This window comes from Myotis myotis, unplaced genomic scaffold (assembly GCF_014108235.1).
Source record: "Myotis myotis isolate mMyoMyo1 unplaced genomic scaffold, mMyoMyo1.p scaffold_m19_p_5, whole genome shotgun sequence".
NCBI classification, from domain to species: domain Eukaryota; kingdom Metazoa; phylum Chordata; class Mammalia; order Chiroptera; family Vespertilionidae; genus Myotis; species Myotis myotis.
This window is the reverse complement of record NW_023416357.1, coordinates 50,203,876-50,455,437: the sequence shown is the minus strand read 5'-3', so window position 1 is coordinate 50,455,437 and position 251,562 is coordinate 50,203,876. Positions and strand designations below refer to the sequence as shown.

At 37.1% G+C, this 251,562-nt stretch overlaps 1 protein-coding gene and 3 long non-coding RNA genes across 8 annotated transcripts; 3 read left to right on the top strand and 1 right to left on the bottom strand.

The window, feature by feature from the left end:
* Positions 1-8,197: 8,197 nt before the first annotated feature.
* On the top strand, positions 8,198-124,460 carry LOC118655663. Of its 5 annotated transcripts, XR_004967333.1 has the most exons (7): positions 8,717-8,766; positions 52,459-52,537; positions 53,994-54,322; positions 76,902-76,998; positions 85,464-85,532; positions 117,511-117,643; positions 124,248-124,460. It is a non-coding gene; the product is annotated as an uncharacterized LOC118655663 (long non-coding RNA). The 5 variants fall into 5 exon arrangements; XR_004967335.1 differs by lacking the exon at positions 53,994-54,322 and having other exon boundaries at positions 8,728-8,766; XR_004967337.1 differs by lacking the exons at positions 8,717-8,766; positions 52,459-52,537; positions 53,994-54,322 and adding an exon at positions 8,198-8,642.
* A 21,122-nt stretch (positions 124,461-145,582) lies between these two features.
* Positions 145,583-148,490, bottom strand: LOC118656030 (dihydrofolate reductase-like). Its single transcript, XM_036308703.1, has 2 exons — positions 148,301-148,490; positions 145,583-145,743 (listed from the first exon to the last, which is right to left on the bottom strand). Exons 1-2 carry the CDS (start codon positions 148,488-148,490, stop codon positions 145,583-145,585), a joined length of 351 nt encoding a protein of 116 aa, XP_036164596.1.
* A 9,082-nt stretch (positions 148,491-157,572) lies between these two features.
* Positions 157,573-165,771, top strand: LOC118656721. The gene is made up of 3 exons (XR_004967672.1): positions 157,573-157,788; positions 164,905-165,067; positions 165,726-165,771. It is a non-coding gene; the product is annotated as an uncharacterized LOC118656721 (long non-coding RNA).
* On the top strand, positions 165,764-174,309 carry LOC118656720. The gene is made up of 3 exons (XR_004967671.1): positions 165,764-165,813; positions 167,454-167,784; positions 174,023-174,309. It is a non-coding gene; the product is annotated as an uncharacterized LOC118656720 (long non-coding RNA).
* The last annotated feature ends 77,253 nt before the right edge of the window (positions 174,310-251,562 follow it).

Here is a 251,562-nt window from a genome sequence, read left to right as displayed (position 1 = left end):
AGTGTGCTCCCACAGGGGGAGCTCTGCTCGGCCACAATCCAGCACAGCGGTGGTGGCTGGAGCCTCTCCCGCCTCCTCAGCAGCTCTAAGGATGTCCAACTGCCGTTTAGGCCTGCTCCCCCCTGGCAAGTGGACATCACCCAAAGACTCCTGGGCTGCCAGAGGAATGTCTGACTGCTAGCTTAGGCCTGATTCCCCAGGGGGCGGGCCTAAACCAGCAGGTGGACATCCCCCAAGGGGTCCCAGACTGCAAGAAAGAGGGCACAGGCTGGGCTGAGGGATCACCCTCCCCCGAGTGCACAAATTTTTGTGCACCGGGCCTCTACTGTTAAATATAAAGGACACAATCCACCCCTGATTTTTCTTCTGATATCCTTTACAACCCTTTGATGAAGAGACTACAAAAAGAATACACCCAGCTCCAACAAAACTTACTTGAGTCCTGCCAGCCTCACAGTGGAGTTATTTACTCACTAAGTTATCTTTTTATGTTCTTACTCTCTAATATTATTCTATTAAAAAATGGAGAAGTTAGCTGTTAGTTTGAAAATGGATTTTAATCATGACTTAGGGCATTTCAATGGTTAAAGAAAAGAAACTTGGTCTCTTTAATAAGGGACCACTTTTCAAACTCTTTTGCCAATTTTGGACAACTGATGACTAAGAGTCTATGAGATCATTCCTAGCCAGTTTAAGCCCTGTCACTAGAAATTAAAAATAAAAATAAATCATTTCCTTGTGTTATTAAATCCAGAGAGGTGAAGTGCTGTTTTAAGTTTTGATTGCCAAAGAACAACAACAGAAAAAGGGAGGTGAATCGTACTTCCTGGTGCATACTAACCATGACTATTGTAAAGATCAGGCTACTTTAAAATGAGGAGGCCTGAAGAGACATATGAAAACATGCTCAAAGTCACTAATCATCCAAGAGATGAAAATCAAAATGACAATGAGATATCGTCTCACACCTGTCAGAATGGCTATCATCAACAAATCAACAAATGACAAGTGCTGGCGAGGATGCATAGAAAAAGGAACCCTTGTGCACTGCTGGTGAGAATGCAGACTGGTGCAGTCACTGTGGAGAACAGTATGAAGTTTCCTCAAAAAACTAAAAATGGAACTCCCATTTGACCCAGTACCCACTTCTAGGAGTATATCCCAAGAAGCTAGAAACACCAATCAGAAAGGATATGTGCACCCTTATGTTCATAGCAGCACAATAGCTAAGATTTGGAAACAGCCTAAGTGCTCATCAGCAGATGAGTGGATTAAAAAACAGTGGCACATCTACACAATGGAATACTACACTGCTGTAAAAAGAAAACAACTCCTACTAATTGTATCAGCATGGATGGAGCTGGAGAGCATTATTCTAAGCAAAATAAGTCTGTCAGAGAAAGATGAATATCACATGATCTCACTTATTTGTGGAATATAATGAACAGCATAAACTGATGAACAAAAATAGATCCAGAGACAGAGAAGCATGAATCAGACCGTCAAACCTCAGAGGCAAGGCAGGGGAGTGTGAGGGGAAGGGGGAGAGATCAACCAAAGGACTTGTATGCATGCATATAAGCATAACCAATGGACACAGACACTCGGGGGATGAGGGGGGATAGGGGGATAAGGACACATATGTAATACCTTATTCAATAAAGAAAAAAAAAACATTTAAGGGAGAAATAATACCAATCATACATAAACTGTTTCAGGAAAGTGTGGAGAAGGAAATACTTCCCAATTCCTTTTATGAAGCTATCCTTATCTATATATATAAAAGCCTAAGCGACCATTACAACAGATGACTGGCCGGTAGCCATGACATGCACTGACTACCCGGGGGCAGACACTCAATGCAGGAGCTGCCCCCTGGTGGTCAGTGTGTTCCCACAGCCAACCTCCCATGACCGGCCAACCTCCTGTAGTCCCTCCTTCTGGCCGGCTGGCCCTGATTGGGACTGGGCGGACTGCGTCGATCAGCCCCTATCGCCGGCCAGGCCAAGAGACCCTTCCCATGCATGAATTTGTGCACCGGGCCTCTAGTCCTGCTATAAAGACCAAAGACTTTATAAGAAAGAAAATATTAGAAACTAATATCTTTCATGAGCATAGATGTACAACGTCCCTTAAAAAAATCATCAAATAAAATCCAAGAATGCAAAAAATAAAATAAAATAAAAAATGTGGAGGCCTGTCTCTGCATCAGGCTGCTGCTGCTTTCTCACCATGAAAGTTTCTTACTTCCCTGCTACTGTCATCATGGCTTTAATTATTGCCCTTTAAGAAAGTCCACTTCTTGTTTATTTCTTAACAGAAAGCTGGCACTTTCTAGGTGAGAGTATGAATCTGCATCTCTCACAGCTACTGAACCTCTTTTTCACCTGAACACCTTGTTGAGAACTATTTAGAAACCTGGCTTCATACTTACTTTCCAATAAAGAACAAAATGCTCCCGGCACGATAATTCTACTTAGGAATGGATAGATTCTCACATACTTAAATTCTGAAAGGTACATGAGATGGTCTGCTCTAAGCGGCAGGTTGCCATGGTTACATTCTTCTGTGGCTCAGATGGGGATAGGGGCCAATTATCAAGTTTTGTTTGGTTGGTTTTAAGTAGTTTGTTACCTGGATACTCAACAAATAAGAAAACTGGGGGGAAAAAATAAAAGACTTGTTTTCCTCTTCCCTAGAAAGGAAACAGTCATCGTAAAAAAAAAAAAAAAAAAAGCCCCTCAAATTCCCAACAACATAGTAAATTATTTAGTTCAGATAGTTTCTAAACTGTTGACGTTATTTAGAGACTAGCTCAAGGCCTGTGAACCAAGATAGCTTTAATGCTATGAATTGGAATTTGTGTTAACTCTGTTGATTCTATAATACCAACTTTAAGTAATTCTCCTCCTTTCCAAATTTGTCTGGTGCTTTTCAGATTTGTATGCGTGTATATTTGAATAGTTACTCCTTTTGTCAGTTTTGCTGCTTGGCCTTCCCCCCTCCCTCCCGCGGTGGAACTGGGGTTGTTAATTAATAATATTCCAGAGGCAATTTCTGGAGTGACTATTGGAAAACTCTTCTTAATTAACAAAATGATAAATTTCCCACTGCAGCAGTGCTGCAGTGAAGTTCATCTCTGTCATTCAAAATCCGTGGTTCTGAAACATCCTCCGACATTTGTGTGAGGATGTTGGGCACTTAAATTCTGGATCTTTTATCAAAGGTTCCACAGGAAGCCAGAGAAGGAGAAATGAAGAGTGAAAAGGAGCAAGAAGAACTGGACGAAATTAAAATGCTATTCTGTCATCGTAATAGTTCACATGGGCACTGTCAGGAGAGCATTTTAATTTTGTCAAGTGTGTCTGCTACTCATTTATTCTATCTCTGCTTGTTATCGAAGTTTCAGATTAAATGTAAAGATATGAATGTATTGCCATAATAAATTTATAAGTGGATATTTAAAGAGCAAAGATTTGAATGACACAAATGAACCTCAGTGTAGCAGTAAAGTGGGTAGGATATGCAGAAAGATGCCACAGAAGTCAGAAATGACTGCTGGAATTGCCTTAATTAAAAAAAAAGATAGAAAGAAAGAAAGAAAAAGTTGAGCTGCATGAGCCACCATAGAAGGTATCTTATATGAAATTAAGCTTACTTTACATTATTTATGCCACATTAAAATAATCTAATAAAAGCTTTCGAAAATCTGATTAAACTGTATTATTCAAATGTATGGCAAATACTTAGACAATGGAACGCTAAGCTGTTAAATTTGGGGATAGAAGATAAGATTCCAGACAAAGTTAAAGCAGCATGTTATTAAAAATATGGATTAATTTGTAAGATAGCTTTAGAATAGAATTCATTTTTTGAAATTTTGTTTTGTTAAGTGAATAGTAATCCCAATGCAATAAACTGTAGAGATAACACTTGCTAAGGATGCCCTATTTTACTCCCATTACGGGCCCGGTATTTGTTTAGATGTCATATCAAAACCATATAACCTGAGACAGTCTTCTGGGGTTCACATAACACTGATATTCATAAAAAAAAGAAAGTGATGCAAAGCGGCACCCAGCTACCGTTACATGACGTTTGGTTAGGACTCAGAGCACAAGGCTGGGAGGAAGCAATAGGGAGTTAGAATAAGGACACAGGATAAATTGACATGATCCTGAACAGACCTGACTTTTGTAATGACAATCAAACAGCAGATAACCCTGAAGGCATCTGAAAAAGAAGAATAAGGTGGTCATACTAGCAGAAATGAAAGGAGATGAGTAAGCTTTTCTGAAATGTCTGAACTGCTATTGAAAAGCATGTCCTTCAATTGTGACCAACACTTCTTTTTTCTTCTTGTGCCTGCTGCCTTCCGGCTAATATAAGGATTCACTTTTGCTTATCTGCTTTAACCCAGGAGAACCCCAGTGAGGATAAAGTTATAAGGATTGTTAGGAAGAGGAAAAGAAAAATGCATACAAAAATGGCAATGGAAATTTCAGAAGAATAACATGAGAAGGACTTTATTTAGGCTGGTTTTCTGATTTTATCCAAATATTACTTCCAAAATAATATCTGACTTGGGCTTAAATGGTGAAGGAGAAAATGAGAAAGTTTCTTACTTAGCCTTCGTTCCAGTGTTTGTTTTCAGTTCATTGTAGATAGTAAATTTTAGGAGGAGTTTAGTTGTTAACTTAATGCTTAACAAAAAAGTTATAGAACTAATAAAAGTCATCATTTAGTAGACCCATTCAGTAAGTTGGAGTTAGGGGACAATGTTAGGAAAGAGATTTATTATAGTTGGTGAACTGGTCCCGCCATCTGCCATCTGCAAACTATAAACACAGGAAAGCTGTTGATGTGGTTCCAATCATAATCCAAAGCCCCGAGAACCAGAACTGATGGTATAAGTCCCAGTCTAAGAGCAGGAGACCCATGTCCAAGATCAGTAGTTAGGATGAGAGATCGAATTCTCCCATCTTTTCCTTTTTCTTCTCTTCAGGCCCTCCATGATCCACAACCATCTTGGGGAGGGAAATCTGCCTTGCTAAGTTTAGCAGATTCAAATGTTAATTCCATCCAGAAATAGCCTGATGGAAACATTTTGAAATAATTTAACCACATATCTGGGCATCCCGTGGTTCAGGTAAGTTGACACATAAAATTAATAATCACAGTCATGTACTCCTTTTTAGTTTTATTGCATTCTTTCTATTTCATCTAACTCAAAATGCAACCTCCAATTCTTAAATCCCATAAAGCCCATGTGAACTCCTCTCTAAGAACTTCTCTGAGCTCATCTCCTACTAATTTTCCTCTTGCTCATTCTGTGCCTGATGTATGAACTTCTCCTTTGTTCTTTGAAAATATAGGAGCTCCATCTCAGGGCCTTTCACTTACTGTTCTGTGTGTGGGAAAATTCATATATACCAGATATCAGCATTGCTTATTTTTACTTAGGTCTTTGCTCAAATATTCTCTTGTCATATACACACCTTCTTTTCCTCTCTCGGTAAAATGGTAATCCTTTCCCCAACATCTCAACTCTCTGTTCCCTTTATCCTTCTTTGTTATTTCTCCATAGTACCACACATTTGAATATGTTTTACTTGTATACATATTTCTATTTCCAGTCTCTTTCTACTGGAATATAAACTACATGAGAGTAGAGAGTTTGTTTTATTGAATGCTATATTCCCAGTAGTAGTGTTCTATCACAGACATATATGAATTCAATATGTATGCATATATTTGTGAGATGAATGAATGATAATGTGGTATGATATATGGAGGGGGTGTAAAATGTTATTGTATTTTTAAAAAATATATTTTATTGATTTTTTACAGAGAGAAAGAGAGAGTTAGAAACATTGATGAGAGAGAAACATCAATCAGCTACCTCCTGCACATGTCCTACTGGGGATGTGCCCGCACCAAGGTGCATGCCCTTGACCAGAATCGAACCTGGGACCTTTCAGTCCGCAGGCTGACGCTCTTTATCCACTGAGCCAAACCCATTAGGGCTGTTATTGTATTTTTAATTTAAATTTTCCTGAGTGAAGTGGGTGAGATTGGATATATGTTCCTATATTTATTGGGTGTTGGGTTTTCCCCATCTATGAATATTCATATTTTTTGCTCATTTTTCTATTGGGTAATTGCAGTTGTCTTATTTGTTGTATTTTTTTTTATTCTGGATACTTTCTCCTTATCTGTTATGCACTATATAATTATCTTTACAAGGTTATATCTTGAAATTAAATGAATGTGTCTTTTAGCTAAGTTATGGAATCTGTTGTCATAGCAAAGGTTTAAACTATAATATAGTCATTTATTTTCCCATTAGGTTTATTATTTAAGACATAGTCTTTTTACTATGACAGAATAATATCTAAAAAATTTTTCTAAAAGTTTTAAAATTTATCTTTTATATAATAGTTTCTTAAGCTGTCTAGAATTGATTTAGTAAGTGATATGGAGAGGAATCTAATTTTCTTATTTGTTGTTCTTATCTATAGACAAACAAGAAATTGTTTTCCATAAAATTTCCAAGAAATTGTTTATAGCAAAGTGACGTAGCACTTCCTATTAAATAATCTGTTCTTTACTCACCAAAGTCAAATATTTAGCTGTATGTCAAATTGCCATTTTTGATAGGTACATTTCTGGGCTCTTCATTGTGTTCCATTGTCCAATAAGCCCCGCCTCCTCTTATCTTTCTTTTTTGTCTCTTTACTCTTAGATATAAATTTTTGTGTCTATTTGTCAAGTTTCATGAATAGTTGTGTGGCGTAAGACATACTTCTGACACTTCATGAAATGAGTTGGGTAGCTTTTTCTCTTTTCAAGTCTCTTGAACAAATTTCATAACATGGGAATTATCTGCTTATTGAAGGCTTATAGAATCATTTCTAAAATTTTCTCTATTAAATATTTTTTTCACAGGAACTGGTTTTGGATTGATGATTTATATTTTTGTATATTGATGACCCCTTCAATTTTCCTTTTATTCCTTAGTCATTTTTGATAATGTATATTTTTCTAGAAAAGCGGTTCTTTAAATTTTGTAAAATAGTCATTAACATTTTAATTCTATTATTATATTAAAAAAATATCTACTCTTCCAGTCATTGTACTTATCTTTTAAAAAAATACTTCTACTTTTCATTTGTTCTCTCTCTTCTCTGGCTTTCTCGATCAGTCTTCTGAGTGTTTTTATACTAGTATTTCTAATGTACCAACTTTCATTTATAACTTTTTATAAAAATATATATATATTTTTTATCGATTTCAGAGAGGAAGGGAGAGGGAGAGAGAGATAAAAAACATCAGTGAGCAGAGTGAATCACTGATTGGCTTCCTCTTGCACATCCCACACCAGGATCGAGCCTGAAACCCGGGCATGTGCCCTGACTGGGAATCAAACCGTGACCTCCTGGTTCATAGGTCGATGCTCAACCACTGAGCCCCACTGGCTGGGCTCATTTATAACTTGTATAACTTTTCCTATTTAATTAACTTTAATTTTTGCTTATTTTTTTTTATTCTGCTCTTTTGCTGGTTTTCTGAGTTTATACCAGTTATTTTGGGTCATTTTTATTTTTTTAACAAATATATTTTGGATTATAAACTTCTTAGTATTATGTTAGATGCATTTCACAATATTTAAAAAATGCAATTCTTTCACTACCATTCAATTCTAAATATTTCATAATTTCTCCTTTACTCTTTAACCAATACATTACTTAATGGTTTGATCTTTATTACATGTTTTATTTAGAGATTTATTCTTTAACCTAAAAGCTATTTAAAATGTACTTTTATTTTCCAAAGATACACTATTGTATTTTTATTATTTGTTTCTTGCTTAATATGGTCAGAAAACATGATCTGTGGGATAGTGATCTTTTTTATATTTGTTGAGATTTCTTTGTGACCTAACACCAAGGCAATGTATGTAAAGTTTCTATATCTGCTTAAAAATAATGTATTTTTTTTATATTTTCAGAAGTATAGTGTTCTAAATGTATCTGATAAGAGAGGTATTTAAAATTTTTTTTAAAATTTATATTTCTTTTTAATTTTTTGGTCTGTTTTGTTATTTTAAGAAAGAGTAATGCTAAAATATCTCATCTTGATTGAGACTTCATTAGTATTTTTCTTGTAATTAATTTATCTACTTAAAGTTGTCTTTTAGGTATATGTAAGGTCAATTATAATATCCTACTGGTGAATTGTTTTAATATTATGTAGGTTCCTTTTTTATCTTCACTAATGCTATTTGCACTCAATTTTATTTTATCTGCTGTTGATCTAGCTTTGTTTTGTTTAATATTTTCTATGAATTAACTGTATACCCTCTCTCTGAGAAATTGCCACATTATCACATTTATCTAGCCACTGGTTGGGGTCCTAATTCAAACTAAGATATTACTCAATACCAGAATATTGCCAACTACAAGATTTCAAATATTGCCTTTTCCTGATTTCATGATTCCATGAGGTTTGTGAATTTTGGATTGTTTCATTCAGGGTCAAGTTTAATATTTAGATTTTTCCTAGGTTGGTCATAGATTCTTCTTATGGCTCACAGTGTCACAGTGAAGGATTCTGGATGGCTTGCAGTTGAGTCAGCTAGGGTAAGATACAAGACTTTTAAACATTCTGTACCAATATCCACTTTCTCTCATTTGTAAAAGGTTCCCAAGGAACTGACAGATAATGTGTAAGAGAACCTGCAGACTGATGACATGAGACATTCAGGTAAAGTTTCCCTGAATAATGTGGAAATGAGGGAAATAAGATTGTCCCTAGGCCTAGAGAGTGAAGTTAAACTAAAATTTTTGCATACCTGCATTAATGCTGGGAAATGTTACATTGCTTCAAAGATGCACCATAGCAAACTGTACCCTGAATAAAGGTATTAAAGACAGAAGTTGTCCATCTGTAAGCGGAAATGTCAGCCTTGAAGTCTAGAGAAAGGAAAGTCACAGAGATAAACTTGTTGATGTATCCATGCAGCTTTCCCAAGGGAGGAAACCCTCCTTAGCTAAAAGGCTTTTGAGCTGTGTGGTCCCATTTACTAAACTATGATTTCTGAGGAAAAGACTACAGCAGGTTGTAGCCACTAGCCTGTAAGTATCCCAGCCTCATAAAAACATCATCTCCATAACCTACAAATGGAGACACAAGATTTTCTTATCCTGATGCCATTAAACATTGATTTAACTAACTGAATCCACTTATTCTAATTTCATGTTCATTGAGCAAGTTCTTGTTTATTATTTGGTTTCCCATATTGGTCTGGATTTAGAGAAAATTTGGCTGGTCATCTGGATATAAGTATTCTGATTGCTGAAGTAAAAGTATTTCACACTGTAAATTTATAACTTAAAGTGTTCTGATTATGATTTTGCTTCCTATGTGTCCTTTTTAAAAAGTGATACTGCAAATAGTTAAAAAAAAAGCAAAGGCTTTTATTTGGAATATATAGACTCATTTCTAAATCACTTTTATGGTTTTCCATTTTACTATACCTTAATAAACATATCATTAATTTAAGATGTTTGCTGTGTTTTGCTGTACAAACAATACCTAAGTATCTCTTTACATACCTTGTGAATTATAAATAAATTAAAAAGTTGCATGTAATGCTTCTTATTTTCAAGAAAGAATGCATCTATCACATATATGTGAGTATTCTGGTACATGCCTAGGTATATTGCATTGGGTTATACATTACACTGTCTATCTATCTATATCTATATCTGTGTGATGTTGTATTGATGGAGCTTATATAGGAGTCTTATGACTGATTCACTGAGGGAGTTAACATGAGCCTGCCTTGGAGAGATGAAATTTTTTACAGGCCCCGAAAAAGTTAAGCATTTGAGTCTGCAAGTATAAGGAGCAGGGCCTTGATTAAGGAAAACTCTCAAAGATGATGTATGTGACCCTGGGGCTTCCTGTGAGAACTTTCCCAAGTGACATTCTGACATCACAATATATTTTAAAATGTGTATTGTATATTTTATCATTTGCTTAAGTAGGTTACAGAAAAAAATGGTAAAACCACCCAATTTTTCCCACCTTAGTTTATCGCCCAGTGCTCTGATTCCAGCACAGCTTTCTGATTTTCTGCTTAATCCAGAGCTAAAAGAACTGGTCACATGATTCCCTCATCATTTACTATGCTCCCCTGCTTTATGTCTTATTCACATAGACTTTGGTGCACAAAGACTGTGGTTGAATTTACTGCCTTCCACTTTTCTGAAGATTATAGTTCTGCCTAGTAACAATCAACGCAACCATCTATACTAATAAAAGGGTAATATGCAAATTGGTCATGATGCCCTGACAGTAACAACTGGATATGCTAATTGACCATCACTCCAACACAATAAGAGGGATATGTTAATTAGCCACAGCCAGTATGCAATTTGACCATCACTCCAACACACAAGATGGCCACCCCCATGTGGTCAAAGATGGCCTGCAGGGGAGGGCAGTTGGGGGCGCCAAGGCCTACAGGGGAAGGCCATTGTGGGGGACCAGGCCATTAGGGAGGGCAGTTGGGGGTGATCAAGCCAGCAGGGGAGGGCCATTGGAGGCAACCAGGCTGGCAGGGGAGGGCAGTTGGGGGCGATCGGGCCGGCAGGGGAACAAGTAGGCATTGGTCAGGCTGGCAGGGGAGTGATTAGGGGGTGATCAGGCTGGCAGGCAGAAGCGGTTAGGGGCAATCAGACAGGCAGGCAGGCGAACAGTTGGGAGCCAGCAATCCTGGATTGTGAGAGGGATGTCCGATTGCCCGTTTAGGCCTGATCCCACAACTGGCAGTCAGACATCCCCCGAGGGGTCCCAGATTGGAGAGGGTGCAGGCTGGGCTGAGGGACACCCCACCCCCACCCCAGTGCACGAATTCTGTGCACCGGGCCTCTAGTTTTCATATAATGTGCATTTGCCATGCCAAAGTCGATTGGTCCAAAGTTAGATATCCTACCCAAGCTAGGCAATCAGTTTTTAACTGAGAATAAGAACTTATACATATACTAGTGGCCCAGTACATGAAATTCGTGCACATTAAAAGGGAATTAATCAGAGGAAATATTTTAATATTCCTATTTGCTCTTTTTCTATAATAGAAGTGTCAGAGGTGAAAGAAAATTAGTAAAATGTATATGGAAATCTTCCTCCTGTCAGAGTCTGGAGCAAGCCGCGGGACCCAGAACCAAATCCGCACCCACCCATGTGCACCTCGAAATCGCATGAGATCCAGATACGGCCAGCCCCACCCCCATCAAGCCCCGCCACGCGGCGGGGGGAAGGCCACAGCCTCAGGTCCCCCAGCCTGGCACCAGGCAGGGTGCGTAGCCTCAGGTCCCTGGCCTGGTGCTGGGCGGAGGGCATGGCCTGAGGTCCACAGGCCTGGTGCTGGGACAGGGGGCATGGCCTGAAGTCCCCCATCAAGCCCCACTGGGCGGGGGCATGGACTGACATCCCCCGTCAAGCCCCACCAGGCAGGGGGTGCAGCCTCAGGTCACCCGCCACAGCCTGGTGCCACGCAGCCTCAGGTCCCTGCTGATCGCTTGTACAGCTCATTACAGGTACCCTGCCTCCACTGTGGGCGCAGTCATATTGTGTTATGGGAACCCTGCCTCCACTGTGAGTGCAGCCATCTTGTGACGGCGTGATGGAGAGAGGGTCAATTTGTATGTTACCTCTTTATTATATAGGGTGTACATTCTACATAAGTTTTCTAAATTATTTTAATTCCAAACAACGTAGAAGCAGGTAGTTGGTTTAGACAGATATTTTGACAAGAATAAATGTATGAATAAAAAGAGATATGAGAGTTGAGGAGAGAATACTTCCCAAATTTTGATCCCTTAGTTCTTGGTTTCAGCGTGTTTCTTCCTGAAGCTCAGCTGCATCTCTGTTCTTGAGTTTCTTTATCCTCATACTAAATTTTGCCTTCTTTTCATAAAGCTACCTTAAAAGGGTTTCTGTTAGGACTATATGAGGAATCACATGTTCCATTCTATCCTCTTTCTACGACTTTGTCTTGAATACAAAGCTATGACCCTGAGTCAGAATTTTCTCCAAAGTCTTCCAACCCACATACCAAATTCAAAGTGGTTTATCAGATGTAAAATTACTTCTACTATTTGTGAAGTTATTTCATGAAATGAAAGCTTGCTCATTTTCACTGAAAATTAATTCCCATGTAAAATATTCTGATGTATTTTATACTCATGGATTTTTTAAAGTAAAAACTGCACAATTATTAAATAACTGGGAACATTACATATTTATCTCTATATCTAATAAGTATGCACAGGCATAGACACATGTGCACACGCACACGCACATACACTTATTTTTTCTCCTAGGCTAGAATTTCAAGCAATTTTGTGTGAATTTTAATGTTCATAGCAAAAACTGAAGCTTTTTTCCACTTAAGCAGTTGCTCTATTACTTTTTAAAATTTCCCAGTAGAGTTTCAGAGAATAAAAAGGATTCTTTTATAGAAGAAAAATCTCTCCTTTTATTTTTGTCTGTACTATAAATGTCCATTTAGTTCCAGTGTATACTCCAGTTTAAAATATGTGTGCACGAGTTTGTATATGTGTATGAGGAAAAACACACTATGAGTAAAACCCCTGGTCATACAGGCCAATATTCTGTTTCTGACAATGAGTTCAAATGAGTTTGGCAAGAAGACCCATTTGTCCTCTATGGAGTAAGCTCAAGGGGCTAAGGATATTGGAGTTGAAGGAGGGAAAGGGAAGGTTCTCCAGAAAATGTTTTATTTGAATTATTTTAATACATTTTCTGAACTTTTCACTCTGAAAATTTATATATCATTTACTTCATTAAAGCTCAAAAATAAAAACGTAAGTAGAACAAAGGAAGAGCCACACAGACAACTAGTGTAGGTCTTCAAACAGACTCAAGCCAAGCCATGGCCAGTGCTCCAATATAAGACCTCTCACGTGAGGATGGTGTCCCAGCGTTGGGACTCACTGTAATTGTCTGCAGTCTTTAAAGACCTCAGAGGTCCCACGGCCATAGAATTCTATTCTGATGCCCAGCAGAATTCTAATAGCTAAAGAGTCTTCCCAGATAAAACTCTGTTATTTCTTTGACTTCTTTGGGGGATGGGTAGAAAGGCTAAATTTAGACATTAAGCTCCAGCCACGTTCAAAGAGCAATTCATGTTATCAAGTAAAAACACCGTGTATGTTGATACTGATGAGGATGCCACTTAGTATCTTGTTTTTACATTACTTATATTCATTAAAATTCATAGGCATTAAGTTTGTAAAAACTTTCAAGCAAGAAAATATTTCAAGACTAACATACTTGTTCTCATATCTTCATTTTATATTTGAGAGAACAGATAGTACAACCTAGACATTTTTAAAGACCATAAAGGTGATTGCTATAGGAATTCTTTTGTTTAAACCATATGTTATAGAAATATAAATCTATATATTTTCTAGAGTTGTAATCAAAATAACCTTTCCAAAATAGAGATCTATATCAACTTCCCTTATTAATGTCAATGAACTTTGACTATCCTACCTATAATATCATGGAATTTATCAAGTTAGAAAGCAGTCTATTCTATGGATGCCTAAATTTAACAGTCCTTTTTAGAATGAGCTATTCTTATTTTTCTGCATAGTCAGGTATATGTTACTGTCACTTGACTACTACACAAAGTATTACAACACCATTGATGAATCTAATCAACCCAGGTGCTTAAAATCATGTAGGCACTATATTTTTAAGCAGAGAAATGAAGAAAAACCCACTTATTTCTTTTAATTAAGATCCTTGTAGGTTTATACTTTGAGCATCAATGCATCTGAACAGAGAGTAATAATAGACAAACATTGACTAGACAAAGTTTAGATGACCTTTCCTTTCTCAAAGGTAAGCATCTCTAGAAGCATTGTGACAAATAGTGCTGAAACCATAAGCTTATTGGATTTATTGCTTCTCCAGATGGAAACAAACAAACAAACAAACAAACAAACAAAATAAGACCAATTGTGCGTCCATGCAAGGGAGGAATAGGAGTTAAACTGACTGAGTAAAAATTGAGACTGGTACAGACTTCCTTCTGCCCTATCACATGATAGACATGAAAGAAAAATGAAGAAAACTCTTTTTCCTTTAAGATTTATCAACATTTAATTTTTCTATGCCTTTTCATGTGCCCTTTTGTTTACTCTACAGAACTTCTCACTCCCTTTTTGTGTCTAACTGTATCCTGCACAAATGCATCTACTGGCCAACAGGCTTAGCAATGTCAAATCTATCCAATCTAATAAAAGAGAAACATGGTAATTAGCCGTACCTCCGCTACCCTTCCCATGGGCTAATCAGGGCGATATGCAAATTAACTGCCAGCCAAGATGGTGGCCGGCAGCCAGGCAGCTTGAAGCGAACATGAGGCTTGCTTGATTCAGTGACGGAGGACTCCAACGTTACCCGCCTGCCACTGCCGGCCTCTGAGCTTGCAGTTTGAAACATTCTTACAAATATAGAAGCTAAACAAAACCCCAGAAACCTGCTTTCAGCCAGCCGGGATCTCAGAGCTGGAGTTGAAACAGTGTTTCGATTATAGAACCCAAACAAACCAGATACCTGCTTTCAGCAGCAGAGGCCTCAGAGCTGGAGCCAGAGCTAAAGCTGGCCCAGAATAAAAAAGAAAAAAAAAGAAAAAAAGGAGCAGTTGGGAGCTTCAGTCACCTGCCAGCCTGAAAACAGCCCTCAGCCCCTCATCCAGACTGGCCAGGCACCCCAGTGGGGACCCCACCCTGAAGGGTGTGTGACCAGCTGCAAACAGCCATCATCCCCTCACCCAGGCTGGCCAGGCACCCCAGTGGGGACCCCCACCCTGATCCAGGACACCCTTCAGGGCAAACCAGCCGGCCCCCACCCATGCACCAGGCCTCTATCCTATATAGTAAAAGGGTAATATGCCTCCCAGCACCAGGATCAGCAGAGCCGCGAGGCCTCCTGGCACCGGGATCAGCATGACAGGGGGCAGCGCCCAAACCCCCTGATCAGCCCTGCTCTGTGCCTGATAAGGGGGAGCTCCCCAACCCCCTGATCGCCCTGCGGCTCTGTGTGTGACAGGGTGCGGTGCCCCAACCTCCTGATCGGCCCTGCTCTGTGTGTGACAGGGTGTGGCGCCCCAACCCCCTCTCATGGCCACTGCTCTGTGTGTGACAGGGTAGAGCCATAACCTCCCCATCAGCTCTGCCTTGAGGGTGACAGTGGCGGTGCCCCAACCCCCTGATTGGCCCTGCTCTGTGGGTGATAGAGGGCGGCGCCCCAACCCTCTGATCCGCCCTGCTCTCTGTGTGACAGGGGGTGGTGCCCCAACCCCCCAATCGGCCCTACCCTGAGCATGACTGAGGGTGGCATTGCAACCTCCCGATCCTCCCTGCTCTGTGCATGACAGGGGGTGGCGCCCCAACTCCCCAATCAGCCCTGCTCTGAGCCCGACCAGGGGCTGCACCTAGGGATTGGGCCTGCCCACTGCCACCCGCGAGCAGGCCTAAGCCAACAGGTCATTATCTCCCGAGGGGTCCCAGGCTGCGAGAGGGCACAGGCTGGGCTTAGGGCCCCCCTCTCCCCGCCAAGTGCACAAATTTTTGTGCACTGGGCCTCTAGTATATATATAAAAAGCCAGTGTTTGCGATGACCTTGATGACCAAATGACCGGTCACCATGAGGGCGGGTGGGCAGGGTGGAGAATGTGGAGCAGCAGCGGGCGGGTGGGTGGGGCTGGGAGCACGGTGGCAGTGGGTGGGTGGGCAGGGCTGTAAGCAGCTGTGGGCTACTGCACATGATTTCATGCACTGGGCTTCTAGGAGATTATAAAAGCTCCTTGATGGCAGACATGTCTTATTCAACTCTAGATAAGTAGTAGCCTCATTTCTGACATTGAGGAGATAATTTATATTTATTATATGAAGGAAGGAGAGAATAGCGAATATCTTATTTTTTGTTCATGATGCACCACTTTTCATTTTTATTAGCCTATGAAGATTGGCACAGTAAGAGTTTTATATAAATTGAAAATTCTAGAAGATTGAGAGTTTAATCTCATCAAACACCAAGGACTTTAACTTTAAATATATTTTAAAAAAATTATTTTTGAATTACAGTTTACATTCAGTATTTTTTTGTATTAGTTTCAGGTGTACAACATAGTGGTTCAACAATCATTTCTTTACAAAGCATTCCCCCTCATATTTCCAGTACGCACCTGCACCATATATAGTTATTACAATATTACTGACTATATTTACTATATATTTACTATATACTATGCTGCACTTTACATCCTCATGACTATTTTCTAACTACTGATCTGTACTTTTCAGTCTCTTTCCTTTTGTACCCAGTCCCTTTACTCACCACCCCTCTGGTAACCATCAGTCTGTTCTCTGTATCTATGAATCTGTTTCTGTTTTGTTTATTTGTTTATATTGGTCTTCAGATTTCACATAAATGAAATTATATGGTGTTTGTCTTTCTCTGACTTATTTCACTTAGTATAATACCATTTAGGTTTGTCCATGCTGTTTTCCACAGTGGCTGCACCAGTATGCATTCCCACATCCTTAGCAATGGTTATTTTTTGATTTATTGATTCTGACAGGTGTGACGTGATATCTCCTTGTGATTTTAATTTGCATTTCTCTTATAATTAGTGATGTTCAGCATTTTTCATATGTCTGTTGGCCATTTGTATGTCCTTTTTGGAGAACATACGTTGTCTCCCATTTTTAAATTGGATTGTTTGGTCTTTTTATTTTTTGGTGGTGTGTTGTATGACTTCCTCATACATTTTGGGTGAGAACATTCTCTTATTGAAAGTAACTTATTCTTCTTTCTGAGCAGCAACTTGTTCCCAGATATAATTCACCTAGGTTGGCTTGAACTCTGCAGTTATTTCTGCTCTTCTATTATTGAAATCTTATCTGCCCTGGCCAGGTGGCTCGATTGGTTGGAGCATAATCCCATAAACCAAGAGGTTGCAGATTTGATTCCTGATCAGGGCACATATCTAGGTTGTGGGTTCCATCCTAGCCAGGTGCATATGGGAAGCAACTGATCAATGTTTCTCTCTCATATTGATGTTTCTCTCTCCCTCTCTCAAAATCAATAAAAAAGTTATCTTTGGGTAAGGATTAAAAACTATCTTCTCTCTAAGAGCTCAGAACATAAGGGTATGAAATGGGAATCAAGTTCAATAAGTAGATGGATACTAGATATAAGGAGATATGTGTCATGGAGCTTGTTTTATGACTCTGCTTTATTGTTCACAGTGGCAAAAAAGTGAAAGAATGATACAACACATGGTATATAACCATTACCACTGAAGCATTTTGTATTGCTTTCTGTGAGTACATTGTCACTGATCTAATTTTCACTAAATGTTAATCAGTTTCTATGCTAAAAATACATTGAGCTGAACAATGGATTAAGAAAGATGTTCTAAATCCTATCTTGTACTTTTCATTTAATGGGTCTAAATTCCTTAAAGTATCAGCCCTTAAAATTGACTTGTAGAAATATGAAGTTATGGCTCTGAATCTCTTTGGAGGGGGTGCTTATGAATATTAACTGTATCTTAAGATGCACTGTGTTGGTACAAGACTCATTTGAGCACAGAATTAGTGAGAGGTGAATGACGAATAATGGGCTCAGTGTGTGGAGTTGAAATATTCGAAAGAACAGACTCTGTATGGTATTGTAAAATGTCTTGTAGCTTCATTTCTGATTTTGAAATGTTACAGTGCTTGCTTATTGTCACAGCATGATCTTCAGCACAGTTGGGTAGTGCTTTTTTAAAGTAATGCAAATGCATGAATGTCAGAAATACCTTCAAATATCAGGGACTGCATCTTTAAGGAGTACATTTGGCATTAAGCAGCCTTTTCCAGCTAATGAATTTCTCAAGTTACAAGAATAATGGCCTTTTTAATCTTAGCAAGAGTAATTAAACAGACATTTGTTATTAATGATGTTGTTAATGGCAGAAGATATTGAATTCTCACTTTAGATATTATATTGAGAGTGATTATTTTGAGTATCAGGCATATGATTGCATGATGGTTTTAAAAGTACATCTACTTAAGAGCACTGTAAAGAACTAGTTATTTAAAATAGAGAAAACTGCCTTAACTTTTACCAATACTAAGGATACTAAATATTTCCACACTGTGGTAGAACTAGCTCTTGGGGACAAAAAACACATGTTTTATTAGTTTTACCCTTCATTTCCAGTAGTATATTTCCCCACAGAGTGAGAAGTACTTACTCAAAGTTCACTTCAAATAGAAAGATGGATGATATTGGTTGTCTATTCTATGTCCATTTCCCTTTCCTAGAAGGTTCCTCAATTCTGTTCAGAATTCCAACCTATTTCCAGCTTTAGAAAGGCATCCTAATTAATCAACTCATTTATTCATTCAACAAATATTTACTGAGTGTCAATATGGCCAGGCACAATTGTGTCTGTGCACTGCGAATGTAGCTGTGAAACAAGAATGAGATAAAATAAAACCAGACAAAAATATCACAAATAAACAAAAGCAAAATGTAAAAAGACAAACATCCCTACCGACCATGATTGGGATAATGAATTGATCAAGGTAGAGCCAATCAGGCCACAGCAGCCCCCAGTGACTCATGGTTCAGTGTCAATGCTGGCCTGTGGGCCAAGTGTTCCAGTCAGACCAGAGAGCAGGGGGAAATAATTCTTTTTCTTTTCCCCCCTAGACATAAACAAAGCAACAGCAAGGCCCAATTGCCACTGGCAGCCATTTGTGACTAGGAGGGAATTTGGGATTAGGACACACAAAAACCTAAGGATAACCATGGGGGTTTCTACTGCCTTCTCTAAAAGTATCTGATCACCAGGACACTGAGCTAGGATCTTCACAAGCTCATGAGAATGACGAGACTCTGAAGCAAAGACACTGATGTAGAAGTGCTTAACCACTGAAGTGGGGGAGGGTCACAATTATTGTAAGGATTGGCAGGTTCAGAGGAACAGCCAAGGAGACTATTCACAAAGAAGTGTGGTGATTAATAGAACATGGCTTTCCTGGTCAAAATAGATAGATACCATGTGAGGTACATTATATGCACAATGAAAAGAAGATAAGAATGGATGAGTAGATAGCTAAGGGTCATCATTGCCTGAAAAGGAAGTTACATTTTCTTGCCCAATTTTGGGACCACAATCAATTTTTAGATATAGAATTCAGTGACTGATGGGTTGGCTGGATCCCTCAGAGAACCCATGGCAATACAATGTCACATATATCCTATCTAATAAAAGTGTAGTATGGAAATTAACTGTCACTTCGTCACTCTGTCACAAAGATGGCAGTGCCCAGTCCCCCCAGCCCCGCCGCTGAAGTGTCAAGGCCTGTCACCACTCCGGCGGGCCGATTGCAGCAGTGTCTGGGCCTGTGGACCCGGCTGGGAGCCGCGGGGCCGAGCAGCAAGGCATGAACCACCCACTCTGATAGGCCGATGCAGTTTTGTCACTCTGCCACTGCCACTGCAGTGTGTGGGCCTGTCAGCCTCTCCATGAGGCTGAATGCTGTGTCTATGGAGCACACGCAAGTGGGTGGGGACTTGACTCTGGGTCTTCTGATGCAGGGGGACTTGATGCTATGTACCTGTTTGTGCTGGCCAGCAGGTGGACATCCCCTGAGGGGTCCCAGACTGTGAGAGGGCACAGACTGGGCTGAAGGACCTCCCCCAAGTGCACAAATTTTTGTGCACCGGGCCACTAGTACTATAATAAGTCCCCTGATTTTCCCCCTGAGGATTTATGGATATTTACTTGGTGCCCATGCACTGGAGATAGGGGAATTTACTCAGGGTCTGAATTGACATTGATACCTGGAGACCTGAAGTATTATCATGTCCCCATTACAGTGTGGGGAATGGATGGGTCAAATAATCAATAGAATCATGGCCAAGGTTCAGCTTAGAAAAGGCCCACTGGTTTTTTAGCCACACATGGTTGTTGTTTTCCAAGTCCTCAAATGTAAAATTTAGAATTAAGATAGCAGTTGGAACAACAAGAATTGAATCCTGCCCTAACTGGTTTGATTCAGTGGATAGAGCGTCGGCCTGTGGACTGAAAGGTCCCAGGCTCGATTCCGGTCAAGGACATGTACCTTGGTTGCAGGCACATCCCCAGTAGGAGGCGTGCAGGAGGCAGTTGATTGATGTTTCTCTCTCATGGATGTTTCTAACTCTCTATCCCTCTCCCTTCCTCTCTGTAAAAAAATCAATAAAACATTTAAAAAAAATAAATTTTTAAAAAAATAAGAATTGAATCCTTGGTCTGTGGACTAAGAGCTATTAGAATGCAGAATGACAAGAAGAAGTCTTTAAAATTGCCTTATCTCACAACCAAGATAGTGAATCAAAAACAGTATTGCCTCTAGGAGGGATGACAAAGATTAGAATCACCCTTGTGAATCTTAAAGATGTAGGGGTGTTTTTCTCTATCATATCTCTTTTTAATTCCTAAGTCTGGTCCTCAGAAATTGAATGGATCTTTGAGAGTGACTATAGACTGCCACAAGCTCAACCAAGTATGGCCCCGATTGCAGTTGCTATGCTTGATGTGGTATCTTTGATTGAGTAAATTAGTAAATTATTGGATCTATGTCATGAGGTTTGACATAGATCCAATAATTAGCACTTTTTTCCTTTTCTATTATAATCAGAAAAGAGGATCTGAAATAGTTTGCATTTACATGGAAAGAACAAGAATATACATTTAAAGTTTTGTTACAGGTATACAGGGGTGAGAAAAGATAGGTTTACAGTTATAATACAAATAAACAATACAATAATGAATAAATAAAAATACAAGAATAAACTGTGTTTTGTGTACTCACAACTGTAAACTTACGTTTGCTCACCCCTATATATTAACTCTCACACTCTCTGCCATAATATAGCCAGAAGATATCTGGACCATCCAGACATCCCACAGAGCATCATGCTGATTGATGATATCTTGCTAATGAGGAAGAATGAGAAAGAGGTAATTAGCATGCTGGAGATGTTAGTTAGATGCATGTACCCCAGAGGGTGAAAGATGAACACATTGAAGATTCAGAGACCTAATATTTCTATAGTTTTTAAAGGTCCAGTGGTCAAGGACATACTGGGAATTTAATCTAAAATAAGAGACAAATTGCTACTTGCATCCCCTACCATAAAGAAGGCATAACATTTGGTATGCCTCTTTGTGTTCTGGAAGTAATATATTCCATTCTTAGAAATATTGTTCTTTCTGATATGCTAAATGATATACAAGACTGTTAGCTTGTGTGGAATCTGGAGCAGGAAAGGTTTTTGTAGCAGATTAAGGGTATTATGTAGCAAACATTCCCTTAGAGTATACTGCCTATGCCCTATGATGTTGGAGGAGTCAGTAGTTGGAAAAGATGCAATGTTCAGCTCATGACAAGACCATTGGGAAAATCATATTATTGGTCCTACAGTCACAGAGCAAGGCCATGCCATCTGCAGTGGGGAAACAGCTCCTGACATGTTATTGGATCCTGGTAGATACCCATATTAGCTGGGATCTGTGGGATACTCCAAGGCATTTCAATTATGTGTAACCAGCAGCAGTTCATCATAATCCTAAGCCTAATATGCTAAGTGCCTGATTGTTCATTCAACCAATCAAAGCACAATATGTTAATGATAGGCTAAGGCTGCTCAACCGCTCACTATGACGTGCACTGACCACCAGAAGGCAGATGCTCTGACTGGTAGGTTAGCTTGCTGCTGGGGTCCGGCCAATTGCGATTGAGCAAGACAGGCTGGACACACCCTGGAGCTCTCTCATGGTCCTTCCCAGGCTGGCCAACCTCCCATGTCCCTCCCCAGCCCTGATCATGCACCGGTGGGGTCCCTTGGCCTGGCCTCCACCCTCTTGCAATCCAGGACCCCTCAGGGGATGTTGGAGAGCTGGTTTTGGCCCAATCCCACAGGCCAGGCTGAGGGACCCCACTGGTGCACGAATTTGTGCACTAGCCCTCTAGTAAATTATAAATTTACATTGAGCCTAAGCAGACTAGAAGCACAAGAAAATTGTATAAACAGGGAGCTTAGATCTCTCCACTTTCTATGTCAACCACCGTGGTTGTATGAACACTCTTTCTCAACTCTTGTCTATGACCATATGTGGATGTTTTTTATAACTGCTAAAGGAGGAGAAAAAAGCCAAAACTTGGTTTATTATTGGTTAAATAATCAATAGAATCCTAATCAAGTACATTGGTTCATTATTTGAGTCAAACCAAAAATTAGTGTGGTTGCATTACAAGCTATACTCAGTGGTCAGAGACAACTTTTCTAATATTAGTTTCACGTGGTGCACCAGGTTATGACTTTGTGTGAAAGAAGTATTCTGAGGTGAGAGTATGTAGAATCATGAGTAATTCAAATAGCCTGAATGGTGTTTCAGGGGCCTGACTGCAGATAGAAATGCCTGATTTTTGGACATTGTGGATGGGTACAAGAGAGTAGGCATAAAATATAAAGACTTTAGTGTGGCTTGTGAAGCATCATTGTGGAATAATCTTAGAACTACAAACTAGGTGAGAATGACTCAGTTGCTTCTGTCATCAACCTCCACAGAACTGGTATAATGGACATGTGACTAGAGAGGACCCATCAGGAGAGAAGAAGGCTTCCTATGCTCCCAACAGAGTGACTTTCACTTACCAAGGCTAATCTAGCTATGACCAAGGCTGAATTTCTGATGTGTCTCTATTCCTTAAAGAGACCAACCAACCACTGGAAAGTTGACTACATTGGGTCTCTTCTATTCTGGAAGGCCTAGTGGTTTGTTCTCACAGCAATAGATGACTGTTCTAAACATAAGTTTATCTTTATTGCCCTCCTAGTCATCACCATTCAGGCACTTTCAAGATGTCTTATCCACCTGTGTGAAATCCTATCTATACTAATAAAAGGGTAATACGTGAATTAGACCAGATAGACCAGACGTCTTCCGGATGTCATTCTGGACATCCTTCCTGACAAAGCCCATGGTGTGGCTGGCCTGCAAACCACCCGTGGCCCCTTGCCCAGGCCTCCCCCTGCCCCCAGTGGGAACCCCCACCCTGATGGGGGCATGGCCAACCTGAAAACTGCCCACAGCCCCTTGCCCAGGCTGGCCCTGCCCCCAGCGGGGACCTCCACCCTGATTCGGGGCATGGTCAGCTTGCAAACCACCAGTGGCCCCTTGTCCAGGCCGACCCCGTGCCCCAGCAGGGACCCCCACCCAATCATGGGCATGGCCGGCCTGCAAATGCCCCACAACCCTAAGCCCAGGCTGGCCCCACCCCCCAGTGGGGATCCTCACCCTGATGGGGTCGTGGCCAGCCTGCAAAATGCCTGCAGCCCCTCGCCCAGGCCGGGGAGTGGGACTTAGCCATCAGTCGGACATCCCCTGAGGGCTCCCAGACTGCAAGAGGGTGCAGGCCGGGTTGAAGGACCCCCCCCCCTACAGTGTACAATTTTTGTGCACTGGGCCTTTAGTCCTATATAATAAAAAGGCTAATATGCAAATTGACCCTAATGGCAGAACAACCAGAATGACCGCTGGACCAGTCACTATGAGGTACACTGATCACCTCTTGGTCCCTTTTCCCAGCCAGCAGGCTCTGATCATCTGATGGCGAATTGGGAAGCAAGGGTGGGTGGCAGCGGGGAGCGGGGCTGGCTGCAGGGAAGCTGGGGAAGATGGCCTGATCGCAGGCCTAGGAACTATACCCATGCATGAATTTTGTGTGCCAGGCTCCTAGTCTATGAATATAAAAGCCTTAGTGACCGTTTGACCATTTGACTGGTAGCTATGATGCACACTGACCACCAGGAAGCTGATGATCAATGCACAGACATGGAAACATGGAACAGACTGATGAATCTCAGAGGGAAGAGGGGAGGAGGGAACACAGGAAGAGATTAACCAAAGATCTTATAGGCATGCTAGAGGCCCGGAGCATGGATTTGTTCACCGGTGGAGTCCTTCGGCCTGGCCTGTGAACATTGGGCCGAAACCAGCAGTCCAACATCCTTCGGGGGTTCCAGAATGCGAGAGGGTGCAGGCCAGGCTTAGGGACCTTACCAACGCACGAATCCATGCACCGGGCCTCTAGTAGTATATAAAATCCCACCAGCGAACCCATCTCATAATGAGATGCAATACCATGACCATGGGGTCTATATGTTGCATCAAATACTACAATATCCAGAAGCTACCAGGTGGATAGAGTGTTAGAATGTCCTGGTGAATATAAAGCTGAATCACCTGCTCAGAGGCAATACTCTGGAAGTGTACAATGCTATGCACCAGGTGTATCAGAGGCTTCTATATGGCATTATAACTGATAGAGAAATTCATGGGTCTGGGAATTTGATCTCTAGAAAGGTTAGGAAGCAGATATGGTGCTTATCATCATTCACATTGACCTACTTCCTGTTCTTGCAATTCTGGGCTCTCTAAGGTAGAGATCCAGGTCCCTACATGGAACATACTATTCCCAGGGATGCATTCAAGCATTGCAAGAGACAAGCCACACATATTCCCATTCCCATTTGTATCTTTACATTTTTTTCTGTGGGATTATTAGACATAAATATAAAACTGCCTGGCTAATCATTCAGTCTGAACAAAAGTTTTATTTTCTGTTGTGACATCCTAAAAGTCTCTTCCATGAACTAATTTCTTGCATTATGAATTAGGGGGCAATAGTTATCTGTAGGGAATAAGGGGGGATACTGACTTCATCTTCATTCTGTGCTCCATGTCATGTCTCTGGATTGTCTCTTTGGCCCCAGAAAGTTGCAAGTCAGGAAGCTATGGATTCAATAGCTCTGCTTGTGTGTACAGTGGCCCCATTCCTTGAGCAGAAGGCTTGAGGCTTATACTGCTTCAGCTGAAAGAACAGTGCTGGCCATATAGAAGCTACCAAACATACATCTGCTGTATTGACTGAACTAAACTGGATAAGGTGGTATTGCCAAGAAGAGATTGCCTTCAACATTTCAGTACATGACTTTGAGCCATTGTTTAGTCATTCTTGTTACAAATATGAATTAAGCCATGGAGTGATTTGGTATTTTCAATGAGATTTCTTTTGAACCAGAGATTCAATGGGAAATTATTTTTCAGTGGAAAGAAAACACTTTAGTCAAGCCTGGGGGCAGCTCCCATAGTGACATGTGATAGTATGTATTTCCTTTGGTGTTCAAAATTTCCTTTGGTGTTTCTTCTGAGAAAAAATAACTTGAGCAAAGCTTTAAAAAAATCCACTAAGCTCCAGAGAATAGTTTACAGACAACTGAATTATGTGCATCTTTGAATCCACGAGTTCAAGCTCTTCTGACTCGGCGTCTTCCAGTTGACACCTTCTGTGAAGCACGGTCTGCGCTGCATTTTCTCATCGGGAAACTCAGCCATCTTAGTTTCAGGGTCATTTGAATCACATGGTTAACCTGATCCTTTTTTCATTTTCCAAAATATCAAAATTAGGGCTTATTTTTTAAGAAGGGGAAAAAAATCTGGCTTCAGTTGTCAGTTTCCTCTGTTCTGTCAAGATTAGACTAGTAGTTCTGAATAATTCTGGCTCATTTTCTCAAGGGACTAGGCCTGAAATAATCTAGTGTTTATTTTTATACAAATTCTCACAGTACTACAACATTTCAGTAACTTCCTGGGATGTTTCTAGTTTTTCACAGGCCAAAAGGCCATTCTCAGAGGTAGCTCCTTCATGTAAACCTAAAAATGGCACTTTCCCACATTATAGTTTATCAGGAAGTTTAAAGTTCAATAGTCCTCCTCTCTTTTCTTTCTCGTCACAGAGAAAGGAAAAAATAAGGGGCAGTTCCAGCATGTTTGCTCATTCGAGCATGGTCATTCCATTTCAGTGTTTGGGAACCTGGGAAAGAGGCAGGGAGATTGTAGTGTATCTTGGCTGAGAAATGGCTGGACTGGGAAACAGGACTCTCTGTCATTCCCTGTGTCACTCTCTGTGTGACCCTGACCTCTTCCCAGCATTCCTGACCCCACCTCTAAGTTGGGGAAAATGATGCTCGTCATGTAACCCTCACAGCATTCTCACAAAGTCATGAGATACTGTGCTGAAAAAAGGGAAATCGTGTTTGGAAGGCCAGCTCTATATTCTGCACAATTGGTTCTCAACCTGCCTTTCTGGATTTGCCCTCTCCTACATGTTCTCAGGAAACCTTGCTTTCAGTCCTGTGGTTGTTGACTTGCTGTCTGGCTACATAATAGACAATTTTGTACCTCTATACCCTTTCTCATTGTCTGCTACTTCTGTTTCTCTGCATTTTTTAAGCAAAGTTCAAACCCAATTCTTCAGTTCAGCCTCACTCTTTTTCCTTCCTCAAAAATCACATCTTTTTTCACTTTATATGTCCAGTGCATATAATTTCTTGCTGCTGTATCTGTAGAATGTATTATACAAATATTTTGGTATCTTTTATCTCTTCTAATGAAGGTTACGTGCTAGAAATACTCAAATATATGTTTAATTGACTGGACAATCTTTACATCAGCTCCTTAGCATTTCAAATTGGTTTTAATTACATCGTGTCTTTCTGTGGATGTACCAAAATGTGGTCATGGTATGTGTATTCAGGCTTACAAAGTGGTAGAAAAATCTGTTTAAAATGTTTAGCGTAGAGTGTTAAATTCAATCCTAGAAGGCAAAAACCAGTGAACAGTGCCAGGGCCAGAGCTATATTTAGGTTTATTGTTTCATAAGTCTGGTCTATTTCAGTGTATTGTTCTCTGTACAAGGTCTCTCTGTAACCGTGCATTATAATAGACTGTTGCCAGCATTCTCAAAGTTTCAGAGATGGATTCTTGATTACTTGCTTCCTGCCCCAGGGATTCTTGCTGCTAGGATTGTCATTAAACAAAGCAAGCCTCCCTGGCATTGTATTCTGACAAACAATTTGCACCTTTGTAAACTGATTAACGGAATGAGTTTGTTTTGATAATTGATCCTTGACTTGCATTTTAAAGGACAGCAAAATTTTAGAGGATTTCTATATTTGTTACAAATGGTTTTTTTTTGGAATATTAAAAATATTTTAGGAACTCTAATTAAAAAAAATGCATAAAAAACCCCCACAAAAAAACAAATTAAGACTGGAAACTATGATTTCATTTACGGATCTGAAATAACAAAGTGACCAGCCCAGCTCCAGACTTTATCTTCCTAACTATCCAAGGGTAGTTAATTTCACTTTGATTTATAAAAACTAGTGAACATATTTTTGAAAAAAGTGTAGAATTTAATATTCTTAAAATACTAATAATTATACCAACTGAAAAACAACCCAAAGTGAACGATGGAATTTTGGCTCAGAGGCAATGGCCCATGTGCAGTACAGCACACAGAGCAAATTTCATAGTCATGAACTAGTCTGTATGAAGACCAATATAGGAATCTTTCTTGATTAACTGGGTTAAAAATGCTCCATATTGACAGCTGTTCTTCATTTCATGCTCCAAGTCAATAATTCTGTCAGTCATGCAGCCTTTGGCAAGTAAGAAGGAAAGTCTCTCCCAATAAATCTATTGTAATCAGAGCATAATTTGACAGCCATTCCACTGTTTTCTGGTATTTAATTACATTTTGTTAAGTTTTTTTTAAAGAGCTTAGGGAAAATTCATACAAATATCAACAGGTGTCAAAGAGTTTGAAATAAAAAAGAGAAGCTAGAATAAGAGGGAGGATTGGGAAAAGTAACTGATACACTTAGCTCAGGTGGAGATTTGGGTGACCGTTTTGGTGGTCTAATGAAATTTAGTGTTTAGTTGCTATTGGCAAATTATATTAAATATATATACATATATATAACCACATGTTAAAATGGGATATTTTTAAAATCGTCAAGAGACTGCTTTTTCCACTGTTGTGTGAGTCTAGGACTGGAATCATATTCAACAGTAGAGGAACCACAGCTAAACATAGTTGTCAATAGACTTAAAATGACAGACACTGTACCACACAAAAATTTTATTTCCAGTATTTTTGGAGGTACCAAAAACAGGAAAAGAGTAGATTTTCATTCTGTACAGTGTAACATTTTTGTAAGGGCTGGAAAACACACGATTCTGGCATCTTGAACTCTTATAATTTCCCTAGGAAATGGCCAGAGATGGAATTTGATAGAAACCCATTTCCCTTTTAAACTCTTTATAAGCATTTTTTCCAATTATTCAGGTAGTAGCTCTTTAGGCATTGCTGAAGAAAGCAGGGTGAAAATAATATATGTTCTTAACTGGTTAATGAAAAATTGAGATAAACAGAAGAGTTGCTTAAATATAGATTTTTCTCCTCACATAATGTCTCATTAAAATGCTTTTAATATTCTGTATTCTGATTTTCCTTGAAGGAAATATTGTTGTACAAAATTCCAATGAGACGTGCTAAAAATAATGTCTGTGACAGAAATGTTAATTTCCTATCTAAATAATTAAATTTAAAACTATTGCATTTTATATTTTTAAAAAGATCATTAGATCCTTTCCCTTAAGGGAAAACTGAGACCCAGAGAGCAAAAAAAACTTGCCTAAAGTCACAAAACTAATGATTGATAGTCAGAGTTGGGTAGAAGGCAAGTTACGTATCTCTATTTCTCTTTCCATTTTGCTGAGCCATCACTGCTTACTTGAAAGTCTGCCTTCATTTTTCCACTGCAACTGAGGGGTCTTGTTGAAGTCTGCATACGGGACATTCAGTGAAGTAACTTGGTAGAATGGTAGCTGCCACATAGGAATACAGAAGGCTAGATTTAGATTGTGGGATTTCTATTTAGTAGAAATTTATTCTATGTAGGTTACAATATTGTGTAAGAGCAGTAAAATACAATATTAGAATGTTTTCGTTGCTCTAGGGAACCCCAAAACATGACAGGCTTTATATACATTATTAAATATATACAAGTTTTCTGTTGAACCTTCAACTTTTCCACTTAATATCATTCATTTCACCATCTCTGTAGTATCTTTGATGTGGGATCTACTCCCCTATTATTTTCATTTGATTATGTCATTTTTAAAGCTCGATAATATCAATCATTTTTAATTTACTATGAATTTGAATAAATATGCTACCTCTCCTTAGAGTATTTATATTTTGACATTTTCTTGTAAAAGGCCATGTTTCCCATTATAAAAATGAATTTGGGCACTAATTATGAGATTAAAAATACAGTTTTATTTATGGGAAGAGTCTTTTCTGTTCCCTTGAAATCATGCAACCTATGTACTTGTCTACTCCATTTTTCTGCCACCTTAAGACTTCTTTTTTGGCATTTGCTTCCTAGAACAATAGCCATTGGCCCTTTACCTTGTGTCAGCATTTGTAAAAAGAGTTGTTAACATGATTTTTCATTAGATTCAGTTATATTCATGAACATTTATTAATCTACTCTGTGTAGGTATTATGCTTAACACTATGAGGACGAGAAACCTGAGTAGGACATTAGACTATCCAGAAAGAGCTAGACTATTCCAGTGTATTTTTTGGTAAAATTGCGGCATGAACAAATTTTCTAGTTTCGTGACACACAAAACAGATTCTCGGTTCTTTTCTAGAAATTCCATTTCCAACTGATACAAGTTTGTATTTTATTTGAAACCCATTTGTTGTATCTATTGGACAACATAGTGAAGCATTTCTCAAACTTTTGGGATTCAGGAGCTGTTTATTGTCTTAAAAATTATTGAGGACCAAAAAGACCTTTCGTTTTTGTGACTAATACATTATATATCAGTATATACCATAATAGAAATTAAAGCTGAGAAAATTTAAAACTATTTATTTATGAATTCATTTGAAAAATAACATTAATGCCATTACTTTATATAAATATAAAGTTCTGAATTTTTGTTTGTTAATCCTCACCCAAGGATATTTTTCCATTGACTTTCAGAGGGAGTGGGAGGGAAGGGGAGAAACACACAGAGAGAAATATCAATTGTTTTTTTCCTGTACATGCCCCAAGTAGGGTCAGGATCAAGCCTGCAATTGAGGCATGTGCCCTTGACCAGAATTGAACCTGAGATGCTTCAGTCTGCGGGCAGATGCTCTATCCACTGAACCAAACTGGCTAGGGCGTAAGTAACAACATATTTTTTATGAAAAAACTAGAGGCCCGGTGCACGAAATTTGTGCATGGGCAGAGGGGGTTTCCCTCAGCCCAGCCTGCACCCTCTCCAATCGGGGACTCCTTGGGGGATGTCAGACTGCCGGTTTAGGCCTGATCCCTCTCACAATCTGGGACAGCTGGCTCCTATCTGCTCACCTGCCTGCCTACCTAATTGCCCTAACCCCTCTGCTTGCCTGCCTGATTGCCCCTAACCTCTCTGCCTGCCTGCCTGATTGCCCCTAACTGCTCCCCTACCAGCCTGATCACCCCTACAGCCCTCCCCTCCCGGCATGGTAGCCTCCCACTGCCCTCCCCTGCCAGCCTGATCTCGCCCCCAACTGCTGGCCTGATCACACCTAACTGCCTCTGCCTTGGCCCCCACCACCATGGCTTTGTCCGGAAGGAAGTTGAATGTCCAGAAGATTGTCGGTCAACCCAGTCTAATTAGCATATTACCCTTTTATTAGTATAGATCAGTGGTCGGCAAACTGCGGCTCGCGAGCCACATGCGGCTCTTTGGCCCCTTGAGTGTGGCTCTTCCTAAGCATTAGGAGTACCCTAATTAAGTTAATAACAATGTACCTACTTATATAGTTTAAGTTTAAAAAATTTGACTCTCAAAAGAAATTTCAATTGTTGTACTGTTGATATTTGGCTCTGTTGACTAATGAGTTTGCCAACCACTGGTATAGATATTTACATTTACCAACACATTCATATTTAATGAGAATAATGGCATTACTTTAACTATTTATAAATACCTTTAATGTTCAATTTCATGAAAATCATACCTGCTTCTGCATCCAATATGTTATTATATGTTGTTACGATTAAATAATATTAAGAAAGTCTAGTCTCATGCATATATATGGCTAGAAAAGGGGTGATATTTTAATAGCATTTTCAGATAATTATGAATATTATGAATTCTTCTTAGCTACTATACCAAAACTCAAGGAAGTGTTAATAATTTATTAAAGGTTACTTGCAATGTATACTCTGAGACCATGCCAAGAACTTTTATACTTATTATATTAAAATCAATTAGTTTATCTTATACTTGAAATTTATCTTTTACCCATGCATGATTTTTTATCATCATAATTTATTATGTAAAGAATATTAAAATATTGGTTTACTAGGTTATGCATATCTACCAAAGACTGACACATTTATTATGTAACCAGAGGCCTGGTGCACAAAATTTGTGCACAGATAGGGTCCCTATGCCTGGCCGGTGATCAGGGCCAATCTGTGGGGTGACAGGCAGGGCAATCGGGAGGCCCCCACTGGCACCCACCTTGGCCGGCCTGCTGTTGCCCACTTGCCAGCCCTGCCACCCCGCCACTCCCCTCCCCGCTGCCACTGCCGGTTGCCTCCCTCTGTGGGAGGCATCCAGTGGGGCGATTGGGGGTTGGTGCTGGCCTGCTCGCCAGCCAGTCCCAGCCCCAGCCCCCGCTGCCGCCCACTCACTGGCTGTCTCCATCCCCCGCTGCTGCTGCTGGTTGCTTCCCTCTGTGGGGTGACCAGCAGGGCAATTGGGGGGCCCCCCACTGGCACTTGCCTTGGCTGGCCTGTGGGCTGTGGGCAGCTCCTGTGTTGAGCATCTGCCCCCTGGTGGTCAGTGCATGTCAGTGACCGGTCATTCCACTGATTGTTCCGCAATTTGGTTGATGTGCATATTAGGCTTTTATTATATAGGATATCAATTACACACAGTTCGTTAATGTTACCAACCATTCATCAGAAAAGTCTATAAATCTTGGGAAATTGTCATGATGAGTAAAACTAATTTTCCAAAATTCTAAGTTGTGCTTGAAAGCTTAACATTTTATCTTTGGCAAAAAATACTGTCCAACTAGTTTTCCATGAGGTGATAGGGTCTTTTTTGCCACTTCAAAGGCAATGTCCTCAAATTAAGAAAATCAGAATAAACAAAATTCAGTGGAATGTGAACAATCATGCAGTGCTTTGCCTGGAGACAACCGTTATCCTTCAATATGCAGAAGGGCTTAAGGTGTGCTTTCCATTTGCTACACACAGAATATTTAAAAGATTTGTACTAAAGACTTGAAATTTAATGAAACTGGCTTTAACATTTTTCTTTATCTTTTATAGTGAATAAGACAGTGAGAAATATCTAATGACTACAGTACAGGTTGGTGCTACTGCTTTGATTCACTAGCAGGTGCCAACAAATTTATCCACCATTTCTTTTGTACCATTAGTTCAAATGTCAACAGAGTTAATAATAAAAAAACAACTTAAGATCATTAGGAAACTAGTTTGAGCTTATGGACCCTGACAGGGATGGAGATCCCCTGAGTTCCTTGGGCCATACTCTGGAACTTACCAAAATGACAGAACACTATATTAGAGTACAATCTAGTCTGATATATACGTATATAAGCTGTTGTGATGATAAAAAAGTTTTTGGTTGATCTCTAACCTCGCCGCCACCCCCCCGCCTTCCCTCTGAAGTATGATGGTCTGTTTGATGCTTCTGTGTTTCTGGATCTATTTTTGTTCATCAGTTTATGTTGTTCATTATATTCCACAAATGAGTGAGATCATGTAATATTTATCTTTCTCCAACTGGCTTATTTTGCTTAGCATAATGCTCTCCATGTCCCTCCATGCTGTTGCGAATGGTAAGAGTTCTTTTTCATTTATTTATTTATTTATTTATTTATTTATTTATTTATTTATTTATTTATTTATTTAAAAAATATATTTTATTGATTTTTTACAGAGAGGAAGGGAGAGGGATAGAGAGTCAGAAACATCGATGAGAGAGAAACATCTATCAGCTGCCTCCTGCACACTCCCCTCTGGGGACGTGCCTGCAACCAAGATACATGCCCTTGACCGGAATCGAACTTGGGACCCTTGAGTCCGCAGGCCGACGCTCTATCCACTGAGCCAAACCAGTCAGGGCAAGAGTTCTTTTTAAAAGCAGCATAGTATTCCATTGTGTAGATGTACCACTGTTTTTTAATCCACTCATCTGTTGATGGGCACTTAGGTTGTTTCCAGATTTTTGCTATTGTAAATTGTGTTGCTATGAACATAGGGGTGCATATATCCTTTCTGACTGGTGTTTCTGGTTTCTTGGGATATATTCCTAGAAGTGGAATCACTGGGTCAAATGAGAGTTCCGTTTTTAATTTTTTTGAGGAAACTCCATACTGTTTTTCACTGTGGCTGCACCAGTCTGCATTCCCACCAGGAATTCCCACCATGAGGGTTCTTTTTTCTCCACATCCTCTCTAGCACTTGTAGTTTGTTGATTTGTTGATGATAGCCATTCTGATAGGTATGAGATGGTTTTTCATTGTTGTTTTGATTTGCATCTCTCTGATGATTAGTGACTTTGAGAATGTTTTCATATATCTTTGGGCCTTCTGTATGTCCTCTTTTGAAAAGTGTCTATTTAGGTCCCTTACCCATTTTTTAATTGGATTGTTTATTTTCCTTTTGTTAAGCTGTATGCATGCATATAAACATAACCAATGGACACAGACACTAGGGGGCTGAGGGCATGTGAAAGGGGGTGGGGAGAACATGGGGAGAGGTCAATAGGGGAAAAAGGAGACATATGTAATACTATATGTAATACTTTAAACAATAAAGAATTTTTTAAAATGCAAAAAAAAATTTCTTTTCTGGGTCTGAGTTATTCTCAAAATGAAATGGAAGTAGAAATCTTTAGCTCTTAAATTCTATTCTTTTTCTGATTTTCTTTGTTTGCATATATATTGCCACCACATGGCAGGGCAGTACAATTCGTAAGTCCTGAAAATAGTAATTTGCCCACTGATCCAGCTGTACTTTGTGTCAAATAGGGACTAAGAATTCTAAATTTAAATATTTTCTTACTGGTGTGCTATTTGGGGATAGGAAGGTCATTTCTTTGTAATCATTCTTTTAAAATTTGTAATAATTATCAAACTCATTACTTTTGTGTGATTATAACTTTATGCTTTTATATTTTTATATTATTTTAATTTTTGTACAAGAAGTTCAGGCCTGGTAATCATAGTTACCATTTATTGCAACGTGTTAGCTAAGCTGGCCACATGGTCATTATTTTACTTAATATTCTGAAGCAATCAATAAAATACGTAATTCCACAAGGTTCTCCCTGATACTAATAAAAGTGATACTTCAAATAATGAGAAGAAATATGAATTATTTTTAAATAACTATAAAACACAAACACTTTACATGTACAATTCTAACATGCAATAGGTGATATATTGCAAGATTATTTTTCTTATCTGTCTTTTGTGACTTGAATGTTTAAAACTATTTGTGATACATATACAAATATATATGTAACACAAACACATAAATATACTTTATCTAAGTAAATGTCAAGACTTTTTCAAGATAAACAGTAGTAAGTGGGTAGTACAAGATAGATAAAAGTCAAGGTATTATTCACAAAAAGATCATTATACACAAATTTGGAAGTAATTTAAAAAAAAACAGAAGTGTGCTACACTTTCAGTGAATGTAGTTGTGTAGTTGTGTTTATTGTAGAGCATGGTTTTTCTTAGTCCCTGAGGAAACTGACATCTGTATTTGATTTAATGAACTTCTGTTTGTTCCCAACCCATGCAAAAGAAAAGATCCTAGTGCATCTATGAGCATACCCAGCTTTTCAACTTTGGTTCCCAGAACTCAAAACAGGCACTCTGGGAAAGAACTCATAAGTTTTTACATGTTTTCACAGACCAAGCCACTTAAAGTTTGCCTCCCTTTGAATTTATATTTATCTTTAAATTGATAAAATAAGTTTTTGTTATATTTATTATTATTATTTTAAGCAAAAATCAGAATTTTAGCATGATCTTGCATTAAAATATGTTATTCAAAAACCAGTTAAGTCCCGCTCCAGTTTTTTTGGCCTGAATTATGAATAAAGATTTAGAAAGAACATTATAACTGCAGTGGTGTGTCAGGGAATCAAATAAGGTGTGATTTGATCAAAATCAATCCCATGCAAATACCTGCTATTGAGTTTCACTGTTTTATCTGTAAGGAATAGCTAATGTGGTCTGAGGGAACACTTAAAATATAGTTTTGTGCTGTTGCTAAACTTTAATAACTAACACTTTTTTCCATGTTTTTTAAAAGCCTGATAATGGTTCAGTAATTACTGAACTAATGTTATCAATTCCAACAGATATCACATTTATTAAACAGAAAATGCTATGTTGCTCTTCATCAGTTAGAAATGTGTGTAATTGAAATATGAAAATGAAGTCTGTTGGAGTATGTGATTCATCATGAATTCTGCAAGCCCTACACTAACTCTCCTTTTCCTAATTAAACTGTCAAATTGAAATCTTATAATTAATGCAACCACATGCCTTACAGTAGGTTTTCCACCCTCATGTAAAGCTTAATTCAGCAGAAACTTTGCAAGGGCCTTCTCTATGAAGAAGGCAATTCTTTTCTCTTCTGATCTCTTGAGCAGAAATCCTGGTCCTTCTCTCCCATCACAGAACATTGTGTGGCATGGGATTTCTGTTCTTTGCATGATTAGCAGTGGAGTGGGCTGTTGGTTATGTCAGGGAGCTGGCAATCCCTGCTTTGAGTGTGTCCTTGTGACTCAGTAGAGAGGAAGTTGAGAACTGGATGAGACCTTCTGTATTCCCCCCGGCATGGTGAATTTCTATACCATAATAAGGCTGTTTTCCTTTGTTGCTGAAATTTAAAGACTGAAGTGGATTCTTTCCTGGCTAGAGCTTTGTGAACAAAGATTTTCACCTTTGTTTTGTAATACTTGGTGGCAGAAAGTGATTGACATGAACTTATTTTATACTCAGGGTATAAACTTTATAGACAAGTAACCCTCACCCTGGCTGGAGTATAAATATGAATTTCGTTTTGGCAAAGAGATATGTTCGAGATATCTTACTCAGAGAAGACTTATTTCTGCATATTTCTGTCCCATCACTTGGGTGTTAAAAATATTTTACCTATTGTGTTAGCTCTGGTCCATTGGTAGTTGCTGCCTAGCTGTTATCTTAAGAAGGATTGTGAATTTTTTTCTGGCTCAGCTTGGCACAATAGGGCTGAGATCAATTTGAAATATCTGATATGGGAGGCAATGGATGTGGGCAGCAAAGTGAGTCTTAATTTTATCCCTGAGATTGTCAGGTCCTTAGTCAAGTGCCTTTTCATCATCCGTGATGTCTCTAGTTGCTCAGGTTTTTATCAGATTCTATCTCTGGTCACACTTGAGTTTGTCTTAAGTTTTCCTTAGAAACAGGTTCTCTACCTAGTTTTCAAATTTCATAATCACATAGTTCTGATTATCTGGATTCTTTTTATCATTTTTTACAAAACAATATTTTCAAATGTAGATGCAGTGCTCCTCATTGTCTGGTTGGTTGGATCCATAAGTCTAATTACATTTTGAAATATCTAGCTCTTAAATTTGGTCAATTAATATGTACAGTTTTACTCACTTTATCTGTCTAAATACAGATAGTTAGTATGCCACTTGTTGGTATATCCAAGGCAGGCAGGAAGGGTGACAGTTTCTGGATAGTCACAAAGCCTCAACATTAATAACAACACATAAAGACCATTAGAAACTGATGAACAAAAATAGATACAGAGGCAGAGCAGCATCGAACAGACTGTCAAACTACAGCAGGAAGGCCAGGGAGGGTTGGGGTGGGGGGGTAAGAGATCAACTGAAGGACTTGTATGCATGCATATAAGCATAACCAATGAACACAAGACACTGGGGGGTAAGGGAGGCCGGGGGAATGTCAAGGGAGGGGGGGAGGAGACATATGTAATACTCTTTGTAATACTTTAAGTAATAAAACAAAATTTAAAAAAATAACAACAGTTCACCTCAATCTCTTTGTGTATCAATGACCATGTGAGTGTCTGGAATTCTGCAATATGCTAGTGAGTGGGCTGTACTAGGGGAGAGCCAGTGAAAAGAGGCTTTCCCTTTTTAGTCTATGATTTTTTAAAATATAATTCATAGATTTCAGAGAGGAAGGGAGAGAGAGAGAGAGAGAGAGAGAGAGAGAGAGAGAGAGCGAGAGAGAAACATTAATGATGAGAGAGAATCACTGATCAGCTGCCTCCTACATATCCCCCACCGGGGATAGCCTGCAACCAGGGTGTGTGCAAACCTTGACCTTCTGGTTCATAGGTCGATGCTCAACCACTGAGCCATGCTGGTCGGGCTATTCTATAATTTTTTTACACCAATCAATATTCCTTTTGTAATTTTTTAAATAATGAATATTGTAAACACAATGCTATTACATTTACCAATATATGTAACCTGCATGCCAGCTAGGACATCTACTCTTGAACCCCTGTTATTTGGTCTGTAGGAAGGACATGCCACCTCTAAGGTTTCTGAGAATTACTGATAGGAGTACATTTTCATGGCTCTGGCTTCCTTGCTTCTTTTGCTGTTTTCCTCATGTCTCTATATTTTTTAGCTGTTTCTTTATCTCTGCCTTGCTCCAACCCAAGCATGGAACTCAGACCCTTTACTTAATTTGCACACACAGACACATGCAAAGTTTTGTGTAAAGCAGATGTTTCTGAAAGTTTGAGAAAATGGAGAATCTGACACCACAGCATCATAAACAATTTGAGATGAAATTACTCATCATAATTACTAGGAGTTCTTTGGCCATTTTACCATGTCACTCTGCCCTTCTATATTTTTCTTTCCCAAAAGTAAAAATTTTACTCTCGGGAGGGAACAACATTCTCTGATTGTATTATATAGAAAAAAATCTGAGAATTGAGTTGTTCTTTGCATGTCAGTAATGCACTTGCTGTCCTGGTCTCTGTTGAACAGTGGGATTCCTACTCTGGATTTCATCATTTCTTTCCCTCACAGGGGGGAGATTATACTCACATAGACCTAGGCTTTGGTTTGGGGTTTATGTTTGTGTTTTTTAATGTGCACACATATATTTGTAAAACATATACAAATACATGTAGGCTTTTTGTATGTTTGTGGGGGTGTATTTTCTTTAACTATACCCATGTTGGTTAATAGCAACAATGATGTATACATATATTACTATGAGATTTCCTTGGGGATAGGATGCCTGAAAGTGTAGGTAAATTTTTGAAAAATAATATTCTGATTTTAAAAACAGATGTTTCAAATTACAACCCAATAATCTGGTGAATGAAATTCTCCATTTCATCACAGTATTGCTAAACGTCAATATTTTCAAATTAAAACAATTTTTGTTAATCTACTGGGAAAGAAATGGTGTTATTATTGTTTGATTTTTATTTACTCAATAACTAGTGATGCTGAACATTTTTTGAATTCTTCCTTTAGCTATTTGTATTACATCTTGGATTACCTATTCATATCTTTTGCTTATTTTTCTATGTTTTTTTTCACTGTTTTTTTTACTGTTTTGTGAAAGCTTACTTATGTGCTAAGAACATAAGCTGATTTTTTATGCATTAAACATTGCAAATACCTTCTCTAAAATGTCACATCTTTTATATTGTTTAAAGTATATTTTATATCTCAGCGATTTTAGGTTATATTTAGGAACAAGGGGAAATAGTCTATCACCAATTTTCTTGGAGATTTCAGATATGACTTCAAAAGCTCTTTCACGTTCCACTACTTTATTCTAATTCTTTTACAAATTGGTTTCATATGTGTGGATCTTTAATCTTTATCAAATTTATTTTTGTGAAAGTTATGAGATAGGGATCTAACTTTTTTTCCTAAATAAATGGTCAACTACTTGAATGCCATTTATTAAAAAAACCCAATATTTAAAGCTGATTTTAAATGCCACTTTTTCCATATATTGAATAACCTTATACATATACATATATGGATTAATTTCTATACTCTATTCTGTAGCTTTTAAAATATTTTTATATTCTGCATGGTTGATGCAGCTCATTATGTTTCATTTTCTATTAATTTCTGGCTGTTTTCCAAGTCACTAACGTGTACTAAGTGGTTTTCATCTTGGGCACCTTGGTTGTTTTCTTTGCCATTTTCTAGCTCACGGACATTGCTCAGGTGCTGGCTATGTCTTTAAATATTGCATTTTCTCCCCAAATTTCATAAAGCAATGAAAATAAGAAATTTCAATAATTTCAAACTCATGGTAAATCTCCTTCTGAACAAATGACATACATTTTTATTAAAAGTACTGTAACAAATAATATTCTTGTTAAAGAAAGGAGTTTATATGCTTTATGCAAGGAAATTATGGTGGCCTCCCCCCCCAATTTTCTTATAATGAAAGTAATGCATATCATTTTTAGAAAGCACATATATGAAAAAAAAGAAATTAATAAATAATTCCATTATATGTGATGACTATTACAAACTTCTGATGCAGACTTTTTCTTTTTTATATGTGCTTATACATATTTTATGATTGTTTTTCAAAAATGAGCCCAATTGTACATATTGTTTGTTATTCTTTTTTACTTATATAAATTTTTGAAATGAATAATTTTTTTCAAATATTACATTAATGCCCTTATATTGATGTGTCATGATTGAATTAACCATTAAGTATGTGGGGATTTGTAGTTTGTTTCATTTATTTTTAATACTATAAAAATCACTGCAATGAACAATTTTTTGTGCATTTATGATTATGTCCTTTGTGAATTCATTAGCAGAATTTTTAGAGAAAATATGTACATTAAAATAATTGTTATACCTTGCCATTTTACTCTCAAGAACCCCCAACTAAGGTGGCATTTATGTCTCTACACAGAATAACAATGTTCTTTAGTGCATGTGTGTGCATGGAGATAGACTTCATTTGACTGTAATCCCAATTGGGCATCTCAGAGAAAGCTCAGCCAGGGGATGATGCTGAGAACAGAGCTGGAGGCTGTGGGCGTTTCTCCAGTTCACACTCTTGGAACTGTTCTGTGTCTCAGCAGGGTAGTCTGTCCAATATTTAAGTAGAATGACTTAAAAATACTTGTTGGTTGGTGGCCAATTTTGGATAATGTTAGATGGGAAATGATTCTCAAAGGAGAGATTATGGGAGGAAAAAAGGAATAATCATTTTCTCATGGGACTCAGGAAAATGCTACTGCTCTCTGATAAATGAAAATGCTACCCGTGTGTAATGAATTATTTTCTGTTTCTAGTCTATTTCAACTGGTTGCAGCAGAGTGGTTCAGAATACAGCCAATGTAGTCAGAGAGGGTGGGTTCTAAGCTTAGTTCTGCCATTTACTGTCTGTATCAGCTTGAACAATGACTTTCACCTTTCTGAATCTCAGTTTCTTCAGCTCATTGTCAGGTTTAAGTGAGATAATTCATCTAAGCCCTTTGGATAGTGCTTGGAAAATAATAAATGTTCAGTAACTGTTAATTAATGCTACTGTTAGCTAATGATAAAGCAGAAAAAACAGTCTGGTGTCACCAAGTACATAGGAGCAATACCTCTTAAATAACTAGGGTTTTTAAGTTTGACTGGATGCTTTTCTTCTATTCTTCCTTTGGCTTCTGCTGAGTAAACCAAGTAAGAGGAGAGGAGGGAGAAAGAGAAATAAGCCATGACACAATTATGATGTGCTCTGTTTCTATTTGGAGAGACAGGTAGAGAATATTAGCTGGATGCAGAGGACTAGAAAAGAGTGAAGCCTGTATTTACATATATTTGTATTAATTGGAACTATTTTAGGTAAACCTATCAATTCATGTTAACCTTATATTGCTCAACATTCCTTAGCCAAATGAGGCCATCTGAGAAATCCAACTATGTTCACTTCTCATTTAGCTTATTGTCCATGTATTCAAAATTGATGTTTTCAACATTCTCCTGTCAGAGTTTTGGCCCCTACATTCCAAAATCACTTTTAGTGGCCCATTCCATTGCATGCAAGAGAGTTTTAGGTTCATCCTAATATCTCCAGCTTTAATTTAAATGTTTCCTCTTTATAGACAGATAAAAGCTTGACATTTTCATGATAAAATGTCTTCACATATGTGAAGACAATAATTAACTAATCTCTTAATTCGCTATTTGGGAGACTAAAAACCTCCATTCCTTTAACCTTTTCTTTCAGTGATTTGTGAAAGAATTGGCTTAAAGTGGTTTCAGACTTTGTGTCTTCCTCTCTACTTGAACTTTCACCTCTTGAACTTAGCATTTCAGTTGAAAAGGGTATGATTTTCTTTCTCTAGGCCACAATATGATTTAATAACAATGTTTAGCACTAATGCAATTATGATATTAACATACACTCAAGGATATCTCTTTAACATTAATAGCTGTTCACTCATTTAATACACATGGATTTTTTTACTATGTGCTAGGCTAAGTGCTTGGGAAATAATGTTAACTGACATAAATAGCCCATAACCTCATGAAGTTTACATTCTAGTGGGGGGAAAGGACAATAGACAGAAACAAGTAAGACAAACAATATGATGTCAGACAATGATAAGTGACCTTAAAAAAATAAAGCAGGATATGATGATAAAAATTAGAAGGAGGAAGTTCAGAGGCTTTTTTAAAAAAAGGGTGGTCACATAAATAATAAAACTTTATAGAAAACAAAATTATGTTAAGGAGCTGGCCATGTTAAGATATGAGGAAGAGGGTTTCAGGCAGAAGAAAGGAGTAGAGTAATGCTCAGAGGTGAAAGAGCTTCCTATGTTGCAGAGGAATGGGACTCATGAGGTATAGAGTGGTGCCCCTGAGTTCAGATAGGTGACTGGGCCAGCTCAGCTAGCACCTGCAAAGTAAGTGATGATACTGAGTTTGGATTTTACCCCAAGCATGATCAGAACCCACTGGATACATGAGAGCTGAACAGAGTTGTGACACATGTTTTATGAAATCCCCATGGTTTGAGTGGAAATAGACTATTGGAAGAAGTAGCAGAACTAGGATGGTTTGAGTGGAAATAGACTATTGGAAGAAGTAGCAGAACTAGGAAAACATGTTGACAACATAGTTTCTCAGATGCTCCATAAACATCTTTTACCTCCAATGTGGAGCATAAAGAGTCCAAAAGAGGAAGGCTGTGTTGTTGCAGGTCTTGAATAAAAGTGACATAGTCTCAATGTAGAGCATTCTCATGGGTTAGATATCAGTTTCAGTGCAAGGTTCAGGAAAGCTTAGCCTCAGCGATGAACTTCAAAGTGGTCATAGAACTCATTTATTTTGTCTGAGAGATAATTTCATTTATCCTGTGCCCAAAGAGTAGGGTTGAAAACTACAATAGGTGTGTAAATTGAAACAAAATAATTGGAAGATGTGGTCCAACCTTTTGATGAAGGAAGAAGACATTTGTAAAATAACTACATGTGTTGATGATGCAATTTGCAATTTATCAAAATGTGATTAGTTAAAGTTTGATACTTTGCAGTATCAAAACCTCTTAAATTTTAGTTCCTTTTTATATAGAGGCAATGATTCTTGGGTACCCAAATCTAGTATTCTTTAATCTTTTATTTTTAGCATTGTACTTTGAAACAACCAAAGCAACAGAAAATGTTTTTCAGTTGGTATAATTATTAGTGTTTTAAGAATATTGAAGTCTATACTTTTACCACAAGTATGTTCACTGTTTTATATACAGCAAAGTAAAATTAACTACCCTTGGATAGTGTAGAAATCTAACCCCACATATGATATTTTCTTCTGTGGTAAGATACAGACTGAGCTAAAAACTGATTTACAAATGTCTTTTTGGATTTTAAGCTATTTGCAAGATAGGGACAGACTGTATTCTGTGCACTCCATAGAGGAAACTTGAAGTACAGACAAAGAAATGAGTGGGGTTTGTTGGGAGCAATGAAGTATATAATGTATGTTTTTAGTAAGAAATGGTTAATGTTCCCCCTGCTTTCACTTGAACTTGACTCATTTGCTGCTTGGTATTTACTGGGACTAGAGGAGTTTTTTTTTTTTTAACCTTTTGAGCAAGTTGGCTCTGTGTGTAATTATGCCCTAAAATGGAGCCCTTAAGCTGTGTTTTGAGGGGTAAAAATAATCACAGCAGAACAAAAGTGATTCACCTCTCACTTTGCCAGAGAAAAGCAGACAAAAAGAGCAAGAGAAAACATATTTTGACCACTGAGAGACAGGCTTGTTGGAGACAACACACTCATCTCGAGATTTCTTTTTATGCCCCTGTGCTTCTTCATTAAAACATCAATCTTGTTAGCGTGTGTTCAGGAACCTGCCTAGGTATTTTCTTAGGATGATTTACTTGTCCTCTGTTAAGAAAAAGAAGCCCATATTTTTCTCAGTTCTGGCTATTGGTGGAAGTGACTTCACCATCCTGAGTGGTGGAAGACCCTTGCTTGACAATGCAGTGTCCAGATTCCACAGGCCTTTGCTTCCCTGTAAAGAGGGGCACTATTGCTGAGTAGGCCCTGGGGTACACATTAGTACAATTATACTGGATTAAATGTTAGGGTAGCTACATAATAAGTTTACTAGGATGAGGAGGAAAATGCAACTTACAGAGAACTGTGATTTTCCAAAGGGTTAACAAAGCAGAGGCAGCATTTGAATGGTGGAAGCAGAAATGAGTGTTTTATTCCACAGTCCTTGGGATAGTTATGACTGGTTGATAAAGAAGAGCATTTTGATTTATACTCTTCAAGGTACTGCTACCAATTTTGAAGTTTAAGTCATTCTTTCATTTGTCAGAAAATGGTAATAGGCCAACGTCTTATTACTGTAGCTTTTAAAAATAAATATCCTCTCCAGGCCTCACATTGTTTCCCTCCTTGTTACAACAATCAAAGTGTTGGCACACATGGAATATATTTCATAAAACATGTTAGTTACTCCCCAAAGATAACAACTGTAGGTAAGTTCCTTTTGGGGTTGTGATTTCAGAAAGCAACTGTGCATATACACTTTGCCTCTCCCCGCTGTGGAGTGGGCAATAAACAATGTGCTTAGTGCACAAAATTTTTCACTGCCAATTGCTAACAACAGAAGTATACACTAAAAAATTGAGGGACAGTGTGGCATCAAGTAGATGCCAACTCTTTATCCAATATATACTTTGTTTAAATAGATGATTTCTCCCCAAAGAATTGTCGTGAGTAATATTTTAGAATAGGAGTCTTATTTTTCATTGTTGGGCTGCTAGATTCAGGAGCTATGGCAAGGAAGCTCTATAAAAAGCCAGAGATGAGATTTTAACTTTGATTTCTGGCAATAGTTAACTATGAGGAAATGCTTTCAATTTATATTTTTTTACCACTCTATTTTTTCCCCATGGCTTAGGAGAAATGCAGATCTTATTTCTTGAATATTAACTACATTAATTCTTATGATCATGATCTGAAATCAATATCTTTTGCTTATATAAAAATCTGCTGTTTCATAGAAAAATGTTTCTGAATTAGAAATCATACTGACTTTAAATATGATTCTACAGAAACTTGAAAAATCAGCTTGCTATGGCAGGTGTTTTTGATAGATATATTTTGATGATTCTTGTCCAAATATCTGTTTTATTGGGAAGAAAAATTCTAAGAAAAAGTGTTGATAGCTTCTCTTCAAAAGTTTTCCACACTAATAAAAGAACTTCTACTTTCTTTGAAAATCCATGCTTTTATACAATTAGCAGTTTCAGAATTAATCTGTTTTTCATTTTCTGTAAGTCAAAACACCATATGAGGTGTGCTGCAGGAAAAGAAAAGGAAGGAAACAAAAAGACAATAATTTCCTCCTTCAGCACATTCTCATTTTATTTAAACATTTATGGAAGTGAGAAGGTGTCTGTGTTTTTAGCATCAAGCTCCAGTCATGATGGCTTCACACTGTAAGAACCTACTCCAAAACCTGCTCTCTGTGTAGCTTCTCAGATGAAAAGACAAAAAGTGTGTAATTGGGCTGGCTCAGCTGCAGGGCTACAGCACTCAGCAACCCTCAATGTGTAAGGCTTCAAATTAAGAGTTTTCATGCCAACCTCAGAGGTCAAAGGGTTCCAAAGACCAATTGCTAGGATTCCATTCTAGAATTTAAATAATATTTTGGACGTAGTTCAGAATGTCTCCTCTCTTTGCCTCTTTCCCTCCTTCCCTCATTTTTCTCTTACACACACACACACACACACACACACACACACACTTTTTACCTTTCTAATGGAGTATTATCTTCTAAAAAGAAAGTAGGAAATTGTTCAAGATATATTTTAACACTCTATGCACAACAACTTGGACTTGTATTAAAGGATGTTCACCTTAATGATTCTGTAATTCATGGGTCAGACCTAGATAAGTGACAAAGATATTTTGCTTATGTGCTTATAGACACGTTTCAATCGTTTCCTGACATATAGGCGAACTTTTTTCCTCCAGCAAATATATTTGACACTGTAATTTAGAGAGTTTCCTGTAGAAGGGACTTGTTGCTGCTATGTCAGGTCACCGTATAATTTTTGGCTATATTAAGACTGACTCTTCAAGTGTCAGTATGATGACAGCCTTAAAGTCTACATGAGCTCAGCCCTGACTATATCTGCATGCGTGTCTCATGCTCCTCATAAACATTACATGTCCAAGAGAGAACTGATTCACCACTCTCATAACTCATTTGAACAGTTTTATCCTATCTATCCTATCTCAGCAAAGGCCCCACTGTTTGTCATCTTTGATTCTTGTCTTCTCTTCAATACTCATATATACACACCACATTAGCATGTCTTTGATTCTATCTGCAAAGGGTATTTAAATATGACCACCTCTCTTCATTTTCATTGTTTCCATTACCACTACCTTGGTCTAAGCCTCTGCCATCTCTCTCTCGGACAAGGAGAAGCTGTCTAACAGCAACCCCATTGTTTTTATTGCAGTTCTCTTATTTAACTTTCTTCAAAGGCCAATCAGGTCGTTTCCCATCCAATGACCTGCCATTGCTTATAAGGAAAACCAACTCTCCTCCATGGCCTTCCAAGTCCTGCATCATCTAGCTCTTTCCTGTCTTTCCTACTCATGTTCCTCTCACACACAATGGTTCTTTCAGTGTTTGAAAACATTACCTTCTCTTCTCGCAACGTTCCTTCCCAGCTCTTCATGGGACCATCTTTGGGAATCACTTCAGATGCCACGCCTTAGAGATCATTTCATGCCCCTTTCTAAAGTCCCTCCAAAGGGCTCTCCCCAAACCCTTCTCCCAGTGTCAGTCTCTATCACTTCACTGTTTTGCTGTCACCCTTCTACAATTTATTGTTATGTATTATTGTGGTTGATCTCCCCCAATGATGGAAGCTTCATAAGAATAAGGGCTTTGACTTTTCACCATTGAATATCCAATACTATGAACAATGCCTTGCACAAAGCAGACACTCAATACATATTTGTTGAATTAATGCTGTTATAATACATACAGTTTCATATTTGGGGATATAGCAATGATATTCATGAAAACATTTGTTCTCTTAGAGTTTTGAAGATCACTCTACAAAACTAAAAACAAATATAATAATAAAAACAAATATAATACTTTGTATAAATTAGTAATACTTGCCTCTAAAAGCAAGCAAAATAGAAAAAGTCATTATACTTAATCACTTACTTTATTCTAGAATTTAAGAATGAAAAATTATTTTTACTTTAAAAAATGTAATTAGTATATAAGATTATTAAGCTCCAAGTATTCAAGAGATAAGCCAATAATTTAAAAATGTCAACAAAGACCAAACCAAGTATGTGAACCCAAAGTTCATTAATCATATTAGTAAGAGCTAATATTCCTTGAATTCTTCCTGTATCAAATGCTTAGCATCTATCATTTTATTTTAATTTCATAACAATGCTGTGAATTTGCACTATTATTTTCATTCCACAGATTAGAAAGCTGTAGCTCAATAAGATTAGGAAATCTACCAAAGATGTCGTTGCACATGAGTGGTAGAAACTTGAAAACATTGAAACCCAACATTCTCACGAAAATGTTTGAGCTCTTCATCCTTTGTTGTCTTTTTTCCCCCTGAACATATTTATGATGTGATAAAATGAAGTCTCAACATGGCTTTTTAAAAACCATATTAAAGTGTGCTTAAGTTTGCACTTAAGATGCAGGAAACAAACTTTGTCAGCATATCCGAATATGCTCCTACCTCGTTCCTAACTGTGGCTTGTGCCTTCTATCTTGGACACTGGAATTTTGATCAAATTGGGTGATAGGAAAAGCATATATCCTTCAATACTGTCCAGAATAATAAATGTCCAGAGCTGGCATGGGACACTGTGGAGGAAGTACCATAAATTTCATGCCGAATCAGCTTAAGGAGGCAAGCTAAGGCCAAAGAATCACAGCTGTCATTTGGCTGTGGGAAAGAGTTCAGAGGTCCCTTCGACTGCTCATTCCCATGAACTCGAGGTTCTCAGAGGGGCACTCCAGGAGGTGATGCTCCATTTTCTGTAGTAAAGTGACCCAGAACATGACAGATTGCTAGTAGTTAGTCAACAGGTTATGATAAAAGTCCAAACCTGATTTATTTCTTTTGCCCAGGATTGGCTGTACTTTTACATCTGTTCAATTACACACAGACAGCTTAACAGATCTAACAGAAGCCACTCCAAACTATCAAACTGATTTTTCCCACTAATATTTTATTCCCTAAAAAATTCATAAAAATTATGAGACATAATTAAATATTTCAAGTTTCCAAAAAAAAGTGATCTCTACCAACAATTGTAATTTTTGTTTATGTGGGGCAAAACTCATGTTAGGATTTGAATTAATTAATTAAATTAAGGAGAAATTTCTTTTGTCATGGAAGAATATGACTTAATCCAAATATGGAATATTGAGGATCGTCATGAGAATGGCCATATGCTGGGGTCCGGTATTACTGTCAAGATCTTTTCAGACTCCATGTTCATAAGAATGTTTGATCAGTTTAGGACTATCATGATTGGCAATTTGTAAAAAAACCTTTGGGGTGTTGTAAAATTTGATGATAATGAAAGAGAATGACAATAATAATAAAAAAACAATAACAACTATAGAGTCTTAATGCATTCCAGGCACTCTTCTGAATGTTTTATATTTATTAATTAAAATTATTATAACAATTCTATAGCATAGGATCTATTTTTATCTCCATTTTATAGGTGGTAAATTGAGGTTAAGTAATTTGCCCAAGGCCAAAAGCTAAGCTTTAATTACAAAAGTTATCTAGTAATAGTTATGATAAAGGAAATGGGTTTTGCTGTTATTCCATTAGGAAAAGGACTTTTGAGAGGACACAGTTAATGAAGAAAGAAAGTTAAGATTTTTAGTTTTGCCACTAGATTTGTTGAATAGTTGATATCCTTTAGGCTAGATGACATAGTTGACAGAAAATAAAGAAAAAGTAACAAATACTTTTTCACATTTTTGTTGCATTTTTGTTAAGTCCTTTAGGTCTTGATATATTATATCAAATATATAAACATACCCTTATTTACACCCTGTTTTGTGGCCCATTTTGCCATTTGATTTACCATTTTATAAAAGCCAGGCAATCTAGTAGAACCAGAATTATGTTGATTGGGGAGGAACAGAAACAGAAAGGTGCCAATTTCTCCAGGGCAATGTTGATTTATTTTGACTCTTGGCTTCCTATCTGCATACATTTTTGGTACCATCTCAGAATTGGAACACCAGGAAAATGTTGACTTTTCAATGTTACTCACATGGAAAAGCATGTAAAGAAGAAATGAGAGTGCAGTTTCTAGCAAATAGTTTGAAAATTTAAAATGAAAACAAACTTCTTGGTCTTTAAATTAGAACAATAGGGAGAGAATCAGTAACAACTGTAGTACTTCAGTTGTGATGTGCAGGGTTGATGTTGAATAGTTAAAAAACTGTCATCGAGTTTTTTTTACATGCTAACTAATTAATGATAATGAATCTTATTTTTTCTTTGTACATTTTGAACATATTTCAAGATGAATAGTTAGAATACTTTGTGGGCATATATGTGCTAATCTTGGCATCTGAAATAGTTCCTCTCTTGTTCTATAAAACCCAGTATAGGAAACACTCTTCTCTTTAAGCCAATAACTGGGTTGATTCATACGCTGGCTCTTATAATTTTTATTTAATTCCTCCATCATATGACACTTTATTTTTCCTCATAATCATCAATAATGCCTGCATTAACTCAGTAGTGCGAGACAAAAAAATAAAAAATAAAGTGAAGAAACTTCTGTACTCCCTACTGGCTAATTATTTTAGAATTTAAGTAAATGTTGGCTATATTGTGTCAACCGCACATGGTGAACATTATTACTGTCTCCCCAAAGCTAAGAAGCTACTTTCTGTATTTTATTTGTTTGTTTATTTGTATTTTTATATTTATGTCTCTTGCTAAACAGTCCTTGGAACAGCAAATAGTCAATTGATATTTTGGGAAAGTGTTTATTTAGAATGTCATGGGGCTGTTTTTGCTGTATTCTATACACACATTGTATATATGGTTGGGACTATATGTGCCTTTCTAATTTCAAAAACCACTTATGGGGGTGTGGGTACCATGGGCAGAGTTTTGGAATTCAGATGAGTAGATAGACAACCAAAATCATCAATTCTGTACTTTTTCTCTGGTGTCAGTGCTGTGCACATATTTATGGTAGAGGTGACATGACTACATTTATTAAGATACAGAAAGCTTTTATTTTCCTGGACTTCTCCAATAAAACCACAATGATACCTTAGAAGGAGACAGCCCACTCGCCCTCACCTCAGCTGCTCTTTTATTCACCACAGTCCGGGACACCCTTGATCCCTTCTGCTCATTAAGAAAAAGGTTTCATTGTCCTTGTTTACTTATCTTTTGAAAAGCCATTAAAGAACTTTGCTAAAATAAACAAACCCGAAAGCTAGACTATAAACACCTCAAAAACATTATGGACCCTCTTAGTAAACAGGTTAAACAAGACTATATTTGGTGTTGAGACTGATACTGTGACATAGAAAAAATACCATTTTAATATTTTGAGGTTGTTGTGTAATAAAGGGTTAAAGGAAAGAGTCACCAAAGTTAGGTAGAAGCCAGAGAAAAACAGTCAGACAGTAATTGCTAGGTTCCTTTTCCTTTCTACTAGCAGGGAACTTCAAATGGACCCAAAGAACTTACCTAATCTTTTGCCTCTTGGCTTCTGAGGCCAAATACTTCTAAATCTTTACAAGTCACAAACTGCACACAACTCTGTCGGTCACTGAAGTTGGCTGGTATATTATTTATTCATTTATTTATCATAATTCTGCATCCTGAAGATAAACCACTATCATCCTCATAATTAGTAAAGATTTTAAAATAGAGAGAAGCAAAGATCAGTTATTGACAAATATGGCACATTAAAGGGAATAACATGCATATGAAGGCTATAGTGATTTCCGTGACTTAATTAAAACTAATAGAATAAAACTGGAAAATTGAGGACATTGCCGAGAAAAAGGAACTAAAAGTAAAAAAATGTAGCGATAAGATAACTGTGATGGTGTTAATAATTAAAACCTATTAATAAGTCCCTGCAAATCAGGACATTGGGATCAGTGGGCGGAGACTAAATGATCTCCACTCTTGCTTAGCAAGAGGTGGTGGGAGCTAGTAGTACTTACACATTTTGGAGGTGGGGATGATGTTCATATTGACTAGAAATACAGTGTTTTTAAGAATACTTTTGCATTTAGTAACATCTTTTAACATAAAAAGCACTTGGTGACATTAATTGTAACGGTCTCATCCATTTGTTTAAAAAGATCCAATAAGGGAGCTGAGTAGGTATTTGTTAAAACAAGAAACATGCACTTTCAGATTTAGATTTTGCTGCATAGAGTAATCATTTAGTCACTAGGGTAAGATTAGATGTTTTTTTAAGAATAATTTTGATAATTCTGTAGGAAAAGTACTTAATCCAAATGCTGTTAATTTTAGATGAAAAACTATCTGAAACATGAGGAGCTATACTTATCTTCTATGTACTTATCTTACTATTTCATATTTAAACAATGTTTTATTGCTTATACTATAAAACTAGAGGGGCCTGGTGCATGAAATTTGTGCACTCGGGGAAGGGGAGTCCCTCAGCCTGGATTGCGAGAGGGCACAGGTCAGGCCAAAGGACCCCACTGGTGTACGATTGGGGGCCGAGGCAGGATGCCGGAGGTTGGCCAGCTGGGGAATGGACCATGGGAGGGCTGCAGGCCATGTCTGACCCGTCTCGCTCAGTCCTGATTGATCAGATGGACTCCGGCAGCAAGCTAACCTACTGGTCATAGCATCTGCCCCCTGATGGTCAGTGCACATCATAGTGAGCGGTTGAGCAGCCTTAGCATATCATTAGCATATTATGCTTTGATTGGTTGAATGGCTGACCGAACAACTGGACACAGCATATTAGTCTTTTATTATATAGGATATCCCCTGATTAAAAAAAATGTCTTCACTTAGGTAAGTTCTGGTAACCCACTGCCATCGAACCAGCTAGATGTCTTCACTTTAGAAAAATTGAAAAATAAAAGACAGAGAAAATAATGTAAAAGTCACTTGTAATACCCCCATTAGAATAATCACCTTTCTTACTTGTGAACATTTTAGTGTTATTACTCTCCTTTTATATGTATGTGTGTGTGTACATAGTCCACCCTACATCACATATGAAAGCTGTTCTTTTAAATTATAAAGCATTCTCAGACATTTCTTACATTTTCTTGTCTTAAAAAAATCTAGTAAGAACAGTTAAAAATAATGATTTGCACAAGTAGAAGATCATCTACTGTTTTTAGGTGGAATTGTAGCACTGCAGAAAAGTCAAGGTGGCTAATCTGAAATTATTCTTCAGTAGGCTAACCACATAGACAAGCACCCTATAAAACTGAAGAGTTGAAAAGTTTATATTTTAGGTCAACCTGCCTAAACTGTGTATTGTGTTGGATTATTTTGTCATCCTCACACACTATTAATAAGGTGTTTCTTCTTCCTCCTTCCTGTGGTGTGGTACCATTTACTTCTTTGATTCTCTAAGTATAGAAGACTCTTGAGATTATAATAAGAATGGGCTGCAGTGGCTAGAGCGAAGAATAAACTAGTGCAAAACTGATTTTCTAAAGTAACAAAGGTCCTACTAATTGGTATAGTCAGTGCGTAACTATTTTTCATTTTTGTCTTTTTTTTTTTTTTTTTTTTTTTTTAGCACAAATCATTGCTTATGAAAATGAAGTTTTCTATCATCAGTACTAGTACTACATAACTTATGGCAAAAAATGTGCCCGGTGAGTTTCTGAGTAATCTCTGTATATGTATATAGGGATCTGAAAGAAAGTCAGGAATATGTTGATTACGTGGGACAAGAAAGCCACACTCACTCACATGTTAAATCAACCCTGAAAATGAGGTTAAGCAATCTGAGGTTTAATAGAAGGAAGGTTTGTTTCATTCCCACAAAGTCTGATCCGCTCCAGGGGAAACTGCATGCTATGACTCAGGGATGCAGGCTGTTTATGACCATGGCTTTATTACTTTAGCATATGGTCTCCAAGGTTGCCACAGAAAAAGGAGAGACAGAGAAGGCACACAAGTTTTGATTGTAGCTGTCTCAGTCCGCCAGTGACACGCACCCATTCTTCTCTTAGTACATTTGCCAGATTAGTCACATAGCTTCAACTTAATTGCAAGAGAGGTAAGGAAATTTTTCAGGTTATATCAGTCAGGAGCCTACTAGAGAAGCAAAGTCAGTAGAAAATATACATGTTAAAAGAATTACTACAAGGAATTGTTTCGCACAATTGTCTGGCTGGATAGGCAAGTCTGAAATCTAGAGGGGGCCCCGGACGAAGGGGGAATCATGAGTGGACTGGAGCTGACTCCCAGGCACAGGCTGAGCTGTTATCCACAGGAAAATGTTCTTTCTGTCTCAGGGAAGGCTTAGCTCTGCTTTTAAGATCTGTCATCCCACTGAAACAGGTCTACCCGAGTTATCCAGGATAATCTCCCTTACTTAAAATCAACTGATTATGGCCTTTTAATAACATCTGCACACTCCCTTCACCGCAATGACTGGCTTAGTCTTAGATTGAATTACTGTCGCTAGCTAAGTTGACACATGAAAAACCCCCACACATTTCAAGGGAGCCTGTGGAGTGATAGGTGAGTTCTACTGGTCTCTGCCAGAACATGAGATCATTAACCTGGTCTCAAGCATCACTCATTAACAGCTACAACCAAAAGAGCTGTGTGAGGAATAATCATATCAATGGTCCCGTGAGTTGATGTGTGAGAAGGAATAGAAACATCACTTATAATTATATAATATTTACATTTCAACATCTAGGATGAATTCAAAAAATATTGAAGACATTTAATCTAGAAAAATTTTACCCAGTTGTTAGAGACTTGTCAAGAACTAGCAAAACACCTCATCACACTAATTTATCCCAGCAGAGGTTGTTTTGATATTTTAAGTGTGATATTAAATACAATTTTATGCATGTTGTCCCTGTTTCTCCACTCCAACTATTTTGCTAAGCTATGCTATTGTTATCACCTAAGCGTCTCATGCGTATTTGTTAAATTATTATTAGTCAGTCCAAACTGGCCTGTGCCTTTAATCTTAATGCTACAGAACTTAGATTTTACTTGAAGTTTAAATGCTGTCTCTTAATTATCTTCCTTCCTTTTTTTTGCCTCTTGGCATTGACTTTGTGTTCCTCTCTTGCTTCTCATTAACAGCCCACTGAGCCGAATCATCTTCTCACAGTGACAACGGCAGGGCAAGATAGCTTCAGTTTAGTAACTCACATTACTACCAATCAGTTGGTCCTCCCCTCTGCCCAAGTCACAGCTTCCATCACTGTTGTCAGTGTCACCTGCTAATGGCTGCTGATGTTTCACCTGTCTGCCTGTGCTCTGAAAATAATATTTGCCAAGAGTTGGCCAGACACTTAAGTGGACGGAATCAAGCAAGTCTTCCATCTGCTGCCTGCATGTGCTGTCTGTATTCACTCTGCGTATTACCTGAGCAGACAAAATGACTTACTTCCAGACATCAGTTCCACCAGGTGAGGAGCCAACAGCAAGCCCTTTTTGGCTAGGTTGTGCTAAACTTTTCTCTGTTGGAAATTGCTCTTTGCCAATTAGGCAATACGTCAGAACTAAAAGCTGCAGGAGACAGACAAAGCGATGCAGAATTAATGAACTTTTTTGTGCCAAGGTATAAAAATAATATTTGGGTAGTAAACATTTTTGTTTTAAGGTCAAAGTTATTCCACCTTGGGACCGCTATTAGATTAGCAAGTGATTTATCAGTCACAGACTGAGCTGCCTTAGGGGGTCCTAAAGTGAAGAGGCTGTACTCACTAAACCAAAGTGTATACTTTTCCTTTATTATCTACTGGGTCAAGATCTCACATTATTGTGACATACCTGAATATGGATTTTTACTGCAGAATATCATTAAGACATGGTCTATTGAGTAAGCAATATGCGCTTTTAAAATTGTCTAAACACCTCTTTACTTGCCAACTCTGGCGATAATTACCAAATGTCTATATCAAGAAAAACAGGCAATTCAGAAATATTAACTTGTGCTATTATTTATGATACACATGTGCTAGTTTCCCCTAAATATAGACATTTGGTAATTATCACTGGGACTATTTGTTACAATTCCAAAGTAGTTACTGATGAAATAGAAATATATACTTTTTGGGTAAAAATTTAAATGCTGAGAAATTCTCATTATCTTTTGCAGAGTTCAGTTCTCAGTTTCCTATTCATATTTCATGTAATAATTTGGATTAGCCATCTGGTTTGTTGAGGGTTGAAAATCTGTTTAACACCAACGCAGAATTTTTGTTAAAAAATATAACAAGTCACAAAGAAATCACAAATGTTTTTCAGGTATTTCACAATGCTAATAATGAGTAACTTTGAGAAGATGGGTTGTAAATTTGCACTTTTATTTTTTGCGCCTTCCTTTTATTTCAGTTGTGCAATTTAGATTCACCTGCAGCATGCTTTTGAAACCTATTTTGCAGGGATATGCCCATTTGAATAGTTGAAACAGCATTTTTGACAAAAAATTTATGTTGTTCCACCCACATTATTCTAGTACCATTTTTTCCCTTGTCCAAATGGTTGTTAGCTCAATGGATTAGATAGAGCATTTTCTCAATGACTCCAGTCTATATCCCTGAGATTGAATTACCTCCTTTCTACCCCATGCCTACAATAGAGTCCAATCCTCTGTTACTCATCCTGGATCCACCAGGAGACTGGGATTTATCAATACAGATATATCACTTCATGTGTGCAAAAAGTGTGCTATACATAAAAAAGTGGGTCTGTATGTTATTCTTACATTAGGTAGAACATTCTCACTATTGATTTGCCTTCCATCTATGGCAGGAAACACGCTGCTACCTGTGGAGGTGTGTGTCTGTGACTCCAGCCCAAATGATTGACCCACACACAGCAAAAATGTATTCTGATGTATCCTGCTGAAAGATTTTTTGCAGTCATGCATCATACCCAAGGTGTTAAAACAGCTGGATAAAGCATTCAACCCATCCATGTATCAATCACGCGAATTCTGGTTGACATATCTCTGGTATTGGACTCTGAAGACTAGACTTTGGCTCCCACAGCTCATCTGAATATGCCGTTAGAAAATATTCTTTGAAAGGAAAGAATATTCAGTCCCATTTAATACAGAAGGAATTTAATTTTCCTTCAAACACCACCTGTTAGAAGTGCAGCTTTGAAGGGAAACACTTAATGGAATTGGAGAAGGATCATCTCTGTTCCTGTCAGAACTGGACCCAAAGTTGAGTAAGATAAACACAATGAGCATGTTCTAATGCTCAGAGCAACAACTGGGAGGGGGCAGTGAGTTGGCTTTTCACAAGGTTTCATTTTGACAGGAAGAGGGATGGTCAGTTTTTCTACATGACCTCTCATGCAATCATCTAACCTCTAACAAGAAGGCCAGGAACTGCTTCTTCCCTGACCGAAGTACTCTAAGTTGTAAGGGTGCAAGCTTTTCAAAAATGTACGTATCCATTGCATTCAAAAAGAGATTCAAAATACAAACCTAGGTACCTGTCAGTCTTCTGAATTCTTTTTCTTTTGTCCTTCCTTAAACTTTTTAATCTGGAAAGGAATGAGAAATAATCCATATATTACTCATAGGACAAAGCTTATAGTGCTCCCAGTAACAATTCATTTTTGTTGGCTTTGTTGTTCATTTGTCTAAGGTGGGAAATGATATAAATGAGTTAAAAGGCTAATAACAGGATATATATGCAGATAAGCATTTCTACCCAAAGCTACACACAGGTACTGAGATGTTGCAGAAAACACTGAGCAATTAGCATTAAATTAGTTTATTGCTGTAGGTAAAGACACATCAAAGTGTTATTGGCATGTCAAATTCACACAGTCCAGTATAGCAGAGAAATACCACGGGACAGCGTTGGTCATATCAGAGAGAAATAGTCTACTCAAAGATCTATAGAATTTTCATATTCCAATCTCTTTTCACAAGAAAAATGATTCATTTTCATTGCTTTTGTTGGAAATAATTATTATCACTAATTGATCAGGAACAGGAAGGTGAAAGTAGTTATGAGTGATAAGATCAAGGGTTATAAAATCTCAGGTACTTCTTAAATCTTTGGCAATGGATTTGAAATGAGTTCTGCCCTTCATTCTTGTCTATTTTTTCCATGGGATTTGACGTGGATAATTTTTGCATTTGCTTCTAGTATTCTCTTGCCTAATGATGGAAGAATTACAGTAGAAAGGGATGAAAATGTGTGGGTGGGAAGCTGAATGCATGTGTGTTCTCAGGTTAAGATAATTGTACTTTGGAACAGTGTAACATACTTTTCATGAGTCCATTAATATTGGAATATTAATTTCAAGGCTGGATTTAAAAATATGGGTTTAAAGGCAGTGATTCGGTGGTTTTTGTCCTCCAGATGTTCTCTTGCTTGTTTTATCTGTTTTCTACCTTCTTTGCTATTCTTGAGAGGGTACACAGAAGATACTCTGTAGACATTGGCTTATACTGGTGCAAAAGGTGGTAAGACTATTGTTTTCAGATTTACACTTTAGGTCACTCTGTTACCAAATCTAGGGTGCTTAATTTTGTGTACTTCTCTAGTGTGACTCTAGTAGGTATCATTTTTCTATTTGTAATGTCTACATTCAGTTGGTTCTCTGGGGGCAGGAGATCCTTAGCAATCCTTCGTCTCAGGGCTGTTAGACACTGCCTGTTTTCTGAAAGCTGTCCTTTTGAGTGCTGATGTTAGAAGCAAAGTCTCAGAGCATCACAGAAGTCACTCTGTTCCCCAGCTGCAAGCTTTAGGGGTAGTTTCAATGTCATGCCAATTGCAAAGCTGCACTAGCTACTGCAAGCTGTGGCTAATTCCAAACACTGAATAGGGTTGGGAATCCCGTTTGGTGTGATTATACTATTAAACCACAATTGTCTAGTTTCACACACTCCTGTGTTTAGTATTTGTATTGAGAATAATAAAAATCATAATTCTTCTTTCACCAGAAATGCAAAGATCTTTAAAATCATTTCATTACAGGTCTCTGTGAGGTTTTCCTAGAAAGTACCTTTGCCTGAGTTTCCCCAGTTGACAACACTGATCTTCACAGAATCAAAACCTGAGACAAATTCCCATAGCCTGAGTTTTAACTCTGGGTTAGGGCCATTCCTCTTAGAGCAACTAAGGGAAAACTAGATAAAAATATAATTGCATAATCCTCTTATTCTAATAATATAATAACTTTTATATTTCCTTTTCTCAAAAGAAATACAGTCTCTTTTATTAAGGCTATTTGAATGTTAAAACTGAAATCTAAGCATATTCTTAAAGCAATAGCTGAATTTTAACCTAACCTTGAGTAATACCAATGTATTGTTTTAATCATGTTCTTCAACGTTATTCTGCTCCTCTCCATTTTAGAAATCAACTTCTACATAGTCATGATTGGAATGGTCAATGGTTAGAGCGTCTCAGGCAAGTTATAATACAACATAAAGAGAAGTGGCCTGGTCTGACCAAATTCTCAGAATGCTCTTTACCTGAGACGGCATCTTTAGATTGAGCGCCATTAATGCCTAGAATTAGGAACCTCAAGAGGCAGCCCCCACTAGATAGGGACTCTGCTCCCAAGGTGCTGCATGATTATGTTGTGAGGAATTTGCAGAGAGGTTTATTTTGGGCTGGATGAAATTAGCATTATTGTTTACAAGAATACCATCTCACTGATCAAGTTAAAGTACATGCCTAATAACTAGCATTTCGTAGGCTTTTATGTTGCCCTTAATTAGACTCTTCAAAGTTAATTAGGGGAACAAATGGTACTTTTTGTTCTTTTAAGTCCCCTTTAACAGCTTTCTCACACTTAAAATGTTCCAACATTTATAGGTAGCTTGGCTTCTGTTTTAAACCTACTGGTTAACTGTTCATTGGTTAGCTTCTCCTTCATTCAGAGTGCAATCACTCTGTTTTCCTTCGGTGTCTTTGATTCACCCCTCCCTCCAGTTTTCAACAGTTAATATGGTTTATTTTTAGATTCAAAATTATTCATTAAATTTTTTGTTCCTGTTTGAGGAAAGTCTTTTGCTCAAGGCTTAGTAACTGGCGAAACACAATGCGTGGAGCAGAGCACATGAGGGGAGACTAGGACAGCTTTGCCTTAGAAAATTGCACAGAAAAATCGAGTTTCCGAACTCCCACCCTTGGGTGTGGGTTAGTGCTGGCAGTGTGAGCTAAAACACTGTTTTCAAAATGATTGGCCTCATTTTCATACCTATCATACATTTGAATATTTTTCTAAAAAATATTTTTCTTTATTTTTAATAAAGGGCTTATTGAATATAGAAAGCTGGCACTCAACATAAGAAACTAATCCCAAGGTTGTGAGATTTTCCAGCCCGGTGTCTGTCTGCTTTGTGCCCCTAATGGTAATGTAAAACTATTAGAATTGAAGCGAGTAAATGAGAAATAGTCTTTGCATTAGAGCAGGAGTCTGTCACTCTTCTGGCAACCCTGCCGAGAGCTACACATCAAAGCCGCCACACTGTGCTAATAGTGTCACTTATCCCACAGCCTTTACACTGTCCCATATGCAGTTACTGTGCAGGTGGTGTGCACATGAGGGTGAGAGGGGAGTTGACAATGTGCTAGAAGAAACCGTAGGAGATAAACTGAATGTGATTTATCACCTCTAATCCTTGCAATGGAAAACATTTAGGAAGAGCAAATAATTGAGATCTTTCAGAAATATGTTTTTATTGGGAAAAAATCACTCTTGAATTACTTATAAACCTAAAAATGGAGGAATTAAAATATTTTTTAAAAAGTTATGAGACAATCCTTAATATGTTTATTGAATTGGAGAAAATAAATTACATTTTAAAACTCTTTAGTTTTGATTATATGCATGAAAGAATGTTTTTTGGGGAAAAAAGCCTTCATTATTGCTTTTGTATATGGCAATCACAATCAAATATTTACATAAGTTACTAAAACAAAGATATTTTTATCAACCTGAAAGCAATCAGTGATAATGTATCTACATTCCACTTATTGCAATCCTCCTTACCGGGCTCATATTTTTTGTCGTTGTTGTTTGTGTATTTAGTAGTCACGGACTGGTACCAGATTGACAGGTTGAGAGGGTGAGAAGCATGCAGACAGCCCTAGTGGAGTCAGAGAAAAACCCTCCCAGCCCCATGCGTAGGGGAACCAGCAGAGCCTCTCCTGCCCATCAGGCCAGTTCCAGAGAGCCTGGCTGCCACCTGGCTGGGGATCTCTCCCATGCCTTGGCAAATATGCTTACCTTATTTCTAGGTCAGTCTGCTCAATTGTTCTTTTAGGAACGGAGCTAGCTGTAAAGCTTTGGAGTCCTTACACTTTCCAAAGGTGTGGGAGAAATTGAAATGGCTGAGTTAAAATTTGCCTTTATATTTCAAACAGGCAGGGAATAGGTAGACAAGATTTGCCAGCAATGTTTCTGTGATCTGGGAGAATAAAAAATCAGCATTGCACGGGAGAGAAAAACCAATAGACAGAAGGATTTAAACCAAACAAAAACCTCCACTTCTTCAGATTACCTCTAGGCCTGTTTTGCAGATTTTGGCAGTTATACCTTTTATTTGGAGGCCAAATCTTATAATTTTAGCTCTATGTGATAAAACTTTTAAACAACAAAAGAAGAAATTATAGCAGGGAGGGGCTGAAGTTTCCACATTTTAATCTATATGAGTCTCTGAGTCCATCTTCTGGTCCAAGTTTAATCTTACAATTGTAACAGCTAGAGTGATTTGATTGACAATCCATGTTGGGGCTTTGAGAATACAAAGATATAATGAGTGACAACCTCTTAACAAGAATGAGGAAGACAAGCATTAAAAAGCAGAAAAGGGAAAGCTGCAAAAAGGGTAGTTTCCTTGCAAAAAGGGGAAATTAGCATCTTTCAGTGTAGGCCAGGAGCTCTGTCGTCTGACACTGTGCTTCCAATATTGTAGAAATGAAGAGAATTTTGTCAACTCCTGAAAAGCTGTTCCCCTCCTTACACTAGTAGTCTCATCTCAGTGGCTAACATAACAATCTACTGAAGTTAGAAACCTCTTGAACCATCTTCAGACCTTCCTTTGCTCTTACCCTTCGCTCCCTACCCAGGTAGCCAAGTCCTACTGATTCTCCCTCTTAAGTATCTCTTTATTTTGGGGTTCCGTCATCATTGCCACTGCATTATTTTTTGGGGATGACAATGGGTTTGAGACTTTAATTTTATTTCTTTATATTCCTTATGCAATACTATCAGATAGAGGCAAGAAATCATGTCCATGTGTAGGCTTTCAATGCTTGATGACAGGGGCCTTATCCTTTATTATTTTCTAGGTGTAACTGCCTTCAATTGGTCTCCCCACTTCTAGTTTGTCCACACTGCCAGAGGGCCTCTCTGGAATCACAGGCTGGTGCTGAGTGTGCTTTGCTCCCATTACATCATCTCCAATGTTTTCTAGGAGAACAGTGTTTATCATGATCAAAGCCTCCCCCATCATTTCCTCCATAAACCCTGCCACCTTTATCTCTTCTCATCTCCCACATGCCCCTACACACAGACATAAGGAACTTCTCACCATTCTCTGAATATGCCACTCTTTCAAACTGTATGTTTTTCCCATATGTTATATCTTTTCTTGGAGTGCCCTTCCTTCCTTTCTCTGCATGGTAAACTCCCACTCATGCTATAAGACCCAACTCAAATGCCATCTCCTCTCTGAAAACTTCCCCATCCCTGCCATTCATGGATCCACTGGCCTTCTGTGAACACCTCGTTAAAGATAACTGTAGCGAGTGTCACCCCAGACCTGGGCAGGAGAGGCCCTAATTTAAAAGTCTCTGACCTTTCTCCATCTGGGGAGAGGTCCATGTGGTCAAAGAGATGTGCTATCCCAAGTTCTATCCTCACCCTCTCTAAGTTATGCTTTGTATACCTAGTTCCATAAAACTCCATGCCCAAATGATGCTCATTCCATCCCAGAAATGCTGAGGCTCATTTCCCTGGGTTTTTGCATCTGAGAATAATCCATGCATGTGAGCACCAATAGGTCTGAGGGATGGGGGAATGAGGTTGGGGCTTAGACTTGTTGCCTACAGTGCCCGCACACATGTGTCCAAGACCCCTTATGGTAAAAGACAGCTGAGGGTGGGGTCATGAAAGCAGGGAGAAGGGTTACAGGACTGGGGCCAAAGGGCAGCCTCTTTGATGACATTAATTTGCAGCCTTTAACTCCGAGGAATCCAGGAATTCCAAACTTGAGCCTGGAAATCCATGTTGTTTAAAAGGTATGTTTGTCCAGGTAGTAAAACAAAACATTTTATTCAAGGACTTGCAGCTTCATTCATTCATATATAGTTTTTCATGCTTACACATGTGGTATGTGGGCCTCCATTTGCACTCTTGCTCAGGTTGAGCAAATGTTAGTAATGGGTTTGCTTATATTGTAATTATTTCTTGACAACCTTAAGTCTCTACCTGGGAAGTGATGGAGGGATGTTCTTAATTTTTTTTTTTTAATTTCAATATTTCAACATCTTACTTTACAATGTATTTGTTGACATAAACCCCAAGTATCATATTCATGATACTTGCTCTATGAAGGCAGGAACATGTATAACACATTTCAAAGAACAGTATCTAAATTGGTTAATAATAAAAAAAAAAGTCAGATTCTGGGTGAGGAGCAGACTCATAAACCTGGGGTTATCATCAACCCATAGCAGGATTAAAAGATGGTGACCTAGGAAGCTCCCAAAGTTGTCTCCTTCCACAGGTGCACTGGATGTTCAGCTACAAACAGAGCAGTTTTCCTCGGACAGATGTTCAGAGATAAGCTGACTCCTACACATTGAGGAAATGAGAAGATATCCACACTGAAATGGGTAGGAAAGGCTGTGACACACTCTTCCTATATACTCCAACCCTGGCACAGTGCCAAACAATCAGGGGGACCCCCAGCTCCCAGCTTCTCCCTAAGGAGCAGAGGGTTACATCTGGTGCCCCAACTTTTAAGCTCCCATCCCAGGTATAAGCCCCCCAAACACCTATTTCTAAATAACAATGGAACTTGCCTCTGTAAGATCCACACGAGTGTAGAAAACAAAGAAGCAATTCTTAAAGGGTGTACAAGCACTCCCATGACTATTCTCCCAGAACGCAGGGCAGAAGGAGGAGGCAACAATGTCCATCTCACAGTATTTCTGTGGAAGGGGTTTAAATGCAGTCTTCATAAGTTGCTGCCTAACAGATTAGCTTCTCATCAGCCTGCATCTGTATGCTGACTGAGATCTTCCCCTTTGTGACACTGATGGGACACACCCTCAACTACTTATCAGTGCAAAATAGACTGTGATAACTATAAGATATTTTATGTAAGTCTCATGGTAACCACAAAGCAAAAACCTATTGTAGATAGACAAAAGATAAAGAGAAGGAATCTAAGCATACGTCTGCAGAATAGGCTACAAAAGAGGCTAAAAACAATGAACAGAATGGCAAAGGTATGTTTGTATCATCAATAATTACTTTAAATGTAAATTGACTGCCCTGGCTGGTGTGACTCAGTGGTCAGAGCATCGGCCAGCACACTGAAGGGTCATGGATTCTATTCCCGGTCAAGGGCATATACCTGGGTTGTAGGTTTGATCCAGGCCCCATTCAGGGTGCATGCTGGAAGCAACCAATCGATGTGTCTCTCTCAAAAAGATGTTTCTCTCTCTTTCTCTCTTCCTCCCACCTCTTTCTCTTCCACTCTCTCTAAAAATCAGTGGGAAAAAATACCCTCATGTGAGGATTAACAGCAACAACAAAAATGTAAATTGACTAAATTCTTCAATCAAAAAACAAAACATCTGAATGGGTTAAGAAAAATAAGACTCCACTATATGCTGCCTATAAGAGACTCACTTCAGCTTTAAAGGCACAAACAGGATGAAAGTGAAGTGGTGGAAAAATATATTTCATACAGATGGAAACCTAATAAAAGCAAGTTTAGTTTTCTTATATAACACAAAACAGACTTAAAGCCCAAACAGTAACAACAAAAAAAAGAAAGTCATTATATTATGGGAAAATGGTCAATTCATCAAAGGTGTGATAATAATTTTAAATATTTACGTATTCAACTTTAGTATACCTAACTATATTACCAGATCTGAAGTGATAGACTGAAAACAACAGAAGGAGCATGCATATCTATGAAATTAAGAGCTTGTTTTTTTTTGTTTGTTTGTTTGTTTGTTTTAAATATAATTGAGCCCTAACTGGTTTGGCTCAGTGGATAGAGCATCGGCTTGCAGACTGAAGGGTTCCAGGTTCGATCCTGGTCAAGGGCATGTACCTTGGTTGCGGGCACATCCCCAGTAGGGAGTGTGCAAGAGGCAGCTGAATCGATGTTTCTCTCTCATCGATGTTTCTGGCTCTCTATCCCTCTCCCTTCCTCTCTAAAAAAAAAAAAAAATCAATAAAATATATATATATTTTAAAAAAATATAATAGACAAAATTGACCAGACTTACCAAGAAAAAAAAAGAAACAAGACTCATAAATTAAAGAAGAGATATTACAGCTAATACCACAGAAATATAAAAGGTCATGAGACTATCATGAATAATTATATGTCAACCACAATAGATATATTCCTATAAACTTAAAATTACCAAGACTGACCCAAGAAGAAATAGAAAATATGAACAGACCAATTACTAGTAAAGAGATTGAATCAATAATGAAAAACTTCCCAACAAACAAAAGTTCAGAACCAGATAACTGCACTAGTGAATTCTACCAAATATTTAAAGAAAAATTAATACCAATCCTTCTCAAACTCTTCCAAAAAAATAGAAGAGGAGGGAACACTTGTAAATTTGTTTCATGAGACCAACATTACCCTGAGACCAAAGCCACACGAAGGCTCTAAAAATACAAAAACTAAAGGCCAATATCCCTGATTATAATAGATGCAAAAATTCTCAACAAAATATTAGCAAACTGAATTCAATAATACATTGAAAAGATACACCATGATCAAATAGGATTTATTCTAGGGATGGTCCAACATATACAAATCAATCAATGTGATACATCACATCAACAAAATGAAGGATAAAAATCATATAATTATCTTAATAGATGCAGAAAAAGCATTTGAAAAATATTCAACATTCGTTTATGAAAAAATTCTCAAACAAACTGGGTATGGAAGGCCATATATGATGAGTCCACATCTAATATTATACTCAACAGTGAAAAGCTGCAAGTTTTTCTTCTAAGATTATAAGCAAGACAAGGATGCCCACTTATACTACTTTTATTCAACACTGGAAGTCCTAACCAATGAAATCAGGGAGAAAATACAAGAAATAAAAAGGATAGTGACTCCAAGATGGCAGTGGAATAGGTGGATGCTACTTTTACGTCCTCCCAGGTTTAAACTGGAATCACAAGTAAATTATAGAACAACTAGAGGCCCGGTGCACGAATTTGTGCACCAGTGGGGTCTCTCAGCCTGGCCTGCAGGATCGGGCCGAAACGTCATAGCAAGCAATCAAACTCCCAGTAAGTTGAACTCCCAAGGGGACACTTTGCATATTAGGCATTTATATATATACTAGAGGCCCGGTGCACAAAAATTTGTGCACTCGGGGGGAAGGGAGGATCCCTCAGCCCGGTCTGTACCCTCTCGCAGTCTGGGACCCCTCGGGAGATAACGCCCTGCTGGCTTAGGCCTGCTCCTGGGTGGCAGAGGGCAGGCGCAATCCCTAGGCGGCCCCTGGTCGGGCTAAGAGCAGGGCCGATTGGGGAGTAGGAGCACCGCTCCCTGTCATGCACAGAATAGGGCGGATTGGGAGGTTGTGATGCCAACCTCAGTCACGCTCAGGGTAGAGCCAATTGGGGGTTGGGGCACCGCCCCCTGTCACACTCAAGGCAGGGTCGATGGGGATGTTGCGGTGCCACCCCCTGTCACGCACAGAGCAGGGCCAATCAGGGGGTTGGGGCGCTGCCCCCTGTCACTCACAGAGCAGGGCCCATCAGGGGCGTTGGGGCTCTGTACCCTGTCACGCACAGAGCAGGGTCGATCAGGGGGTTGGGGAGCTCCCCCCTGTCACTCACAGAGTAGGGCTGTTAGGGGAGTTGGGGCACCGCCCCCTGTCACACACAGAGCAGGGCGTATCAGGGGGTTGGGGCACCGTACCCTGTCACACTCAGAGCAGGGCCGATGGGGAGGTTATGGCTCTACCCCGTCACACACAGAGCAGGGCCCGTGGGGGGCAGTTGGGGCGCCGCCCTCTATCACTCACAGAGCAGGGCCAATCAGGGGGTTGGGGAGCCATCACTGTCACACTCAGGGCAGGGCCAATGGGGAGGTTATGGCTCTACCCCGTCACACACAGAGCAGGGCCTGTGGGGGGGGGGGTTGGGGTGTCACACCCTGTCACACACAGAGCAGGGCCGATCAGGGGGTTGGGGCGCCGCACCCTCTCACACACAGGGCCGCAGGGCGATCAGGGGGTTGGGGAGCTCCCCCCATCAGGCACAGAGCAGGGCTGATCAGGGGGTTGGGGTTCCTTCCCCTGTCACGAACAGAGCAGAGCGTATAGGGAGGTTGTGGCCCCGCCCCCTGTCACAGAGCCGCGGGGTGATCAGGGGGTTTGGGCGCTGCCCCCTGTCACGCTGATCCCGGTGCTGGGCTTTTACTATATAGGATAGAGGCCTGGTGCATGGGTGGGGGCCGGCTGGTTTGCCCTGAAGGGTGTCCTGGATCAGGGTGGGGGTCCCAACTGGGGTGCCTGGCCAGTCTGGGTGAGGGGCTGAGGGCTGTTTTCAGGCTGGCAGGTGACTGAAGCTCCCAACCGCTCCTCTTTATCTTTTTTTTTTATTCTGGGCCAGCTTTAGCTCTGAGGCTTGGCTCCAGCTCTGAGGCCTCTGCTGCTGAAAGCAGGTATCTGGTTTGTTTGGGTTCTATAATCGAAACACTGTTTCAACTCCCGCTCTGAGATCCCGGCTAGCTGAAAGCAGATTTCTGGGGCTTTGTTTAGCTTCTACATTTGTAACAATGTTTCAAACTGGAAGCTCAGAGGCCGGCAGTGGCAGTCGGGGAACGTTGGCTTCCTCCGTCACTGAAGCAAGCAAGCCTCATGTTTGCTTCAAGCTGCCTGGCTGCCGGCCACCATCTTGGCTGGCAGTTAATTTGCATATCGCCCTGATTAGCCAATGGGAACGGTAGCGGAGGTACGGCTAATTACCATGTCTCCCTTTTATTAGATAGGATCATTGGTCGGCAAAGTGTGGCCCCTTGAGTGTGGCTCTTCCACAAAATACCATGTGCGGGCACGCATGTACAGTGCGATTGAAACTTCGTGGCCACAACTCAAGGGGCCAAAGACCCGCATATAGCTCGCGAGCCGCAGTTTGCCGACCACTGATATAGATCATCCTGAATATCCAACTGAAGACTAGATAAAGAGAAATCTTATACCCAAAGATTAACAGAAGATACCACATTGAGACTGGTAGGAACGGCAGAGAAACAAAAGTGTCTGGTCCCACTCCCACTGGTGGCCACTGAGTGCTGGAAAGAAATCTCAGCTGTGGGGGGTTCCCCCTTAGAAGTGAAGGGGTCTCAACTCCAAGCCAGGCTGCCCAGCCAAGAGCGCCAGAGCTGGGAAGAAGTACCCACATAACATCTGGCTGTGAAAAGCAGCAGTGTTTCTGTCCATCAGGGGTATATGGAGGCTGCTAGAGATACAGGTGCCTTCTTAAAGGGCCAACATAAAATTTTGTTTGTAGCCACTCACCCTGGGCTCCGGTGGAGGGAGGGTGAAGCAGAATGTCACGTGAAGAGAGTCTGGGGTTTGTGGCTCTGGAGAGAGAGCTGAAGGGGCAGCTCCAAGATCCCTGTGCTGAGTTATTTCACCGAACCACAGATGCCATCTGTTTTGGGTAGAGCACTCCCTCTGTGCTTCATCAGCCTGGGGAAAAGCAATAGGCCCACCATCTGAACTTCCTCTCACCCCACCGTGCAAAGCTTACACCCTGCGGAGGAGTCAGCTGTCTGGGCCCGGGTGTGGAAGTTGGGGCAGATTTAGGGTGCGTCAGTGACTGAGTTGTGTGGCTCTGTGGTGGGGGGCCATTCCCCCAACTTTTCCGTGAACCTGACTGGCACCTCCCCCTTATGGGATCTGCTAGCTCTATCCTTTGGGCTCCAGTGGCACCACTCATCAATTCCTAGTGGCTCTGATCTGCTGATGTCCGGTCAAAATCCTGAACAGACTGAGTTGTGTGGCTCTGGGGTTGGGGCCATAACCCCCATGTCTCCCAAAGCCTGACCGTCGCTTCTCCCTCATCGGAGAGCCACTAGTCCCATCCTCCTGACTCCTGACAGCCCCACCCTGCTGAGCTCCATCTCCTCACAGAATCTGGGGCAGACCAAGTTGTCTGGCTCTAGGACAGGGGCCATATTTTCTTCACCCAGCCAACCAGAGCAGAACCCTCCCTTCACACGGCAAATCTTGGTCTGTTTGGGCCTGATAAACTCTGCTGGCCTCACCCCAACAACTCTCGGAGAACCCGCCCCAACACAAAGGTGTGCGAGCACCCAGTGTGTGGAAGCTACCTGAGGATATTTGCTGAGTGGCTTCAGACCCAGCATTGGCACCAAGTTTGGAACCTGTATTAATCTGGTGAACACTACTCACTCCTGCCTGGTGACTCACTGAGAATCTACCGCATACAACTCAGGTACCACCAGAGGCTGTTTCAGTGACTGAGCCTATCAGGCATTGGCAGGCAAAGGCAGGTGGAGGTGGAGCTTGCCAGACCTTGGGAATTTAGCTGACCTGTCCCCCATGCTGGTAAAAATTGACTTTGGTAGGCAGCTTGTTCATTCTCATGTGTATTCAGGCCCAGCAGAGGCAGTCACAAACTATGGCTCGCTTGTAGCTCCAAACAAGTTGCCCAGCACCAGTCACAGGTGATGTTGGCCTTCACCAGAGTCCTTCCAAAGTGGCCCTGAACCAACATACCAATTGGCCAACTTTAGACTACATCAGAGCAGGATCCAATAAGCATTACAAGGGACATATCCAAAGGGAGATCTTGGCAGGCGTGAGACCCTGATGAGGTAAATTCAGCTTTGTGTTGTCAACACCTGCACTGCATGTCATGGTGAGGGGCTTGAGCCTCAGAAACAGCCTGCCTGGGGGGTGTTCCCATGCATGAATGGGCCAGTAGCAATCAAGACTCATTTGCAACAAAGGATCCACATAAGCCAGACAAGGGACATTCCTGGCGCACCCAGCTCAGGTGGTCAAGAAGCTCTACCAGCAGACCCACAGGACACCTACTACCCAAGAAATGTTAAGTGGCTTTCTCAAAGAAGAAAAAAAGAAGACAGAGGAATATTAAAAAAATAAAATGGCAATAAATACATATCTATCAATAATCACTTTTTTTAAATCCTCACCTGAGGATATTTTTCCATTGATTTTTAGAGAGGAAGAGAGAGGGAAAGACAGAGAGAAATATCCATGTGAGAGAAACACATCGATTGGTTGCCTCCTGCATGAGCCCCGACCAGGACCCAGGCTGGGGAGGAGCCTGCAACTGAAGTACATGCCCTTGACTGGAATCGAACTCGGGACCCTTCAGTCCACAGGCCGAAGAAGCTCTATCCACAGAGCCAAACCAGCTAGGGCTATCAATAATCACTTTAAATGTAAATGGCTTAACTGCCCCAGTCAAAAGTCATAGGGTAGCTAAATAGATAAAAAAACATGACCCATATATATGATGTCTACAAGAGACCTACCTCAGAGCAAAAGATACACAAAGACTAAAATAAGGGGATAGAAAAAGGTATTTTATGCAAGTGGAGAGAAAAAAAATGGGGTATAATACTCATATCTGACAAAATAGACTTTAAAACAAAGGTTCTAGTAAGGCACAGAGAAAGACACTACATAATGACTAAGGGAGCAATCCAATGAGGATATAACCCTTGTAAATATTTATGCACCCAACATAGGAAAAACTAAATATATAAAGCAAACCTTGATGAACATAAATTGAGAAATTAAGAGCAATAGAGTTATAGTAGGGGATTTTAGCACCCAATTGACAGCAATGGATGGATCTTCCTGACAGAAAATCAATAAGGAAACAGCAGCCTTAAATGACACACTAGATCAGGTGGATTTAATTGATATCTTCAGAGCATTTTACCCCAAAGCAGCAGAATACACATGCTTTTCAAGTGCACATGGGATGTTTTCTAGGATAGACCACATGTTAGGAAATCATATCAAACATTTTCTCTGATCATAATAGTATGAAAATAGAATCAATCAAGAAAAAAACTGAAAAATTCTCAGATGTGGAGGCTAAATACCATGTTTACTAAACAATGAATGAATTAATAATTATATCAATGAAAAAATCAAAAGATATGTTGAGACAAATGAAAATGAGAACACAACAACCCAAAATCTGTGAGACACTGTGAAAGCTGTCTTAAGAGGGAAATTCATGGCATTACAAGCCTACCTCAAGAAATAATAAAAACCTCACATATAAAATTTAACTCTACACTTAAAGGAACTAGGAAAAAGAAAAAACAAACAAAGCACAAAGTGAATAGAAGAAAGGAAATAATAAAGATTAGAGCAAAAATAAAAGAGAGTCTAAAAAAACCCAAAAAAACCAACAACACAAAAGATCAATGAAACCAAGAGCTGGTTCTTTGAAAAGATAAACAAGATTGACAAACTTTTAACCAGACTCAAGAAAAAAAGAGAGGACCCAAATAAATAAAATCAGAAATAAAAGAGGAGAAGTGACAACTGACACCAAAGAAATACAAATGATTGTAAGAAAATATTATGACCAACTATATGCCAACAAATTGGACAATCTGGATGAATGGATACATTTCTAGAAACATACAATCCTCCAAAACTGTAGACGCTACACATGTAGCAGGAATAAGAGATTGATCTGAGTATTGACACCAGAATATATTGGAAATCATGTGCTGATATAATTTTTATCATTTGCCCCTCTTTTATAAGAGTAGAATGCTTAGGCATAAAACTGACCCATAATTAACAGTCAAATACTTGATAAGTGGAAATACACACACATATATGTTTATATGTATATATGTATGTATGTATGTATTTCTTTTATAATTCTTCCCAGTGCCTTGCTTGGTGTCGTGTACTTGTATATAGTATACATGCAAATTGTTTCCTGAAAAACTGATGTTGTTACATCAATGTGGGCTTAATTTTTGTCTCAATGAAACCAAAAGCCTCAAATTTTGATGGCTGACAAGGTGCAAAGAAATTGTTGCTAATTCAGGCTTTTGGCATGCTCTGGTCAAGATGATGACTGTTAGACCTGTTTTCCATGTGGAATAATTGACCAGTGTTACGTTTGATAAAGTGTCACCCAAGGATAGTAAGTCAATAATGTGGATTTATTATTTAATAATCTATTTCAAATCTTCTTTGAATCTATTTAAAGTTTAACAATACAATTTTAAATCTTAAATGGTTGTTAGAAATCATCAATTTAAAATACTCTTCTTGTATGGATGAGGACACTGGGATTCAGAGAAATCATCATATAGGAGGACTAGAATTCAGTTCTTCTGGTCCCAGGGCCATATTCTTTGCCTAGTCATTATTGCAGTATTTTCTTTCTCTAAAACTATTTTATTTTCCAAAATTGCCTCCCACTTCCATTAGGAAGCAGTGAATTAAGTCTGAGGTTTAGGTGCAATTCTGCCTCGGTAGATCAGGTTGGACTACATTAGCGATGAAAATTAGCCTTGTGTGTGCTGTGAGCTTAAAATAAGTCAAGCTAATGGAAATCATCCAATGTACCTAAAAGCAATTTAGCATTCCTTTCTGTTTTTGCTTTGGTTTTTAAAAGATTCTGCATATGTGGGGAGTTCTGAGTGGATCTAAAACAGGCAGGTGCTTATATTTTCTGAAGCCCCATTTTAAATATCAAACATAGCTGATAAAATGCAATTGGTCTCGTTTTTCATGAGATGTGAGGTAGGGGACATACACACATTTTTATTTATGTAGATAGATGTTGATGTGTATACACACATATATGAGATATATATATATATATACATACACACATATTAGAGGCCCAGTGCATGAAATTCATGCACTCAAGGGATCCCTCAGTCTGGGAGCCTTCTCACAGTCTGGGAGCCCATGGGGAGTGGGCCTAAGCTGTCAGTCGGACATCCTTAGTGCTGCTGTGGAGGCAGGAGAGGCTCCTGCCACCGCCACTGCACTCGCCAGCCATGAGCCCAGCTTCCGGCTGAGCAGTGCTCCCCCTGTGCAAACGCACTGACCACGAGGGGGAAGCTCCTGCATTGAGCATCTGCCCCCTGGTGGTCAGTGCACATCAAAGCAACCAGTTGTTCCGTGTTCAGTTGATTTGCATATTAGCCTTTTATTATATAGTATATATAATGTAATAATTTATATACATAATGAATCAACCTGACTCTAATCCTATGGGATAGAACAGAAATAAAAGGTTGAGGAGATATCTGAGTCATGCAGCTTCACTTAGCTAAATTGAATTGGGTGGGCCAATTATTATCAGTACAGGAATTAACAATCTGTATGAGGTTTAGGTCTCAGTCCCCTCCTCCCTCTTACCCTCAATCCAAATTAGACCTTCACCTTTGAATTAGACTAGCTTTAATTTGCTTACAATGGGAGTGGAAACTTTGGGGCAATAATGAAACAGCATTACATTTCAGAATTAAATGCATAGGAAATTTTAATACAGCAATTGATTAGAACCTGACAGGCCTGGTGATTATTATAGAATGCTCATTCGCTTGCATAACTCTTCTTTGGTAGGAGATGAACGTGAAAGTGGTTCAGTTAATTATTTTTTCTTTTACTTATTTCTGACCTCATTTTCCCCAGGCCCTTTTTGCATTCTGCACTCCAGATATATGGGCCTTCTTACTGCAGGGTGTTCCCTTTTTTGGGGATACTTCCCCCCAAAAGTTACATGGTTTACATTCAGTTTCTTAGGTGTCTACTCAAGAGTCACTTCCTCAGAGAAGCCTTTGTTGACAAACTCTCTAAAGCAGCACCCCAACACTCTAATCCATTCCCCAGGCTTTGTGTTTTCATGGCATTTGCAAAAATAAGTTTTAATGTATTGGTTTGTTCATTGGCTTTTGTCTGTCTTTTCGGTAAGTTCGATGAGAATGGGGAATTTGTTTTGTTCTATGCTTGTCTCCAGGACCCATGTTCGATGCCTGTCCTTAGCCAGTCCTCAAAAAGACATTTTTAATCAGAAGAATGATTTCCTGCATTTCTACTATCCATTTTACCTTCACAGAGCCCCTGCCACCTGCTGGACATGTGCCTTTGAAGGAGTGCTGGTTAGAGGCTGAGATAACCGTTCTTTTCCCCAACTTCTTTTTCTTTCAAAGAAGTTAAATCTGAAGAATTTTGTAACTTTGGATTCAGTTTTTTACTATCAAATTAAAGCTAAAAATGCTGCCAGGAAGGAGGGAAAGCCAGATTGGAGGGGGAGGAGGCGAGAGGTAGAAGAAGGGGAAGCAGAGAGTTGGGGGAGGAGATGGCTGAAAGATCCAGAAAACCTGAGGAGAGGCAACAAAAACCAATTAAAGTTAATGAACTACAGCTAAGCTTTTTATTTTAGTTGTTTTTTTACCCCCTCACAGTATACCAGCCTCAACTTGGAACTATTTTTCTTGGAGAGACACTTTCAAAAAGTAGATTATTTCCTCCCTACCCCCACGTTCGGGGTGGGGAGGAATGACACTTTCATCGACAAAAACGTGAGGGTGTATTTTGTGCAGCTAGCTAGTGGATTTGTCACTTGGCCTTCGGCTTTGGTTTTACCACCCACTGAATTCTGGCAAAATCCCAGAATATCACAAGTTTTGTTATCCTCTATCTTCACATAAACCGAGAGAAAGTCAGCCCTACTGAGTAGTTATCTGGAGACAGGAGGCGGAGGTCCAATTGTAGTATCTAATATTAGAAATGGAGACGCCTCCAATGGTTTTTGGCAGACTGAGCCTAGAAAGAGTGCTCTGGCTCTCCCACTCACACGTCTTAAATAGTTTACATATCTGCGTGATTAATCTGGCTGGAAACGTGATTGCAGTTAATGTATTAGGTAGAAAAGTTTAGAGGAAGATTTTTATCTTTATTCCCATTTTCTAGAATAACGCATTCTATCAAGCCAGTTATGCTTAAATGATGAGTGCTAATAATAATGAACCACTCTCATATTTATTGAGTATTCTTGATAACACACAACTGCCCCAAATTTGAATGTGAATGAAATATATTTCACTAACATTTTCTATTCATTCAAAAATTTGGCCGAATATCACATTCAAGTTTTGATTCTATTCTAAAATGCCAAAAGTAGTATAAACTGATCTAAATTACTTTAAAAGACATTTAAAATCTGAACTCATGACACTCAGGTTTTTCATTTGAAGTGTGCTCTTAAATACTCTGCTTTTCAATGATTCCTTTCTCAACCTATTGCCTTCACCACAGTCTTAAAATCAGAATTTTTGTCTGTTTTTTATCTTTACTCCCATTTAATTCCATTCATACCTTTTTTGGATTCCTAAATAATATATATTTGTCTTCTTTCACAGAATTTAAGGGTCAGAGAGGTAAGAGTGGCCTTACTAAATATTTGGCTGGATGCTAACTCGTCTCTCTTTAACCCCAATTCCTCCTTCTCTATGCTTGAAAAATCCTGGGGTGCTTGCTATTGCTGGAGGCAACCTATCCTTTGTTGGGAAAACTTAAGGATTATAAAGATAATCCTTATATTGACTACAAAACATATGTATATTGAAACTTCTACTCGTTGATCTTGCCTCATTTGGAGATTGATTCATTTATTCACACACTCACTTATCCATGCACTCAATAAATATTTACTTGTTAAGATTCCACTATGTATAGGGGCTATACTAGCTCAGTAGCCTACAGCACCACAAAATCACTCTATTCATATACACACTATATTTCTCTTTTACAGTTGGAAAGACAAACTGCATTTGTAAATATAAATATTCTAACTTCTATTTTGTTAACAGTGTGTTTTTAAACTCTATTCTGTTTCTGGTCATTCTCTTCCTGAAAAGACTTTGTATGTGAATATGTCTTTTAAAATGTGCACACAAATATGAGGGTGATTTTTCACAATTTTCTCTAGTCAAAAAAATCCCACAAAAAACAAAAACAAGCAAACAGTGAAAGCGTTACCTTCCACATTTGAACACTTACTTTCTCTTAGTATTTCTTTTTTAGTGATATATTTCAGTGCTGGTCATTATGCACTCATAGTATCTGAAAACTTTAGATTTTGAAATCAAGATGAAGTACAATTTAACCAGGAATTCTCTATCTTGTGCTGGTGCATGTGCATTTGTGTGTGTGTGTGTGTGTGTGTGTGTGTGTGTGTGTGAGAGAGAGAGAGAGAGAGAGAGAGAAACTGAAATTTCCTTTTTAAATTTTTACATATGAAAGTTTATCTTGCCAAAGAATTATTTCCCTTACCTTTAAAAATGTTTGCAAATAATTAAACAAGATGTACACTGTATTTATCAATTTAAAAAAAGGATTTGATAGATACTTCACCAAAAAGGGGAATGAAAATGTCTAATAAACATATTCAGCCTTCACTTGTTATAAACATGTAAATTGAAACCTCAATAAAATATATTTTAATCCATCAAATTGCCTAATTTTAGTTGGCTTGCTTTCAAATTTTAATCCAATAGTCATCGTAAGGAAGCTTTATGCATTAATTTATTACATGTTCGGTATAAGTAGTTAAAATCTTTGTAGAAGTCAGCTAGAAAATACAAAGGAAGAGTTGAATATTAATAACATATTCTTGATCATATTATAAGGAGATAAGATATTTGATTAATTTATACATAAAACTGTTCAGTGTTTTTATGGTAACAAAATTTGAAATTAGATGTCCAAGAATGGAGAAATGGTTAAAGTAATCATAATACAATTACTAAAATATTGCACACTTGCTACCATTTAAGAAATATTTAATGAGTTCAAGGACCCTTCAATATAATTTTAAAGAAAATAAAATTTTCAATTACATATAGACTGTAACTTTCATAAATTCAAGAGTTTCTATTTTAATTGTAGCTGACTGTCCCCAATACCTAGAACAGTGCCAGACACTAGAAAGCATGCTATACATGTTTGCTAAATGAAATAATGAGTTAATATGTGGTATGTTGCCACTTAAAGACACACATACACACAAATACACAAAATTAAAAGGAAAACCACCAAAATACTAGCAATGTCATCTCTGTTTATTATTGGTCATTACAGCACTTCTTTTTTCAGTAGCTTTCCAATTTTCTGTATTTTATAATCAGACAGTACTTATTGAACCAATAGCTTTGTTGTCTTCAACAAATAATTCCAATTTGTGAAAATGTTCTTTATTTCTGCTTCTGTAGTTCTATTCTGAAGCCATGTCCAATATATTTAGCATATTTGCCTTTTAAGCGTATACTTTCTGAGCAGGATGGATTTCTTTACAGTACAAGATCATGCTCTCCAATTAAGCACACTTTTTGTTCCTTTTTATCACATTTATTGGGGGTGATACTGATTAACAAAATAAGCACACTTTGAAATAATGGTGGATATGATTTTAAACCCACTTCCGATCAACTGTATCAGATTGTGGGATCAGCCCATTCCCCTTCTATTCTGTTCACAATGATTTTTTTGTAAAATGTTGCCGATGGCTTCTTGGTAGCACAGTACAACATAGATTCATCCTGACCTGCATGTGTATTGACCTCAGAAAAAGAACCGAGGTTATATTGGTTGTTTTAACTCTAGTGATTCTTGCAGTAATTGTCTCTTTCTTATTCACATAACCCCGATATTTGAAAATCAGTACCAGAGTCTTGTCCATATAATGTCAAACTTAACGTTCTCTTTTTCTAAGGTCTACATTTTTTTAAGATGAATAAAACATCTGCTTGTCTCCTGGGTAGCACCTGGGCATGTCTCCCTGATAAGATGGTCTCTCAAATTCACCAAGGGTAAGTTGACTTTTACATCTGCTATTGTTGGCTAAATTGCTCTTACCATAAAACTTAAAGGATGCTTTTCAGTGTGCCATGAAATTTTTCTTTTAGATTTAGATGTTTAAATACATTTTACATGGCAAGATGCTTTCTTACTATGCCTTTGCATTTTTCATTTTTTGAAATCAATACCTGTTTTACATGTCCTGGTAAAAGACCATTCTCCTAGACCACTGATGGCAAACCTATGACATGCGTGTCAGAGGTGACACGTGAACTTATTTTTTTGGTTGATTTTTCTTTGTTAAATGGTATTTAAATATATAAAATAAATAAAAATATAAGTCTTTGTTTTACTATGGTTGCAAATATCAAACAATTTCTATATGTGACACGGCACCAGAGTTAAGTTAGGGTTTTTCAAAATGCTGACACGCCGGAGCTCAAAAGGTTTGCCATCACTGCCCTAGACAGCAAGGATTAAGGTACTCTTGTGCCTTGCTTCCCTGTGGAAACTGACAATAACATCATTATCTCCTGATATTATTCTTTAACCTCCCAGATGAATTTTTATACCATCTTCTAAGTTTCCACCAAATTGGAGAAATATGTTTCCTTTTAACTTTCTACTTTAAAGTAATTTTAAAATTTCAGTTGTACAATTAATTAACATTTATCTAGATTCCTTGAGTGTCATCCTCTCCCACCCTGTTCTTCAAGTGTTTGAGAATAAGTACAGTTAGGATACCCTTTACATCTAAATGCTTCTGTGTGTGTTTCTTTAAAAATTTTTTTTAAAAAGAAAGAATGTTTTCTTATACAAATGGAGTACATTTATATAAATCAGGAGCTTGGCATTGATACTGATGGGGTTCAGGGCATATTACCCCATGATATGGCCCTGTGGAATATTACCTTAAGCTGTAGGAGTTTGAGAAAAATGTAGAAGCAGGCAGTTCACTTTGACCCACCACCCCATTTTCCCTTGAAAAGAAAATATGAATGAAACATACTTCATTTTCTATTCTTCCTGTACCAAGAGGAAGGAAAAACATTCTTATCACCAGAGTCAGGGAATTTGGGGTCCATAAATCTCTACAAACAAATATAAACAAAAAACTAACCCTTATCTTCCTACCATGGGCTACCCCTAACCCTAAACCCTCAGTTTTGACAATTCTTCACACATTTGTTGTTTCTTTGTCTAAAAGATAGGAAAGCTTCCTGCCTCCTCACTTCATTTCTTCAGTTCTTTGTGCTCTTGAGAAGGCTCCCACGTGTATGTAAAGATTAAATAAAATGTGTATGCTTTTCTCCTCTCAATCTGTCTTTGTCAGTTTACTTTTCAGACCCAGCATGAGGATGGAGGAAAACATTTCTTTTTCTATAATACAATACAATATTATTACATTAAAATGTATAAGTAAAGAATATACTCAAACGTTACCAGCTATTCTAATAGCCAAATACATTTTTATAGCCAAATACATTTTTTTTCTGGTCTGGGATCATATGCTGCATTTAGTTGCCATATCTCTTTAGTCTCCTATGTTCTGGAACAGTTTCCAATATTCTTTGTCTTTCATGACTTTGACATTTTTGAAGAGCACAGACTAATTATTTTGTAGCATGTCTCTCAGTTTTGATTTGTCTGCTATTTCTTCATGATTGGATTCAGGTGATGAATTTTTAGTGGGAATACCACAGTCATGCTGTTGTGTTCTTCTCAGGAGATACATGCTATCCACCTGTCCCATTACTGATTAATTAACTTTGATCATTTTGTTAAGATGGTGTCTGCCAGGTTTCTCCCATAAACTTACCATTTCCCTCTTCATAATTAATAAGTATCTTGTGGAAACATACTTTGAGACTTTAAATATCCTGTCTCATCAAATAGTCACCCTCTAGGTTAATATCTATTGATGACTTGTGCCTGAATCAAATATTACAATACTTATTTCCATATATGAATTTCTAATTTTATAATTTTTCTACATTTGTTGGCTATAATTCTTTCCCTGCAATGATGTTTTTTCTTCTTCTCAATTTTAATCAATTAATTATTTATTTATATTAGAATGGCCTCATCGATTCTCATAATCATTCAATTCAATTACTTAGAAGCTGTTATCATTATTTATTTTGATGCACAACTTGTCCCATGTTGGCCAGTGGGAGCCCTTTCAAACTGATTTGATTATTTTGACATGCCCTCATTTTAAGTATTATATGGGGGCAATTTTTTTCTTTCTGGATTCAAAGACAGCCCAAGAACAGTTTGTATTTTTTCAGCCCCAACCCTGGCATTAGCCAATTTTCCATTTTCCAAGAATCTATTTCCCTTAATTATAGAATGATGTTTAGGAACCAAGGTATGAAGGCTAGGTGAGGCCATTGCTACTTGAGGATAATTTCTTTTAGGTTGCTTTAGAAGACACACACACATACTATATCTATATCTATATCTATATCTATATCTATATCTATATCTATAATCTATATCATCTATATATCTACTAGTATATCTATATCTATATGTAGATATATATGTATAGCTATATGTATATCTATTTAATATATAGCTATTTCATTATATACCTATCCAGTCTATATCAATACCTACAGTTGAAATTCAGCACCAGAATTTCTTCATATTCGTGGTTGTCACTCTAATCTGACTATGGGAAATCTGGCTATCTCTCTATATTTTGATGTGTCAGAGAAAGCCTGCTTTTGTACTTAAAACTCCTGACAAGGGTTTTCAATTACAACTTAAATCATTGAAAACGGGCAGAATAAAGAAGTAGCAGACAATTGTAGACCATTATAGAGAATACTGAATTCCCTGCATTTTTCCCCCAGTTTCTTTTAATATATTGCCCCCTCCCCTCATAGCCATAGTCTTCATTCATGGAATTTTTAAACATACACATACTTTGATTATCTTAAAGATTATCTTCAGATGGTGGCCTTACTTTACCATGAAGGTCTTTGCCTACCGAATAGCTTGGAGTCATGGCATTGAGTATGTTGTGAAGTTAGCAGTGATGTACCACCTGCAGGCCAGTGGGAGCACTAGCCCAGGCGCAAGTAAAAAGGGGACCTGTCAGTAAAGAGTTTAAAAACAAAAATGAAACCAAATGAAGTCAGTCTGATTTACATTGTAACCATGCCTCAGCAAATTGAAACTTATTTAGTGAGAAAACAAGTTTCCTTGCTGGGGTGGAATGCTTCTATCTTGTCCCATTGGTGTATCACTGAGGTGAGTAAAAAAAATTATTTGAATCATTTGATTAACCCATGATCATACTGTGTGGAAGTATAGCTAGATTGTGTCGTCACTATGTTCTTCTATGTGCTTTCAAATGTATTTTTCATATTTACAGTATTCAAATTTCCAAGTGAAGAATTTGTGTGTTTCTTTGTCAGATTGATCAGATTTAAGGCAGTACATAAGCTGCTATAATTATTATTTCTCAAATGTGAATGATGAACAGACCCTTTTTAAAAGAAAAAGACATTCTCATAACTCACTCAAGGACATGCATCCTTGCACCTTAGTTTGAGAAGGAATGACTTAAGAAATATGTTCAGTTTTTGAATAGTTTATTTATTCAGTTATGAGTGATCTCTTCAAGGAAGTTTCCTTATAACTGATAAAGCATTTTAAGTTTACCATCAAAATGACAAATAATATACAAAACATACTTATGGACCTCCTAATTTTCCAGAACACATTTTCAAACCCCAGCTTGAGAAGTCCTGGGCTAGATTTTGAAGTCGTCCTCCTATGTCATTCAAAGAATCATCTCACACATGTTTTCTAGAGAAGCTATTGGACCTGAGACCATCTGCAAGAGCCTGAAACATGTTTACCCCAGCATTTTGTTTTAATCTTTCTGGAGATATCAAACATTCTCACAGACTCAGTAACGTATTAGTTTTACTCAACAGACACCATTTATGCTTATGTCTTGAGTAGTGTCAGTCTTAGTAGATGTTAACTTTGTTAACATCCTTAAATTATCCTTTCAGAATTATGAAGAGTCCATAAAAAGAGATTGGGTAGTAATAGAAATCATTTTAGAATATGTAACTATTAATATTAAAGTTTTGAAAGAGAGACACTCAGTTGATGGTAAGAAGACGGTCCAAGTTATGTCTTCACTTTCCCTCTAGAAAAGCACTATGTGAAGAATATCTGGAGGATAGGAAACAAACATTTCAGGTAGAAGACTTCTTATTTCCTATACTATAAAATTGAGAATATTTAAAAAATGATTGAATTTCCACAAATTTAAGCTTTTTCTTTATGTTTTTAATGAAAATAGAATTCTCCAAGGCCACCTGGGACCTTTAATTGTTTTTCTTTTTTTCAACAAGAGTAAACATGAATGCTTGTTGTATTTATTAGTAAAAATTTATCAACTAGGCATATGCTGGTTTTAGAATTTATTTAATTTTATGTGGGTCAGAGATAGAGCTTAATTGAATCTATTTTAAATAGATGCATATAGTATAAACTCTTTGTACATTTTTAACATATTTTAAAAATTTTAAAGAGTTTACAGCATTGTTTGGTTGCCAATGGTGTTGTTAAACCATCCCTACTAATTCTGATAAACTATTTATTTACTTAGTAGCAGCATACATGTTCTGCTGTCTGAAGATCTGGGTTCTAATCTAATTCACTTATTAACTAGCTTTGTGAAGTGAGGAATTTACTTAACCTGTATCAAACTCAATTTAATCTTGGAAAATAAAAACTATGAGTCCCCCCCAAACCATCTCACAATTATATTGAGAGATCAAATGAGATTAATGCATTTGAAAGTGCTTTGTAATTTTCAAATCACTATACAAATTTAAATATTGTGTTTATTATTGAATATGCAAAATAGTTTTTGGATCCATTTATATTTGAATTTGCTACATCCTAAAAATGATGATCTAGAATAGTGTTTCTCAAACCTGAGTGTGCATTAGACTCAATGGGATAGCTTGTAGAGCAGTCTCAGATTCCAGAGATCTGGGTAGAGCCTGAGAATTTGCATTTCCATCAGGTTCCTGGAGATGTTGCAATTGCTGGTCTAGGAACCACACTTGAAGTCTCACTAATCTAGAATTCAAGGCTGTTTTTCCCCATATATAACAAATACCTAGTAAATAATACTATGTAAAATATTTGAAATATATTACATTTACTCCCTTAAGTACTTTCCTTATGCTTTTCTTTTCAAGTTTTATCTCCATTTCTAGTAAAATAATAGCCCATTGAATCAGCCTCAAGTGTTAATAATGTGTGATAATCTGCAGCATATTTTATGCTATAGCTTCTTTATTCTGATCATGAGACCATTTTCAGTTGAGTAGATTTCATCCCTGAGTGTTCATCTCAATAATTATGGATATCTGAACAGAGTAATAAGTCAATAAGTATGTACTTTACTTCCTTTGTGTGTATATAAATTTTTAAATTCAAAAGAAAAATCATAAACATTCAGTCTTTTCCTAAATTTCAAATATTCTCCAAATGAGGTGATTTAAATCATAGTAGAGAAGAAAGGAAGAACATTGCTACTCATATATACTTTTCTATTCATGTTCAAGGAACACATGTGTTCTAAGTTAAGCTATTTTCAGAATATCTTGCCTTTTAACACCTTGGGGAGGCCATTTACACTTTAATAAATCTCTGGAAAATTTATGGTAAATGTCTCTGAAAATAAACCTACCCCTGGAATAGAAATTATTAATAAAGGAACATTTTGATGACAAAGGAAAAATATATATACCCGAGGCTATGCAAGGTAAAATAGGAGCATGTAGAAATGATCTACTTAGAGTATGTAAGTTTCATTGACCTTAAAATTAATTTAAATGAATTGAATGTCTTTTCCATAAAATGATCCTAAATGTACTAAGAGCAAAATGACTTGGATAGTCACTTTTATTTAAGTTTTCTATTTTAAGACCAAATTTTCAGATCAAGGCTCTAAGGAAGTTGGCTAAATTGGATGATTTCTTTTTTGTATGTATTGTTTTACCAGGGACAGATTCCTTCTTAAATTAGACTAGTTCTTTTCATACAGTGTCTTCAGGAAGTATAGTTGGACCAAATGGCAAGAAATATCAGCCAGAGGGTTTATGCATGCTGAAATGTATGGCTAAAAGAAAAATACATTTTGGCTATTTTTATGACTCTGCAGGAAAATCTCTCTTCCGGTTCTCTACCCTTAGCATGAATCCTCCAAGGGAACTGAAAAAAAGTAATGATGGAAATATTACCAGTGTTCAAAGAGTATGTGGTTGTCTCTTGAAGCTTATATCAAGATTGTCTGGCCCTTCCAGAGTGCATGACCACTTCACAGAGACATTATGTAAAACACCTGGTACATAAAAAGCACATCTTCAAAGATTGGAGGAATGTGAAATGATTTTTACCTCTTTTCAGGAATTATATTTCTTAGACAAGGGGCCTATATTACTGTAATTTGGCCCATACCGAGACCCAACTTTGTTATTGAGAAATCTCAGACTGTGAAGATTAGAATCTTGTAATTCACCTTCGTTAAACTATTTTTGAAATGATGTCAATTAAGTACTGTAACTATACTCCTTCAATCTAGGGAACAGTCACCATATTGTAGCAATAACTTACAATTTTGAATTGCAAATGATAAAATTCATTCCTTAAAGATTATTCTGTCTCCCCTCCAATTTATGAAATAGAAACTTAGTTATTATAGCTGTGAACACATAATATCCCTAGATTTCTCTTGCTGATAAAACTACCCCTTATTCCATGGCATTCAACTTAGTGAAGATCTGCAGGTGAAAGTCAAGAAATATATTGAAACCCAGGCGAAGGAGTTATATTTAGAATGCCAAGCAGAATTACACAAAAGGTACAAACCGAAGAATCCCTGCAGAGTTACAGAGGAGGAGAATCTGGCCTGTCGCTCAGGTTAGAAGGCAAAAAATGAAACAGAAAAACAAATATCATCTGTTGTGTGATAATGAAGAAAAAAGTTGTGTAAAGGCAGCTGAAGACTGTTTTTATTGTTCTCACTTAGACATTGGGTCCAAGATTCCCAATCTGTTCTTGAATGTTTTTCAAAATCAGGTAATTACTAGGACTTGTGACCTTTTGTTAACAAAATGGCAAAGTCTACAATGTCAATGTCTCCTGGTGGATTCTTGTTTGAATAAAATATCTTGACTCAAAGTTGAGTTTTACTTAATTTCTTTACACGACTTTGTAAAACATTTGTAATATTAGTAGCACTAATCTGGTGCTTAAATATCTTTGGTTCTTCTTTTCCACAAAGAAATGGTTTTGTTATATATGTGTGATTAGATATTATATCTTATGACATATCATTTGAAATCTCACAGTTTGAGCATATGTCAGCTATTCCTCTTTTTGCAGTCTCTTTCATTTCCAAGTAATTTCTTTTTTAGTTTGGTTAAATGTACTATTGCATGGTTAACAAACCAGACAACTTAGAAAGGCATCTTTCTTTACTACATTATTATGGATAAAAGTAACTGTTTTATGCATTTGTATCCTGTTTTTGATCATGCCCCCCCCCTTTTTTTTTGCTTCCCTTTTCTTGCACCAATGATAATGACCATTAACTTTCTGTACTTTCAAGGCAATTCATTACGACAATCATACCTACCCATTACTGAAGCACTATTGACTAAGTCACAACAAAATGGGTTTAACTCCTTCATGGTTACTTCTATGTATCACTTAGTAGATAACTGGAAAACAAAGGAAGTTGAAAAGTTGGTATTTAATACCCCAATTGTCAGTAGCCTCAAATTTTGCCATATGAGTTATTAATATTCTAAACATTTATTACATCAAATGTAAATGGGCTTCATTATGTCTATTACAAACTGACTCTGTAATTTTCATTTCTGTCTATTTTTCTGTCTGCACTAAATTGGGTTGATTTAAACACCTCTGTTCTCCCTCACATCTAAATTAAATCCTCTAATTGCAAAATTTAAAATTAGGCCCGTCTTATTTTTATTTTAAATGTCAGATTCTTGGGAAGAGGCTGGCCTAATGGGCCAGTTAGTAATCACTCAATCAATCAATGCAAGCTCCCCCTTGTTTTTATTGTCAAGTTAGTTCAGAATATTAGAACTTCTCCCCTTCTTTGAGGTCTGACAGTCCTTGTGGGGTGTTTAGTATTGATCAATGCATCACTCACCTTCTTGTGGCATTTGAGAGGGACCACCAACTAGCAATTATATTGCAATCCCTCAATTGTGGTTAGAATGGATTAGATGTTCACCAATTACTGTTCTCCTGATAATAATTCTCAGAGGGTGGGGCTCATCTTGTGAGGTTTTCTCAGATCCTGCCAATCATTGTCAGGAGCTTTTAAATAGAAACACTTTTCAACACTTCAGAAGCTCTTGAAAAAGATTTATACATTTCTCTTTTGTTGTCTCTTTAGGTTTCTCACTGCTAATGACTGCTGCCAAGATATATAAATGGAATGGTTCAGCTAAGAGAAGAATATGAGGTTTGAAAAGTTCCTTTCCTCATGAAAATTTTACTTTCATTTTGTGATTGAGTTGGGACAGAAACTATAAGAGAAGGAAGCAGAGGATCTTTTCATCTAATACAGTTGACCCACCAGAGAGCAGGTGGTTCCTTAGGACAGCTTCCCTGACTATCTTATGGCTTGAGACCCAGAAACTCAAACACTTTTGGAAAGGGGATTTAGACCTGCTGAGATTGAAAGTAAATGTCTGAGTTCTTAGGAACAGATCATATTTGGACTCCATAATTTATGTAAATTAAAAGCAAGATGAATTCTAGAATAAGTACTTATATTTTGAATTTTGCAAAGAACGAGAGTTTTATCAATATCCATGAAGAGTAAGATAAAGAACCAGTCCTAGTTTGGAGGGTCCTTCCCAGTTAATCACTGAAAGTCCCCTGTGTTGGGAACCTAAGTCCAGGGCAAACCAGAACAGTTAGTTGTTCACTCAAGAAAGAGATACTAGTATGAGAATAGTAGAGACAGTTTTAATTCTCTCTTTTATTGGGCTTCCTTTGAATTATATGTTCAGATATGCACCATAAGCATTTTGTTATTATATGTTTATAAGTGGAGCTATGCATGTTTTATTTTTTTTATTCAGTGAATTTTAGAAATGATTTGATAGATATATCACTGGAGGGGAGAGGAGGTAAGAATATTCAAAGCCATGGACTTCATCACTTTCATGGATGAAATGGAAAAGTTCCTATGCATAGGAGATTTCAAAGCATATTTAAATAGAGGGTCACTGATATTACCACACTCACGCTTAGACACATAGTTATTTCCTCAGAATCAGTGTTTCATCATTTAACCTGATCATGGGCAAAGGCAGGCGTGACTTTGTCTTGAGAAATCCACAGAGTGAACGATCCACCTTGAGAGTTCATTTGATATCTCTATTGGCATGGATGATATATAGCTATGTTTATGAAAGTTGGCATATATACAGAAACCAAGATGGGAATTTGAATCTCTCTGGAATTTTTCTCAGATCAATTTAATAAGATATTTATGAAGATACTTTTTCTGTGGAGCTCCTGATTGGGCTGAATTGCATTGATGCTATGTACTGTTATAGTGCCAGAGGAACTGAGCAATCAATCGTGGGGAAGTACAGGAACACTGATAGTCAGGGTCCAAATAGCTAGGACTCAGAAGTAAAACTTGCTTAAGATGGTGTTTTATGTGATGCTGTCAGCATAAGAATTATGGGGGTGGTAGGCCTCCAAATTCACATGGAGGAGAATTTTCAAATACCTATGTTAAAGGTAGAGAGGAAAGAAATGTAGAGAGTTGAAGCATAAAGATCCTTCAGTACAGTATATGCTATTTCCTCCTACCAGCTCATGTCTTCTTCTTAATTTTTATTTTATGTTATCTTTGCCATCAAATAACATAAATTAGTAGTAACTCAAATAATGCAAAGATATGACAAAAGAAATATTTTAACTAGTGCGAAAACAAAAATCAAAATTTGATTAGTGCTTTAAAAGAGGCTCTAATACCAGTTGTTGGGATTAAGGAAGATGTTAACTGAAGATGGAATTAATGAGGTGGATCTTGAAGGTTGGGAGCCTGTCAGTGAAAAAAAGGGGAAAATATTTTGGTCAAAGAGAATGGTATTAGCAAAGCCTCTGGTTTGCAAGAGCACAAGGAAGAGTGACCAACCCATTTTTCTGAAATGTAGGGTAGAAGTAGAAGAGAAATGATTCAAAATTAGAAAGATAGGATAGGATTATAGTGAGGAAGATTTTAGGTGACAGAATGAAGGTGTGGAATAGTATGAAATGGGGGAAATCTGAGAGATTTTAAGAAAGAAAATAGCATAATTAGCATCTTGATTAAAAAACCCACTAATTTGGTAGAGGTATAAAGACTGCATCGAGTAAGGAAAGACTGTATGCAGGGAGATACGTTCAGCTGCTCTTATGAAGGTAAAACAAACAACAACAAAAAAGAACCAGCTCTGAAGGGCCGACTGAGACTGGAGAAAAAAGATCAGATTAGAGGGTCACTGATGGCAGTTGGACTCTATAGCACTTGGCACCTTATGGCTTGTCAGATGGAGGGAGAAGAGTAGAAAGATAATTCTGAATTTTGCACATGGATGAATGGAAGGTGGATTGCTGGTTCAGAGAGTAGAAATAATAGGAGAAAGAATAGATTTTTAGAAGGAGACAGGTGGTGAACAAGTTGAATTTTAAAGGACAGTGGGGTAGCCATGGATAGCTCCCCTGAAAAAGCTGTGCAATTTTTTTTTTCCTGAATGAAAACCAACTCAGGAAAATAATAAAAGTAATTTTTGAGGGAATATATAGAAACATATACATATATGAAAACATATTTGCAACTAAATTATACCTAAACTTTTTTTAATTCTTAAACATTTTTTGCTGCTTATTATTGCTACAGGGGTTTTATTTGTTTGTTTTTTTGACAGTTTTTTTTATTACCTAAACTAGACCACATAATTTTTAAACGTGTTTTTTATTTATTAGTATTATTAATTTTAGAGAGGGAGGGAGAGGGAGAGAGAGAATTATTGATGTGAGCAAGAAACATTGAATGCCTGCCTCCTGCACACCGCCTTTTGGGGATTGAGCCTGCAACCTGGGCATGTAGCCTGACCTGAAATTGAACCAGGGACCTCTTGTTGCATGGGACAGTGCTCAACCAGCTGAGCCACACCAGCAGGGCAGACCAGATATTTTTTTGTGGATGTTGAGAACCGGTAGTGTACAGACAAGGGATTTGGAAAGTTTGGGAGTGTAAAGTTAATTTGGCATGAAAGTTCAGCCTCAACCTAAGACTGAAAATATCTGCCCGATTCGAAGAAACCAAGGTGCTGGTTAAAGTACAGAGGAGTGGTGCCATTAAGGCTGCTGGCTGAGAAAAGGAGGCTCTTTGTGATTGCAGAAAATGTGACAGCATGAAAGGAGCTTGTGGGTTTAAAATACTATGTAAAAGACAGAGTGCACTTTTCAGCTGCTAATGAATATGTTATCAAAAGGGAGCACACGTGCTGCCCCACTTTCCAGAGAGGGGAACAGATGTGGGGTTCTCCTGGAATCTTTACTCCAGGGTCTGTTCCTTTTTCATGTCTTTGTAACATACTGTCTAATGATTTCTAAACAAACTCCTAACTGCATTCTCACCCGTAGTCAGCTGTTTGTAGCTAAGCCGTGGTGCATTTCCTAGCTCTGTCAGTGGTTGTGATGATGGTAGAACTCTTGGCTAGAGAACTATACTAGGAAGGATAAGCTAGTCCATGCTGCCGTAACAAATACACCCTGTAATTTCAGTGCTTTCACACAGCAAAGCATGGTGAAAGGCAGCAGAGATGCTTCCCCAAGCTGTGATCTGAGATCCAGGTTCACTCCTTGTTGTGCCGCCTCCATCTCAACACATGGCTTCCAAGGGAGCCACCAAAGGGTAAAAGAGATTCAGAGGAGGCATTGGGTTCTAAACTGCCACACCTTCAGGTGATTTGTGTCACTTCTGCTTGTAGGGGTCCTCAAACTACGGCCCGCGGGCCACAAGTGGCCCGCCGAAAACATTTATCCGGCCCGCCAGGTGTTTTTGCCGCCTCTGTGTGAGTAGGAATTTGTTCATAGTTTTTTTTAAACTATAGTCTGGCCCTCCAACGGTCTGAGGGACAGTGAACTGGCCCCCTATTTAAAAAGTTTGAGGACCCCTGGTAGAGTCTTATGGGGGCCAGAACTAGCCCTAATTAACATTAGATTATAATGTTAACCTAACTGTAAGAAAGGCTGGGAAATGTCCAGAACCATATTTAATAAGTAAGTGTTTCTGCTACAATCCAACTTCCTAGTCACACAGAAGATCCCCTTGCTCCTTTCATCCCACTCATAGAACAAACCCAGCCCTTCTTCAAGGAGATGGTCTAACTCGTTCAATCACTGAATCACTGAATCCAACTCAAAATACAGGAACTCTGTACTCATGATAGCTTCTGAATTAGATCTAATTGTGTCTTTATTTTTTCCAGAATCCTATGAACTTTAAAGACAAATTATATCTACTGGAATACTTTAATTAGACAAAGGGAAGGATTGGAAACAGTCCATAGACCTTGGTTCATAGCAAATCTAAAACCCCACTGCACAGATAAGATGAAGGCCCTTACCTTGAAGTTGCGGGGGGGGCGGGCGGGGCGGGCGAGGCAGAGAATGGGTGGGAATTTCCTTAATTAGGTCCTGATTCTACTCTATTCTTTTGTCTATTGTTCTCAGTGGTCCCAGGTGAGGAGGATGCTAAGGAATGCGCCTTCTGTAACTTTAGCACCTTCTTCTCAGCTGATTTCCTGCTCTTGGAAGGCTGGGGGCCAAAGAATTGTTTTAAGTCTTGAGCAGACACATGATTATAAACAAGTCATGTGGTTTATTTGGCAATGCAGTTACTTTGCAAACTTAATAGATTTTAAATTAATTTGTTTCCAGTAAATTTCATGTTCCAGGTACCTACCCATAGTTCTTTTTTTAATCCTTTAATCTTCTACATGCCTTTGCTCCTAATATGCTTTCTCTCTTATTTTATAAGGGCTACCTTGAGACTATTAAGCTTGAATTTAAAGGCCATATCCTTAATTTGATCTTTGCAATGAATCACTCTACTAGCTCAGACTGTTTGCATTATCATAAATTACAGGCTGGACATGTGTCCTGATGTAGGTTTTGGAAGAGACAATATGTTAACATCATTTTCATCCATGCCTTCCAGGGGAGATGGTCAATGTCTCATACGTTTATTTTTATGGAAGCATGGATGGTGCTACTGCTACTGGTATCTAGTGGGTAGAGGCCATGGATGCTGATAAACATTCCACAATGCACAGGGCAACCCCCATAACAAAGGATTATTTAGCCCAAAATGCCAAGAATGTCAAAGTTGAGAACTCAACCTTCTAATGCACACAGACATATTCTAGTACCTCCCATCCTCAGCTAGACCAGAATTTTTCAACAGTTTTTAGATAAATTGAGAGAGCTATTTACCTCTTTCAGATTTCTTTGAAATACCTAGGATTGATATTCTAGGACATTAAGCTAAATCCAGTGATAGTTCACCACCTTGGAGGAAATTAGCCATAGTTATTTTACATATTTCGATATAGCTATATGATATGTGTCCTTAATACAATTCTAAGCTGATAGCTGCTATCTAACTATTTCAGAATAAGTTATTTGCAATGTTTCTTGCCATAAAAGGTGGCTTCTGCAATATATAAATGTTAAGCTTATCCTTTAAAAAAAAAATTAGTAGTCTAAAAAGTTGGTCAAATATTACCTTTCTGGAGGATGAAAACCTCAACTTAAAATTATAGAAATATAATTGACCAAATGTAGTCATGATTATGGGCAAAAGTAAATTACAAAACAAGAAATTCTATAGTTTTCATGTAAGGTAATATTAAAACTGTATTCCTGGGAACTTATCTCTCTCTCTCTCTCTCTCTCTCTCTCTCTCCTTGAAATAGTTTGGAGCAACTGATAATTAGCATTAATTTTATGAGCTAACATTGTTATAGAAGGTTAATTTGATCTTAAAGTGTATTACTTAGTGAAAAAGTCCAGAAGAAGGCTATAAGATTAACTTTTTTCTATGAATAAATTATTGTTCAAAATTACTAGTGTTATCTCCAAAAAAAGTGTATTTTAAGTTAGAGGATTTATATTATCTTGGTCTTCTAATCCATTATCAATAATTTTCCCATTTTTATCACTATATCTGTTTCCTTCTGGCGATCATCTTAGCTGTAAAGAGAAGGAATACTTGAAGGAAATGCCCCTTGGGTAATATATCTGCTCCCCAAAGCACATGTCTTCATAATAATCACACACTTACATTGCTCAATAAATATAAGGGGAGTGTCTTACAATCTGCTACATTATTTGCACTCCCTATGCCTTATTTCCATTTTGCCTTTTTTGACAGTTTTAGATTTGAGGCACATGGATTATCACTTGTTTTAAATGACATATTATTTTTGCAGAGAAAGAAAAGGAGCCAAAAATTAGAGAAACTGTCCAATTTCTTATAAATGGGAATATCACAAGTAGAACACCAGCTTGCTCACCTTGTCCTTGGCCCTAACATCAAACTCTTATATGCTATGTCTTTTTTGTAGTTATGAGTAATACCCCAAATATTTTACAGCACAGTCATGAGTCACAAAGCAGAGGAACTATAAATACTCTTGTTCTTGAGAAACAATGACGCTATCTATTCTTTCACATTCACCCACCTCATCTGCTGTCTTATTTAAGGTTAAGCTCTTTTTTAAAAAACAACTTTTTCCTACTTTAAACATTTAATCTCCAGTACAAGTTGTGTTTTCTAGTAAGCAGTTTATTTGATCTGATGCTTCATAAATGTATCTAAATCTAGCTCATCATTCATTGCTAGCTACACCTAAGCATACACACAAGTCTGAATTACTCCACTCCTAGTCAAGGAAAAGAACAAAAAGTAAGAATGGTAGACGTGTTTATCATTAATATCCTACTGGGTTAATCAGCATCCTTCAGAATGCTATGAGACTTTTGATGTATTCAGAAAATCACTGCCTTGATCTATAGACCTCTCTTTAAACACATACATACTGTACAACAGTTACAGTTTTTGAAAATGTGATCCTCCAAATAAGGTAGTAAATAACATTAAGTTACCAACTTGTCTCTTTGAGTAACCTAATTCCATGCTTAATTTTGAATCTTTCAGTGAGGCATTTATGTTTAAAATTTATAGCTAACACTATACATCTATTCTAAAACTAACTACATACAAACAAGATTGGCCTTTTAAAATGACATGTGTATTTCAGAACTGTTAAATTGTTGAATACTTGTGAATGTGAGAACACAAGAGTCATGGTAATTCACTGAAGGAGAGGACGAAGGGAAAAGGATGATTTACAGGGAAAACTCGGATGTTAGATTGAGACAACCTGAGTTAAAAGCTGAGTCTCCAATTGTGCAACTCTCTCAATTTCTTAAGAGCTTTGATCCTCAGTTCAATTGCCCATAAATGTGACATAAAAATACCTCTGTCTTAGAGTTTGAGGTGTTAAACAAGATGGAGCCATACATGGGACATAAAAACAACACAATTTAAAAGTTCAGTTTCATGAGGACTGTGGAACTCTGGTAAAATCACTGCATTAGTTGTATCATGGTTTGCATTTCAGTTTTGGAGTTAATGTATTCAGGTATGTGCCTGGCACATGGTGGGCACTCAGTAAATGTTGAAGAAGAAAATGCTGGCTTAAGCAGAAGTCTTGGAAGTCGACTAGGAATTTAGTCAAAGAGCAGAAAAATACAGAATGGGAATAGGTTCATCATTTCTTTCTTGACTATCTTTAGATTCAGGATTGATGCCGTATTTCCTGTAGCAGAAGAATACACTGCCTGATCATTTCAGGTTTATTATTCCTTGATAATTGTGTTTCAAGTACTTCCATTATATATTTGACTAATCAAGGCATTACCTTCTCCACAACCTAGTTTTTCCATTGAAAATGAAATTCTACCAGTTTCTCTGAGTTGGAAAATTTACATTAGCTCTGTCTCTGAAGGGGTCGGGGGTCGGAAGTGTGGGAAGGTGAGGGGTGGCTGCTTCCACCCTGCCATGCTTTGATATAGGCATGGCACTAGGTGTTCCTGTGTGCTTGTCCAGTAAATATCCCTGTGCCAGAGAAGTGAAACATCAAATAGCAAATAAAACTTGGCATGCATGGCAGATGGAAAGAGATACTGAGGAGGAAAGCTAAATGGGTTGTGTTTTAGGCTTTAAACTGCATTTTCCTCCCATTTTGCTTAAAGAGGGACTCCACTTCTTCATTTTGCAGGAGCCTCACCAATTATGCAGCTCATGCAACTATATGTAGCGGAATCTTCAGATGCTTAATGATCCTTCCTGACACGCCCCCACTCTCCCCCTTGCACCTTCCTCTCTGGCTGTATATCTGGTAGAATGTATCTTCCTCACACAGCTTTGCAGCCTCACTGACCTTCTGTCTGTTTCTTCTACATCAGCTATTTTCAACCTTTTTCATCTGATGGCACACATAAACTAATTACTAAGATTCTGTGGCACATCAAAAATATCTAATATTTTTTGCCGATCTGACGAAAAATAGGCATAATTTTGATTCATTCACACTGAACTGTCTAAGGAGGTTGAAGATATAAGCTGTTAGCAGGAGCAGGAAAAAGAGATCCCTATATATCTGAAGGGGCCACCAATAATGTTTGCCATGGCATCCAGCTGGTAGAAGTAGATAAAATGCAGGTGATTGCAGCCAGAGAGCAGAGTCTTTGTAACCTCTAGTAGTTGTCCATTTCATAAGAACCAGGACATAAGACAGAAATAGAGCAGGGACCACACAATTCTTAAATTTTATAGAGATGCCAAAGAAAACAAACTAATTGGTCTTGGTTCAGTAGAATTGGAAACCTTGGAGACCCACAGATATATTAGATTCATAGGCACTAACTTCAGCGCCTTAAGGAGGAAAAGGGTAGTGAGGCAAGGGAGCAAAACATTCACAGAAATAGTCCTCAATTATTCATTAATATATTTGGGCACACAGTTATAAAGTAAAAACGTATTTGAAATTGCAGTGATCCCATGGCTTCACATGGCATAGTACTATGAGCAGGAAATTTAGGTTTGATTTTCATCTTACTGCATACAACTATTCATCACTTTCACGTATGTCATGAAATTGCAAAATATCTTTGAATGGAAGATTTGAGAAGATGCACACAGAGAAAGTTCACTCTGGAGAAGAACAAAAGGAGTTCATTTCAGAAAACTTTGGCTGTACATAAGCTTTGTGAAATATTTAACATTGAAGAAGTCAACACCCATTGGATGAGGAGCAGCGGCTCTCAACCTGTGGGTCGCGACCCCTTTGGTGGTCGAACGACCCTTTCACAGGGGTCGCCTAAGACCATCCTGCGTATCAGATATTTACATTTCAATTCACAATAGTAGCAACATTACAGTTATGAAGTAGCAACGAAAATAATTTTATGGTTGGGTCACAACATGAGGAACTGTATTTAAAGGGCCAGAAGGTTGAGAACCACTGAGGAGTAAGGTGTTTCTTTGTAGCAGCTATTCAAAACAACCATATGAGAAATGGCTGCATTAAAAATTTATGAAAAAGAAGATTAAATTGCCATAGACAGAGGGAAAAATTTAAAGAATGGACTGTAAGAATACACATTATTTGATCATTTGATAATAGCCTTGACCAGTATTTATAATAAGGAACACACTGAAGGCTACACTTTGGATTAAGACAGAGTTGGTTTTAAATTGTAGTTTGGCTCCTTGTGTATTTTATGACCTTGAGTAAGTTACTTAAACTCTCTGAGTTCTTTTTCCTCATCTTCTCTATGGCTGTTGACAAGTTTTTATGAGGATAGAGTGATATATATATATATATATATATATATATATATATATATATATATATATATAATCTGACATATAGTCAGAAGTTGCTGGCAGGTAAAAGAGATCCCTTTCTCCCACTCCCCAATGCTTGAGGCCTTCTGCTTCCTTTGATCCACAAGGTATAGGCATCTTTACTTTCAATTCCATCTTTGTTAGTGGCAGAAGGAATCAGTAGCTATCAAGTGGTGGATGAACACGAATAGATTCTGTACTAGGCCTGGATGGTTTGTGATTGAGTGAGTAAAGGAGGGAGCAAGTGGATCAAAGGTTAAGGATATAACAGAAAGTTCTGATTCCCAATGAAAGAACCATTGAAGTGCATGGATTCACACATAATACATTCCTTAAGCACATAATAGAGTCATAATGTTAAAGTAGAAAATATAGACACATGGTATACAGTTTTCTTTTTTCCTTGGGATATAAAATATGTGATATAATATCTAATTATATCTTGCCATTTACACACAATCTTCAATAATTTATTTTCAGCATTTTGTACAAGGTCCTTAATTTTATATTTGTTCTTCATATTTGGGCTTAAACCTAATGCAAGTCTGATTGGGGTTAAGATGTGCCATAATGGGAATGCCTAATGATTTCATCTTTGTTTCAACTGTATTAAGCTTTTGAGACCTATGATTTTTATCACTATTATCAGCATTTTCAATGTTCATTTTCTATTCATTTTGGCAAAATAATAAGGGCAAAGAGCAAAAAATATTCAAATAATTGCATGAAGCCTGCTTTTACAGACAAAGATGGCATGGCTGCCCAAACAGAACTCTTGGCTGTCAGGCGGTGCCACCACACATTAGTGCAAAATGTTCGTTGATCTGCTGATGTATGAAAGTCTGGATTTGGCATACAAAAGGCACTTTGGAATGTCGATGTATAATGCATGAAAGTGTTGGCTGTTCTGAAGCTGAAAATATGAAAGTCGGGGACAGCATGTATGTATATGAACAAAGAAAAGGAGACAGATATAGTTAACCATCTCTGAGTTTGTCCTAGAGGTGTTAAGGAAGACTCCCAAGTGGAGGTGACTTTGAGTGCAGTCCTTCAGGGTGAGTAGACTTGGACTAGAGATTGGCCCACAATCTAAATGTGAACCCATCTCAGAACTGTCAAAGAAGGTGGCGTGTACAGGAAGGATGAGGGCAAAACATAGAGTGTGGGAAGAGACAAGAGGATGTTAGTTTGGAAACAGAGTTTGAAGAATCCTGCATGCTATGTCAAGGAGTTTGTACTCTAATTTGTAAGTCAGTGGGTCCTTTTACGGTTTAAAAAATGAATAAAAAAAGGTGATTTCAGTTAAAAAAAAATCTGATTTCATGCTTTTCTCAAGAAAATACAACACTGAGTCTCTGTTCCTATGAGGCAATACTTGGCTGGAACGAATTTGCTGCTGCATTTTTCACACAGGGCTTCTGCTCTCCATCTTCTTTTCTTCTCCTTGTCTGGCTTCACTCATAAATGACCTGCCTGGACTCGGCAGGCATTTAAATCCGTGGGCTCTGAATGTGGTGGGGACTATTAGAGACTTACAAGAAAAAGAATGATCAGAGAAATTTATTTGAAAATTTTATCATAAATTGGATATTGTGTTAGACTCTGTACAGTAGAAATACAGGTCTGGGAGCCACACGGAAGATGATTGGAGTGGATGTGTTGAGAGAAAGAGAGACACAGAGTGACAGAAAGACGCTAGAAAGACAGAGAAACACAAGGAGATTATTTAGAATTCCAAGTGAGAGGAGGAGATCTGCGTATCTTCTGTATTTTTGTGAATTACATAGCACTAGACACATTGCCTTGCATATAATAGGTACTCAATAGATGTTGGTTGAGTTAACATATGTGCTGATAAACATTTAATCATTGTGTGGACTTTTTCATACAGTCTTTGGGCCCTAGTTTATCATTTACTAAGAGTAAGTAAAGAAGTAGAATTTGGGACAGTTCCAAGTAGAGACTGACACTAGAGATTTTGTGTAAATTGTTTTCAATGTTTGACATGGTACAGATTAAGCAAAATTGAATCTTCTCCAATTCAAATTCTGTATTGATTTTGAGATAGATTACCTTCAAAGTCAATTGTATTGAGTATGTGAGGGTTAATGAAACGATTTTGTTTTATATTAGTACTTTTAATTGTTTTATAAAATACTGAGTAGATTCAAATCCATATTTATAAAGTATTGGTAATGCAAAAATAATAATTATTCAAGTAATGCTTGTGTAAAGATCAAAAAATTGCAAAATAAAATATTAAAATTTCTGAATCCATTCCAATCTCATGTAACTCAGAGAAAAATCACTACTCTGAATTTGTGTTCATCATTTTCTTGCCTTTCTTTATATTTTTAACCTTATGTTTCTAATACTAAATCATATAGTGCTTACTTTTGCATGTTGTCTTTAACTTTTCATAACTGGAATAATACTGTAGATATTCAGTGCCTTACTTTTTAACTCAGTATTAAGTTTCAGAGGTTTAGACATTGATGCAGGTAAATGTAATTAATTGACTTTCCATTATATGATGACACCCTGATTTCTTAATCTATTATATTTAATTAATTAATCTTATTTAATTTAATTAATCTTAATCTATTATATTTTCAGTGGACATTTGCTAATATAAATAGTGCTATTATGAGTGTTCACTTAGTGTGAATATATGTGTTTCTTTAGGGTTTAAAACTAGAAATGGAATTTCTTAGTCAAAATCAATGTGTCCCTTCAAATTTGCTAGATGATATCAAACTGTTTCCCAAAGTAGTTTACTGATTTACACATTGACCGGTAGTATATACATGTATGAATGTGTAAATAATTGTTTTCATCAAATGCTTGTCAGCACTTGGTGTTGTCAGACTTAAATTTTTGCACATCTAGTAGGTACAGGATGCTATCTTACTGTAGTTTTAATTTACATTTTTTTGAAAAAATAATAGAATGGATCACTTTTATATTTTTTTATTACCTGTATGGAATTCCTCTTTTGTGAAGTGTCTGTTCAATTATTTGCACATTTTCTCTTCTGTTTTTCTTATTTATTAGCAGAACTTCTTTGGAAATTCTAGATCCTATTCCTTTGTTACATATGTTAAAAACATTTTCTCTTTTTCTCTGGATGGTGTCTTTTATTTAGTAGAACTGCTTAATATGAGTGTGGTTCCCAATTTTCAATTCTACCTTGCATAGGATGCACTTTTTATGTAAGTTTGAAAAAGTTTTTTTTTTTTTAAATATATTTTATTGATTTTTTACAGAGAGGAAGAGAGAGAGATAGAGAATCAGAAACATCGATGAGAGAGAAACATCGACCAGCCGCCTCCTGCACATCCCCCACCGGGGACGTGCCCGCAACCCAGGTACATGCCCTTGACCGGAATCGAACCTGGGACCCCTCAGTCCGTAGGCCGACGCTCTATCCACTGAGCCAAACCGGTTTCGGCTGAAAAAGTTTTTTTTATTAGTGAGTTTATAAAACAGTCTACTATAGTATCTTATAAAAGTTTTATAGTTTTGTTTTTTTATATTCAGGACTCTATGACCACTGGATTGACTTTTGTGAGGTATGGGGTAAAAATGCAGTTCTATCTATTTTTTCCATATGGAAAATTGCCCCAGCACCACTTATTGTGAAGTCCATATTTTTTCCATTGATCTGAAATGTCAACTTTGTCACAAATCAAGTTTCCATGAATGTGTGGGTCTTCTTCTGGTGTATTTTGTTTGACTAGACTATTTTTCAGTCTTTGTGGCAGTACCACAATGTCTTAATTTCAATAATTTAAAAGTAACTGTTGATATCTAATAAGAGATACATTTCAACTTATTACTCAGGAGAATCTTAGCAATTCTTAGCCCTTTACTCATCCATTTCTAATCAGCTTATCTAGTTTTGCTTAAAAAATTTTATTTAGGGATTGTTTAAAATTTTATTGATAAATCTGGGGAGATTTATGATATCAAATCTTTCAATTTAAGAACATCTCCATTTATTTGTTTTCTTTAAATTTTAATAAATTTTATAATGTTCTCTATGCAATTTTATAGATTTTTTGTTATATTCCTCAGACTTTATATATGTTTATAAAACATTAAATAACACTTAAAAACATTGTACATTCTAAATTTGTGGTTGAGGTATAAAAAGTAAAATTTAATTTTGCATGCTATTTTGTATCTTGCGGGCTTGTTAAACTGCCTTCCATTCAATTCGCAAGAGAGAATTTCTATTTGCCACTGTGTGGCATCTGTTTATATTACATAATTTGGGACTGCTATAAATTTAATTTTGATGAGATTAATAGAATATCTACGAGTGTGAATTTTAGCTAAAAACCCATGTGTAAACTGTCTTTTGCTTATGAAATCTCAGGGGAATACCTTTAATTTCACTTCTGCTATGAAGGTTGGACCTTTGGGGTTACAGCTATTTAGGAATTTTCACATAGACTCCACTTCCTACCCAGAGTAAGCCCTGATTTTTGTCTTTTGTCAGTTGAGTTCCTAAAATCAGGAAAAAGAAACTTTAAGTTTACTTTGTTTGTAAATCCTTCAGGAGAAACCTAGTTTCAGCAATTCCTTTAACACTATTTTGCACCTTCACTTAGATTTTAGTCTGAATATTTGTTATTTTCTTGTGAATTAAGCAAAGCATTTAAGAAGATATTAACATTTTTATAAATTCTTCAAGGGGGTGGAGGGTGCCATATTGCCAGAAATGGAAATCTGACTCTACTTTTTGACCAGCAAATATGAATGTAAAATTTGGAGGAGAAAGAAAAATTATCATTGGTTTTATTAATTTCCTTATCACAGGGTCTCAGCACAGGCACACCAAGTAGGAGAGTGATTCCTGACTGTAGCACAGAGGCCAGAGAGCGCTGCTGCTGTGGAGAAGGCTGTTCGCAGGGAGGCTGGCAGGAGCCTCACTGTGCAAAAGGGGAGGGAGGGTCAGTATGTGTATCGCATATAGGGTCACCAGGTGAAATACAAGATACCAGATAGGGTTGCCAGATTACATACAGGACCTCAGGTTAAATTTGATTTCAGATATACAATGACTATTTTTAAGCACACGTACCAAATATTCTTTTGCATTAAATTACCCCTCATCCCAAATAGCCAAGGTGTTTGGATAGAGTGGAGATTATGATTTATGAGCATCTATTGTAACTGATAGCTTTAGAATAGTACTTTGTAAATGTTATTGTGTTATTCACATCACCACCAGGAGGACCTTGTCACACTGTAGATTCTGATTTTGTAGGTCCGAGGTGTGGCAGGAGATTCTGCATTTCTAATGTGGATAGGCTCTGCTTTAAGTGTAAACATGGAACCTCCCCTTCAAATAAGATAAATTTTGAACAACAATCTGTTCTCAGCAGACAAGAACTTCCTGCTGCTCCCTCCTGGAACCTTCAAGGCAGAAATATTTTGTAATCATGCTTGTAAATATGATTGATAAATTTTGGCTATGTGTTTAGTAGGTCCAATTCTTGTAGCTAGCCCTTCCTAAAACATATTCTCAAAATGTCACCTTAGTGTTAAAATGCTGAGGTATTGGACCCCAGTGCTGTTCCCTTGCCCATTTTATATGAATATATGTAGTTCAGGATGCTTCACAGGCCAAGTAAACATCAGTTTGCCATATGTGGTATTCCTTGGAAAAATTCAATAGAAACCCAAGGGGAGGAACTATTTTGGATAGCAAATTCTAAATAAGTCACAGCTTTTTCCTGTATGTCCCCCTATATTTGAGGCAGAATCCCCTTATAATTCTTGTCTAATGTAGTTTCTATTATACCAATTGCATTGAGAGGAATTGTTTTACCTGCTGAGTTTTTTATAAACTGCATGTAGCTGTAAATGGGGAGATAGTAGTGTAACAGAGATAGAATGAAGAGACTTGCTAAATTTTATAAATACTCCCTTTCTACTCTTACCTCTGGCCAGTTCCAAACTAAACTTACAAAAACACATGGGAATGCCTGGAATAAGGGGAGTAACTCTCTGGAGTTTGATTTTCCAACATTTTTGTTAGAGGCTAGAAATGTGCTCTTCGTTCTTTGGAAAGCCTGTTTTTAGTTTTTTTCATGAGATGAGAGGATCATTCAAATGCACAAAAAGTTCAGAATGTTCACAATAGTACAATATAACATCACTAATGACTGTGATTTCCATATCACCTTATATCCTGGATCTTTTTATCTGTATGTGAATTTTTGTAGAATTTTAAATTTGCTTCTATTCCATAATAGTGCAATATTGGTCATTATTTGCCATTATTCTGAAATGTTCTTTCATTAATTTTTCCTAGAATTATCATGAAAGTAAATGCAGATCATGATATATTTAAAAAACAACAATGAAAAAATTTTTTTTCTCCTAATTCATCAAATGTCATTGCTTTTGCATCTGAATGGTTATGTCTCATTAATGGCTCTGTGATGTAACTCTGCAATTAATATTTATATATTAACTACAGTATCTGTACTTATGGAAAAAAGAGTTATATAGTATAAAACTGAATGTTTTTAAGCATTCAAGTAAACCAAAAATATTTCCTCAAAAATGTGTTGAAAGGATGTAACAATCTAGCATGTGATTTTAATTAATGTCCAAGTAACTAAAAATGCATTTAGTTCATAAAGAAAACATATTGACATCTAATTATGGATCATAGAGTTTGGTGCAGTGAAACCGTAGTGCATCTGTTCAGTGAAAACATAATCATGGAGAATACTAAATGGCACAATATATAATGAAAAGTTAAAATAATGCACAAATAAGACCATTAAAAAATCACAGTGTGAAACTAAATAGAGTTGGAATTTAGCAAGAGAGGTCTGTTGGCTTTGGAGTTATTGATAACAGATTTTCAGATTCATACAAAACTTACTGTGTTAATCTTAACGGTCTTGCAGCAGAATCATCTCTCCCTTCTCCTTTAATGGAATTTTTTTTTAAGTAGAGGGGGAAATTCCATTAGTCCACTTTCAGACTTATAATATGTATAGATTGAACTAAGGGTTATCTTTTTGATAAATCATTTTAAAAATTAATAATGTCAAAGACTAACAAATGTCAAGGATGTTGACTTTATTTTTGTAATATCAACCCCCTTTTCTCAATTTCTGCTGCTTTAGTTCAGGCCTTCACTTCCTCTCACATGGGATTTCAGTAGCCTCCTCACTGATCTGCTAGCTGATTCAGCTGGTTCATGGTGGACCCCAGACCTCCTGATCTCTTCCCTTCTAATCTACTCTATACCTTACCAGCAGTGGTTCTCAGATTTGAATTTGCATCTGAGTCACCAGGAAGACTTGTTAAAACACACAATGTTAGGCTGCTCACCAGAAGTTCCAATTCAGTTGGTCTGGAAATAGGTCCCAGAATTTGTGCTTTAAAGATACCAAGATGATGATGATGTTATGGGTACAGAGACTACATTTTGAGAACTCTTAATAATCACTTTAAAGTCAGTCTTGCCCCAGTACTTCCATTTTCAAAGCCCTTTATTGGCTTCTCATGGACTTTGGAATCAAGTTCAAACTTAGCAAGGTTTTGGGGATATCTACCATGCAACCCCCAATTTACCTTTTCTGTTCATCTCCAAATTGTCTTTTCCTGGGTACTTGATGCTTTAGCAAACAGAATACTTCACTGTTATAGAACATGTCCAAATACTTTCTACCTTCCTGCATTTGTATTGCTATTCTAATCTGCCCAGAAACCCCTTCTCATTGTCTCCATATTTCAATCATTCAAGGCTCAGCACAAATGCTCCCTCTGCACGAGCACCTCTGATTTTCTCTCATTTACGTAGCTCACAAATAATGTCCCTTCTCTGAACTCTTCCCATATTTCATTTTTCCTACATTGATTTCTACTTTCTCTATTGTTTATTATATTTACCTGGCTGCATACAGAAATTATTTTATTAGCTTGAGAAATTATTTTATTATTTTGGAGCAGAGCTTGAGTTTTGTCATCTTTTCTAGCACAATATCTTTAAATAGAAGTTACCAATAAATATTTGTGGATTTTGTTATTTATATAATGATCATGAAAATAGCAATGATAAAAGTGATGATGACAATAATAATCCAAAGTGTCTGTACTGCACATTTTGTTCTTTTTCCCTTTGTCTGTCTTTAGCATCAGAAGAACAGATGGCCATCTTTTGTCAGTACTTGAATTCTGTTACTAAGAAACATTAAGTCTGCACCAGACCTCACTTGTTAGGCAAAGCTTCTAGTAAGGGGACAATCTTTGAATTCATCAGATGTATCTTGATGCCCTAGTTCCCCTTTTCCTCACTTTCAATCATTTAATAGCTTCATGTTTTTTTTTTCTTTTTTTTCATTCCTATCTTAAACTTATTCACACTGAGATGTAAATGACTGCAGTAGCTCTCTTCATTCATGATTCATTCAATAGTTATTCACTGAGCATCTAGTCTGGGACACTGGGAATCCAGCATGAATTAGACAATATCTTATAGAACTTTTATTCTTTTCAGGGTAGCAATAAATAAACCAACAAAAATAAGGAAATACCAGGTATGAGCAATGTTGAGCAGAGAATTAGAATAGAGCAGGGAAAGGTGAATAGAGAATGACAAGCTACTTTAAATTTTGGAGTCAGGAAATGCATTTCCTGGAAGAGGTGACATCTAAACTGATATCTGAATTTAGGGCAGGGCCATCCTTGGCAAAGAGGGAGAGTAGGTCCAGGGAGAGGTAAGAGCAAATGCAAGGTCTATACAGATGGGGATGAACTTAGCATGTTATGTCTGGCTCTCCTTGAAAAGAAGGAGTCTAGAGAATGAGGTTGGGGAGAGAAGGAAGGACGAGGTCATGTAGGATTTTGATATGCTGGTAAGATTTTTATACTAAGCACAATAGAAAGAATTTTGAGCTGAATCTGACAATTTAAAATATTAACAACTCTGTTGTGTGTTATAGTAGGATAGAAGCAGGAAGACTAGTTAGGAGATTGGTTTTTCCAGGTGAGAGAAAATGATGAATCAGGATAGGATGGTGAAGGTGGAAACACAGAGAAAAATTTAAAAGGGATCTTGGCAGGGCTTGCTGATGGTTTAACTGTGAAGTGTGAGTAAAAATGTGGGTCATAAGTAATAGTTAGGCTTAAGGCTTGACTAATTCAAGGGTGATGGTTTTTTTTTATTATTATGGAGAACATTTAAGGAGATGCAGGTCTAGAGGTAAAACTAAGGTTTCACATAGCACAGTGTAATGTGTTATGTAGTAGTTAGCATCATAGACTTTGATGTTAGACATATCTGTATGTAATTCCTAGTTTAGGTATGTTCTAGGTCTATTTCCTTGAGCATAAATGAAGAGCAATATTAACATAGATTGTGAAAATGAAAAAATAGACAATCCATAGAGAACACTTATGTACCTCAGAATTATTATTAAATTTGAGACTAGAATATGAAATATATATTTTTCTATTGTCTAAATTTTAATACTTTTGGTTATTATTTTATGAAATGACTCCAGGATCTCATCACAAATTGCAGTTTGTAAATTAAAACCCATATTTATATTTCCTGACCAATTCAAAATCTAAAATGTTTAGATTTTTAAAAATATACCAGATTGTTGTTTTAAGCGTAATAATATGTTGCCTCCTAATGATCAATTTGCCTACTAAGACCTATAGATATTTATAACATTGTCCAGCCTGAAGACTGGTAATTTTTACATCTTTCATTATCCTATGTAGTTTTCTTTATAAATATTCTGAACCAGCAATTATCCCTTTATTCATATACTTTTAACCTTTAATAAAAAATGTACTACATTCTGGCCTTCAACAAATACTACTCTTCTCTTTTTGGTGTCTTCATCAAACATAATTCATGAGTATCTCTTACATTTTTCCAGGGTCCTAATGAAAATGGAAGTCTGGATTTTGGACTTCTTATTATCATGGTCAACTTTTTGAGAGGAGTATCATAGGAGGGATTAAAAAGAGTAATTTTTTCCATATTTCTCTTTTTTTTTTAAAGCTATGCCTTATGAGAAGTAACTGTAAGCAGTTGGGAGGAATGGAGCTTGTGATAGTACTAAGGTCATTTTTAAATCACCATTTGAACAAAACCTTTGTATAGAAGAAATCTATGTAAGTTTGGAATACCTAGAATTGGTATAGGCCAGGGGTGGGCAAACTTTTTGACTCGAGGGCCACAATGGGTTCTTAAACTGGACCGGAGGGCCGGAACAAAAGCATGGATGGAGTGTTTGTGTGAACTAATATAAATTCAAAGTAAACATCATTACATAAAAGGGTACGGTCTTTTTTTTTTTTTTAGTTTTATTCATTTTAAACAGGCCAGATCCAGCCCGCGGGCCGTAGTTTGCCCACGGCTAGTATAGGCTGTTGATTGGTCAATATTGTGTGGTCTCACATAAGCAACCATGGACTTTCTAAGCAGACAAAGGAGAGATCATTTTCATTGATCAGGAGGATGCAAGTAATCTTTTTTATAAAAAGTTTATTAATGAAAATGCTGATGAGAGAAGAATCAAGAAAGAAAGATAACTTGCACGTATCTCTTTCTCTCAAACTAGAGGCCCAGTGCACAAATTTGTGCATGGGTAGGGTCCAGCCAGCCTGCCCCAATGGGGGCCAATTGGGGGTGGGGCTGGCATGGGGGGGCACGGATGGTTGGGGGGCTTGGGTGGTTGGCAGCTGATTGGGGGTTGGGGGAGGGGTTGATTAGGGCCCCAATCAGACTGGTTAGTGCCACAGTGTGCACTAACCACCAGTCGTTCTGGTTGTTCTGCTATTTTGGTCGCTGGGCTTTTATATATATAGATAATAATGCTCTTAGACATGGCCCATTAATTTCTAGCCAGGCAGTAGTATTGATGATGTAATACTCCTGTGAGGGTAGCCTTGGCATTCAAACATTTTACTCATTCATGTTTAACTCATTTGATATGATCAATTTATCAATATGAATGAGACCATCAGAGAGCCTATTATGGAAATATGCATTATTTGATACCTACTGCAAATGCTTCTTTGTTGAGGTAGAAAATGAATTTGGTGGGCTAACTTGAGAAATTTTGAATAAAGGTGCAAAATGAAAATTCCTCAAATAAGCAAGAAGTACTTGGGGTTGAAAGCATTATAAGGTCCAGCATGCTGAGGAAAAAGATTTCTTTTTGCTTCAGAGAGACACTATTTATCTCTGTTGGCCAACATACTTTGAAACAACTATTTGGTTTTAATGGATATATATCTTGCCACTCTGCAATCAGTAATTTGAACAGCTTGAAATACTGTATGTCATCTTGCATTGCTTTCTCTTTGAAGCAAACACAATCACTGGATTGTTTTTCATTGATTTAAAAACACTGACTTGCTAAAGTATGAGCCTGTGTGCAGTCATAATTCTTGTCTTTTCTCCCTCGGCAAAGCCTGTGATAATTCTTTGAGTTTTAAGCAGGTGTCATGCATCAGATCCAAATGCTTAATAAATGCACCAGAAGTATATTTTCCTTAAGGCCTTATGTTTATCCCATTTCCATTTATCTTGTGAAATATTCTCAAATGCTTTTCTAAAATCCTGGGAAAGAGCAGGTTAGCATTTCCACTTAGCAAGCAGAGCTAGTAGGCGTCAGGTTCCCCTGTCTGTTTTGACCTTAACCAACATTGGTGATTCCCAGCCTGTGTGCCAAGGAACCTGAGGAGAGATGGAGTTATTGGATGGGACCCACCAATCCATGTGTGTACCGAGTATTTTTGTGGTAATCTGAATAAATATCTCTAACAAGAAAATTATTATGTAATTTTTTCTAAATGCATGTGAATTCTGCAGTGATCAATAAGATACATATATATTTAAAAATGATCTTGAATTCATTGTGGATTTTTGATCATTTTATATTTTTTCAATTAAAGGATAGTATTGGGTTACTTATATTTTTACATTATAACTGATAGTGCTCAATGAATTACATTTTAAGAAAAGGGGGCATTATTGACGACAGGTACCATACTGCCATCAAATTCAAATGCTTTTTTATCATATCCATACTGTGAGCTGGTTATCAGCAATTTCACATTCATTTTGATCCACAGCAAACTAATAACTTATTAATAATAATACAACAAACAACAACTATAATAGCTATTGTATTGGGTACCGGCAGTCATTTTGTTTTTACACCAACCCTGTGAAGTAATTATTATAATTCCCATTATAATAAGAGGAACCCAAACTCAAGGCTATTGCCTTAGGACCCTCAGCAAAGTAGTAGGTAATGTAGGCTTTAAATTTTAGCTTGGCCATCTGACTCTAAACTCCTTGCTCTTTTGACCCCATCACACTGCCAGAATAATATGACATGTGAGACATGCATATCAAAGTTGTGCTGATTCTAGAAGGCAGAGTGCCATGTACAGGATATGTCTGGACCTGCCCTAAATTCTGTCAAATGTAATCAATTATGATTTTTAAAGAACATTTAGAGATTTGTTTGTGAAATCCATGAATCATATGAATGCTCTTCAAGCCAGGCAATTACAGCAACTAATCCTTACCAATGAACCAGCAACCACCTACTAGACATGTCCAATTTTGACCTATTATTTCAAATATCAAGAGAGACTAAGAAAAAAGGGGAAAAAAACCCAAGCAATAAAATGAAAATTTAAAAGCATAGGGGAGAAAATGAGGGAAGAACTTCATGCCGTTTATGGACTTGAAAAAACTAAAAGATCTGGACCATTAGCAGCAGAGTCCCTGGAGGTTTCCAGGTCATTCTTTTAATTTCTAATTCTTCTGGTGAAGTAGGTAGTAGCCTCACCTACACACTCGCTTCTGCATTCTTTATCTCATTATTCTCCTTTCCGTGGAAAATCCTACTGTTTATTTACAATACAGAGTTTTAAAGAGGCTGAACTAAAATTGGCGGCTTCTGGGACATCCCTGCTAATGGATGGGATCCAAATTGGCTCTGCCATGAAGAGGCAGCTATGCCCACATAAGGATATTTTGGCTTAGTGCTTCTGTCATCTTATTGACAGGCAGACATCATCCAGGAGCAGGAAAATACAGCCAGGGCAAATGTTTATAGCTAGAGTGGTCAGCTGGTAGGAGCACTTGTCCGAAGAAAAGGCTATCTGATGTCATGTTTGACTCCTCATGTGAAGCACTTCATAATGTTGAACAAATCACTTAGCCTCTTAGTCCCCAATCTGAAGGGCAAGGGCCACAGTACATATGCCTACTGTCTGACCAGGGATATTTAAAGAAGGACTCAATTTATTTCATGGAGTCTTGACTATACAGGAGATAATGATTTTCTTTACTGATCCAAGAGCAGGGAAATGACTCTTGCTCTGTAGCTAATCTAGTGAGAGAGTCAAGTTCAGGAGAAAGAACATTCCTCCCTACCCTGAAAGGCTTCCCTTTAGATGTTTCTCATGGGCTAATATATTACCTGAAAGTGGGGACTCGGGGTGTATGTACAAAAATACATGTAGAAAGCGTATGTGTGAAACATAGATACATATACAGTATTTATGTAAAGATGTCTTTATCTAGACATTCCAGTGTAGCTCCTAGTTAAGCCACAACTTTTTAAAAGCAAGTCAGGTTTGACTACATTGTCTGTTTTAGTGAAGGAGCCACACAGATGGGAAAGAAGCATAGACAAATTGCTGTTGGCTCTGCTTTCCTTTATAACAACATCCGATATTTTTAGTTTCTTTTTGTTTCTGCGTTGTGCATGTCTCTGCCTCATATAGACTCACTGCACATTGTCTTCGCCAGTTTTGCCATTTAACTTTTAAATTTCCAAGGTCAGACGATACCATGGCAAAGTCCCTTTTTCAGATGAAGACGATAGGCAGAAAGAACTAACTTAATATTATGGAAAAAATTCTTATTAGTAGACCAGATAATCTATATTTTTGACCTCATGGTGGATACATATTTCTAGCTAGTGTGAAGTACATTTCCAACCTGGACAGACTTGTATACACCTTGGTCCAATAATTAGAATATTTTTTCTATGACAGTCCCTGTAATCATGTGATAAGCTGTGATATTCATTAAATGTGATTAATTAGATAATGTCCACATGAACCTTTCATATGTTGGCCACCTTGTTCTCACTCTTTTGAACTTTCCCTTCTGTAAATGGCAATAGCTGCTATTTTCATATCCAGGTTCATTGTGATGTTATAGTGTCAGATTGGAAAGGCATTAGTATGGTAGAAATCCCATCAAGTATTCCACTAGGCTCTCTCATAATTGTTATTATCCTAAAAAGCTGGTCTATGAGCAAAAAATAAAAAATATATGGCTCAAACAATGTGGCACCTTCTTAAAAAATTAATCATAGAGTCACCATGTGACCAACCAATTTTACTCCTAGGTATCTACAAAACCTGTGTTCATATAAACACTTGTCCATCAGTGTTTTAGCAGCATTATGCATAATAGCCCTAAATTACAAACAACCCAAATGTCTATCAACTGGTAAATGAATAAAGAAAATGTGCTATATCCACACTATTAAATACAATTCAGAAATTGAAAGTAACAAACTATTATTGATACATGAAACAAAGAGGAACCTCACACACATTATGCTAAGAAGTCTAACACAAAGATTACATGATTATGTTGGATATTTACAATGTATATTACAAAATGTAGTATAATTGAACTTATATGAAATTTCTAAAAAAAGAAAATGTGAAAAAAATGCAGATCACTAGTTGGGTGGGGCTGGAGATAGGTGTGAAGATTAACTGCTAAGGACATGAGGCAACTTTGTGAGGTGATGAAAAGTTTTAAACTGGTAGGTTGTAATGGTTGCACAATTGGATATATTTATTAAAAATCATTGAGCTGACATTTATAATAGGTGAATTGTATGGTATACAAATTAGCCTCAATGAGGCTATGATTCTGAATACTTCAGTTTCTTGCTGTGTATTTCAGGACAATTACAGTAAGAGAGAGAGAGAAAGAGAGAGAGAGAGAGAGAGAGAGAGAGAGAGAGAGAGAGAGAGAGAGATACTCCCCTACCCAATATATTTCCCCTATGATGGACTTCTGTTTCCCAAATGTGCCAAATTTTACTCTGCTACAGGAAATTCTTCTGACCATGCTCTGCCTGGAACATTCTTTCCCACCATGTTTATCAACCCACATTGTTGCTAAGATTACCTCCTCAGAAAGTGCTTCCCTGGCTTTATGAAGGAGATTTTGGTCTCAATAACATTTTGCTGCTCCGTGTGAATTTATTATAGTACTTTACCCAGCTTTGAGTTAGTTTTATTTATGAATGTATATATTTTCATAAAATTTTCAAAATTTCAAAGAATCTACAGAAATGAATAATTTTTTTTGTTAGTGCCTGTTTTCAAACCAGAATGACCAGAATGTGCTGGTCCAGGCACTGCTGATAACGCAAAGCAATGTAATCACAAACACCAAGAATCATTTCATTCAGTATTTGTGCGTTTTTAATTCATCGACAGTTGTCAGTTTTGTACCATAAACTTTATCTTTAATGTATCCCCATAAAAAAGTCTAGTGGCATTTTAGGATAAATTTTCCTTGTTCAAAGCTTAGTCTGACTTCATCCATTATTTCAAATCAGTTAAACCTGAAAAGGAATGAAAATTGAATTATCAACTGATAAAGTATTTATACATTTTTGGGTCTGTAGTCTCTCCCCTAATAAAATATAAGGCCTTTAAATGCATTCTACAGTGTGTGCATTTAATATTTTTGGGAGGAATTAATGAATGAATGTATAAGAATATTCCTGTATTAAGATATGAAAGGTTATGCCATCACCAGTTTGGCTCAGTGGATATAGAGCGTCAGCCTGCAGACTGAGGGGTCCTAGGTTTGATTCTGGTCAAGGGCACATGCCCAGGTTGCAGGCTCAATCCCTAGTAGGGGGTGTGCAGGAGGCAGCTGATCAATGATTCTCTCTCATCATTGATGTTTCTCTCTTTCTCTCCTTCTCCCTTCCTCTCTGAAATCAATAAAAATATATATTTTTTAAAAGATATGAAAGGTTATAAAAACCCTGAGCAATTTAGGTGGGCCTTCCTTTTAGTTTTTTTTTTTTTCAAGGATTTCCATTGCCATGAATAGACTTGCTTTATCCAGCAAATACTGGTATTCCTTGAAATGTTCTAGAATTGACCTAGTATTCTGAGGATCTCTGAATGGGTGTAAGCCTTGACTGGCAGAGGATTCCCATATCTGTGAGGGACACTGTAACTTTTTCAAGTCTATCTCCTAAATATCTCACATGACCTCATAGGCATAGAGCTCCAGATTTATTCAGCAGCTGGAATTATCAGTGGCTAAATATAGTTTTTGACACCTCATCAAGCTCTTTTAAAAACCTATTTTTTAAAAATTCTCACCCAAAGATACTTTTTTCACTGATTTTTAGAGAGAATAGAAGGGAGGGGAAGAGACAAAGAAAGAGAAACGTTGATGTTAGAGCCATATTGATTGGTTGCATCCTGCATGTGCCCTGACTGGGACCAGGGATTGAACCTGCAACCTACATACATGCCCTTGACCAGAATTGAACCCTCGACTTTTCGGTGTGCGGAACGATGCTCTAACCACTACAAAACACTGGCCAGGACTTAAAAACCTATTTTAAAAAGTGAATCAGATCTTCCCTGGCTGATGCTCAGTTGATGGAGTATTATCATGCACCAAAAGGTCGGCTGTTCTAATCCCAGTCAGGACACATATCCAGGTTGTGGGTTCCATCCCAGGTCGGGGTGCCTACAGGAGGAAACCAATCAATGTTTCTCTCTCTCATTGATATTTATCTCTCTTTAAAGTCAATAAACATATATATATATATATATATATATATATAATTTTTAAGTATATATTTTTATTATTACATATATATATTTAAAAAAGTGAGTCAGATCTCCCAGTGTGCAAACTATAATATAAAACTAATGTAAGTTAACTGTAGCCTAAATAATGAGGCTTCCCAAAAACCTAATCTCCCTCCCAGGAAGTAGTTTATACTCTGAAAAAAATATCACTCATTACATAATATGACAAAATAATGTAATATAGTTTTAATAGCTACAGTTAATACATTAAACATATGGTTTCTTCAATAATCACTAATTTTTACATCTCTCACTACTAATTATGGTATTAAATCGCTCACTCCTTAATTTGTTCTGTCAAAGTTTTATTTATTCCAGACTGAATGGTGATCTAGTTGAGACTTTTACACTTCTCCCATTAGCTTAACATCATTTATATAGAGCCGCTGTGTGTTCTAACAGTTTATTATCATATTATTTTTGGTGACTTAATTTTCCTATGATGATTGTCTAATTTAGCCATTCCAGCTATGAAATAGTTTCAAAGGATATTTCAAAAACTTATAAGACTGTTGATATTTATAGCTCTATATAATTTTAATACCATTTTTGGTAACTTCCAGTTACAATCATCAGCCCTTTTCAGCTGCCTGATTGCTGCAGGATAACTCCTCTACTGAAGTGTTGTTCAGGCAAACTGGGCTGTTGGCTTGAGAAGAGTCAAAAGATCCACAGGAAATATTTTTGGGGCTGAAAGAAATTGAACTCAGTAACTGCTTGTTACTTTATAGTGTCATATGAGTATTAGGTGTCTATTTCTGCCTAAAGTGAGGGAGGCTTTGTGAGGAGTGTGGGAGTGGACATACACCCTTTGCAAAAATTAACTCAAAATAGATCACAGACATAAGTGTAAAGCACAAAACTATCAGACTCCTAAAGGATAGCACAGGAAAAAATCCAGATGATCTTGGGTTTGATGATGACATTTTAGATGCAATATTAAAGGCACAGGGCATAAAAGAAAGAATTGATAATCTGGACTTTATTAAAATTTAAAACTTCTCTTCTGAGAAAGACAGTTTCAACAGAATGAGATGAGAACTCAGAGTAGGAGAAAATATTTTCAAAGGACACATCTGATAAAAAACTGTTATCCAAAATATACAAAGAACTTTCAAAACTCAACAGTAAGAAAACAAACTATCTCATTTAAAAATGGGCCACAGGTCTTGACAGTCACTTCACCAAAGAAGATATACAAATGGCAAATAAACATATGAAAAGATCCTCCATATCATATGTTATCAGGGAAATGGAAATTAAAACAACTAGGTCCCACAACACACCTATTAGAATGATCAAAATCCAAAGCACTGACAATACCAAAAGCCGGTGAGGATGTGCAACTACAGGAAGTCTCATTCATTGCTGGTGGGAATGCAAAATGGTACAGCCACTTTGGAAGACAGCTTGGTGGTTTCTTACAAAACTAAATATACTCTTAACATATGATCGAGCAATCATACTCCTTGCTATTTACCCAAAGGAATCGAAAACTTATGTCCACACAAAAACCTGCACATGGATGTTTATAGTATCTTTATTCACAGTAGCCAAAACTTGGAAGCAATCAAGATGCCCTTCAGTAGGTAAATGGCTAAATAAACTGTGCTGCAGTCAAACAATGTAATATTATTCAGTGCCAAAAATAAATGAGGTATCAAGTCATGAAAAGACTTGGAGGAAACTTAAAAAAAGTATATTACTAGGTGAAAGAAGCCATTCTGAAAAGGTAATATAGTGTATGATTTCAACTATTTTACCTTCTGGAAATGACAAAACAGTGGAGACAGCAAAAAACCATTGCTTGCCAGAGGATAAGGGAGAGAGAGAGAGATAAATAGGCAGAGTGTAGAGGGTTCTCTAGGCAGTGAAACTACTCTATATGATGGATACACATCGTTATACATTTGTACAAATTCATAGAATGCACAACACCAAGAGTGAACCCTAATATAAACTGTGGACATTAGGTGATAATAATGTGTCAGTGTAGGTCCATCATTTGTGACAATATACCCCTCTGGTGGGAAATGTTGATAATGAGGGAGCATATGTATATGTGGTGGTTGGAAGTAAATGAGAAATCTCTGTACCTTCTGCTTAATTTTGCTCTGAGTCTAAAACTGTTTTTAAAAAATGAGGTCTGTCCTGGCTGGGTGCCTTGGTTGGTTGGAGAACTTTTCATACGCCAAAAAAATCGAGGGTTCAAGCCCCTGTCAGGGCACATACCTAGGCTGTTGTTCAATCCCAGGTCAGGGTGCATGTGGGAGACAACCAAGTGATGTTTCTCTTACATCAATGTTTCTCCCCTCACCCTTTTCTCTAAAATCAATAAAAACATATCCTCGGGTGAGGATTTATTTTTTAAAAAGTCTATTAAAAAAATCATTTTGTAATTTCATGTCCCTCTCTAGTTTCTTCTCCATTTCTCTGCTTTCTTTTAAAGCATAACCTTTCAAGACAGTTGTTGATACCCACTATGTCTAGGTCCTCTCCTCTGTTCTCTTTTATTCTCATAACAACAGGCTTTTAAACTAATTTCTCTACTACATGTATCTCTCAAGTTTATCAGTGTTTACCATGTTGCTAAATTGTTGATCCCTGATCATCATCGTTTGTGAGACACTTTTTAAAAAAATGAATCACTGAAGCCTCCTTCTTCCTTCTTAAAATAATTTCTTCACATGATTTTAACAACAGCATTCTTCCTTGGTTCTGTTTCTACATCTCTGGCCACTTCTAAATATCAGAGTGCTTGATCTCCTACATTATAACTCTTTGCTTCTTTGTACTCCCTCCCTCAGCAATATAATGCAGGCTAAAGGCTTAAACTCCATCCTTCTTACTCTTTTAGACAAAAACTTTGCATTCATCTTTGCTTTTTTTGCCCCCTTACACATATAGAAACCAACTTATATGGAGACCTATTGACTATACTTTATATATATTGTTAAATCTAGAATTTGACCACCTCTTACATCCTTCATGAGTAACAATCTTATCACAGTCAACATAATTTCTTGCCTGGATTATTGCTATAACCTCCTAAGCGAGAGCTCTCTCTCTCTCTCTCTCATTCTCTCTCTCTCTCTCTCTCTCTCTCTCTCCCTCTCCCTCTCCCTCTCCCTCTCCCTCTCCCTCTCCCTCTCCCTCTCCCTCTCCCTCTCCCTCTCCCTCTCCCTCTCCCTCTCCCTCTCCCTCTCCCTCTCCCTCTCCCTCTCCCTCTCCCTCTCCCTCTCCCTCTCCCTCTCCCTCTCCCTCCCTTTGTCCCCGTACAAAGTATTCACAACATAACAGCCATTTGAATCCTCTGTACAAAATCTTCCAGCTGTTTTCCATGAGATTCAGAGTAAAAGCCAGAGCCTTATGAAGCCTCACATGAACTAGCACATTCTAGATAGTTTTTTTTTTTTTTCACTATCTGATCTGCCTTACTATCGTTCATTAAATACTCTTATTGTGGTCACTCCTCAGGTTAAGGAATTCCCACTGTTTGTTTTTTTTAAACACAGGTTCTACTTTCTAACCCCAATCACCCATTTTTATTAAGTAGACATTTTATGAGCACCTGGATTTTATGGATGTATAAAAATGATTAAAATATTTCCTGCCCTCAGGGAGTATTTACAGTTGGAGAAAAGACAAAAATGCAATGAATAAATACAAGATCAGTAACTAGTATTGAATGTGTGCACAAAACACTGGTATAATGAGCAATCAATTAAAATGACCTGATGTAGACCTAGAGGATCTTAGAGAAATAGCATTTGTTCTAACTGATGTTAGGTGATCTCTGCGCTTTGAACTGTGTCCCAGTTTTCCACACTCCTTTAGTCATACTTATAGACCTAACTGAAGGCAATATGCTGGCATTTGTATACAAAGATAATTATCTTTGGTCCCACATATTAAATTTATGTAATGGTATGTATTTATAAATTTGCACTGTAGCTTGTGCTGCTTGTGGTCAGTAGAGAGAGAGAGAGAGAGAGAGAGAGAGAGAGAGAGAGAGAGAGAGAGAGAAAAGAAAGAAAGAAAGAAAGGAAGAAAGAAAGAAACAAGGAAAGAAACAAAGAAAGAAAAGAAAGAAAGAAGTTTACAGATTCCTTATTTTGACCCAGAAGTTCTCACATAACACATGAAAAATTGCTATCCTACTCTCATTGATGGAGGCAAAGTTCTATGCAAATGCTGGCCTGAAAGTGATAGCCATTTTTGTATTCACCCCCCAAAAATGTGTTAAAATACAAGTGAGTGAGTGACTGTGACAGGTGTATCAGCTCTAAGCCATAGAAAAAGTAGCTATTCATGAACTTTAGCATATTATTCTTATTAAATTACTGTAACATCTATCAGGTGATAAATTATTAGGCAACAATACCACGGTTTTAAACAACTGTTCCTTTCAGTGGATCCACAGAAGATATAGTATTTCAGAATTTACGTTAATCTGTTAAAAGGTAGTATGATGTATTGACAAGAACATGACATTTTTGGACTTCAAAGGACTTCAGTCTGGTTCCATGCTATAAAATGTATAAATTGCATGATATTAAACAATCCACTTAGGAATATTAGTCTCAATTTAATTATGTGTACCATGGAATTATCTTAACTGCAAAATAATCAACAGTTTTGACTTACTATTATTATAGCTGCACCATCAATGTACGTTACTTGTCTTTTCCTATTTTGCCCTCATCTCTTTCATTTTTCTTTCTGGAATAGAGGTAGATCCACAATGCTTTGACAGTTTGCTTTTTCTAGTCCATCACAAGCTTCTCTGGTGAACTGGGAATTTTACAGTTGGGTTGGTAGGATGCAACATATGATCAGAGGACTGTTGGTCATACTGAATTACCAGAGAATGTTTCAGTGTTGAATTACTCATTATTTTAAGAAATTTTTCTATTTTTTAAATCTTCTGGGTGAGGTAAGTGAGGAGAAGGACCAAGCTGATTATTGTTTCTAAAGAGAAATTGAAAAGATTGGGAAAAGAAGGCAGCAGGGAAAATAAAACATCTTTAGACGTTCAAGGGACATGTTTCTGGGAGAAAACTCTGAATGCTTGGTGTGTGCTTGTGATTAGAGGGGTCCACTCTGCTCCAATAGAGGAGGGGGCCCAGCTGTACTCTGGCTACTGGGGCCTGATTGGGAGGCCACCCTCAAGTACTTTGCTCTTGCACTCTGCTGCCTCTGGTCCATCAAGAGCTGTCTCACAGAGTCTGCAAAGTTTGAGCTTGAGGTAGAGACTGGTGGTTGTATGAAACAAATCTATTCATTAATTCCACAGATTTTTTTAGTGCCTAATATATGACAGGGATAGTGTAGACAAAACATACAACAATCCTGTTCTCGTAAATTGTATATTGCTGAAAAGTACAAGCCTCTTTACTACTCACTGGATATTTACTCTCGACTCTCCTCCCCCGATGGGATTTTTTTGGATTATCAATATAATAACCTGAGCATTCGCATTGTGTTTTTATTGATACAGGTTGCCATTTTAGAAGCACTTTGGTACGATGGGAAAAACACGTAACTGAGAATCAGACTACATAGATGCCATTCCATCTGCCACTAATTAGGTACACGGGCTTCAGCTTATCACACAGAGTCCAAAGAAAGTGGTAGGTTCTTTGATCATTTATATCACCTCTCTTGTTCTCAGTCTGTGTGGTTGATGATCTATCAGGCAAAAGAGAGGAAGTTCTCTTCTCCTGAATTATCTTCAACATAAAATCATGTGTCCTATTTTAACTTGCTCTCATTTCTCTGCAGAAGGAATAGTGGGCACAGAATTCAGGCTTCCATGATACCCAGATTTTTTTCAGTCAGATGTTTCTGGATTTGAGATCAGAATGTGCTGGTCTGAGAATAATCTGTCAGATAATTAAAACAGAAGTCGATTTAATATCTCCTGGGGTGGACTGCTGTTCCATTGTTTGGGATCAGGTGTTTTGGCTAATAAAAGACAAGGCATTTTCTGCTTCTTCCAGGAACAGTAAGACTGAACTTCGTTTAAATACTAAAAATTGTTCAAAGTCTGGCAGAGACTTGCAGATGTCCCTAATATCTATTTCTCCTTTTCTTTAGTAACAGAATTTACAAATTATTGGTTGGCATGTTAATATTCAAAATCAAGGCAAAAGTTTCTAATTATCTTGTAGTTTAGAGTGGCTCAGTGACCAAGGTCTGGCCAAAGGTATGTTATGTGAACAATTTCTTCATAGTGCCTTTAACAAAAGGGCGGGCTCTGTTTTACATGCCATCCCCCCTTCCCCCGCCAACTTTTCCAAGCTTAAATTGAGGACCCTGTAGCCATGGTGGTGAGCCATCTTCCAATCTTCAACTGAAGACGGGCAATGGGTGGTGAAGTAACATTAAAGAAGGATTTGGGGTCTCCAGTTATTTGGAACTGCCACATGAGCCTTGAACTACCTCTTCAGTCTTTGATGATTTTCTTAAACCATTTAATATTATGGCCTATTTGTTTCTTAAACCATTGAACGTTATAGCCTAATGTACATCTCAATGAATACAAATATAAATTACTCAGGTAATAAATAAACATACAATGTTACATTATCAGAAATTTTCTTTGACCTGTAACCAAGCCAATTCAGCAATATCCTACGTGAAAAATATCTATCTATCTATCTATCTATCTATCTATCTATCTATCATCATCTATCTGGAGAATATTGAGCATTTTAGAGATGATCTATAAGAGTGTGGTTTTAACATATTCTTTCCTTCATTACTGTTCTTTGGAGTAAATGTTGAAAAACATGATGAAAACAGAAACATCTGATTGAATTTGAAATTCACATAATTTTTAAATTACACTTTTAAAATTGTAATTCTGTTATCAATAAAACATTTGTTATAATCCATGATCATTGAAAATCACACTAAAATAGAGAAGGCCTGAAAAGTGCATAGAGAACTTAAAAATTATTGTGTTGTGGATACACTAATATGGGTTTCCTGATTTTAGACATTGATCTTCTCACCAATAATAATACATCCATGATTGCATTAGGCTGCTAAATTTGTTTGTAAAAAGGTTTCTTGTAAACAGGCAAGAATAATTAAACCACTCAATATTAACTGAATAATATATTGATGATTTTAAAACAGTTTGGCTAACATTTTCTTCTGCTTTAGTAGTGATGTCGCTGTGAAATGTGAGGATAACACTTCATGTGTTACTATTTCTTGTGAAGTGATTTAATAAATGTTTAAACAAGTCATTACCATATTGACAGCATTTCTTATCATGAAACTGTAATTTTATATTGATTGTCCTGCTAGGCTTCCCACCCCCTTCCTCTGCCTGAAATGTGAGGATACCTAAACATGACCCTCAGAGAGTGCTACAGACTGCACTGTTTAGTTGTGGATGTTTGTTCTTGAGTCTTCCTCTCTTCAATATCAAAGAAGGAAGGACAGTCATCCCTTCTCTCCACAGTAAGGTTGTAGCATGTGTGGAAGGAGCAAATCATGTTTAGTACATTCTCACTGCTGGGAGAGCACCAAGTTAGCATCTTTGGAAGATAACAGTGGCTCATACACAAGTAACGTCAATAGCAGTAGCAGCCCGAAAGCCCCTTCTCAACTTGTCTTATGGGTTTCAAACTTGCAGCTGAGTAATAAGTATAGTTGAGCCTCCTGGCTCCTCCAGTTGAAGGCCACTATTTTACCTTCACAGATAAATAGACTTAAATTAGATTGATGACAGTCATTCTTTCAGTAGTAATTATGGAGCTACTATGTGCGTGATAAATAATAGCTAATCAGGTGCTATTTCTGTCCTCTTGAAGCTTTCAGTCAAGTAGTAAATCTGTATCCCTGGTTTTAGCTTCCTGTGGTATGTCCTTTTGCTGATGGGTGTCCATTTCTCTACGATCATCAGACTGCTATACTGAGAACTCTTCCCCATGAGTTTCATCAATGAGAAGAGAAAGCTTGACCTGAATATTATATAGTCCTTTCAGTTACACAGTCATGGAGCTGGAAAGTTTTCTTAGTTTATTGGCTGCATACTTATTCCTAAAGAAAGACTGGTTTTTTTTTTCCCCAGGAGTATGGCCATTCAGTTTCTGCCCCAACCCTTTTAAAAGGGTATTGTGCCAGATTTTATCTAATTTCTTGCAATATAATTCAGAATTTTCCAATTTATGATCATAAAAGTTATGAGGTCCGTATGGCACAATTTGATCTTAATGGGCCCATGTATAATCCTAGTGATGACCTATTTCTTCCTAAATTCTCAGAACTTAAGCAAATATTTAAAAACTTGTTCAGAGATATGATTTTCAGGTATGGGTTTTGGCATCTACCTTTTTTCTCAATTGAAAATCATACAGTTGCTCATCAAGTTTTATGTTATCTTTCCTTTCCTCCCTATAAATGTGAGACTGCACTGTATTCTTTTCCTATGTCACAGATGTTATTCTTCCTATTAGAGTTTTTCCATTATATCTGGGCCTTTTTCTTTATTCTCTGTTAGCATTCTCTGGCTTTTTCTTGTGTAGTCCAAGAAAATAGTTTCACTTTAAAATAGTTGTTCTCAACCAGGGGTGCTTTTGTCAGCCGAGGGGTCATTTGACAATGTCTAAAGACATTTTTTTGGGTGCACAATTGAGGGAAAACCAGCTGTGACTGGTATCTAGTGAATAAAAGCCCAGAATACTTGCTAAACATCTTAAAATGCAGAGGATATTCCCCTTAACAATGAATTATTTGCCCCAAAAGGTCAATAGTGTTGAGCTTGAGATAATTTGTTTAAAACAATTCAAATATTTATTTGTTCTTATTACGATGTTTTTAAAGAATATTTTCTTATTATGTCCCCTCTTATATCCAGTTAGAGAAGCTGCCAGTTACTGAAGTATTTTAGTATGCTTTCTTTCTTCACTGGTTCACTTACTACAAACATTGGAATATTTGCCTGTTCTAGGTACTATTTAGATAATACAAAGATAAGTCTTTGTCTCTGACTTTATTGTAAAAAAAATCAGTATCTGTGAATTAAGGTAATTATAGTTAAAGATAAACTGAATTACTCATGTCAGAGCAGACAGAAAGTGCCAGAGGAAGTTGGGAGGATTGGCTGTTTTTTGCTGAAGGGATATAGGAGATATAATGGGGTAGATAGCAGTGTTGCTGGGTCTTAAAGAATAATCATATTTCAACCATGCTAAAGTGAGGAAACAGAAGTGAGAAAGGAAGCACGTGGAACCAGGGCAGGCTAAAGGGACTGTGGTAGCAAGTTCAACTTGAGATACAGTACATGAGAGATGTGGTTGGAAAGTTCTTTGTTACCAAGATGTTAATGGTATAGGACAATTTTTGTTTGTCTGGAAAATGTCCACATCAGGATCATTACAACAGTTTTTCTTTTATGAGTAAAAATTATATATTATAAAATAACACATTTCATTATCTTATGTTGAACAAATCAAAATTTTAATAGCAATATGAATTTGTTTGGCATTGTCCTTAGTTTCCATGAGTATTTTTATTGCTTTATTTTACATCAGCTGATATTCTTCAAAATCAGCAGGCAAAAACTATTTTTTCTTTCAATTTTGAGTCTGAAAATTCACCTTGAATATATATATGCTCATAGCTTTAGGGGTCAAAATAACCTGAAAATGCATAATTTAGAAGAGGGTTCAATGATTCACTCCTACAGTTTGGAGTAAAAATAAATTCTAGCCTAAGATAATAAAATCTGATACAGAACATCTTTGGAAACATCCATATAGTAAATGTGGCATCCCAACAGAGGGGCGATATACAACTTTCTTCCTGTGGCTCTGAAGGGTCATTACATTCTCGAGTGTGTGTGTGTGTGTGTGTGTGTGTGTGTGTGTGTGTGTGTTTTGAGGGGAACTTGATTTAAACTGCTGATTCCTGGGTCCCTTTCTATATTGACTATATTGAATCAGAATTGGAAAAGACACAAGATGAAATGTTTTTGTTTTTTTTCTTACAAGTGCTTTAGGTGATACTACTTGTGAAAGTAAAGTTTAAAAAACACTGTTCTATCCCTGGCCAGGTGGCTCAGTTGGTTGGAGCATCATGCCATACACCAAAAGGTTGTGGGTTTATTTCCCTGCCAGGGTACATACCTGGGTTGCATGTTCGATCCTTAGTTGAGGTGCACACTGTCGGCAACTGATGGATGTTTCTCTCTCTCTTCCCCTCTTTCTTTCTCTCCTTTTCTTTCTCTCTGAAATCAATAAAACATATCCTTGTGTGAGGATTAAAAAAATGCCACTGTTCTAGAAGATGGAAGAGTTAGATGACTCAGGCTGTAGTGAAACATGTTGTGGAGGTGATAGTAAAAAAGTTAAGTAATGAACAGGATTCCAGAAATGTTGTAGCTTTGTGTAGATAAGTGAGGCCTAGGAGAATAAATTGAATTATGTATACTAAACAGGTTGAGATGAGAGAAACTATGGAAAATAAAAATATTTGATTGTGGTTAATATTACTGAGGGAGAATTCCTGTAGTTTTAAAAATAAATGTACTGATTCTGCTATAACAGTAGAGTTGTATATGCCTAATCATTAATTACCAAATCATTTTTGGTGATGTACCATGCACATGATTATAAAAAACATTATTGTTTTAGTATTCTCAGAATAAGCAAAGTTGGGAACATAAATGTCACTCCTTTTCCTTTTGTTGAGCTATTAAAAATATTAAAAAATCATTAGTTTTCATAGACATTCTATCTACCTTTTTGTCCTCTAATGGTATAGAACTTTAGGTGATGGCACCTAAATAAATTTTCTTCTGTTTTTATTCTTATTCTCTATGCATAAATTTCATAAATGATTAACTTGTTTTATGTAGTATACATATTTTTCCATTGGTTCAGGTATTATATTCATATTTTATTCTGTTGTCTTTGAAGTATGTAGATACTAAGTGTGTCTCTAAGATTCTCATCTCTAAAGGGGCTATGTCTATGTGGTCCTTATCACATATAGATACATTCTTTTTAAAAATATCTATATTTTTATTGATTTCAGAGAGGAAGGGAGAGGGAGAGAGAGATAGAAACATCAATGATGAGAAAGAATCATTGATCGGCTGCCTCCTGCACGTCCCCTATTGGGGATCAAGCCCCCAACCCAGGCATGTGCCCTTGACCAGAATGGAACCAAGACCCTTCAGTCCACAGGCTGATGTTCTACCCACTGAACCAAACCAGCCAGAACTAGATGTATTCTTAATAAATGTGTTTGTGTGTTTTTTTTTCATAATGAGGATGGCTCTCTATATAACTGATTTAAAGGATATGGTAAGACCTTTATTGTAATGTTATTACTTTTTAGCATGGTTATTTTTTATTCTGCAAAATCAGGCTGCTGGGATGTGTTGAGATGATCCTATGGATTAATTATGTAAAGCACTCAGCCTGGTAGGTGCCCAGTAACTATTGCTCCTTTCCTCCATTACCCAGGTAATAAACTGACTAAAAGAATTCCTGGCCTCCCACTGCCTCTTGCTAAGTTAGAGTGAAGATTACTTTGACTTAATGTGGAAGACTTCAGTGCTTCTCCCTGTGGGTCCCTCCCTTGAGGCGTCCTACACAGGTCTGCATGGCACAACTTAGGCACTGAAACGTGACTAGCAGTTGTGAATGAAAGGTGACTAGGATTAGCGAATGAAATGTGAGTGAGGTGCTGAGTCACTTCCTAGCAGAGGGTTCTCAGCCAGTGCATGTTCTCTTCTCCCTCTGCCACAAGGATGGGTACTGCTTCCCATAAAGGCTGCTGCATCCGCCTGAGTCCAGGGAGAATGCTCTCTGAGCCTGGAGCTGAGGCATAGCAGACCCACAGTGAGCACAAATCATGAATAAGAAATCAATATTTTTTGCTGGAAACCCCAGAGATTTTGTGTTCATTTTATGTCACATAAATAAACCCCAAAAGGGATTTGTGAGGAATAAAAGCAAGGAACACTTGATCAGAGCCTATTTGAAGCGCCACTTTCTGTATTAAGCCTTCCTCACCCATGGAAAGGGGTCATAGGAGTCCCCATTGCCTCTCAAATCCTTGTCTGGCCTCCTAACTTGGCATAGTGTCATAACCAGCTCTAAGATATCATAAATTGTTTGAGGGAACGTGTGCTCCTTTATAATTTCTGTGGAGATGGTATGCGCCAGTTTCTTCAAACATAACTGTGGATGTTGTATTTTACGTTTGTAGATGTATTTTACGTTTGAAAGTAAAGCAAGCTTTGGTGGGTCATTTTGCCATTGGCGCATGGATACAGCTGGATGTCCATACGAAGAGGAAGTGAAAAGTTACTCGTAAATTTGAGGCCTAAAAGTTTGGGGGAAGGCTGCTGTTTCCAGAGTCCAGGAGAAGAAGTCTTTCTGCTTGCATATGATTTTATCAACAATCCCAGGTCCAGATGCTCATTTTTATTTTATTTTATTATCTTTATTGTTGAAAGTGTTACAGATATCCCTCCTATATATTTCCCATTGATCCCCTCCACTCCTCACTCGTTCTCTGAGGCCTTCACCACAGTATTGTCTGTGTCCAGATGTTCTTTTAAGGAAGAAAGTATTTTTATAATTTTAACGCTTTCTGAATTGTTCCCTCAATGAATCATAGCATTTAACCTAAGCCATTTGTGCTATGGCAATATAACTTTTCTGGAAATTTCAAGAAAATGTAAATGGATTTTGAGCCTACATATTTGCAAAAAAATATGCCCATTCTGTAGTATCAATTGGATTCATAGAAGGCCATTAAGACATATTTATTAGCTTGTTAAACTGAGCTGCTTTTATTTCTAGAACAAGTGTCATAAAAATATTAAAAATTTTACAGAATTCCATGCACTATTCAGCACAAGGGATTAGAGACTTTTTACGTTTCTTTTCCTAAAGCAAGAGTTTCCTCTAGGCACCGATACATCTAAATATATAAAGAGCTAGGGTCTATAGGACTGAACGGACTGAACACCAGAAGTCAGTCCTGCAGTCAGTGCTGGGTCACTGAGGCAACCCAGCACTGACTGCTGCACTGCAGGTGCCGCAGTGACCCAGGACTGACTGCCAAGGGTTCTGCCAAGGGGTAATCAGGCAGGCAGGAAGAGACAGTTAGGGGCAATAAAGCAGTTAGGGGCAACCTAGCACTGACTGCTGCCCTGCAGGCAGAGCGACCCAGCATTGACTGCCATGGGGGCTGCAGATCAGGCCCAGAGAGAGGAGCAGGGTCTGATCTGCAGCCTCAGTGGCTGCTATTGATCAGCCTTTGCTATCTTTCTCTCTGGGCCTCACCAGCCACCCAGCCTCTCCCTCTCTCTGAGAGCCCAGCAGTTCAGCCCACTCTGCAGCAGTCTGGGGCTGCTGCTGATCAGTCCTGCCTCTCTGATCAGGCCCTGAGATAGGCATAAAGACACTGACTGGCATAGAAACCAACCAATTTGAACCAAATCTGGGTGAACTGCGAGGAGCCAATGGCTGCCTAGGAGGTAGAGTTTTTGATGCTGACTGGCATAGAAACTGACCAATCAGAACCTAATCTGGGTGAACTGCGAAGGCAGAACCTAAGGTGGGGGCTGAGGAGGGGTTTTAAAGGCAACAGCTATTTGATGTAAGGTGTAAGAAAGTGGTGCAATTTTTTAATGACCGGTTTGGCAGTATTGTGCATATGGCTGGCTATCAGTCCAGATATAGGGATTATGTATTTTTGTCTGCCAAGAGCATCTCCTCCTGCTGAAAAAGGCCCCCCCCCCCCATTTAAGCAATCCTATCATATATAATCTATCTATAATAATAAAAGGGTAATACCCTCATTAGACCGGGTCGACTGGCCATCTTCTGGACGTCTGACTTCCTTCTGGACAAAGCCATGGTGGTGGGGGCTGAGGCAGAGGCAATTAGGGACAATCAGGCCGTCAGGGGAGGACGGTTGGGAGCAAGATCAGGCTGGCAAGGGAGGGCAGTTGGGGGCGAGATCAGGCTGGCAGGGTAGGGCACTTAGGGGCAATCAGGCAGGCAGAGGCAGTTAGGGACAATCAGGCAGGCAGGAAGAGGTAGTTAGGGGCAATAAGACAGATAGGCAGGTGAGCCATTAGGAGCCAGCAGTCCCAGTTTGCAAGAGGGATGTCTGACTGCTCAATTTGTTTAGGTGTTGTATCTCGTTTATTGATTTGTGGATATTGTACCAACCTTGCATCCTTGAAATAAATTCCACTTGGTCATGGTGTATGATCTTTCTAATGTAATGCTGGATCTGATTTGCTAAGATTTTATTGAGGATTTTAGTATCTATGTTCATCAGGGATATTGGCCTGTAATTCTTTCTTTGTAGTGTCTTTATCTGGCTTTGGAATTAGGGTAATGCTGGCTTCATTGAAAGTGCTAAGAAGTGTGCTTTCCTCTTGAATTTTTTGGTATAGTTTGAGAAGGATAGGTTGTAGTTCTTCTTTGAAAGTTTAGTAAAACTCCCCTGTGAAGCTGCCTGGCCCCAGGCTTTTGTTTGCTGGGAGTTTTTTTTAGGACTGCTTCAATTTCCTCCTTAGTTATCAGCCTGTTGAGATATTTTGATTCTTCTTGATTGAATTTTGGTAGGTCGTATTTTTCTAGGAATATGTCCATTTCCATTAGGTTGTTAAGTTTGTTGGAATAGAGTTGTTCATAGTATTTTTTTTTTTTAACAATCCTTTGTATTTCTGTAGGTTCTGTTGTTATTTCACCTCTTTCATTTCTTCTTTTGTTTATTTGTGTCCTCTCTCTGCTTCTTGGTGAGCCTGGCTAGAGGTTCATCAATCTTGTTTATCCTTTCAAAGAACCAGCTCTTGGTTTCATTGATCTTTTGTATTGTTTTTTTTTTATTATTTCTATATCATTTATTTTCACTCTAATATTTGTTATCTCCTTCCTTCTGCTCATTCTGGGCTTTTCTTTGTGCTCGCTTTCTAATTCTTTAAGTTGTAGAGTTAGATAATTTATTACCAGTTTTTCTTGTTTCTTTGAGGTAGGCCTGTAATGCTATGCACTTTCTTCTCAGGACTGCTTCCACTGTGTCCCATAGGTTTTGGAGTGTTGTGTTTTCATTGTCATTCATTTCCAGGATGTTTTCAATTTCTTCTTTGATCTCTTTGGTTAACCAATCATTGTTTAATAGCATGCTATTCAACCTCCAAGTGTTTGAATATTTTTTATTGTTTTTTATTGTAGTTGATTTCTAATATTATGCCATTGTGGTCTGAGCAAATGCTTGATATGATTTCAATCTTCTTGAATTTGGAGAGATTTTGCCCGTGACCCAATATGTGGTCTATCTTTGAAAATGTCCCATGTGTACTTGAGAAGACTGTATATTCTGTAGCTTTGGGGTGAAATGTTCTGAAGATGTTAATTAAGTCCATCTGATCTAGTGAGTCATTTAGCATTGCTATTACTTTGCTGATTTTTTGTCTAGAGATTTATCCAGAGATGTCAGTGGGGTATTAAAGTCCCCTACTATGATCGTATTGCTGTCGTTCTCTCCCTTGATATGTTCCAGAAGTTTCTTTTTTTAAATGTGTTTGGGTGCTCCAGCATTGGATGCATATAGGTTTATCAGAATTTTATCCTCTTGTTGTATCAATCCCTTTAGTATGATAAAGTGGCCTTCCTTATCTCTCATTATGGCCTTCACTTGGAGGTCTACTTTGTCAGATATAAATATTGCTACCCCAGCTTTTTTCTCATTTCCATTTGCCTGAAAGATATTTTTCCATCCCTTCACTTTCAGTCTGTGTGAGTCTTTTGTTCTGAGGTGGGTTTCTTGTTGACATCATATATATGGGTCATATTTTCTTATTGATTCAGCCACTCAATGTCTTTTGATTGGGGCATTTAGTCCGTTTATGTTTAAAGTTATTATTGATAGGCACTTATTTGTCGCCATTTTTATTTTGTTGCCTGTGTTCCTTCTCCCCACGCCCCCCTTTTTTTGTTCTTCTTTTCATAACAGTCCCTTTAGCATTGCTTGCATTACTGGCTTCGTAGTGATAAACTCCCTTAGCCTTTCTTTGTCTGTGAAGCTCCTGATTTCTCCTTCAATTTTGAATGATAGCCATGCTGGATAGAGTATTCTTGGATTCAGTCCCTTGCTTTACATCACTTTATGTACTTCCTTCCATTTCTTTCTGGCCTGATGTGTTTCTGTTGAGAAATCATTTGATAATCTAATGGGAGATCCCTTGTAGGTAACTTTATGTCTCTCTCTTTTAGCCTTTAAGATTCTCTCTTTGTCGTTAACATTTGCAATTGTAATTATGACGTGTCTTGGTGTGGGTATTTTTGGGTGTATCTTGTTTGGAACTGTCTGTGCTTGTGTGACTTCTTTCTTCCCCAAATCAGGGAAGTTTTCTGACGTTATTTCTTCTAATAGGTTTTCTAACCCTTGCTACTCTTCTTGTCGTTCTGGCACCCATATTTTATATGTTGCTTCGTTTTATGTTGTCCCAAAGCTCCCTCAGGCTCTCCTCCTGTCTTTTGATTTTTTTTCTCCATTTGTAGTTCAGACTGGGTATGTTTTGCTTTCCTGTCTTCTAATTTGCTAATTAGGTCCTCCACTTCTCCTAGTCTACTGTTAAAAGCTTCCATAGTGATTTTTATTGTTGTTATATCACTCTTTATTTCCTCTTGATTCTTACATAGGTTGTTAATTTTCTCATCCTTTTGGTTTATGAACTGTATGACCCTTAGACTGAATTCCTTTTCTGACATATTGCATACCTCTGTTTCATTTTGTTTCTTTCTGGTGATTTCTCCTTTTCTTTCCTTTGGGAGTTGTTCTTCTGTATCTCCATTTTTGTTTTCACTGAAGGATCTAGGTGTCGAATCACGTGGGGCCTATGGCTGCAGCGGGGGGCCTGGTGGTGGGTTGTGTGGTCAAAGGCAGTGGCTGCTCCTCTGGCGCTCCAGGGCAGCTGCTCCTGGCGTGGCTGTGGGCACGGCTGCTCCTTGGACGGTTGCAGGCAGTGGCTGCTCCCCACGTGGTCATGGGCTATGGCTGCTGCTCATGGGGCTGCTGGCATGGTTGTGGTGTCCAAGGCTAAAGCGTCTGACTGACAGGGGGTGGGAGGAAGTGCACTCTGGAACTCACAGTAGCCCTCAACTGGGGAGGCTAGAGTTTCAGTGTTCATGGGTTCACAGCCAAGGCAGCAGGTCCCCAGCCTGTGTGGCTGTAGGATCCCGGGTGGTGTCTGAGGGCCCTCTGGGTGGAAGTGAGGCTGGGCTCCCAGTCACGGCAGCTTTTTCCTTTAAGAAGGACCAGCCTCTGCAGCAGAGCTGGCACTCTTGGAGCGATTACAGCAGTAGCAGAGGTTTCCCAGCTAGGCAAGCCCAGTCCACCAGCCCTCAAAGGTCTTGCGATATCTAGCTGTCCCTCACTCAGACAAACACACACACACACACACACACACACACACACACACCACATGCCCACACACTCCCTTTTCACCCCTCACTTATTCACACTCTCTTCCTCACTGCCTTCCTCCTGGCCACCATCTTGGAATCAATCCCCTCATTTAGTTTCTAAGATGCTGGTGTACTCCCATCTCAGGAGGATTTCAAGTACTGGTTTACTGGAGAGACATGTGAGACTATATCAAGACCCAAGGGCATGGTTGAAAAAAAATATTTTTCTCTGAATTTATTGGGTGACACTGGTTAACAAAATTATACAAGTTTCAGGTGCAAAAATTCTACAACACATCATCTGTGCACTGTATTGTGTGTTTACCACCCAAGTCAAGTCTTTGTCCATCACCATTTATCACACCCCTCCACTTCCCCCAACCCATCCCTTTGGCAATCACCACACTATTGTCTGTGTCCATGAGGTTTTTCCCTTTTTTGCTTAATCCCTCCACCCCTACTACCCCACACCCCAATCCAGCTGCCAGCCTGCTCTCTATCTGAGTCTGTCTCTATTTTGCTTATTAGTTCATTTTGTTCATTAGATTTCACATATGAGTGAAATCTTATGGTACTTGTCTTTCTCTGACTGGCTTATTTCCTAAAGAAAAAAAATACCAAAAATTGCAAGTACTTATTATGGGTGTGAATTATAATGATGGGAGTTGGGGGAGGTTTGAAATAAGAGTTTTTCAATGGTATTGTAAAGTTAAAAGAATTTTAGATGATAGAAATTTATACAAAAACTTACTCCTAAGTAAGTTATTAAGATCATTATATTTCTACCCCAACAATGTCAACATGTTTCATGAGGCAAATAGGGTTAATAAAATCCATAAGCAGATTCATATCACATTACTCTGGTTACTCCAAGAATCAGTTATTGGTAGAAGAATCCTAAGTACCAATAATTCTGTTGCTATTTCATTTTCACTGCATGGTTTTTTTTGCTACTTTATTTCCCATTTTCCTTGAAGGGAAATTGAATTATGCTAGGCATAATTTACCCAATATTCCAGTTTTAAGATAATTGACTGATATCTCATTTGCATATTTGTATTTAATAAACAAAATTTTTTATTGAAGTGTAATGGCAAAGTGCAGAAATCAAAAGTATACAAATTGATGAATTTTCACTAAGTGAATATACCCATGGAACCACTATCCAGGCCAAGAAATAATATTGCCATAGCAGCATTTGCTATATCAATATGAAAAGAGAGACTAGAATACATTTTTTGATATGTTCTAAGAGGGAGATTCTCAAATGAAAGAGATATGAGCTGTTTGTACTGCCTTAATAGTAGTCAGTAGTCCTCTCTTCTCTCCAAGGTAACCAACTATCTGACTTCAAATATAACAGACTTCCCTGTTTTGAATATATATATATATATATATATATATATATATATATATAAATATAAATTTGTGAACAATATTGTTTCTGAAATTCATCTGTGCTGTAGTATACAGTTACTAGTTTATTTGTTTCATTGCTCTATAAATTTCCATTTATGAATATTCTAGTTTGTTTATCCATTTTACACTTAATGAGTATTTGGGTTCTTTCCACTTTGGGCTATTGTTAATAATGCTGCTGTAAACATTCTTAAACGTGTCTTTCAGTGCAACAGGTATGTGTTCAGTTAGTATATATTTAAGAGTAAATTAGTGTGTCATAGAGGATGTATATGTTTAATTCAAGTAGACATAGCTAGTTTTCCAAAATTGTTGAAGCAATTTACTCTTTCAAGAAGAATATATAAGAGTTCCAGTTGCTCCAAATTTTTACTAACAATGGCAAGTGTCAATCCATTTAACTTTAGCTTTCTATGGTTAAATTTGCCTTTCCCCCAAGATTGATAAGAATGGGCACTCATTCTTATTTGGTTATCCTTTTTTTTGTGAAGTGTATACCTCCCATTTTTAAATTGAGTTTTTTTGTATTTTTATGTGAATTTGTAGAAGATTTTATGCATTGTGTAATCAAGTTCTTTGTTATGCATTGCAAAAATTTTCAACTGCTTTTTGGCTTGCTTTTTCACTCTCAATGGTAGATCTGGATAAAAGAAAGTTCTAAATTTTAATGTAATCCATTTTCTATATCACTTTTTATGGGTAAGGTTTTTTTGAGCCCTTTTCAAGAAATCTTTGTCAGTTAAAAGTAGTGAATATATTCTGTTATGTTCTAGATTATTGTTTATTGCCTTTCACATTTTTAAATTGAATTTATTCGGGTGACATAAAATTATACAAGTTTCATGTATACAATTCTATAATATGTCATCTACATATTGTATTGTGTGTTCACCACTCCAATTCAAGTCTACTTTCATCATTTATATCCATGATTTGAAAGTGATTTTGTTCTTGAAATGAGATAGGAATCAAGAATTGCTTCTTATTATTATAGATTTCCAGTTGAAACATACTCTTGATTAATTATACTTTTCTTTAGTATATTTAAGAATAGTATAAATATATTATTTACATACTATTACTATATATATGAATTATGAGTTATGTGGTTATACTTGTGAGTCTATTTCTAGACTCTTTAATATGTTCCAATGGTCTGATTGTCTGTCATTGCATCCACACCACACTAGCTTAATTATTGTATTTTTAAAATCTTGAGATCTGCTTGTATATTTGACTATTATATGACTTCAGGGTTCCTGGTGAAACTTTATAGAATGCTATCTGCATCTTTAAATTTTCACTATGATGTCATTTTTCTTACCTGTGTAAATGTTTACTTTTACAAATACTACCTAAATACTATTACTACTGCTATTAGTACTACAACTATTACTGATGTCATAATGAAATAAGGTTTTATAAACACTTCAAAAGAAAAATCATGCAGGGAATTTTGCCAAATTCCTAAATGTGTCAATATAGTTTTCATTCAAATAAGAGCTAAAAATACTTACTGCACACTAGTCCATCTGAATTTTTTTCCCTCCTACTTAATGTATATTCTATGAAAGTACTCAAAATCCGTAAAGAGTATGCAGGATTTGTCAGTTAAATAGATATATTATAACAGCATCTCAAGTTTGTGACCAAAATCTCAACTAGCTATTTTTGTTTTATCAAAATGTTGCAAAGAAAAAAAAATTCATTATGTTTCTACTAGCTGTTTGAGAAAGTTCAGCCTTCTCTGTGCATGATTTCTCTGTATAACACTTGGTGAAATTGTAATGCTTTTACTGTCACCTCTAAATATCATTACACCTTAGAGAATCTGCAGAGTTATATAACACTGTGATTAAACAGAATCACACCCTTTCCTAGCACAGACTCCAAGTTTTGCTGATGTAGAAAATGCAGAATCCCAAGATCTCAAACTGCCTTACCTAAAGTTTATAGAAAGGAAGAAAGATGGACCAACAGCTGGAAAGAAATTAAGAAAAAACCCCTCTTGCTGAAAAAAATGAGTGAGAATGGACAAAAATAAATCAGACTCCCCTAGCTTCAATTACAGTCCCTTTTAACAAACAATGTATCTTTTTTGTTCCGCCATGAAAGAATTCAGAATTTGAATGCAAATTGATTATTAAAAAGTTGCTTAATTTGGAAATGAGCAAGGTAATTAAGAAAGAACACGAATATTTATAAGCCTTTAGATTTTCAGAGGAGTGAACTAAACCAGATTTCTAGATCATATGGTTGTGGATCATATGGTGCTGCAGGGAGAAAAAATACACAGCAGAAAAACGTATTCTTTGTTTCAGGTGTAAAAATGTTACATTTTTCATAGTTGACATTTCTGTGACACTCATTACAGAAGCAAACACCCCTTTCTTTATTAACAATGAAAGGAGTTAGCATCAGAGCACAGCTACTTAAGCAATGCAGCAGACATTGCTTACACAGGTCAATTGCAATTTCTAATAATTAAAAACAAGAAGGAAAAATGTTCATAGTCTCACATGACACTGTCTAATTTGGTGTTTTTCACACATTCAAAACTGAGACTTGAGGTTGAGTGCAAAGAGTATGCAAGCCTGGCTGACACATCCAGAGTTCCTGTGAGTGCTGCCAGAGAAGTCAGTAACCTTGATCCTGGAGCTGACACCCCACTTCCTCTGGAGAGCAGACTTACCTTCTACCGGCATCTCAGAAAATAGTCTGTCATGATTATCTCCATGTTGTTGAATGCCTGGTCTTATTTCACATTGGAGAATCAAGGAGCATTTGATGACTTATTTGCCTATTGTTTTAGCTCCATTTGCAAGTTTCTACTTTTACTTCCTAAGTCAGGATTACTTTCATAGTTCTCTGCTAATTATGTAGGTCGTCTGATGCTCTAACAAGGCAGGCAGTTGACAGGTCTGCTCCTACTTTAGGTGAGCTCTTCAAAAATGTCTTCCAAGTACACAGAACTACAGCAACTCAGTGTTTCAATCTTAAGTGTATTTATGGACTTATGGAGAAATGTTATCAAGTAATATTTCTATTTAGAGTTGACCTTCATTATTTATTTTATTTTACTTATTCCCCTGCATTTGTGTGTGCATGTTTTCATGTATGTATTTTATTGCTCCTAAGGCAGTAAATTTGTTCATCCATTACTTGGACATAGCAGAGATAGGATGAGGGATGGCTATGTCTGGATAAGCCCACATTTTATTTTCTCAATTGAACAGATTACCAACGCTAGACTGAGAAATCACACTGTTTTCTTTTTTCTTACTCATTTGCAAGAAGTGTTCCTGTTACATACTTTTTACCCTTTATCCTGACCCTGCTATTTTAGAAAGGTCAGTTTAACTTCTCATATACTAGATTTCTTTGACAATGCTATTTTTTTGTGTGCCTTCTGTCACTGGCAGTTTGTGATTGCTGTTAATTATCTCAGAAGCTATGAATATACACTTCACCAATGGAAATCAATTTTCTAGCACATACTTTCCATGCTTTTGTGAAACCTCCCACAAAAGCACTTAACTTTAAATTTGTATTCCTATAATGGAGAAAGTTGTGATTTCCTTTTATTAGTGACTTAAGAAAAAACAAAGACAGCAACGTAAGATTTAAGTGATCACATATGCTATCTCATGTACATGACCAACTAATGATGTAAGTTCACACCTTTAAGTAGATCATTTTACTGTATCATTGTTGGGGAGCACAAGAGACTTGGTTGGAAAGTTGTAAGAAGGACATTCTGATAAAAGGGAAGTGTGTGGAAGGCCGCCTGCCCTGTTTATTGGAATTCCGACTTAGGGGAGACTTACGGGAGTGTCCAAGGCGATGCCCTAATTATTCCTTGGCCTTTCCAAACAAGCCTGTGCATATGCAAACCCCTGGGCGTTTACTGGAATCCTTATGCTTAATCCCTGGATGCCCTTGCCTAGAGTACAATGTAAACGCATGCGTCCTTCCAAGATTACTCACCCTTCTGATTGTTTCTAAAGATAAAAATGCCAGTAAAGGCCTTTGGAGGCAGGCAATAGAGGCTGCTCTGGCTACTAAAGCCAGGGGCCCCTTAGCCCTCTGTTGCACAGTCAAACTGTGTCTGAGTAATCTGTTCATCCGTCATTCAGGAGCTGCTGGTCAGCCCAGGCATATCATTAAATAGCTTGGAAAACTGAAGCTCAGAAAGGGAAAATTATTGGTCCAAAGGCACAAACTGAGTATGTGTTTAGTACAGAATCCTTCAACACCACAGCCTGCACTATTACTATTTCTTCCTTCACCATTACAGCTGTCACTTGTGCTTACTATGACTCAGGCCCTGGGTTAAGAGCTTTACCTACTTTATTTCATTCAATCCTCACAGCAGTGTGAGGGTGTAATACCCATTATATGCATTAAACAACCAAACAAACAAAAACAAACAAAACCAACTTCTTGTTTCAAGAGCTTAAGAGTCTTGTGCAAACTTACTACTAAGAGATTCTGCAAGATTCAAGTGTGGGCCCTCATGAAGCCATGGTCCACACTCTTTCCCATTGTCCTAGAGGCCTCCACATTAGTCAGCAGGAAGTGAGAAATTCTCCGAATTGACATGGGACTCTAGACCAGTGATGGCGAACCTATGACACGTGTGTCAGAGGTGACATGCGAACTCATTTTTTGGGTTGATTTTTCTTTGTTAAATGCATTTAAATATATAAAATAAATATCAAAAATATAAATCTTTGTTTTACTATGGTTGCAAATATCAAAAAATTTCTATATGTGACACAGCACCAGAGTTAAGTTAGGGTTTTTCAAAATGCTGACACGCCGATCTCAAAAGGTTCGCCATCACTGCTCTAGACCATGGTTCTCAGGCCTGGCCGCATATTAGAATGCCTGAGGTGTGGGCTGAGTACAGTTTTTAAAATTGGTAGGTGATTATGAGAATGTGCAGCCAGGCTGAGAACCATTGCTCTGGTTGTATTTAAGTCCTGCCTCTTTTTCCTGCTCCTTTGCCATTGACTGGCAATTTTTTTCTCCAAACACACTCCTGTTCCAGTTCTATGCCAACCACGATACAGTTGAGGGGCTAACCTCAGTGCTCAGCAAGGTGATTTAGGTGCATTTATAGATAAATTATAAGTGATAGGAAATCTGGCCCTTATTGGCTTAAGCAAAAATAGTACTTAATGGATCTTGAAAGCTTTCTCATATCAAATGTAGTTTAAGTTGTGGTTCACCCCATGGCACAAGAGTTCATCTTTGGACTTCACTTCCTCTAGAGGGGCACATGTTTAGGACTATTATCAATGCCTTAGTCCAGTGAAAGAGGGGCTCCCAGTAGCTGAAATCCAAGTCCTAGAATTGAGCCTCTTGGGCCCTGATTGGCTTGACTAGAGTTCGCTGTCTGTGACAGCAACATTCTCTGTAGACAAAGGGTTCTCTGCATGGAGGTTGATTTATCCTAAGCCACCAGCTCTATCTCTGCATTCTGAGGGAAGAATCAGCTTTAACAAAGCAGGGAGGTAGTGCTGGAAGCCGGTCCATCCTTGCTGCTTGACACAGTCGCTGCAGGGAAGAAACATCTGCACAGCATATGTTTCAAGGGACCTGGCGTATATGGCATACTGTTCTTAATATGTTTGCTCACCTTCTTGGTGCTATGTGTTTTAACCAAGGTCACCTCTCCGAGGTTGTTTCCCCAGGCAGGGATTTTTCCCTGAAGTTAGGGAGGGAATAAAACCCCTTAACTAAATGCCAGGTGGGTAGTTAATCACTTTAACTACGAACAATCACCCTTAAGCTACGTAATCTTTACTCCCTGGAATGGAGATAAGAAACACCCTAACCTTTGGAATAGAAATTGACAGGATTAAAATCAACTGGTATAAATACAGATATAACAAGACAATAAAAAACAGAACCTGGCTGGAGAACCTAGCTAGAGAACTTGGCTATAGAACCTAGCGAGATCCTGGAGAGAGGAACCTGGCTATGATGATCACCTGAACACTGCCTCCGTGTCATTCCTTCTTCGCCAACTCCGCCCACACCTTTGGGAACCCCTGTTCCTGCTGGGGCTGGACCCCAGCAAGGTAGGGGTAGGGAGGAGTGGTTCTTACAAAGACAATTAGCATATAGCCCAGCAGGCATGTCAACCTATGAACCAGGAGGTCATGTTTCAATTCTGGTCAGGGCACAGGCCCAAGTTGGTTTCGAGGTTGATCCCTGGTGAGGAGCATGCAGGAGGTAGCCAATTAATGATTCTTTCTCATCATTCACATTTCTATCTCTCTCCTTCTCCCTCTCTCCGAAATCAGTAAAAATATATTAAAAACAACGAGAAAAAGTAAAATTAGCAAATAATTGCCTTTAAAAAGGTAAAAGCTGCTCTTCAATGTGCATATTGCATTCACCCAAGGACAGTGAAAAATATACCCCACTCCCCCTGGGGAGGATCTGACTGAATCCTGAGTGTCTGATTGAACCCAGGCTTGACTGACACTACCTCCTTTTTATTTGTCTCTCCATTATCCACTTGCTTTCTGGGGCTAACCCCCAACAATAAAATCCAGGCTGCTTACCTGGAAACTTAGTTCCTTGCTTAAATTTTGTTAGTTCTTTCTCATGAAAAACAACACAAAACAAAAATATTGTACAGAGTTATCTTTTGGAGATTCTTTGTGACAGATCTACCAAACCAAGTTGCTCTGGCCCATCCACCTAGTAGGTTTAGAAACTAATTTCTCTTTAAAATTTGGTTAAATTTTTTCAGCTTTCTGGGGCTCGAATTTTCTAACTGTAAAATAGTGAAATGAGGCTATATGATTCCAAAGTCTCTTCTAGCTATAAAGTTCTATAAATTTATCCTAACTTTATTTCACTTAGTCTATTTTTTCTTGAATAATTAAAATATATACCTAATGAAATTTAAGTTTCAGGAAGGGTGATAATATATCTCTTTTCCTGGGTCTGTCTCGGTTTTTACCTTTGTTCCCATGAAATTATTAATTGTGCCATGGTTATTCTCCAAAGTTTCCTGGTTTGGGTGATAAATTATATGGTTACTGTATGGACCATGTTAAATGAGTATCTTGCTTATACTTCTAATAATTAATATTTATCAAGCAGTTACCATCTATTATGAGAGTTTTAAATATTTTAATTTTTCTTAGCCCTCATGACATCCCAATGAGTCAGGCACTATTACCTATCCCATTTTATGCAATAGAAGAATGAACTTTAGAGATGTTAAGAATCTTGTCAGAGATCTTAGAGCAAATAGTTGATAGGACACTGGATTCTCTTGCCTTTCACATTTGTTTATTAACTGTATTAATTAATCAAAATTAACAAAACTAACATTAATGGAAGTACTAAGTAAAAAAAATTTTCAGAGTCTTGGGTTTCATATAATACCTGTGATTACCAATTGTAACCAAAAGTGCAAACTAGAAGATGCCAATTATGAAAATTCAGTGTAGGCAAAATCATACAAAGAATAATATAAGGAAATTTATGATATCACTCATGCAGTGTGCTTCCTGAGAGATACCGTTTGTAATATTGGGCTCTGCCACCTCAAATCATAGTTTTATTGATAAAACTAGATCTTAGAATATATACATATTGTATATATATTTATATATATGCATACTTTATTGTATACACTGATTTATTTTTATTACTAAAATTATATATTAATATATAAATAAATTCTTACAATTTTGGTACAAGATGTGCCATATAAATATATAACATATATATGACACATTTTTAAATCAAAATTTACCTAATAAAACACAAGTAATATGTATGCTTAATAAATACTGTCTCCTCCCATTCCCCCTGTCCTCCTTTTTTGACTTGATTTACAAACTCCTCATTTTTTTCTTTATTTCTTGAAGAAATAGGTAGGAAAATATTGGAGTTACTATAAATCTAGGATTTTATTTATTTTCTATTTTGAGATATATTTGTTTTCTCTTAGTTGTCCTCATGTTAAAGTACTAAAGATTATTATGATTGTACACAGATAAGTGTCTTAGAAAAATGTTTTCTCAATATTTTTTAGAGCATTGTGTGACACACTTATCTAATTATTTCCTGGGAGCTCCAATCCAAGTCTGCTGCTTTGTCTTTTGAGGGGAGAGGCCTAGTAATTGCTATTTTTGACAAGTATTACATATGAATTTACGATCAAGGTCTTAAGAGCATGAATATCTGGGAAGCACTGTTTTAGACTCGGAATGATTTTTGTAATATTCAATAGAATACAAAGTCTGAAAGAAACCTAGTTTATACAGATAAAATTTTAAATTGCATTGTAAAGTAAGTTATTGTACTGGCAAATATCTACCTTTGAAATGTGTGAGTGGATTTATATTTTGGTGGACTGAGTTTACTAACAAATAAACTTGAAAATCAAGAACATAGTAAAGTCATTGAATTTCTCAGAATGTATTAGTTCTTTTTTGACAACTTAAATTTATTGGCATTAATCTTCCTGGTAAGAAATAGGACCATATATATATGTTTTGCTCTAATGATTTGCATGAAAATGACTAGAACTATTTCCATTTACCTACTTGTTCAGTTTTCTAATATTAAATATCAAAATATACATTTATTTTCATTAAACTTGTTAGAAAACAATTTGCAGCATCTTTGTATATTTTAACAACACAAATTATTTTGTTATTGACGTGATTCTCTCAAACTGTAAATTTTGTCACTTTTGCCACAATCTCACAAGTCTGTCACATTTCTCTGTGATTGACAAAGAACCCTTGATTTAGGCCAGCTGTTGGAATGCTGTGCACTCAATGCAGAAGCTTTCTGGAGGCCTGGGCTATCACATTTTCATCGAATGTGAGCTCCTTTTTATACTCGTACATATTGTACAGAGAACAGAAGAGCTCACAGCAGCTCCTAAACGGCATCTGTTCTTTATAGTGAAATGAAGAAGTTGCAGAAGGTTTGTGGAAACTTGCTGAAGCTTGTTGTCACTTAGTAAGAAGTGTTTAGAAGTTTGCAAAGAACAGAATTACAATTTGTCAAAAGTTGCAAACTTCGCAGTGAGCACAATGCTTTATTTCACCATTGCTCTAAAATAAAATGGAATTTTTTTTATACTTTCAAAATGACCAACTTCCTTTTTTGGTCAAAGACTAAAAATTCCATCACAGGAATTCACAGTTACTCAGGTGTAACTCATTTTTCTTTCTTACTTCCTCCCTCCTCTCTCTTTCTTTCTTTCTTTCTTTCTTTCTTTCTTTCTTTCTTTCTTTCTTTCTTTCTTTCTGGATGGTACACATTGTGGGGTGGAAGGAGGTGGAGGGGGTGGGGGGAGGGAGGGGTTGAGAGAGTGGGGGCAATATTGTAGAAGTCACAGTTACAGAAGTCCTGGAACCTGCCTTATTGGGATGAAGATAGTGTGTGTAACATGCAATGTTAGAATTTTTAAAATATCTTTTCCTAAAGGGACATTTTCTGACTACGCTTAAGAAGAATCTTAATTTTGAAACTTGGCTGAAAATCTGAATCCATTCTGGATTCACCTGGGCCTGCTCTGCTGTTTACCCAGGCCCAGCTGGGAAGGAGGAGAGGACCATTCCTGCAGGCCTCTGGCACACCCATTCCTGAGTGGGTATATCTGACCACTTGCTTGAGTTATTTCAAGGGAACTTTATCAGTATCCCAAGAGCTGATGGAGAAACTCATTAATTCCTCAGGAACATTACCTCTCTTAATGAAAAGAAAACAGCCTATTGGCTCTTTAATAGTAATCAAGTGAAATGCAGATACTCCTAGGCTTTTATTTTCAATCACCACTTATAGAAGGCCTCATTTTTTACCAGTAAGTCTAAACACAATCTACTACAAAGCAATTTAATTGTAATGTGAATTCTCTTTCCTTATAAAGATTTCATTCTAATGGGATTACCTTATCACATAATTCTGAAATTTTACCAATAGTCTATAATAAAAGTAAAATTTCAAACTACCAACTTGATGCCACTGAGTGAGGAATTGGGAAGAGCACATAATTGACATGTGCACCATACACATACAATAGATGTAAATAACCTCAAGAGCATAGATAATAGGAAAATGTCATATAATTAGAAAGTAGTGCATTTTTTACCTTTGCTTAAAATATAATTCATTCGTGTAATTTAACTTTTAATATTAGCTATTTAGCAACCAACTGAAAAATTTCTGAAAGTTTAACAATTCCTCTCACAAGTTGTACAAGCCATCTCTAGCCAGCTCTACCACTGCCAAATCTTTTTAAAGCTACTGCTCTCAACTTCAAGAATTTCTTCTGTGATAAGATCCTTGTATATATGAACCTAGAGGCCTGGTGCACGAAAACTCATGCACTCAGCGGGGTGGGGAGAGGGTCCCTCAGCCTGGCCTGCTCCCTCTCACAGTCCAGGAGCCCTTGGGAGATGTCCGACTGACGGCTTAGGCCCCCTCCCCATGGACATCCCTGTGGGAGCGCACTGACCACCAGGGGCAGCTCTGGCCCTGCCCCCCAGTGCCCCACTACCGGTCACCACTGCCCTCCAATTGCCATCTCCTCCCTCTGCCTGCTGACACCAACCTTGTCTGGCCTGGCACTGCCAGCTTGCTGGCCCTGTCCGCCCCCCCCCCCCCCAAGACTGGTTGTTCTGCTGTTTGGTCTATTTGCATATTAGGCTTTTATTATATAGGATGGATTTGCTCACTAGATAAATATCCAGGGTCATCTGTATATTCCACTTGAAATAACAAAATCATAAGGAATTTATTATAGTTCTGTTATAACTAATACGTCAAATAAAAGATCAGATTTATTTCCACCTTTTTTAAAAAATATTCCCCTACTCAATATTAGCTCTTTTTTTCATTCTTCACAAAATATATTTAAATCAGCTTTCCTCCCATTCTATAATTCTTAGCTTTGCAACATGTAATCATATTAAAATATCAACTCGCTCAATTTCTTTCCCCCAAAAACAAAACCTGCTTATCACTTTAAAAAAAAAAACACACTAGCCTTCTTCTTAAAATCTTGAGTACTTATGTATATTTTTAGTATAAATGTCCTTAACCTACTATATATAAAGAGGAAAGAGTCATCATAATGTACCATTGGTGGCCAATTGACTCTTCTTATTTACTTATATCTGTTATTTTATGAAAAAATTACTGAAATAAGAATAGAGGGATAGTAAAAAAATTACTAGAGATTTAAATAAGAATTTAAATAAAATAAACCTATTGTGTCAAATAAATTTTGGCATTCAAACATCAGAGCTGATTAAAGCATATTGTCATACATCTTCTTGGCTAAGTCAAATAATCCATATTTTTGTGTTAGATTATCAAATCCTGTCTGTTAAATGACTAATTAGATTACAATAATTTAGAAATTATCTTAGTCTTTAGAAATATATTTTTTCATTGAGAATATTATAATCTAAATACATATTCTGAGATTTCACCATTACCATTATAGTCCAGAGTGCTATTTATTTAGACATCCATCTTCTGATTTATCTAATAACTGTGATATGCTTTCCTCTATAAATGTTCTTCTCTTTGCTATTGGCAGAACATGACAAATTCTGAATTTTTAACTGTGTTCAAGGAAAGTAAAAAACACAAAGATGGATGTCTCTGGTTATTTTCATGTCTTTTTAAAAGATAATGCTATATTTTGGTTAATGCAAAAGGAATACGGAAATGATTGATTAATCTGTGGCATTATGTTTCTAGTTGGTTCTGTAACTCTTCTGTTTTCTTTTTATTTTAGTCTTAAGCATAGCTGAGAATAATTGATGAGCAATAATGAAATAATTACTAGGCTGCTAAGCTAGCAAAATGTTTTAAAGTATAGGAAAATAAAATCACTAAGATCTCATAACCTATCTTCTAAAAGGGTCTAATTGTGCAATAAGGTTTTTTAAATTTTATTTTATTTTTCCCATCACCTTTTATCCTGTCTATGCCCTCTACCACCTCCACCCATTTCCCTCCACCCTGTGTGTACATGTCCATGAGTTCTCTCTCTTTTTTTTCTTGTTCAATATCTCTGCTCTTCCAAACCTCCTCCAACCCACCCAGCTGTCTACCTGCTCTCTATCTATGAGTCTGTGTCTATTTTGCTTGGTGGTTCAGTTTGTGCATTAAATTCCACATATGAGTGAAATCATATGGTTCTTGTCTTTCTCTGACTGGTTTATTTCACTAAGCATAATGTTCTCCAGGGCCATCCATGCTGCCACAAAGGGTAAAATTTTCTTCCTTTTTGCAGTAGAGTAGTATTCCATTGTGTAAATAAACGTACCACAGCTTTCTCTTTTTTTATCCATTCAACCACTGATGGACAGTCAGGCTATTTCCAGATCTTGGCTGTTGTAAATAATGCTGCAATGAACACAGGGAAACATATATTATTTAGAATTAGTGTTTCAGGATTCTTTGAATAAATTCCCAGAAGTGGAATCACTGGGTCATAAGGCAGCTCCATTTTTAATTGTTTGAGGTAACTCCAACTGCTTCCACAGTGGCTGCACCAATCTGCATACCCACCAACAGTGCACAAGGGTTCCCTTTTCTCCACATCTTCCCCAACACTGGTTTGTTGATTTATTGATGATGGCCATTTTGACAGGTGTGAGATTGTATCTCATTGTCGTTTGGTTTTGCCTCTCTCAGATGACTAGTGACTTTGAGCATGTTTTCATATATCTCTTGGCCTTCTGTATGTCCTCTTTTGAAAAGTGTCTATTTAGGTCCTTTGACCAATTTTTTGTTAAGTTGTATGACTTCCCTATAAATTTTGGAGATTAAACCCTTATCAGATATAACATTGGTAAATATGTTCTCCCATGCAGGAGGCTTTCTTGTTGTTTTGCTGATGGTTTCTTTTGCTGTGCAGAAGCTTTTTATTTTAATGTAGTCCCATTTGTTTATTTTCTCCTTAGTTTCCATTGCCCTAGGAGCTGTATTGGTAACTATATTGCTATGATATATGTCTGATATTTTGCTGCCTATGGCTTCTTATAAGATTTTTATGGTTTCCCACATTACTTTAAGTCCTTTATCCATTTTGAGTTTATTTTTGTGTATACTGTAAGTTGGTGGTCTAGTTTCATTTTTTTTTTTGCATGTATCTATCCAATTTCTCAACACCATTTATTGAAGAGACTGTCTTGATTCCATTGTATGCTCTTGCCTCCCTTGTCAAATATTAATTGAACATAGTGGCTTGGGTCAATTTCTGGGTTCTCTATTCTGTTCTATTGGTCTATATGTCTGTTCTTGAGCAAGTACCATGCAGTTTTGAGAACAGTGGCTTTGTAATATAGTTTGATATCTGGTATTGTGATCCCTCCTACTTTGTTCTTCTTTCTCAGGATTGCTATGGCCATTCAGGGTCTTTTTTTATTCCATATGCAGTTCGCAAGAGTTTGTTCTAGGTCTGTGAAAAATGCCATTGGTATTTTAATGGAGATTGCATTGAATCTATAGATTGCTTTGGGTAGTATAGACATTTTAATGATGTTGATTCTACCAATCCATGAACATGGTAAATGCCTCCATTTGTTTATGTCTTCCTCTATATCTTTTTTCAACATCCTATAGTTTTCTGAGTACAGGTATTTTGCCTCCTTAGTTAAGTTATTTTTTGTTTTGTCTTTTATTTTTTGCTTATACTTCGTTTTAGTTTAAATACGTTATCTCAAATATTTAAATAAATTTTCAACTTTGGAATCAGTTCACATTTAATAAATACCTACCACTATAAAATATATTGAGATGGCAAAGTTATTTTAGTGTCCTTTAATATCTCAAAAATGTGATTGGAAAGACAAGACAAACAAAAATAAAACTACTAAGGTAGAAACAGAGGTTATCTATGGCCTAAATCAAGGGCTCTTTGTCAGTCACAGATAAATGTGACAGACTTGTGAGTTTATGGCAAATGTGACAAAATTTATAGTTTGAGAGAATCACATCAATAACAAAATAATTTGTGTTGTTAAAATATATTTTACATTTTCCAATATATAAGTACTATATTAAGTTTTATTACTCTATTTATTCTTAAATGATTATCTAAAATTTACTCTTCTAAATTTCCATCTTTCAACTGAATGGCAAGGATACATTCCTTAAAAACCATAATTACCAATTATTCTGCCAACCATAGGTATTGCTGTCTTGTGGTGTAAGACAGTCCATATGTAAGCAATTGCTTTGGATTTCTCAGGTCATTTACCTACTATTAAAATGGCTCCATAATTCATTTTAAACCTAATGGTAAATTAGGTTAGAGAAAATTCTAAGTTATTATAAAAAATATTTCCGACTTTAGGCAAAGCTATGTTATGAGTTTTAAAAAACACAATGAAAGGAAAATGATTAATGGTGCCTGGGCTTGAGTCATATCAACAAAACATTTTTTAAGCTCTACTCTGACATAGGCAGTCTTGTTTGAAGCCAATGCAAACTATTGTAAAGTTGTGGGAAAACTTTGTTTGGCCATTAATGAAACCAGCACATGGCTTTTATATCAGAAAAGGAAAGAGTTTAGAAGGAATTAAGAGCCAAGACTGGGCAAGACTGCATGCTGGGAAGTTCTGAAATTTGTGGCTCATTTCTTCTCAAGCATATGCAAGTTTCTTTAAAACTTGAGAGAACTTACTCATGCTTTTCCATGCAAGTTCCACAAGGTGCAGGCACAAGATGCAGAGTGTTTTGAAAAATCCCAAGATAGTTTGTGCACTTTTTTTTTTCTTCACAGTAGAAGTAGAGCTGGAAGTTCTGAATCAGGAGTGTAAATGCATTGCAGTGTAACAAAACTTTGAGAAATAGAAAAGGAAATACAGATTAATTACCTAGAATTTTATTATCACATCCCACTCAAGTTATCATTAACCACTGCAGGTGGTTTATTTAGGGTCTCAATACCTGCTGGTTTAGAAAACAGAAAGAAATACACACACTACCTCCAAATGTTAGAATGGATAGTATAATGAGTTATTACTTTTAATGAGTTATCCTAAACCCTGTAGTAAATGTACACAAACACAACAGATCATCCAGTAGTAGTGTAAGTCTCCTTATTCTATAATTCAGGACCCAGGGGTCCAAATAAAGTGATTTGATCATTCATTCTTCAACAAACAGGTTTTGTGTTTGCTATTACTCTTCAATCTTATAGTAGTAACAATACATGCATGTGCAAGGTTGTCCTGCCAAACAGGAGAGATTATGTGTCTGGGTTAGTGTCAGAGTGAAATGCCTCACTGACTTTCTTGGAACAATAGCTTGTGACTCCAAACTCCTTATTATATCCCACTCTGTTACCTAGATTATACTTTGGGAAAGAACATGTAAATTGTACTCTATGTTACTTGAAATGATGTTCTTTACTAGAAGAAAACATGCCCTTTAAGGGCACTAGCTTAACTTTCTTGTACATTACTGAATTGGACTATTCTTCATTATAAATACCTCTTGAAGAATATTCTTGCAATCTGTTTTTAAGTACCACTAAGTAAATAATAGTCTACTGGTATTATGTGGTGTCTACTATAATGAATTCATAGAAGACAAAGGAAAACATCTCCATTCTTGTGTTGTTTGCAATGTGTAAATATAGCTTAATCAAAAATTGTGTGGCTTATATACTCTGGAATGTATTTCAATATATTTTTCATGTGAAACAGATAAAGTTGGTAAATACATTTTAACTTACAAAACCATGTATATCAATTTATACTTATTTTAAAACACTATCTAGTTTTTATTTATGGGTTCCACTTTTACTTTTTAAGAAGAATCATTTCAACAGATTTTTCTATCAACATGTTGCTCATAAAATAAAGTTGAAACAGCATTTTCCTGGTTAGTGTAGCCCTCAGACCCAGGAAAGTGAGGCCCTAGCCCTATATTTTAGAAGACCTCATAGATTAGACACAAACACATACACAATTTAGTAAGGAACATGGGCACATCGGCTCCTAGGGCTGGGTGCTTGGCACAGCTGTTTAGATGTCCGTAAGCATCTAATTTCATGATGAATGTAAGTCAGGCCCCAAGGACATACTTCTCCACATTTTTGCTCTTTTTATTTGTATTTTGTTTGTAAATAAAAAGTGACTATTGAAGTGATAGGAAGGGTTGTTTGTGATATCACTGCTCAAGGATTTAAGTGTGGGTTATCTAAGGTATGGGAAAAACATCTTACATATCAAAGTATTGTTTCCCAGTTGTGTCAAGCATCCATTTTTTTTGTGTGTGCTTCTATTTGTATTTCGATTTGTCATTCTGGAGGTAGCATAAATTAGCAAATATGGACAACTTTGCAGTATTGAATAACTATGGAAAAGATAGGAGAATAAGTATACTACATATAAAAGGTTTTAGCTTCAGTTATGTTCTTATACACTTGCCTCAAACCCCACAAATGTTAGGGGAATGCCTACTTCTGTTTAGAATTTGACCTGCCAAAAAGGACAATGTCTGAACTATGCCAATACCTGGCAGACAACAAGGAATTTCAGTTGGAAACCTTGGTCTGTCATTTAGGACCCTCCATGGCATGATCCTGGTTATCTTTTCAGCCTTCTTCCCAGAACCTCCTGAGACAAAGATTTATGTACATGTGATGTATTAAGGAAGAACTCCCAGGAAAGTCCAGTAAGGGAGAAGAGGAGAAAGAGAGAGAAGGGGAAGAATCACAGCGAGGGTGTACTATCTGGCAGGCACAGCCTTAGCCAGACACAGGGGAGCTCCGGAGTATAAATTCCTCTTTGCCCTTCCTGCTATTACCAGCAAAGGAGTAGGTTTTCATACTCTGGCAGGAATCAGTCATGGGAGCGGGGAGTGGAAAGGAAGGGGAGTGAACCTAAACTCTCAGGAACTTCACTGTCTTTGCTGGCAAAGCATTTTAGTAACTTGAGGTTGATTCTTCAAAAGTCAGTGTGGGTTCTAGGTGCACCACCAACAGTGGTTGCTACGCCCATTGTGAGAAAGGGAGTATCCTCTTAGCCTCAGAGATTTTATTACTCAGGAGCATAGTAAGTGCCATGAAAGGCCACTGTGAATAAAATTGTTTAAATCAAGATTTCCCTAAGCTAGTGTACCTAGAAAACATTTTGTCATGTGTCTATCAGCACCCATGGGGATATATTTTGACAAAAACTTTTGTAGGATTTTTAAATATTTATTTCTTGTTTCTACAACAAATTTTTTTTTATTTTTTAAAAAGTTTAATAAACATTGGGAATTGCATACAGATCAATGGTAAGACAGAAGGTCCTGCTTAACATGGAAAACTACTTTTAAGTAAAATTTGCACAGGTAAAAAAAAGACCCTTGGGAAATCTCGATCACTTAAAAATCCCCTGTTACCTTTTGCTGAAGAGGTTGTGGTCATTCTTTGGAAATACTTGAATTCATTCCTGAGCGGGGGCCAAGGCAGGTCTCCGTTCTTGCCAATGCCCATGTTCTGGGACACAGCGGCGATGCAGTTGAGAGTACGAACCATGACGGCGGCACTAAAAGCCTCATCTACAACAAATTTTATGCTGTCTCTTACCATGTCTTTTGTCTTTCTGACTTTGTTTATACTAGCCCTTATTCTGGATTATAATTTTCTGATTAGAAGTAATGCTATAGGAAGCTTTTCTGTCTCTCTTGTAACACATATCACAAACCACTTAAGTTTCTACATTCTTTTTCCAGTTCACTTTTTTAAAAAAATATTTTTTATTGATTTCAGAGAGGAAGGAAGAGGGGGAGAGAGATAGAAACATCAGTAATGAGAGAGAATCATTCATTGGCTGCCTCCTGCATTTCCCCTACTGGGGATTGAGACTGCAATCCAGGACCTCCTGGTTCATAGGAAGACATTCAACCACTGAACCACACTGGTCGGGCTTCCCTGACCCCCTTCCCTGCCCCCTCACCCCCCCATTTTTCTACTCATGCATCAACTCCTTGCTTTCCTATTCCCCCACAAAGGTGAGATAGTATTTAGTCTGCTAACTACAATGTGTAAAACTACTGCAAGGAACAGTTATATATGAGTCACTAATAATTAAATATTAAATTGACTTAAATATTGCTTAATTTTTAAATACTAATTATTTTCCCTAAATTTTCATCTAGATATCTGGGAAAATAAATTTTGAAGTTAATATCTATACTGAATATTTTCTGAACCAAGAAGAACTATAATCTAATATACTAGTAGTTGAGCTTCTTTAGTAGGGTAATATGCTAAACCAGCAATTTTCAACCAGTGTGCTGCATGAATTTTTAAAACATGCCATACCTGACTATTTAGTCAGGGACACTGACATCTTTTCCCTTAGATTGTCAAATTAAAAAATGACAACAGCCAACACAACAGTAGTCATCCAATATGAATGAATCAAAATGATACCTATTTTTTGTCATATTGGCAAAAAATATATATTTTTTGGTATGCCACAGAATTTTAGTAGTGTGCTTTGAGATGAAAAGGGTTGAAAATAGCTGTGCTAAACCAAAGTGGTAATCTGATTCTGCAAATGTTATCAACAGTGAACACAAGAAAATGGCACCAAAGAGTTAATTATATGGACTCTTTTCCCATCAGATTTGAGGACCATCTGCAATATATGTTGAAGGAAGAATATTTAGTCAATATTGGCCTTAAGATATCACTGTCTGTTTAAAAATCTGAAATGGTTTTATTTATTTGTAATAAAAATATTATCTATAATTTGATTATCAAAGTTCATAAAAAGCAAAAATTTTGTGTGGCTATTTCAATGCTAACAGAGCATATATGAATATAATTTTTTACAGATAAAATTGAACCAAATTGCTAAGGGAGATATTCTACCTTCTATTCTTATTCTCAGTTTATTGATGTGAACTTCATTAGGACATGATGTTTTTACTAAAAACTACATGTCACACCATCTGCAGGGATTTGCCTAAGAAATGGGATGAGAAGTCAGAAGTGGCCTGAGGAGACAGCATGCCAGGGCTGCTAGGAAGTATTGACCTGATTCAGTGGTTAGGAACCCGCTGCTCCTCAGCCCAGCTGCTGTTGGTGGTGACTTATTTCACCTCTCCCTCTGAGGACCTCATCCACTCCCATCCCTTCATTATCACTAAAGTTATGACCCCAAATCTGAATCTCTGACTCTGAATACTCTCATAGGGGCAAACCAATATGTAGTTAAACTTGTCACAAGTTTTCTGCCTCAGGTCTCTGGAAATCAGATACCCCAAACCAAACACGTCAACTTCTCTGAATACTGTTTCTACAATAACACTTTTGGTTAACTTTCTTAAGTTGCCCCCGATATAAACCTTTTTTAAAATGTGTGATTCTTCTCTCTCATATCCACATCTAATTAGTTTCAGTTTTCTCTATTTTACTTTCTAATCTTGTCTTTTTCTTTGTTTATGCAACAACTCCTCTAGTCCAGGCCCTTATCCATTCTAGAATATTGTAAAGCTCCTTTTAACTGGCCATTCCAACCCAATGTTTCTTATCTCAAATTTATCTTAAGACAATAGTCTTAAGGCTATTTTTTTTTACTGTAACTATATTATATAACACCTTTGTGTAAAGCAAATAAACCCAGGAATACACAGCAACACCTTTGATAACTCCTTCTTGCTTATAGAATGAAACCAAAACTCTTCACAATTGCTCAGCTAATGTTCTGGCTTCTCATTTGCATATCTCTTATATCACATTAGAAACCCCTGCCTTTTCCAAAGATTTTCATATATGCCATAAACTTTTAAACCTTTATGCTCTTACCACTACTTAAAATAGTACCTCCACCTAGTGAAGCCACACTTACTTGTTTAAAACATTTAGAATAATTTCTTTATGACCTCATGTAAAGCAGGATTTGCTTTAAAATTCACAAACATAAAAACTGTGAAGGAAAAGAAATAAATTTGACCTCATTATAAATTAAAACTATATAAAAAGACACCAAAATTAATGGAAATGAAAAGCAAAACACTGGGAGAAGATATTTGCAACATATATGATCAACAAAGGATCAGTACACCAAATGTATAATAAACATTTTTTAAAAATAAAAACAAAATTTAGCAACCAAACAGAAAAAAAAATAGCAAAGAAAGTGCACTGATAATTCACAGAGGGGGTTATCTTGAATGACCAATAACATAAGCAAATAGACTTAATTATTAGTAATGAAGGAAAGGCCAGGTGGGTATAAACCATTTCATACCCACCCTCAGCAATAACATTTGTAAAAAAATGTGAAACTCCCATACACAGTTTGAAACTACACTTACTTTTTAAGATGCAGCTAAAATCTTGTTTTTCATATGAAAACTTTCCTGACCATTCTATCATCTCTGATCCTATAACATTTTGCTTACATGGCACTTGATTTATGTTAAAGTGAGTTACATACCCATCTTGATCTTATTCATCTCTGTATCATTAGAGCTCAGTAGAATGCTCAAGAAATTTTCTTTGAACTAAATTATTCAACTTAAATCGGGAATATTCTGATTTAAGCAGAATATACTTGCAGAATTATCTGAGTTTTTTTCAAATAGGTGAGTGAATGGTGAAGTTTCTATTAAGACTAAGGGATAATTCAGTTCATATATTTACCCAAAGCCAAGCAAGTTATTTTTATATTGTTTTTGAACTCAAGTGAAATTCACAGTTTAGATTTGCCTCTAATGCTTATTTCAATAAGCATTCATTTAGTGATTACAATTTATTGTAACTCTACCATCCATAAAATGAAAGCAGCAAGTCTTGTCCTGTACAATCCCAAAGACATTTGTTGGGGTTCTTATTAGAGATTTGATATCTTCAGGGGGGAAAAGAAGATTCTGTATGTGCTTTGTTAAAATAGCTCTCATCTAAAATATCTTGCATTTACAGGCATAGTTTTGCATACATTTCAGGGAGGAAAAACTCCCCAAATAACTACCCACTCAAACATATAAAAACAATAGCAGCCACAACTACAAAATAATGCATCCCACCATACACACCGATATCAGAGGAAATTTAACTATATTTCCCCCCATATCTCAGATACACCCACATACTTCTACATTACTCTTAATTGTGAGTAGTGGTTCTTTAGATGAAATAATGTGGCAAGGAGCAAGCCTTTTTCCATGTTTAAAAGACTGATACCATTCTTTAGTCAGGTTTTGACCACAATGTAAAATCTCCCCACAAGGTGATAATTGACATTCTTCGGCACAGAAGAAGCATTACCATCTGTCATGTGACTGTTCTGAGGATAATGAGAATGCCTCGGACATGTGGGTTGGAAAGAAATGACTTTATTCCAAGTAAAATAAATCTAAATGATACAAATGCAGTGGGAGTGTTGCTAAAATTTTCTGGAGACTCTTGGGGTGCTCTGGGAGAAAATGAATCATGTTAGAAATAATTTTTGCTTTTCTCGCTCCTAACTCTGCCAATTTAAAAATATCATACAAACAGGACCTGTGTTTGAAATTCTACCTGTACTTCCAGGAGGGTGTCCTCAGGGCTTTGCCTGCAGGGAGGTCACCAGGAGTCAATGCAAATCAGGCCAGGTGCCACACCAGCAGTAGGTTACCTCCAGGCCCCTCAAGGCACAGGAAGATTTAGAACAGCAGTAGCACTACAGATGTGTTGAAACAAAACAAAACAAAGTTGTTTGTTATCCTGTTCAGAAGGAGGGCAAGATTTCCCTAAGTCTTTAACCCTCTGCTCCTGCCCAATAAACAACGTGATTTCTGAACTAGCAGGCTGTGTCTACACAGGCTTCAACACAGCGAGCTGTGATGGGTCGAAGTAAAGGGATGGCAAAGTCTTCACTCTGCAGTTCTGCCTTCTGTCAGACCTTTTAATGTAATCTTAATCCATTCTGCTTAATAATCTTTTGTCCAATAGACATAAATAAAGCATAAATATGTGTCTGATTGCAATGAATTAGTTTCCTAACAGAAGGCATCCTTGCCAAGATTCTGTAGCGATCCGGTCAATGCAGATAATGTGGTACATTAGAGCAGAAGCTGGCAGTTCATTGTTCTATGAATAGATATAGATTTAGCATTTATGGGAGTCTTTGAATAGGATGAAACAAAGCAATACTGGTAGCCGACTGTCCTTCCTGGGTTTGATTTTAGTCAGTAATTTTATATCAGGTCAGTGAATCATTATTAATATTAAGAGAATTTGTGCTCAAATATCAAAAATGAATATGCATTTCTTTGCAAGTGTACTTTTGCCTGAAACACTATTAATACTGTATATACATGGCATCAAAATAATTGGAAGTCCTATTTTCATCCTATTAATTTAATTTTTTCTTAAGTGGAGGAAAATATTTACTTGTGTTTTCCCTAGAAAGCTTAAATCACCTGAGGTAATTGAAAAGGAATTAACATTGAGATTGGGAGTCTTGTATCAGGGTCTTATTGTGGCCATTGGCTTCCTATTTGATTTTGGGCAAGTCACTCACTCAAGTTTACAGTTCTATTCTCTATATTTCAGGATTTGGGATTCTATGATCCTTGGGATCAGCTCTACAATTTTATGAAAAAACATCAAGATAATGATCCTGTTTTTCATCATCCTGAGTTGGTTATGCAAGACATTTCAGACACTTTATATAATATTTTGGTTTACATTTTGTTAGTGATTCTTTCATGGTATTGAGAAGGCTAAAAAGGGCTAATTCAAATGTAACCCTGATATTTTGGGAGCTAGCAACTGGAATTCATGCCAGCAAGCTCAGTGTGCATTTTTTAAAAAATATATTTTATTGATTTTTTACAGAGAGGAAGGGAGAGGGATAGACGGCTAGAAACATCGATGAGAGAAAAACATTGATCAGCTGCCTCCTGCACACTCCCTACTGGGTATGTGCCCACAACCAAGGCACATGCCCTTGACCAGAATTGAACCTGGGTTCCCCAAGTCTGCAGGCTGATGCTCCATCCACTGAGACAAAACAGTCAGGGCTCAGTGTGCATTCTGGATGATCTATAATTGATGTCACTGCCTCCTTCCCAGAAACTGGTCTTGCAAGGCGTGTCACTGCCCTGGGTGGGGGGTGGAGGGGGGGAGGTAGTTATCGAACACCTGGGGGCCTTCCTGTAAGCCCATGAAAGGGGGCAGAACCATATCTGCAAGACAAAGACCCCAGAAGATTATAAAAAGCAAAGCCTCTGCATGTTACTTCACTCTGATTTGGAAATTATTCCCGGAGTCCACTAGTGTTAATAAACGGGGTCCCTCCCTTTCTCTAGGAAGCATGTTTGGTATTTCTTTGCTCTTCTGCAACGGTATTTGATTTTAATTTAATCAAGTTTCAAAATTATTTTGGTTAAGGTTTCCTTGAGTTTTCTTATTGGAATCCAATAGCTGATTTGATTTGTTCCAGTGTCTTCGATGATTATCACTTTCCTCTTTTGTCTAGGTCAGCCGTGGGCAAACTATGGCCCGCGGGCCGGATCCGGCCCGTTTGAAATAAAAACTAAAAAAAAAAAAAAAAAAGACCGTACCATTTTATGTAATGATGTTTACTTTGAATTTATATTAGTTCACACAAACACTCCATCCATGCTTTAGTTCCGGCCCTCCAGTCCAGTTTAAGAACCCATTGTGGAGTTTGCCCACCCCTGGTCTAGGTCCTCATTTTAAGGTCAAAGCTTGAATATCAGCATCACAAATGTCTCTGAATAGCTCCTTATTAGGAAGAGCCTCTACATTTACTTGAACTACTTATTCTTTCTTCCCACTTTCTTTCTGCTTTACTGTTCTTTTTTTTTCATTCTTGTCTCTGCACCCAAAGTCCATAGCTCTTCTGATTTCTAGAAGCTTTGACAGCTGTGCTCAGCCCTTAGTAGTAGAGCCAGTCCTCTGGAGCCAGAGTGCGCTTTCTCCTGCCCCAGTGTGAACATATGCAGTGTGTAAAGGCTCACTCAGCACAGGGCTTGTCAAGAGCTGGCAGTCAATAAGTAGAGATCATTTTCCCCTAGAAGTAGATTTCTCTACTCCATTGTTTTAAATATCACTGATAGGACTTTTCCTCAATTTACACTGAGATTGTTGGTCTGGCTTGAAGACTGGAGAGGTAGTTGTACCAGACACTCATATCTGTAGTCCTTTTCTGTGTCCACTTTATGTCCCTTGTCCTGTGTCAGTCCCTGCTGAAGGCAATCAGTTCTGCTTGGACTCTGGCAGATTACAGGCATCACTTGAGATCACATTGAGAATTTCTCCTCCTGCCCTGGGGCTTTCTTGTTGATATTGAGGCATAAGATCCCAGTAGAGCTGATAGGTATTTATGTAAGCACAATCCAGAAACACAGATGGGAGGAAAGAAGGAACAGAGGATTTGGGACCAGAAATTTCCACTCTGCAGAACAAATCTTTGACCAAAGGAGAATGGAACTAATAAATGAATTCTTCCCCTTTCCCTGACCTAGAGAGACTTTTCATTTCAAGAGTGAACATGTGTGATCTTCCAAGATTCAGCAACCAATGCATATGATATAATCTCAGTAAAACACCCAGTTATTAGTTCATCTCTTCTTCCCTGTGTAATTCTCTCTCTCACTCCTGCTTCCCTGGGTTTGCACTATCTAATACAATAGTAGCATATGTACTTTTGTTTCAGCTTCTGCTTTCTTGGGAATTCAGACTAAAACTTTGGATATTTTAGACAATATTTATGAATAATGCGTAGACTTATTCATGGTCTGATGAATTATGACAGAGTAGAATATATATATAGAATAGTAGAAAATTATGCAAATCATATGCTTTAACTAGTTACCTATACCTCCTATAATTTCTCCATGATTTTAAATTTAATGTTTTGTGGGAGAGTAGAAATGCATGGAGATGGAAAATGCAGCACATGAAAAAAGTTTATAAGGATTCTTTCTTTTCTATTTTGTAGATGAGATCTTTCCCAAATGTCAAGGGCAAAAATACTAGTGAAACCAAATCTGTGTCCCAATCTTATTTTTAAAGATATGCTTGCTTTAAAATGTGTCCTACTCTTTCGACGGAGATAAGTAGTAAGGGAAGAGTTGGGAAATACTACAATATTGATTATAAAAATCTTAGAAGAAAATTCATATCTTCTGTCTCCCTACACAATAACTGTAATTTCACACTTACCATCCTCATCTAAAGAGATTTTTAGAGAAAACACTAAAGTAGATATTCATATATTCAATAAAAGTTGGTTGAGTGTCTACTCTGCTAATTACTGCTTTAGGTGCTTATTTATTTAGCAGTAAGTAAGGTAAGCCAGATCCCTGCATTCATGGACTTTATGTTCTAGAGCAGGGGTGGGGAACCTTTTTTCTGCCAAGGGCCATTTGGATAATTATAACATCATTCTTGGGCCATACAAAATTATCAACTTAAAAATTAGCCTGCTATATTTGGACAAACATTTATTTAACTCACCCCTAATGCCTTGGCAGGTCCAGACCAAATGATTTTGAGAGCCTTATATGGCCCATGGGCCAGACATTCCCCATCCCTGATTTAGAGGAGTGGAACAAAAAAAAGATTTAAAAAATACACAGGAAAATTAGCAATAGAATTTTTAAAGGTGATAGTGTGCTGGAGACATATGTGATATGTAAAGACTGAGATGATATGAGCACTGAATTTTTTCTAGAAGCTGGCTATGTGATGCTTGGGCCAGAGATTTTCAAACTAGAAAGCCAAGTGAAAAACAAAACAAAACAAAACAAAACAAAGCAACAACAAAAGATATGAAGTAGTACAGATCAGAAAAAGAAGCTAGTATGGCTGGCAGGTAGTGTTATGAAATGAGATAGAAGAGGTTAAAAATGGCCAACATTTCATTATAGGCAAAATTAATGAGTCTGAGTTTATTCTAAATGCAGTGGAAATCTCTTGAAGGGTTTTAATAATATGTAAAAAGACATACAAAATAATCCATTCCATAGCATTTTTGCAAATATTGGATACTAATAAAAATCTATGAATGATTTTTTAAAAATGACCTTATTTTTAGACCAGTTTTAGATTAACAATCCTATTCAGCAGATGTAGAGATTTCCCACATACCTGGGCCCCTACACATGCATAGCCTCCTCCAAATATCACCATCCCCCACCAGAGTGATATATCTCTTACAATTGATAAACCTACATTGATACATCATAAGCACCCAATATCCATAGTGTATATTCAGGTTCACTCTTGGTGTTGTACACTGTATGGGTTTGGACAAGTACATAATGATAGGCATCCATCTTTTATGGTTTCATACAGAGTATTTTCACTCTTCTAAGAACACTATATTTTGTCTATTCATCTCTCTCAACTCAATAACCCTAGCAATCACTGTTTTTTTTTTTACTGTCTCCATAGTGTTACCTTTTCCAGATGGCCATATAATTAAATTCATTCAGGAAGTAATATTCATTAAAGGTTTCTCCATGTATTTTCATGGCATGGCAGCCACTTCTTTTTAGTGCTGAATAATATTCCATTATCTAAATATACCACTGCTTATCCATTCACTTACTGAAGGACTTCTTGCTTGCTTCTAAATTTCAGCAATTATGAATAAAACTGCTATTAATATTCTTTTGCAGGTTTTTGTGTGGACATAAATTTTCAACGCCATTGGGTAAATACCAAAGAGTGTGATTGCTAGATCATATGTTAAGATTATGTTTAGTTTTGTAAGAAACCAACAAGCTGTCTTCCAATGGGGCTGTACCATTTTGCATTCCCACCAGCAATGAATGAGACCTTGTGTAGTTGCACATTTTCACTGGCTTTATTTTGGATTCTGTACTGTCAGTTCTTTGGATTTTGATAATTCTAATAGGTGAGTTGTGAATTTCTCATTATTGTTTTATTTTCCATTTTCCTAACAACATATAGTGTGGAACAACTTTTCATATGTTTATTTGTCATTTATATATCTTTGGTGAGGTAAATTTTAAGGTCTTTGGTTTATTTTTTAATCAGATTGCTTATTTTCTTATTGTTTAGTCTTGAAAGTTCTTTGTATATTTTGGATAACAGTTTCTTATCAGATGTATCATTTGCAAATATTTTTCTCCTACTCTGTGTCTTCTCTTGTCATTCTTTTGAGACCATCTTTCTTAGAGCAGTTGTTTTAAATTTTTATAAAGTTCATATTATCAATTCTTTCTTTCACGGATTGTGCCTTTGATGTTATGTGTAAAAAGTTATCTCCAAACTCAAGTCTCATCTGAATATTCTCTTATGTTGTTTCCTAGGAGTTTGATAGTTTTGTGCTTTACATTCAGGTCTATGATCAATTTTGAGTTAATTTTTATGAGGGGTACAAAGTCTATATTTATATTATTGTAATTATTATTTTTTTCAGCATCATTTGTTGAAAAGACTATTTTTTTCTCCACTGTATCTCTTTGCTACTTTGTCAAAGATCAGTTGAATATTTTATGTGGGTCTATTTCTGGGCTCTTTATTCTATTTCACTGATCTATTTGTCTATTTTTTTTTACCAATATCATATTGTCTTAAGTATTATAGTGTTATAGTAAATCTTTTTTAATCCTTGCCTGACAATATATTTATTGATTTTAGAGAGGAAGGAAGGGAAAGAGAGAAACATCTGACGTGAGAGAGAAACATTGATTGGCTGCTTTCTGTATGCACACTAACCACTGATCGAACTGCAACCAAGGTGTGTCCGCTGACAGGGAATTGAACCTGCAACCTTTCAGGGTATGGGGATAACACGTCAGTGAACTGAGCCACACTGGCCAGGGCAAAGTAAATCTTTAAGTCAGATAGGGTCTGTCCTCCAAATTTGTTCTTCTCTTTCAATAATATGTTGCTTTTCTCGGCTTTGCCTTTCCAGAAAACTTTTGTATCATTTTGTTGATATCCACAAAATAACTTGCTGGGATTTTGATTGGGATTACATTGGATGTATAGATCAATTTGGAAAGTCGTCACATCTTGACAATATTGAATCTTCTTATGCCTGGACTAGTCTTTGATGTATTTAGTTTTTCTTTAATTTGTTCATCTGAGTTTTGTGTTTTTCTTTATGTACATCTTGTACATATTTTGTTAAATTTATATGTAATATTTCATATTTGGGGTGCTTATGAAAATGGTATTTCATTTTTAATTCCAAATTCCACTTTTTCAATGCTGATTTATAGGAAAATGATTGAATTTAGTATATTAACCTTGTATCCTATAGTCTTGTTATAACCCCTTATAAGTTCCCGAAGTTTTTTTTTTAATTTTTATTCTTTCAGATTTTCTACATAGATGATCATGTCATTTGTCTACAAAGACAATTTTATGACTTTCTTTCCATCCAATCTATATACCATTTATTTTCCTTTCTTGTCTTACTGCATTCACTTGAACTTCCAGTATGATGTTGAAAAGGAATGGTGAGAGGGGACATCCTTGTCTTGTATCTGATCTTAGTGATCTCACCAACCCTGACACGAACCTATGTCTGTATTTCCTGAATTTATTAAATGGAGGTTATTATGGTTTAAACCTATTAAGTCAGGATTACCTTTTACTTGCAGCCAGATATAAACTAACTGAAAAGTCTTCAAATCCAAAAGGAAACTTATAAACTATAAATGGGGTGCAAGCAAGGTGAAAATAAAATTACATAGTGTACTATATTAAACTAGAAGCCTGGTGTATGAATTCATGCACGGGTGGGGTTGACCAGCCTACCCTGATCAGGGCTGATCAGGCCGGGCTGGCTGGGGGAAGGGGCCACGGGTGGTTGACCGGCCAGCCCCACCCCCTGGTCAAACTCCTGGTTGAGGGGACAATTTGCAAATTAGCCTATATTATATAGGATGTACCTCCAGGGGCAATTAATTCAAGAAATATTTTAGATATTTCTGTTAAAATATCTATTGCTTCCATCTAAAGGTCATTTTCTTCTCTGATGTTTCATTGTACCCTATTTATATTTTATTATACCATTTATATTCTGACTTATAACTGTATATGAATTTGTCTTATGTCTCTAGCTCATAATCTTTGGGGGTCTATATTTTTCTTTTGTACAAGTATATACTTTTATACCGGTAGGAACTGAATAAACATTTTTAAATAGATAAATAGATAGTATCCAGGGTTTTAGGATGCCAGAATAAGGTGAGGTAACTGAAGATAAGCTTATCCATCAGATACCTGTGGTTGTCCACGGAGCAAGGAAAGATTTAGTGTCAATGGAATGCTGATGGAAGAAAGGGCATTGCTTTCAGAAAACTAAAAAGAGCAGCAATGTTACAGAAGGTATAGGCAGTGAGCATATTTGACATTGCTACAAAGTTGAACATAAAGTTTTTTGGGGAAAAATAACTGGAATATAGAAGATATGTCAAATGTGGACTTCTCCACGGTGTAGGCTTTGTGGAGTTAAGTGATATTAAAGCATGTTCAATGGTGGTTGGTAGGCTAAGCGATGTAGTCTGGTCACAAGCCCAAGAATACCTAGGCATAGTCCCAAGAGAAGTTTGTAATCAAATGCAGATTGCGGAAAGAGTTTCAAATCTTACATGATTTTCATAATGAATGTTTTGGATTATCACAGTATGTTTTCCTATGCTCATTTTCATTTAGATGGAGGGGGGATTTCAAGAATCCATGCCTTATACTTTTTATTTCAGTTCCTTAAGGTACCCAGAATTTCCTCGCCAGAAGGATTTATGTAAAAATTAGAATCCATCTTGAAATTCAACTAAAGATTGCATCTCTAAGTTGTTTCAAAAAATTGAGAGCTGAGCATATTGTAATTCTCAGAGCTATCCCTAGACAGACAATATTGCAGAAGTTTTATGCCCATGTGTCTTTGTTTTGCAAATGAATATGCAATATTACATGAGTACAACAAAAAATTAATCTTGGAATCGAAGAACCTAGCAAATGCTGAATTGAGAAACATGAGTTAACCTTAAAGAGAAAAGAAGCATCTAGTAAATGTCGTAATGTCTCACATTTTACAGTGATGTCTTCTTTCATGGTCAAGGGTTAGGGAAAGAAATAGAGACTCCATATAGTACTAAATGCTCATTTAAATGAATATTATTGTTATTCCTGTAAAAACCACATAATGAAACTAAATTATTCAAATATTACTTAGAATCATGTTCTTATAAAAGATACCAGGCGCATAGCCAATATCATTGCAAAACAAACAGGCAACACCAACAAAAAATTGTATCATTTACAGAAACCATGGCTTAGAATTCCTCTCATGACTAGAATTGTGACAATTCTGATGTAAAAACTGGTGAAATTATTCTTTGTATTCTTATGCAATTATAACAATGAAACACCTTCTTGCTTAATATGGCATTATGAATAATCTGTGGGAAAATGTATTGTATATACTTGGGTGAATCTATTTTTGTCTCTTTCAAAGTTGCATTTTTAATAGCTTCTCGTCTTCTTCCTAATCAATTAATACATTGGGCACCCTCCATTTAAATGATAAAGATGCCTGACTTTGAATTTTCTCCAAAGTTGAAGACTAACAGTGTCTGAAAAGAGACTTAAAAGTATCAAGGTAAAATATTTTTAAGTCATAATTTAATTTGAAATGTTCCAATTATATGTTTCTCCTTGAGGGATATTATTCCAAATGGTTTGAGAAAGAAATCTTTTAATAAATAAGTTATATCTACATAAAGATCTAAATCAAAGATGGTTGATTAATTGATAGCATCACCTTAATAGCCTTGAGAAAGAAAACCGTAACATTCTGTCCAATAGTGTCAGGTGGCTGATGGCCAAAATGGTTGTACTGAGAAACAATCTCCATCCTTCCACACTCTCTAAATGAGGTCAGTTGTCTGTGAAATGTGTCTCCTGCCGTTCCTCTTTACTCCCATCCTCTCACATAATTTTTTTTCATTGACATGTCTCTTTTAGTGTTACTCTGTCTGGTAATGACATTTTAGACAATGAAGCATGTTATTGAAATTTATTCTTGTTTAATACAGGCTTCTTCTATAATTCATTTAACTTGCCAATGTGATTTCATTATATACCACAACCCATTACAATGAGAAAACTGGCACACGGACAAGTTCAGTGTTTTTAGTCCAAGAATTTGTGACTAAGATATGACCAGAATTCAGTTTTCTCACTTTCTAACATGGCCCTCTTTCTTTTTAAAAATATGTTTTTATTTATTTCAGAGAGAGGAGGGGAAAAGCAGAGAGAGATAGACACATCAATGAGAATCATTGATCAGCTGCCTCCTGCACACCACCCATTGTGAATTGAGCCTGTAACCCAGTACTGAGTGAGAATTGCATTATGACCTCCTGGTTCATGGGCTGATGCTCAACCACTGAGCCACACTGGCTGGGCAGTATGGCCCTCTTTCCATGTTGCTGCCCATCCTTCAATTAAATGAAGTAAATATATTTTGTTGGAACCAATTCTCTTCAGGGATGCCTTAGATTCAGCTCTACCTGCTATCCAGTATGGCCACTCTTTTCATGTCATTCCCAATCCTTTTGAGGAAAAACAACCTTGCTTGTGGCACTGAAGACACAGTCTGATGATTGTGTATTCTTTCCAGGACTGAGGACACTTCCTTGTCACAAGCTAAGAGTTTTCTGGGATACTTTGCCCTCTCACCAATGACTCTCTCTTCTGAGTCACCAAGTTCTGAGTTAAAGTTGGCTGAGAAATTTAGAAGAGAGAACCGGTAGATTATAAACCTTAAAATATAATACTTATATATCTGATATATGCATAGATAGTATTAAGAATTGCATATGTCAGAATCATGTTTTATTTGTTATAGTACTTAATGTAAATGTGTTTAGTAAAGCTTTTTATATTTATTCACATTGGAAATATTAAATGGCTTTAAAACATTTTCATCAGTTTTGTTGAATATTTGGAAATAAATTTAAGTTCAACTGAGTGAATCCAAACTATATTTTTTAATTCCTGTTATAAATATTACTTCAAAGTTTAAAAATTCTCCAGCTAATACCTGTAAACTCTTTGGAATTTACTAAAGTGTGTTTGTCAGTCTGTTCATATCTACTGTTTATGACTAAAGAAAAATCAAATAAGGAACAAGCTCTAAGAATCACTTTGTGTTAGTGAATAAAACAAATCATTATAACTTTATTTCTTCTGAATGATTTGCTGTTTTTTGTATTGTTTTGTGTGTGTTTTTTATTATTTTTGGTAACAGTTCAATTTTGATTTGTGTTGTTCTAGTACTTTGTATGCTTCAGAATGATTTTCAATTCTCTTACTCTTAAATAAAATGTTTTGTAGAATTAAGGCTAAGCTTAGGGCTGGCCAGGTGGCTCAGTTGGTTAGAGTGTTGTCCCAATACACCAAAGTTGTGAGTTAAATCCCTGGTCAGGGCACATATAAGAATCAACCAATCTCTATATATAAAAGCCTAAGTGACCGAATGACAGGTTGACCAGTTGCTACGACACACACTGACCACCAGGGGGAAGACGCTCAATGCAGGAGCTGCCCCCTGGTGGTCAGTGTGCTCCCACAGCCAACCTCCTGCAGCCGGCCGACCTCCCCTTCCCCCGACCCACCAACCACCCATGGCCCCTCCCCGCGGCTGGCTGGCTCCCATTGGGACTGAGCGAGATGACCCTGATAGGCCACGATTGCCAGCCAGGCTGAGGGACCTCACCCTTGCACGAATTCATGCACCAGGACTCTAGTGGATATATAAATAATTGGAACAACAAACTGATGTTTCTCTCTCTTGCTTTCTCTCTCTCTCTAAAAAATTAATAAGTAAAAAAGAGATGTTTCCAACCAAATTTTTCATAGGTAAAAATATCTAAATTTTTATTTTCATAAGCTTTACTTAAATAACTTTATTAAAATGAAGTAATCATTTTAGTGTTTAAGCTTTGTTATATTTGAGAACTTTTTATGTGAAGGTATTTGAAAGTAATTATCTATAGTGCTTATGTGGATAATCTTAAATTCTGCTGCTTAATTTTCTTAGTTGGCTATTATGCCAGATACCTGTGATGAATTGCCTTTAGGAATAAAACTGTGTATCTACCTGTCTATCTATCATCTATCTATTTATCATTTCACCTACCTACCCATATCCTAAAGAATCTGAAAATATTAGTTTCAGACTTTAGAAATTAGATAATTATGAGTGTGGTTTTTATCTTTCTAAAGAACATTTGGAGAGAAGTACAAATCTCATTTGGCCCACTCCATGGGCCAACATTTTCTACTTTCTTTATCTGGCAGCTAGAAAATTTAGGTCCTTTCTCTTTCACAGTAGACAATTTCTCCAAATATTGCAGCAACTTTGAAACTTAAAATTAGTATCTTACTGAACGCCTTAATCTTTTATGCTTAGATTATTTACAGCTATTAGTCTTCTAATAGGACACACCATCCATCCCCCAATTTTTTTTTTTACTCCAGTTGTTCATATGCATCTCTGACAGATTGATCTTCCTAAAACATGTAGTTATCAAACTTTTATACATCGTACCTCTACCAAATTGATAAACTCTTCACCCCAGCATTAAAGACTTTACCATGCTTTCAACCTCACCTCTCTAGTATCCGCTAGTTTTTTTCTGAGGAGCTTAGTCTACATTCCTTCTCTAGATTTTCATATTTAAGTAACTGCTTATACCATCTCCATCTCCTTGCATAAATTCTAATTACATCAATTAAAATCTTATATAGTTGACCCTCAATAATGTTAATTTCTTTCTACCTGAAGATACAATGTTGTTAATATGTAAATTCTTCATATTCCCTATGTTGCTCATGGTAAATGCTCGGTAAAAAATTGTCAAATAAACAGTAAGATGAAATTATTACTTGGAACCTATTTAATTTGGAGTTAAAAGTGGTCCTATCCTAAAACCAAATCTTCTCCTCAAATGTGTGTATTTCTATATTAACATTACCCTTTGCTTAGAGATGTTATTTTGGGCAAAAAGACTGGAGATTTCACGGGATCCAAGAGGTCTTTCTGAGGAGCATTCTGTGAAACCCCTGCAAAAGTTATCCTAGCAAAATTTCCCACACTAATTAAATATGCCAAAGATGGCTTCAATGGAGATTAACCTCTGAGTTTAAGGGTAAGTTCTTCCTCCTTTTATTTAAAATAAGTTACTTCTCACTGGATTAGAAAGCCAAATAGAGTCCAAAAATTGAATTCACTAGGGGCTGTGCATAAAGAAAGGTATGTGATAGCAGCATCTATTCTCTAAAGGCTTAAATATAATCCAATGATAATCACTTTTAAAAAGAATAAAACAAACATTTGGAAAAGAAATGAAGGACAGGAATAAATTCTCAAGCATAGGGAATAATGATGATTTTATGGCAAATGATTATTTTATTTAATATGTCCATTTCATTAGTTATTGTATTGAAATGCTCTATTAAAAAGAATTATCCCACAAGTACATAGTGCTGAGGGAAAGAAGGTGTTTTTCAGAAATTACTTTAGTAGTGATCAACAGTTTGAAGCTTTTTATTATGTTCTGTGCCTAGTGAAAATTATTTATTTCTAGAAGCTGATCTGAAAACAGTTCATGAAAGTGAAGTCTTTGAGGGTTCCTTTGCTAGGCCATTTAGTTATATCTCTGCACCTACTCAGTGCTCTTGTTTCTCCTCATACCAATGAAATCTCTTCACCACTGGTAAATGGTGAAATTGGGATTTGAACCCAGGCCTGCAGACACTAAAGCCTAAACATTAATTATGTATTTTTGTTCAAAACTAACTTTGCAGCTTAAGTATCATCATCATCATCATCATCATCATCATCATCATCATTATCATCATTGCTGACATTTATTGAGTGCCTACTATGCATCAGGTACTGGGTTAAGATTCTTTTTTTTTATTATTGATTTTTTACAGAGAAGAAGGGAGAGGGATAGAGTTAGAAACATCAATGGGAGAGAAACATCGATCAGCTGCCTCCTGCACACCCCCCACTGGGGATGTGCCCGCAACCAAGGTACATGCCCTTGTCTGGAATCAAACCTGGGACCCTTCAGTCCACAGGCCGACGCTCTATCCCCTGAGCCAAACCGGTCAGGGCTTGGTTAAGAATCTTTATATTTATTGTGTTAAACTTCAAAATAGTGTTATTGTATTTCATGGATGAAATTTTATGCTGTGGAATGGCCCAAATAAGAATCTAAGAGCTTGTCATTTACATTTTTGCATATGAGAGATCATCTTCATCTTAAAAGTAGCCACAGTTCTGGATCATGTTTATATTTATTTCTCTTACGTTTTAAATTTTTTAAAAGTAGAACACATACAGATATCTGCCATTAGTAGAGTAGGTAGCATAAATAAGTAAATCAGACTTTAAGATGATAAGGACTAGTGAGGATTATGGAAAATTGTGAGTTTATGTTCTACAGGAAGTCATTTAGATTTAATTTGTAATGAAATTGTGTGGGAACACATGCACACACAAGCACACACACACAAAAGTCACCAGTTTGTAGACCTTTAAACTATTGCTTCTTTTCTTTTTAAGCAAAGGTTTTTAGATATGATAGATCAAGAAGATTAAGAAAAAACCCCTCATAGACATAGACAACAGTATGGTGTTTACCAGAGGGGTAGGGAAAGGGAGAGGAGAGTATGGGGGTATAAATGGTGATGAAAGGAAACTTGTCTTGGGGTGGTGAACACACAATACAATATACAGATGATGTATTATAGAATTGTATACCTGGAACATATATGACTATTAACCATTATCACTCCATTAAATTCCATTTAAAAAATCTAAAAAAAACAACAATGAACGAACGAACAAACAAATAGAAAGATATACTTCCATTTGGGGAATGAATATGAAGTAATTGGTTTGCATGTATTCATATTTACGCCCTCAAATCTAGTCTGATGAGTGCACGATGATCGCTTTTAAGGAGTTACTGCTTTGGTTGAATTATTTCACTTAGGTGGTGATGTTATATACACGTTTTAGTACTTTATCAAAGAAGAAAAATAGATCCTGAGTTCCCGTCTTCTCTCAGATGATTATAGTTCATAGCTTGAGAGCACAGTAGTTACTTGGCAATCAGAGGACTGTGCAAGGGCAGAGCATGGCGCTCACTGCTGTGTGGACAGTTGCAGGCCACGGCTGCTAGGGCTCTCACTGACGGCTCCTTTGTCAAGTGGTTTTTCAGTGTTGGAAAATGGGACCTCATTGTTTCAAAGTTTCAGTTTGGAAAATCCAGACATTAAGGGCTAATCTACATTTTAAAACAGTTGTCTTTGGAAGAAATTATGCTATAAATGAGAAACCTGTGTGGAGTTCTGGGCTCTCTCTTTATGTTAGCTTTGGCAGGGCCAGGAGCCTGTTTTGATGATAACGCCAGCATTTGAAACCTGTATTTTACATCACAGGAAAACTAAACAAATTTAAAACACTCCACATTTGCCTTTTGACACCCCGTAACCAATAGATGAACTCTAATTTCTGGGCAGCCTCCCAGCGATTAATGCCTTCCCATTTATGACGTGAGAAGAATGAGCAGCATGTTACAGTTGGTCTTCTGTCCGTTTCTGAAGAGTGCCGTGCCAGGATTTTGATGTGCACTCTCGTTCTGGCACCAGGCTTCACACTTCTCACCCAGCACAGAGCCAGCTCACAGATCCTGTTCGGCACAGCAACTCCAGACATGCAGCCTGAATTTGAAGGTGCCCTCTTAAAATGTGGCAGGCACAGCCTCTCTCTTCATATTTGGAGCTCAGCTGCCTTCAGAGCAGCCTTGGAAGAGTTGTGTGTTACCTACTCACTGAAGCAATCTCCATAAAGGTGAGGCTTGGCACTGCAGTGCTGTACCAAAAATGTTTTCTGTTGCCTATACTTACTTTTAAGAGGAAACTCTTACATATCTCTTTCCCCATTGTTATTAGAGATTACATACTCTTGCCCTCGCTGGTTTGGCTCAGTGGATAGAGCATCAGCCTGCAGACTGAAGGGTCCCAGGTTCAATTCTGGTCAAGGACACATGCCCCGGTTGCAGGCTCTATCCCTGGTAGAGGGCATGCAGGAGGCAGCCAATCAATAATTCTCTCTCATCATTGATGCTCCTATCTCTCTCACCCTCTCCCTTCCTCTCTGAAATCAATAAAAAATATTTTTTTAAAAAAGAGAGAGAGATTACATACTCTACTCTCTTGGAGGGAACAGTATTGGAGTAAGTACCTTTGGGGCCTTCCTTGATTCCTGCATCCTTTATGGAGAGGTATGACATTCACTCAGCCATGTGTGGTAGTTGTTAATGCTGTCTACCAAATATTTTTGCTTCTCCCCACTTCAAGGCAAATGATTGCATTTCCTGCCTCCTTCTGTAGCCATATAACTGCTTTGGTCAATAAAAATTGTGCAGCCCTCACCAGGTGGCTCAACTCATTGGAGCATCATCCTGTACACCAAAGGGTTATGGGCTCAACTCCCAGTCAGGGCACGTGCCTATGTTGTGGGTTCGGTCCCCAGTTAGGGAGTGTATAGGAAGCAACTGATGGATGTTTCTTTCTCACATTGGTGTTTCTCTTTCTCCCTTCCTCTTGCTCTAAAAATCAATAAAAACATCCTCAGGGGAGGATTAAAAAAATAATAATAAAGCCCAGCTGGTGTGGCACAGTGGTTGAGCATTGACCTATGAACCAGGAGATCACGGTTCTGTTCTTGGTCAGACATGCCTGGGTTGTGGGCTTGGTCTCCATTGTGGGGTGTGCAGTAGGCAGTTAATCAATGATTATCTCTCATCATTGATGTTTCTCTCTCCCCCTCTCTCTTTCTCTCCGAAATCAATAAAAATATATTAAAATAATAATAATAAAATAAAAATTAAAAAAAATAAAAATTAAATAGAGGTAATGTGTTACTTTGCCCTGTAAATATTAAAAGCCAGTGTGAGATTCACCACTTTCCTTCTCTTCCTGCTGCATGATTAAAGAGGCACAGGTTGAGAGGAGGCCTATATTAGCCTGGGCCCCTGAGTAACTGTGATAAAGAGAACCCCTGTTTACCAGTTTTAGACTTGAAACATGAACAAGAAATATATGTTGGTGTGTTGGTCACTCCGATTTCGTTATTGCTTGTTACTGCATCATAACCTAGCCCATGCTGACTAATGGGCCTTGTTAACTGAAATGTGAAACTATTGCACTGAAGTTCAAACAGGACAGAGCCAGGTACAACTTTTTCTTGTCTTATTATCTTTCAGTGAGTTTCCTCCATGTAGATAAGAGACAAACAGAGCCTTGCTTTAGTAGGTTGACCATCTTTCAAATATTCTCCCTGTGACAGGTTAGAAATACCAAAGTATAAATCAAGAAAGGGGATAGAAGAACATGCTAGGTTCTCCTACTAGCTTCACCATTAATAATTTTACTATATTTTGATCCCTACTTAGTTCTTGTGTCTTTCTTCTCACATTGGGTATGGAAGCTATAAGAAGGAGAACTGATGATAATTGTTTTCCCAAATCTCCAAGCTTACAGAACTTAAATATTTATACAGCACACTACTAAGTCATATCTGTAGATAACAGGTGTAGGCATACTATTGTTATTTCTTAAATGGTAGTAGCCTAATTATTTACAGATATAATGGGCAGGACATGGGCCCTAACTTTTTAAGCCCCTGGTGTACATTCCCTGAATTCCTTTCCTTTTGGTGTATAATGAAAATATCATTTTTGTATAAATGAAATACCACTCCCCATGGTAAAGTTACATTTTATGGCACGGATTGAAGAGATGTTGCCAATGTAATTAAGATCCCTAATCAATTGAGTTTGAGTTCATCAAAAGGAGGATTATTCTGGTTATACCTAACTTAAGTGATATTTTAAGAGTCACTTTCATAGAAGTCAGAGTCATTTTCCTCCTGGTGTTAAGGAAGCAAATAGTGAAGTTGTGAATAGCCAAGAGAGGAGGCCACAGGGCAAGGAGCTGAAACTGTCCTCTAGTTGCTCAGGGTGGTTCCTGGCTTACATCTAATGAGAAAGTAGGGAACTCAGTCAGAAACAAAACCTGCCATCAACCTGAGGTAGCAGATCTTCCATAAGTTATTCTCCAGATGAAAACATTGGCAATCAGCATCTTGCTTTAAGCCTTAAAAGATCCAGCAAAATGTGCCAGACTCCTGACCCACAGAATCTGTTAGATAATAAATTTATGTTGTATTAAATTTGTGGCAATTTGTTATGTAGGAACAGAAAACTAATGCAAAAGTAATCTGACCTGATAGTCTTTTCTTGAAATATCTAGCTTTTTAAAATATATATATTTTTATTGATCTCAGAGAGGCAGGAAGAGAGAGAGAGAGAAACATCAATGATGAGAGGATTATTGATCGGCTGCCTCCTGCACGCTCCACTCGCAACCTGCACATGTGCCCCGATCGGGAAATAAACCGTGACCTCCTGGTTCATAGGTTGATGCTCAACCACTGAGCCATGCTGGCCGGGCTCGAGCTATTGTTTTAATAACAAATCATCTAACATTTTCTGCTCTTTAGCTTCCTGAAAACAGTTTTAACTCTCTAATGGAGCAATGAGATTGGAAGAGGTTCTGACAGTGGTTAAATGAGGCTCTTGGTGTCCTCAGTGCATCCCTAGTCAAACCTCTGCAAACAGCCTTGGGAGAACCTGTGGGATCTAATAATAAAACCTTTTTTTTTTCAATTTATGCTTACTCACATTAGTGTTGTTTTCCTACTGACCAGCCACTGCTGTCAGTTGTGTTTCAGGCATTTCTAGCCTTGTCTGAGATCTGCAGTTTTGCTTTGGGTAGAGAATGAAGATTGCTTGTCTCACCTTTATTGCACCCTCCTGCATCTCTTGTAAGTCCCAGAGAGCCTGGGTCAGAAAGGGGGAGTCATGGCTGCACTGATTCCTTGAGTCTGACACTCTGTCCTAGAGGCAGGAGAAATGTGTTCAGCTGGGAGAGTGAATTAATTAGTGACAAATTCAGAAGTCTCTACCCTTGACCCTTTTCTGCATTACCCAGAGCAGTCTTGAAGTGGCTAATGATGATGTGGTAAAGAGGTGAACAGGGGTAATTCCTTCCTCTGAATCCTCAGAAGATAACATCTGTTGTATAAAAGATAAAATATAGCCAACAATGTTTTCATCATTCTCAAAAATAAATCTTTTTCTCTAAGAAAGAGGAAAATCATACTCTGCATGAACTGTTAGGCCTTTCTGCTCTTAATTTTAAGCATATCAGTCCTTTTGTTTTGGCTGAGTGGTTGTAGATAGGTTATGAGAAAAGAAAAATAAGAAAGGTATAAAGAACTTCTATAGTATCTGAACTTCTATACCATCCGAGATGTTAACTGAAAGGCATAGTTGACCTTGTTCATTTGCTTTCATTTTAGAAGATTGGGTTCACCAATTCTACCTAGGGTTCCAGATTCCATTTTCATAAGGGCCAGTTTAAAGTAAGCCCCACATCCCAACTTGATGAGGTAATTGAGGAAGAATTATAGGCATCCCCTGGGCCTTTAACCGAACAATTTACCTCTGAGAACATCCAAACTAGGTGAGGCTCAGATCACTTTGTAATTGTCCCAAATAAATCCCCTTAGGATTTTCTCATCTTTCTTTATATTTTTAATCTTATCTCCAACTCTGTCTAAATTAGTAGATGTTAGTCCATGCTCCTTATAGCACTGTGGGAATTCCCATGGGTCTACAGCAGAGGAGGAGAGAGTGCAATGGTAGGGAAGCAGGAATAAATGGTAGGGGGATGTTCCACTCACCCTCCAGACAAAACAGTTGTGTACTTTTGTTCTTGTTTTTCATTTTACTTTTTTTCCATTTTACAAATTGGATTTAAACAAAGGGACTTGGATCCTGCCACCACCTCAAGCAATCACCTCAAACCTTTCATACTTCTACATCAAAATTCTTTGAGAAAAAGTGTCTATACTATCCTCCTGAAATTGTTCCCTTGAAAGTTACAAATACCATTGGAATTTCTAATTAATTTTAATTTAAAAACTTTTAAAATGACAGTTGACATTCAATGTTATATTAGTTTCATGTGTACAGTACTAGTATAATGATTAGACATTGATATAACTTACTAAAATATCCCCTCCATAAGTCTAGTACCCACCTGGCACCATACATATTTATTATAATATTGTTGACTGTATGCCCTATGTTGTGCTTTATATCCCCATGACTATTTTGTAATTGCCAATTTGTACTTAATCCCCTCATTTTTTTCTCTTTAAATTTGTTTAAATTACAATTTACATTCAATATATTTTGTATTACTTTCAGGTGTACAGCATAGTGGTTAGCCAATCATGTACTTTATAAAGTGTTCTTCCCAATATTTCCAGTACCCATCAGTACCCACCATACATAGTTATTACAGTATTATTGACTGTATTCCCTATGCTGTACTTTACATTCCCATGACTATTCCATAACTACCAATCTGTACTTGTCAACCCTGCACATTTTTTACCCAGCCCACTCACCATCCTCCCATCTGGCAAACATCAATTTATTCTCTGTATCCAGAAATCATGAAGAGTTTAATTCTACCATAACCAAACCTACAGAAACCTATTTCACATTTGATATTAATTAACTTTTTTATCTTTTACAATCACCGTTTATACCAATGACTATTCTCCCCTCAATTAAGATTCTCTCTCTCACCATTTTCAGGATATAGCTCTATTTCTATGATAATTTTTAATCTACTTTTTTATTGACTACAGTTCCCCTACATGTGGCATCTGTCTTGGGCCATGTTTCTTAGAAGCAAAGTCTGAGATGGGAGTTATTGGTCAAGTGATTTATTGGAAGTGCTCTTAGGAGAATTCAGCTAAGTAGGACAGGGCGAAGAGTAAGCAAGAATATGACTTCAGTTGGAAACTAATTCAGTCTGATCCCATGAAACACTCTAAAGCACAAGCACAAATTGCACCACTGTGTTTTCTCTTTGAGGCAAAGGTCTAGAGTTTTGTACCCAAAGTTTTGGCCAACAATCACAGCAATAGGCAGATAGATGTTCCAGCTAGTAAAGGAGAACTGGGCAGGGTTGCATTCGCACTCACTATGCCATCTTTAGGGTGTGTTCACTTTCCTCTTGACATGCCTCCCTTAAAGTGATCTATTCTCAATCCTATATATATGTGTATGTCTGCCACAAATATCACCACCATCTCATCCCAACTGCAGATCTTCATTTCTTAATTCATTGAAGATTGTATATATTATAAAGTTCACAGTTTCAAATTATTACTCATCATTTTTTATCTCCCCAAGCTGACTTTGTAAATAGTGTTGTTATTTGCCATTATTAGGGCTCAGAAGATTTTAAACTATCATGCTTTCTTCCTTCGTTATCAAATTATCTGCCATGCTTTATTCTTCTATATTCCCTACTTCTGATGCCTTGCAAAGCACTAATAATTCTGCTACCTGACACATTTAGTCTTTGTTCAAGATATTTTCTTCATCTTTAATTTTTCTACCCATTTGCACATGAAAGAATTGATTAAGATGTTCTAAAGTCGTTATGTTGTCCTGGAGAATAATAAAGGTATTATAAAATACTAAATTTTGATAAATCCAGAGTACACGTTTAAATTTAGAACACCAGCAATGCTACAGATGTTATCATTACCCTGAGCCATACACAATCCATTAGCCCATTTAAATATGCCTGTTGGTGTAATAGATTGTCTGCATGCATGCTGGCAACTTAGTATCACAAGTGCCTGCATCTCTCTTCCTCTCCGCCTGAGGGAATTCTATGGCTCTCTGAAACTTATTCCACCACAATAGACAAGATTATTTTTGTGTGTGTAGAAAAGCTAACTATTCCAGGGGGATTTCATGATTGGATAGAATTTGTTGAAGAATGCCCCAGATACTCAGTCTTCTGTGGGGTGATCCTATCATATGATCCAGAGGATCCACAGTAGTATTGATCCAAGTTGTCTACAACAATGCCTCGCTCATTCATACACCTTTATTGAATTCAATTCTCTCCCTTCTGTCTCTCATATACAGCTCTTCCTGGGATTTCTCCCAAGTAAGCTTCTGGCTTTTAAGTCCTTATCTTAGGATCTGATTTTTAGGGAAGCCCTTAACAATTGCACCAGACTTTGCTCCAGAAATCAGACTCTTAGGACATGATTCTGGCATTGGATCTCTTGGCCATCAGATGACAAGGGCACAATTGCTGATGGTAAGTTGTAGAAAATCTTTTATGTACGGCACTATCATAGTTCCTTACATCAACAAATTTTAATTGGTGTGTTGCAAGAGGCACACTGGTGTACTGCAAGAATTTTTAAAATGTAATACCTATTTAGTTAGTACCTCTTTTCCCTTAGGAAAGGTTGAAACTTGCTGTCTTAGACTATCACTGTGGTGGACTTGGATAAGGTGTAGGGTGGCAGGGACAAAGTGCTTATTTTTGCAATCATGCTAGCACCTAAACAATAAAGAGGCCATGACAATTATAAACAATGCAGTGTGAGCTGGCTTTTTAACTGACCTACCTAGAAACCTCGAAGAAGGATAATTAGACTTAGGTCAGCTATAAAATCCAGGAGGCTTCCAAAAAAGTATTAAAGAAATCCTTGTCTGCTGCATCCAGTGGGAGAAATACATTGTAAGTCAGGTGCCCACGTTGTTACAGGGATGGCAGAGGCACAAAAGAGGCTGAGTGCACTTTTAGCAGGGAGTTATGCTGAAGTCATGATCCGGAAGCAGAGGGAGCCGGACTTACAACCTGGCAGGGCAGGCATGAGGGGTTTGTTTGAAAGCCTTGACTCTCCAAATGCCCTTGAATCATCCTGGCCAAGCAGTCCTCTTCTTTGCTAGAGAGCAGTCTCACTTTGTACTTAACTATCAGAGGCAAGATGGATGTGGTTACTCTACTGAGCAATGAGGCTATGGCTTTGATCCACAAAGATCAATGGCTAATAGACCATGACATGCCTAGAACTAGGTGAGTAGGCAAACAACAAAGTGTTTCCTAACTAATCAAAATGATCATGAGCATTAAAAGACTAATGTTAGCCACTACAATGAAAACCTTAACCAGTCCATTAAAATAGCAACCTACTTTTCCTATTAGTCTACCTTGTCAACTCCTTACCTAGTCCTATTATATCCCTTCACACTTAGAACTTTCTAACACTACAGTTTTCCCTATTTATTATGGATTTTTAAAATTATCTAATTTCCCCCATTTGAATGTAAATTTCACAAGGGCACTGTTGGTGGGTCTATTTTGTGTATTGAAATATCCCAAGTACCTGGAACAATGACTGTCACATAGTAGGAGCTTAATGAATTTTGATTAATGAATAAACCCATTCCCTGCACTGCAATAGAGATTTATTTTTTTCTGAGTAGCACAATAATGCAGTATAATTGGTCAGTATCAAGGGTGATTTAGAAAAAGCATCCATGAATCTTATGACAATGTAAAGAAGTTGTGCATTCCTTTGCATGAAGTGTAAGTATTCTCAGGAGGCATTTTGGGCTGGTTGGGTTAGAATAGTTTAACTTATTTCCTAGGTAATTACTTTTCTGTTGTCTTGTGGACCCAGGATTTAGAAACCCAGGTTTCTAAAGCAATTTTTTTTCTCTTACTGTATTATCATTCTTTAAGATGTAATTCATTCAACTCTTTTTTTTTTAATGTGGCGTTATAATATCCAAAATCCTTTAAGGAAAAAAATGGGTGTATTTATAAGTATTGTCTTTTAAAAAAATGAACAGTTCTTGGTGGAACAAGAGTGTGGAAGGGGTTAATGCATTATCCAACATGGCTAACATACTCTGAGAGAGGGATATGTGCATTCAAAGACCTGAGTAATGATGCCATTAACCTTTCCTAGTCTAGCTCTATAAGACACTTCACCATTGGTTCAAGTGACTCTTTTTCCTTTCATTGTGACTAGCTAGAATTTGTATTAAGTGTCATTAATCAAAGGTGAAAAATTCTCTGAGCAGGAAAATTGTCAGTGAAATTGGCTGCTGTATGTGGAAAAAAATAAATAAAAAGGTTTAATAATTATATATTAACTCAAGCAGTAATAGTCTTTTCAAATCATCATAGGTTGAAGCTCCTCTTTGATTTTAGGGGTCTAATTTTGAGGAAGACCTATTAATCTTTTTTCCATTTCTTTGCCTTTCTTATTCAGTAATTGAACTGTTCAGGTGTTATTGATTAATGTAGCTTTCTTAAATGACAGGTTGGTATGGCAGCCAAGGCTATTCTCTATGCTGTTCTTATTTCTGAAATGACATGAAATATTCTGGAATCTGTGGAAAGAATAAAATATTAACTTTTTTTATAAAAACAGACTCAGGTACCTCTAGAAGGGGGTGGCAGCTTTTCTTTGAACCATTGATGTTGGAGCTAATAAAATGAACTTTAATTTGTAGTAAGAATAAGAGCTAGCCTCCTATAAACACATCATATTTTGAGGAAAATTGACCCTAGGAATTAACATATCCCCATAGCCTTTAAAAGAAGTGACTGCAGGAAGAAATTCTAGTCCAGATGCAGCAAAGTGAGGCTTATGCAGGCTGCAACAAGTAGCTGAGTAAAATTTTTCATATTTTAATAAGCTCACATCATAGAGAAAAAAGAAAAACATAATCTTGAAAGATCAGTAGAAAGTAGCTATTTAGAAAGAAAGACTCTATAGGATTATATCATAGTCCCAAACTACCAATATCATTTATTTTGTGGAATAAACATCTGTGCTTTGCAATGTAACTGGGAAATAGGAGTGCGATGCGAGTTCTGTTTAGTTTGCACTTCTGGCTGCTCCTTCCCTCACACTGTGTGTGTTAATTGCCCCTTGCGGATGGACTGCATGGTCTCGAATCCTCATAGTGTGCAAGTGAATTTGTTCTGTGCTGCTCTCAAGCACACCTGCAAGACATTTTAATAGCTTTTAAAACTGACGGTGTTTCCTTAACTCCCTGTTGCATAACAGTCCTGACTACCTGAGGTATCATCACAAAAGATAATTTAATAACAGCTACGATGATGTAGGCACCTGAAATTCCATCTGGCCATAAACACTGTAGTGTGATTTATATGTACTAGTATATATCCACTATAAGTTGGTGAATGCTTTGACAAATTATGTCCTGTTTTATACCATCCCCTGAATTTTTCTCTTTAACATTTAAATTTAGGACACAGTAAAATTGTATACAAAAATAATGGGAAAAATAATTGGCTTCACTAGCTATAGTCTTCTTGCAGCTATGGAGTCAACAAAGCAAAAATAAATGCTACTTTTAATAAAATGTACAGTTTAAAGATTTCCCAAGCTTACAAATTATTTATTTACTATACCTTAAAAATTTTTGTAATTTTTTAGAAAGGGGAATAATTCTAAACAGGGCTAGAGTATTTTTCCTATATGGATCAGTGACTCTTTTGAATAAATAAGTGAATCATTGTATGGATGAATAAAGGAATTAATTAAATGTATAAATTTGTTAAGATTAATAATTATATTTAATTTATTCATTTATATGCATTTTCAATTCCATTTATTTTAGCCATAGATAAAATTTTCTAAGTATTTCTTGGTTTTTGGACATCACTAAATGACTACATCTTATTTGTCATTAATCAAATATTTTGAAAATTGGACTTATGAAGGTTGGAAGAACAATTTTAATGTTATGGTTGTGAACCCTTTACTCTTTATCTGCTCTCTGACCATGTTACTCTTTTACTGTTCCCTAATATGCAATAGAGGACTCCTTGCATTTTCCTATCATAGAGAATCCTTTCAAGACTCACTGGGTCTCCTTACAGTTGATAGAAGGGTGGGAAGAGTGGAGGGGATTCTGGAAGAGGAAGGAGTCTCTGATAGAGAGCTGTCTACAGTTGGTGCTTAGTGTCCTGTTTTGGATGCTCTCAGCTTAATGCTAGCTTATTAGTTTTATTTCATATACAATCTGTATTAACACCATTATAACTCTTACTGCTGTAACATAATGCTTAATGCAGCATGTTAACTTTTATCAAAGGTAAAAAAACAAAAGCTATTTTCAACTAAGATGGTTTGGAGGCCATTGAAATATCACCTGAATGCTTGCCTGGTCTATATTCTTTTTTTAGAACATGTATGTAACAATTTGAAAATTGGACCTGAAGCTTTCATATAGTTGAGGTAGGTATCAAAAAGCAGGTATTATCAGTCTGTGTCTTGAAAGATACGATTCTAGTATGATAGAGACCTCAAAAACTATCTTGATATGTTAAATGCCTCAGAAATTTTTCAATCTCAATTGAGTTTTTTAAAACTTAAAACTGTTGGTTGTAATTTGGTTGAGATTTTAGAATTACTAAGTTCTTTTTGTTTTTAACCTGAGATTTTTCCCAGTGTGTTGAAACGTTCGTTTTTTTCATCAAAGAAAGAATCAAGGCCATGAAATACGAGATATGGCATATCTTCCTCACATGTACAGTTCAGTTTTTCAACAAAATAATCTCTAAAATAGAATAGGTTTATTTTGTTAATATAAAATGATACAATATATTCGTTGCAGACTATATAATTCTATGTGAGATTAAAGTGCATTGCCTGAAAGTAACAGAAAATATCACTAACAGAGGCCTAAGCAATAATGACTTTTATTGTTGTAAATAAGAGGATGTGTGGTAGTAGAAACTAAGAAGTTTGTACATTTTTCACCATGCAGAAATAAACTTCTGTTTCTTCTGTTCTTTCATTCTACCATGCTTGCCACTCCATTTCAAAATTAACATTTAAACTCCAATTGCAGGTAGACAGGAGAAGGGGGACACTAGAGTCTGTCACTTTTTTTTTTTCCAGGAGGTCAAATCTTTTCCTGGATATACCCCAGGGGACTTTTGCTTAGATCTCATTGGCCAGTATTATATCACATGGCCACTTACTAGCTACAAGGGAATCTGGGATTCTAATCATTTAGATTTCACAAGACAATGGAAAGCAAGTATTTAGCATTTCTAACTCTGTGGTAGAAGTCAGTAAGAAAATAAAGGGTGGAGAATTATGTCATGGTGTATACCATGATTTCTAAGCTCTATCTTATAGCCAATTGAATCTAGCAATTTGACTACAAAAAAAATATGGAACAACAAAGGAACTGGGGCATGTTTTGAACATTTATTGCAGTGGATCGTACTAAGATATAAATGTCATTATCTAGTAGGGCTGATATGTATTGGAATTTCATATTAGAAAATGAACTTCAGTGGTATTGTCTACTTTAAAAAATTAGGATGGAAATGGAGTTTTCCCTTTAAAAAACTATTTAATACAATTCCTTTTAAGTAAGTCATGTTAAAGACTAGTAGGATGAGTAGATAAGAATATTTGGGGGGTGGGTAAGAAGTTAGTTAAACGAGCCCCAGTATCACTAGGTTATGAGTATTCATAACCACTACTTGTTTTATTCTAGAGCAGCAACAAAATGGCAGAGACGACAGCTGCCACATCACATACATACACACACTCCTTCCTACACAAACTATGCTTTGTACATCAGATGCAGCATAAATATCATGGCATGTGGCAGTTGCTATGGTGACACTTTTTTTTTAAATGAAGAGCAGATGGAATAGGCATGTAAAACTTGCATAAGTTGTTAGTAATCTGTGAGTTACTGCAGACTAGTTGATGAAGGAAACTTTAAATTCTAGCTTTTCTAATTCTTCCATATAACATGTTCAACCACCATTTTCCTCATTTTCTTCAATTTTGATATATAAGTGGCAGTGAAAAAATTTTAATTGTTTCTTTTGTATCACAGAAATTGTATAATATATATATATATATATATATATATATATATATATATATATATATATATATTCCTGTCCTTTTTCTATTGCGGAGCTTTAAACTCTTTCAGTGACTACATGTGTATTTCCAGGGGACCCTATTGAGTTCATTTCCTTTAAGTCTAATTCTAACAATCTATGTTATAATTTTGAGAATAGTTCCAGATATGAAATGATTGCAACCAGTGAGGAGTAGGCTTATTATACTTTACAAAGTGCTGTATAAAACTGTATAATGTATAAGAGCTGTAGGACATGTAATTAATATTTTGCATTAGTTTGTGTCTGCTGTGTCTAATCAGCCAATCTAGGCAGACCTTATTCTGAAGACTCCTAATCATCTAAACTTCTTAGCTGCTCTATGGAAATGGGCAAGGGAAAAAAATTTCAAGGGATGATTCATGGTTATAATCATAATCAATGGTTTTTCTATATTTATCTGTAAAACCAAACGGAAAATACTTAACATAATTTAGCAACTACTTAGTGTGCATTCAACTCAAGGCAACATAGGACAATAGCACTTTTAAGGACAAGCCAGGAAGTGACCATCATTGGTAATGGCTCTCTTTGATGCCTCTGCATCATTTACACTATTGGTTTCATGAAAATCTTAGATCTTCTCTGCAGTCACCTCTGATTCTGTACTTTCTGGTTTCCTTAATCTGATCTGATGGCAAATTTTCTATCCATGTTGGTTCACATGGATAGATTACATATTTGATCCATGTTAATTATTCCTTGGACTTTTTCTTGAGAATTTCCTCAAAGGTGAGTCAGGCTCATTAATCATATTTATATTTCCTATTTTCTGTGAGATTAAGATGAAGTAGAAAGATTCATGATCAGTGGTTTTTTAATATTCTTAAAATGTAAAGACATCTCTTTAAATTGCAACCCCAATTGCTATTTTAGATGCTATGGGGACTTGTGCTTCTGCTTCCACCAATAACAAACTTTGTGGTGTGAAGTTGCAGTATTTTCCAGCCAAACTCTGACATGTGTTTAATAAGTGATATTCCCGGCCCTTACTGCCCAGGTGCTTTCAGACCTGCCTCATGGAAGAAGCTGATCATTAGAACTCTAGGCAAGACTGACCTTCCCTTCACAGACTATCATTACAGGTTCCACTGTTATACATTAGTAGACCAGTAGAAGATTGCCAAGCTGGGGCCACAAACCTTTACTTGTTAATCCATTAATTTATCCATTTAACATCTACATATTAAAATGTACTCTGGCCTGGCTGGCTTGGCTCAGTGCTTGAGCGTTGACCTATGAACCAGGAGGTCACTGGTTCGATTCCTGGTCAGGGCACAAGCCCGAGTTGCCAGCTCGATCCCCAGTGTGGAGCATTCAAGAGGCAGCCGATCAATGATTCTCTCTCATCATTGAAGTTTTTATCTCTCTCTCTCCATCTCCCTTTCTCTCTGAAATCAATAAAAATATATATTTTTAAAATGTACTCTATACCAAGCCCATATAGGGCACTGGAAATAACAGAAGTCAATGTGACAGACCCCTGGTGTTTATATTTTAGGGAAGGCATCAATCATTAACATGTACATTCTTTCTTTTTTAAAACAATGATGGCAAATTTTATCTGCTTTGGGTTGATACAACACAGCACAACTGGAGAGAATAATTTAGACCAGGAGGCAAAGGTGCTTCTCTAGAAAGAAACATGTGTAGTGAGAGCACAGAGATTCCTAAATTGAACTTCAAATTAAAATGATACAGTTTCCATTTCAGGCCTGGATGGTCTGTGTTGTGTGTGTTTTGCAGCATGTTTTAAGTAATCAATGTGAAAAATCCAAGATTAAAAACATGATTTTTGTTGTTGTGTTATCAGGTATGGAGCTGATTAAGTACTCCATTTATTAAACTAAGCACAGTAATCATAGCATTTAAAAAAAATAACAATTCACTTTATTGTTATACTAGCGGATTGATGCACAAAATTTGTGCAAGAGGCTCCAAGGGCTGAGGCGGCAGTTGGCTGTCGCCTCGGCCCTTGCAACTGCAGCCCAAGCTACTGTCCCAGCCCCAGTAGCGGCAGCAGCAGCCCTGGCTGCTGCCTCGGCCCTTGCAGCCCTGGCTTCATCTGGAAGGTTGTCTGGAATGTCATCCGTAAAGTCACTCGACCGTCTGGTCTAATTAGCATATTACCCTTTTATTATTATAGATGTAAGCCTAAAATAATTATATCATTACAAAGAGGAGAAAAGAAAGAAAAGTCCTTTTTCGGGATTAATATTTTGAATTCAAGATGCATTTCTTGTTTCTCAGTGATAATTTCTGAGTACTTAGTTTTTTAAAAAGTCCATTAGTTAAAGGTAAGTATATTCATAGTGTTTTAGGGCATTAAGAGATAAAAATGTGCCTTCTACAATCCTAAGAGAATCACAAAGTGGTACTACCCTCATGGATTTAAAACTCAAGAACATCTCCCTCATCAAGAACCAATACCCAATAATTACTATAATCATACTGCATTCCTTACTAAATTAACCCTTCACTCCATGGAAGCTAAGGAGAATTAATCATGCTTTGAGTTCCAGAAAGTTACATGTATTTTTACATTTCTAATTCATTATAAAAATAATTGTGGGCTCTAATTTTGTTTAACTGGTGTGCTGCTTATAATTGCAAAATAGCTGATAAGCAATTGTAGCAAAGTCTTGAATCTGTAAGACAGTAATGACTGTTCAGCCTAGTGAGACACTTAATGTGGAAAGACGTGAGAGATTTATAATTAAAACAATTTTCTCAATGAACTCTTTACTCAGACAACAAACAGCTCACCTTTACCTTAGCACTAGTTGACAATTGACAACATTGTTGACAGTGCATTTAACTATGCTTTGCCACTTAATAGAAACTAGAGGCCCTAGTTTCGTGTGCAGGTAGGGTCCCTAGCCCAAGCCTGCAGTCAGAGCCATCTTCCGCCCGTTTGCCAGTCCCTAGTCCTGCCCCACCTCACACCCGACACCCATCCCGGTTCCCTGTTCGCCATCTGGCGATCCATCAGAGTCTGCAGGCCAGGGGGAGGGACCAAGAGGTCAGCCATTCCACCTGCTCACCAGTCCCCAGTCCCACCCCACCACCACCCACCCTGGTTCCCTGTTGGCTATACAGGGATTGGAGCCTGTAGGCTGTGGGGGAGGGAGCGAGAGGTGGTCAATGCACCTCATAGCGACTGGTTGATCAGTTGTTCTGGTTTTTATGCCATTATAGTCGCTGGTCTTTTATTATATAGGATAGGATTTACTTCCATAACATCATTATAGTACTTGTGATATTTTTAACCATAACTTGCTAGTAAAATATATGTGACTGAACATTCTTTTCTTCTTAGCAGTGTCATTAGAGAAATTGTGAAGGTGTTATACATGTATTAGTGTTCATGCTTCCAAAACTGGTTTTCAGTTTTCATAAGTGTAAATAATATAGTTATTTGTATTTTATTATTTGTATGTTAATTTTGAATGAAGACTTAAAGCAAAGTTATTATAGGCAATGTAGTACAGTAGAAAGATTAATGATTTGAAGATTGGCAGATTGGTTGTGATTCTTGGCTAGTTTTAATAACATGTGTGTCTTCGAGTAAATCACTAAACCTCTTAAGCCTCAGTGTTCTAACCTGTAAAATGGGATTAAAAACCAACATTGCGTAAATAATGGGATTAAATAAAATAGTAAGTGTAATATTATTGACGTACTATAGGAAATTAGGAACTGCTTGCTAGTCATTACTAATGACAACATTTAAGGAATTATAGGACTTCGGTGTATTCTTTTTATGCTCTGAAATTATACCTACTAGGCTATTAACCTCTGTACCCTCTGCTGTACCACTGAAGACAAAGAGGAAATACTCATTTCATTTTGTGTTGTTGGTTTTTTTGGTATGTAAAAAAGACTGATCATTTTTAGCACATGCTTCTATTTATGTACTAAAAGTTGTGTTTCCTCAACTTATTATTTAGTAATAAAGGCATGTATATATTATCTACTGGGTATCTATAGGGCATAGGCTTAGCTACTGTACTAACTTTCTATTGATGCCATAAAAAATTACTACAAACTTAGAGGCTTACTCAACACAAGTGTGTTATCTCACAGTTCTGTAGGTTGGAAGTTTGAGCATGTGTAGTTGGGTTCTCTGCTCACCAGGGATGGTGAGAGCCACAGATGCATCTGATACTTAGGGTCTTGGTCCAAGCTCACTGGTTGTTGTCAGAATTTAGTTCATTATGGTGTGTAGAACTCAGGTTATTGATTCTTGCTGCTGTGAGCTGGGGGGCAGTCCCCGCTCTGGAGGCCACCTGCAGTTCTTTGTGTGTGGCTGTTTCCACACGTGGCAGTTTGCTTCTTCAATGTCATTGGTACGTTTTTCTCCTCCAGTACAGTGGGTTCCTCTTCTGAGAAATATTTTCAACTAAGCACTTTAAAGGATCTATATTTTCTTTTCTTGGATTTAATCCTTTCAATAACACTTTGTATTTTTTAAAAAAAGTGTTTTCCCCCCTTCATTTAATCCTTGCAATAAGCATTTGGAGTAGTTACTGTCATTCTGGTTTTGAGATAAGAAAACCCAGCACCAAAGAAGGCAAATGATATACCCAAAGCCACAAAGCTGTAAACAGTTGAAAACATTTTAGTATTTACATGTTCGGGTTGCAAGTCCAATGTTTTAAAAATTATGCAATACTTTTCTTAAATCAGTTTTGTTTTTCTTGAGATAAATATTGTCTTGATTTTATAATTTTGAACTTTTTATTACAATCCCACTTTTAAGGTATAAGTGAAATTTTTCCAATTTATTTTATTATTCTGTTAACTATAAATTAAGTGAAGCTAAGACAAACATAAAATATTTAGTTTTTAAAATATTCAACTTAACCATTTCTTATGTAAATAGGACCAGATAAAACATAGATCTATATTCATTTCATATTGAAGCTCCATGCTAGTTACATTTTCCAAGTAGACAGTAAATTATTCTAATATACTTAGTTCAACATCATTCTGAGTGGTGATATTTGGCCTGAAGTATAGTGGCTCTTGTCAGTGAATATGTACTTTATTTTCTTTATGATTAAACATGAAATAAATAATTATAGAAAATTTGAGATGTACAGGATAAGTTGACATCTGTGCTATTGGAGCTCCTGATACATTTTGCTGTTCTTAATAATATGTATTAGGGTCTCAGGGAGATTTCTTTTATCAAGTGAAGTTCATTGAATATAATGGAAAGTCTACCCTTTATCATCATGCATAAATGTTTCATATAGACATTATGCAATACCATTTTTGTTTGACCTAGTAAACTTTATCTTCTGGAGAAAACACATTTGAATGATTATTTTATTTGTAATCATTATTAAGAGAAATGGACTTGCATGACTAGGAAGGAAGGAAAAGAAGTTATATCCCAAACTAAGTCTCAGTCCTCAGTGATCCTTAAGTGAAACCACACACCCTTCTCTCTTCTCCACTGCACTTTCTATTCCTTCATATTAAGTGGGAACCAATCCTTCATTCAAAAAGTAGTTATCAAGTGAGTGCTAATCAGTAGACATTATGCTAGGCACAGTGTTCATCCTTAACTTTTTATCAGCCAACCTACGTCCTTGTTTAGAGGATGAAAGCTGAGTAGTGAACCCAAAGCTCAATCTGAAGTAGAACTTGGCCTATTTTAGTGGGAAAAAAATATGTGTTACCCATATTCATTTACTCCTCCCTTGGGTGAGCCCTGTTTCTATGATGGGGCAGTGATCTCTACACTACTTCCTTGGAGTTACGCTGATGGTTGTTATTGATTCGGGTAGCCATACAGACGCTGTTTTCATTGTCTTTATAGGGTTATCTATTTCTGAAAAATACATTGCACAAAGTTTTCAAAAGTTTAAAGAAAAATTTATTTCAATGAAATTTATATGCATTCCTGAGCCCAAGTTGATACTAATTTATTATAAGACAACACCAGATTCCATTGAGATTTACAAAATTATTTTAATATGAAACACCAGCTATCATAACACAACCTAATAAATCATATTAGCTTCAGTTATTACTTTATAATATAATTGTTTATCTGCTATCATTAAATTCTTTGGTAACTATTATCACCATATGTTTAATACTACACTTACAAACATAACATACTTATGATACTCAACATTTATGTATTTCAGCCTTAACTCATGAAGTAAAACAGCAAAACAAGAATAAAGAAGACTAAAAATAAATTTAAATCAACAAAAATGATATAACCAGTTGATCAACTTTGTTGACTCAAAGAGTCTCAACTAGACAATTAGATTGTTTTCCATAGTTTTGCTATTCTCAAAAATACTACATAAATACCTTGGATTTTAGTCATTAGTCATTTGGTGTGTTGCTGGTTATGTCCAGAGAACAGATTTCTAGATCTTGGTTTCATAGAGTGTTTGAATATTTTTAAAGGTTTAGGTACATATTCCATTTGCCGCACAGAAATATCTTCTTAGTGCATACTCTCTGTGGCAGAATGTGACACTGCCCATCTCACCAGATCTTTGATATAACTGAACGTTATTTTTCAAATTTTACCAATTTGCTAAAGAAAATAGTGTATGTTCATAATTTTCATGGCTTTTTCTACCAAAAAGGTTAAGTATTTTCCCACATTCACAGTGGGCCTGTGTTGGGGGATAGGTACTTGTGTCATTTGCCTATTTCATCGCTTTACCTTGTTTCAATTTTTGTATTTCCCTTATATTTGTGTGTAGTGTAAACCCTGACATTTGTTTTTGTAATGCAAGTGCCTGACTTAAGTTTTGATGGCCCAGGCATTCCCTTCAAAGACAGTTATCTCAAATAAATACATTGCCAGCCAGACACTAGGTAAAGAGCCAGGCGCCTCCCCGGCTGAGGCTCCTTTGTTTTGGTAGAGACCTTGTTTGATTTCAGTAACTGTCCACTAGGGCCACTTTGCCGGAGCCCAACCCCAGCAGGTCCAGGGGTCCCCAAAGGTGTGGACGGAGTCGGCGAAGAAGGAATGACACGGAGACAGCGTTCAGCTGATCAGCAGCCTAGCCAGGATCTCCAGCCAGGATCTCCAGCCAAGTTCTGGTCTGGATCTCCAGAGAGGTTCTGCTTAGGATCTCCTGCCAGGGTCTGTGTCCATGTTCTCTTGCTAGGTTCTCCAGGTTCTCCAGCCAGGTTCTGTAGCCAAGTTCCCTCGCTAGGTTCTCCAGCCAGGTTCTGTAGCCAGGTTCTAGTCAGGTTCTCTTGCCAATTTCTGTAGTCAGGTTCAATCCAGGATCTTTTGCCATGTTCTCTCGCTAGGTTCTGTCTCTAGGTTCTGAGGCCAGTGTCTGTCCAGGATCTTTTGCCATGTTCTCTCCAGCGAAGTTCTTCTGTCTCTAGAGAACGTTCTGTGTAGGTTCTGTGCCTAGGTTCTGTCTCCTTTAGTTCTGTGTTCTAAGTTCTGTCTCTTGCTGTCTTATTACATCTGTATTTATACCAGTTGATTCCAATCCTATCAATCTCTATTACAAAGGTTAGGGCGTTTCTTATCTTCATTCCAGGGAGTAAAGATTATGTAGCCCAAGCATGATTGTTCGTAGTTAAAGTGATTAATTACCCACCTGGCACTAGTTAAGAGGTTTTATTCCCTCCCTAACTTCAGGGGAAAATCCCTACCTGGGGAAACAACCTTTCTCAGAGACCTTGGTTAAAACACATAGTGCCAAGAAGGTAAGCAAACACATTAAGAACCGTATGCCATATGGCAGGTCCCTTGAAACAGCAAGCATGGACCGGCTCCCGGCACCACTTGTTTGTTTTCTCTACCAGAGCTTTAAATGCCCGCACTTACGTTTTAAATTCACTAATAAAGAGTGAGCCTTGAAACCTTAGGTCCCACTCTCCACCTCAAGAAAGCAAAGCCCCAGGCCTGTGTACTTTCTCTACCTGCAACTGTGACCTTCCTGTGTGGCCCCGGGTGTACTGTGTAACTTCTAGGTCATGTGAGTAATAAACCTGTATCTTTTCAAAGTGTCCTTATGGTTATTGCTGAAGGGTGTCTTGTAGTCATAATAAGAGCCACAAGGCTGGTCCAGCCACAACACGTTATTGATAGACTAAGGCAAGTACAAAACATTTTATTATATTTTCAGATAGCAGAGTCTTCTGTTGGCTTGAAGTCAAATCTCTGCCATAAAATGTTTTCTTGAGAGCTTCTTTGGCACATTGCCAGGCTGACACAAGAAGGCTCTCCCATCTGAGTCACTCTAGAGCAGCGGTTCTCAACCTGTGGGTCGCGACCCCTTTGGGGGTCGAACGACCCTTTCACAGGGGTCGCCTAAGACCATCGGAAAACACATATATAATTACATATTGTTTTTGTGATTAATCACTATGCTTTAATTATGTTCAATTTGTAACAATGAAATTGGGGGTCACCACAACATGAGGAACTGTATTAAAGGGTCATGGCATTAGGAAGGTTGAGAACCACTGCTCTAGAGCAATAGATGTGTTCTGCCATGATGTCTGAAGTCTCTTTCCTTGGGGTCCCTGTTGCAGGCATTGAGAGAGTGAATGTCTCACAGGCTATCCAAGAACCAGGGCAGCCTAAGCAGCGACCTGACTACCAGACGAAGGGCAGTCAGTCTTGAGCAGCAACGTTGTGCCAACAAGAAGCAATGGAAGTGGCAACTGGTGTATGGTTCCCCTAATTGGCATGTGGAAAAACAATTGAACATTTAAAGTGAAGGAAACCTCCTCAAAAGAAAATTTTAGATTTGCTTGCAATAGGATATTTGAGTGCTTAAGCATTTAATTGAATTAAAAATGACTATATCTATACATTAAATTTATTGAAGCAAGTTACAGCATTTAAAACTTATATAATAAGTTGCTGACTTTAATTATTAGAAATTACTGTAAGTGCATCAATTAAAATCATGTTAGGCCTGGCCAGCGTAGTTCAGTGGTTGAGCGGTCACAGTTTGATTCCTGGTCAGGGCATATGCCCAGGTTGCAGGCTTTATCCCCAGTATGGGGTGTGCAGGAGGCAGCCGATAAATGATTCTCTCTCATCATTGATGTTTCTATCTCTCTCTCCCTCTCCCTTCCTCCCTGAAATCAATACAAAAATATATTTTTTAAAAAAATCATGTTAGTCAATTTTTTGTTCTGTGAATTACCAGTTTGCTTTAGATAAATATTGCCATTCTGCTCTATCCTACAGGTATTTTCTGGTCATTTTTATTCCTTTTCTTTTAATAATTTTTCTGTTTTTAATTTATTAATTTCTCCAGAAAGTAGAATTCTTGTTGTTGTTGTTGTTGTTGTTAATCCTCACCCAAGGACACTTTTCCATTGATTTTTTTAGGGAGAGTGGAAGAGAGAGGGAAAGACAGAGAGAAACATCAATGTGAGAAAAACACATTGATTGCTTGTTTCCTGCACGAACCCAGCACAGGGCCCTGGCCAGGGAGGAGCCTGCAACCAAGGTACATGCGCTTGCTGGACTGCAGTCATACCTGGGACCCTTTGGTCCACAGACCGATGCTCTATTCACTGAGCAAAACTGGCCAGGGCTCCAGAAAGTAGAATTCTAACCCAGATTTTATAAGTTTAAAACTTTTACATTTATCTTCATTTCTGCTACATTTAAACTTCTAGTCATCATTTCTTTTCTCTTTCTATTTTTCATGTTTGCCTACTGTGTCCAATGCTAAACGAGAGATCTATTATGACATTATTGCCCCAAATTTAAATTCTTATTTTTATTTTTCTCTCAATAGAGTAGATCAGATTTTCAACTTTTTCATCTCATGGCACACATAAACTAATTAATGAAATTCTGCTGCACACCAAAAAATATGTTTTTTTGCTGCTCTGACAAAAAAAGTTATAATTTTTATTCATTCACAACGGATGGCTATTGTTGGGTTGGTTGTTGTCATTTCTTTGACAATCTAAGGGAAAAGAGGTCAGTGCCCCAGACTAGTCAGGTATTGCCTGTTTTAAAAGTTCTTGCGGCTCTCCAGTATGGCTGCTGCGGCATAGCAGTTGAAACTCACTAGATTAGTTTATAATCTGGTCTAGATTATTTTTAACAATATACTATTTTTAGGACAGTTTTAAATTTACAGAAACATTGAGGAGATAGCACAGAAAAATCCCATACCCTCACAGTCAAATTCCCTCAGTTTCCCCTATTCTTAACATGCTACATGAATATGGTAGCTATTTGTTAAAATTAATGGACCTAGTTTGATACACCATTGTAATTAAAGTCTATACTCTATTCAGATTTCCTTAGTTTTGCCTAATATCTTTTTCCATTCCATGATCCTACCCAAGACACCCAGCAACATTTAATTGTCATGGCTCCTTAGCCTCCTGTTGGCTGTGATAATTTCTCAGACTTTCCTTGTTTTTCATGACCTTGACAATTCTGAGGAGTATTGGATAAGTATTTTGTAGGCTGTCCCTCTATTGGAATGTCAAAGTTGTTGTTGTTTTTTTAATGTTTTAAATGGAGTTACGGGTTTCAGTCAGGGTTCTCCAGAGAAACAGAATTAAGAGAGTCGGTATAAAAAGAATAATTTTAAGGAATTGACACACAATTAGAGGCGCTAGCAAGTCTAAAATCTCTAGGAAAGGTCTACAGGCTGGAAACTCAGGCAGAAGTTGATGCTACAGCCTTGAGGCATAATTTCTTTTTCCCTAGAAAACCTCAGTTTTTGTTCTTGAAGTCTTAAACTGATTATATGAGGCCCACCCACATTATCAAGGGTAATCTTTTTTAGTTAAAGTAAATTGATTGTAGGTGTAAACCGAATCTACAAAATACCTTCACAACAATGCCTAGACTAGTACATATTTGATGAAATAACGGTACTTTAGCCTAATCAAATTGACATGTAAAACTGGCCATCATAGGAACTTGACGTCAACCTAATTTATCACTATTCTATGTTGACCTTGATCACCTGGTTGAGGCAGTATTTGTCAGGTTTATACAATGTTTGTACAATTGCTCATTTTTTCATTATTTGTAGCTCACACTTAAGGGATGGGGATTTATGCTTCCCCCTTTTAAAGGCAGACTATCTACATAAATTCCTTGGAATATTGCAAGGGAGATTTGTCTAACCATCTCCGCATGCAGTCATTTCCTTTTACCAGCATGGCTGCTGGGTATTGGGTTATAATCCAATGCTACTTTAGATCTTTTGTAGCTCAGATTGCTCTGGCATTGACCATTGGGAGCTCTTTCAGTTGGCTCTGGTGCCCCTTTCACATACTTTCAAAAATACAGGTTTAGTTTTTAGTTTGTTTTTTACAAGTTCCTTATTTTAAGAAACTATGAGATGTCTCAAGTTCATCCTGTATATTTCCAACCTATCTTTGAATCAGCCATTTCTCCAAGGAACCCTGGTTCCTTTTATTGGAGAGGGATATTAGAAACCAAGATCTAATGGAACATGTGCTCCCTTGTTTCTGGAGTGTTATTTCTTCTAAGCCCTCTCAGATGACAGAGTAAGGAAACATATATACCTGTACAATACATACGCTTATAAATATTTCTATATGTAACTGTCTATATTAAGCTAAAGGTATGTTCATACTGATATTTCCAGCTCTAATCCAATCCTACATGGATCATTCCAGCCTCCTCCCCTTGCTTATCTGTAATTTTCTAGTCCAACAGTGAGAAATCTGGCTTCCATTATCTACCAGACATTTACTTAACTGGTTAATTTCAGTGTACATGTATAGCACTATCAGAGTTGTTAACCAATTCTATGGTGGAAATAACTTTATCAATTACAGTACTATGCACAGTTCCTTTGGACTTTAGTTTTATAAACTCACTAGAGGCCCAGTGCATGGAATTTGTGCACACGGGGGTCCCTCAGCCCGGATTATGAGAGGGTGCAGGCCAGGCCGAGGGACCCCACCAGTGCACGATTGGGGCCAGGGAGAGACACTGGAGGTTTGCCAGCTGGGGAGGGACCGCAGAAGGGCTCCAGGGCATGTCCAGCCCTTCTCGCTCAGTCCGACAGGCCAGACCCCAGCAGCAAGCTAACCTACCTGTCGGAGCGTCTGCCCGGTGGTGGTCAGTGCACGTCATAGCGACTGCTCAACAGTTCAACTGTCTTCCCCAGTGGTCAGTGCACATCATAGCGACTGGTCAACCGGTTGACTGACTGCTCCCTGGTGGTCAGTGCATGTCATAGCGAGCGGTTGAGCAGCCTTAGTCTATTATTAGCATATTACACTTCGATTAGTTGAATGGCCAAACGGATGACTGGACACTTAGTATATCAGGCTTTTATTATATAGGATTTTCAAAGCTACTTGGGTCAGGACATCTCCTCCACCTTGCCACCACTTCAGTGATTTGTAATACAATTAGGTTCATTGGCCACAGTCTGCATTCCTTCCTGGGATCCCTTGTTCTCCTGAATGATTTTATTTTCATTACTTATTCTTTAACGTCATATGGGTTTTAAAAAATTCGTAATTTCATGTAGTTTTATGGCCCTAAAAAAATACCCTATGTTTTACCCAACCTTACCCACCCCACTTTCCCAGTAGTGACTGATCTTTTTACTGTCTCTATTCTTTTGCCTTTTCCAGAAGCTGAAATGCTTGGAATCATACAGTATGCAGCTGTTTCAGAGTGGCTTAGTTCAGTTAGCAATATGCATTTTAGGTTCATCATGTCTCTTCATGTGCATTGATGTTTCTTCTTATATTGCTGAATAATGTTTTTCATTGTATGGCAGTACCATAGCTTTATCATCACAGATTACAATTTTTAGTACTCAGTTTTATAAAAGACATTATATAATAGGTACATGTTTTGCTTATCTGAACACATTTTTTCTGATGCCTTTAAAAAATGAAAATTTGAATGAGTATAAGATATCTTTATGAACACAGACTTTTACTTTTAATGACAATATTTACTGAGTATATTTCATCAATTCTAAAAGGCATATGTTTTTATATTTTAGCATTTTTGAAATTGTGATTAAACACAATAGAATCCCTTTGGGATGACTCTTTGGAATGCCACTTTGGGATGGCAATGACAGTTTTGTTAGATATGCACAAATTTGGTCACAATTCTTTATTTCTCATCACTTCTATTGGGAGTATGCATTGGTATTACTGAACATATTGAGTTTCAATGCCATGTCAAGTCTCTTCAAAAGAATTATACACTAACAGTTAAATGTAAAGTTATTGATTATGAAGTAAGTTATAGATTAGAGAAGAGCAGTGTAAATGTGATGTTATTGCAGAAATATTAATTATTGAGTGAATGATTATAATTCCCTTTATTTTTTGCAAAGAAAAAACAAAATGCTTTGTTATCAAAGAAAGGACATGCCCTGACCAGTTTGGCTCAGCGGATAGAGCATCGGCCTGTGGACTGAAGGGTCCCGGGTTCGATTCCAGTCAAGGGCATGTACCTGGGTTGCGAACACATCCCCAGCAGGAGGCATGCAGGAGGCAGCTGATTGATGTTTCTCTCTCATCGATGTTTCTAACTTTCTATCCCTCTCTCTTCCTCTCTGTAAAAAATCAAAAAAAAAAAAAATATATATATATATATATATATATATATATATGAAAGGACAGAACCGTAGAAGACTGAACTCTATTAATTAATTATATTACAGATTTTTGTGCACAAATATTGTCTATCACGCTCAAAAGTATGCAAGTGAAAGCTGAGAAACTGCCAAAAACCATGGTGTAGCTGAAATTCATTTCAAAGCAAACAAGAGGCTGGTATGATGGATTGTCAGTTAGCATTATCATAAGGAATTATGTCACAGTTTAATTGACAGTCTTTTGATCCCTTACTTAATAGTAGATACACTAATAGTATGTTTTACAATCATTGAATTATTATATTTAATAACATGGTTTTTATTATGTACTGTGCTACATGGTTTATGTACTCAGTATCATTTAAGCTTTGCTATCACCCTATGAGACTGGTATTACTGTCCTATTTATTAGTAATAATACCACTTAGAATATATAGCTTGCTCAAGGTGATAAAGCTAGTAATCAGTAGAACCTGGATTTGAATCTTTGCTAGTAGAGCCTGTGTTTTTATACTCTGCTATAGTGCTTCAATGTTTCTTGCATTTAGAGTGACTGAAAATTTTTAAGTGAGCTCATATTTTACTGTTTTGTTATTGTTGTTAAAATATTTTTAGCTGACTTTTGGATTATTTTTTAATCCTGCCTGGATGTTTATTTTTGAAATTTTATAATTTTCTTAAATCCATATTTTTATGTGTGTATCATTCATTCATTTTAGTGTAAAATAGATCATTTCAGATAAAGTATTTACAAATATTTTACTGCCCTTGACTTCACCTGTTATCTACTTGGGTACTAAGTTCTACAGTTGTAAGTGACTTTCACAGTCACCTGACCATTTAAATGACCAGCAAGCTCTCCTCAGATATGACTCTGCTGGAGTGAATTGAGACTCTCTTCTCCTACCTCCACTACATGGTCCTCGCATATTCTTGGTCAACCCAATACAACATAGGCTAAATTTTCCACAGAAATTCCTGCCTGGGCTCTCTGTAGGTTTATGGCTCTCCAGTGCCAAAATCCACTTTCAGTGCCCATCTTTTTTGTGCCTGGTGTGTTTTTGGAGTCTAGTCACTAAATGGGAGTACATGAAGGATACCTAGAGAGGAATATTTCAACTTTTGGGGGAGAAACATATTTTTTTTATAAAAAATAGACAAATAGATGCCTAATTTTTCAGTTATAATTCTCTTGCATGTCAGAGTTAAGAACTAGAGCCTATGTTGGGAAGGTGAGGGGAGAGAAAGGTTTTCTAACCTTATTTCAATTGGAGCAACTTAATTGTTTTTAGGAGCTAAACATACATGACTCACTGATCTTAATTATAAATCATTTCCATCCATCTTGTTTGTAATGGATATATCCTAAGGAATTTGCTAATAGAGTGACTACAGGGTTTCATTTTGTGATTGAAATCTTTAAAAAATTATTTTTCATTTTAAAAATGATCTGTAGGTAATTTTTAATACCTCTGAGAATGTGGAGAAGCTGCATTATGGGTTCTTACACTCTTTTTAACAGAAACTCCAAGGTCATGAATTTAAATGATTTTTTTAACTCTTAAAATGGCACCAAGTAAAGAATTTAGAAGAAGGGAGATTTTTATCTGAAAATAATAAAATGTTTTTCCTCTTTCCTTTGCCAAATATAATTGTCACTTCCAAGTTAGATTTATTTTTATTTTCTTCTGAATTTTTGAAGTTTGATATTTCTTTATTCATATCCCTGTAATTTTCATCTTTTAACTCACCAGTGAGTTAAATCCAGTCACATTTTTTAAACTTGTAACATGAATACAGGTAATACTCAGTAAGCTCAGATTCATTAAAGATGTCTCAACAATTTTAGACAAGATTTAGACGTTTTCTCTACTCTTTCCTTCACCTTGAATCTCCTCCCCTTCCCTCTGTTGTCCTTTCTCCATCTGTGTGCCAGCCCCCATAGTTTATTCTTGTGTTTCTACCACCATTCTTAGAATCAAAGAGTCTGTTCTTATTTCAGTTTAAACAGACCTTTCCTAGCCACTATATCCTAAGTTTGAAAACGGCTAGACATCTTTCATTTTCAGGTTGGACAAAAACTAAGTGAAATTAGAACACTTCGAGCATCTAATAATCCCTTCTTCCCTGCCCATACATGCACAGTAGCACTCTATTTCTAATGAGGTGAGAGAAAAGAGACCTGGAGTGATTGCTGGTTCAGTCAAATGGGAAACAACCTCAGTCATTCTGCTTATTTTCTGTTCTCATGCCCTACAGTCCCTAACTGCCTTAAGGAATTCCACTGTCAGTTACCATCTTACCCAACTGACAGAATGTACACCAACAGGACCATATGCTACGTTCAATAAAATCCTATGGGGGTTGAGATAAGTGCAGGTAGGGAAGTTTATATTCTTGAAAGCAGAGCAATTTCTTATCATTTGATGAGTCATTAAACAGGCAAATCAAAGAAACATGATCAGCATTTGCTTCTCTTAATATCTATTCTGCCATCCTTCTCTTAGTGCCTGGGAGAGAGTTAATCTATACAGAGATCAATGTGGAACTTGCCTAAGATAATCATAGAAAATATCAACGATATTAAACTCCTTCAGAATCTTAGCTATGCCCATGAAGAATGTCTCTGTTTCTACCCAGTTCAGCAGATAGTATGGTTAAAGATGAGACATCTTTTAAATTTACTCTTAAAATGTATTTTAAATTCTGAAAAGAACTGCAATTTTAAGTTGAGAGCTATGGAGAACTGAACTGATACCTGTAAGTTGTCTGTGAATATGTTAGAATACCTGGAATGTGGGCCCACATTCATTGAGGTATATTTTTTGGATGACAAAGTGATCCCTTAATTTATTCTATCCAGCTTACAGAATTTTTAGATCCATCAAGAATAGCAGGTGTAAAAAAAATAAGATACCATAGAAAATGTACTCTTTGAAAAGTTTGAAATAATGCTGACACACTTTTTAGTCCATTTTCTCCTGAACTTGCACATTTTAAATGTGTTGATTTCAATCAGTTGGCCACATAGCAAAATGTTGTGTGTGCTATATGCCATTGTGATTCAGAAACCATACTATAAATACACACAAATACACAGATACAGACACAGAGACATAAAGACACATGCATGTACATAGACTTCCATACATAGATCATATTGTTAGTTGATGTGTTCCAGCACTACAAAAAGACTATCCCTGTTAAAATAATAATGATAGGAAAAAATTGATTCACTACATTAGTAGGAACTAACAATCATGTTTAAATAATGCTCCTTGTCACTTACTTAAATCCTAGATATATTTCCTCTTGATTGACTTTGAGGAAGAAATGAAAACAATTGGTCTCTTAGGTTGGGTTCTCTAGAAGCAGAGTCTAAGAAAAGGATTTAGTCTGTACCTGGTTTAGATGTGCCAGGTGTGAGGTATGGGAGGGCACCTCCTTGGTGAGGTAGCTCTCACCAGTGAGGTCAGCTATCCAGAGAAGAGGGAAGCCATGAACCATTAGTAGCCAACATTCTAGTAACTGGTGATGGGTGTCACTGCTATGAAAAGGATCTCATTATGATATCAACTAGAGGCCTGGTGCATGAAATCTGTGCACTTGTGGGGGAGGTCCCTCAGCCCAGCCTACACCCTCTCGCAGTCTGGGAGCCCTTGGGGGATGTCCAACTGCTGCAGAGGCAGGAAAGGCTGCTGCAAAGGTGGGAGAGGTTCCCACTACCACTGCTGCACTTGCCAGCCATGAGCCCAGCCTCTGGCTGAGCAGCGCTCCTCCTGTGGGAGCACACTGACCACCAGAGGGCAGCTCCTGCATTGAGTGTCTTCCCCCGGGTGGTCAGTGTGCGTCATTACAACTGGTCGTTCTGCTGTTTGGTCAATTTGCATATTAGCTTTTTATTATACTATAGTATAATACCCAGTGCAGGTGTATACACTCTTCATTGAAATAAGCAGACACATTTTGGTATGATTAATAACTTTTCTCATTCATTACTATTTTACTTAATATTCTACTTTCTATAATGATTTTATTTTTCCCAGATATTATTAGACTTTCTTGAGCTTTGTTTTCATAGATTTTTTTTAATATATATTTTATTGATTTTTTACAGAGAGAAAGGGAGAGGGATAGAGAGTTAGAAACATCGATGAGAGAGAAACATCTATCAGCTGCCTCCTGCACACCTCCCACTGGGGATGTGCCCACAACCAAGGTACATGCCCTTGACCAGAATCGAACTTGGGACGTTTCAGTCCACAGGCCAACGCTCTATCCACCGAGCCAAACCGGTTAGGGCTGTTTTCATAGATTAATAGAGGGTGATACAGACCCTAGTATAAAGGGACAAGGACCAAGATAGTTGCACCTATTCTGTGGCTGCTTCAGGCTTCTAGTGTTATTTTTTATTATTATTAAATGAAACATTATATTGGTAACTCAAAATTTGGCCAGGTAGTTACACTGATAATATATGATGACATTTACTATTATTTCACCTGGAATTCATTTATTATTTTTATGTCATTTGTAATTACAATTTAATGCTTTAGCAGAGGGTATTTATATTAATGTTTTAATATGAGATTAATTTGTTATTTTAGAAAATGTTCAAAAGACCTTTTGAGGAAAGATTTGATTACATTCATGATATCTTAAAGTTGCTTTAATTTAAAAAATTATAAAACCCTCTCACTGAAAGATTATAAGTTTAATTATGTACATCAATGCATTTATTTAGGGTAGTTACTACATGGAATAAATCACTGTTTTTTGGAATAACTCCTTTATAAATTGTATGCTGTGATGCAGCTTCTGGAACTATATAGGATTTAACTGTCATGGGTGAGAAAGATGATGTTTTAAAGTTAAGGAAATGGGAATTCAAAATAAATAAAAATATGCCTTTTTCACCAAATTCTTATTTTATTAAGCAATGAAAATAATAACATAGGTATAATAATAGTAAAAAAATTAGTAATACTAAACATTTATATAGAACATATGCCAAGCAATGTTCTGAACACTTTCAATATATGAACATATTTAATTCTCATGACAACCCTGGGAAGTATGTGTGATTAATATCCCTATTTCACACATGAAAAAATGCATGCACAGAGTGATTAAGTGACTGGCCTGAGGTCACGTAGCAAATATGAGATAGAGCCGCTATTCAAACACACAGTCTAACTTCAGAATTGAGTGCTTGGTCTCCTCACTAAGAAAAGCATTCTCATGAGTAATCTTACTCTTCCTTCTCAAGAGACAATTGACATATACACAAGGAGTAGATAGTATTGCTCTTGTTCACCCTAGTATGCATTAGAAATTACCAGCAAAGCACTGTCCCTCTAACTAAACCATGATCATGAGCCTTAAAACTGCCATGATGCTAGGATGATGACATCATCTGGTGCTCTTATTCTTTCCCTCCCTCCTCTGTCTTTCTCTTTTCTCTTTCTTTACCAAGTACAGTGCACTACTAAAAAACTAGTAGTCAAATGATTGAAAAAAGCTCTAAAATTCTGCAAATCTGAAAACGGGTTAAAAGATTTGGTCAAAGCTTATGAAAACAGTCTAGATTTAACAATTTTATAAGTATCAACTTAAGTATTATAGAGTTGAAGTATAAATGCCTACTGTATACCTTTTCACTCTGCTTTCTAGAACCTGAATGAAGTGAACTGACCAGCCCTATAATAAAGACCTTATCATACTGATGGGACTTAGCAACTTAATTTATTAATGCTATTGTCTTTAACATTGAATATATATATTCTAAATAGTACTAATAGTTGATATGCTGGGGAAAAGCTGCTCACTTTATTATTTTATTGACCTAAAATTTACTTTGGAATCTTTGAACAGTCCTCCCAGAATGAGAGAAAAAATGTGTGCTTTTAATTTTCAGAATTAAAAATATGGTTACAATTGTTTTCTCTACTTATATATATACTAGAAGCCGGGTCCACAGATTCGTGCACTGGTGGGGTTCCTCAGCCTGGCCTGTGGGGATCTGGCTGAAACCAGCTCTCTGACATCCCCTGAGGGGTCCCAGATTGCAAGAGGGCACAGACCAGGCTAAGGGACCCCACTGGTGCACAATCAGAGCCAGGAAGGGATCATGGGAGGGCTCCAGGGGTGTACAGCCCATCTCGCTCAGTCCCACTTGGACCCCAGCAGCAAGTTAACCTACTAGGCAAAGCGTCTGCCCTCTAATGATCAGTGCGCATCATAGCGACTGGTCGAACAGTCAAAAGGTCGGACACTTAGCATATTAGGCTTTTATTATATAGGTTATATATTTGTATTCTGAGATTTTTGCTTTTTTACAAAGTGAAGAACATTTTGGTGTTTAACTCTCTCTTTGGAAAGGGAAATTAGCAGCTGTTGACTATTATTCAGACTTGGTCTAATTGTATATCTAGAAATGGAGTCCTAACTTAACTGTTTAATTCAAGATTGGAAGAACATATTTAAGCAGGTGTTGATCACGTCTTTAAAAAAAATATTGCATACTCCAGCCTTTCCAGGTGCAGTTGAAATTTTCTTTCCACCTACAAAATAAAACAGATACTAAATAGAGAGGTAAGGTCTATTTTGAGGCCTGGAAGTTTATTTCTTAAAGTTGAAGAATCTATGGTTATCACTCGACATATAGGACCAGTTTCTTTTAAAAAATAATACACCTTTAACTTTTTTGCAGCTTTATAATTGACATTGCATTATTTATAATTGATATGCATTCATTATAGTCATATATATATGTCAAGTGTATAACTTAATGTTTTGCCATGTATATGCTTGAAGCCACCACTGAAGTCAAGATAATGAATATGACCCTTTTTATTGTCAACTAAATAAACATACAGAAAATATACAAAACAAGGTTGTAAAACTCAAGGATTTATCTCAAAGTGAACATTCATAGTCACTCCTCTCTTTAAGAAAGAGAACATTGCCAGTCCAAAAGAGCCCCTTACCTTCTACTTCCCTCACAAAAGTAGATCCTAACCTAAATTTCTGGTAGTTGTTTGCTCTCATTGTAGTTTTAGAAAATGAATTTTTATTTATAAACACCATAGTAGAAATTCATCTATTTTTAAACTTTATATAAATGGAATAATATAGTATGCATATTTTTGGTGTCTAGCTTATTTTACTCAATGTTATACAGGGTGGGACAAAAGTAAGTTTACAGTTTTTCTTATGAAAAATAATACAATGATAAATAATAACACAAGAATAAACTCTGTGTTTCACATACAACTGTAAACCTACTTTCGTACCATCCTGTACTTATAAGAATGAATTTCATTATATAATTTTTGTGCCTCTATACAAATAATAATATGATTGCTTTTCTCCTATATTTTTTAAATTGTTAAATCACATTGATCTATATTTGAATGTGAAGTTAATCTTGCATTCTTGGAAGAAATATAACTTGGTCAAGAGATGAGAGATAGATAGCTGATAAATAGAAAGATTTATATATGTATTGTATTATATCTTTAATATATTGCTATATTCCATTTGTTAATGTTTTAGTTAGAATTTTTATGTAAATGAATGTGATACATTGCCTTCAGAAAATAGGCTTATAGGTCCAAGGTAATTGAAAAAAATCTGAATAATAAGTGGCTGACGACCAAAATATTCCTATGCAGCCGTAGGAATGACTTCAAGGATTCCAGACTAAAAGAAAATAAAAACAATAATTTAAAAAACCCTATAGAGTCCTCAGTGTTGGCACACCATGGGGGATGCACACTCCATCGAATTGTTCCAGGCAAATCTCTTAATAAGAAACACACAACACAAAGCATAAACCACAGCTTCCTGGAGTGGGGATCAGAACTAGGACTACGGACTTGCTCTTCCCCTTTCATGCTTATTCCAGACTAAATGCTCTTTAATCTGGAATGGCAAGTAAATTACCTCATTTGGCAAACCACTACTTTTTCCCTCCCTTCTTCCCTTGCTTCCTTCTTTCTCTCCTTCTTTTTATTCTTTCTTTTTTCCTTTCTTCACTTGCTGTTCCTTCTGATTATTTCTGAATCCTTTCTTTTCCTGCTAAGCATTTACAGTGATATTGCATTTGTTTATTTGTCTGGAAAACACATATATTTGCTGTAGACACCAAAATGTTTACATGATTACCTGTTAATAATGGTTATCACTACTTAAATGATGAGTATTGCTATTGTTTTATGTTTCTTTGAACTCTTCTGTGCTTTTTAAAGTTTTCTACAACAAATATGTAGTTACCAGAGGCCTGGTTCATGAATTTGTGCATGGGTGGGGTCCCTTGGCCTAGCCAGTGATAGGTGGGGGGAGGGGGAAGGGGTGCAGCTCCTGCATTGAGCGTCTGTCCCCTGGTGGTCAGTGCATGTCATAGCAAACAGTTTCGGTTGTTCGGTCACTTAAGCTGGTATATATATTTATATATAGATTCCTATAAATTCTTGGGGGAACATCAATAAATGTTGTTTTATTAGGTGACTAATATACTTAAAGTAGTTATTAAACAAGTCAAAGTAAAATAAATTTAGGTAATTGAAAAAAGTAGCAATTTACAGATGCATGAGAAATATTGAATGCAAAAATATGTAGAATTTAAATTTTGAGATTGTTCTTGAGAGTTAAAAAATTTGAACGAATTTTTATTTATTCACAATTTGGGACACACCCACTTATATTTTTTAATACTGAATAATACAGAATCAGAATTTTTCAAGCATTTTTTATTAGTTCAAACTGAACTGTATTATTCTAAGAACATTTTGCCTTCATTTTTAATATCATGTGTCATTCAATGAAAGCTAATCTATATCTTTGATTCATTTAAATTAAAATATCAAAATATTGATTTAATAACTACTTGGTGTCTAAAGAGAAATTTTAGAGTTTAAAAAAACAGATAATTTTATTGTTCCAATAGTAAGAAAATCAAAATGTTATGAAAGATTCAAAATTATTTTAACGTTGAACAATGACAGTTTTAGGTTGTTATAAAATATTTATTCCTACTTATAAAGGGATAAATGCATTTCTCTGAGTAAAGTTAGAATCTTTAGTAATGAAATGAATAAAATTTTCTTCATATTTTTGTTTTTAAATAATTATATGCAAATATGTACAATATTAAAAAAACATATTTTGATTGATTTTAGAGAGGGAAGGAGATGGAGAGAGAGAGAGAGAAACATTAATTATGACAGAGAATCATTGATTGGCTTCCTCCTACATGTCCCACTTGGGCCAGGAATCGAACTGTGATCTCCCAGTTCATAGGTCCACACTCAACAACTGAGCCGCACGGTTGGGCCAATGCTTTTGTTCAAAAGGCTCTTTTCAGAATATTTTACTGAATGTTTCTAGTTTTATACATATCACATGACAAAACTTAATAGCTCTTTAAGTAATTCCCTAATAAGTTTGAAATTAAATCTTCAACTATTATTATCTAATTTTAAGTTCTGTCTTGTTTGCTTTTCATGCTCCTAGTAGTTTTAAACCTTCCCATCTCTCTCTTTTACATTTCTCTAATCATTAAATGAGTTCTAGAGCCTACATATCATATTTATTTATCAAATATACCTCATATATCCATATTGCTTTTATAGCTATTTTAAATCACATCATATTTCCCAGCTTTCTTTTAATAATGTTCAGATACATCAGCTTTGGAACTCAGCCATCCTGGTTTCTTTCTTGCTTTCATCACATACTACATGTATCACCTTGTACAAGTTACAAAACTTCTTTGAACATTAGTTTTTTTCACAAAAATAATCCTAATCTGGAGGGTTATCTTGAAGATGAAATTATATAAATACATAGTATAGTTCCAGGCACAAAATAAGCATTTAACAAATGGCAGTACAATAAGTTGTGTAAATTCATGTTATACCCTATGCTCATATTAAATTTAGAAACTTATTTTTTGTTAATCCTCATCTGAGGATATTTTTCCATTGATTTTTTAGAGAGAGTGGAAGAGAGAGGGAAAGACAGAGAGAAATATCCATGTGCTAGAAACACATCGATTGGTTGCCTCCTGCACGAGCCCAGACCAGAGCTTGGGCTGGGGAAGAGCCTGCAACCAAGGTCCGTGCCTTTGACCAGAATCAAACCCGGGACCCTTTGGTCTTCAGGCCCGACAGTCTATCTACTGAGCCAAACCAGCTAGGTCCTTTTTTTTTTTAATTTAGGAACTTTTAAAAAATTTCTCAAGTTGGATAGCACTATTATTCTCTGAGAGGGGCATAGCATAGTCATCCTAGCAGGGGTCCTCAAACTACGGCCATCGGGCCACATGCAAATACAAATATTGTATTTGTTCCCATTTTGTTCTTTTACTTCAAAATAAGATATGTGCAGTGTGCATAGGAATTTTTTCATAGTTTTTTTTTTTTTTTAAACTATAGTCCGGCCCTCCAACGGTCTGAGGGACAGTGAACTTGCCCCCTGTTTAAAAAGTTTGAGGACCCCTGTTAGGGGCTTGGGTAAACTACCCCTTCTTCCTGTCCTGCTTCCCCTTACCCAGCTCTAGATTCATTTCCTGGAAGACAATTATCCAAAGGTCAATTTGATAAAAATCCAATCATCCATATTTATTTGTTTCTTTTAGCTGTTTTGAACACATTTACAATAAGCTTTACTACATAGAGTAGTTTCACTAACCATTGGAGTTTCCTGTAAGTTTTATTTGACAATTTCCATTTTTTTCCCTCACAGTGTTTTCGATCATTTTAAATTGTCTCTCCCTGACTATTTGTTGCTCTAACTGGAAGGAACTGAGATAAAAAGTAGAGACCACCTAGTGGGAGCTAGGACTGCCATCACAGAACAAAACACAGAATGGAGATGCCAGAGATAGAGGACTCAAGGGAGGTGAAGGACCACATGAGATATTGTTCAAGTCAGAATCATTTGAGAGGGAAAGAGGATGTTAAAATATTTAACAGACATTATTTTATCTACCACAGTGAAAAAACAGGAATGTCTTGGACAAGGATGTCTGGCCACCTTACCTAGGGGCACACTGCAGGGGGATTTAGGGCTGAGTGACAGAAGGGGAGATTAATGTGCATTGAAAAAGGAGACTGAGATAATAAGATGCAATAAAGGAGATAGAGCAGAGAAAGGGAAAATTTGAGAGACATGAGACTATTTAAAATATACTTTAAAATATATTCAAATAATTATCCAAAGCTATATTCTTTATGATTATATAAATGTATTTTTCATGAAAATAGTTTTCTGATGAATATATTTTTATGGATATGTTTTTCTATTGGGGCAAAGAGAAATAGAACATGCTTTAAGATGCTGTGATAAAGAAAAATTAAAATACTGTCAACTAAAACTTTCCAGAAATCTTTAAAAGATGGTGAAATTGTCCTAGCCAATATGAACTATTGTAAATTATTTTTTTATTGTTAAGCAAATAAAAGTTTAGTCTTCAACAAATTAACTTTCAATGAATGTTCTCATAGTGAGTAGACTTTCAGGGATTAGCTGGATAAATTTTAAGTCCAGAGAAAATTATAGAACATAGTTAATGTTAGGAATCAAACTCTTGAGAATTGAAGTTGAGATTGCTTTTAACTTTTGGTGAGTAAGTATAATAGGAAAGGACATATATTTCTATATGAAATGCTTGGATTTCTTTATCTCTTTTGACATTGGCTACTCCTGTGGAAATCCTATTGGGCACTAGATTAGCCAAAATGTCGGTAGGGAAGAGGCCAAAAGTGGGTAGGTAGAAGCTAACACTGGAGTGCAATTCTCTACAAAGGTGGATCGATCAGGTCCTTAGTGCGGAGTTAGAGGTGTGTTCTGTGTTTTGAATTTAAGCAGTCTTAATATTCCTGGGGACAGAAATATTTTCTTAGCATGAAACACAGGTGCAGGTATCGTGCCGCCAAGGAAAAGCACTGGTGAACATTTAAACATCCTTCCAATGGCATGGTCCAGAGCCAGACTTTCAGTCTGCCTCGGTGGCTTAAGTGCCTCATCACACTCACATAGAGATGGCCTGTTCTCAGTGTAATGAAAGGACGATCTCAAAGCAACAGGAGGAATCTTTGTGAAAAGGCAACGAGAGCTAAAATAATCTTCAAGGGAGTTGCCTATGTTTGTTCAGCAGCAAGAAGTTTTTAAATGGAAAGTGTTCTCTGGCTGTTTGTACTGGGCAGTAATATTTTACATTCCAGTCATCTCACTTAGTCTCATTGGACTGGGTTCTCCTTTTTAAGTTAAGAGGTAGTTGGCAGAATGTCTCTCTGGCACAGACCAGAAGCTTTTTCTTTCTATGTTTTCAGACTTTTCAAAGCTCCTGTGTTTATGCCAGGTTATGACAATAAAAGCTAGAAACAACAAATTACTCTAGTGTTTTGGTAGATAAGAGAACTATACTTTTGCTAAGAGGTCAGGATCCTTTTGGATTATTGCCTTGAAAATGCATTTTCTCTTTTTTTCACCTTATGTTCTCTCCCTGAACAGAACTGCATGTTCTCAGAACATGGGCAACATTCCCTCCTTCCCCTCAACGTGCATTGGCCATGACTGCATCGTGTATTCCTTCTGCTTGTCAAAGAGAAGCACTTATTTTCTATTCTGATCCACTTTACTTTTCTTCACTAATTCCTGAAGCTTTATGTCTCCGTTAGAATGTATGTTCACATGGACTGTTTGGTCATAAGAATCATCACCAATATGCCTTCCTTTATGAGAATACATTTGGGCATCTAGAACATCTGTATGGGGGCTGAATAGACTCTCTTCTTCAATTTTGGCATTTTTGTTGTTGACAAATATTTTGAGAATTATTTTTAGAATTACTGTGCTTTATTTTTTCCCCTTGAGTTCTGACTCATTTTGAACAGTTTTCTCCTTTGGGGATATAATATTGTTTATTATGATGCTATAGCTTCTCCAGTATTTGGATGGGAAGGTAAAAAAGAAAGGAAGGCAAAGAATGTTATGGAAATAAGACAGAAGTACCTTTACTTATGAATTCTTTTCAGGAAAGATGCAATTTTGATTTCATGAAATATATATGATAATACTTAAAACACTGATATTTAAAGAGTGATGTTTTGATTGTGAGAATGAGAAATTTCAGTTAAATATAGTTGCTTTCTAAGAGGGGCTGATTCACCTTTAAAAGTAGGGATGCTTTATGTCAATTCTGATTCACAGGTGTAGTGGATTGTCATGATGCCATGTGTCCAATCATGTGCTCATTTATTAATCCAAATTGAAGCCTTAAAAATATATAAAATTTAAATGATAGATATATTATGTTTTTCTCAAGATAAAAATCAGTTTCTTAAAATACCATTTCTCTAATTCCAGGTTGTAAACATTAGATATCTATAATCAGAAAATATTTAATCAAGTTGGTTTTCCATGTAGTGGTGTTCTTCAAACAGAATAAGTGAAATATTCAGGGTGCACGATAAAAGTAAAATGATAGCAACACTCATCTGTGTTGGGCTGGATGTCTTCAACAAATTAAGGGTTGCAAGGTACCAGGTAAAAAAAAAAACAAAAAAAAAACCCTTGTGAAGACTTACACTCCAATGTGAGCTGTGGTAGAGGTCCATAGGAAACCCTTTTGGGAGGGAAAAACAATTATTCTGGACATGTGGCAAGGCAAAGGAGTTGGAATTTGGCAAGCTCAACTGCATTAACTTTTCTCTGGGTGTAAGATATGATCATTTGCCGCTGTCTGGAAGAAATCATGATGAGTCATTCACAGAACTACTTAGCATCTACTTATAGCATTGTAAGTATGTATTGCTTTGGCCATTGCTTTTTCTTTTCACAGAAATATTTTTTAATACTTGTAAAAAGGTATAAAATCACCCTAGCTGGTTTGACTCAGTGGATAGAGCGTTGGCCTGCGGACCAAAGGGTCCCTGGTTAGATTCCAGTCAAGGGCACCTACCTCGGTTGCAGGCTCCTCCTTGGCCCAGGCCCTGGTCAGGACTAGTGCAAGAGGCAACTAATTGATGTGTTTCTCCCACATCCATGATTCTCTCTCTCTTTACCTCTCTCTTCCTCTCTTTCTAAAAATTAATGGGAAAATATCCTCAGGTGAGGATTAACCAAAAAAAAGTATAAAATCATTTTATTTTATCCCACATGAAACAAATTTCTAACAAAAATTCCTAAATTGAGTAAACAACTGATTACATTTAATTTCTATTCTGATATTATTTTCTGTTTGGTCATGGAATGTTTTGTGAAAAAGGGAAGAATCATCCTTCATTCCTTCTGAAAATATATTTTTTTCCAATTTTTTTATGAAATTGAAACCATACTATATCCATAAAATGAGCTCTTTCAATACCCAAAAGATTTTATTCACGCTTTCCAAGGGTTCAGAATAATCTTGGGTAATTGGTTCTATGTTGAAGCAGAAGAGGATTGATTGTATTAAAAGCAAAATTAAAAAATCCAATGGATTTTTAAAAAAGACTTTTGTTTTATGATATCAAAATTTCTCCATAATTTGAAACAATAACACGCTTACCACCCTAAGAACCTAAGTTGGGCAGATGTTTCAAACCTTGTAACAAGAACTCCCTTTACTCAGTATTCAAAACACTACATCCAAGTTCCTGTTTTTCTAAACACATTTTATATAATTAACACGAATCCTAAATTAAGCAGTTTGAGAATACAACATAAATGTCTACCTGGGTTTATCATCAGTCATTAAACAGTTGACATTAAGCCATTGAATTAGACACAACAGTTTATGATATGGAAAAAAAAAACCACACCACAAAACAAAACAGAATAAAACCAATCATTGAAAAACTTGTTTAGCTTTCTGGATCTTGGAGAGAAAACACAGGTTCTTAAAATGCTGCCACCTTCCTACCTGTTTTCAACTAGCAAAGCACATGGAATCATAAAAATCTGCGCACATACCATTTGTCTCTGAAAATAGCACTAAGGTATGTGAAGTCTCCAAATTAAAGCTTCCCCACACATACCCGCAACTGCAGGACATTGTAACCACAAATGCCTGGAGATATTGGTGGAATCATCCCTCTTTCCAAAATTGTCCATCTGTCTTTAGTGTAGTTGTGATCTGGAGGTTCAAGTTCACTTACTCACCGAGTTGCCTGCCAGCTTAGATGCCCTTTGTAGGTGGAAAATTGTTGGTCTCTGTCCCTTCCAGCTTGCAAGTAAAATGAAGCTGCCAAGAGATAAACACATTCTAAGTTTATCATGCTATTCTTGGCCTCAAACTACAAGCCATAAGGCAACTATTGCTCAAGGTACCGTGTTTACAAGTGTTCAGTCCTCAGCTGTTTCAGAGACCCAACAAGATGGAATTTCTTCCTGCCAGCCTATATTTTTTTTTTCCCCTAAGCGTTCACATTTTCTCAATTCCTCTTATAAAAAATAAAATAAAAAATTAAAAAAAGGAGCAGCTTCTTTGACAGAATCTTGAAGGTCTGAAGTCTCATTAACACTATGTTTATGATATTTTGGGGTTTTCTCCCCCAGAGGAACTATACATTCTTAAAGAGACTAGAAGCTTCTATTGTCATCAAAATTATTATATTTATCATCATCATTTATCACTATCATTATTTTATTTGAAAATGAACAAGATGTATATGAATGCATTTTTATAGAGGCCTTTTGAATTTGTTTACTGCATTGGCCTTAAATGCATTTATTATTATGAAATCCATGTTTCTCTTTCAATTAATACGATTTTTCCTCTTATGTGGCTATAATGCAAGTAATTTAATTAGTTTGGTAATGTTTTCAAAACCTGAAGAAAGAAAAAAGTTTTTTGTGGGATTTTTTTGGAGAGAGAACGAATAGGAGTTAACTTTCTTCACAAATGTCTTCCTGGCTGCATTGGATAACAGGATGTATTGAGTTCATACATCTTAAATATAAAGAGGAGTATAGCTATATCACATCCTATATTGGCACAGACTATTGACATGTATTATGTATGATGTTACACTGTTTAAATTATTAGAAATCACATTAAAAGAAATTATAATAAGATAGGGCTTTTTACCAAATCTAGAGTATTTGGCAAAGATATGATAATCAACTTCAATCCTTGATTTACGAATAAGACTTTGAGCTCTCAGAATTTTATAACTATATTCTATACCATAATTATTTGCATTTCATTAAAAGTAACATTCTCTTTAGAGTTCACCATAGTACATGGATAATTTACTTACAAAATCAGGCCTTAATTATTTTCTCAGACACCCTGAAAAAAAATTGGGGGTTTACTCTCACTAATGTTGTCTCCTTCAATGATTTAATGTTGTTGCAAACTAAATTCCCTGACTATGTGACAGGTGAAAAGAACAATAAAGAAGTGTTACTTGTTCTAGTTTAAGTTCTAAGTGTAGAGAAGAAAGATTTGCAACAATGTACTCTTTGATTACAAGAAAACATGTATGGTTAATCTGGAGCATTACTTAGGTTCACTCAAAGTTACCAAAATCATTATGTCCTCATTGGAATGGGTAGAGAGAGCTATACGAATTAACAAGCCTAAGGGTTAGAATGGACTACAATCCACCCAGTGGCCTCTGAAGATACACATATCAGATAATGGAACACAGTGGATGAGCGTTTTATTTCAAAATCATTTATATGTCATTAGAATTTACCTGCAGCACTCTATTAACAATTCTTATCAACATCTGTAAAATGTGTACTACCTTTTCCCTTTACAACTCAAAGTAGCTAGTAAGGCTCATGTATATTCTGAATACTATCTGGTCAAAGACATTTGATGTCTTTGTGTTACAGATTTCTTGCCCTTGATTTATTAATTTTCAGTGTTTTTAAATGTTCTTATCTAACACATAGTGCTTAAATAGACTATAAAGTTAGCTATAATGTTTCAAAACTCATATTGTTAAAATGTAGACAAGCTTCTATACTAAAGTCTAAGAAATGGCCTAGATTCCAAGGGAGTAAGGAACTGATTGCTCATTAGTGCCAAACAGTGCTAACAGGCATTATCTTTGATTGAACTAATATGCACTTTCTACGACTGCTGGAGGGGACTCAGTGTTTTTATTTTGCTGTTGACAAAGGCACAAGGTAGGCTACTAGCCAATATGTTAGGACTTGTTATGGAGAGACTTCTTGAATAGTATTTTATAATCTTTTTGTACTATATTAATGTATTATTTAACATATTACTTAATGTATTACTTATTTCTAAGTCTGATTCTTTGTTTAAGCTAAATGTAAATAACCCAGAATTAGAGTTATGAAATAGGTAGGCACCAGCATTTAAGGTAACTAGTAAGAAATTAAAATTTTAAGTACCAGTTCACAAATAATGAAACAATTAAAACACACACAACCTTTTTTCTAAAAGATTAAGAATTGTTTTTAAATATATATTTTATTGATTTTTTACAGAGAGGAAGGGAGAGGGATAGAGAGCCAGAAACATCAATGAGAGAGAAACACTGATCAGCTGCCTCCTGCACCGCCCCCACTGGGGATGTGCCCGCAACCAAGGTACATGCCCTTGACCAGAATCGAACCCGGGACCCCTGAGTCCGCAGGCAGACGTTCTATCCACTGAGCCAAACTGGCTAGCGCAAGAATTGTTTTTAAAAGTAGACAGTTTTCCTATTTTTGAAATACGTTTTCATTTCTTATCAAGCCAGGACGGCTTTCCAGTTTTCATTTATCCTATTAGAATCCTTAGTTTTGATAAAATTTCTTTGCATTTCATTTGGTGGATGTCTTTGAGGGGATATGTGTAAGGTCACACTGTACCAGTACACATTAGTAATCTAGATAGTGCTATTATGACAATACCCGTAAATCTCAAAATTTCAGTGGCTTAAATAAAACAAGAGGTTTTTCTCGCACACTACATGCTCAACAGGGAGAAGCATCAATCTTGAGGTTAGTTGGAGACTCTAAGTATCATAGTTACTCCAAGACCCAGAGGATGAAGGCTTTATATCAACACATACTTCGATTACTTTTCAGGCAGGAAAAGGGAACAAGGTGAATTACTTCATGGCTCTTCAAGGTTCTATCTGGAAGAGACATGGATCACTTCCTATCACATTTCTTTAGCCACAGAAAGACACATGATACTGACTAGCCCCAAACATGATAGATTAATACTGCTACCTTTTATCTTGAAAGAGGAGAAATGAAAATTTCCTGAACAGGCCTCATGTCTTGATTACCCCAAGGTTTAATGCTTATAACTACTAAGGGAATCACTTTTTCTTAAGCTATCAGGAGTAGAAGGCATTTGATACAAAGTTCTACTTTCCTGCCTACTAGAAATCTAATACTTGGGTACCATTGTGGCATTTGGAATATATGACATTAGAAAATGTGGTTCTTTAGTCTTAAACATTATGCTGAAACACTGTTAAGTATTATCAATAATTTAATTTAAAAGAATCAATAAATTTTGCACATAAATATAAAAATTTAATAAGTAAAAATGTACTTTTAAGGACTTTATGGAAATCTTATTTTGTTCTATGGCCTCACTAGCAACAGTGACATAAGGATTATCCCAAATCTTACATTTTATATTTCCCCCCAACAAATTCAGATATCAGAAGCCCAAGAAATAACCTAAAAAATCTCCTTAAGGAGAATACAGATTTACATATGGTTATTGTTACTTATCCTATCTAATAATAGAGAAACATGGTAATTAACCATACCTCCGACATGCTTCTCATTGGATAATCAGGGCGATATGCAAATTAACTGCCAACCAAGACAGCGGCTGGCAGCCAGGAAGCTGAAGCGAACAGGAGGCTTGCTTGCTCCAGTGATGGAGGAAGCCAAGGTTCCCCGCCTGCCGCTGCCGGCCTCTGAGCTGCACTCTAAGAAACAATGTTGCAATTATAGAAGCTAAACAAACCCCAGAAACCTGCTTTCAGACAGCTGGGCCTCAGAGCTGGAGCTGCAACAGTGTTTCAATTTATAGAAGCCAAACAAACCCAGATACCTGCTTTTAGCAGCCGAGGTCTCAGAGCTGGAGCCGAGCCTCAGAGCTAAAGCTGGCTCTCAGTTCCAGTGACAGCCATAGAAGGTAAATAAATCCCAGAATAAAAAAAAGAGAAAAAAAGGAGAGCTTGGGAGCTTCAGTCACCCGTCAGCCTAAAAACAGCCCTCAGCCACTCACCCAGACTGGCCAGGCACCGCAATGGGGACCCCCACCCTGAAGGGGGTGCGACCAGCTGAAAACAGCCATCATCCCCTCATCCAGGCTGGCCAGGCACCCAAGTGGGACCCCCACCCTGATCCAGGACACCCTTCAGGGCAAACCAGCCGGCCCCCACCCGTGCACCAGACCTCTCTCCTATAAAGTAAAAGGGTAATATGCAAACTGACCCTAACAGCAGAAAGACTGGGAATGACTGGTCACTATGACACACACTGACCACCAGGGGGCAGACACTCAATGCAGGAGCTGCCCTCTGGTGGTCAGGGAGCTCTCACATGGGTGGAGCTCTGCTCAGCCACAAGCCAGGCTGATGGCTGCCAGTACAGCGGTGGTGGTAGGAGGCTCTCCCGCTTCCTCTGCAGCGCTAAGGATGTCCGACTGCAGTTTAGGCCTGCTCCCCGCTGGCAAGTGGACACCCCTGAGGGCTCCTGGGCTGCCAGAGGGATGTCTGATTGCCATCTTAGGCCAATCCCCCGGGGAGTGGGCCGAAGCCAGCAGGTGGTCATCCCCTGAGGGGTCCCAGACTGCGAGAGGTCACAGACCGGGCTGAGAGACCCCCCCTCCCCCCCCGAGTGCACAAATTTTTGTCCACTGGGCCTCTAGTCTTATATAATAAAAGGCTAATATGCAAATCAACTGAACGGTGGCATGACTGGTTGCTATGATGCACACTGACCACCAGGGGGCAGCTGTTCAATGGAGGAGCTGTCCCCTGATGGTCAGTGTGCTCCCACAGGGGGAGTGCCACTCAGCCAGAAGTCAGGCTCATGGCTGGCAAGCACAGCAGCAGTGGCAGGAGCCTCTCCCGCCTCTGTGGCAGCACTGAGGATGTCTGACTGATGGCTTAGGCCACTTCCCATTCCCAGATTGTGAGAGGGCACAGGCCCAGCTGAGGGACCCACCTAAGTGCATGAATTTCGTGCACTGGACCTCTAGTTTTTGTATACTATCTTATAATAAAAATTTTCCCTACCACCCTCATTTTATTTAAAATAATTAATTTACCCTCCCTCCTTAAACAACTAAAGAAAAAGATAAAATATATGAAACAATGGGCATTGGACAAAAATTAGTATAAGACAGTGATCTAAGAGAAGGGAACTAAATGAGCTGTGCTCGATGGTTGCCCTAGTTCATCGCCTATGATTTCCCTAGTTATTGTCAGGCAGGGTGCAGGGAGTTTGGGAACCAGTGAGAGCCCAGAGGTCTCCCTGAGTTGAAGAGGCAGGGAAGCCAACATGATGGGACTTTGCAGAGCAGATGCCAGAAAGGAGAATTGTACTAAGAACAGAGAGAGGAGCAAAGACAGAGAGAGCTCTGGAAATCTGCACAGGGTTTAGTTGTATACATAATGAACACATGTATATAAGAAAACTACTCAAGGCCAGAGAAAGAATGTCTGGAAGAGAATATTCAGAATAATCCCTGATGATCACAAGAGATGAGAATACATTAGTTTGTGTTCTAACAATGCAGAAAGGGAATGTCCTCAGAATACACAAGACACATGGTAGAATACCCAAGATGGGTATTGCCTCAATGGGTGGGGAGTGGGGGGCAAAATTTTCTCTAGATTAAACATTGCCCTGGAACTGCCTAACAAAGCTTAAAAGCAAACTTTTAAGGATAACAATTATTTTCAAGTAACTTCCATCCTAAGCCAAAGCTCAAGAATATATATATATATATATATATATATATATATATATATATATATATGTATATAGATAGATAGATATAGATATATATATATAATCTGTACTCCATAAGTAAAAAAAAAATGGTATGAAGTTAAAAACTGACATGCAAAGAATATAAACCATGAAGAGGAAAAAAATCAATCAATTCAAACACAATGAAATATTATAAAATTAGTAGAAAAGCACATTAAAACAGTTATTATAATATTCATATTCTATAGGAGATAGAGAATGGCATGAGTGTGTTCTAGACATCCTAATTTGTGAATTATATCAGAGACTATGCTGAGTGAAAGAAGAAGTCAGACAAAAAAAGACAATGTATTCTATGATTTCATTTATATAAAATTCCAAAAAATGCAAACTAATGTATAGTGACAGAAAACAAGTGAGTGGTTCCCTGGAGATGGCAGGTAGGGGAGGGGGGATAAAGGGCTGGATTACATTGGGACACACAGAAAAAACTGGGGGACGATAATGTATACATTCATTACCTCTACTGTCATAATGGTTTTATGGATGGGTATATGTTAAAACCTATAAAATTCTACATCAGTATTTGTAGTTTCTTTTACATCAATCATGCCCCAATGCTACTCTAAAATCAAATCTAATATATCTGTAATGAAACAAGAAAGACTATGGATACCTTCATTTGTATGTGATCAGGTAATGGCAGCTTTTACATAGATCAAAAGTGACCATTTTCAAGTTTTTTTAAATGAAATGTACATGGGTTTTGACTATCAGACCATTTAACATATCTCCTACTGAGGCATAAAACTAAAGCTACGCCTAAGAAATGTATGTATTTGAAATCATGCTTAAATGCCTTACTGACTATTTATATAAGTGAAATGATCAACTTGGCTATGATAATCAATTCTTAAAGACAGCTGAAATGTACAAATCAATTATGTGCATGGGTTAGCCCTCCACGTCCATTGTGGTCTTAATAACATTATTAGAAGAAAAATGCCATTCTCCAACGTGATCTCATAAGCCACCATGATTTATAGCCACCCCTACGTATTTTCTGTTCTAAAGAACAACTTTGTGGCTTCGCTTAAAGAAATTGAAGTCTTTTGTTTCTCCCTGAGGTTGTCATACCAACAACAATTATTCAATTCTAATTGGTCTGTAGGAGGTCAGAATCAGTGCCTAAAAACGCACTTTAAGGATTTCAATTTCAGCTCAGTGGTTAAATTACAGCAATCTCTCTCTTTATGGTAATATTATGAAAATGCCTCTTTAGACCTTATTTGCACCTTCTTTTTTTTTCTAGAAAAAGTTTCAGTCCATTAATAAGGAATAAACTCAGGGTGTTTTTGGCCTTAAAATGTGATTGTTTTGCTTCTTCTTAAATTTATCTTTCTCTATTTCTTTGTGATGTGAAATCATGCTTTTGTATTTTAATAAGTATACCATCCAGTTACGGTATATTTTATGTCTGAAAAATTAAAGCACTAAAGAAGATGAAGCCATCCTAAATCTGATTATTTTATAGCTACCTGAACTCCCCTTTTCCTCCCTGCTTTCTCCCTTTCTAAAAAATACTAAAGTTTTCTTTCAGTTAATCTGTAAGCCTCATTATGCTCATGTGTAATTTATCATAGCTAAGATCCATGTGTTTAGCAAGGATAGTAAATTAGAAATTATACAAAATATGATTTGATAATAGTTAAATTACCAGTACTAGTCATTGTAGGTTTGACCTTAAGACTTCTTATAATCTTTAATGCTGGTTTGATTTTCACAATCATAACACAATTTACCAAATCTAGCATTTTTTTAGAAAAGCCTGAGTCAACATTTTCATGTGTTAACATTTTTAGCAATGGCATAGAGTCTTCCAAAAGCTACCCAATGTTTTTCCTTGCAAGAGAAATATGTCATTAATTTATGGACATGGCAATGGTTCTTTACTCCAGAGGAGTGGAATCTCTGCCTAATCTGCCATTTTCTAATTTTATTTACATATATCCATGTCCTCAAGCTTTGGCTTGATCTACTTTTTTTAAATCTTACTATGTCCCCCAGCAGTGATAATGTATCATTGGGTAACTTTTTGTTCCTAATTAAAATTTAATGGCGTCATTTATTTCTTCTAGAATATTTAACTCCTAACCAGCTGTGTAGTTAACCTTATTCCCTTAAATATGCCCCTAATTGTCCCAAAGTATTGGCAGAAAATATTGAATAACAAATAAAATGAAAGAAACTTTCCTAGCTTTTGAAACATTTGAATCAACTAATGCTCAGATATAAAAGAAGTTATTAATTTTACTTAGAAATTCTGGATAAGGTAGCTTTATAGAGGCATAACAGACAAGTTGGAGGAATTATTTTAGAAAAAAAACAAAACACCAATAGGAATTAGTGCATTATCCTTACTAACAACTGCATACTATAATTAACATTATAACTTAACAGACAACATTATGTTCTAACTAGAGGCCCGGTGCACGAATTCATGCACCAGTGGGGTCCCTTGGCCTGGCCTGTGGGATTGGGCCAAAATCAGCTCTCCGACATCCCCTGAGGGGTCCTGGATTGCAAGAGGGTGCAGGCCAGGCTGAGGGACCCCACAAGTGCACGATTGGGGCTGGGGAGGGATGCGGGAGGTTGGCCAGCCGGGGAGGGACCATGGGAGGGGTTCAGGACATGTTTGGCCCATCTCGCTCAGTCCTGATTGGCCGGATCCCAGCAGCAAGCTAACTTACCAGTTGGAGCATCTGCCCCCTGGGGGTCAATGCACGTCATAGCAAGCAGTTGAGTGGTCTTAGCCTATCATTAGCATATTACACTTTGATTGGTTGAATGGATGACTGGATACTTAACATATTAGGCTTTTATTATATAGGACTAGAGGCCTGGTGCATGAAATTCATGCATGGGAGGGGGGTCCCTCAGCCTGGCCTGCACCCTCTCCAATCTGGGACCCCTTGGGGGATAACCAGAAGTCGGATATCCCTCTTGTAATCCAGAACCACTGGCTCCTAACTGCTCACCTGCCTGCCTGCCTGATCGCCCCTAACCTCTCTGCCTGATCACCCCTAACCCCTCTGCCTGCCTGCCTGATCGCTCCTACCTTGCCTACCTGCTGGCCTGTTGGACCCTAACTTGCTCTCTAGCTGGCCTGATAACTCCCACCTTGCTCCCCTGCTGGCCTGGTTGACCCTAACTTGCCCTCCTGCCAGCATGATCGCCCTTAACTTGCCCCCCTGCAGCATGATCACCCCTAACTGCCTCTGCTTCAGCCCAGCCTGAGCCACAGTCTGGCCTCCCTCTGCGGGAGATGACCTGGCAGATCAGGGGAAGGTGCCACCCCCATTACCCCACTAATGCTGCCACTGCTGACCTGAGCCTGGGTCATTTGCAGCCTCGCCTGGGCCCTTTTTAGCCATGCCTGGCCCTTTGCAGCCATTCCTCGGCCCTTTGCAGCCATTCCTCGGCCCTTCGCAGCCATTCCGTGGCCCTTTGCAGCCATTCCTCGGCCCTTCGCAGCCACACCTCAGCCCTTTGCAGCCACACCTCAGCCCTTCGCAGCTGCCCGCTGCTGCCTGAGCCTTGGCCTTTGCAGCTGCTGCGGCTTTGTCCAGGAGGATGTCCAGAAGGTTGTCTGGAAGGCGTCTGCCCTAATTAGCATATTACCCTTTTATTAGTATGGATTATGACCTTTGTTGCTTCTTAGCTATGTGATTTAAACACGTTTAATAACATTTTAAAATCTAAGATTCTTCACATATAAAATGGCACTGCTAATTTCTACTTCAAATATGGATGTGAATGGTTAAGTGGAATTATGAGCATTAGGTACTAAATGCCAAGTGAGCATCCAATGAATGCTACATAATAACAATAGAATGCAGGGAGAATAAAACAATTGAAATGATTTGAAAAGAGAAAAACTGAAGAATGTAATTATGAGAATGGTTGGTTAAAAATGAAATATTAAAAAGTAAGTTTGAGGCTCTATCAGCTTTTTTAAAAAACAGATTTCATTTCTTAGAGCAGTTTTAGGTTCACAGCAAAACTAAGGAAAGGCACAGAAATTTCCCAGGGACCTTTCTGCCTCAACACATGCATGGCCTCCCCCATTTTCAACACCCCCACCAGAGTGTACATTTGTTGCAATTGATGAACTTGCATTGACACAACATAATCACCTGAAGTCTACAGTGTACATTAGGGTTCACTCTTGGGGCTGTACATTCTATGGGTTTGGACAGATGTACAAAGGGACATATTCACCATTGTAGTATCACACAAAGTGGTTTCATGCCCTAAAATTCCAACATGAGCTGGCTGGCATTGGGTGTTTCTGTCACTCAGATCAGTGTTTCTCAGAGAGCCCATCAGGTTAGATTCTGGTTAAACTGTTTCTCCTGCGAGCAGAACTGGTTAAGAAGAACACAATCTTCTAGTCAAAATGGTTCCTTTTTCTTCCTCTTGCTGGAAGCATAAGGGGATTTTTCTCAAATATTCACTGTGAGAACCAGCCTGAACTCTTGGAGGTAAAACTCACAAAAGTGGGGGAAGGGGATTACCCCTATGACTGGGGCCCCCTGGAATTTAAACCTCAGAGTTGTGCGTGCTGAGCCTCAGGCAATTGCTCAATTACAGTGCAGGTTCTCCTACCTCCCTGCCGGCTCTCCACCCTCTCCTGCAGATGCTTCTGTTCCAGCAAAGTGAGGTCTCTGTTCTGCCCGGCTGGTTTTCAGGGCAGCAGTTCTCCCCGTGACCTCGGTTTCACAGGTCCAGGAAGGGCTGTTCACTTTTCATTTTGTTCAGCTTTTTACTTGTCGGGATGGAGTGGCAACTCCCAAGTCTTGTACATGCCATTCTGGGAACTGGAAGCCTTCTATCCACTGTGGACAATTGTTTGAGATATTTTATTACAGATATTAAAATTTAAAATATCACTTTTCAGATTCAGTCCTCCAAACATTGTATCTTTGAAATTAATGTGATATTTAAACAAATCAGTGTGTCAATGATTTGTTAAGCCTTCATGAGATTACAGTATTGAAGGTGTTGATAAGGTGACAAAATAAATTATCTTTTAAATTGCACATTTATATTTTATAATGTACATTTTATTTTTATATGCACAAAATTTTAAAGATGAATATCCCAACATGCTACTCGATATTGTACTATGTGTGTGGTCTCTCTGTGTGTAGATGTGTATATTCTCTCTCCCAGTCTCTCCTATTTTGCATTTATTTGTGCCTGTCTTGAAGTTGGTTCAATTTTATTTAGTCACTTGACTTGATTAAGTACTGGATCATGTGAGAAAAGGTAATTAGGACCTTGGTTCAAAAAGACATAAGACTACTGTTACTGTAGCTCAAGAGCAGAACATAGTTTTTCCTGAAGAATCTCATAAACACCTAGTAGTGTCTGTGTTGCTATTACTGAAGTTTATGTTTGAGGGAAAATATTAATGTGAATTGTATAACCGTAAAATCATTTAAGATGTGAAATGTAGAAAGAGAATTGGTGATTGGAGCTCATACACTGGAAAATGGAAGAAAGCCAAAACATTGTCACTAACACTTTGCTTTTGTTAAGAAAATGCCAAAGGATCTTTTCACAGATTGCAATACAATTACCTTACCTGGCTCCCGATGTTCAGTAACACACCACATTTAAATTTCCATCTGTGGTGTCTTGAACTATTGTTCTCACTGTGAACTGCCCTCCTCCCCCTAGTAAATCTGCAGGTTCTGAAAAACCTTAGAACATACTTCTTTAGCAAACAAGCAACTAAACTTGAAGTTAGAAATGAAGTTTGTAGTATTTCTGGCAACCTTGGCATCATTTCATGTTTCAAAACAAGTCAGTTTGCATTGAAATTCCACACAGAGTCTGGCTGGTGTGGTTCAGTGGTTGAGCATAGATCTATGAACCAGGAGGTCACAGTTCTATTCCTGGTCAGGGCACATGTCTGGGTTGTAGGCTTAATCTCCAGTAGGGGGTATGCAGGAGGCAGCTGATCAATGATTCTCATCATTGATATTTCTCTCTCTTTCCTTCTTCCTTCCTCTCTGAAATCAATAAAAATATATATAAAAAAAATTGCACATAGAAAATGCTACATTTTTATATGTCTAGAATAATTCATTTTTCTTGAAATCGTATGTGTTTTATTGCTACATTATACCTATATGAGTAGAAAAAATGAGGATGCTGTGTTTTTTGTCATTTCTCTGGGAAACTTATTAATCAACATCCTTAGAGTGAGCCCCAAATAATTGATGGTTATAAATTAACTGCATTGATAAAAGTAACTATTTAGCAAAATTACTTTAATACAATTTTGTCTATGCAGTGTTTCCTTTGTACTAGCTAAGTTGTGTTGCTGAGATTTCACATACACACTCACACAACATCTGGTTTGTATGTGCAATAAATTGAAAGGAACATTAAAGTTCATGAGCTTATTATATGACTAATCTTTAAGAAGAGGCAATGATCTTTTAAGCTTTCTCTTTTTTACATTTTTTCTACAAGATAAAATATACTATGCTATATTCAACTTTCAAGAACTTGGAAGATTAATTGAAGTTAAGTGTTTTAAGATCTTTGAAAGGAAAGCTCACATAAAGTGTTCATATGTACTTTAAAACCAAGGGCTATACACATGGTGATGTCTTTCATATCTTTGCCTTATAGATTAACCTAATAACCATTTCTATTTTTAATGCATATTTTTCATCTGTAATATATACTTTATATATATATTACACCTATCTATACTAATAAAAGCCTAGGTGGCCCTCGTCACGATGTTGTCACAAGATGGCTGGCACAAGATGGCCACACACACAGGGGAGGCGGGGCCCGGCGGCTGCTCTGCACAGTGAGGCCTGGGGGGTCCCACGGCTCCGTGCGGCACCGAGGAGGCCGGTCCTGGTGTCTCTGCCACCTCGTGCGGAGGAGGTGGGTCCTGGCAGAGGAGGTGGGTTACGGCAGGGGAGAGCAGTTGTGGGCGATCAGGCCAGCAGGGGAGGGCAGTTGGGGGTGATCAGGCCAGCAGGGGAGGGCAGTTGGGGGCGATCAGGCCAGCAGGGGAGGGCCATTGAGGGCAAGATCAGCCCATCAGGGGAGGGCAGTTGGGGGTGATCAGGCCAGCAAGGGAGGGCAGTTGGGAGCGATCAGGCCAGCAGGGGAGGGCAGTTGGGGGCGATCAGGCCAGCAGGGGAGGGCAGTTGGGGGCGATCAGGCCAGCAGGGGAGCAGTTAGGCATCAATCAGGCTGGCAGGGGAGCAGTTAGGGGGCAATCAGCCTGGCAGGCTGAAGCCGTTAGGGGCAATCAGGCAGGTAAGCATGTGAGTGGTTAGGAGCCAGCGGTCCTGGATTGTGAGAGGGATGTCTGACTGCCAGTTTAGTCTCAATATCCTGAGGGGTCCCAGATTAGAGAAGGTGCAGGCTGGGCTGAGGGACACTCGGTGTATGAATTTCATGCACCAGGCCACTAGTTATATATATATATATATATATATATATATATATAGTATAATTTTCATCTCTCCTCCATTTTCTACATTACAAGTTAACATCTATAAAGCACTTAAAACAGTATTTACCTTAGTCATGTATCAATAAATATTAATTAAATAACAATATTATAATTATTGTAATGTTGCTATTGAAATGGCTTTCTATTCACTGTTGCTGGCTTTCAGAGTTTCACAATCTTTAAGGACCTTGAAATGATCAATAAGCCCAAGAAGCTACATTAAAGCAAGTTCTACAATTTTGCTCAGCAATCTTGTTGCTAAGCAACTAAGTTTGTTTATCCTCTCTTGTTTGGGTCAAGACTCGGGGTAATGAGCTGATGTTGCATGTCAGAAAAATGAGTTAGTGGCTGAAGATGAACTTTAAACTTCCTGACTTTGCATTGTTTTCCCATCTAGTGACCTCCTGGGTAATTCTGAGCACATTATTCCACTTCTTTAGGGTGTTCTTTTATCATTAAATTAACAATTACATAACAGGGACTTTAGCAAAGTGCCTACATCCTGATATAAAGATGATCCAAATAATATGACAAAGCAATTAGATTTTAAGACAAATATTTCAAAACTTTTAAATAAAAATAACATAGAAATGTCTCTTTGCCACAGTGAAATATTTGTGTGTGTGGTTTTTTTTTCCCTTTTTGCTGATTTTTTAGTTCCTTTAAGAAATGAATGGCAGAAGTGATTGACAAGGCACTATATACATTTTCAAAGCCAATCCTTATGACATAGTGCTACAAATAAAAATGTCTATAAAGATGCATAAGTTATTTCTGTAGGAATAGAAGGGATGAGTTATATGCTATTCCATTTTGATGAACTTGAATCCAGTTTCTAATCAACAAGATTGCCCTATACAATAAACTACTGATTGTGACTGCTGGCGTTAACAGTTATAGGACAAGAAGATGTGTGACACAATTTTCTCTATTCAACTATTCATTTTCCTACTGCTTCGAAGGAGTCTTATTTCCTTACGATCTTTCTCCAAGTTAGCCTGATCAATTGTGCTAAATGTGCCCAGTAGAGCTGATGAATACATGGACAACTTTGTTGATTGCTAAGTAGTGTCAGTTTGGCCTCAGTTCCTCATATCTGTCAGAATTCTGAAAATATGAATTTAGTTTCAGGGTGTTTTTGCACCCTTGTAAGATAATGCTCTGTGCTCAAAACCTCTTTATTTTTTATGCACACTGGTAAATATAATAAATAGATGTGCAGAAGCTGATATCCTCAGGCCATATTATCTCTATCTATTTAGTCTCTTCGAACTCTGCAAATTCCTCTTTTCTCAGCCAGTGCTAACTAGAGACCATATGATGTGTTGTATTCAGTTGGAACAAAAACCTTTATAAGAACAGTAATAGGATAGAAAACATCAACAAATCCTCTACTTTTTTCAGTCATCATAATCTCTAGCTCTGACATTTGGATTTGAAGTTTGGAGAGACGCTATGAAACTGCAGTGAAAATTATTTCTCGACTCCAAAGGCTTTCTTTTGTAGGCATCCAAGTTTCCATTTTCATAGCAAGTGTGTAACTCAACATAAATGTCAAGGATTAAAGAACATTGAAGCAGTGTGGATATTTATCTGAAAAAAAATCACTTGATAAATTTCAGAATGCACTGTTTTGTTTATTTTTAAAGAACCTGTCAAACTATATTGTTGGATTAACTAAATAACATAAATTTCGTGTAGTAGATTGCTATGTTCACCACAGTTATAATGTGCTTTCTTCCCACTTTCATTTGGTATGTGTGGTAGCAGACGCCTGTGTAGCTGCTACTGGTTCAAAATTATTCTTACTGATATACTGTTGGGAATACAATGAGAAAGATACCTTTATTAAGAAATGTTCTCCCATCTAATTTATTATTCATTATTCATACCTAACAGCTTAGCCATTTCTCATGAAAGCTACCCTATGGGTTCAAACATGATCTCTTCCATAGCACAAACTAGGGTATTGGCCAGCTGCTACCTGTATTTCTAACTAGTAAATATGAGAGATTATGCCAACTGTGGAGGCAAAATTAAAGATTATTAACCATTTGATGAGGATTAAAAAATCCATATCCCCCAAAACAGTATTTTAAAAATAAGAATTGAAGTATATTTTCCTCTCCTATTTTTCTCTCTATCATTCTATGGTAGAATAGTCATAATAATAAAAAAAAGTTGTTAAGTTCTCTATCTATGTATACTCTGTACTAAAAGCCTTATATGCTTAATTTCAAACAACCCGTAAAACAGAAGAGGTGCTATTTTATTTCCATATTTCTGGTAAGAGGTGCAGGTAAGTGATGGAGGTCGTGCAGCTAGTGATAGTAGAGTGGATTCTAATGCAGGCAGCCTCATTTCACTCTTGTCCTCCTGACTCAATGCCGCACAGCATTACACCGACAGGGGAGTCATCAACATAAGATTAAATTCTTTATTTAAAGGTTGTTTTTCTAGATGTTCCACATTATTTGGTGTTGATTATAGTCAATATTAATCTAAAATTTTCCAAAATATGTAATATAACCTTATATTTGAATATTAATTAGAGAGCCAAACTATTAAGCCTTATAAATTATAGACTATCACAACTTGAAGAGGCTTTTACAACCATTCTGCCTTATTCACACATAAATGAATTGAGAATCTGAAATTTGTGAAGAAAAGCTATTTATCTCCACTCATGATACCTGGTTAGAATTAGAGCCAGTGTAGAAACTTGGATCTCCTGGATCCCAGTGTGCTGATAAGTTCTGTTTCTTTCTTAGTAATGACTGAAGACAAATTCTAGGGAACATTCACTATCATTTTCTTTTGAGAGGATATTTTCTTCCTGAGTACATTGTGTGCTGCTGATTTTCACTATACACATATATAAAAACTTGGGCAAAACGTACGCATGCATACATACATGTACAGGTCTCTTATTAACTTTCAACTACTTCCAAAAATGTTTGAAGGCAGTTAGGTCCTGGTTGTATGTATGTGAGAAAAGATTTGTTAGTAGCAAAAATCTAAATAACTTGCTGATAACTAAAGATAACACTGATAAACAATGATGTTTCTGCTAGATGAAATATTAGATGTTCCCTGATTCCATTGGAAAATATCAATGAGGGAATTTTAATCAGGCATTTTGAAGATATTATCTAGGAAGATATAAATGAATTTGATGCATTCCTGTGGGCAGAATTTTTAACACTCTCAAATGCTTCACACTTTTATGTACCAGGCCAAATCCACTTTCAACAATGTAGGCTAGATAGAATGAAGAAAATAAAAAGTTTCCTAAGATAGTCACCAGTGTAGAAAGGATCTGCAGACATTTTCAACAAAAGAGTTCAATTTCTTTGAGCTCTGTACAAGTGAGAAGAGAGCAATGTCAAATGTTTTCACAGGATTTCCCAACAATCTCCTATGCCAGGGAATTGTAGCATACTTTTAATTGCCCCATCTACTCCTTTTATTCACATGGAATCAGCAAAATAATATCAAAATAGCTTCTAATCTATACTTACATAATTTTTCCCTTATGTATTTGGGTAATTTGCATTTTATTTATCAATTGTTTTGAGCATTTCTGAGAAACATTGTTATGTTTCTGTTAATACATTTTCAGTTTCCTTTAAGTAATTGAATGCCACCTTAGCCCCAGCGATATATGTTATTTTCCTGAAAAGCTGGCATCAAGGGGATTTCTCAGATAATGTTCACCTATTGGAATAATTTTCTTACATTTTGTAATTTGTGTCTATTATCCTTGTTGTGTCATAGAACTCCATCTATTCCATAGCAAATACTCACTAATACTTACTAAATTAATGAGCTTTGCTGGATTCTTATCATCTAGCCGACTGTTTGCTTCATTTTTAATGAAAATCAGCAGTTACTTTGATTACCCATAGTACAGTTATTCCTCACATGTATTGCCCTATGGATATTAATAGGAAACAATCTTCATTGTAATACTTATTTTAATATTCTCGACTGTCATAATCGTTACCATCAAAGGAGTCCTAAAAGCATTATTTAGAGGTGTACACTAGAGGGTGGTGTTTTACCTGGACACTAGACCTATCAATGTATTGGCTTTGAGAAAGAATGAAACATTTTTACAGGAAGTGCTTCCCATGTTTAATGTTACATAATTCTCAGCACATATGCCCCATTAACAAAGTTGATAAAGCCCAGGGAATGGAAGCAGAGACTGAGTCACTTGGCGGCCTTGCTATCCGTTTTTTTCCACACATTCCAGTAGGTGTTTGGTTTTCCTGAGCTCCACAGGCAGAGTGTCAGTTGAAAACCAACACTGATCACAGGGTGAGAATATATTTGACTCTGTTTAGCTACAGGGAATTGGAAAGCACATGAGGCAAGTAGTGAATGAGGGTAAAGCTCTTAAACTCACCACTTCAATCTTCAAATCCTTTGAATAATGTATGTGTACTCCCATGACGGACTTCAGAACAGAAACCACCAATAATGGAGGGAGGAGGTATCTCTGGGAGAACTCATGTTTCTCTCTGTGCCCTGTTTCCTCTGATTTTTACTTAGTTTCTCCCCTCCCTAAAAAAAGTTTCTGATACAGTGCAGCCCAACTGTCAAAATAGCTTGCATGGAATGATCAAAATGTTGCTATACATTTCTCCCCTCAGCAAACATTTTAATGGTCATGATAGGTTATAGCTCTGGTTTAACTCATTTTGTTTCTAGCTGTTGCTTTGATCTTTGAGTTTTCATCAATTGACTCTTCCAATATTGGTAGTAACTTTGCTCAAATTTTGAAATCTATTGTGGTTTCTCATGACAAATGTCCAAATTTTCACTGACTTTTATCTGGACATGTGAATGAATACATGAATGGAAGAGGGGGAGATCTCAGGTTTTTTGCTCTCAAATTTCCCTAAAAGAAAAACATTCCCCACCCCCCACCCCTGCTATGGCTAGGGAAAATTTCCTTATAAGGCATGCAAGTCTTCATCTGATGTTGCAGGCTTTCAGACCTATATTCTTAATTACTCTTTACCACTATCTGATTTAGAAAGACTGCTCGAATCAAGATCTCCTGGAACAAATTTTAAAGCACAATTTTACAGGATTGGATTAAAGTTGAGTTGACTGGTTCCTATTAAAGTTAAGCCTCGTCTAATGCAGCCAAACTCTCTGCTGAAGGTAGGTGCACACTTTCCTTCCAATGTTCCTTAGCCTGGGCTCTGCTGTCTCCATGCTCCCCTGTCTTCAGCAATATGATAACATTGCAATAATACTCAAATGCTGACACAACAGAAAACGCTGCCAGTTTGGCTCTCAACCTTGGCACGCTTTTTGTTATAGCTGCACCCAGGCTTACTACTTGAGTTGCACAAAACTTCCAGAGCTCTTCCACAGCATGTCTTATAAAGGGGACTAAAGAGAGATGCTAATTTTAGACAGAGAATTGTAAATAGGACAATAAATAAAAGCTCTGTTTTGGCAAATTGGAACTTTCTTTTTTCCCCCCTTTTAAATGTGTGATTCTTTTTTCCCAAATGTTGCACTAGGTTTATTTTTAAAGGTGTCATCTATTTCCATTCCAGTGCTATGTCATCTATAATTTAAATTTATGAGATAAATCTTGAGGTTCACCAGTGGAGCAGCTGTAGAATTCTAGCCACTTTGCTGTTGAAAATGCAGATCTGCTGAAGATTTTTGTGTCTGACAAGCCCCACTGAAAGCCCCTCGTTCCCTTCCCTGACAAGCATCCATCAACATGTAATATTTATCCTTCTGTTTTAGGTTCACTACAAATAACTGGCGGGCCCTCATCAAGAAGACTGGTTCCCGCGGAGGCAGCACCACCTGTGTAGTTTCATAGAGCTGGGAACAAATGCCTTGGAAAGGAAGCTTTCCTAGAACTGATAGATAAAATGAATGAGGGATATTTACTAAAAGGAGGAAATGCCAAATTTGCTCCTCTATTTTCATGATAATTGTTCTTTAATCTTCCTTCTATCACCATCAAAATAGCAATGGAATATTCATACATACATTTTATGGCTGAAAAATAATGTTCTTGTTGACTTGCCTTTTACTCCACTTCTCTTTCTAGGTAGGTAGGTAGGTAGATAGATAGATAGATAGATAGATAGATAGATAGATAGATAGATGAGTAGATATAGATATTTATATATCTGCACCTTTAACTTCACAATTATTATCTTCTCTGGACTCAACCTATGGGCTTGTATTGATTTCTGTTTTTAACACCGAGCAAACATGAAACTTTTAGAACTAATTGTAGCTGTTATAATGGGAAATTTAATTTGCCAGGGTCTTCCCATGATTGCTATGACTTCCAGCTTTCCGTAACCCCCAGACCTAGATTCCCCTTGTTAGAAGAGGAGGTAGTCTTAAATAATTATGTTTCTGTAAAATGTGCATTGTTCTGCACTGTTAAAGAAAAAAAAAATAAGACAGGTAAATGAAAAAAAAAATGAGTTAATATACTGATTATCGATATATAAAAGGCTAATATGCAAAGTGTCCCCTTGGGAGTTTGATCGGGAGACTGGGAGTTTGATTGCTCACTATGATATGTGCTAACCACCAGGGGGTGGCATGGAATGAAGGAAGGCCCTGGCCAGCAGCCAGCAGTTGGGAAAGGAAAGCCCTAGCCAGCAGCCAGAAGGCCCCAATCGGCCCTGATCACTGGCCAGGCTTAGGGACTCTACCCTTGCATTAATTTTGTGCACCAGGCCTCTAGTCTATATATATATAAAAGCCTAAGCAACCGTTATGAATGACCGGAACAACTGGTCTACCATTCACTATGACGTGCACTGACCAACAGGAGGCAGATGCTTAATGCAGGAGCTGCCCCCGGTGGTCAGTGTGCTCCCACAGCCAACCTCCCATGGCCCCTACCCCTGGCCAGCCAACCTCCCACGACCCCTCCCTCCAGTCTGCTGGCCAACCTCCCGTGTTCCCTTCCCCCAGCTGGCCAACATCCCGTGATCCCTCCCCTGCCAGCTGGCACCCAGATAGGCTTTGATTGCCAGCCAGGCTGAGGGAGCCCATCTGTGCACAAATTCATGCACTAGGCCTCTAGTGTTTAAATACAGGTCACATGCAGTGGTTCTCAACCTTCTGGCCCTTTAAATACAGTTCCTCCTGTTGTGACCCAACCATAAAATTATTTTCGTTGCTACTTCATAACTGTAATGTTGCTACTGTTATGAATCATAATGTAAATATCTGATATGCAGGATGGTCTTAGGCAACCCCTGTGAAAGGGCCGTTCAACTGCCAAAGGGGTTGCGACCCACAGGTTGAGAACTGCTGCACTAGAGGGACAATGGAGATTCACTTTGATTTCCAATGCAGGAGTTTTCAAACTTTGAGCATTCAAACTGGAAAATTTGTGTTTCATTACCAAAATCAAGCAGTAGTTATTTTCTCCCAATTTCCAGGAAACTAATACAATTGTCATCTATTATTTTTCTGAATATTAGTGTTAGTCTGATGATTATATTTTCAAGATTTGGTGTGTAGCATTACCCTTGTTCTAGTGAGCAAAATGAATAAACGAGTAAGAGAAGAATTTTAAAATATAAACATACCAATTCCTACATAAATACCAGCTTTTGATGGACATGAAGCCCTTGGTTGTTATTTTGCATTTTAAGAAATTAATTTAAACTTAAGATTAATAAGTAAAATATTAAATAGTACATACCAACATTTATGCTCAATTACTGTGAATGAGATGGAACTGAATAATATTTTGTGGACTTTCACAAATGACATCATAATTTTTGAGGATTGTGCTATCACAGAAAGTCTGAAAACTATGCTGCATTTATATTTTTAATAATTTTTCTACTTAAGTAAAATAATTTGATTAAATGAAGCAGATTTAGTGAAAACCCAAGAGATTATGTATTTTACTTTATCATTTTATTGGAAATCACTTTTTAGAATATATATAGCCCTGGATGGTTTGGCTCAGTGGATAGAGTGTCAACCTATAAACTGTAGGGTCCTGGGTTTGATTCTGGTCAAGGGCACATACCTTGGTTGCAGGCTCAATACCCAATAGGGGCCATGCAGGAGGCAGCTGATCAATGATATTCCTCTCTCATCAATGTTTTTATCTCTCTATCCCTCTCCCTTCCTCTCTCTCTAAAAATCAATAAAAATATTTAAAAATGTATATAAATAATATGTTTGCAGTACATATTTGCTGGTTTTCTTAGTGGTGACATGAAAAATCAGTAGTCAAATTGACATGAGAGTCCTAAGTAGCATGAGTTGTTAAAATATTTATTCAAAATCAAGAGGATATCAATTTTTATCACCAGGGGTTGGTGCAACTTAAAATACTTGGTGTAAGCCCCTCCCTGAAGGAAATTATAATCTAAATAGAAGACATATACCCCGCAGGTAACTTACATTCAGATGCAATTAAACTCACAGGACTCAGATGGGAAACCAAGGGAAGCTTAGGAATTATATTAGAGACAGCCGCTGAGTCAGCACATTGATGAATTCTTCCCCTGGACTGGTCTTGGAGTCAAGAGCCCTGAGGCACCTGTTTATTTAAATTATAGTTGAATTATGGAATTTAATTTGCAAACCTTTTCCAAGCCTTATGTCTTTCCTGTTATGGAGACAGCTAATATGACCTAGCACTAAGTGCTTTTTAAGGATTAAATGTTTGACCAACTTCTTGGTAAACTCAATTGTTATAACATATAAGATAGCTTTATGATAATTTATTTGTGCCAGGCAAAGTAGGGAAGAATGTAGTTGAAAAATCTAGTAGAGGAAAATCATGATATCAAAATGACAAAACAATTATACTAATATTGAGGATTTCTTAAGTGCCAGACATAGTTCTCAGTTCAATGTGTTTTAGCTCAGTTAAATCTTATAGCACTCTTAACTGATATGTTTAAATCACCTAAAAAGATAACAGTAAAAATGTGTGTAATATTTAAAATAGGTACCATATACCATTCATCAATGCTAAATGTGGTGTTCAGAAGATGGAACTTATGAATCCTGAGTAAGAAGAGATCATTATGAACTGTGAAAACCAGGAATGACTTTATGGGAAGGCTTGGATATAATTTGAACTTTTAAAGATGGGAAGACCTTTGATAATTGAGAGGAAGGAAGAGAGCATTCTAGTCCAAGGGAACAGCAGAGCATAGGATGCAAGCATGGTATCAAAGAAGGAAATATCTTTCATGACTTAAGAGATATATCTGTGCCCAGATGTGATGTGTTTTAAAAATGACTTTCAATTTGAGTACCTGAATTCAGGGCATGCAGTTGCTAGTTTGTCTCTAGGCACCATTACTAACTATTGTTTGATATTGAGCAACTGCACATTTTAATGTTCTCTCTCTTGCCTTTCAAAGCATTTGAGTTTGAGTGCCCTTCCATAAAACAAGAGCAGGTTTAAAATAGACAAGAGAAAAGTAGATCAAAGATGATCCCCTTCTAAGTTTACAAGTCAAAAATTGGTGACTTCAGATACAAAGAATAAGAGGTGTTGTAATAGAAAACAAAAGGATTTTAAAATGTGAAATCATGAGGTTACACAGTATCCTTGACCCTTTTGAGAGGAATAGAAGCAGCTTTTTAGTCTTTAAGTTATGTATAGTTGATGGAATTAGCCTTTATTTATAGATGAGCAAACTGAGTCTAGATGATCGTGACTTGTCCAAAGTCATACCAAGAGGTGGCTTTGGGATTGAAATGTTACTTGTTTATCCATCATGTAGCAGGTACTGAGAGACACTTCCCATACATTTGCTTCTTAAATTCTCATATTAAGTTTGTGTATGTGGTATTAAGACTCTTGCTTTGATGAAGATTTTTTTGCTATGCATCTCAAATCGAAGCTGAGACCTCTTGTAATCATAGAACACTCTATTAATCCCAAATTTAAGAACTTGAGGCAGACACTTTTGTTCCTTTATGTCAGCAGCATCAAAACCTCAGACTCTAATAAATTCATTGTCAATAGAAGCTTACCAGCCCTTCATTCTGATGTGGATTATTAATTAATATCTTTGGTTAAAACCATAGGGTACATTCAACCAACTTGTGGTGGAAAACCCTCAGGTACAGCAAGGAAAACAGACTTCTCTGGACTCTTTATTTTGTTCAATAATTTAAAGACTGTCCCTAATAGGTATGTGTACTCAAATTGGCTGGTTTAAATAAAAGAAGTAGGTAGACACTCTAATTCCATACTTGCTTCTGACCAGCCATAGCCTCTTGGGCTTTAGAAAAATGACTCAACTTCCTCCAGGCTTAAATTGGATTCCTGCAGCAGAAACCTTCTGAAGGAAATATGTGCTGCAGTTGAGATACTGCTTCTAATCTACTTGGTGCCTCAAACAGCAGAGTGTCTAGAAATACTAGTCTCTGCTGCTAGAGCAGAAATCTTAAAGAGCCATGAAAATTGTATCCAACCGGTCTTTAACTTGGGCCAATTCTTCCACAGTATGTGCAGACACATTCTTAGTTGACTTGACTGCATAATAGAGATAATTATACGCACTTACTTATCTCACTGAGGTCTACTGAAGATTAATTAGTTAATGTTGGCAGACCAAAGGTGCAATATATGTGCTAAGTATTATTATTATTACTGTGCCACTTATCTTTAAAGAATGTTGTTTCTGAAGTCATAGTGCCTATGCGCCATCTGCTCACAGCAGCCTTTACCATCTCTCCTCTCAGAGACTGAATCCGGTATCTGAATAAATAGATGTTCTCAAAAAAAATCTATCACACCTCCATCTGTGCTTATGGAATATGAATTCAGACATAGGCAGAAATGCAAATCAATCACAAGTAGAGAGGCTTCTCCAGGGCCCAGAGTCACATTTTGAGATGTTGCTCTAATATTCTTGCTTTTCCTTTTAGAATCCGCTAACTCACGATGCTTCTGTGAAATTCTAACTCTTCTGCGTCTGAAATAGGGTGACATATTAGAGACCTGGACGGCCTTCTCTTTTGTTCCCTGAAAGTTGAAAGAGAAAAACTTACCCAGAACACCTTCTCAGCTGATGTTTTGCAGCAATTAGCTCTGTGATTGTAAGGCTTTAGATATTAGTATAATTATCAAAAGCTAATGAGTTTTTAAAGGTTCCTATGTGAAATCATGATCTTGAAACTTCCCTCCTGCCAGAACTGTAACTAGGTTACAGACAACATGACATGGTCTATGACCCATTTTCACTAATGACTAAAGAATGAAGATGCGGCTCCTTCTGAATAAGCACTCCTTCCAAACATGACAGGGCACACTGCCACTTGGAAGGCTCCGGAAATCAGATTAAAACCTTGAACTAAAATTATCTAAATGTTTCACGGATGCCACAGTAGGAACGTAAATACCATTTCTTGCCTTTGAAATAGTTATTGGTACCACAATTATCATATATATTTAATATTCTTTCATAGTAGGTGGATCAATGGAATTGTTTCTTTCCCCACAGCCCACTAGCTCTTCCTCATGTCAGCTGCAGAAAATAAATTTATCTTGTCTCTGAAACTCACCTCACTTGATCCATATACCCATAATTCCAGTAAAATTTTTGTTTAGTTTTTTTTTCTGTATCAAAGTTTATGTAAATGTCTCATCTAATACAAGGGTATACTAAGACACCTTTTATGGTGGTGATGGAATTAATCAGGTAGGAAATAAACTCTGGTTCATGAAAGCTTCTGACTTATTATATGCATAGTCAGATCTCATGGAGGATGCAAGTAATATTTGAATTCAATTCATCTAATCTAAATTATGCATCCACCTTATGAATTGGTTATGTTTTAGGGATATAAAGAGGAATAAAATACCGTACCTAGTTTCAACTCAAGAAGATGAATCTTATAACTAACTATATTAAAATGATAAGTTCCAAACTAGGCAATTTGAGCAAGTCTTGAGAGAGCTGAGAGGAGGGAATGATTCATTCTGTTGAGAGTCAGGAAAGAGAGTTTCAGAAGGCTTCAGATGGATGATATTTGAATTAGGCTGTGAAGGATGAAAACATCAGTGGTAGGTGGAAAAGGGAGAGAAGGCACAGTTGCTGTCTGGACTCTAGACTTTCAAGAAGACTGATGCCTCCCTGCACTATGCTGTGCTGTCCTATCCTATTAAAAATGAGCCTTAGACACCTATCATATTCTTGAAAATTTTCTTCTTAGACTCTTAGATTTCACTCCCCTCTCAAATCCCAACTACCTTGATCTTGTTTTCTGTTCTTGCCCCTATACTTGAAAACAGATGTCTTCCTCAATTTTGAACTTCTGCTTGGACATAGCTTTCCCCTATATAGCAAAGCACAGAGCCCCAGATAGAACCTGATGTCCCCACAAAGGTCACATTGGCCCCTAGAGAAAAGCTGAATATGTTTGAGCAGAGGAAACCAGAGGGAAAAGACATAGACAGCAAAGATCAGGGCATGTGTGACAAAAGACAAGTCGTCTGGTGGGGCCAAAGCTCTCTGTTCCCTCATGAATCAGGACATTTAACAAAATGACGTAACCAAGCCCACAATAGCAGTGATACTGAGAAATAGCAAAGGTAATCCTATCCCAGCAATGTTTTAGCCTATCCCTCAGAAAAGGCTAAATATAGATGGGGTTTGCACACAAATAGGCTTAAGTCCCTAAACAACCATGACATCATTTCTTCTTAGAGATGACAGTCTAAAGTGTCATTTTTAAAACCTAGATTCTACACATTTATGGGCCCAAGTCTCGCAGGAGATGGTTCTTAAATAACTCTGGGAAAATTAAATATTTTATAAGCTTACTGATTACTAATTTGTAATTATAGAACAAACACATACATATCCAGTGGCTTGCATCTTGGGTATTTTAGAGCCAGGTTGCCTTTGGCAACCTGTTCTATTTGTGATATGATAATGTCCTATAAGATGAGGATCCAAGGTTTCAACTAGATTTGCTGATCTTTAATGGTACTTACATTATTGGATAGACTAAGAGTCTGAAACCATCGTGTCCCCACAGGAATAAGGATGTGATGGAGTGGGGCTAGCTCAGAAGGCTTGCAGCATGACAACTTATGCAATCCCTTCTCTGTGGACTAAAAAAGGGAGTCTGGACTCAGGGCTGTAAATTTGGCACTGTCCACGAGTTCTAAATTGACTTTAAAATGAATGAGGTAATGGAATACTCAGACAGAAGGCTCATCCATTATAGAAATACACCTCAAATTGGTTCTTCTTTTGGTAAAGGCTAAGGAATACTCCTAGTTAAAACTTGGCCAGTTATTTGCTTACCAGGTCTTGCTGGGATTTGAATTAACTGTCACAGTGATAAAATTTTCCTAGAAACTAAATGAAAAAGCCAACATAAACAAATGTTACAGAAAGTCTTCAACATTTTCAAAATTAACTGCTTGATCTAGTTAGCACCTCCAGTTCTGCTGGTATAGTCCATTTAAAACAGCTTTCTATAAGGGGAGAAAGTGAAATTGAAGCAAATTACACATATGGCATGGGTTTATCTATTTATGTAACGAAAGAGGAGGCAGAAAACAGAGAAGAAAATTAGAAGAAAAGAGTTGTGCTAAAGAACAAATAAAATGCTTCTTTAGTAGAACCTGAAATTCTCAATCAGGTCATTAAAAACAACAAATTAAAGAGTATTTAAAGAGCATTCAAAACACACCCAGCTGAATATAACCCACATGCCTCTGAGCTTTTCACATTTGGTCAGAAGTTGCTTAGTGAATTGAGACTCTATTAAGTTGCATGTGGTTTCCATTCTTCTGTTTTTATAGTTTTTTGGAATTTACTTTGGATCTGCTGGGACCTCTAACCATTTTCTGGCCTGAAGATACTGTTGTAGACAATACCAAAAAGATAATCTCTTTTGTATAGACAATTTATCATACTAAAAGTCCTGGCTGGAATCTTTATTCAGCGTTAATATGTCATAATTTAACCCTCACAACTACACTTGTAAAGTTGTTACCATATCTCTGTTTTTTTCATTCAATGAACTGAGGCTTTTAAAGATTAAATAACTTGCCCAAGTAAGTCACACAGCCAGCTTCAAACCAATGTTATCTGAATACAATTCTTGTACTCTTTCCTTTAAGTCACATACATGCCAATAGGTTCTTATAGCATCAATGAAATATGTTAATCTTTTTTGCAGTTGCATTATAAGGATTTTGAAAGATTACATTGATCATCGCACATCTCAGCCTCCTCCTGACCCCCAGTGTTATTTTTGCTTTGAGGGTAGGGAAATATTAAGATGAGAAATTGTGATATGAAATTTTGTAATCAAATTCTAATATTCTGTAAAATTTATTAGTCATTGTCAAATCATGAAAAAATGAAGTTTATAAAGAGGCTAAGTAATACTTCAACTTCCTGGTTTTTAACAGTATTTTTCCTTTTTTAATTTAAAAAGTAGTATCTATATGTGCAAAATTTTCAAATGGCAAAGAAGTTGTAATATGAAGAGCAACTCTCTTTCCTGTCTTTGCTCTCCAATCCCAGCTTAGATTTAAGTCTTTTGTATTTATTTAAAAAAAAATGTATATACACGTGAAGACATGAAATATTTTTCTATTTAGCATTGCATTTTGGTGATGTTTGTATTATCAGCTCTGAGGCTTCTTTTGCTTTTCACAGCTGCAGTGTATTTCATTTATGGATAGACTGAAATTGACTTAACTTATTACTGCTTGACATTTAAAGGTACTGCAGACTTCTGTTCCTCCTAAGTATGCTGCAGTGAGCATCCTTGTTCTTATATCTTTGTTTACAGATGGATTCATGTATAAATGTTGGAAGTGGCATTGCGGAGTCAAAAGCTAGGAGTTTATAATTAAATAGGTATAATTAAATTACCCTTCTGTATGAGCCTACTTTCTAGTTCAGTTATGATTTTAAAAAATTACTACATATTTATTATAAGTAAAGAATATTACCCTATTTAGTAAGCTTGGCAAAATATTTTTAAAATTCTTCATATTGAGAGGTTTGGGAGCTTAAAAATTTTATGTAGTCAAATATTATATTTTCTTTGGTCTATTGGATGGTCTATCTTATTTAAAAGGCACATTTCCTTATCAAACAAGTTTTTTATTAATGTAATTTTTTAGTGCTTTGAAAATTTTAATTTTACATTTAAATATTTGATACATCTGAAATTTATTGAGGTCTACTCTTAAGGCAATAACCAGCTTTTGTTTTTTCTAAATAGCTAGCCTTTTATTCCAATATCATTTAATGAAAAGCTGCTGGTTGTTTTGTTTTTTTACTGATATGAAATGCCACTTTACTATACAATAAATTCTCATATGTATTTCTGTTTATTTTTCGAGCTTCTGTCCAGTTGATCAATCTGATATCAGCACCAAACAACTACAGTCGTATTAAAATATATCTTACTATCTTAACGAGGTTTTCTCCTTTACTCCTTTTTGTTTCAGAAACTTACTGCCAATTTGTCCATGTTTATTTTTACATAAGAAATTTAGAATCAGCGAGCTTGAGTTCCAAAAATAAGGTTGTTGCTATTTTATTTGGATCATGTGAAATCTGTAGATTAATTTAGTTTGAACTTACATTTTTACAATATTGAGTCTTTCTGTGCAAGAATAAGTTTTATCTTTTTTGCTTTTGAAGTTTTTAAAAAACATATCTTTAGTAGAATTTAAAAGTTTTTCTTCATAAAACTCTTTCACATTTGAAATTATCTTCATACCTAGATATTTTTTCTTCTTATTTTAAAGATGAAATTGCTATCTCTCTGTATTTTATAGCAGGGAATGCTTGTTTACAGGAAAACAATTATTTTTTTTATATTTGTTAATTTTATTTGCTTTTAATTTTAATTAAAATTTTCCAGTTGTATAAGCATATGAAAAAAATGTCGTTTTATCCTTTTCAGTATTTTATCTCTACTTTAAATGTTACTTTAACTTTCTAAAACTATTTTTAAATGTCTGGTATGTCTAGAACAATATTGTATTTAAATAATGCTCTAATAATAAGCATCCTGGCTCATTGCTGCTGAATTTATGATGATGCTTCTAATATTTCACTATTATGGAATTTTCATTCAGACATATATTAAATAGATTATAAAGTTGTATGAAATACCAATTATTTTTTAAGAATTTTAAAAATCAAGATTAGACATTAATATTTACCAACTAACGTTTTTACTACCTACAAAGGTAATCCTGTTTTTATTTCCTTACTTTCTAACATTTTAAAATACACTGATAGATTTTACATAAAGATTTTTGTATTTATAGTTCTTGTATAAATCTTGTGTTCTACCCTTTTGATATTCTAAGGATTCTTTCTTTTGTTTTGTTTTGTTTAAGTACAAAAGTAGTATAGGATTATGGTTTCCCCTTTTAAATCTGGAAATATAATTTTCCAGGTTTAGAACGTTAATTTTATGTTGGCTTTATAAAAAATGACTTTGGAAGCTATACATTTCTATGCTTTCTAGAACATTTTAAATAGCTTTGTAAATTATCTATTCCTTAGGGATTAGTTAGAATTCATCACTGAAACTCTGGTTTAGAAAGTGCTTGGCTTATTTACAAGTAGGGGTAAATAATTTTTAAAATTTTCCCTCAAGACAATAGAAAATTTGCCTTCTGTTGTCCTTTAGGAAAAACTTTGTCATTTCTGTTATAACACAGCATTCATTTTATTCAGACTTTCAAATTTACCGTCAGTATGTGAGTTATATATTTTTTCATATTTAGATTCATTTTTCCTGCATCTGTATTTACTAACAAATTCAATTTTTCCCCTAATTTATTTGTTATATGTGCTTCCTCCTTATCTTATTTTTCTAAGGTCAGTTTATATAGATACACATATACATATATACACACATATACACAGGCACACAGATTTATTTTTTATATATTCATATAGTATATATAATATATCTGTATAATGCATATTATGTATATAAAATATATAATTAACATTTGGAGGTTTTTAAAAATATATTTTTATTGATTTCAGAGAAGAAAGGAGAGGGAGAGAGATAGAAACGTCAATGATGAGAATCATTGATCGGCTGCCTCCTGCATGTCCCCTACTGGGGATCAAGCCCGAAACCCAGGCATGTGCCTTTAACTGAAATTGAACCTGAGACCATTCAGTCCGTGGGCTGATGCTCTATCCACTATGATCTTAGTATATAATTTTATTTGTATTTCATATTTCCTTTTTTCAGTCTTTTGCTGAGTAGTCTATATTTTATTATGCTTTCTTCTTTTAGTATATTTCTTTTTTGTGACTACTTGGAATGTCTATTGACTTTTAAGTTCTTGTATGTTTAATATATTTTTAAATTGCTTCTTAGTTTATTGGATATTGAATCTCTAATCAAAAGGTAAAGAAATGAGCTCACGCACACTTTTGCGACTCTTACCTCCCAATATGAGTTATATGAATTTTGGTTGAGTTTATGATTGTTTTTAACATTTATCTGTAAAATTTTCACTTGGGAAATTCTTCATCTTTATTTTGATCCATCTCTGTTAGGTTGGCTTTTGTGATCATGTCATTATCAAATGTGTTCATAGGAATAGTATAGCTTGAGCTCTATTAAATTTCTGTTTGTTGCCTTAATTATTGAAGACAGTTTGTTGGGCAATAAAAAATTTAGGCCACATTTCTTTCCTTCAACAATCTGCTCACTATTGTTTTCCTCTACTTCGTTATTTATTTTGCTTTGTTTATCTAGGATTAGTTTTTATACTTAAAGTTCAGTAACTGCTCTGCATATGCTGTGGTGTTGGTGGTTCCATTTCATTTTTTTCTTTAAGTATAACTTATTGTACTATACAAATTTAGATATTTATTATTTCAGGGTTAAGAAGCTTTATCTTCTTTTCTTCAGAAATATTAACTATTTGTGTATACGCACATATATACTTTCATAAATGTGTGTGTGTGTATATATATATATATATATACATATATATATATATATGTTAATTTATTTCTCTTAGCTCTTACTTTTGTCAAGTTGGTCTTTTGTGTCTCTCCAGCTGAGTTTTCCATATCATCTCCACTACTTTTTGTTTCTTTTAATGTGCCTTTATTTACAAAATGGTTTTACCTTCAACTTCCATTTCTATTTTTAGTGTTGTTGACACACTTTTTTTCTTGTGTCTTTTCCGTCTTCCTTGATTGTACATATCTCTTTCTTGAACTCTAAACAAATAAACAAAGGAAAAACAATTTTCTGTCTTCAAGCCATGATGGAGAAAGGTTTGTTCAAGGCTCTCTACTCTCTCTCATTGCATGTGTAATCTTCTGATGCCTAGTCCCATGCTGGTCTCCTTGTAATTATTATTCCCAGTTGAATGGAAAGCATTCTGTGGTTCAGCTTTTTAACTATGAAATGTAAATAGAGGAGAAGGAGGCCAGGTGACTAGGATATATACTGCTTCAATTTGGACATTTTATTGTAAGCTCTGTGTGACCTCTGCATTGTTGAAATAACTGTACAGAGGGAGACACTTTTTCTGTTTTGTGTTGGGAAAAATATATGCATGGATCTTGTTCATACACAATCCAGAGTATTTGAACAATGTGCCTGTTCATATGAGAATGAATGATCTTAGGTGGAGGCATCCTGGTGTGCTGGTAACAGGCACAGGCTTTAGGACCAGATAGCCTTCTTGGGTAAAATCCTAACTTCATCACTCACTAGTAAAGACGTGGCCTTTCTTCTCTGAGCTGCTCACCTGAGTCTACCTCAGAGAGTTGTAATAAATGTCAATGACTAATGTGTTTAGCACTCACTACATAATAAGCACTCAGTCAAATTTTACTAACACTATTACTGAGACACAATGTACATAAGGTTCAGGACTGTAGAGTCTGGGGGCACACTGTGTGGATTTATACACCTGCTCTGCCACTAACTAGTTTTGTGATGTTGGATGATTTATTAACCTTTCTGGGCCTCTGTTTCCTCATGTACAAGAAGGAGAGTATGTTAATACCTACTTCACAGAAGTGTTGGGAAGGCTTTCACACAATATGTAACATATAGTAGGGGCTCAGTAGCTTTATTGTTAATCAAATACTTTTACCCACAGGAAAGCTTAATTGGCATCGTATCAAAGTATATTTAAATTGTTATAGAAGACCAGAGAAAAACCAAGCAATGCTTAGAGAAATGGAGTTACACAGCTTTATTACACTGGTGGGCTCAGAGGAGGTTGCCTCTCAAATTCTGAGCAAACCAATATGGTGGAAGCCCCTCTTTTATCCCCTTTTGGTGTCTTTGTCCCCCAAATATGGATTATACTTCAGGACCTTTCGCAGGCTTTGCAAAAAGCCCAGTGGGTTGGGATGGGGGTCTTGAGATCATATCTAAGGGCCTGGCCTGGTGCCAGCACTGATAACCCCCTCTGGGGGTTAATGGTTTATGGCCTCTGTAAAATGTGAGCATTTAGGTAACAGGTCTTAAAGACCAGTTTGTGGAGAAAGGGACAATGACTAATTATAGGTTGTCAAGAGCATAGGACAGGAATTCTTGTTCCAACCAGAGTCTGGGTCTCCCTTCTAGGGAAAGTACCCGATAGCTATGAGAAGAAAGAAAGTACACAGGTTACACACTAACTTAGCTATGTGACTCTGAGCAAGTCATGTCTCCCTTCTGAACCCCACCTCCTCCTCTAACCACCAAGAATTTGGGCCCAACACTTCGTAAGAATTTGTTGAATCTTTGGAGATAAATAGACTCACTTTCCAGCCATGAGCTTTGTCTAGAGTGGAGCTATTATTTTTCCCCTTTAAAAGGTCTCTTGAAATACAAGAACATCATTTAAAAGTGAGATCTTGCTGTAGATGGATATGTTCCAGTATTAGATGAGAAGGGGAATAAAACCACATCCATTTAAAATCTGACAGAGGATCAGGGAGAATAAAACCCTCTTGGTCTAATGACAGGACTAAATTGGGTTCTGTTTCAAGTTGCCATTGAGTTTCGGAGTTCTTTAGAAGGAAGATAAAACAACCTCAAAAAGAATGATGTGTATAACTGATTAATATCCAGAACATTCACAGATGCCATTTATGTTGCAAGACTTCCTTCCTGAATTGTTTTCAATTTTCAATTGAGGGGTTATTTTAAAGCAAATAGATGAACCTGGTGTTAGATGAATAGAGAAGAAAGCAAGAGACATGGCTGACAACCCAAGATTACACGTGGGAATGGAAGAAGGAGTGAAATAAGACAAGCCCAACATCTTATCTCTTCCCACATGTTAATAGTGCTGAGTCATCACCCTATATGGTTTGGCTAAGTGGATAGAGCATTGGCTTGCAGGATAAAGGGTCCTGGGTTCAATTGCAATCCAGGGCACATGCCTGGGTTACAGGCTTGATCCCCAGTAGAGGGCATGCAGGAGGCAGCCAATCAATGATTCTCATCACTGATGTTTCTATCTCTCTCTCCCTCTCCCTTCCTCTCTGAAATCAATAAAAATATATTTTTTAAAAAATGAGTAAGAGACCTTCCTGTCCTTGAGGAGTCCACAATCTAATTAGAAAAGAGTATCAGAGTGATTATTTCCATCCAATATGACTAGAACCATGATAGAGATAAGCACAGGATAGCACTGGGCCCCAGGGGAGGGTACCTCGAACAGACAGAAAAAGGTAATTAGAAAGACTCTCCTAGAATACATGCCCTTGACCAGAATCAAACCTGGAACACTTCAGTCCACAGGCCAACGCTCTATCCACTGAGCCAAACTACTCAGGGCTCTTTAGAGGGAAGATAAAACAACCTCAAAAAGAATGATGTTAATAAGGGATTAATTTCCAGAGCATTCACAGATGCCATTTATGTTGCAAGTCTTCCTTCCTGAATTGTTTTCAATTTTCAAATGAGGGGTTATTTTAAAGCAAATAGATGAACCTGGTGAAAGGGAGAAAGAGAGTGAGGAGGGATTGTGGGAAAGAGAGGCTTTGTCATGACTTCCATGTGAGGACAGCCTGGGACCCCTTTCTCCAACCTCATCCCCTTCCATCCTTTCTTTCCCTTTATGGTTGGAACACATCATAATTCCCCCACTTATACACTATTTCAAGCCCCTGGGGTCTTACTTAGACTGTTCTGTGTCCCTGTAGAGTTCTTTATCCCTCCTTTTCATACGGATTCCAAACCCTCTGCCTTTCTCCTTTTCTACTACTAGAGAAAAAAAAAAAAAAAGAGAGGAGAGGAGCCGTGACTGGTTTGGCTAAGTGGATAGAGTGTTGGCCTGCGGACTGAAGGGTCTGAGGTTCGATGAGAGAGAGAGAGAGAGAGAGAGAGAGAGAGAGAGAGAGAGAGAGAGAGAGAGAAAGAGAGCCTTTTGGCGAGGAAGAGTGAGAGGATGAGGGCTCACCACGTCTCTCGGTCTGCTGGACTTCTAGGCCGCCGCTCACCTCTCTCAATCCGTTGGACTTTTAGACTGCTCAAAACCCTGGTCCGGCGGACTTTTAGCCTTCTCACAATCCCAGTCCTTTGGCCTATTAGGCCTCTCAAAATCTTGATCCATTCATGAGTATTAAATAATGCCCAAACATATGTACCTCAAGGTGTTTATGATTATGAGCATTTACCTCAGTGATCAGTACAGTAATAACTAAGTAAATCATTGTTGAATGAATAAATATGTTGATCGGAGTGATGAGACATTGGTACCAAGTACCCTTCTTTTTTTTCTATTGTAGAAAGGATACTGAGTTCACTTTTTCAAAATTTCCTATTTTTAATGATCTGGACTTATGTATGCTATCTTTGTCTTCTTTGTTTTCAATATTTCTTTTCTTTATATTTATACCTTAGCAGTACCTGTTATGTGCAGGAATATAACATGGGTTAATAGGAATTTGAAGTCCTTTGAAATCTAATATAAAGATTATCATAGTATCAAGCCTGTCCTTCAACTTTAATACTGTTGAGTGCTGTCTTAATTATAGCCCATCTGGATGGGCTAGATGACTCACATTTTTTTAAAAATTTTTTTAAATATATTTTTATTGATTTCAGAGAGGAAGGAAGAGGGAGAGAGAGAAACATCAATGATGAGAGAGAATCATTCTTTGGCTGCCTCCTGCACGATAATGAGCCCACAACCTGGGCATGTGCCCTTGACCAGAATCGAACCCTGGACCCTTCAGTCCCCATGCCGACGCTGTATCCACTGAGCCAAACTGGCAAAGGCGCACATGTTTACTTTAAAAATTAGCTTGATGTGCACAACTTTCAGTTTCATATTTTTCACTTAATTTATTTGATGCATCTTTATTTGTTTGTAGCCACCAGTATATTTTTTGCTTAATAGAAAAGTGACTTTCCATCCCCAAGCAGTCACATGCTTCATTTCCCCTTCTGCAATAGACTGGCCAGTCTCTGTGCACGATCCTTGTCTAACCAGTTTACTTCGTTATTATCTTTATTATTGCCATTACTGTTCACTGAGTGCTGAAAACCTATTCAACACTTAAATACATAGATCAAATGCAGTTTCTGTCCTGGTAGCTCCTGTCCTGGATGCTACAACTGATACTGCAGAAAAAGAAAAAATAATATGAGAACACAATGAACTTAGGTCACCCAAGGTTAACAGTATTTCATACTAGATTCATTCATTAATGTTATTTCTGGGTCTCTCACTTGTACTGCATTAAGTTCCTTGAGGAATATGGAAAAAGTAAAGGGCATATCACTTTTATGAAAAAATTTACAATTTAGTTTGTAGGACCAAACATATGCTTGTAATATACTAGTAACTAGACAAAATTGTCAGGTACCCTGTGTCAGTCAATAATATGCATTGACCCTCTACTGAGTGAAGAAAAAGGCTCACAATGGAAAAAAATGATTTTGACCTACTCTCTTTGATTTTAAAGAACTAAGCGTTTGATGAGGAATAAACTGTCACTCACTACTACTACAATTGAAGGTTGTGCTGTTACTCTATTACATGCATTTCACAGACTAACTCACATAATGTCCACAATAACTTTGTCAATTAGGTATTACTGTCATTCTTATTTTAAAGTGAGGAAACTAAGGCACAGAATATTAAGTAACTTGCTCCAGATCCTCAAGACAAGCAGTATATATGTAATTAAATCAGATTGAAGGTGAGATATAGTGGTATAGGAATTAGGAAAATCTTTTTGTAAGAGCTAAATTTTTTTTTGCACAATCTCAAAGGAATGAGGACTTTGAGGTGCAAGGGAAGTCAAGAATCAATGTATAGGTATAATGAAAAAACACAGGTATAGAGAGTGGGAGGTGGAGGAGTAAGGGGAGACAAAACTTGCTTCTGGTCAAGATTTTAGAAGAATAGTGTATGAAATGCCTCTGAAAAGTCAGAGAGAAATGCTGAGTAGAAAAAACAAAAAACAAAAACTGAGTAAGATAAGCTCTTCTTCCCAGTATTTTTCCCTGTCTGCTTTGGCGAAACCTGGACTGAATTTCCAGTTGACACTTAAGAATTGACATGACAGAACTAAATCTCTGTTGTTTTCCTAGCCTGATAGTGCTACCGAGTTACTATTCAGAGCCAGGCATTCTTCCCAAGCCATCACTCTTAATATTGCAGATAACACAAGAAAGAATACAGACTCAAACTGTTATCTCCATTAACACTTAGAGCCCATTAACTCATTTGTGAGTTTATTGGCTTACTTAAGTTATTAGATTAGTGACAGAATGCTAAGCAGGGCAAGTGATTTTCATGGAGGGGAGAGCACACTGCAAGACTGCTAAATCACAGGACACTAGCTAAGCAGCGGGAACAGCAAAGTGATGAAAAGTCAGGGGAGTTGAAAGGCACAGCAGAAGGCTCTGAGGCTAAGTCCCACTAATTTTGCAAGTTTGCCTAGAGGTGGCCCTGAGAAAGTTATACAGGCAGATCTTTCAGTAATGCAAATAATTAGAAGGGTGGAAAGTGAAAGGAGTGTATTATTCCTCAAATTTTTTTTTTACAGATCTTTTTGCAGTGTTATGCAGAAGTTAACTGATAACAGTTTATGAGAGCCAATTGTTAAATTTTCAAAAAATGTGGGTGTTCATAAAGTGCTGCTAGATTAAAGTTTACCATGGTGGGAGGAATTTCCTCTAAGGAAGTTCTCAAATCTTACAAATCAAGCTTCCCACCGCCCCATCTCCTCCAGACTCCCACCCTTGAACCCCCCACACCCCCAAAGCACACAGAGTGGGATTGAAAACTAAGGAAGAAATGAGGTTTGACCACCATGTCACGGACTTTGAGTGACAACATCTTTTCACTGTGGAAAGAGGAACTAAAGCTGCTCTTGGGAGGTGAAGAAAGAATGCACTTCTACCCTATCATTCCTTGGGATCACATAAGGAGACATAAACAGCCTGGCTTGACATTTTTAGTTTCCTGCTTTTCTAACAACACAAGGTACCAGGAGCCTGTAACTCACAAGAGGGAAGAATATGTAAGGTGGAGGAAGGAGCAAGGATGATTGGTGATACTGTGGGAGAACAGCGGGGATGGATTTAGAAAGTTAAAACTTTTAGGAGCATTATTGACTCAATGGTTGTGTAAAACAGTGACTGAGGCGATCTACACTATATGTCTTTGCAAAGTGGTTCCTTCTCCACTGTTCGCTTGAGTCCTCATTCTTCCAACACTTTTCTCTGCTCGGGATTTCATTTAGTTTTTGGAACTGGTTTAGATTGGAGAACATCAGAGGGAAAGAAAGGGAAAAGGAAAGGTTTGTGAGAGGCTGAACAAAAGCAGACTTAAGCAGACAGAGGAAAATAAAAGTTAGATAAAAATATAAAATATTCCAGTTACTAAACTGAAGAAATCATTACCGAAGTTCGTCCTCCTTTCACTGAAACAGCATGAATAAAACTCGTTCAAAATGAATTTTTATCCTGCAAGCTGTTTGTAGAGTCAAGGAACCTGTCTCATGCAGGTGTTCCATGTGTGAAATGCCAAAAACAGATCACAGAGGCCCCAAACATCCCATATTGTGGTTAAGAGGGAACTCTAAACCAGAAGACACAGTAAGAAGAATAGGTGGTTTTCAAAACAAAAGTATGTTTGTGCTTTAGTGCCACACTTTAAAGGCATCGGTTTGTTTTAATCAGTTACACTTTTTGTGCCATAAATTCCATATATAAAGTAATTATACTAGTAACATTTGAGTTTTACATTGCAAGGAGAGGGCTTGTGAATTCTATAAGAAGATATGGCTTTTCCTAAAGGATACAAACTCACTTCAGGACATTACAAATGAAATTTACTGTAGAAATTATTGCAGAATAGCTTAAGGGCTTGATTTGGCATGCTCATGCACGGAGAGCTCCTGGAGAAGTTGTGGAAACTTATAGCTCTATAAATGCCAGCTGTTGAAGTCAGGCTGCTCATGATCTGAATGATCTGAAAAAGAAGAAAGAAAATGATGATATGAAGAATAAAATAAATGAGAGCAAAGAGAAACATCAGGATACATACTTGGTTTACTCGAAAGACTATGGAAAAACAGGTTGGATATTGCTTAGGCAATATGGGGGGAAAGGAATAAAAAGGATTAAAAGTTCCTGCTGCCCAAGTGGGCTTGGAGTCCATGGACTTCATTGGTATATCTATCAATCAACATTAGTCAGTGGTGCTTTAGTAGGCACTGTTACATATATAGGATAAACACATCTACACATATCTCAAACATTTTTACATAAATATATGTACGCAATAGATGCATATCTATGCAACACATATGTAAATCTATCTATCTATCTATCATCTATCTATCTATCTATCTATCTATCTATCTATCTATCTATCATCTATCTTTTATCTATCTATCTTATATGTACACTAGAGGCCCGGTACATGAAATTTGTGCACGAGGGTGGGGGGTGTCCCTCAGCCCAACCTGTACCCTCTCCAATCTGGGACCACTTAGGAGATGTCCAGTGCCGGTTTAGGCCCAATCCCGCAGTCGGACATCCCTCTCACAATCCGGGACTGCTGGCTCCTAACCACTGGCCTGCCTGCCAGATTGCCCCTTACAGCTTCTGCCTGCCAGCCTGATCACCCCCTAACTGCTCCCCTGCTGTCCTGATTGATGCCAAACTGCTCCCCTGCTAGCCTGGTTGCCCACAACTGCCCTCCCCTGCCAGCCATCTTGTGATGGCCATCTTGTGATGCCGTGGGGGCAGCCATCTTGTGACGCCGTGGGGGCAGCCATCTTGTGATGATGTGAGGGCATCATGTGAGGGCCACCTAGGTTTTTATTAGTATAGAAAAGTAGGATAGAAAAATATAAAACCTGCCTTCTGGAAATGTATAGATTAAGCAGAGGCCTGGTGCACAAAAATTCATGAACTTGGGGGGAGGTCCTTCATCCCAGCCTGTGCCCTCTCTCAGTCTGGGACCCCTTGGGGGATCTCCACCTGTCAGCTTAGGCCTGCTGATGGCTGAGAGGAGTTCCCCCTGTGGGAGCCCACTGACCACCAGGGGACAGCTCCTGCATTGAGTGTCTGCCCCCTGGCGGTCAGTGCGTGTCATAGCGACCAGTCATTCCTGGTTGTTCTGCCGTTAGGTTCAATTTGCATGTTACCCTTTTATTATATAGGACTGAGGATACAAGATAAATCATCTAAGTCATCTTTCTCTTTTAAAAATTTTCTCTAAATAATTCCCAGATGGATGAATAAATTCAAAATATGTCTGGTTTTGTCGATCCTTTTGAAAATCCTTCCATTTCTTCTAATCACCTGCAAATAAACCTTTAAATTCCTGAACATAGCATAAAAAGCATTTTATAATCTGTGCTCTCCCCAGATATCCAATCCCTTTTCTCTACTTCCCTTTTTACTCCTTTTACACATAGCTCAGGATGCCTTTAGGGCATGGCTCAGATATCACTTTTTATAGTTTTCTTTAAAGTTATTCACATATGTCCTCCTCACACCTGAGAGTTGTCTCTACGGTGCTTTACTATTGTATTGTACTCATTGTTTTTTCTTGTTTTCCTACTGCATTTGGAAGCTCTTGGAAGGCAAAGGCCTTTTCTCATTTGTCTTTGTGTCATCAGTACAGAGCAAAATATCTGGCACATAACTAATGTCCAGTGCACAACAAATGTTTTGTTAATGACTAAATTTGAGGCTAAATAGTGCTAAATCTGTTAGGAATTACATATAGGTAAGAGAAATGAATTTGTCTTTTTTTTTCACCACCAACAAAACTCTGGTGGATTAGACTAATGAGTGTTTTATTTCTCTTTTATGTAAAATAATTTCATAGATATTCATAAAGAGTTGCTAGGTTAGCCCCAGAATTATCAGATCTAGAATTCAGTTTTTCCCTCTGTGGTTTTCATGCTCCAAGACATTTTATGAACCAGGATGATTATTGGATTTCCAGCCATCGTGTCTGCATTCTAAGCAAGGAAGATAGAGGAAGAGGGGAGAAAGCAAAACAAAGCAAGCCCCACCTGATTCAGCTCCTTTAAAAAATTTCCTTGAAAGCCTCACTCCAGTTCTTATTCTTACTTCACATTTGTGACCACCATCTGCAAGGAAGACCAAGAACCATAATTCGTTAGGTGGGCGTATTTCCTCTTGGAGTAAATTTAATATCTGTTCTACCATGAGGAAAGTAGATTTTTAGTAGGCAAGTGTCAAAATTAACTGTACCAATGACCAATTCTATATGAGTTTTGAAACTATCCTAATAGTTGAAGCTTCCTCGCAGGAAGGAGGATGGGAATATCCATAAATGAGCTCTAAGAGGTGGGTAATATTGGAGTATGCTGAAGTACAGGATGGCGGTTTGGTGCAGGAGAATGCCATGAATAAAGTTTAGAATTAAAGATCAAGTGTGCAGGTTTGAGTTACTTATTGTCTGCTATTGGCCTTTACCAGAACTCTTTGATATAGAGACTGTATTCTAATCATTGTATTTCACCAGCATACAACACAGCCCCTGACACCTAGTAGATGCTCAGTCAATTCTGTTTCAGAATTGATGTGAATGTATTAGAGAACATGTTTAGAGAAATTTTTTGAACACACATAACAAGTTGGAATTAAGAACATACAAGAACATGAGAGAATTTTGAGAGGAATGACATAATGAAAAAAATATTTTAAGGGACCAATTTTATGATAAAGGTACTGGAGAGGGCCATGGAGAATATTTCAGAAGTTCAATTTGAAGAAGTGAGGGATTTAAGTAAAAGGGAAGCAGTAGATTAGCAAAAACAAAGAATGGTTAAAGAGATTCTTTGATAGTAATTGTTAACTTTGTCCCCTGATATTACCTTTTTCCTTTCTCTGTATAATTTTTTTCTGTATCAATTATTAGCTTCTAATATACTATGTAAATTACTTAATTTTTACATTAATATGTTTTGAGGAAAATAGGAAGTATTGTGATTTAGTTTATTGGATTTACAATGCTTGCCTCACATCTGAGTTAGAGAGATAAATCTGGGATTGAGAAGTAAGTAAGTTCAGAGCTGGAGATAGATTTAAGAGTTATTGTAATGGAGTTGTTTATTAAAGTGGTAAAGTAGGAGCAACACTACAGGAACAATAATGTACAGTGATAGAAACAGAAGGCAAAAGAAGAGGTAATAAAGATAAAATTTCACACGATAAAATGTGAAATCTTATCTTTAAATGTAATGATAAAAAATATTTGCAACAGTAAAACCCCTTTTAGGAAGAAATGCATCTTGAAGCACAGCACAATATGTAGATCTTCTTTCTTCTTCTCATTTCTCCTCCAGTCAGAGGGAACAGAGTTGGTTAAGACAGGATAGACTTTAGTCAGAGGTAGAAGTGCAATGAGACTTTTATTTTTATTTTCATGGGTAGGATCCAAGTTGCTTTTTATATTATACTGGAGGCCCAATGCATGAAATTCATGCAAGGGCCTTGGCCCTGGCCCCCTCCTACCCACTGAGGCTTTGTCTGGAAGGAAGGATGTCTGGTCTAATTAGCATATTATGCTTTTATTATTATAGATGTGTGTGTAACTTTTATTAAAATTAATTAAATTAAAACATAAATGGAAAGTGATGCTGATTATGTAGCCCTGAATACTGCCATAAGAAATTCTTTAGATGCTCAAAGCCGTGGGTTTTTGAGCTATTGCCTTCCATTAACCAAAATTCTGAGAATGAACTTGTCTGAGTGAGAGATTGTGGCTCTATAGAATCAGTTTCTCTTAACTTTCTCATTACTCTGTTGGCTTCTGGAAACTCGTTTTTCCTAACTCTCCCTATCAACTATATCTTTGGTGAAGTGGGTAGTAGTGAAGAGGGGTTTCCTGGGCTATTCTCACTCTGGTAGAAGCATGAGGTAATTTTATTTTAGGTTAGTTTTCTCTCACATCCTATGAGCTGCAGTGTAATATAATGGCTCCATGTGCTTAATTTTTCAACTGATAAAACTTCAGCTCTGGCTGGTGTGGCTCAGTAGGATAGAGCATCCATCATCCTGTGCACCAAAGGTCATTGATTCCCGGTCAGGGCACATATCCAGGTTGCAATTGTGATCCTCGGTTGGG

Coding starts and splice junctions, on each gene's coding strand:
- LOC118656030 (XM_036308703.1), bottom strand. CDS start 148,490: ATGGTAAGAGACAGCATAAAATTTGTTGTAGATGAGGCTTTTAGTGCC. Junction 145,744..148,300: donor CACAACCTCTTCAGCAAAAG/GTAACAGGGGAT, acceptor TATTTCTCAAAG/TTTTGTTACACTGCAATGCA.